The sequence below is a fragment of the Nomascus leucogenys genome, chromosome 2, assembly GCF_006542625.1.
Source record: "Nomascus leucogenys isolate Asia chromosome 2, Asia_NLE_v1, whole genome shotgun sequence".
Taxonomy (NCBI): Eukaryota; Metazoa; Chordata; class Mammalia; order Primates; family Hylobatidae; genus Nomascus; species Nomascus leucogenys.
The window spans coordinates 23,792,275-24,079,214 of record NC_044382.1 but is presented as its reverse complement, the minus strand read 5'-3'; the positions used below and the strand labels follow the sequence as shown (position 1 = coordinate 24,079,214).

Genomic DNA, 286,940 nt, shown 5'->3' with positions numbered 1-286,940 from the left:
TTCTATTTTTCTGATATTTTCAAAATAAAACTTTTCTTTCCTTTTTTTTTTTTTTTTTTTTTTTGTTGTTGTTGTTGAGACAGAGTTTCAACTCCTGGACTCAAGCAATCCTCCTGCCTCAGCCTCCCAAAGTGTTGGGATTACAGGCGTGAGCCACCGCACCTGGCCCAAAATAAAAAGTTTTTTAAAAAACACTTCTAGGCCGGGCGTGGTGGTTCACGCCTGTAATCCCAGCACTTTGGGAGGCCAAGACGGGCGGATCACGAGGTCAGTGGATCAAGACCATCCTGGCTAACATGGTGAAAACCCGTCTCTACTGAAAATACAAAAAATTAGCCGGGCATGTTGGTGGGTGCCTGTAGTCCCAGCTACTCGGGAGGCTGAGGCAGAATGGCGTGAACCGGGGAGGCGGAGCTTGCAGTGAGCAGAAATCACCTCACTGCACTCCAGCCTGGGGGACAAAGTGAGACTCCTCTCAAAAAAAGAAAAAAAAAAAAAAGAAAAAAGAAAAGCACTTCTTCTCCAGTGCTCTAATAGCAAATTTGGGGCCCTCATTAATATCGCAATATGGCTCATGCATGTAATCCCAGTACTTTGGGAGGCCGAGGTGGGCAGATCATGAGGTCAGGAGTTTGAGAGCAGCCTGACCAACATGGTGAAATCCCGTCTCTACTAAAAATACAAAAATTAGCTGGGCGTGGTGGCACGTGCCTGTAAACCCAGCTACTCAGGAGGCTGAGGCAGGAGAATCACTTGAACCTGGGAGGCGGAGGTTGTAGTGAGCCAAGATCGTGCCACTGCATTCTGGCCTGGAAGACAGAGCAAGGCTCCGTCTCAAAAAAGAGAGTTATAGACTACCCTGGCCAACATGGTGAAACCCTGTCTCTATTAAACATACAAAAATTAGCCAGGCGTGGTGACGCATACCTGTAATCCCAGCTACTCGGGAGGCTGAGGCAGGAGAATCCTTTGAACCTGGGAGGCAAAGGTCACAGTGAGCCAAGATCATGCCACTGCACTCCAGCCTGGGTGACAGAGCAAGACTCTATCTCAAAAAAAAAAAAAAAAAAAAAAAATTACAATATATTGCTGGCATACATCACCTCCATACACGGAATCACAATATATGGAGGTGATGTATGCTAGTAGGCCTTGCCATTCAGATGACAGATTATGGGCTCCTGGGGATAGCAGCTAGGTTTAGATCAACTATATTTATCACAGAGTGTCCAGTACATAATAAATATTCAATAAATATTGAGGCTGGGCGCGGTGGCTCACTCCTATAATCCTAGCACTTTGGGAGGCCGAGGCAGGCAGATTGCTTGAGACTAGGAGTTTGAGACCAGCTAGGGTAACATGGAGAAACACTTTTTCTACAAAAAAATAAAAAATTAGCCAGGCATGGTGGCATGTGCCTGTAGTCCCAGCTACTTGGGAGGCTGAGGTGGGAGAATTGCTTGAGCCTGGGAGGTTGAGGCTGCAGTGAGCCGATATTGTGCCACTACACTCCAGCCTCAGTGACAGACAGAGACCCTGTCTCAAAAACAACAACAACAGCAACAACAACAAAACCAAAACAAACGCTCATTGAAAGAATGAAGACTGTATTGCTAGAGTGCATGGTTCATTAGTAAACTTACTCTTAGGAATCTCTGAATGCAAAATGATAATGGGAAATGTTTTTCGAGCCCTTCCTGTGTCCCAAGCTTGGTGCAAAGCCCTTCATATGCATTGTCTCATGTAATCCTTACAGTGGTCCTATAAGGTAAAGAAAATACTAGTATCATTTTACCCCTGAGAAAACGGATACACAGAGAGGTGAAGGAGCTTGCCCCTACATTATTCCATTAGCAGAAGAAGCAGTTGGTTCTCACCCCTACACTCCATTGGCTTGTACCTTTCTTGTATCATCTGTAAATCAAAGAAAATGACCAAGGCAGGTATCAGTCATTTTAGGAGGAGGTTTACTTGCCAAAGTTAAGATCGCAAGCCTGAGAGAAGGATCTATACCTTTCTCCAAAGATGATTTTGAGGGCTTCAGTATTTAAAAAGAGAAAGGGTGGATATTGGGGGAATGCACAATTTTCATGTGAGAGGAGTGTAGAGGAAATCGTCCTTCATTCCTTGACTGGATCAGTGAATCTGCATTTTTACATAAGATAACATAAACAATAGGGCAAAGGAAGCAATCTGATATGCATGTGTGTCAGGGGAGCAGAGAGTTGACTTTGAGTTCTGTCCTATGTCATGCACCTGTGATGATAAGCCGTCAATTTACATTGCCAGGGTGAAATTCAACAGAATTGTTTTAGGGTAAAGATCTTGGGGACCGCCAGGAATTTCCTTGTGGGCAGACTGTGAGGGAGGTATGCAGCTTTTTATCTTTTTTTTTTTCTTCTCTTTGTAGCCATCTTATTTATGAACCAAATGGGGAGGCAGGTTTGCATGACCCAGTTCCCAGCTTGACTTTTCCCTTTGGCTTAGAGAGTTTGGGATTCCAAGATTTATTTTCCTTTCACACATCCTGTCGGCATAAGGAATTATGCGCGTGTACCTGTCTTAGTACCTGTGTCTACTAGACTAGGAGCCCTTCAAAAGTGAAAGGAAGAAAACACGTCCACACAAAACCTTGTGCACAAATGTTTGTAGCAGCATTATTCATAATAGCAAAAATGTGTCAGCAACCCAAACAACCATACTTGGTGATTGGATAGACAAAATGTGGTAGATTCACACATTGGAGTGTTATTCAGCCATAACAGGGAATGAAGTACTGATATATGCTATAACGTCGATGAACCTTGAAAACATTATGCTATGTGAAAGAAGCCAGTCTCAAATGACCACATATTACGATTGCATTTATACGAATGTCCAGAATAGGCAAATTCATAGAGACAGAAATTAGATTCGTGTTTGCTTAGGACTTAGGGCGGGTGCAGGGGGGATAGAAAGACTAAGGGATAATAGCTAAAAGGCACAAGGATTTGTTTTTTGTTTGTTTGTTGTTGTTGTTGTTGTTGTTGTTGTTTTTAAAGACAGAGTCTCTCACTCTGTCCTCCAGGATGGAGTGCAGTGGCGCCATCATGGCTCACTGCAGCCTCAGACTCCTGGGCTCAAGTGATCTTCTCGCCTCAGTTTCCAAGTAGCTGAGACTGCGGCATGCACCACTATACCAGGCCAATTTTTTAATTTTCAGTTGAAATGAGGTTGGGTGGTTTGTTTTTTTTTTAATTACAAAATACTTTATTGCCAAAAATGCTAACAATCATCTGAGCCTTTAGCAAGTCGTACACTTTGTATTTTTGCTTTTATTATAATTTTTCATTGACACATAATAATTGTACATTTTTATGGTGTACAGCGTGATATTTCAATACATATATACAATGTGTAATCATCAAATCAGGGTAATTAGCATATCTGTCACTTCAAATATATATCATTTCTTTGTTTTGGGACAGGGATTCTTTTTGAGGTGATGAAAATATTCTAAAATCTATTGTATGGCTGGGCACTGTGGCTCACACCTGTAATCCCAGCACTTTGGGAGGCCGAGGAGGGTGGATCACCTGAGGTCAGGAGTTCAAGACCAGCCTGGCCAACATGGTGAAACACTGTCTCTACTGAAAATATAAAAATTAGCTGGACGTGGTGGCAGGCGCCTGTAATCCCAGCTACTAGGGAGGCTGAGGCAGGAGAATTGCTTAAATCCAGGAGGCAGAGGTTGCATTGAGCTGAGATCATACCACTGCACTCCAGCCTGGGCGACAAGAGCGAGGCGCTGTCTCAAAATAAATAAATAAGTAAATAGGCCAGGCGCGGTGGCTCACGCCTGTAATCCCAGCACTTTGGGAGGCTGAGACAGGCGGATCACGAGGTCAGGAGATCGAGACCATCCTGGCTAACACGGTGAAACCCCATCTCTATTAAAAATACAAAAAATTAGCCGGGCGTGGTGTCAGGCGCCTGTAGTCCCAGCTACTCAGGAGGCTGAGGCAGGAGAATGGCGTGAACCCGGGAGGCGGAGCTTGCAGTGAGCCGAGATTTCGCCACTGCACCCCAGCCTGGGTGACAGAGCCAGACTCCATCTCAAAAAAAAATAAATAAAATAAATAAATAAATAAATAAATAAATAAAAATTGATTGTAGTGACAGTTGCACAACTCTGTTAATATACTAAAAACAATTGAATTTACATTTTAGATGGGCAAATTATATTGTGTGTGATTATATCTCAGTAAAGCTGAAAAAAAGGAAATATCTAATTCACCAATGAATCTGCCAAGCTAGTTTAATGAATAAAACTAGTGAATGAATGGCTGTTTCCCTTGCAGTTGACAAAAATATGCCCTAGTTCCAAAGTCTAAAATGAATTCCGTTGACTGTCTCAGGGGCATGCTCGCCCCTAGCTCTCGGGAACCCATTAGTGTACTAATAAGAAATCTGATAATTTAGTCAATCATTCCTGAGGTTGTCATTGCCACTCTGGAAGAAGAGAGAAATGCACAGACAATTTCTTCCGATACAAGCTGTGGGACTGCAGAGCCAGGGGCCTCCAGGATGTTCTGCCTGGAAAAGGGCCCCCGGAGATCTCACTGTGGTCTGTTCCCACTTGGCTAATCTTGAGTCATTTATGTGGGCTTATCTGACTATTCCTGTTTTTCCCCTCACCCTGGACATTCAGAAGGACTGTTGTAGTTAAAGCTCCAGAATAAAGTAACTCCTGATGTTCTGTGGGAATAACTTCACTGTGAAGGACACAGACACTTCAATGGATGTCAATCACATGTCAGGGAAGGAGTGCTTGTTTAAAATAAAGATTCTTGGGCCCCATTCCTGGAGATTCAAATTTTCTAAGACTAGGATAAGGCCATGGACTCTGCATTTTAAATAAAGCATTAGGCCAGGTGTGGTGGCTCATGCCCGTAATTCCAGCACTTTGAGAGGATGGCTTGAAGCCAGCAGTTCAAGACCAGCATGGGCAACATAGCAAGACCCCTCTTTCTAAAAAAAAAAAAAAAATTAAAATAATTAAAAAACAAATAAATAAAGCATCTGCAGTGTTCCTGAAACAGGGGACTACTGGCCATGTGAGAAACACCAACCTAACTGAAGAATAGACAGGAGAAATTGAACATGTACATTATCTCAGGCATAAAAATGGGTTTGCTTAGGGACCTTAGAGACCATTGAATTGAGTAGTTTTCCTACTGTGTCCGCAGGAACTCCTTAGGGCTCCATGGAACACCTGGAGGGGACCGTTGAGTGGTGGAGGGACAGAGGTGCAAATGGGTCTAACCCAGCACATGCCCCTTCAACAGCTCCATTTTAATCCATTTTCTATACTGGAGATTGAGTTCTATTGTTTAAAAACCACTAAGCCTGCCCTGTCCCTCCTATGCAAGTGAAGAAACTGAGGCCTGGAGAGGCAAACAGGTTTTCCTAAGGTGATGGCAGAACCAGAACTGATTCCAGGACTCTTGTTCCCATCCAGAGCCTTTCCCATTAGGGAATTCCAGTTTTTGATACATCCATTCATTTTTGGGTGGCTTTTCCTCTCTGCCTCCGGCAAATCCCACATAAGACAGCAGGGCCTGGACTAGGGTGAGGGGAATGAGGTAACTGCCTCAGGCACAAAATTTTGACAGGTGCAAAAAAATTCAGTAATCAAATAATATTTTAATACAATATTTTAAAAATCAAAATTAATGCAAAAAGGCATGATGAACAAAATGCCCAAATTTTAAATAAAAGCAGGATCAGTAGTTCTGATTTTTCCTTTTGCCCTGAGCTCCAAGATGGCTATATTCTGCATTATTATTCACCCTGCCTTTATTTAAAATTTGGGTATTTGATTCATTGTGTGTTTTTTCATATTAATTTTCATCTTATAAAATATTGTGGCTGGTCGCAGTGGCTCACACCTGTAATCCTGGCACTTTGAGAGGCTGAGGTGGGAGGATCACTTGAGTCCAGGAGGTTGAGGCTGCAGTGAGCCATGATCGTGCTACTGCACTCCAGCCTGGGCAACAGAGTGAGACCCTGTCTCAAATGAAATAAAATATTGCATTAAAGTATTATTTATCTAGATTACTGAGATGTTGTTGTTGTTGTGGTTTGAGACAGGGTCTTGCTCTATCACCTTTGTTGTTATTGTTTGAGGCAGGATCTCACTCTATCACCCAGGCTGGAGTGCAGTGTTGCAATCTTGGCTCACTGCAGCCTTGACCTCCCAGGCTCAAGCGATCCTCCCACATCAGACTCCCAAATAGCTGGGATTACAGGTACACGCCACAATGCCCGGCTAATTTTTAAGATTTTTTGTTTAGCCGGGCATGGTGGCACGTGCCTGTAATCCCAGCTACTCGGGAGGCTGAGGCAGGAGAATCGCTTGAACCCAGGAGGCAGAGACTGCAGTGGGAGCCGAAAACACGCCACTGCACTCCACACTCCAGCCTGGGTGACAGAGAGAGACTCCATCTCAAAAAAAAAAAAAAAAAGAAAGAAAAAAAATTTGTAGAGATAGTGTCTCGCTATGTTGTCTAGATTGGTCTTGAACTCCTGGGCTCAAGTGATTCTTCCTCCTCAATTTCCCAAAGTGTTGGGATTATGGTTGTGAGCCACTGTGCTCACCCTGAGTTGGTGTTTTCTTTTGTTTTTTGTTTGTTTGTTTGTTTTTTATCTTAATTTAATGCCAATGGCAAGTGCCTGACTTGCCTTACCCTTATCTGGGCCCTATAAAACAGGTCTTTTGGCAGACAGCTAAGTAACGCCCCATTGCCCTCTGGGAATCCCTCCAGATCCTATCACTTCGTTTGTCTGACAGAATTGATGTTTGCTTGGTCTCAATGTGACATTGCTTTTGTCACCTGACCTGCAGAGAGGTTTGCATTTTACAGTGGATATTTGTTTTGCTGACCCAGCAAAAGTCTCCCTTCTGGCAACTGCAACCATATGTTGCTTGGGAAACCTCCCCTCCCCATGTTCAGAGCTGACTCCAGCCCATAGGGAAAGGTGAGCCCATGACTCAGCTCTACCAATCAGACCCCCTGGTCACAGTGATGGGCCAGGAATAGATATGTGACTCAGTTACAGCCAATGAGACTCAATTCTGGGGATATGGTCTGAACTTTGGGGAGGGAAATGTTCTCTTTTTTTTTTTTTTTTGAGACAGAGTCTCACACTGTTGCCTGGGCTGGAGTGCAGTAGCGCGATCTCAGCTCACTGCAACCTCCGCCTCCCAGGTTCAAGCAATTCTACTGCCTCAGCCTCCTGAGTAGCTGGGATTATAGGCGCCTACCACCATGCCTAGCTGATTTTTTGTATTTTTAATAGAGATGGGGTTTCACTATGTTGGCCAGGCTGGTCTCGAATGCCTGACCTCGTGATCCACCCCCGTCGGCCTCCCAATGTGCTGAGATTACAGGTGTGAGTCACCGCACCCGGCCAAACTTTCTCTTTTATCTGTAGTAGCTGAGAAGTTAGGATGTAAGCCACCATTGTGGACCTGAGCCTTTTTGTGACAGGAGCTCCCACAGACACAGCAGGATTGAGTGGTGGAGACAGGGAGGAGACATCCTGATGATACTGCTTGAGCCACTGGGTCTACTATGTACAAAGAAGTCTACCCTCTGGACTTAATGGGTGCGTGGGCCAACTCTTGCCTAAATGGTTTGATTTGTGTCTCTGTCACTTAGATGGTTCATTCCCTCTCACCTGCATTCTGGCCAGGTTGGCCCCAGGAGATGTTTAGTGGAGCCCAGCACCTATCACTAGAGTTCTGCCCTAAATATCTTCAAGTGGCCAGGCCCGGTGGCTCAAGCCTGTAATTCCAGCACTTTGGGAGGCCAAGGTGGGCGAATCACCTGAGGTCAGGCATTCAAAACCAGCCTGGCCAACATGGTGAAACCCCATCTCTACTAAAAATACAAAAATTACCCGGGCGTGGTGGTGGGCACCTGTAATCACAGCTACTAGGGAGGCTGAGGCAGGAGAATTGCTTGAACCCAGGAGGCGGAGGTTGCGGTGAGCCAAGACCATGCCATTGCACTCCAGCCTGGGCAACACAAACGAAACTCCATCTCAAAAAAAAAAAAAAAAAAAAAACTTCAAGTTGTGGCATTTAAATTACCCTTCATTCAAGGGCAGCCTTACAAGGCAAAAGGCATTGATAGCAACAACTCTAGAAAGCATGGCTGGGCATTGGTGCCATTGTCAGGTCCTGTAATACATATTTACACATCTACTTATTTGTCCTCTAACAATTCTGTGAAGTAGGTTACACTATTAATTGTAGGCTGAAATACAGTTTATCTACCCCCAAGCTAACTGTCCCAAATCACCAACCAGAGGCAAAGAGAGGACATTGGTTGTGCCGGGCGTGGTGGCTCACGCCTGTAATCCCTATTACTTTGGGAGACTGAGGTGGGCAGATCACAAGGTCAGGAGTTCGAGACCAGCCTGGCCAATATGGAGAAACCCCATCTCTACTATAAATACAAAAAAAATTAGCCGGGTGTGGTGGCGCGTGCCTGTAGTCCCAGCTACTCGGGAGGCTGAGGCAGGAGAATCGCTTGAACCCGGGAGGCGGAGGTTGCAGTGAGCCGAGATCGCACCACTGTACTCTAGCTGGGGCAACAGAGTGAGACGCTGTCTCAAAAAAAAAAAAAAAAGAGAGGACACTGATTAACCAGCAGATGAGCCTGCTTTCCCGCATTTTGTCTCTTTTGTAAACGGATAGTTTTTCTAGGAGGCAGACTCTTTCTAAGAACAGCTGCGCTGGGCGTTAGCAAGCTCCTATCTATACACTTTCAGCATCTTGAAATAAAGAACCTTATGGCAGTTGCCTTTGGCCTGGGAATGGGTCAGCACCTAGGGTAGCTCAGGCCTTCATGATTGGCAAGTGGACTGACCAACTGACTGATGCCTCCTTTGCCATCTGCGCTCATTTTGACTGTGGCCATTTTTGCAATCTATGCTTATTTATTCATTCAACAGGCTGGGCATGGGGGCCTCTCTAATCCCAGCACTTTGGGAGAATGAGGCAGGAGACTCACTTGAGCCCAGGAGTTAGTTCAAGGCTGCAGTGAGCTATGGTTGTACCACTGCACTCCAACCTGGGAGACAAAGTGAGACCTTGTCTCTAAAAAAATTTTTTTGTTGTTTATTTTCAGATGGAATCTTGCTCTGTCTCCCAGGCTGGAGTACAATGGCACCACCTCTGCTCACTGCAACCTCTGCGACCTGGGCTCAAGCGATTCTCCTGCCTCAGCCTCCAGAGTAGCTGGGATTACAGGCACCCACCACCATGCCCAGATGATTTTTGTATTTTTAGTAGAAATGGGGTTTCACTATGTTGGCCAGGCTGGTCTCGAAGTCCTGACCTCAGGTGATCCGCCCGCCTCAGCCTGCCAAAGTGCTGGGACTACAGGCATGAGCCACCGCGCACAGCCAAAATTTTTTTTTAAATAAATAAATATTCATTCAGTAAGCATTGATTGAGTGCCAGCTATATGCTAGGTACCATTTCAAGCACTGGGGATACAACAATGAACAACACTAGGGGCAGTGTATACCCCCAGGGAGCTGGTAGTCTTGTCAGAGAGGCACACATTAAGCAAATGATTCCCTGTGCAATTATTTAACCCATTTCCCATTTACCCCCAGAAATGAACACTGGCAACAAGCTGCACTTTTTTTCTAAATGAGAAATGGGTTAATTACAGGTACGATAAGCACTGAGAAGGAAAAGTTTGTGGTGTTAATGGGAGTGTGCAAATGGGTATCCTAACTCCGTTGACTGTGAGACTAAGCAATTTTATTCATTTGGCAGATATGTTTGATTGACAGGGCTAGGGACAGTGTTAGGTGGTGAGTGCTGGTCAAAGAATAGGGAACACGCTGGGCGTGGTGGCTCATGCCTGTAATCCCAGCACTTTGGGAGGCCAAGGTGGGTGGACCACTGGAGGTCAGGAGTTCGAGATCAGCCTGGCCAACATTGTGAAACCCGGCCCCTACTAAAAATACAAAAATTAGCTAGGTGTGGTGGCTCATGCCTGTAATCCCAGCTACTTGGGAGGCTGAAGCATGAGGATTTCTTGAACCTGGGAGGCAGAGGCTGCAGTAAGCTGAGATCATGCCATTGCACTCCAGCTTGGCTGACAGGATGAAACCCTGTCTCAAAAAAAAAAAAAAAAAAAAAAAAGCTTCTGCACAGCACTGGAGAAACTATTTGTAAACTATGCATTCGAAAAAAGGGCTACTATCCACAATCTATAAGGGAACTTAATAAATTAAGAAGCAAAAAACAACTCCATTAAAAAATGGACAAAGGACAGGGCTGGGCATGGTGGCTCACGCTTGTAATTCTAGCACTTTGAGAGGCTAAGGCTGGTGAATCACCTGAGGTCAGGAGTTTGAGACCAGCCTGGCCAACATGGAGAAACCCTGTCTCTACTAAAAATACAAAAATTAGCTGGGCCTGGTGGCATGTACCTGTAATCCCAGCTACTCGGGAGGCTGAGGCAGGAGAATCATGTGAACCTAGGAGGCGGAGGTTGCAGTGAGCTGAGATTACGCCACTGCACTCCAGCCTGGGTGACAGATCAAGACTCCATATAAAAAAAAAAAAAGAAGGCAAAGGACATGAAAAGACACTTCTCAAAAGAAAACATACACACAGCCAACCAGCATATGAAAAAATGCTCAACATCACTAATTAGAGAAATGCAAATCAAAACCACAATGAGATACCAACTTACACCAGTCAGAATGGCTGTTATTAAAAAGTTAAAAAATAGGCTAGTCTGAAGATAGTGAGTTATCTCAATTGATTGTTCACAGCCAGTTACAGATCAAACTCCTTGTTCTTTTTATTTATTTATTTATTTTTTTTGAGATGGAGTCTCGCTCTGTCACCCAGGCTAGAGTGCAAGTGGTGCAGTATCAGCTCACTGCAACTTCTGCCTCCCAGGTTCAAGCGATTCTCCTGCCTCAGCCTCCCGAGTAGCTGGGATTACAGGTGCCTGCCACCACACCGGGTGAAGTTTGTATTTTTTTAATAAAGACCGGGTTTCACCATGTTGGTCAGGCTGGTCTCGAACTCCTGACCTCAGGTGATCCGGCCGCCTTGGCCTCCCAAAGTGCTGGGATTACAGCCATGAGCCACAGCGCCCGGCCAAACTCCTTGTTCTACTCTTTCCCCCTTGTCACTACTGCACTTGACTAGTCTTTAAAAAAAAAAAAAGGCAAAAAAATAACAGATGCTAGTGAGGTTGCAGAGAAAAGGGAAAGCTTATACACTGTTGGTAGGAATGTAAATTAATTCAGTCACTGTGGAAAGCAGTTTGGGGATTTCTTAAAGAACTTAAAATAGAACTATATATCAAAAACAAAATAAATCATTTTATCTAAAAGACGTATACACTCATATGTTCATCACAGCACTATTCACAATAGCAAAGACGTGGAATCAACCTAGATGCCCACCAACGGTGGACTGGATAAAGAAAATGTGGTACATATGGCTGGGCGCAGTGGCTCACGCCTGTAATCCCAGCACTTTGGGAGGCCGAGGTGAGCAGATCACCTGAGGTCAGGAGTTCCAGACCAGCCTGGCCAACATGGTGAAACCCCATCTCTACTAAAAATCAAAAATTAGCTGGGCATGGTGGCAGGGACCTATAATCCCAGCTACTCAGGAGGCTGAGGCAGGAGAATCACTTGAACCTGAGAGGTGGAGGTTGCAGTGAGCCAAGATGGCGCCACTGCACTGCAGCCTGAGAGACAGAGTGGGACTTTGTCTCAAAATAATAATAATAATAATAATAATAATAATAAAATGTGGTACATACACACCATGGAATACTACACAGCCATACAAAAAGAGTGAAATCATGTCCTTTGCAGCAACATGGATGGAGCTGGAGGTCATTATCCTAAGCAAATTAATGCAGAAACAGAAAACCAAATAACCACATGTTCTCACTTGTAAGTGGGAGCTAAACTTTAAGTACATAGGGCCTCAAAGAAGGAAACAGTAGACACTGAGGCCTTACTTGAGAGTGGAGGGTGGGAGGAGGGTGAGGATTGAAAAACTACCTATCCCGTACTATACTTGTTATATGGGTGATTAAATAATCTGTACACCAAACCCCTGTGACTCACAATTTATGTATATAACAAACCCACACACGCATCCCCTGAACCTAAAATAAAAGTTGGAAAGTTGAAAAGGAAAAAAAAAAACCTTAACCTAAAGTAATCAGAAACAGAAGTAGCCAATAAATTTATATAAGTAGGGACTTGTCTATAAGGTAAACAAACAAAAAAAGAGGCGATTTTATAACTGCAACAAACCAGATAATTTTTAAATTTTGCTCCTGCATTTTCCCAGTAAATACTTGCCTCGGACACTTTGTCACTGAAAAAAAGAAATAAATCTATTTCATACCATCCCCCCACATTATGGTCCCAAAATCAAAAGTACTATAATTTATTCATTTTGGTTGTTTTCAGTTTTTCCAACTTAAAAAAATGCTTTTGTATGTCTCTTAATGGCTAGAGTTTCTCTTGTGTATATATCCAGACATAGAGTTTTTGGATCATGGAGTATTTCCGAATTGCTCTCAGAAGTTGTAGGGCCTGGGAGCAGTGGCTTGAGCCTGCAATCCCAGCACTTTGGGAGGTTGAGGTGGGAGGCCAGGAGTTTGAGAACAGCCTTGGCAATACAGCCAGACCCTATCTCTAAAAAAAAATTTTTTTAATGTAAAATAAATAAAATATCATTAAGAACTCATGGATTTAAATACGTTTGATATTTTTCATTTTTATTTTTATTTATTTATTTTTTTTGAGACGGAGTCTTGCCCTGTCACCCAGGCTGGAGTGCAGTGGCGCAATCTTGGCTCACTGCAAGCTCCGCCTCCCGGGTTCATGCCATTCTCCTGCCTCAGCCTCTCCGAGTAGCTGGGACTACAGGCGCCCGCCACCACGCCCGGCTGATTTTTTGTATTTTTAGTAGAGACGGGGTTTCACCGTGGTCTCGATCTCCTGACCTCGTGATTCTCCCGCCTCGGCCTCCCAAAGTGCTGGGATTACAAGCGTGAGCCACTGAGCCCGGCCGTTTGATATTTTTCAACTCCTTGCAGTTATTTTCTTTACTGATGCTCAAGGAGTCCTGACTGTGACCAATGGGAGTCTCTTTCACACAACTCTATCTTCATTGATTTGTGACACTAGAAAATAGTCCAAGTACATATTGTACATTTTCTACCCCAAAGCTGGAATTGGCTACTTATTTTTTCAAAGACACCTTGGTTCCTTTTAGTGGAAAGTAGTATTTAGAGACCACAGTCTGGGCACTATAAGTGCTCACTATTTGCTAAAGCAGCAGTCCCTAACCTTTTTGGCACCAGGGACCAGTTTTGTGGAAGACAATTTTTCCACAGACGGGATGGGGGGGATGGTTTCAGGATGATTCAAGCACATTACATTTATTGTGCGCTTTATTTCTATTATTATTATATTGTAATATGTTCAATTTTCTGCAACTAGACAGTCCCATTTGGGGGTGATGGGAGATAGTGACACCCAAAGTGGGTTGCTTATGTCCAGTCTACTCCGTAATCTTGTTTTGGTTGCTGACACTGCAGAAAACCCTGCTTCACAAGGATACGCTGTTGGAAATGGAAGGAAGCAGGCTTTTCAGTGCTTTTGTGGCAGTCTCAGGATATTCCGCCTTGACTTTAATCCAGAACGTATGGAGATTTGAAGTCCCAAACATACTTTTAAGGCCACCGTCATTTGCCCTCTCAAGCAGTTGATCCGCTTCTAGCATGGACAATGTCAAGTCACTTGGCTTATTCACAAATGGGTCGCGGATCCATTTCTTCCAAGTTCGGGGGTCTTTTGTGGTTGGGAAGTAATGCTCAAACTCTTTTGAAAGCTGAGACAGGTGATCATGCACCAGCTGAGAGAAAGAAGGCACTGGCTCAGTCTCTTTCAAAAATCTCTGCTAATGCTTGAAACCTCTCAGAAATCCCAATGCTCATTCATCGCCCCTGTAATTCCAGTTTGGCTTTGAATGCAGCCACTTTATCTGCCAACTTGAACACAGTGGTCGTTGTCCCCTGAAGTGACAGATTGAGTTCGTTGAGCAGGTTGAATATGTCACACAAGTTTTGCAACCCATTCTGTGTCACTGACATATGCTGCCAGTGGTGACTGTTTTTCTAAAAGAAATCTCTTGTAACTCAGAAACTCTGGCCAGTGATCTACCTTTAGAAAGCCATCTCACATCTGTGTATAAGAGAAGACATGTGTGCCCTGTGTCCATTTCCTCACAGAGCTGCACAAACAGATGTGAGTTAAGGGCATGTACTATAATGTGGCTGATCATTTTAATTACGTTCTGCAAAATGTTTGTTGTTGTTGTTGTTGTTTTGAGACAGAGTTTCATTCTTGTTGCCCAGGCTGGAGTGCAATGGTGATCTCGGCTCACCACAACCTCCACCTCCTGGGTTCAAGCAATTCTCCTGCCTCAGCCTCCAGAGTAGCTGGGATTATAGGCATGTACCACCACACCCAGCTAATTTTGTATCTTGTATTTATAGAGACAGGGTTTCTCCATGTTGGCCAGGCTGGTCTCAAACTCCCGACCTCCGGAGATCCACCTCAGCCTCCCAAAGTGCTGGGATTACAGGTGTGAACCACTGTGCCCGGCCTAAAATGTTGTTAAGTTCAGGTGACATTTCAGCATTTATCTATGGATAAAACAAGCATTGTTGCCTTGTTGTCAACATTGGTAGACTTGTCAACCTGGATTGCATACCACGGTGACTCATTAATCCTCTCTAGCAATTGTGTCTCAATATCCTCTGCCAGTTCATCAATTTGTCCAGTTGTGGTGCTAGCCAAAAGAGGAACATGTGCCACCTTTTGAACTGCAGCCTCTCCCAAAAGTTCACGACAAATGTCCTTGGCAGCAGGCAGGATCAACTCTTCACCAATAGTAAAGGCTTCTTAGCTTTAGCAATGCAGTTAGCCACTAAGAATGATGCTCTCAGTGCAGACACATTTGATGAAGTGGTGGCCTTCAATAATTGCTTCTGTTCTTCGTGTTCACATTCTTTTCTTTTGAAAACTCCAAAAGCTTGTGTTTTGATGCAGGGTGCTTGGCCTCCATGTGGTGAAGCAGTTTTGAAGGTTTCATGGCTTCATTGGATAGCCAGTCACCACATATTATACAAAGCAGGCTTGGAGAATGTGAATCACGTGTTGCAATGAACCCATAATTTAAGTAGGACTCTTGGTATTTTCTTTTAAGTGCAGCTTTCTTTTTGTGGCAGTCTCAGTCTTCTGCTCTCTCATTATTGGGTCTTTCCGGCATTTCAAAGAAGCTCTCCAGTGAGTTTTTTTTTTTTTTTTTTTTTTCTACTCATTTTGGCTAGGCTTAGCTTGTGGGCTCACCAAAACTGTGACCAAGGCGAGTGTGCAGTGTGGGAAAGAGGCGCAGATGGAAGCAGTGAATAAAATAATGAGCGGGCCACATATGGACTAAAATAAGTGTCAGATGCTGACCTAAAGCCTGCCACCAGATGCAGCTTAATTGTCACTTGCTATTCACTGATAGGGTTTTGATATGAGTCTGCAAGCAACTGATTTATTATGGTCTCTGTGCAATCAAACCTCTCTGCTAATGTTAATCTGTATTTGCAGCCGCTCCCCAGTGCTAGCATCATCACCTCAATTCCACCCCAGATCATCAGGCATTAGGTTCTCATAAGGAGTGCACAACCTAGATCCCTGCCATATGCAGTTCGCAATAGGGTTGAGACTCCTATGAGAATCTAATGCTGCCGTTGATCTGACAGGAGGCGGAACTCAGGGGATAATGCAAGTGATGGGGAGCCACTGTAAATACAGACAAGGCTTTGCTGGCTGCCCGCCGCTCACCTCCTGCTGTGTGGTACCAGTCCGTGGCCTGGGAGTTGGGGACCTCTGCACTAAAAGATCGGTCATTGTTTCTAGACCTGAAAACAGTAAACAGAGCTAGGGAATTCACTTAGTTTGTTTTCAGATCAGCTAAATAAAAAATTCATACCGAGAGGCCAGGCACAGTGGCTCATGCCTGTAATCCCAGTACTTTGGAAGGCCAAGGTGGGAGGATTAAGCCCAGGAGTTGAAAACCAGCTTGGTCAATATAGTGAGACCCTATCTCTTAAAAAAAAAAATTTAGGCCAGACACGGTGGCTCACACCTGTAATCCCAGCACTTTGGGAGGCCGATGTGGGCAGATCATGAGGTCAGGAGTTCGAGACCAGCCTGACCGACATGGTGAAACCCGGTCTTTACTAAAAATTCAAAAAATTAGCCGGGCATGGTGTCGTATACCTATAATCCCAGCTACTCAGGAGGCTGAGGCGGCAAATTGCTTGAACCCAGGAGGTGGAAATTGCAGTGAGCCGAGATCACGGCACTGCACTCCAGCCTGGGCAACAGAGTGAGACTCCATCTCAAAAAAAAAAAAACAAAAAAAAATGCTGAAACCTCTAAAACAAACACAGGATTATGCGTTTTTTACTTAACCCCTTTTATCTTTCATTTGTATTTTTCTCCCACACCAAAAGTCCTGGTTCTCAGCAACACCAACAAACTCCCTTGCTTTATCCCATACTATATATCCAACAGTCTCAGAATAATACCAAAGCTACTACTAACAATATGAGACTGAAAACAGGCAGCCCTTTTTAAAAATCAGAGTAAAAAATTCTGAAAATGAAAGTGGAAAGGAACTCCACAGGAAGGGTCTGTGCTGACCCCATGTGACAGTGTGGCCGTTTGCATTACTGCTGGAATTTTGAAGAGTACTACATATTCTGTCAGTGTCAGTCAGGATTTTGTTCTTCAGTGTGGTACACTTTTTTTTTTTTTTTTTTGAGACGGAGTCTCGCTCTGTCGCCCAGGCTGGAGTGCAGTGGCGCAATCTCGGCTCACTGCAAGCTCCGCCTCCTGGGTTCACGCCATTCTCCTGCCTCAGCCTCTCCGAGTAGCTGGGACTACAGGCGCCCGCCACCACGCCCGGCTAATTTTTTTTGTATTTTTAGTAGAGACGGGGTTTCACCGTGGTCTCGATCTCCTGACCTCGTGATCCGCCCGCCTCGGCCTCCCAAAGTGCTGGGATTACAAGCGTGAGCCACCGCGCCCGGCCTTTTTTTTTTTTTTTAAGACAGAGTCTCACTCTGTCGCCCGGGTTGGAGTGCAGTGGTGTGACCTTGGCTCACTGCAACCTCCACCTCCCGGGTTCAAGCAATTCTCCTGCCTCAGCCTCCTGAGTAGCTGGGATTACAGGCATGTGCCACACACCTGGCTTATTTTTTATTTTTAGTAGAGACGGTGTTTCACTATGTTGGTCAGGCTGTTCTCGAACTCCTGACCTTGTGATCCGCCCACCTCAGCCTCCCAAAGTGTTGGGATTACAGGCGTGAACCACCGCACCCGGCAGTGTGGTACACTCTTAAAATCATAGTTCTTGCTGTCTGGGAGTTTACATATGTCTACAGAGTGGAAGAAGCATGAGATTATAGCAGTGTAGGCTACCGGAATGATTGTTGGATTGGTAACCCAAGTATGCTGGTCAGCCCAAGCTTCAGTTTCCTTGTCTTCTACATGAGGATAAAGAAAGGAAGGAGGAATTTACGAGAGGGAATCTTGGGTAAGTTGAATCATCTTTCTGAATTCCTGAATTACCTTCCAGGAATAGATAAGGAATAGATAAAATTCCTTATCTATTAAGAGGGGGTACAAGGATTGGACTATATTGTAGTGACAGCAGCTTTCTTTCTGTTCTCCAAACGTACCTGCTTCAGGGACCTTACACTTGCGGTTGGTTCTCTGTGCACTGAACACTCTTGCTCCAGCTCTTCCAATGCCTGGTTCCTTGTCATCATTCATGTCTCAGCTTTAATATCACCTCCCTAGGGAGGGCCTCCCTGACCACATCATTGAAAATATCCATCCCCGTTACTTTATCATATCAACCTATGTCATTTTTGTGGAACTATTACCTATCTAATTGGCTTGTTTATATCTAGATCCCCTCTCTCCAGAATGTAAATTCAATAAAAGTAGGGTTCTTGACTTTCTTGCTCATTGATGTGTCCCTAGGAACTAAAACAGAGCCTGACACGTAATAGCTGCTGAATAATAATGCCTTTTGAATAATGAATGCCTGATAAATGACTGGATGAGCTAGATAATCTCCAAAGTCTCTTTCAGCTTTAAGCCCAAGGTTATACACTCATTAAAGTGAGTAGAGGATCACTAGCATGACTATACCATGCTACAGATGTGGAAACTGAGGCAGTGAGTGACTTGCCAAAGGCTTCGCAAACAGGAAAGTGGTGTGGTCCAGCAGCACTGTATGGGAAGTCAAAAGCAGGAGACTCGGGTTTGGATCCTCACACCATCCCTCTCTGTCGACCTTCCTTGCAAGGTCTGTGTGAACTGGACAAGCCACTTCACCCCTCCAAGGACTCAGTTGTTCCACCAAAAAGAGAAGATGTACTAATAACTCTGCCCCAGGGTCACTGTGAGATCATGTAGTCTGAACCGCACTAAGCACTTTGCAGAGTGTTTTGCTCTTCCTTTAGCCCCAGCTTGTTTTCCAGGGTGGAGAGGGAGGTGAGGAAGAAAGCCCAGGACCAGGGCTGTGGAGGAGGGGAGACTCAGTGGGTTGCCACCGTTTGTTTACTCACCTGAGTCTTTCTGCCTCTAGCCTAGCTGTGCTCCCGGCTAAGGTAAAGAGGTGGGGGAGCCTTGCTCGGCCAATGAGCTGCCGTCGCTTTCTTAAAGGCACCCAGCATCTGGCAGGAAAACTAGCCTGGCAACCTGGAGAGCTCCCGGGCCAGAGCCAGGAGGCATCTGTGCGATCTGGATGTACCTAAACCCTCCAGGACCTGGTCACTCCAGGACCCCAGGCCCTGGCCACTCCATGCTTTGGAGGGTGCTTTTGTCAAAGAGGCCTCCTTTCCCTCACCCAGAGCTGGATTTCCAAGAGGCTCCCACACCTAGCTGCCCTGGCAGACTCCCAGGGAGGAAAAACAGCGTGGCCTTGGCAGCTGCCCCGAGGAAGGAGCCCACAGGTGACAGGGAGAAGCCATTGCCATTCCCTGTCCTGGCCCCCTTCAGCAACTGTGGTGAGTCCTAGCACTCTGCGTTTCTTGAACCTCAGGACAGCAGGGTGTGGTGGGAAGATCCTTCTCCCTAGGGGCAGAAACCTTGGGTGCTGCTTCCAGCCCTGCTGTGTGACCCTGAGCGAGTCACTCCAGCTCTCTGAACATCACATTCCCCATCTGGGAAAATGAAGAGCTCAAATTCCACTCTCAATTTTCCTCTTTTATTGTTTTCCCTTGTCACACCCCTTGTTCTGAAAGATTTAAGTCTGTCAAGCTGCACCTGTTACATAATAATTTGTTAATTGGTTTTCCCCTTCTATGTTAATTGTGGCCCCGTAATAGCCAATCAGTGTTTTTTGGTTAGCAGAAACAAACCACTAAATTGATGCAGGTTTAGCCAAAAGCAATGTAGTGTTTTATTCTGTCTGTGAGATCTTATCTAGAGTCGATATTTGATTTGCATTTGGCCTTTTGAAATAGAGAAATAGAGCATTTGTGAGTAATTTCCAGGGAATGGGGTCCCCAGGTGGGGAACTCCTAGATCTAGTTTGCATGGGGTTTATAGGGACACCAGCAAAATCCTGCCTTCACGCCCAAGCTGAGCTTTGGTCTCTGCAGTGCTGCCTCACACACTTTGGACTTAAAAACTTCCTATGTGGAGAGACTGCTCCCAGGAGTCCCCACGGTGAGTTTATCCCACCTCTAGCTGGCTGAGGCTGGGGAAGCCTGGTTGGGGGAGCTGAGGTCTCCCTCAGCCCTCTGTTAGGGTGTGGCTAGGAGGGTGATGGGAACAGGTAGGTATGAACACAGGGCCTGGAGGCCAGGAATATATGGTAGATACCACTTGTGCTGAAAATCAGGAGCTAGGCCTGCAGTTCTGGTTCTGCACTGACTAGCTCTGTGACCTCAGGCAAATTGTTTACCTCTTTGAACACAGTTTTCCCAGCTGCAAAATGGGGATTGTAATCTAGGCAATGCTTGCCTACCAGGATTGTTCTTATGACCAAATAAAGTCTGTTCCATGGAAACTTAGATTCCACAGATTTTAAGATAAATTCAGATTTAAAAATATATTTTGGGATTGATGAGGGAAGGTAATGAATGTTTTGTAAAATGTGGCCTCTGTAGTAATTATTTTCTCCAATCATTGTGTGATAATAATTACTGTGATAAAAGAATTACTGATTATGATGGAATCGTGGCTGCTTGTTTAAATCCTTTTACTTTAAAAAAAATACCATTTACTGGGACTTTTTGAAATGCAGAATCATATAAACAAAAAGAAAGGGGAAATAGCTCACTGAGTCATGGTATTTTCTAAGGACTCCTGGGATGGGAACCCAGTCCTGGAATGTGGCCCCATTGGAAGCACCAGGATAATACAGTGGTTAGAACAGGCATTTTGGAGTGGAGGATTTGGGGCTCAAATATATACTGTAAGACCTACTAATGACCCTGGGTGTAAGTCACTTTTCTTTTCAAAGCCCCTTCTGTGCAGTCATTTGAGCTTCAGCCACCCTGTTCTCTCCTTTCCTGCAGCTCCCTGCTGAGTAAATAAATCTCAGAGAATGTTGCTTTCAAGGGTTGTGGCAGCACCCTCCCTCCGGGTAGAGCCTATGGTAGAAGGAGTGGAGTGAAAGTGAAAGCCAAAACAGTTTCTAGGAATAGGGAACTTAGGCAGGTATTTGAGCAACAATATGTGTGAGCATTGTGCGGGTATATGCATGTGTGCAAGTGCACAGGAGCTAATGAAATTAAAGATGAAGCGGGGCGTGGTGGCTCACACCTGTAATCCCAGCACTTTGGGAGCCTGAGGCAGGCGAATCATGAGGTCAGGAGTTTGAGACCAGCTTGGCCAACAAGGTGAAACCCCGTGTCTACTAAAAATACAAAAAATTTAGCTGGGCATAGTGGTGGGCACCTGTAATCCCAGATACTCGGGAGGCTGAGGCAGGAGAATCGCTTGAACCCGGGAGGCAGAGGTTGCAGTGAGCCGAGATCATGCCACTGCACTCCAGCCTGGGCGACAGAGCGAGACTCTGTCTCAAAAAAAAAAAGAAGAAATTAAAGTTGAAGATTTTAAGGCCCCTGAAGGGTCATGTTAGCCAGTCCCCTGCTCTGGGGCAAGCCTCTCTTTTTTTTTTTTTTGAGACAGTTTTACTCGTTGCCCAGGCTGGAGTGCAATGGCTTGATCTCGGCTCACCGCAACCTCCGCCTCCCAGGTTCAAGCGATTCTCCTGCCTCGGCCTCCTGAGTAGCTGGGATTACAGGCATGTGCCACCACGCTCAGCTCATTTTGTATTTTTAGTAGGTCAGGCTGGTCTTGAACTCCTGACCTCAGGTGATCTGCCCGCCTTGGCTTCTCATAGTGCTAGGATTACAGGCATGAGCCACTGTGCCCAACCAAGCCTGTCTTTTAACCAACACTGAAACGTTGCTGCTGAACACCAGGGAAAGCTCCTAAACATTTTCCTTGGTAACCAGCCTTGGCATCTCAAAATCCTCCCAAGAGTGAATGCGGGGTGTGTGCAAGTATTTTTTGAGTGCCTTGGGTATCTGAGTTAGAGTTCCAGGGACACTGAGTGACCAAACCTTGGGGGAAAAATAGATTTGAAGTGGATGGACTAGGGAGCAGAAGGGATTGGGAGTTCCTCCAATTAGGAACTTTAGTGGAGTAGCTATAGTTATTGCGTACCTACGATGAGCTAACGGTTTTACTAGATGTTTTCAAGTCATTACCTCATTTATCCACACAGTAGCCCATTTTACTATTCCCATTTTACAGGTGAGAGTATTGAAGCTCAGGGAGGCTACAAATCTTAAATAAAGTTATTCAGACAAGCAGTGGCAAAACTCCGAATCAGGTCTTCATATGTCTAAATCTGGAGCCTGGGGCCCTTACCCCTTCCACCAGAAGTTACGAATCAGGCTAGACTGCAGTTCTCTGTTGTGTTTTGTTTGGCCTACACAGTGGTGTTTTACTATTTTTGGTTTTTTTTTTTTTTGAGATGGAGTCTTGCTCTGTTGCCCAGGTTGGAGTGGAATGGTGCAATCTCAGCTCACTGCACCCTCTGCCTCCCGAGTTCAAGCGATTCTTGTGCCTCAACCTCTTTAGCAGCTGGGATTACAGGCGCCCACCACCATGCCCAGCTATTTTTTTGTATTTTTAGTAGAGATGGGGTTTTGCCATGTTGGCCAGGCTGGTCTCGAATTCCTGACCTCAGGTGATCTGCCCGCCTCAGCCTCCCAAAGTGCTAGGATTACAGGCATGAGCCAGCATGCCCAGCCTTTTACTGTTTAAAAAGTTAGATGCCAACATTTTATTTTGTTTTGAGACAGAGAGTATCACTCTGTCACCCAGGCTGGAGTGCAGTGGTGCCATCCTGGCTCACTGCAACCTCCGCCTCCAGGGTTCAAGCGATCTTCCTGCCTCAGCCTCCCAAGTAACTGGGATTACAAGCATGCACCACCACACCTGGCTAATTTTTGTATTTTTAGTAGAGATGAGGTTTCACCACATTGCCCAGTCTGGTCTTGAACTTTTGACCTCAAGTGATCCCCCTGCCTTGGCCTCCCAAAGTGTTGGGAGTACAGGTGTGAGCCACTGCACCCAGCTGATGGCAACATTTTAAAATGAGATTATTTGGCCAGGCACAGCAGCTCACACCTGTAATCCCAGGACTTTGCGGGGCTAAGGCAGTCAGCTTGCTTGTATCCAAGAGTTTGAGACTGACCTGGGCAACATGGCGAACTCCGATCTCTACAAAAAATTTAAAAATTAGCTGGGCACCGTGGTGTGCACCTGTAGTCCCAGCTACTCAAGAGCTAAGGCAGGAGGATTTCCTTGAGCCAGGAAGGTGGAGGTTGCAGAGAGCCAAGATCCAGCTGCCATACTCCAGCCTGGGTAAGAGAATGAGACCCTGTCTCCAAAAAAAAGAAAAAGAAAAAAAAGGAGAGAGAGAGAGAGAGAGAGACTATTTAATATAAAAATCTAGAGTCTAACATGTCTTTAAAAACCAGAAGAAAGATCTGGCACTGTATGTCCACGTTCTCATATGCCAACAACCAACTTGAGCTGCTGCTTTTAAACAGGGCATGTGACATCTAGTTTGCCACAGTCCCTACCATTCCCACTATTCTACCCAGCCTACTTTCTCATTTTTGATGCCAACCTGGCCCCACAAGCCTGTGGTTATTCAACCTTTGCATTGCACTCTACTCCTTACTTACATAGCTGGGCCCTGGTCCTAGTGCTGGCTTGAACTGGCTGTGACATTAGGTAAGTTATGGCACCTGTCTGGGCTTCTGCTGTAACCTGGGCTAGCCATACTCTGAAATAACTTCCTAAGTGGCTTTCTGCATTGCTTTGCAAGAAACCACAAGTCTCCAACACATCTTGGCTACCTAGCTAATCTGAGTCCATGTAAATTATACCAGAAGTGACTGGTGTTATTCACTCTCTGTCACCATCACTTCACTGCTATTCTTTGTGACACAGGACATTTAGGGACAGGTAAGGCCTGGTGATATCAGTACTGGTAGGATGCCAATTCCCAATACTTTGATCAAAAAGTCTGACTTCCACGTGCCTCCACTCATCTGTTCCAGGAGGCCTAATTGAACCCTGAGGAGCTCTACTGAGATTTCAGCATCTGGGTGTCCTATTCTGACCCCATTTTTGCTACATGAGAGAAAATATGTAGCCCAGCTGAGAATGTTCTCTCTTTCTCTGACACATACACACACACACCCCTATGGGTTAGAAATAGCCTTTCATTTTCTTTTTTCTTTTTAAGAGTGTTTCACTCTGTCACCCAGGCTGCAGTGCAGTGGAACCTTCTTAGCTCACTGCAGTCTCAAAATCCTGGGCTCAAGGAATCCTCCCACCTCAGCCTCCCTAGTAGCTGGGACTACAGGTGTAGGCCACCATGCCCAGCTAACTTAAAAAAAATTTTTTTTTGTAGAAACGGGGTCTCACTTTGTTAGCCAGGCTGGTCTCAAATTCCTCTTGTCAAATGAACCTCTTGCCTCAGCCTCCTGAGTTGCTGGGATTACAGGCATGAGCCACCTCACCAGCAGAAATAGCCACCTTTACGGGTCTCTGCATCTAACTAGTATCTTACTTGGGTTTCTGAGATCAGATCTTTAAAGCCATAGAATATCAGAGATGGAAATGTGGGTGGCGCCTTATCATCTATTCTTTTGTCTTTCTCTCTTTTCTTTTTTGTTCATTGATTTGTTCGAGATAGGGTCTTGTTATTTTGCCCAGGCTGGAGTGCAGTGGCGATTCACAGGCATGATCCCACTACTGATCAGCATGGGAGCACTGGAGTTTTGACCTGCTCCATTTCCAACCTGGGCCAGTTCACCCCTCCTTAGGCAATCTGGTGACCCCCCACTCCAGGGAGGTCACCACATTGATGCCAGACTTAGTACAGACACCTGATTAGCATATTGTGCTATACCCCAGAACTCTTGGACTCAAGTGATCCTCCTGCCTAAGCCTCCTAGGTAGCTGGGACCAGAGGCATAGGCCACTGTGCCCAGCTAGATCATCTAGTACAGTAATAGCAAATAGGCTCCTCTTCATTTGCCAATTCCAGTCAACAAGTAGAGTGTTGAAAAGGCTTGGAAGCTACCTATGGGCATGGAACGATCAGACTCTGAGATCTCTCAACAAGGTCTGTTGTGGTCATGGCAAGGGGGAATGGCAGTATCTATATTAGAAATTTGCTATCCTTGAGCCAGCCAATCTCCTTGTTACACAGGTATGAAAGCTGGTGTGGGAAGGGGTGATGACTTGCCCAAAGTCATGTGGCAGGACAAGGCAGAAGCAGATCCAGAAGCAGGGTCTCTCTTGACCTTGAAGCCATGATTGCTCCCACTGTATTAGCTCAGAGAAGAAAACTGAGGCTGGAAAGGGAAATGACTGAAGCAAGATTAGGACCTAGGAGTCCTGGGATGCCTGGCTGGGGTAGGGGCTAAGAAATTCAGTTCGGTGCCCCTAGCCTGAGCCCTGCCAGCCTGGCCTATTGGCCTCTGCTCCACTTCTCAGAGTCCCTTTCCTCCTGTCCCAGTTTCCTGTCTCATTTTCCTCAGACTCAGAGAGTGCACATCGAAGCAGAGGGGCCTCTGGGGATCCTAGGCCCTACATACCCTCTTTTGGCAGCCTTCAGCAAGCTCCCAGCTCCCTCTCTTCTGGAAGAGAAGTCCTAGGACAAGGGTTTTTAACCTTATTGATGTCATGGATCCCTTGACAATCTGTGAAACCTATGGGCTCCTTCTCAGGGTATTTTTAAATACATAAAATACATAGGATGACAAAGGAAACCAATCATCCTGAAATACAACTATCAAAATAAAAGAAATTGCTATAGTAATATGTGATTCTTTATTAGTACATTAAAAATGAAATCTAGTGGCAGATGTAACTATTGTAGCCAGGCGTGGTGGCTCACGCCTGTAATTCCAGCACTTTGGGAGGCTGAGGCAGGCGGATCACATGAGGCCAGGAGTTTGAGACCAGCCTGGCCAACATGGTGAAACCCCATCTCTACTAAAAATATAAAAATTAGCCGGACATGGTGGCACATGCCTGTAATCCCAGCTACACAGGAGCCTAAGGCATGAGAATCACTTGAGCCCAGGAGGCAGAGGTTGCAGTGAGCCGAAATTGTGCCACTGCACTCCAGCCTGGGTGACAAAGTGAGACTCTCTCTCAAAAAAAAAAAAAAAAAAATATATATATAACTAATATATATATAACTAATATATAAAACATATATAACTTATATATAACTTATATATATTATATATAAAACATATATATTATATATAAACATATATATTATATATAAAACATATATATATTTTATATATAAAACATATATATTATATATAAACATATATATTATATATATAAAACATATATATTATATATAAAACATATATATTATATATATAACATATATTATATATATAAAACATATATATTATATATATAAAACATATATATTATATATATAAAACATATATATTATATATTTTATATATAAAACATATATATTATATATATAAAACATATATATAATATATATAAAACATATATATATAATATATATATAAAACATATATATATATTTTATATATATATAACTATGGTAATTTTAAAGTAATACTGGCCGGGCGCAGTGGCTCATTCCTATAATCCCAGCACTTTGGGAGGCTGAGGCGGGTGGATTGCCTGAGCTCAGGAGTTTGTGACCTTCCTGGGCAACACAGTGAAACCCCGTCTCTACTTAAATACAAAAAATTAGCCGGGCATGGTGGCGTGTGCCTGTAGTCCCAGCTACTTGGGAGGCTGAGGCAGGAGAATTGCTTAAACCCGGAAGGTGGAGGTTGCAGTGAGCTGAGATCGCACCACTGCACTCCAGCCTGGGCAACAGAGCGAGACTCTGTCTCAAAAAAAAAAAAAAAATCAATACTAACCGTAAATGGTATTTTTGAAAGATCTGCAACAACTATAATGTGATATTAAAATATCTATGATTTCTTTTGGTGACACAGTCACAGGAACTGCCAATACTACTGTGGGTCATTGCCTACATTTATAACTAAACAAAATGCTGACTTGAGTTACAGGTTAGGGAAAATAAAGACAGTGGTTTGTAATGGTTCATAACTGAAAAACAGGCTAGGTGTAGTGGCTCACACCTGTAATTCCAACACCTTGGGAGGCTGAGGTAGGAGGATCACTTGAGCCTGAGAGTTTGAGACAAGCCTGAGCAACATAGGGAAACTCTATCTCTAAAAATTTAAAAATTAGCCAGGTGTGGTGGCACATGTCTGCAGTCCCAGCTGCTCAGGAAGCTGAGGTGGGAGAATCACTTGAGCCCAGGAGGTTGAGGCTGCAGTGAGCTGAGATTGTGCCACTGCACTCCAGCCTGGGCAACAGCGAGAGACCATGTCTTGGGAAAAAAGAAAAGAGAAGAAAAAAAATTCTTTCCTTCCAAGTCCAGAGATACCCTGAATTCTATTTGTGGACCCAGGCTGAGAACCTCTGTTTTGGGAGGTTCATGCAGGAGTCTGCTAGGCCAGTGGTTTGCAAACTGTGGGCTGTGGAACCCTGGAGATTCTGGAAGTGTCAAGGAAGCTGTCAAACAGTGGATGAGTTGAGGTAGCAAGAAGGAAAACCATCCCATCAGATAGCCTCTGAGTCTGCATCCATAATCTCTGCTTCAGCTTGAGAAGGTTCTTTTCTGTTTGAGTTCATTTCAGTGATTCATATGATTCCATTGTCTTAGAAAGAAAAAAAAAGAGGGGTGCTGGGCACGGTGGTTCACACATGTAATCCCAGCTCTTTGGGAAGCTGAGGTGGGAGGATCACTAGAGCCCAGGGATTGGAGACTTGCCTGGGCAACATAGTGCGACCTCGTCTCTAAAAATATATATTTCATAGATTAGCCCGGCATGGTGGTGCACGTCTATAGTCCCAGCTACTCTGGAGGCTGAGGTGGGAAGATCCCTTGAGCCTAGGAGGTTGAGGTTGCAGTGAGCTATGATGGCACCATTATACTCCAGCCTGGGCGACAGAGCGAGACTCCGTCTCAAAAAAAAAAAAAAAAATTGTCGGGGATTCCTCTGTTTGTTTGAATGTTGAGAACGTTCATGTGGCCCCACCCACAGCTTCATATGACATAAAGGAAAGCCGAGGCTGAAAGAAGTGAAGGGGTCCTACGTTACCATCACCATTTGGTGGCAGGTTTGGGGGTGTAGGGGAGGCCAAGGAGAGGGGCTGGGAAGCAGCTGGGCACAGGTGAACTTCCCTGTACCTCTTCCTGCGAGCCTCTGCAGGGAAGCACCTTGTGTGGCTGAGTGCTGGGCCAAGAGTCAGGAAACTGGAATTCAACATCCTAGTTCTGCTGCTAAAGTTTCTCATTTGCGAAGTTTCTCATCTCAAGTTTCTCATTTGCAAGACAGAGATGATAATCCACAAGTGTTGAAAGAAACAATCCAGAGAAGGCTGTAAGGAACATAAGGCTGTGGTTAAAGGGATTGTAATGTATTTGTATCCAAGGCCTGGCACCCTTTTCTCCATGCTCCCAGAGTCCTTTCTCTCCATGCTGACAAACCAGATATTCCCTGTATCCTATGACAGTATCATCCCAGTCACCCAGCACAAATGACACAGTCAGATTTATGGTTGAACGTCCAGTCACTCAGTCTACCACCTTACCTCCTAAATATCTCCTCTTTACTGTCTCCACTGCTATGGCATTATCTTTGGCCTTCATTTCTCTAACAGCCCCCAATTTCTGTCTGTGCCTCAGGCTGCCTTCCATGGAGCCAAAACACATTCTGACCACGTCTTTCTTCTACTCTAAAGCCCTTAGTGACCCCTCACTGCGTGCAAGGCCAAGTTTAGCCCCTGCAGAATATGGCAACCCAGACTCCGCATGATCTGCCTTCAGCCTCCCTGCCCTCTCCCTTTTTCCAGCATCCCTACCTCCTCCTGCAGGGAGGCTGCTGAACTCCTTTTGCCGTCGTCCCTCCCTGCCTTCTTCATGACCCAGACAATAGTGCAACACCAGGGAGCTATAAGAAGTGGAGATTCAGGAGCCTGGGAATATTGCTCTCCCCAGGCTGGTGGGTGGGCAGGAGGAAGCCGAACACACATAGGACTCAGGAGTTCTGTTGATAGGTTAGAGAACAGTTGTGACCCTGCCCTCATTCTGGGCCAGACAGGGGTTATTTTCAGAGACCAGCCAGTAGCACATGGAGAGATCACCTGCACAGTCAGGAAGAGTCTACCATTTCTACACTTAAAGGAACCAGATCACCAGAAAGAGGATATAGCCAGGCAGTGGAGAATTCATAGAATCCCTGATTCTTAGAATGTTAGAGGTGAAAGGGACCTCATGCATCTTTCCTAGGTTTTTTTTTTTTTTTTTTCGAGATGGAGTCTTACTCTATCGCCCAGGCTGGAGTGCAGTGGCACAATCTCAGCTCACTGCAACCTCTGCCTCCCACGTTCAAGCGATTCTCCTGCCTCAGTCTCCTGGGTAGCTGGAACTACAGGCGCGTACCACCATGCCCGGCTAATTTTTGTATTTTTAGTAGGGACGGGGTTTTATCATGTTGGCCAGCCTGTCTCAAACTCCTGACCTCAGGTGATCCACCCACCTCGGCCTCCCAGAGTGCTGGGATTACAGGCATAAGCCAGCACACCCTGCCTCTTTCCTAGGTTTTAACTCTTCTCTGCTTCAGACAAAAAAGTAAAGTCCAGAGAAGGGAAGTGACTTGGCCAAGGTCATACAGTGAGTTGAGGTAGAGCCTGAACGAAAGCCAACATCTGATTTTCTTCCCAATTTTCATTTTCTGGGCTCTGGCCTCTGGACTCTCACCAGGAGTCTGAGTAACTGGTCCAGGACTGATTTACCAACAGTGGGTTAATATGTCACTGCTGGGCATTGCAAGTGCCAGCTCTAACAGGGGTTGTCAATGCCTTAACCCTAAGGTTTTCAGCTGGGGAACAGTGATGGGTTACAAGTGTGCTGAGATATAAAACCCTTGGGCCATAAGTGGCCAGGTGGAGACGGGGGCAGCCAGAGCCCATGGTCCTGCTGGGATAGTCACCTTCAGGCCTCAAACAGCCTCCTCATAAGTTTAGCCCCACAGGTATCCAAGTATTACCATGGACTGGGATGGGGAAAGTTGGGAAGCACTGTGTAAACCCTAAAACATGAGTTATTTTAGGGGTGGTATAGGCAAAGGTGGAGAAAGGAAGAGTTTGAAAATACAGGTTCTAGTTCTGGCTGTACCACTTCCTTCTGACATATATTCTAGAGGGGAAAATAATGAGAAAAAATAAAAGGTACCATTTATTGTGTCTCATTTAATCTTTGAAACAGTTCTATAAAAGTAGGTGCTGTTATCAACTCCATTATACAGATGAGGAAACTGAGTCAGGGAAATTGAAAGACTTAGCCAAGAGCCCACAACCAGGAAGTAGTGTGCTAGAATTGAAACCCAACTCTTTATTTGGATTCTGTGCTCTTAATTACTCTGCCATAGGGACTTGTTTCGGGACAAGTGGGGAGAAAGATGGGGCCCTTCAGCCCCACTCCCCTGGCACGAGGGCTACTGATTCTCCCTGTACTCTGTATTGCCAGGCTTTAGGGAGGCCTTCAGCAGGGGGCAGTAGGGTCCAGAGGACCCCTAAGCAGTGAGGGCTATCCCCCAACCCTGCCTTCATGGGTATAAGATCATTCTCAGAACTGTAGTGAGTATTTTGAATCCTGACAGAGGCAACCATGATCTTCCAGGAGTGGAGTCTCCAGCCCTCAGAATGGGAAAGGTGGTGAGATTTCACTGGTTGTTGTGATACCCTAAAACTGGTAGAAAGAAAGCTGGAATAAGGCACCTTGTTTACTATACTAATCCTTCCTTAAACCATAACTCCTATTTACAGATCCAGTTACTCTGCCAAGCACTTTATTCACATTGCCTCATTGAATTTTTACAGCAGCCCTATCTTGAGTAGCTCCTGTTATTATCATCTTTATTGGAGGAGGAATCTAAAACTCTGACTCAGCTAGACTGCTGACTTTTCAGTGGACCTTAGTCAAGGGACTTTCAGGCAAGTCTTCTCTGGGTCCGATATCTAGGACTACAGAATTAATTCCTTCCCTGCCTAGAGCACTGGATTATAAAAGTGAAAACAATTTACAAGCTGTTATCTATTTGTTTAAATGGTGTCTATTGAGAACTGAAAGCAAGGAGGAGGCCCTGGCACTACAGAGAAAAATAAAGCATAATCCTGCCCATGGAAAAATGCAAGATAAATGTTAGGTAAACAAAAGCTTTCCATTTCCAGTAATTATGGACTAGAAGGCTCCTCCCCAACTTCACTGGAATTTTTTTTTTTTTTTTTAGGACAAGGTCTCACTTTCTCACCCAGGCTGGAGTGCAGTGGCACAATCATAGCTCACTGCAGCCTTGAGCTCCCCAGGCTCAGGTGATGCTCCCACCTCAGCCTCCCAAGTAGCTGAGACTACAGGTGCACACCACCATACCCAGCTAATTTTTGCATTTTGTGTATGGATGGGGTTTCGTCATGTTGCCCAAGCTGATCTCAAACTCCTGAGCTCAAGTGATCTGCCCACCTTGGCCTCCCAAAGGCTGGGATTACAGGCATGAGCCATCTTGCCTGGCCACCACTGGGAATTATTAAAAGAGCTAAACAGCCAGGCCTGGTGGCTCACACCTGTAATCCCAATACTTTGGGAGGCTGAGGCCAGCCTGGGCAATATAGTGAGACCTTGTCTCTACACAAAAATTTTAAAATTAGCCAGGTGTGGGCTGGATGTGGTGGCTCACACCTGTAATCCCAGCACTTTGGGAGGCTGAGGGGGGTGGATCATGAGGTCAGGAGTTCAAGACCAGCCTAGCCAAGATGGTAAAACCCCGTCTCTACTAAAAATACAAAAATTAGCCGGGCATGGTGGTGGGCGTCTGTAATCCCAGCTACCCGGGATGCTGAGGCAGAGAATTGCTTGAACCTAGAAGGTGGAAGTTGCAGTAAGCCGAGATCATGCCCCTGCACTCCAGCCTGGGTGACACAGCAGGACTCCGTCTCAAAAAAAAAGAGGTGTGATGGCATGCATCTGTAGTCCCAGCTACTTGGGAGGCTGAGGTAGAAGGATTGCTTGAGTTCAGAAGGTTGAGGCTGCAGTGAGCCATGATTATGCCACTGCACTCTAGCCTGGGTGACAGAGTGAGACTCTGTCTCAAAAGAAGAAAAAAAAAGCTAAACAAAATAAATGTGTGTGTGCATTTGTGAATTTGAAGGCATTAGAGAACTACCAAAGCAACAAGGACCTAAGGGGTCACGATTCCAGAGGGACAAGAAGCCTCATATTTACTTGCTACTTTCCTGCACAAGGCATAAGCTCTTTCTCAAGAAAAGGCTAAGAAAGTGAGCAGAGAGTCTGGTAGTGTTATGAGGCTGGGGAATAGAATAAAAATTGGATTTCAGAATCTACGAAGAAGGAGTGTCCCTAATAAATATTTCAGGCCTTTCTTCTTCTTCTTCTTCTTCTCCTTCTCCTTCTCCTTCTTCTTCTTCTCTCACTCTGTCACCAGGCTGGAGTACAGCGGTACAATCTCGGCTCACTGCAACCTCTGCCTCCCAGGTTCAAGTGATTCTCCTGCCTCAGCCTCTTGAGTAGCTGGGATTACAGGCGCCTGCCATGACACCAGCTAATTTTTGTACTTTTAGTAGAGACAGGGGTTATCTCCATGTTACCCAGGCTGGTCTCAAACTCCTGACCTCATGTGATCCGCCCACCTTGGCCTTCCACAGCGCTGGGATTACAGGTGTGAGCCACCACACCTGGCCAGCATTTCAAGTCTTCAGCTGGAGCTACCAAAGGGCAACACCCTAGGAGTAGAGATGAATTAGAATTAGACCAGCACCCAATCAGTTCAATCCCTTGTAGTACTTAGGTGTAAATGCCTAGTAGAAGCAAAAGTTAAAATATTTCTGAAGGAAGATAATACCACCCAGGGCCTCAGATTTTCCTATAATTTTTTCATACACAATACCTGGTATTCGATCAAAATTTACCTGACATTTCAGTAGACAAAACCACATAGCTGAAAACCAGGAGAAAAAAGTAGATAATAGCAATAGGCCCATAGGACATCCAGATTTTGGTATTTTGAGGCATGGACTTTAAAAGATATGTGATTAATATAGTCAAGAAATTACATGACAAGATGGAGAATTTCTGCATATAAGTACAATCTATCATGGAGAATCAAATGAAAATTTAAGCCTCAAATACAGCATCTGAAATTAAGAATGCAATAGATGGATATAACAGCATATTAACACAGCTGAATATAAAAATTGGTGAACCAGAAAGCCAGTAGAAAGTTGTATTAGTCTGTTCTCATGCTGCTATGAAGAAAGACCTGAGACTGGGTAATTTATAAAGAAAAGAGATTTTTTTTTTTTTTTTTTTTTTTTGAGACAGAGTCTCGCTCTGTCGCCCAGGCTGGAGTGCAGTGGTGCAATCTCGGCTCACTGCAAGCTCCGCCTCCCGGGTTCCCACCATTCTCCTGCCTCAGCCTCTCTGAGTAGCTGGGACTACAGGCGCCCGCCACCACGCCCGGCTAATTTTTTTGTATTTTTAGTAGAGATGGGGTTTCACCATGGTCTCGATCTCCTGACCTCGTGATCCGCCCACCTCGGCCTCCCAAAGTGCTGGGATTACAAGCGTGAGCCACCGCGCCCGACCAAGAAAAGAGATTTAATTGACTCATAGATCCACATGGCTGAGGAGGCCTCAGGAAACTTGCAGTCATGGCAGAAGTCACCTCTGCATAGGGTGGCAGGAGAGAGAATGAGAACCAGCAGGGGAAATGCCAGATGCTTTTAAAATCATCAGATCTTGTGAGACTCACTCGTTTTCACGAGAACAGCATGGGGGAAACCTCTTCCATGATTCACCTTCCTCTAGCTGGTCCTGCCCTTGACATGTGGGGATTATTATAATTCAAGGTGAGATTTGGGTGGGGAAACAGAGCCAAACCATATCAAAAGTATTCAGCACATATAATACATATTTTGTGTGGAATGTGGTTAAAATTTCCACATGTGTATAATTGAAGTCCCATAGGAAGAGAGGGAGGGGAGGGGAGAAGAGATGACAGAAGAGATGCAATGCAAAGAGAAATGAAGCCAGAAGCAATAGTTGATGTTGGTCAATAATTAAGAATCACTTAAAACCCTAAGCAGAATAAATAAATAAAACAGAACTACATAACTAGGGCCTATTATGATATAACTGCTGATAGTAAAAGATAAGGGGAAATTTTTGAAGGGGGCAATAATAAAACTGATAGCGTCTCCACAGAAATAATGAAAGCCAGAAGACAATGGAATGATATGTTTGAAGTCATAAATGAAAATAAATCATATCCCATTAGAACTAGAGAGCAGAATGGTGGTTACCAAGGTCTAGGGTGTTTGTGGGAGAATTGGGGTGATATTGGTCAAAGGATACAAAATTTCAGTTAGATGGGAGGATTCAGTTTAAGGAATCTATTATACAACGTGGTGACTAAAGTTAACAACAATATATTGTATCCTTGAAAAATGCTAAGAGAGTGAATGCTGTGCTCTCACAAAAATAATGACTATGTGAGCTAATGTTAATTAGCTAGATTGTTATTCCACAATGTATATATATTTTAAAACATCATGCTGTACATGATAAATACATATAACTTTATCTGTAAAATTTTAAAAATGATAATAAATAAAAGATATGTTGCCTGTAATCCCAGCACTTTAGGAGGCCGAGGTGGGCAGATCACTTGAGGTCAGGAGTTTGAGACCAGCCTGACCAACATGGCAAAACCCTGTCTCTACTAATAATAGAAAAATTAGCTGGGCATGGTGGTGTGTGCCTATAATCCCAGCTACTCAGCAGGCTGAGGCAGGAGAATCGCTCAAACCCTGGTGGTGGAGGTTGCAGTGAGCCGAGATCATGCTACTGCACTCCAGCCTAGACAACAGAGTGAAACTGTGTCTTGAAAGAAAGAAGAGAAAAGAAATCTTGTGTGAGCATAGGCTAATGGCTCTCAAGTTGTAATGTAAGTATGAATCACTTGGCAGGGGCTGTTAAAATTTTGGATTCCCAGATCTCACTCTGTAGATTTAGCCCCTCTGGTGTAGGGCCAAAGAACCTTCTTTCAACAAGCAGCTTGCGGATTCCGATGCAATAAGTCTACAGTAGATTGTCTGCCATGATGGTTGCAACAATTCTTTCCATTCCTGTACCCACACCCCTTTGCAATGTGACTTTGTCATTCTTTCAATCAAGAGATAGAGTCCATTTTTCCTCCTTTTGAATCTCGGCTTATCCTTTGGCTTACTTTGACCAATAGAGATCAGTTGACATGATATTATGGGGTATCTGAGCCTTCGCCTTCAAGAGGCCTTGTGTTTTTGGTATTCACCCTTTTGGAACTCAGCTGCCATGTAATTAAGTTGAGCCTATCCTTCTGGAGAAATGGAGAGAGAGGCAGAGCCAACAGCCAACACCAACCACCAGACACAGTATATGAGTGAGGCATGGATCTCTTTGGGTCCAACCAGGAGAGAGAAAGCACACAGTACTTTGAATATGGAAAGTTGAGTATGAAGAATTATTAATTATAATAGGGGATTAGAGTAACAGGGGATTGACTAATAAGAAGGAAAGAGAACACTGAAGACTATAGGAATAGCAGATATGAGGAACAGCCACTATCTTTAGGGTTGACATAGAGCACCCAAGGAAGAGCTCATTCAGGGCTGAGATCTAGATCTTTTTGGAAAAGGCCCACTAAATGGCAGAGAAGTCACTGTGGTGCCCTGCCAGGTCAGTGGAACTGGTAGAAATCGTCCTCTGAAACTTGCTGGAAATGGGCCCTCTCAGGTGCCAGGGAAAGTTGTTCATAGGGAAATGTCTCTTTATCGACATTTGCTGCACAAGCACTTGAGAGGGATTCTTGGGGAAGCTGCTAGCTACCAGATGCTGCTGGCCATGGTGCCCTGCAGGAGCCTGAAGCTGAAGAAGCCATTCATGCTGCAAGAGTTGGGCATGGGGGAAGCACAACACTGCAGGAGCCTGGCGAGCCAGGACACAGTAACCAGGAAACAAAACTCTGTTCTTCCTTTCAGCCGAAACTGCCACCTTCCAATAATTCACCAAAATGACTAACACAAAGGGAAAGAGAAGCACCTAATACATGTTCTCTAGGTCTTTTAGGAAACCTGGAGTTGTTCCTTTGGCCACATACACGCAAAGCTGTAAGATGATATTGTAGATATTGAGAGAATGGATACTGTTCAAAAAGGAATACCCCACAAATGTTACCATGGCAAAACTGAAGAGTCTACAGTGTTACCTAGCATGCTATTGGCCTTGCTGTAAACAAACAAGTTAAGAGCAAGATTCTTGCCAAGAGAATTAATCTGCCTATTGAGCACATTAAGCATTCTAAGAGCTGACATAGCTTCCTGAAAAGTGTGAAGGAAAATGATCAGAAAAAGAAGAAAGCCAAAGAGAAAGGTACCTGGGTTCAGATGAAGCACCAGCCACTCTACCCAGAGAAACATACTTTGTGAGAACCAATGAATAGGAGCCTGAGCTGCTGGAATCTATCCCTATGAATTCGTGGCATAATAGGTATTAAAAAAATACCTCTAGACTGTAAAAAGCAAATAGACAAACAAAGAAAAAACTTCAATGTATTCCCAGCACACTATACTGACAAAGCTGGGCATTCTGCCAGCTGTCAAAGGAAAAAGGCATTTCAGGGGCCCAGATCCATTTTAATAGAGCAGGCAAAAAAGTAAATTTGCAACTAAGGCAGTAAATCAGTAACCAGCACAGGCCATCTTGGACCTCTAGTCCAAGTCAATCTGCATGACTACAACTGCATGAGTGACTTTAGTAAGAGACTGGCAAAAAGAACTGTATAGCTGAACCCAGCCGAAATTGCCACAGATCAGAATTATGAGCAAATAAAATTGCTCATAAATTTTAAGCCTTAAATTTTGGGGTAGTTTGCTTACACAAAATACTATAACACCAATATTGCAAGCAACCTGGACTGTTGTCCGTTTCCTACTTTTATGACTTTGTGCTGTTCCTTCTGTCCAAAGAAACATTATTATTATTATTATTTTTGAGGTGGAGTCTTGCTCTGTCGCCCAGGCTGGAGTGCAGTGGTGCGATCTCGGCTTACTGCAACCTCTGCCTTCTGGGTTCAAACGATTCTCCCGCCTCAGCCTCCTGAGTAGCTGGGATTATAGAGAAAAAGTCTTGATTATCTCTACCAGATGGATGTATTTTCCTGCAACTGATTAATTAGCTTTTTTTGACCTATAGCACACATGTAGAAAAGTGCACACATCTTAAATGTATAGCTTGATACATTTTCACCAAGTGCTTATATTCTTTTTTTTTTTTTTTTGAGACAGAGTCTTGCCCTGGTCACCCAGGCTGGGGTGCAATGGCGCGATCTCGGCTCACTGCAACCACTGCCTCCCAGGTTCAAGCCATTCTTCTGCCTCAGCCTCCCGAGTAGCTGGGATTACAGGTGCATGCTACCATGCCTGGCTAATTTTTTGTATCTTTAGTAGAGACAAGTTTTCACCATGTTGGCCAGGCTGGCCTCGAACTCCTGACCTTGTGATCCGCCCGCCTCGGCCTCCCAAAGTGCTGGGATTACAAGTGTGAGCCACCATGCCCAGCCAAGTGATTATATTCTTGTAGTCTATAGCTAAGTGTCTCTCATACTCCCATCTAGTCACTAACCATGCCCCTAAGGGTAAGCACCATTCAGACATTTTTTTTTGGAGACAGACTCGCGCTCTGTCGCCCAAGCTGGAGTGCAGTGGCTTGATCTCAGCTTACTGCAACCTCCACCTCCGTGGTTTCAAGCATACCACCAACGCCTGGCTAATTTTTGTATTTTTAGTGGAGACGGGGTTTCACCATGTTGGCCAGCCTGGTCTTCAACTCCTGACCTCAGGTGATCTGCTCGCCTTGGCCTCTCACAGTGTTGGGGTTACAGGCATGAGCCACTGCGCCTGGCCTATTAAAGGTTTTTAAACATCGAAATATAAAATGATATGCCTATCAATCATAACCACGTGAAAGGAGAAAAACACACCTGTGCATAGAGTAAAAAGCTACTAGAAGAAAAAAAAAGTTGATATGGTTGATGGGTAAAGGAAATAACAATGATTTTTCTTCTTGAAAATCTGTCTCTCCTAATAATTATGTAATGACCATGTGTAACTTTTATAATCAAAAGAAACATTTAATCCTATTGATCTTTAAAGTCCTGTTCAAATGTCATTTCCTCCAAGAAGCCTTAGCATAACCGTATTGCTGTAGCCAGCCAATGCCTTCCTCTATTTGTACAACCCCTAGAGTAAAAACCCATTCCGGAAGGAGCACAGTACCTTTCTTCGAGAAGGTGCTCTCAAAATGTCTGATCCTTTCCCTGCAACCATAGACGTTTCATTAGCAGCTCACATTTCTCAAAAGAGCACCCCAACCTGCCACTAAGACAGGCAGGAATCTGAAGCTGGATTGCTGTCTCCATTTTCTACTTGAAAACACCTGATGCTGAAAGAAGTTAAGTAATAGTCCCACTGTCATTCAGCAAATCATTGGTAGAGGCATTTAAAATAGCTCATTCAAGAAAGATGAGCCAGCGCAGTGTCTCACGTCTGTAATCCCAGCACTTTGGGAGGCCGAGGCAGGCAGATCATGAGGTCAAGAGATTGAGACCATCCTGGCCAACATGGTGAAACTCTACTGAAAATACAAAAATTAGCTGGGCATGGTGGCGTGTGCCTGTAGTCCCAGCTACTCGGGAGGCTGAGGCAGGAGAGTTGCTTGAACCCAGGATGCAGAGGTTGCAGTGAGCGGAGATCATGCCACTGCACTGCAGCCTGGCAACAGAGTGAGACTCTGTCTGAAAAAAAAAAAAAAAAAAAAAAAATTAGCCAGACGTGGTGGTACTTGGGAGGCTGAGGCAGGAGGATCGCCTGAACCTGGGAGGCAGAGGTTGCAGTGAGCTGAGATGGTGCCACTGCACTCAAGCCTAGGCGACAGAGCAAGACTCTATCTCAAAAAAAAAAAAAGGTGAACCATATAATTTACCAATTATAGTCTGAACAGAGCAAACAGGCAGGGATGGAGATTAAGAAAAAAGCAAAAATTTGGTAACGTGGCCTTTGTATTACCAGCTGTGTAATTTTGAGTGAGCTTATTTACCTTTCTGAAGTTCAGTCTTCTATCTGACTCATTGAAGGGATAAGAGTGAAATAATAACCAGAATAGCAAATAGGATCCAACTCTGATGAACTAGTGGTGGCTACCTTGAGTACTACAGGGGGAAAGATTCTGAAGACACATGCAGCCTTCGTGGGAAAAATTGCTGTGATTAATAATTTCTTCCATGAGCAGGGAATCTGAAATTGATGTTATATTTGTTAGATATTGGTCTTTCCTGGACAGATTGCTCTTCAAGATCTTTTCCAGCCCTGTGTTTGGAATTCCCAGATTTAGATCTATTCATGTGTCTGGTGGGCAAAATATTCATCCTATAGGAAATCTTCTTAATTCCAAGGGGGAAGGAATTTTAATTATCTTTTAAAACAATAGACCTTGTCTCCAGCAATGGATATGATATATATTTAAATAATCATCCTTAAGGCTCTCAGAGCTCCTTAGAGATGGAAATGTCTGCATATGAAGTGTTAATTATACCACCATAATCATTCTTTTGAGATAAATTATATTATTAAAATTACCATGTTTGACATCCTTCCCTGTCTGCACATTGCCCTACCATCAGATTGAAGTTGTTCCTGGGAGGAGGGTATGTGTCCTGGTTGGCTGTAATGGGCGGTGGAGTTAGTAAGTAAGGCGAAAAAGGTAAGTCTCTCATAAAATCCCAGTCTCAGGGTCGCCAGGATTGTCTCATTCATTGGCTCTGTCTGGACCCACCTGGAATGTTATGTGGCTTGGGATTTCTGGACTAAGGTTGACCCTTGTCTTATCTTTGAAACAAATATACTATAGCCACCAGGAGAGTGGTAGGGGTATTGTTTGACCAATTTAAGTAACACATACATTATAAATTCATGGCTATTGAAGGAAGCCATGAACAGGTTGACAAATTACGACATCGTGTTGGTCTAGCAGCATAGCCAGGCTGTCAATAACATAGGCTTTGGCATCAGAATGCTCTGAAATCGGACATAGCTCTGACATTTCTATTTTTTATTTTTGTGTAGAAACGGGGGTCTGGCTATGTTGCCCAAGGTGGTCTCAAACTCCTGGCTTTAAGTGATCTTCCTGCCTCAGCCTACCAAAGTGCTGGGATTACAGCTGTGAGCCACTATGCCTGGCCAGCTTTGACATTTCTAAATGAGTTTGCACAAGCTATATAACCTCTGTTTTTTCCTTTTTCTTTTCTTTCTTTCTTTTTTTTTTTTTTTTTGGAGACGGAGTCTCACTCTGTTGCCCAGGCTGGAGTGCAGTGGCGCCATCTTGGCTTACTGCAACCTCCGCCTTCCAGGTTCAAGCAATTCTCCTGCCTTAGCCTCCTGTGTAGCTGGGATTACAGGTGCCTGCCACAATGCCTGGCTAATTTTTGTATTTTTAGTAGAGACGAGATTTTGCCATGTTGGCCAGGCTGGTGAGGAACTCTTGACTTCAGATGATTTGCCCACCTTGGCTTCTTAAAGTGGTGGGATTACAGATGTGAGCCACCGTGCCCGGCCATAACCTCTATTTTTTTGTCTGTAGAAAGAGTTTTAATAATAGTACCTAACTCAGCACTTTGGGAGGCGCAGGTGGGTGGACCACCTGAGGTCGGGAGATCGAGACCATCCTGACTAACATGGTGAAACCCTGTCTCTACTAAAAATACAAAAAATTAGCCAGGCATGGTGGCACATGCCTGTAATCCCAGCTTCTCGGGAGGCTGAGGCAGGAGAATCACTTGAACCCGGGAGGCGGAGGTTGCAGTGAGCTGAGATCACGCTATTGCACTCCAGCCTGGGCAACAAAAGTGAAACTCCCTCTCAAAAAAAAAAATAAATAAATAAAAATAAAACTACCTCAAAAGGTTAATATGTGAGATAATTCATGACGAGCACAAGTATCTTGCACTACATAGGAAGTATTACTATTATTATATTGAGATTAATTATTAGCATTGATTTCAAATTACATACAACATAAAGCTTCAAAAGTACGAAGTCAACTTATGTCAGTTTTATGGACATCAAGACAGAGGCTGAAATAGGATGAAGTTTAATTGTTTTAATAAGTAACAAAATGTTCCCTAAAAAAAGTTACACAGTACAAGGCCGGGTGCGGTGGCTCACGCTTGTAATCCCAGCACTTTGGGAGGCCGAGGCGGGTGGATCACAAGGTCAGGAGATCGAGACCACGGTGAAACCCCGTCTCTACTAAAAATGCAAAAAACTAGCCGGGCCTGGTGGCGGGCGCCTGTAGTCCCAGCTACTCGGAGAGGCTGAGGCAGGAGACTGGTGTGACCCCGGGAGGCGGAGCTTGCAGTGAGCCGAGATCGCGCCACTGCACTCCAGCCTGGGTGCCTGGGCGACAGAGCGAGACTCCGTCTCAAGAAAAAAAAAAAGTTACAGAGTACAGATGAGCAAAAGGGACAAAATCAGCACTCAGAAATAACCACTGGTAATCTTTTGGTTTATGTCCTAATGATAATAATTTACATGTATTAGAATAGAAAAGGACATTTGACAATAATAGTATCACACTGAACAGGCTGTTTTGAAACCAGCTGTTTTTCAGTGAGTGAAGGGAGGGTATACAGGCAAATGTATTGTTTTGGTTTTGGGTTTTTTTAATTAAAAAAATTCCTTTTATGGTAAGAGATACATAAAATTTACCATGTTAACCATCTTCAAGTATACATTCAATAGCGTTAAGTATATTCACGTTGTTGGAAACAGATTTCCAGAACTTTTTTATCTTGCTAAACTGAAACTCTGCACCCATTAGAAAACAACTTCCCTTTTCCCGCTCCCTCCAGGCCCTGCTAACCAGCATTCTACTTTCTGTTTCTATGAATTTGCTGACTTTAGATATCTCATATAAGTGGCATCATACAGTATTTGTTGTTTTGTGACTGGCTTATTTCATTTAGCATAATGTCTTCAGGTTTCATTCATGTTGCAACATATAACATGATTTCCTTCCTCTTTAAGGCTGAATAATATTCCATGGTATATATAATATATACCACATTTTGCTTGTCCATGTATCCATCAATAGACATTTGGGTTGTTTCCAACTCTTAGCTATTGTGAATAGTACTGCTATGAACATAGGTGTACAAGTGGCTCTTTAAAACTCTGCTTTCAGGTCGAACGCGGTGGCTCATGCCTGTTATCCCAGCACTTTGGGAGGCCGAGGCGGGCAGGTCACCTGAGGTCAGGAGTTCAAAACCAGCCTGGCCAACATGGTGAAACCCCGTCTATACTAAAAATACAAACATTAACCAGGTGTGATGGGTGCCTGTAATCCCAGCTACTCAGCAGACTAAGGCAGTAGAACTGCTTGAACCTGGGAGGCAGAAGTTGCAGTGAGCCGAGATCATGCCACTATCCTCCAGCCTGGGTGACAGAGTGAGACTGTCTCAAAAAAAAAAAAAGACCCTGCTTTCAAATCTTTTGGATATACACACCAAAGTGGGATTGCTGGATCATATGGTAGTTCCATTTTTATTTTTATTTATTTATTTATTTATTTATTTATTTTTCTGAGATGGAGTTTCGCTCTTGTTGCCCAGGCTGGATTGTAGTGGCACGATCTCGGCTCATTGAAACCTCCACCTCCAGGGTTCAAGCAGTTCTCCTGCCTCAACCTCCAGAGTAGCTGGGATTACAGGCACGTGCCACCATGCCCAGCTAATTTTTTTTGTATTTTTAGTAGAGACAGGGTTTCGCCACGTTGGTCAGGCTGGTCTCAAACTCCTGACCTCAGTTGATCCACCCACCTTGGCCTCCTAAAGTGCTGGGATTACAGGTGTGAGGCACCGCGCCTGGCCAAGGTAGTTCTATTTTTAATTATTTTAAAAATTTTTACATTTTTTCACTTTATTATTATTTTTAGAAATGGGAGTCATCACTCTGTCTACCCAGGCAAGAGTGCAGTGGCACCATCTTAGCTCACTGTGGCCTTTAATTCTTGGGCTTAAGTGATCCTTCTGCCTCAGCCTCTCAAGTAGCTGGGACTACAGGTGTTCGCCACCATACCCAGCTAAGTATTTTAATTTTTTTTTTTTTTTTTTTTGAGCTGGAGTCTTTTTTTTGAGGCTGGAGTGCAATGGCACGATCTCGGCTCACTGTAACCTCCACCTCCCAGTTCAAGCAATTCTCCTGCTTCAGCCTCCTGAGTAGCTGGCATTACAGATGTGTGCCACCACACCTGGCTAATTTTTGTAGTTTTAGTGGACATGGGGTTTTACCATGTTGGCCAGGCTGGTCTCGAGCTCCTGATATCAGGTAATCCACCTCCCTCAGCCTCTCAAAGTGCTGGGATTACAGGCATGAGCCACCGTGCTCAGCAAGTTTTTAAATTTTTTGTAGAAATGGGGTCTCACTATGTGCTGAGGCTGGTCTCCAACTCCTGGCCTCAAGGGATCCTCCTACTTTGGCCTCCCAAAGTGCTTAGATTACAAGCTTGAGCCACCCTGCCTGGCCTATTTTTATTTATTTATGTATTTGAGACAGAGGCTCACTCTGTTGCCCAAGCTGGAGTGCAGTAGCACGATCTTGCCTCACTGCAACCTCTGCCTCCTGGGTTCAAGTGATTTTCCTCCGTTAGACTCCTGAGTAGCTGGGATTACAAGTATGTGCCATCACGTCTGGCTAATTTTAATATTTTTAGTAGAGACAGGGTTTTACCATGTTGGCCAGGCTGGTTTCAAACTCCTGTCCTCATGTGATCAGCCCTCCTCAGCCTCCCAAAGTGCTGGGATTACAGGTGTGAGCCACCATGCCTGGCCAATGTGTTGTTTTAATGCAATTCTAGGGGGAATGTTTAAAGTACTCAAATGAATTAACCTTCCTTTTTGATAATCTAGAAGCATGGAATTTTTCTTTTTTTTTTTTTTGAGATGGAGTCTTGCTTTGTCACCCAGGCTGGAGTACAGTGGCCAGATCTCAGCTCACTGCAACCTCCGCCTCCCGGGTTCAAGCAATTCTCCTGTCTCAGCCTCCCAAGTAGCTGGGACTACAGGCACATGCCACCACGCCCGGCTAAATTTTTTGTATTTTTAGTAGAGACGGGGTTTCACCTTGTTGGTCAGACTAGTCTCGAACTCCTGACCTCAGATGATCCGCCCACACCGGCCTCCCAAAGTGCTGGGATTACAGGCGAGAGCCACCGTGCCCAGCCAGAATTTTTCTTTTTATATATAAATGACTAACAAATTGTTCTGCAACTTATCTAATTTCATCTCATTAAACATCTTATGATATGTGGATTAGCCTTTCCCACCTCCGCCACTCCTAATTTAAAGGACAGTGATTAGTTCTGTAATGCTGCAGCAGGTCAACCCTTGGTACTTGCTTTCTCCTCAAAACTCTCTTCCCCAAGCTTCTGCCAAGTCTCTCTCTCTCTTTGATCTCCTCTGATATTCCCCGTTCCCCGCCCCTACCCCTCCTTGTGAATGAGCTGTCCTCATTGTTCCAGCTTTCCAGCTCTGCTCTAACGCCCCTCCTCAGCCCTCCCCTTCATGGTCCTTGAACATTCATTCCCCTTGCTTCACTCACACTGCTGGGTTTGGAGAACTCTCAGATCTTGTCTTCATCTCTGGGCCCTCAGTTAACCTCCTCCAGGAACCTAAGGGACGATGGCCCCTTAGGTTCTGTGGGCCTCCCTAAGGCAAACAGAATGGGTCAGAAGCACAGCACAGACACATCTAAGTCACACGCCCTCGGCTCCACGATCTGATGGACACAGACACAGTAGGTAAACCATGCGTGTGTGGGATACTGGAGGCTGCCATTCCCTTAGCAGTCTTGGATCCCAGAGGTGCATCTCACCACACTGAATATCACCTTATTGTAGAGCTAGCTGTACATTCCTTTTCTCACAACCTGAGCCCTACACGCCAGCCAACATCTTAATCTGGACCCTCAGAAGAAACAGCAAAGCCAGGTGCGGTGGCTCATGCCTGTAACTTTGGGAGGCTGAGAGGTGGATGAATCGCCTGAGGTCAGGAGTTCGAGACCAGCCTGGCCAACATGGTGAAACCTTGTCTCTACTAAAAACACAAAAATTAGCCGGGTTTGGCGGCACATGCCTGTAATCCCAGCTACTCTGGAGGCTGAGGCATGAGAATCGCTTGAACCTGAGAGGCGGATGTTGCAGTGAGCCGAGATCGGGCCACCGCACTCCAGACTGGGGGACAGAGCGAGACTCTGTCTCAAAAAAAAAAAAAGAAGAAACAGCAGGCTGTTACAGCAATGCCCATAGACTGCTGGCTCCAATATGATGACTTTCTGAGGGCTTTTCTTGAGGCTTTAGACCATACATTATTTTTCATCCAAAATGCTGACCCCCTTATGAGATAGGACACAGATGTACCATTTTACCATTTAAAAAAATGGAGTTAGCCGGGCATAGTGGCTCATGCCTGTAATCCCAGCACTTTGGGAGGCTGAGGCAGGAGGCTTTCTTGAGCCCGAGAGGTCAAGGCTACAGTAAGCTATGATCGTGCCACTGCATTCCAGCCTGGACAAGAAAGAAAGACTCCATCTTAGAAAACAGAAACATAAAACAAAACAAAAATAAATAAAAAATTTAAAATAAAAAATAGAGCTAAATTTACAATATACTGGACAGTTTTTGTTTTGTTTGTTTGTTTGTTTGTTTGTTTGTTTTGAGATGGAGTCTTGCTCTGTCACCCAGGCTGGAGTGCAGTGGTGCAATCTGTGTTCACTGCAACATCTGCCTCCCGGGTTCAAGCAATTCTTCTGCCTCAGCCTCCTGAGTAGCTGGGACTACAGGCGCGTACCACCATGCCCAGCTAATTTTTTGTATTTTTGGTAGAGACGGGGTTTCACCATGTTGGGCTCAAACTCCTGACCTCAGGTGATCCACCCACCTCAGACTCCCAAAGTGCTGGGATTACAGGCGTGAGCTGCCGCGCCCAGCACTGAACAGATTTTAAGTGTACATTTCAATTAATTTTGACAAATGTAAACCCCTATGAATTACAGGATTTGGACACACAATTAGCTTATTTAGAGTAATTGCAAGATGCCATAGAACTGTTGGAACAAGCATGAAATTTGGAGTCAAACGATCTGGTTACCCATTCAAGCCTCTGCACTAAACAGCTGTGTGACTTTAGGCAAGTACCTCCCCTTCTCTGGGCCTTGGCTTCTGATTTGTACAATGAGAGGGCTGACTCCCCTCCCCCAACCTTCCGCCCCAGCCCTAGGTCCTCATGTCAGAGCAGGTATTCAGCAAACGTCACGCAAGATCTCCTGAAATTATGAAGAGTTACTGTGTCCTGCTGACCTTTGCAAAGTGAATGCAGCTCACCTGGATCCTTCCAATCAAACTCTTGGAGAAACTGGAGAAATAATAACTTTAACAATAAAAGAGGATGGCAGGAAACCAAACCAAGCCTTGTATTCTTTAGGAATGTACCTAAATGTTTGTAATCAAACCCTTCTCAATGTTTTTTTTTTCCTCCAGTACATAAATAAAAGAAGATTCTTTTTTTTTTTTTTTTTGAGATGGAGTCCCACTCTGTTGCCCAGGCTGGAGTGCAGTGGTGTGATCTCAGCTCACTGCAAGTTCTGCCTTCCAGGTTCACACCATTCTCCTGCCTCAGCGTCCCAAGTAGCTGGGACTACAGGCACCTGCCAACACGCCCGGCTAATTTTTTGTATTTTTTTTTTTAGTAGAGACGGGGTTTCACCGTGTTAGCCAGGATGGTCTCGATCTCCTGACCTCGTGATCCTCCCACCTCGGCCTCCCAAAGTGCTGGGATTACAGGCGTGAGCCACCGCACCCGGCCCTAAAAGAAGATTCTAAAGGGATTTGCTTCAAATTCACAGCAAGTACCAAAAGCACATGATCTGCCAAGTAGGTTGAGTTTAGCTATTTTTGTTGTGTGGAAGCTGACTTGCCTAGCTAAAAGCGGTAAGGGCTTCTCCAACAAAATGAGATTAATTCCTCACATTTATGTAGTATTTTTCACTTTTCAAAGCCTTCTTTTCTTGTCCATCACTCATTTGATCTACACATTGGTTCTATGAAGACATTAAATTTTTTTTGTAGACACAGGGTCTTGCTATGTTGACCAGGCTGATCTCACACTCCTGGCCTCAAGTAATCCTCCTACCTCAGCCTCTCAAAGTGCTGGAATTACAGGTGTAAGCCACCATACCCAGCTACATTGGCTGAATGACAGGAAGCAGGACAGGAAATATTCTTTCTCTTTATTCAGATGAGGATTCTAAGACTTGGAAAGACAAAGTGAATGTTCTCACAGTCAACAGTGAGCCACCGCTCTGAATTTCCAGCCCTGAGTTTGGGCTGGGATCCACTGTCTCCTTCGCAAACAAACCAATCCAGAGAAACTGAGTCTAAGAGGTTTTAAAACCAACAGCAAGCAAGGTGTGGTGGCTCATGCCTGTAATCCCAGCACTTCAGGAGGCTGAGGCAGGAGGATAGCTTGAGGCTAGGAGTTGGAGACCAGACCAGGCAACATAGTGAGACCTTGTCTCTAAAAATGCCAAGCTCACCCTGGCCCCAAGAAAAAACACACCACACACACAAACATGAAAAAAAAAAAAAATAGCCAGACGCGGTGGTTCATGACTGTAATCCCAGCACTTTGGGAGGCCGAAGCGGGTGGATCACCTGAGATCGGGGGTTTGAGACCAGCCTGACCAACACAGAGGAACCCCATCTCTACCAAAAAAATACAAAATTAGCCAGGCGTGGTGGCACATGCCTGTAATCCCAGCTACTAGGGAGGCTGAGGCAGGAGAATCGCTTGACCCTGGGAGGTGGAGGTTGCGATGAGCCGAGATTGTGCCATTGCATTCCAGCCTGGGCAACAAGAGCGAAACTCTGTCTCAAAAAAAAAAAAAAAAAAAAAAATCAAATTAAATTACCACCACCAACACTCAGTAGGTGGCAGTTAACAATAATCTACATTTATTGCTCTCCCACTATCAATTAACACTTTGTAATTCTCCCAACAGCCTAATGAGGATTCTCCCTGTTTTACACTAGTGGAAGCAGAGACACAGAGAGGTTTTATGGCTTGCTCAAGCTCACACAGCAAATCCGCTGCAGAGCTGGAATTCCACCCAGGCAGCCTGGCTGGAAGCCCAGGCCTTTCACCCCTATGCTACACTGCCTTGAGTTACACCATGCTGCTGATTAAAGAACTTTCTAAACAAAGCCATTCATTGGTGAGATGAGCAGCTCTGAAAGGCACTGAGGGCCCCTATTCTGAGCACTTCAAGTGGAATCATGATGGAGGCATCTTTAGACAGTTAGGTTTAAGGCAAACGACTGGGCCAAGCATCTCTTTTAATCCAGAAATGAGAGGATTTGATGAAATCTCTTGCAGATTCTAGCCTTTCAGGTCAGGACAATGACAAGTCCTCCTTGCTCCTGGGCTTCCAGATCGAAAATGTTTTCCCAGCCTGCCCACCATCCTCTCCTCAGGGGCACTGGGATCAAGTGAGCTGGGACAACAGGTGGCTGTGCATGGATCATCCTGGAAATCTGACAGCACAGTCCCCAGTTCAGGGACTGGGGAAGAGGAACAGCAGAACACTAAATTACAGGGTGTTTGCTGCTTGATTAAATCAGTGCACTCTGCAGCGCTGTGGAGATGCAACACGCTGGGCTCACTCCTGGGCTTGAGGCCCAGATGTTAGTCACAGAGCTGCAGTCAGAGCGCCAAGGGCTCTCAGTAACACCTCTTTTAATCGCTTCATTTCACTCATAGGCCTACAGAGGCCCAGAGAGGGGAAGCAGCTTGTCAGAGGCCACGCAGCATTCTTTCAACACATACTGAGTGCCTACTGAGGGATACTAAAGGTGAATAAAATAGCCACGCGCTCCAGGGTTATGGAGCTTGCATGCTGGTGGAGGCAATGGGCAAAAAGCAGATAAACACACGAAATCAGAAGTTGTGATCTGTGCTATGGAGAACATGGAGTATTTCAACCAGGCTGATCAAGGGTGGTCCCTCTGAGAAGGGGCCATTTAAGCTGAGGCTTGAAGGATGCAAAGTATCGGGTGTTTGTGTGTGGGTGGGGGGAGACGGAATGCAGTGGGAACACTATGCCCTAGGGGCCCGCAGGCTGGGATGTGCTTCAGTGTGTTTGTGGGGCTGGCACAGAGCAAGGTCAGGTGCAAGAAACAGAGGGAAAATCTAGAGGTAAATGGGTTCTGGAGCATAGAGGGTATGTGGGGCAAAGTGAGAGGTCTAGAGTTTATTCTTGTAATAGGAAGTTATGGAGGGTTGTTTGTTTGTTTTTAAGAAAGTGGCAGACATACTGTAACATTTCCTACTTTTACTAAGTGAGGGACTCCTGGGAGGTTTACAAAAAACACACCAGGCAATGATACCCATGCAAAATGAGCCCAGCCCAGCTTTTCCTTTCCTTTATGTGGAGTCTCTGTGCATTTTATCCACATTAGGTAATTAGGCCATTCATGTTCCTTCTAATGAACCTAGAGATATGTTTCAAATAGACCTAAAGATCCAAGTACTGTGGAAATTGGCCAACCTCTCTGATTCATGCCTGTTGTTGGGACAGGCAGTTAGGGAGCCCCATCAACTTGCCACAGCCTTTCTGCACCTTACTCCTGTGATCATCCTTTTTTCCACAGAGGTAGGAAACATTAGAAACTATCATAGAATTGGGGCCTGGGCACAAGACAAGGCTGGGCAACATGATGAAACCCTTTCTCTACAAAAAATACAAAAAAGTGGCTGGGCATGGTGGCTCACGCCTGCAATCCCAGCACATTGGGAGGCCAAGGCAGGTGGATCACTTGAGGCCAGGGGTTTGAGACCAGCCTGGCCAACATGGCAAAACCCCATCTCTATTAAAAATAAAATTAGTCAGGTATGGTGGCACATGCCTGTAATCCCAGGTATTCAGGAGGCTGAGGCATGAAAATCTCTTGAACCTGGGAGGTGGAGGTTGCAGTGAGCCATGATCATGCTGCTGCACTCCAGCCTGGGCGACAGAGCAAGACCCTGTCTCAAAAATATATATATATTCAAAAAATTAGCTGGGTGAGGTGGCTTGCACCTGTAGTTCCGGCTATTTGGGAGTCTGAGGTGAGATAATTGCTTGAGTCAAGAAAGTTGAGGCTGCAGTGAGCCATGATCATGCCACTGTACTCCAGCCTGGGCAACAGAGTCAGACCCTGTTTCAAAAAAAGAAAAAAGAAAATAATAATTTCTAGGATGGGAAGAAACTTCCAGGCTGGGCGCGGTGGCTCACGCTTGTAATCCCAGCACTTTGGGAGGCCGAGGCGGGCGGATCACGAGGTCAGCAGATCGAGACCACGGTGAAACCCCGTCTCTACTAAAAATACAAAAAAATTAGCCGGGCGTGGTGGCGGGTGCCTGTAGTCCCAGCTACTCGGAGAGGCTGAGGCAGGAGAATGGTGGGAACCCGGGAGGCGGAGCTTGCAGTGAGCCGAGATTGCGCCACTGCACTCCAGCCTGGGCGACAGAGCGAGACTCCGTCTCAAAAAAAAAAAAAAGAAAATTCCAGAACATTAGGCTTTTTAGAAATAGGAAAATTGAGGTCCAAAGAAGAAAAGGAACTTTTCTTGGTCCCATAGGAAGTAGCAATAGAGCCAGAACTGGAATGCAGCCCTTTTCCTACATCTCACTGCCTGCTACTGCCCCAGCAGAAAGGGAAGCAGTGTGACAAACCTGAGCCAATGTTTCTTGTTCCATGTCACATGAGTTTGGGGAATGCTGCAAATCATTACCCCTTTCTTAGAGATTGACTATGAATGTTAAAGTCTTGGAGATGACCTACAGCCAAACACTCATTTAACATTGTTTAACCCAACGTTTCCCAGAATGATTTGATGATGGACTACATCTTGGCGTATATTAATTCATATTCTGGGAAACATTCCTTGAGAAGTCCCACCCTTAGCAAAAAAATCCGCTATCCACAGCCCCTGGTTCATAATGGTGTAATAAATGCTAGCTATTGTCATTATCATTATTACTTTTATTATTAACTGCAAGGGCTATAGTTTATTATTCTTATTTATTTATTTTTTTGAAATGGAATTTCGCTCTTGTTGCCCAGGCTGGAGTGCAATGGCGCAATCTCAGCTCACTGCAACCTCCGCCTCCCGGGTTCAAGTGATTCTCCTACCTCAGCCTCCCGAGTAGCTGGGATTACAGGTGTCCCCCACCATGCCCAGCTAATTTTTGTATTTTTAGTAGAGATGGGGTTTCACCAGATTGTCCAGGCTGGTCTCGGACTTCTGACCTCAGGTGATCCACCCGCCTTGGCCTCCCAAAGTGCTGGGATTACAGGAGTGAGCCACTGCTTCTGGCCTATAGTTTGTTTGTTTATTTAGAGACAGAGTCTCGCTCTGTTGCCCAGGCTGGAGTATAGTGGCACGATCTGGACTTACTGCAACCTCTGCCTCCCAGGTTCAAGTGATTCTCCTGCCTCAGCCTTCCAAGTAGCTGGGATTACAGGCACCCGCCATGACACTCAGTTAATATTTGTATTTTTAATAGAGATGGGGTTTCACCATGTTGGCCAGGCTGGTCTCCAACTCCCCACCTCAAGTGAATTGCCTGCTTTGGCCCCTCAAAGTGCTGGGATTACAAGCGTGGGCCACCACACCCGGCCAGGGCTATAGTGTATACTTTGGCTCAACTGATTTCAGCTTTCTCCAAGTGCCTTGCACAGTGCTGAGTCCTCAGAGATGATGGTACAGACCAATTAATCAACAAACAATGACAATTTGTATTGACTCTGGATCTCCTGGGTCACATGGCCTCAACCGAGATAAAGAGCAGCTCATTCGTTTTCTGACCTCTACCAAAGGAAAGGCCTGGGGGAAGCCTTGGCAGGGGAAGATCATAAACATATGCGAAGGTCACCAAATGCTAAAACAATCTGCCCTATCTCCTGCCCTCCTTTTTAATCTCAGTAAATCCTACTTCCCAGTTTTAAGTCCTAATTGAAGTCCAGGTACCTCCAGGAAGGCTTCCCTGACTACCTCATTCCTCCCACTCTCACATATGACACTCTCTGCTTCTCCTTTAGTCTCCTGAACTTGTCTGTACCATATATTAATGACTCGTATGGCATTAGTTTGTGCAGGTATCTAAATGAGGGTAGTGTCCTGGGAGTAACACCAGAGGAGGGGTGGGGCCTGAGGCTCACTAGTGTTTGCTGCGCTCATCTAATCACATTTAAATTCAGTTTAAAAAATACTGTGTGGACCAAACAAATGTGTCTGTGGGCTGAAATTGGCCAGAGGACTGACAGGTTGCAATAGCTGGAATATTATCTGCAGGGGAAAGGGCATTGGATATGCAATTTTTTTTTTTTTTTTTTTTTTTTTTTTGAGACGGAGTCTCGCTCTGTCGCCAGACTGGAGTGCAGTGGCACCATCTTGGCTCACTGCAACTTCCGCCTGCTGGGTTCCAGTGATCTTCCTGCCTCAGCCTCCTGCATAGCTGGGACTACAGGTGGCATGCTACCACACCCAGCTAATTTCTGTATTTTTAATAGAGACATGGTTTCACCATGTTAGCTAGGATGGTCTTGATCTCTTGACCTCGTGATCCGCCCGCCTTGGCCTCCCAAAGTGCTGGGATTACAGGCGTGAGCCACCGCGCCTGGCCTTTTGGATACGCAATCTTTAGAAGCCCCGGAGTTTCCACCAACTAGCAGTATGACTTCAGATAAAACACCTCATCTTTCTGAGCCTCAGTGTCTTCATCTTTAAAATGGGGTGACACTTGCTCCACCTTCTTTGTGGGATTTGAGGAATGCTTCTCCTGACTCTATGCCAGCAACCACTACCCCCTTTATGATAATAGCAAACATTTATTCAGTACTCACTGTATATCAAGCACTGTTCTAAGTACTTTGGGTGTATTAATTCAATCCCTACAATAATCCTCAGGGGTAGGTGCTATTATCATCCCCGTTTTACACACAAGAAAACTGAGGCAGAGAGACACAAAAGAATTTGCCCAAGGTTACAGAGCTGGTAGGTGGCAGAGCTGAGACTATTGAACACTTTCACAAATATTGGCTCATTTAATCCTCTCAAAGACATAATGAATTTTACCCAGCAATTCCCTTTCCGACATTTTACAGATGGAGACACTGAAACTCAGAGAAAGAAAGTGACTTGCCTGAGGTCACGCAGCTAGGAAGTGGGCAAAGCTGGGCCTAAACCCAACTGTTTTTTTTTTTTTTCTTGAGACGAAGTCTCACTCTGTTGCCAGGCTGGAGTGCAATGGTGCGATTTCAGCTCACTGCAACCTCTGAATCCCTGGTTCAAGCAATTCTCCTGCCTTAGCCTTCCGAGTACCTGGGATTACAGGCACGCGCCACCATGTCCAGTTGATTTTTGTATTTTTAGTAGAGACAGGGTTTCACCATGTTGGCCGGCCAGGATAGTCTCAATCTCCTGACCTCATGATCTACCCGCCTTGGCCTCCCAAAATGCTGGGATTACAGGCGTGAGCCACTGCACCCGGCCTAAACCCAACTCTTTTGACATCAAACCCTTTCCCCTTTTTCTGTGCCACGTGTGAAGGACAGGCAAATGGTCTGTGAAGAGAACAATGTGCTAGTGTAGGGTGTTTTGTTCCCAGCAGGAGGGACCACATCTTGTCCCTTATTGTTTCCACACTATTCTCTAGGGCTGGGCCCTTCTGTCTTGGAGCTTGGCTCCTGTGTTTGACTGAGCGACGGTTCTTTTGGCCAGTCTCACCGTGTGACTAGTTATGGTCATGTTGCCAAGAAATTTCCTTTTGCCCCCATTTTGGCTTCTGATTTCCACTTGTCTCCATGAATTTGGATGTTTCTTGACCATGGAATGCTTAAACATGGTTACCTGAGTTTGTCCAACTGTGTGGTTTTTGCATTTTCTATGAATACTATCTGTGTCTCTTGTGATGTGGTGTCACAATCTAGAATGGGAGGGGTGAGACCTGGGTTCTGATCTTGATTTTGCTGCCCCGGCACCCTGGAGCAAGTCACTTGACTTCTATAGGCCTCAGTTCTTCAGCTGCCAACCAAAGACAAGCATGTCTATCCTGTCTCCATGAAAGCCCTTTGGAAAATACAGGGTGATCCAAATAGAAAGTGGGTCACTGGCTGGGCACTGTGGCTCATGCCTGTAAGCCCAGCACTTTGGGAAGCCAAGGCATGATGATCACTCAAGGCCAGGAGTTCAAGTCCAGCCTGGACAAAATAGAGTGTCTCTACTAAAAAACTGAAATTAAAAAATGGGCCGGATGTGGTGGTTCATACCTGTAATCCCAGCACTTCAGTCAAACACAGGGCAGATCACTTGAGGTCAGGAGGTCGAGACCAGCCTGACCAACATGGTGAAACCCCATCTCTACTAAAAATACAAAAATTAGCCAGGCATTTGGGCACCTGTAATCTCAGCTGCTCGGGAGGCTGAGGCAGAGAATTGCTTGAACCCAGGAGGCAGAGGTTGCAGTGAGCCGAGATCGTGCCACTGCATTCCAGCCTGGGCGACAGGGCGAGACTCCGTCTCAAAACAAACAAACAGAAAAACCAAACATTAGTCGGGCGAGGTGGCGGGCACCTCTAATCCCAGCTACTTGGGAGGCTAAAGCAGGAGAATCGTTTGAACATGGGAGACGGAGGTTGCAGTGAGTTGACATGGTGCCATTGCACTCTAGCCTGGGTGACAGAGCGAGACTCTGTCTCAAAAAAAAAAAAAAGAAAAAAAAGAAAAAAGGCTGCAGTGGATCACCTGAGGTCAGGAGTTCAAGACCAGCCTGGCCAACATGGTGAAACCCCGTCTCTACTAAAAATACGAAAATTAGGCCAGATGTGATGGCTCATGCCTGTAATCCCAGCACTTTGGGAGGCTGAGGCGGATGGATTACCTGAGGTTGGGAGTTGGAGACCAGCCTGACCAACATGGTGAAACCCCATCTCTACTAAAAATACAAAATTAGCCGGATGTGGTGGCAGGCACCTGTAATCCCAGCAATTCAGGAGGCTGAGGCAGGAGAATCGCTTGAAGCTGGGAGGTGGAGGTTGTGGCGTTGAGCCGAGATTGTGCCATTGCACTCCAGCCTGGGCAACAAAAGCGAAACTCTGTCTCAAAAAAAGCAAAAATTAGCCGGGCATGGTTACACATGCCTGTAATCCCAGCTACTTGGGAGGCTGAGGCAGGAGAATCGCTTGTACCGGGGAGGCAGAGACTGCAGTGAGCCGAGATTGTGCCACTGCACTCCAGCCTGGGTGACAGAGCGAGACTCCATCTCAAAAAAAAAAAAGACACAGTGTCTCCCTTTGTCACCCAGGTTGGAGTGCAATGGCATGATCAATAGCTCACTGCAACCTCAAACTCCTGGGCTCAAGCCATCCTTCTGTCTCAGTCTTGGACTACAGGTATGCAGCACCACACCCAGCTAATTTCTTTTTTATTTTTCTTAAAGATGGGGTCTTAGTATATTGGCCAGTCTTGTTCTGAAATCCTGGCCTCAAAGGATTCGCCTTCCTTGGCCTCCCAAAGTGCTGTGATTATAGCTGTGAGCCACTGTGTCAGCCTAAAAAAATTTTACAGTTTGCTAAAGTTCGCCTATTTTATTTTTATATTATATTTTATCATTTACAAAAAACGTATATATAAATATAATTTAGCAGTTGGCCCTTGACAGTGTTGCTCTGGTTGCCACAACACTGATGCAATCAGAAGTGATCTTGTATTCATTCATTTATTCCTTTATTCAGAAAAGACTGAGGGCTTGTTCTGTTTAAGTCACCATTGATGAGTACTCCAAGGAACACTAAAATGAATAAGGTATAATCCCTGCCTTATGGTTACTTATGAATAAGGCATTCTCATAAGTAACCATAACTGAGTAGAGAAAATGAAAAATATGTGTTTTAGGAAAACTGCCTCTAGGAGATAAGAGTTCAGAGAAATCTACTTTAACTATGGAGATTAAGTAAGATTTTGTGAAGAAGTTGACATTTGGTGCTGAGCCTTGAAGGACAAGTAGCATTCAGGACAAGTGGAAGTAGAAAGGCATTATCGGTAATAATAAAAGTAATGAAAGGGAATATTACTTAGCATATACTCTGCTATAAATGTCATTGTGCTATTATATACATCTCACTAAAGGCTCACTGAAGCTCTATGAGACAAGTAGAATTATCATTTCCAATTTACAGATGGGGAAACTGAGGCTTAGAGAGAAGTTAAATATTTTCCTAAAGTCACAAGGTAGTTGAGCCAGGATTCACAGTCATGACCTCACTATTAATAGCTATGTTATATGAATGGAGACAGGAAAACATGGGGCCCACAGGGGTTTACATGGGAAACTTCTGGGAAGTAGGGAACATGTCTGTTTTGCTCACTTTTCTATGTCTAGGGCCTAGCAGTATCTGGTGCATTGTAGATGCTCAATGCATATTTGCTGAGTTAAAGAAGAGGTGAGTGGTCCACTGTTGCTGGAGTGTAGGGTGCGTGCTGGAAGGCAGTAGGACAGGAAGGTTAGTTAGGGTCAGGCTGTGCTGGGTGTGAATGTGGAGATTCAAAGCAGAGGCAGGGCCTGAGTCCATCATAGAGCCAGAGAGCTGACACAGGCAAGTGTGGTAGACTGGATCACAGTGGGAGTACAGTTAGTGAGGAAGCCCATCACGGGACAACTTGAGAAGTACAAAACTCCAGGGAGGGTAGTGGGGATGGGAGAAGAGGCTGCATAGGCAGAACTGATGAGAAGAGGCTTGGATAGTACTTGTTTCTGACTCAGAGGGGTGAGTGTGTTAAAAGTTATTTATCAGACCTTCTTCATTGCAAACCATCCTCCTCCTTGACTACCCCTCTTCCTCTGAGCCTCCTTTCTCATCAGTAAAGTGGGGATAGTCATGGAAAAGGATCGGCCTGGGGGTTAAACGAGGAATTATGAAAACAGTCAGTCCTGGCCGGGCGCGGTGGCTCACGCTTGTAATCCCAGCACTTTGGGAGGCCGAGGCGGGCGGATCGCGAGGTCAGGAGATCGAGACCACAGTGAAACCCCGTCTCTACTAAAAATACAAAAAAAAAAAATTAGCCGGGCGTGGTGGCGGGCGCCTGTAGTCCCAGCTACTCGGAGAGGCTGAGGCAGGAGAATGGCATGAACCTGGGAGGTGGAGATTGCAGTGAGCCGAGATTGCGCCACTGCACTCCAGCCTGGGCGACAGATCGAGACTCTGTCTCAAAAAAAAAAAAAAAAAAAAAAAAAAAAAAGAAAACAGTCAGTCCCCACCCCACCTCCTCCTTGTATGTTAGCTATTGCCATTTACATCTCCTTCACAAGAGGAGATCCTGGCTGAGCCTCTTCCCAAGAGCTGAAATAATTATGTGACATGTGCCAGAAGGCCCAAGAGTCTTCAGGGTCTTGAAAAACACTCATCAGCTGGCACTGTTTTTTTTGGCCAAGGCCCCTCCCTTTGCTAACTCCACTCACTCTGTGTCAGTATAAGAGTCTTCATACCCAAGGGGCCCCATAGCAGAAGTAAGTGATTAGCGCAAGCTCTTCCAGGAACACAAGGCTCTTTGGAAAATCAAACTCAAAGAGGAATAAAACTAGTACATATCCAGGCATATTAAATTTTCCTTCATAATAAGCACAGATAACTCAAGGAACCATTCCTCCTTCCTTTACCTATTCACTGCTCCCCCTCCAATAGAATAAAATTTCATGTAAACTTTGCATTTTCTTCCTGCCCATAAGCCAGATGGGCAGGTATGCTTCCTGTTTCATGGATGGAAGGCTCAGGAGGCTGCCCAAAGTCATTCAGCAAACTCAGAGATGGGACCCAGGTTATAAACCAATTCTCCCAGCTCTCTAGTCTCTCATGCAGCCTGCTGTGTCTCTCTTTAGGAAGTTGTCAGCACAAGGAGCAAACAAGCATATAATTAATTACAAATAGGTTTTTGTTTTGTTTTGTTTGTTTTGTTTTGTTTTTGAGACAGGGTCTCACTCTGTTCCCCAGGCTGGGGTATAGTGGCGCAGTCATGGCTCACTGCAGTCTCAACTTCCCACTCTCAGGTGATCTTCCCACCTCAACCTCCCCAGCAGCTGGGACTACAGGTGTGTGCCACCATGCCTGGATAATGTTTTGTATTATTTTGTAGAGATGGTGTTTTGTCATGTTGCCCAGACTGATCTTGAACTCCTGGGCTCAAGAGATTCACCTGCCTCGGCCTCCCAAAGTGTTGGGATTACAGGCGTGAGCCACCACGCCCAGCCCAAATAGGTATTTGGACCCATTTTATTAATTTGGTGGGTTTTATTTTTTGAGACAAGGTCTGGTCTCACTTTGTTGCCCAGGCTAGGGTGCAGTGATGCAATCACAGCTCACTGCAGCCTCCACCTCCCAGGCTCAAGCAATCCTTCCACCTCAGTCTCCTGACTAGCTGGGACTACAGGCATGTGCCACCACACCTGGCTAATTTATTTATTTATTTATTTGTAGAGACAGGGTCTCACTATGTTGCCCAGGTGGGTCTCAAATTCCCGGGCTCAAGCAATTCTCCCACCTTGGCCTCCCAAAGTGCTGGGATTACAGGTGTGAGCCACAGCACCTGGCCTAGTGTTTAAGCACATGATGTGTTTAAACTCTAGGCACAAGTTAACCTGATCCTTGTCACTTTCTGCCTAAAGCATATTTTGTCTCTTTTTTTGGCCTCTCTGTTTTTTTTTTTGGCCACAGGTTAAATATTGCTCAATTATTTGGTTCCTCTAATTAGAGTTTACCCTTTAGAAAGATAGGATTCAACTTGTTTGGTATCTTCCTGAGGCCTAAGTATTTGAGGGATTCTCCATAAATACTTACGGATATGGCAATGGAGGGAAGAGAGGTAGGCTGTACAGAGTGGTGCAGTGAGTAAGAATAAGGCCTGGCGATATAGAACACCCTGAAAAACCCCACTCTGGTAGTTAGCTGCTGCCTATGATGCTGAGTACCCATCTTACTTTCTTTTCTGAATTTCAATTGCCTTCCTTTGTAATTTGAAGACGATAACCATTCCATACAGACAACAACCAACCATACAGGCACTAATAGCCTGTAGTGCCTGGCACATAGTAGGGGCTCAGTAGACATTTAGGGAAATAATAACTATCCCACTGGGTTATTATGAGGATTAAACGAGATAATGAATGTCAACTATTTCCCATAGAACCTAGCGTATACTAGTTACTCAATAAAAGTAGCTACTCCTGACTATTTGGTCATTACTAGTAGAGTAGTCCCCTCTTATCTGTTTTTGCTTCTTGATGTTTCAGTTACCTGTGGTCAACTGTGGTCAGAAAATATTACATACAATAAGATGTTTTGAGAGAGAAAGAGCACAGTCACATAAATTTTATTACAGGCTATTGTTGTTCTATTTTATTATTTATTGTTGTTTATCTCTTACTGTGCCTAATTTATATATTAAACTTTATTATAGGTAAGTATATATAGGAAAAACATAGTATATATAGAGTTTGGTACTATTTGGAGTTTCAGGCATGCACTGGGATAAGGGAGGATGACTGTATTTAGAAATATATGCATATACCACAGTTGGTTAGGAATCAAAAAAACCTGAATTCAAATCCCAACTCCATCATTTTTTTATTAAAACTTAAAAAAAAAAAATAGAGATAGGGTCTCACTGTGTTGTCCAGGCTGGTCTCTAACTCCTAGGTTCAAGTGATCCTCTTGCTTTGGCCTTTCAAAGTGTTGGGATTACAGGTGTGAGTCACTGTGCCCAGCCCCAGTTTCATTATTTTAATGTAGAAAAAGCTACTGGATTTAGGATAAAGAGATTCAGGTATGAGACCTGGCTCTGTCTGGCTCTGCTGTGTGACTTTGGATAAGGAACTTTACTTTTCTTTTTCTTTCTTTTCTTTCTTTCTTTTTTTTTTTTTTGAGATGGAGTTTTGCTCTGTCACCTAGGCTGGAGTGCAGTGGGGTGATCTCAGCTTACTGCAACCTCCGCCTCCTGGGTTCAAGCAATTTTTGTGCCTCAGCCTCCTGAGTAGCTTGGATTACAGGTGTGTGCCACCATGCCCAGCTAATTTTTGTATTTTTAGTAGAGACAGTGTTTCACCATGTTTGCCAGGCTGGTCTTGAACTCATGACCTCAGGTGATCCACCTGCCTCAGCCTCCCAAAGTGCCGGGATTACAAGTTTGAGCCATCGTGCCTGGCCTTGAACTTCACTTTTCTGAACTTTGGTTTCTTCATCTGCAAAACAAGGAGAATGAGTAATCATTATGATTCCTTTTTCCAGTCCTAACAGCTTCTAAGTATAAGATGTTGTCTCAGCCGGGCATGGTGGCTAACGTTTGTAATCCCAGCACTTTGGGAGGCTGAGGTGGGCAGATCACCTGAGGTCAGGAGTTTGAGACCAGCCTGGCCATTATGGTGAAACCCATCGCTACTAAAAATACAAAAATTAGCCGGGCGTAGTGGCAGGCGCCTGTAATTCCAGCTACTCAGGAGGCTGAGGCAGGAGAATTGCTTGAACCCGGGAGGCAGAGGTTGCAGTGAGCTGAGATCCCACCACTGCACTCCAGCCTGGGTGACAGAGTAAGAGTCAAAAAAAAAAAAAAAAAAAAAGATGTTGTTTCACACAGGTTTCTTACTTTCTCTGGCCCTAGTTTGCCTCTCTCTGGGGCAGAGCAGGCCCAGGGTAGGCAGATCTCAGTACCCCTCCACCCTCTACACAGCAGGGCCTGGCCATGCTTGTTCAACCCTGTTTCTGACTGCTGAGTAGCATGAACGAGTTTCTTGTCCACCCAATGCCCTCCTTCCCTCACAAGTTCTCAGGGGTCGGGGGAGGGTACTTCTCTACCTCCAATTACAAAAAGAACAACCAACAATAATAATTATGTCCCCTATTAACAAAGTTTAGAGAGGGTCTAGAATGAATAATCTCTTCAAGGATTACTTATCAATAAATTTGTAAAAATAAAGCTGTGCATGGTGGCACGTGCCTGTGGTCCTAGCTACTTTGAAGGCTGAGGTAGGAGGATGGCTTGAGCCCAGGAGTTTGAGGCTGCAGTGAGCCATGATCACATCACTGCACTCCAACCTGGGTGACAGACCTCATCTCTTCAAATAAATATATAGTGCATTTCAGTGGCAATGTGCAATAATTTACCTTCTGATTAAGAGTACATGTAATGAACTTAGTACATTCCTGGTTTAATTCATTGAGTAACATTACCTTCCTTGTTAGCTCTTTTGAAGTACTGGCTTGTCTATAAAATTTACACAGCATCTTGACTAACATTGTCTCACTTGACCCTTCACACGACCTCAGAGGGTGGAAGCAAGTCAGGCATTATTTACCCCCATTTTTCCACCAGGAGAGGGGTCCAGGGAAGTGCGGCTAGCTGGCCAAGGCTTGGAGGCTGAATAACTCAAGAGTTGGAATTAGACATGGCATTACTTGGCTATCCCTCCCAGTACTTCTCCCCCATACTGGTTACAACAATCCTACAGCTCAGCTTTGCTGGCTGGGGCAGTTCCAAGGGCTTTTCATTCAGTCTTCTCCTAGATCCAGCAGGTCGTGTGCTCTAATTCTTGTTTTGGAGATGGCCAACATTCCAGGCTGTTATGTTATGTGAGCACGTGGGATCACAGCCAGTCAGAAGCCAGGACTTCTCCAACTGAAGTCATAAGCACCAAAGGGATCTTGCTAGACACACAGATTTCTGGGTCCACTCCCAGACCGAGCCTGATTCCTAATACTTTGGCATCTGCGTTCAAAGAAGTCTTCCCTTATCACCCAAACAAAAGTAGCCCATCTAGTCTGATTACCACAGTTTAACTATTGTCTTCATAGATACTAGACAATAATTTGTTTATCACTTGTTTATTGTCTCTTTCCCCACCTTAGAATAAATTCCATGAGGATAGGGACTTTGTTAGTCTGGTTTATACCAAACCCGTTTCCTAGAACCCTGCAAGGCCCCCACAGTACGAGGTCAGTAAGTATTGAATCGACTGTACATTGAAGTTTGAAACTGCTGTCATACACTGCCCCTTCATTTTACGATAGAGAAACTGAGGCCCACGAAGCTTTAAGTCACTGCTGCAGAGATGGTAAGGGGGCAGGGCCAGGATAAAATCTCAGATCTCAGAAGTCCCAGTCCAGGGACGGTTCAACTCCGCCCAAAGCAATTCTTTAGAAAAAAACGACATCCACTTGAAATAAAAGACATTTCCTGCCCATAAATACAAGGTTTCGCGGCAGGGAGAAGGGCCTGGCCTGGGTGAGGGCTTTGGTAATTCCGTTCCCACTTCCTAGGCGCCCGCTGCCCGCAAGGGCTAAGGACTCGCCTTCCAGGCCCGGAGTCGAACCCATCTCCGGGTAGTGTCGAGGCCAGGCCCGGCGGCGGCGAGGCGCGGAGCACAACCCACTGAGGTGCGGACGGCTCAGCCAACCAAGGTCACCCGGGCGGGGACCGAAGGGGCCAGGCCCGCCGGGCACAGGGGAGGGAGCGGGGTTGGCGCGTCCTCGGGGCGGATGAGGTACCTCCCTTCGGCCTCCTGGAAGTCAGGAATGACACTAATGGCTCCTTCCCCTGAATCTGACACCCAGCCTAAAGAGCACGAGCAGGCCCGGCAGGCCGCGTGGCCCGCTCCCATGTGCTCCACCTGAGGCCGCTCTCACGCGCTGGCCCTTTAAGATACCTCCCCTCCTCGCCCAGCCTTCTCTCCTATCCCCCTCAGCCCCCCACCGACAACTCCCGAATTGCATCAGGCACGTGCTCGCCCCCGTCCGGTCTGAGCGTCCCTACCCCCAGCCCGGGAGGTGCTCTGAGGAATCGGAGACGAGGGGCGGGGCGAGGGGCAGGACCGCGGAGCCGTGCGCGCGCGCTCCCGCCGCCTCCTGCCCGCCCGTCGCCCAGGGCCCGGCCGGCGGGCGCGCTCCCGCTGCGCCGTCCCCTCCCCTCGCCCGCCGCGTCGTGAGGCGCGCGCCCGCCCGCCGCCTGCCGCGGATCGCGTGGTCTGCTCGGCTCGCCGCGCCTCTCCCCTGTCCGTCCATATTGCTGCAGCCCCCGAGCCGGGAAGCCCGGGCCGCCCCGGGGGCGGGGGGGAGGGAGGGACGGGACTAGAAGCCTGCCGGGCTCGGGGTGGGGGCGTCTTGCGAGGAACGGGCGGGGGGGGACGCACGCCTAGGAGGCCTGGACCGCAGAGTGGGGGGCCTTCCTCCCCCCCCGCCCCGCTAGTGGGCCTCGGATTTACGGCGGCTGCATCTAACTGGGAGGGGGCCGCACCTCGCGTGAACCCCGACCCTTCTCCGCAGGGACTGGGGCCCAGCGCCCCGGAGGAAGGCGTCGCGGACGCCCTGCTAGCCAAGTTCGAGGCGGGGGAGGCAGCCTCGGGCGCGCCCGGCTTCTCCGGGGGGGCGGGCGCGCAGATGGCCACTCAGGTGGAGCCGCTGCTGCCTGGGGGCGCCCCGCTCTTGCAGGCCGAAGAGCACGGGGGGCTGGTGAGGAAGAAGCCGCCGCCGGCGCCCGAGGGCAAGGGCGAGCCCGGAGCGAACGACGTCCGCGGGGGGGAGCCGGACGGCGGCGCTCGGAGACCCCGGCCGCCCTGCGCCAAGCCGCACAAGGAGGGCACCGGGCAGCAGGAGCGCGAGAGCCCGCGGCCGCTGCAGCTGCCCGGCGCCGAAGGCCCGGCCGTCAGCGACGGGGAGGAGGGCGGCGGCGAGCCAGGCGCTGGCGGAGGAGCTGCCGGAGCAGCGGGCGCGGGGCGCCGGGACTTCGTGGAAGCCCCCCCACCCAAGGTGAACCCGTGGACTAAGAACGCATTGCCGCCGGTCCTGACCACCGTGAACGGACAGTCTCCCCCAGGTGGGTCTCCCTCCTTGCCCTCCTGGGTCCGGGGGCTTCTTCCGGGGACATGGGAGTCCCCTCCCCCAGCACCTCCAGGGCCCCGGGGTCCGCTACCGGTCATGGTGACTCGGGACTTTTTAAAATTGCCTCCTGGTTGATCCTGGTCGCCGCGCCCTCCCCCCACCGCGAACTCAGGGACCTGCCCCTGCCCGAGGGCCCGGCCTCCAGGAGGCTAAGGCCACCGCCTGGGCCGCAGCGGTTAGTGGGCAACGGTGTGGTCCGGGCCTACCTCGTCGGCAGAGGGTGGGCGCTGGTTTCGGTGAAACGATCCCCACCGCATGCTGGTGTAGGAGACGGTTTCTGTTTTGAACCTTCCTCGGGAAGCCTCTCTTCCCACCCCGCCCGGCGCTCCCCGTTTTGGTAGCGTTGTGAGCGTCCCCATGTTGTAAATGTTTAATGAGCATATGTCACGGGCAACCCAGTGCCCGGCGCGGAGTACATGCCGGCCGCACGGATTCGGGGATTAAAAGTTAACAAGTTTTGTTCTCGGGGAGATGAAATTGGGCGGTAGAATCGCCATTTGGAGACGGGTTGAGGGGTCAGTTGTGGGGAGAAGAAACCAATCGTGTCACCGAAGTCGGTGGTTTCCCTCCCCGATCCCGGGCACATTTTGCCTTAAGAAGGAGTGTGCTGGGGGAGCCAGTTAGGAGGTTGGCGGAAAATGTGAGGCGGGTGAGGGGCCTGCGGCGACTTGAGGGGCGTGTGGCGTCGGGGGAGGGAGTGGCCGGCCTGGGCGGGCGGGTGACAGTTGGGCGCCATGCGCCGCGCCAGCGGCCCGCGGGCCGCTCGGCCTCGGCGTTCGGCGCGGGCCGCGGCGCTGGGGGTGGCAGGCGGGTGCGGGCCCGCGGCGCGGCCCGAGTGTGCGTGTGCGCGGCGCGGGTGTGTGCGCGTCCCCCCTTCCCGGCATTCCTCTGCAGCCGGGACAACGTGGTGCCTCCCCGCGCGGGGAGCGGCATGTGACTGCCGACCGGCGCTTAGCGAATCCTCCCTCTCCCTCCTCCGCGTATTGGTCCTTTTGGACCGTGCCCCTTTCCGGGGGGAGGTAAGGGTGCAGGAAATCCCAGCAGAGCCGTGTCAGCGTGGGGAGAGAGGCGGTGCAGAATATGGAGTCTGCTCTTGGACTGCCTTTGCTGAGAATAGATCGTCGGCTTGGGTGGGGGAGCGCGCCCACTCTCCTCTCTCGGCCGGCGTATAGGGCGGGTCTCCATTCTTTGGTTTTGGGTCCGTTTGTGGTGGGTCGGTTTTTGTCTTGTAGTTAGAATGATGGCCTCTGGTCGTAGCCCTGGTGCTTTTAAAAAACTCCTCTCTTGTCGTAGCTGGTTGAGGCTAACTGGTTTAAACCATCAAAAATAAAGGGGGAGCTTAATGTCTTGACCGTCAAAGGAGTAGAAGCACTGCTAGTCCTAGGGAAGCCAGAATAGCCAGTCCTGAAAACAGCATGTTGCAATTTTTATTTCTTTTCAGGTTGCTTCATTTGGAGGAGGGGACATTTGGGGTTTACTAACAGTCCTTCAAACTGTGTTCTCTTCCGTCTCCCCTCCTCCTCTTACCCCCCTTTCCCTTCCAGAGCCCTCTTATGCAAAAGACAGTGCTGAATCCTCCGTTTTCTTTCAATCCCTCCTATCCACCCACAGAGTGAGGGAAAACAACTTTAAAACACTCTTTGGTCCTTCTCCCCTCTTTAAACTCAAAAGGGTATAATCATCCCTGGGAGAGAGCACTCCTTTTAAATGGGGCTACTCATCCTGGCTGCTGCTTGGCTATTGGTGAACCTGCCTTGTGGGTTTTAAATCAGCCATGACATCAGGTGGTATTGGGTGCCTGAGCTGGCATTTTGTGTAAGTCCAGGAGCCCTTGATAGTGTGCGTCACTGGGGTTATTGATCGTGGGAAGAAGACAGCTTGGCTGGCCTCTCACCTTTTCCTCTGAGTGGAGAAGCTGACTTGCTTTAAGTGCCCAAAGCAAAATTCTGAGTGAGGGTAGATTTGCTGTTATTGTTTTTTGGAATCTTAAGGCAAGAGAGTGTCTACTCGTTGGTTTAGAACCTTTGGAATAGGTTTTGACAGCCTAACTCAAGTTAATCCAGTAACTTCTCTCTCTAAGCCTGTTGTTAGGGCTTGTGTGCATTTTGAGAGAGAATTCTATGATTGGGTTGTCACTCTGGTAAGGCTAGATGGTGACCCTTTCTCTGGAGCCTACATTGGATCTCTGAAGTGCTTTTCCAGCCCTGGTTTTATTTACAGCTTCGACAAATTTAAACGTGACACTAGTGGAGTGGCTGTGTGGTCTTGGGAATTTTTGTGTTCTGTGATGCACATGTTTTTGGGAGTCTACAGAAATGAGTACCTCATAAGCAAACTAAAAGCTTTCCAAAGCTTGCTGTAAATGGCTATTTTTAGCCTTACTTTTGGCTCAAATATTGGTGTTTTAGTTCTTTAAGGGACACATGCAGTAACTAGTAATAAAATATGTTTTGTGATATCTCTTCTTTCTTGTGGGGTTCTGTATTCTGGTTTAAGCATCCAAGTCTTACATTTGTAGTTTTAAGTCTTGGGATTTGCATTTCGGTTTTTTAGATATCCCTCCCTCCCCAGAGTATTTTTAAATGTTTGAAATTTTTGCTTTATCCTAGCCATACCCCTTTTAAGTATAAGATCCAAGACATCTAAGTTAAGAGATGATATATAGCAAATGTTCTGGGGTCAAACTGAGTGGGTTCAAATGCCACCTCTACCACTTGTTAGCTGTGCCTCCTTGGGCATGTTATTTAACCATTCTATGCCTCACCTTCTTAATTTGTGTAATAGGTATTTATGATTTACCTGCCTCATGGGGGTATTACGAGCATTCATTGTTATGATAAGTGTATTTAGCCCAGTGCCTGGCAGGTAGACGTTGTTACTTACTCTGGGTCTTGGTGGTACTTTTCCCTGGGTCTCTGGTTTTCTCTATGTGTAATATGATGGGGTTGGTGAATGCAGATCTTTCCCTTTCTTGTGTTGTATCAGTACTCCATGAAATGTATGAGATCTGTCTCCTTAAAACTTGACTTTTGCTTATCCACAGACATGAAGGGCATGGGATGGATAGTTTAAAGTTTGCTGACTCTTAAGAATTAGCTATTTTTTGCTTTGGAATGTGGTGAGATGAATTTTTAAAAAATAAGTTTTAACTTTTTAGTTTGCCTTTTGTAAAGATTTTCTTTGGGGGGAGTTGCACGTGTTCTCTCAGGGATGTGAGGAAAAGCCAGCCTAACTGGATTGAAAGTTTGCTGTGGCTGGTGCACGTGTAGTGCCGTGAGACTTGAGAGTACAGATAGTCCCCAACTTATGATGGTTCAATTTATGATTTTTTGACTTTATGTTGATGGGAAAGTGATACTCATTTATTGGAAACTGTACTTCAGGTACCCATACAACCATGGTTTTTCACTTTCAGTACAGTATTCAATAAATTAATTACCTGAGACATTCAACGCTTAAAATAGGCTTTATGTTAGATGCTTTGGCCATCTGTAGGCTAATGTAAGTGTTCTGAGTGCATTTAAGATAGGCCAGGCTAAGTTTTGTTGTTGTTGTTGTTGTTGTCGTTGTTTTTTGAGACAGTCTTGCTCTGTCGCCCAGATTGGAGTGCAGTGGTGTGATCTTGGCCCACTGCAACCTCCACCTTCCGGGTTCAAGCGATTCTCCTGCCTCAGCCTTGTGAGTAGCTGGGATTACAGGCATGTGCCACCATGCCTGGCTAATTTTGTATTTTTAGTAGAATGGGGTTTCTCCGTGTTGGTCAGGCTGGTCTCAAACTCCCGGCCTCAGGTGATCCACCGGCCTTGGCCTCCCAAAGTTTTGGGTTGGGATTACAGGCATGAGCCACTGCGCCCGGCCCTAGGAGCTACTTCTGATCATGCTCATGACCAGCAGTGTGGACACCGGCAAACGCTTTGCTTTCTCTGTGCCTCTGTTTCTTCGTCTGTAAAATCAGGGTATTAGACTAGGTCTAAATGTCTTAAAAGTTTTCTAGTATCAAAATTTTTTTTCTAAAACTCCCTCCCCACAAAAGAAAGAAACCAAAGTAGAGCTTTATATATGCGTAGCTTTATATTTTGCATTATGATTAGGAATCCAAGCTCTCTGGAGGCTGGAGAAACTCTTCCGGCTTCAGGAGCCTAAGTCGATGGCTTGGGGGTGTATAATGGAGCAACGAGACATTATGTGCCTTACAGTGTCTGAAAGCACACAGCACTGCCTGAAAATTTCCTCCACCAAATAAAAACTGAACCTAAATCTAACAGAACCATAGAGCTAACTGCCAGTTTATAGGGAAATGGGGCTACAGGAACAGACTAATTAGCCATGAGGTAGGCAGTTATTCAGTTTCTAAATGTGAGAAATTCTACAAGACACACTATTTCCAATAAATAAATGGCATTTTTTAAAGGGAAGAACTGTTACAGATGAAGAAAGTTGAGACATCAGTCGTGCATTGTTGTGGATCTTGTTTGGATCTTGATTCTTGACCAAATGTCCAAAGACATTTTGATGACAACTGAGGAAATTTGACTAAGTTAAGAAATTATCTTATTTTGTTAGGGATGATAATGGTATTATGATAGTTTTTAACTGCGTAACTGGATATATTGTGCACCCTCACCTAAGAACTGTTAGGTTAGTCTATTAAATAAGACTTAAGGCTTTTTCCTGTTGTGCACTTGATCTTAGCCAAAGGGCCAAGAAGCAGTATAGTGTGAATCACTTTCTCTTCTTCTAAGGAAAGGTCACAATTAGGACACCCTTTGAAGGGGAGAGTGGGAGGCAGCTTTCATCGGGAGCCATCAGCAGGCCTGGCCTCCTTCCTTGTGGACAGGTAGTTTGAGTTTCATACTAATCCGGAAGTGAGTGCCTGCCAGGTAGGGGAAGGTTTTTAGGAGGTGGTTTTTGGCCCTTTGGGAGGTAGAGGGTGGTCACAAGCCTTCTTGAACTCTGAACCCCCTGAGGGGCGGGATCTTTCTGCTGACCCACCCACTGTCTATAGTGGGCCCTGAACTGGCGTAAGCAATCTAATAGCTGTTACTAAGCACCCATTCCCTTTTCTGGGAGGTGGGCAGGGTGGGAGGAGGAGGAGGAGGAGGAGCCGGCCTGAAACCGCAAAAACCTCTTTAAAATGGAGAGCTTGGCAGATGGGAGTGCCCCTGTTTGCAAAACCCAGGACAGCTCAATGGGAGTAATTAGGGTGTTGGAGCCACTGGAGGTTCAGCAGGTGCCTCAGTCCAGACTCACAAACCTCCCTGGCTGATCCAGAGTGATCTAAGGAAGTGGCCAGGAGAGAGGACGGCCTTACCTTGCCTGGGATTCAAGAAAGGAAGTAAGTTTTGATACCTTGCTAGTGAAAACATGGGAAACAGCACATCAGTGTGAAGGGAGAAGGTGATGGGATTTAAATTAGAACATAGGCAGGGTACTTCTCTCTGCTCTCACTTTTTGACCTTAGATTGTTTGTCTAACCTGTTTTCCTTATTCACAGAATGGGGCTAATCCTGGTGCTGAGGTTGTTTAGAGGGTCAAATTGCTGTTGAGTATGGGGCAGCACAGTTCATGAATTTAAAAAGTCTTTCTGGGCGCAGTGGTTCGCACCTGTAATCCTAGCACTTTGGGAGGCTGAGGCAGGCAGATCATGAGGTCAGGAGTTTAAGACCAGTCTGGCCAGCATAGTGAAACCTTGTCTCTACTAAAAATACAAAAAAAATTAGCCAGGCATGGTGGCGTGTGCCTGTAGTCCCAGCTACTCAGGAGGCTGAGGCAGGAGAATTGTTTGAACCGGGGAGGCGGAGGTTGCAGTGAGCTGAGATCGTGCCACTGCACTCCAGCCTGGGTGACAGAGCAAGACTCCATCTCAAAAAAAAAACAAAAAAAACCTCCTACACAGATGTAAGGTATAAGTTTTTTTTATTTCAGAAGATTGCATTCCAAAGCCAGATATTGGTAATTACGCACTCTGAGGGTTTATCTGTGCCTTTCCTCAACTGAGTGGATAATCAGGAGTTAGCTGAATTTTCAAGAAGGGCTATTTGTGATAGTTACCAGGGGCAAGTGGCCAACTTCTCATGGCTAATAGCCTGGGATGTCTTCCTGAAGGATTTTCCCAGAATCAAGGACAGTCCTAGTGTGGCACCTTTTTTTTCTTGGCTGAACCGTTAGACTGGCAAAGCCCTAGGTGTGGGGAGGGGCGGATTGTGGGTCTTCATAGATGAATTTTGTAAAGCCAGCCTGGTAGATGTGTCATATATGGCATGGGACTTCTCCATCTCAGTTTGATATGCTGTTAATAAACCTATATGATTCCTCCATGACAGGTCTTGTTTACAGGCCACTTTGTAATTACTCTCCAAACTAGTGGTAACCACCTTACTCTCAAGACATAGATTCCAGCCACTCAAAGTTGCCTTTTCTCTTTGCCTTAGAATGGAGTTGCAAGCTTCTCAGAGGAAATTAAGTCCCACAGTAGCCAGGAGCCATCTAGATAAATGATCTGATAGAGATAGGGCTCTGTATGGTTTTTGCCCTGCTTTTCACTTAAACTAATTTATTTAGGCTCCTGATAATTCAGAGATAAGTAATAGTAGTATAATAGTCACCATTTACTGAGTGTCTCACCTTTTCTAGCCCAAGTGATCTGCTGAGCAGATGCTTTTTTTTTTTTTTTTTTTTTTTTTTTTTTTTTGAGAAAGAGTTTCTCTCTTGTTGCCCAGGCTGGGGTGCAATGCGCTATCTCAGCTCATCACAACCTATGCCTCCTGGGTTCAAGCGATTCTCCTGCCTCAGCCTCCCAAGTAGCTGGGATTACAGCCATGCACCACCATGCCTGGCTAATTTTTTATATTTTTACTAGAGACGGGGTTTCTGCATGTTGGTCAGGCTGGTCTCAAACTCCTGACCTCAGGTGATCTGCCCACCTCAGCCTCCCAAAGTGCTGGGATTACAGGTGTGAGCCACCGCGCCTGGCCCAGCAGATGGTCTTTTTATTCCCACTTCACAGATGAGGAAAGTGAGACTGAGGAGATGTTAAGCAACTCTGTCCTTCTAATTGCTCAGACTAAACACCTTAAGATCATCCTTGCCACCTCTGTTTTTTTTCTGGCTGGTTGCAGTGGCTCACACCTGTAATCCCAGCACTTTGGGAGGCCGAGATGGTAGGATCATGTGAGCCCAGGAGTTCAAGGCTGCAAGTGAGCTGTGATTGTGCCACAGTACTCCAGCCTGGGCGACAGAGTGAGACCCTGTCTCTAAAAAGTAAATGTCTTTTGGTGACCCCACATGTAATGTACTAGTACATCCTTTGACAAAACTGTGTCCTGGCTGGGCACAGTGCCTCATGCCTGTAACCCCAGCACTTTGGGTGGGAGGCCAAGGCGGGCAGATTGCTTGAGCCTAGAAGTTTGAGACCAGCCTGGGTAACATAGGGATACCCATCTCTTAAAAAAAAAAAAAAAAAAAAATACAAACATTAGTCGAGCATGGTGGTGCGTGCCTGTAGTCCCAGCTCCTGGGGAGGTTGAGGTAGGAGGATCACTTGAGCCTTGGGAGGTAAAGGCTGCAGTGAGAGATGAGTGTGTCACTGTACTCCAGCCTGGGCAATAGAGCAAGACTGTCTCAAAAAGAAAAAGCTGCCTGGGTGTGGTGGCTCACGCCTGTAATCCCAGCACTTTGGGAGGCTGAGGCAGGTGGATCACCTGAGGTCAGGAGTTCAAGACCAGCCTGGCCAACACGGTGAAACCCTGCCTCTACTAAAAATACAAAAATTAGCCAGGCTTGGTGGCATGCACCTGTAATCCCCAGCTACTCGGGAGGCTAAGGCAGGAGAATCGCTTGAACCTGGGAGGCAGAGGTTGCAGTGAGCTAAGATTGCACCATTGCACTCCAGCCTGGGCAACAGAGCAAGATTCCATCTCAAAAAAAAAGCTGCATTCAGGTTGGGTGTGGTGGCTTATACCTATCATCCCAGCACTTTGGGAGGCTGAGGCAAGAGGATCACTTAGCCCAGGAGTTCAAGACCAGCCTGGGCAACACAGTGAGACCCCATCTCTTAAAAACAAATTAACTGGGTGTGGTGGTGCATTCCTGTGGTCTGAGCTACTCTGGAGGCTGAGGCGGGAGGATTGCTTGAGCCCAGGAGGTTGAGGCTATATTGAGCTATGATTGTGCCACTGCACTCCAGCCTAGGCAATGCAGTGAGACCATGTCTTAAAAAAAAAAAAAAAAAAAAAAAAACCTGGCTGGGCGTGGTGGCTCACACCTGTAATCCCAGCACTTTGGGAGGCTGAGGTGGGAGGGTCACTTGAAGTCAGGAGTTTGAGACCAGCCTAGCCAACATGGTGAAACCCAGTCTCTACTAAAAATACAAAAAGTAGCTGGGCGTCTTGCATGCCTGTAATCCCAGCTACTTGGGAAGCTGAGGCACAAGAATCACTTGAACCTGGGAGGCAGAGGTTGCAGTGAGCCGAGATCATGCCAGTGCACTCCAGCCTGGACAACAGAGCAAGACTCCATCTCAAAAAAAAAAAAAAAGAAAACAACAAAAAAAAGTATGTCCAAATCTAAATGCTTTTACCACCTCATCTCTTGTTGGCCTGGACCATACATCATCATTTCTCATGTAGATTTTTGCAGCAGCCTCTTAACTGGTCTCCTATCACTCCTACTTGAAACCCTCTGGTAACTTCTCAGCAGAGTAAAATCCAGAGTCCTTAGAGTGTTCTCTAAGACTGTACTTGATCTGGTCTCTGTCCATCTAACCTCTGACCTCATCTTTCATCACTTGCCCCTTCTTCACTCATTTCCTTCCAGCATCAGTTCTCACTTCCTAAAACATGTCACGTACTCTTTGCTTCGGGTCTTTTGTTCTGTAGTGCTCTTCCCGCAGATCACTGTGGTGGAAATGCCTTCCCAGACCACCCTATATAGACTAGCAAGTCCTGACCTTGGATTCCCTATCTCCATCCCTCTTACCCTGCTTCATTTTTCTTCTTAGTTCTTTTTCCCCCCCAAGGCAAGGTCTGAGTCTGTCATCCAGCCTGGAGTGCAGCAGCGCAATCACGGCTCACTGCAGACTCAGCCTCCCAGGCTCAAGCAATCCTCCCACCTCAGCCTCCAGAGTAGTAGCTGAGACTACAGGCACACATCACCACGCCTGGCCAGTTTTCTAATTTTTTGTAGGAATGGGGTCTCACTGTGTTGCCCAGGCTGGTCTTAAACTCCTAGGCTCAAGCAGTCCTCCCACCTTGGTTTCCCAAAGTGCCAGGATTACAAGCATGCGCCACGGCACCTGGCTATTTTTCTTCTTAGCTCTTATCACCACTGGGTCAAGGACTTTGATACTTGACTACTTTTGTATTCCCAGTACCTGCAGCAGTGCCTGGCACAATGTAGTAGGCAGCTTGGTGAACATTTAGTGAAAGAATGATTTAATTGCATATTTTCAATGGCATTCATTCATTACATTTTGAGTGCTTACCATGTGTCAGACATAGGGGATACTGCAGTGCATAATAAAAAGTCCCTGCAAGAAACACATGCACTCAAAATTCAGTATGGAATATGCTGTGTAGGGAATCCCAAAGCATGGAGTTCTTTGGCAGTGTAGCAGGGGCACCCAACTCAGTATAGGTCAGAGAAGTCTTCTAGAAATGGGAAGGATGAGTAGCAGTCACCTGAGAAGAAGCCTGGAAAGAGAACTCAGTTTTGGTTGAGGGAAGGCCCTGGTGTTCAGGGAACTGAGTTCCTTGTGGTTGTAGTATGGATAATTAGAAAGTAAGGTAAGCAGTCCTGCCTTGTAATCTGTGCTGAATTCTGGTTTTAGCTGGAAGGAGTGGAGAGACATCGAAGATTGTATGTGAGGGGAGTAGCATGGTCAGATTTTTCCTTTTGAAAGATGACTCTGGCCACATGGCAGAACCTCTTGGGTTAAGAATAGGTGATTTGGGGTTTCCTATTTGATCCTTTAGGGCAGGGTTCCCAGATTACAAAATGGAGCAAATTTCCAAGTCATTCCTGAAATGTGGATCTTGGGCAATTATTAACTGTCATCACTCAGGGGTAGAGAGTGGCTGGGGTTTATGGGATATCTCAGACCCTTCAGAAGGCTGCATTATCCAGAATGCATCTCATTTGCTGGAAGAAGGACAGTTGCTGATGAACTGGTTGAGCTCATGCTTGCCTGCTTGCCCCTGCTGCAGCTGGCTGGGTAGGGAGAACAAGAGGCCCTGAAAGTTGTAGAAGGGGCAGTGGGGCAGGCTTCCAGGTGGCAATCGGCCCCCTTGTCCTGGGGAGGTCCACATGGCTAGGCTTCTAACCATCAGCTGGTTTTACAGCTATGCTGAGAACAGTGGGTTTGCATTTGCCCACAGATAGGCTGCTACCCTGAGTTCTTGAGAACACTGGGCTATAGTTAGGCTTACCCAGCCCAGTTTCCTAGTTGTCAGCACTGTCTCCATTGCTGTGCCCTCAGGGCCTTGGTTTTCCCTTCCTCCTTTTAGAGAAGAGGGAATATTTGGAACTGGAAGGGCCTGAGAGGTCATTCAATCTAAACCTCTCATTTACAGGTTAGGTACTTCAAGCCTAGAAAGGAAATAGGAGTTGTTCAGGATTCCAGTCAATTCAAAGCAAGGCTGAGACTTGAACCTGCTCCCACTACAGTTCTGTTTGTTTTTTTTTTTGTTTTTTTTTTTTTTTTCTTTTTTTTTTGAGACAGAGTCTCGCTCTGTCGCCCAGGCTGGAGTGCAGTGGCGCGATCTCGGCTCACTGCAAGCTTCGCCTCCCGGGTTCACGCCATTCTCCTGCCTCAGCCTCTCCGAGTAGCTGGGACTACAGGCGCCTGCCACCACGCCCGGCTAATTTTTTGCATTTTTGGTAGAGACGGGGTTTCACCGTGGTCTCGATCTCCTGACCTCGTGATCCGCCCGCCTCGGCCTCCCAAAGTGTTGGGATTACAAGCGTGAGCCACCGCGCCCGGCTACAGTTCTGTTTTAACTCTACCTCTGGAGGAAGAAGTAAAATGGGGTAGTTGAGCATGAACTTGGGACAGTCAGTCACAGTTAGCCCAGCCATTTACCAACTGAGTGCCCTTGGATAGGTTGGTAACTTCTGGGCTTCAGTAAATGGGGCTATAGCTGGAGTGCCCACGTACTAGGATCATTGATGAATGTGAGCTAGGTGAATATATAAAAATACTCAACTGGAGCCTGGCACATAGTAATACGTGGTAATGGTAAGAATGTTGAATGTTCTTCTTTTGAAGCCCTGACTTTGGCCCAGGTCTTCAATTTGCTTAACAGAAGTCAGGTGCTATAGCTGGCCTTCCTCTGTTGTCCTGGGTCCTCTGCCCCTTGATTGCTACAGTTTGGTCCTGAGCATACACAGGAAGGTAGCCTACATGAACTCTCAGAGCCAGTTTTTCTGACCTTGCCCTAGGCTGGCTCATGCAACTCCATATTGAAGTGGAATTTAAGGACTCACTGGGAACCATAATCTTGACAGTGAGAAGCTCAAATTGTGGTGCTTAAGAATGCCCTAGTATTAGAATGTCAGAGATGAGCTCAGGCGTTTTGCAGTAAAACTCTCCCACTCTCTTTCATGGCTTTCTGCAGCTTTGAGGTTGTTTGAAGAAGCAGAGCTCTCTCTGATTTTTCTGTTCTGTATATGTATTTCCTGTTCTGCGTGTATATTAACAGTGATAGGAGGAAGAGACACCAATTACGTGGATGGAATAGCCTGGTTTTGGAGCCCAGTGTAGGGGTGGGGTTTGGAAATGGTGAGTGCAAGGTTGGGTATGGGAGGCTGGATGCTGCTTCTAGGAAATGTGGGAGACAGGAAATCAGGAACACCTAGAAGAATTGGCTCTCTGGGCTGCATGCATCCTTCTATGAAGAAGGAATGGTTGAAGAACTAGGGTTATTTTGCCCAGGGAATCAAAGCTTGGGGGTGCGGTGGGAAATGCTGCTTGTCTTGAAATACAGAATTTCGATAAATCTTTTCCACTTGGCGTAAAGCTCTGATGGCAGGTGAGAGATGAAGGGTTAGTAGGTTTTGCCTGTAGTCAAGTAGTAACTTTTAACAGTGCCCCTAAATGGATTCAGTTGTCACAGGAGATACTGAGTTCCTTGACATGGTAATATTTGGGACGGTAGTTTAGAGCATGATTTGTTGTAGGGTTCTGCAGCTACAAGTTGGCAAAATACTTTTCAGATTCATTCATTCAGAAAGTTGTGAATACTGTATCTGTTAGGTGTCAGACCCTGAGATTCAGAGTTGTAAACAAGACACGTTGCGGCCATGGTGGGGCTTATATTCTGAAAGGCAGAAGTCACCTGTCAGTCCAGCCCAGTGACAAGTTTTGATTGACTTGCATTTAAAAACACTTTAAAGTAATCATCTGTATTTAAAAATCAAGAAAATTATCTGGAAACCTAGGGAATTCTAGCTTAAAAAAAAAAAATCAGAATCAATAAGCAACCACTGAATTATGTACCTTATTTTTTATTTATTTATTTTTATTTGTTTATTTATTTTGAGACTAAGTCTCACTCTGTTGCCCAAGCTGGAGTGTAGTGGCATGATCTCGGCTCACTGCAACCTCCACCTCCTGGGTTCAAGTGATTCTCCTGCCTCAGCCTCCTGTGTAGCTGGGGCTACAGGCACACGCCACCATGCCCGGCTAATTTTTGTATTTTTAGTAGAGATGGGGTTTCACTCTGTTGGCCAGCTGGTCTTGAACTTCTGACTTCATGATCCACCCGCCTCGGCCTCCCAAAGTGCTGTGATTACAGGCATGAGCCACCTTGCCCGGCCATATTTTATTTTATTTTTTTGCGTGATCTCAGCTCCCTGCAACCTCCGTCTGATGAGTTCAAGCGATTCTCCTGTGTCAGCCTCCCAAGTAGTGGAATTACAGGTGCCTATCACGCCTGGCTAATTTTTTGTATTTTTAGCGGAGACTGGGTTTTGCCATGTTGGCCAGGCTGGTCTTGAACTCCTGACCTCAGGTGATTCACCCACCTCGGCCTCTCAAAGTGCAGGAGTTAAAGGTAAGAGCCCCTGGCCAAATTGTGTACTTTAAATGCATGGGTTGCATGGTATGTAAATTATGTCAGTAAAGCTGTTATAAGGGAAAAAATGAGAAGACCTAGCCACTCTGGGCCTCTCATGACTGCTGTCTGAAGGCAGGGCCCAGCCTCCCTTTAGGTGAAGAGTGCCACAGCTTGGCTCTTGTAGGCCCTTGAGTTTGCTGTCTTTTACCCAGGCTTCCTTCCAGCATGTCTATGGGACCAGACTTTTGTGTATTTCATCATAAAAACGAGAAAGGACAGCAGACTGCCTAGCTCACAAACAGAGGAACATCCTCATGGGAGAAGAATGAGAGGAGGCAGTGGGGATGTGGGGACGACTTTAAGGCCTTAGGGTAGGAGTTGCACTCAGTAGAGGTGAGGTAGGGGGAGTGAGTGTGATGGAGAGATAGGACTCACCTAGCTTTGTGGCCAGAGGCCCTGAAGCAGCAATAGGAAAGCTCTCTGAGAGTTAAGGGATGGGCTTGCCAGGTGAAACTGAGTTATGTTAGGTCCCAATGAGACTTTGCTTCCTTCCCCTCATCTGCGAAATGGGTATAGCATCTTGGATCTCAATCTGTAAGGCTCTGTTAAGCACAAACACCCTGTAAGTGTGATCAGTCTCAGAGTATAAAGGAGAAAGATGTGGCTACAGGTCTTGTGGCAGTAGCCGGGGGCAGCTTCAGTCAAAGTATTGGGGAGTGCCTCTCACGGTGAGCCAAGATGGGATTGATAAGGAGACTGGTGGTGAACCTTCTAACCTGGAGGAATAACAAGTACCAGGTTGTATTGAGTTTAGAGTTCTCCAAGGAACAGAGACAAGGCCTGTATGAATGAGGGGAGAGAGACACAGAGAATCAGAAACAGGAGGCCTTTGGAGGCCAGCTTAGGGAGTCTGGATCCTGTTCTGAAAGCATTGGAAGAGGTGTTATCACCTGATTTCTGCTTTAGGATTACTCAGTTCTGTGGAAAATGGACGGAGGAGGTAGGGGGAGGAGGCAAGGTGGAAGCAAGGAGACTCCTTAGGAGACTACTTCTGTAGTAGTCCAGGAAAAAGATGGAGAGGAGGGGGATGATGGCATAGTGACTTGGGCCTGATTTTTTTTTTTTTTACTAGCTGTTTTCTCCTGAGACTAGACCTCTTAAAGAGGAAGCTTTCTGATTGCTATTTCGTATTTCCTCCTCACTTCTCACACTATCTAGAAGCTGAATTAGTTGCACTATCCCATCATCAGAAGGGTAGTTTAGGCAGGCATTTTCCCCCTGGTTTTGGATCTCTTGGCCCCAAAGCCAGGCTAAGGACAGGTGCTTCCCTGCCTAGGCTACCTCTCCCGGCCTGTCCCTGGCTCCCTCCCTGCCCCAGGGTAGAGGTGGAATGAGGGTATGAGAGAATAGCCTGAGACACAGGCAAGGGCATGGTTGGGAGGGCAGTCCAGGAGGTTGGGACTGATCTTGACCCTGAGTCTGTGTGTCACGGTTTTCTCTTCCTGACTTCTTGTCAGAAACTGCTATGGGTTTTTGATTTCAGGTAAGATCCTTAGGGCAGAGTCAGAGCAAGCTGCTGGAGCACAGTCTGGGAATCCAGACTGGAGTTCTGATTTTAGTCCCACTCTCTAGTTTCTCCTGGCTAGAACTTCATTTCTCACAACTTTTATAAAGGGATTGGATCCTGGCCGGGCCTGGTGGCTCATGCCTGTAATCCCAGTGCTTTGGGAGGCCGAGGCAGGTGGATCACCTGAGGTCGGGAGTTCAAGACCAGCCTGCCCAATGTGGTGAAACCCCATCTCTACAAAAATACAAAAATTAGCCAGGCGTGGCAGCAGGCACCCGTAATCCCAGTTACTCAGGAGGCTGAGGTGAGAGAGTCGCTTGAACGCAGGAGGTGGAGGTTGCTGTGAGCCAAGATCGCGCCACTGCCCTCCAGCCGGGGCGACAGAGCGAGACTCTGTCTCAAAAAAAAAAAAAAAAAAAGGATTGGCTCCTGTGCTGTCAAGTGCAGTGCTTATCAGTGAGTAATAGCCTTTGTCATGTCCCTGGGCTTAGCCAGGTGTCCTAAAATCTGCCTCGTGGGTAGCTCACCTTGGTGAGGACAGATTCCCCAGGAACGCAGGCCAGAGTTCCTGGAGACCCTCTGCTAATGTCATGATTATTGAACTTTCAAGCTACCACACACTCCTATTCACTGTCACCATTCATTTTCACAGTAACCCTGTGGGATCTAGCTACAGTGACAGTCCTCATTTTACGGATGAGAAAACAGGTGCTCATAGAGGTTCACTAATTTGCTCAAGGCTCCACAGTAGTTAGTAAGTAGCTGGGGTTTGAGCCTATGGCAGACTGACTCGAGTTCATGCCGTACACATCATCTGGCTTTGCATTCTCCCAGACCACAGAATTGTACATATCCTCCCAGGAAAACTGTTCAGGGGGAGAGAGGACTCGCACAGATCTTGAGATTCTGGTATCTGTATAGGGCTCTTATAGCCCAGCCTAGACGCCTCAACTCTGCCTCCACTGGCAGGGTGGGCTCTGGGGACATAAGCCAAGTGGGTTTAAGCCAGGCACTGATCCTGCTGGGGAGCTCTGGCTCTTCCCCTAGAGATGTTCCTCCAGCTCTGCTGGGCCACCTGCAGGCCTGCTGGAAAGACCTTGTGGTTTTTCACGCATGGCCTTGGGGTCAGTAGGAAAGGTTGGGGGTGGGGTTCTCTACAGGCTTTGGAAGGCTCTCTGGCTTTGTGTTACCAAAGAGGATGGAAAATACCCTATGTGTTGGGCCTTTTAACTTCTTTTGAAGGGGAAATCTTCAGGTTGCTCAAGCAACACCAATTCATTGTAGAAAAATGTCAAAATATATTTTAGCAAAAAGAAAACCCCTTGGTAATCTGTCCCACTAACCAGCAAATATACAACCCACATGAACATAAATACACATATAAATATAATAAACATTGATGGGATTGTATATCTTTCTAGACCAGTGCTAGCCACATAAATTAAAATTTTCTAGTAGCCATATTTTTTTAAAAAGTAAAAACGGGAAATCAGTTTTAATAATCTAATATATTCAAAATGCTGTTTTAACATAATGTAAAAATTATGAAATGTACATTCTTCTTACTAAGTTTTTGAAATTTGATGTCTTTCATACTTAAACTTCTCGATTTGGGCTAGGAACATTTCAAGTGCTCAGTATCCACATATTGTGGCTCGTGACTATGGTATTGGATAGCATATTTCAAGTGTGTGTGAGAGGATACATATATATATACACCTTTTAATAAAAAGACAAAATGCGATCCTAATATAGTAGCCTTCCCCTTGTCCATGGGGGATACATTTCAAGACCTTCCAGTAGATGCTTGAAACATCAGCTAGTACCAAACCCTCTATATGTTTTTTCCTATACATACATAACTATGATAAAGGTTAATTTGTAAATTAGGCGCAGTAAGAGATTAACAACAACAAAATACAATAATTACAACAATATATTGTAATAAAAGTTACGTGAATGTGGTCTTCTTCTCAAAATATCTTTTGTTTTGTTTTGTTTTTTGAGATGGAGTTTTGCTCTTGTTGCCCAGGCTGGAGTGCAATGGCATGATCTCAGCTGACCACAACCTCCGCCTCCCAGGTTCAAGCAATTCTCCTGCCTCAGCCTCTGGAGTAGCTGGGATTATAGGCATGTGCTGCCACACCCTGCTAATTTTGTATTTTTAGTAGAGACGGGGTTTTTCCATGTTGGTCAGTCTGGTCTTGAACTCCCGACCTCAGGTGATCCACCTGCCTCCCAAAGTGCTGGGATTACAGGCATGAGCCACCGCACCCGGCCTTTTTTTTTTTTTTTTTTTTTTTTAAAGATGTTGCTGTTCTATTCTTTGAGTTACTGTTGGGACAACTGGGAAGAGAGAAGAGTTGAGATAAAGAATGAGGAAGGCTCCATGACTGGAAGTTTAGTCCGCCCAGTTTTTGTACTGGAAGGGCTAATTGCTGATTTCCTTAAGAAAACGTACGAATGGGGGCTTCTGTCACCTCGAAATATCTTGTACTGTACTCACCTATTTTGGGGCCTCAGTTATCCGTGGGTTACAAACTATGGCTGGGGGGGCGGGGATCCACTGTTTTGTAAGCTATATATTTTTTCCATTTAGAAACATAGGCTTTCAAGGGGACTTAATCTTTTTGTAACCCTCAAAGCCACCTTGGGAAGGAAGGTAGCAGTTTCCTGTTGAGAGAAAGGTTAAGGAACTGTGGCTGCGAAGGCACATACCCAACTGCTACCTGTGAGCCCTCCACTCCTTCCCTGTCCTCTGCAGGCACGCTGGGGTTGAGGCCTCTGAGCCTGGGCCACAGTTGACATGCACGCATGTGTAAGTGCATGTTCCCACACAGCACTGTGCTGGGGGAAGCAGGCCCAGATAGGGGAAGATACTTACCGAGCTGCCACACAGGGATAGGATATTTAAAACACAAGCACCCTGAACTCCCAGTCCAGTGTTCTTTCCACTCATCTGCCAGATTCTGAGAGCTTCCTGCCTGGTTTTGGAACTACTTGAAGTACAAAGAGGAAACTAATGGAGGGTGGGCAAAGGCCTTCCACTTGGTTTGTCTGGGAGTGCCCCCAAGTCTACAGCCTACCCCGCTGATGGAAGCAGGCCAGCACTGGCCTGTCTCATGGGGAGAACAAATGTGGATAGGCAGTGGGAAAAAGACCAGTTGGGCCTGAGTGATTGCAGAAAGGGACATGGGTTGGCCTGAGTCAGGTTGGGACTTAGAAATCTCTAAATAATTGGTTTGTCCAACAATCCTGCACCCCCAGTGTGAGCACAAGTGCCTCACACTAGGCCACTTTGTGACAAGAACGTCATGCATGTTGGAGATTTGTAGGAGCCTGGCTTCATTTTTTGTTTGTTTGTTTGTTTGTTTCTCCACACCCAAACCTGTGCCTCAGTTTTTCAGCCTGTAAAATTGGGCTGCCTCTTAGGTATGCCATTGGCCTGCTGCTGGCCTCCTCTGCCCCTTTGGAGGAGGGCTGTGGATGAGCAGCTGACTTGGGTTAGCCCTTGGATGAAAGGGATCAGAGTACTGATGATTGGGGGTTTAAAGACTGGATGGAGTTTAAATACTGGATGGATCGAGGGAAGCCAGCCCTCCTCTGCATCACTGCATCCCTGCCCCATGCTTGTTTGCACTGCAGGGAATAGCAGCTATGGCACTCAGCAGCCCTGTGCCAAGTCTCCAGGCTGGGGAGGGCCTGCTCCAGGGAGTGAGGGGGTGCCTTGGTTTGCACTCTGGGAGCCAAATTGCCTCGAGGTGGGATATTGCTCAAGATGGCATTTGCCAGAGCTGAGGAGTCTAAGGCACCATCTTTTGATTTCTCCTGGGGTCTAGTCTTATTACTCAAACCCTTGGATTGAAAGGGTTGGTACTACCTTTGGGAAGACTTAATCTCTTGCATTTCCTCTGAGGTGGGATTGGAGAGGCAGTAAAGGTCCCTGTTGGCTGTTGCTGGGCTTGTAGTTGCTCTGGGATGTTCTCTGCTATCCCTGCCCCAGGCCTTTTCTGCCCACATATCATCACTGCCATTGCCCCTCTGAGGTGGCAGCTCTTTGGAGATCCTAGACTTGAAGCAGGTCGGAATCTAAAAGGGCTTTGGTCACTAAGAAGCCATCTGGTCACTTCTCCTTTTACAGAAAAACCAAGTCTGTATCTTGGCCAAAGTCTCTCAGGTGGCACCAGGGGGATCACAGTGCCTGCATTAGGATTTGTAGGCTTTGTTTCCGTGAGGAAAGAAACAGTTGAAACTCAGTAATTTCAGGGAAAAAAAGAAAAACAGGAGGCCCTTTGAATGGTCGGTGCTGCCAGAGTGGAGATTAGAAGAGGACTAGGGCTGGATATAGTGGCTCACACCTGTAATCCCAGCACTTTGAGAAGCCAGGGCAAGAGGATCACTTGAGCCTAGGAGTTTCAGTCTAGCTTGGACAAGATGGCAAGACTGTCTCTACAAAAATTAAAATTAGCTGGGTGTCAACAGCTAATTTAGTCACAGCTACTTGGGTGGCTGATCCAGGAAGATCGTGTGAGTTCAGGAGCTTGAGGCTGCAGTGAGCTAGGATTGTGCTACTACACTCCAGCCTGGGCAACAGAGCGAGACCTCGTATCTAAAAAACGTAAGTGAATAAAAACAAGAATTTCAAATACAAAAATTAGTTGGGTGTGGTGGCAAGCACCTATAGTCCCAGCTACTCAGGGGACTAAGGTGGGAGGATCACCTGAGCCCAGGGAGGTCGAAGCTGCAGTGAACTGTGATCACGCCACTGCATTCCAGTCTGGGTAACAAAGTGAGACCCTCCCTCAAAAAAAAAAAAAAAAAGTTGACTCCCCTGGGGCTTTGGTGGTTGCTGGAGCCCAGGCCTTCAGGTTGCAGGTGGTTCTAGAGCATTGCCTTTGCAATAAACAGTGCTTTTGATTCTTGACTGTTTTTACTCATATCATTCCCTTTTCTGAGTTGCATTATCCCCACCTGGCAGGTGAACTAACGGGCTCAAGAGGAGTGGATTCTGGTGGCCTCAGTTCCCTGTAGGGCCTACAGGCTTGATCTGGAGCCTTTTGGGGACAAGAACCTAATGTTTGTTTCCTGCAGTGCTGACAGAGGTTTGGGGTAGCCTGGGATTTCATATCCTTGGGGTCAGATACCTTCTCACTGGGTGACCTTTGGCTAACCACTTAGCTGCTTTGAGTCTTCTGAAACTGGGATAATAGTCCCTCCATTGTGAGCACTAAAAATCTTAATGCACAAAAGGGCCACGGCAGGAGGCCTGGCTTCCTGAGGTAAATGCCTAATAAGTGGTGGCCATTATTACTATTATTAGTATTTAAAAATAAATGTGGCCGGGCTTGGTGGCTTACTCCTGTAACCCTAGCACTTTGGGAGGCCAAGGTGAGAGTATCCCTTGAGCCCAGGAATTCAAGACCAGCCTAGGCGGCATAGCAAGACCCAGTATCTATTTTATTTTATTTTGTATAGAGACAGAGCATTGGGTGAGCAAACTAAGATTTTTAGGGTAGAGCAAACTAAGATTTTTAGGGTAAGAGAAGCTGTTTGGCTGTGAGGCAGAAGTAGGTGGACAATTCCCTTCAGAACCTTCATTCTTCTGGCCCAGCCAAGTTTTGGAGCTTGTTATAAAACTTAAACCCCAGCCCAGACTGATCCCTTGTGACCTCGTATCTGTCAGGACACTCAACATGTGGCTTCTTGGATCACTGTTGGTTCCTGGTGCTGGAGATTAGACTGGTGGGTAAAGGGAGAGTACCTCCTCCACCTCTCTTCTGGCTGCTGTTTGTATGTGTAATTGAAACTACCTGCTCTTGTGAACCAATTAAGTCCTGTCTATACAAGTGAGACATTGCACTGGGGTTTGGAGACCAGGGTTCCTTCTTGGCAGTCTCACTCATTGGCAGCTCAGTTCTCAAACATTAATCTGCCATGAGCATTGCACAGGAAGCATACAACTGCAGGTGTTCAATTTCTGCCCACCTTCCTAAATTGATTTCTGGAGTTTATAGAGGGAGTCAAGAATCTGCATTTCTCCCAGGCCAGCCCCTCTTCCCAGGTGCTCTGTAGACCACAGAAGTGGTATTGCAAGCCTGCTAGCTCACTGATCTACAGTTTCTACAACTGTGAAGTGAGTGTTTTTCAAACTGCCTTCTGCTCAGGAACTCCTGCTGAATGGGAGTCACTCAGTTTAGTAACATTTCTTTTGGAACAGCTCTGCTATTTTTCTTTTCAAGAAATTTAAGTGTTTAATACATACTAAAGAATATAAATGTAAAATAAATATCAAAACAACCCAAATACAGTCTTGTGTCACTTAACAGGGATACATTCCGAGAAATGTGTCATTAGTTGATTTTGTCATCGTGTGAACCTAGAGTGTACTTACACAGACAAATGGCACAGCGTACTATGGACTTAGGTTGTATGGTATAGCCTGTTGCTCCTGGGCTACAAACCTGGGCAGCATGTTCCTATACCGAATACTGTAGGAGTTGTAATACAATGGTATTTGTGTATCTAAACATAGAAAAAGTATTGTAGGCTGGCCGCGGTGGCTCATGGCTATAATCCCAGCACTTTGGGAGGCCGAGGCAGGCAGATCGCCTGAGGTCAGGAGTTCAAGAGCAGCCTGGCCAACGTGGTGAAACCCCATCTCTACTAAAAAAAATGCAAAAATTAGCCGAGTGTGGTGGCGGATAGCTGTAATCCCAGCTACTGGGGAGGCTGAGGTGGGAGAATCGCCTGAATCCAGGAGACGGAGGTTGCAGTGAGCAGAGATCACGCCACTGCACTCCAGCCTGGGTGACAGAGCGAGACTGTATTAAAAAGAAAAAGTACTGTAAAAATATGGTATAAAATATGGAATAAAAAGTGTTCCTTCTTCATACCCTCTGCTTCACTTTACTAGCCTTAAAATATTTTTAAAGATTTTTAAAAATGGCACACTGACTGCAGTCAGCAATAATTTATTGTACGTTTAAAAATAACAAAGTGTAACTGGATTGTTTGTAACACGAAAGGATAAATGCTGGAGATGATGGATACCCCATTTACCCTGATGTGATTATTATACCTGTATCAAAGTATCTCATCTACCCCATAAATATGTAAATCTACTATGTACCTACACAAATTAAAAATTAAAAAAAATATATAATAAAGTGGCACACTGGTATAGGGCAGCTCTATTATAATCTTACAGGACCAACTGTCATATTTGTATGGAGATGGCATTATTTGGCTCATGACTATACTTACTGCTGGTTTAAGAAGTGCAGGCCGGGTGTGGTGACTCACGCCTGCAATCCCAGCACTTTGGGAGGCCGAGGCAGGCGGATCACGAGTTCAGGAGATCGAGACCATCCTGGCTAACACGGTGAAACCGCATCTCTATTAAAAATACAAAAAATTAGCCAGGCGTGGTGGCGGGCGCCTGTAGTCCCAGCTACTCGGGAGGCCGAGGCAGGAGAATGGCGTGAACCCGGGAGGTGGAGCTTGCAGTGAGTCGAGATCGCGCTACTGCACTCTAGCCTGGGCGACAGAGCGAGACTCCATCTAAGAAAAAAAATAAAATGCAGCTCTGATTTTAAAATATTAAATATGGTATTGTGGTTTTGGGTAACCCCTGTCAGTTTAACAGTTGAAACTCACTAGGTTACATCAAAATAACCGTTAAGTATGTAGAGAGAAAACCTACCTTAGAATTACCTAGCAGATTCCTGACTCCACCATTGCTGAGCAAAAAAATCTCTGAAGGATGGGACCCAGGAATCTACATTTTGACAAGCTCCTCACATGGTAATTTGAATGCATGCCAAAAATCTTAATAGCTTGTCCTGGAAAGCTGGCTGCATTTATGGAGATCAATGGGTGTAAGGACAAAATCACAAGATGTTAGGACTGGAAGGACTGTAGATGATAGGATTCTGCCCACCCCTACCACAGGCCTCTGAATAGAGAGACTGAAGACACGGAAGGGCAATTCTTGCCAAGCATCCATAGCAAGAGCTCTGGTGTCTGAGCCAGGACTGTCAACCAGTCTCTTGACTTCTAGCCCAGGGCTCTGGTCACTCTTCCACTTTCAGTTTGGAACATGGGGCAATGGTCTTTCCTAACTATGGTGTCCAGATCTAATAAACTAAAAATACAGGGGACACCCAGTTAAATTTGAATTTTAGATAAATCAAATATTTAGTATAAGTATGTCCCAGTATTGCATGGTACATATTTAGTCTATAAAATTACTGTTTATCTGAAATTCAGATTTAACAGAGTGTCCTGAATTGCTATTTGCTAAATCTGGCAACCATATTCTTTCCCCACTTACCCCACCTTTTTTTGGGCACCAGGCAGGTTCAAGAATTGCCCCAAAGTTGGTGGGACTGTAAACCAGTTCAACCATTGTGGAAGTCAGTGTGGCGATTCCTCAGGGATCTAGAACTAGAAATTCCATTTGACCCAGCCATCCCATTACTGGGTATATACCCAAAGGACTATAAATCATGCTGCCATAAAGACACATGCACACGTATGTTTATTGCGGCACTATTCACAATAGCAAAGACTTGGAACCAACCCAAATGTCCAACAACGATAGACTGGATTAAGAAAATGTGGCACATACACACCATGGAATACTATGCAGCCATAAAAATGATGAGTTCATGTCCTTTGTAGGGACATGAATGAAACTGGAAAACATCATTCTCAGTAAACTATTGCAAGGACAAAAAACCAAACACCGCATGTTCTCACTCATAGGTGGGAATTGAACAATGAGAACTCATGGACACAGGAAGGGGAACATCACACTCCGGGGACTGTTGTGGGGTCGGGGGAGGGGGGAGGGACAGCATTAGGAGATATACCTAATGCTAAATGACGAGTTAATGGGTGCAGCAAAACAACATGCACCCTAAAACCTAAAGTATAATAAAAAAAAAAAAAAGCCTAGGAGGAAAAAGAAAAAGAATTGCCACAAAGAAATGAAAAATAATTACCATGCATTTATGGTACTATTACTTCATTTAATCTGTTAATCCTGTGAGCTAGCTCATGGACCCCATTAATAGTTCAGGAAAGTGAGAGGTTAAATCTGACTCCTGGGATCATCTCTGTAAGCTGTCATTTTGCCTTCTCATGAACCTAGTTGCTTGGCTGTCATTGATGTGTGGCCCAGTTAATGCCTATCAAGTTACAAGCTACATGAGAGATTGCTCAATTTTGACTCATCTGCCCCTGGCCTTGTGAGTTACTTAATTGATGGTGGCTGTTGGTTAGTACATCCAAGAATGGACTCTGAAGTCCACGCTGTTAACTGCTGCTCTAACCTGTCTCTTAACCCAGTGGCATAGTAAATTGTTGGTAGGGTGGCTTTGGGGTAGGGGTCGGACCCCCTCTACATTCTCTCTCTCTCTTTTTTTTTTTTTTTTTGAGATGGAGTTTTGCTGTTGTTGCCCAGGCTGGAGTGCAGTGGCGCAATCTCGGCTCACTGCAACCTCCACCTCCCAGGTTCAAGCGATTCTCCTGCCTCAGCCTCCCGAGTAACTGGGATTACAGGCGTGCACCACCACACCTGGCTAATTTTGTATTTTTAGTAGAGATGGGGTTTCTCCATGTTGGTCAGTCTGGTCTCAAACTCCCGACCTCAGGTGATCCGCCTGCTTTGGCCTCCCAAAGTGCTGGGATTACAGGCGTGAGCCACTGTGCCCAGCCCCCCTCTACATTCTCTAAAGGGGTGTGCTGGTGCCTTGAGAGCATCCGTGTGCAGGGGTGGGGAGTCTGCAGGTGGGGCAGCACCCTGGCTGCTGAGCCTGTCCTGTCTCCATGTTCATAGCATCCCAGGGCTCAACTCTTTCCCAGTTGGAGTGTAGCATATGACACTGAAGGAGCCTGTAGGCCAGCCTGAACTTACCAAGAGAGGCAAATTAGCAGCTCCTGGGAAGCAAGGCTGTCTGGCCAGGCTGGCCTGGATTGGAGGAACTAGTTGCTACTCGAGAACTCCAGCTTCCTATCTGCTTTTGGGATGACCCTTCCTGGAAAGTCCCTCTCACTGCTGTGGAATTTTCAGGCTACCAAATGTATCCAGCCTGCCTCTCAGGACAGACAGTGAGAAAAAGATCTCCAGGGCCCACCAAGTCTTCCAGAGGTAGCTGAGAAATTCAGCCTTCCCTGGCAGGGCTCAAAGAGGAAAAAAGGGATTCGAAATGGGGCCCCTCCCAGAGCCACTTCAAAGCACACTCCCTTGTGGTCATGTATTTCAGTTCTATGTGAGTAGTTTTTCTTGACAGTATTGGTAATTTCGGGGAACAGTTCCTGTGACACTTTGGGTCCCTAAGGCCCTGCCCCGACCCTGTGAGTGGATATAGTTGGGCACAGAGTGTATTTTGTTGAGGAGGAGATAATTGGCTTCCTGGTTTGCCAAAGAGCTCTAGATTGGGAGACAAGAATTTGATGTTCCAGTGCCAGCTCTACAGTAAATCACTGGTGACTTCGGCCTCTCCTGGTCCTCAGTTTCTCTGTATGTACAATGAGATTCTCAAGTCTTTCCAGCCCTGACTGGGTCTGGGATCAGCCTCTCCACTCCAATAATGAGAATAATCCAAAGTAATTTTTTGGGGATTCAGAAGCCTCTTCCAACAAAGGATGCCCTAAGATTGGAAGGACAATAAAAATGAGTTTGTGGGCCGGGTGCGGTGGCCCATACCTGTAATCCCAGTACCTTGGGAGGCTGAGGCGGATGGATCACTTGAGGTCAGGAGTTCAAGACGAGCCTGGCCAGCATGGTGAAACCCCGTCTCTACTGAAAATACAAAAAATTAGACAGGCTTGGTGGCTTGCGCCTGTAGTCCCAGCTACTCGGGAGGCTGAGTCAGGAGAATCGCTTGAACCTGGGAAGTGGAGGTGGCAGTGAGCCTAGATCGTGCCACCCACTGCACTCCAGCCTGGGCGACAGAGTGAGACTCCATCTCAAAAAATAAAAAAATGAGTTTGTGTTACCTGAGGTGGTGACTGACCACCAAGGACAGGAAGAAAACCTCTGAGGTTGGCAGCCTCCCACATCAGGGTAGTGGAGTCAGGTGTGCATGGAGTTGTGTGTGTCTAGCAATCTGCCTGAGAGGATTGGCTTCTGAAGTCCAGGGCCTAGGAGAGCCCAAGGGAGCCCCACAAGCTGATTGTGCATAGCTCATTTGTTTAACTGGGAATCATCATCATACCTACCTTCTAGGCTCATGCCTGTAATCCCAGCACTTTAGGAGGCCGAGGCGGGCGGATCACGAGTCAGGAGATCGAGACCATCCTGGCTACCATGGTGAAACCCTGTCTCTACTAAAAATACAGAAAAAGTAGCCAGGCATGGTGGCACACACCTGTAATCCCAGCTACTCAGGAGGCTGAGGCAGGAGAATGGCATGAACCCGGGAGGCGGAGCTTGCAGTGAGCCGAGATGGCGCCACTGCACTCCAGCCTGGGTGACAGAGTGAGACTCTGTCTCAAAAAAAAAAAAAAAGGAAAAATAAATGAGCTATTACATGTAAAAAACTTTGGTACCATGCAAAGACATAGTAAGGCAGGCTTGTCCAAAGGACAGCTTTGAATGCGTCCTGACAAATTTGTACTTTCTTAAAACATTGAGATTTTCTTGCAATTTTTGTTTTTTTTAGGTTCATCAGCTATCGTTAGTGTTAGTGTGTTTTACCACTGTGGCTGAGGGAAGGCAAAAGATTGGACACCTCTATAGTAAGCACTCAGTAATTGATTGCAGTCTAGTGAAGTTGAGATGCACACAGATGCAACCATTTCAGGCGGTAGTGAGTGCCCTGAAGACCTTAAATTGTAGACTGAATTAAAACTTGATCCAGAGTTGCTGGTTTTGTAGCACTTTTACATTGGGCAGTCAGGAAGCCTCCTGAGGAGAACTTATATTGAGATCTGTGACTAGATCTGAGGAATCAGTCATCTTGCTCTTCAACATTGTGACCTTGGGTGAGTCCCTTCCTTCAGTTTCATTTTCTGGACAACTGGAATAATTGTCTTTTTGAGATAATTAAGTGAAATCATACATAAACAGCAACTTAGATCAGTTTTTGGTACCTAGTCAGTGTGCAGTAAAAGGTGATTATTATTACTGTTCTAACTAGAACCAAATGTGCTCTTTAGAAAAGGCTGGGTTAGGGAGCTGGCACTTGGAGGCCAGGAGCTTTAGTGGCTGCTGATATATTTCAGCTGTGTTGATTATTGATCAGCTTTGAAGCAAGATTTCAGGGACTAGTACCAGCAGTGGGAGTGGCCACAGCCACCCGAGGGTGGCTAGGTCCACGTCTGGGCAGGGAGAGTGGGAGCACTGGGCCACCTGGGTCACCACAGGCCAAAGATAGTCAGCTGGGGCTCGGCCTGGGCTGGGCCAGGCTGGCCAGCATCATGTGACTGGAGCCTGGCCCACCCTTGCCCCTCCTCCCAGGCCAAGGGGACGCAGACTCTGCACTCCTGAGCTGACTGGTGGCCTGCAGCTTCCTTTCAGGGAACTCAAGATGGTCTGACCTTCTGAACATTTCTCTCCTTCCATTTCTCTGCCCATTCCTCTCCCTAAGAATGCCTTTCCAGCCCCTGCTGCATTTCATCTGCAGGTCTAGGGGAAATTTGGGTGGGAGGACTGGGCAGAGAGGCCTCTGAGAGATGGTACCGACAGCAGCAGCTGGTGACCAAGGTGAGGAGGGCTGACATGGCATTCTCTTTACTCCATAGAAGAATGTTCCTGCTTAGAGGGTGCTGGGGTCAGTCAGTACAGGAGGAAAGGCCTGTGGGTCTCCAGGCTCCCCTCTATGACTCCACCCCATCCCCAGGATGAATGACAGCTGAAAGTAGCCAGGCTTTTCAGATAATCTGTCCCCAGGCTGGCCTGGGAGGGACAGGCACAGGTGGGTAGTATAACCCAGGCACTCTTTCCTGCTTGCCTCACCCTCCCTTCAGATGGTATTGCTGCCCTCCACAGTCAGGGTCCCTGGACACAGGCTTAGGGAGATAGTAGTGGCCTTCCTTATATCTGGGGGCTGAGGGTGGGGCACAATCGATATCAGCTGGATCCCCCTGAGCAGCCTCTGGGAGAACTGAAGAGGAACTGGGAGGTGGGTCTGGAAGGAATGTCTCTTTCCTCATAGGGCTGCCAGTGCCAGAGTGCTGGAGTTAGACTCAAGCTGGGTGTGCTTGGTGGTAGTTTCCCTTGCCTTTCTGGGTAGGGAAACTAGGCACTTCCAACCACCGAGGTGCTGCTTGTCCAGCTGTTAGTTTAGGCTTCCCTGCAACAGGCTTTGGTTTTCCCCAGTATGTAGAATGATGCCCAGCCATCCCTGCTATTGAGAAACTGTCCTGTTGGCTACAATAAGGTGGTAACTTAATACCCCTTAGCTTCTCTTCCACCTCCTTTTAGTGGTTAAGAGCACAGGTTTTAGAGTCAGACTGCTTGGCTCCAAATCCTGTTCCGCTCTTTGCTGGCTGTTATCTTGGCAAATAACCTTTCCACCATGTGTCTTGGGTTCCTCGTTTTAAAATGGGACCAATGAAAGAAACTAATTCAACATGATCAAGATTAAGAGAATCCATGCCGAGAGTTTAGAACAGTGTGGTGTCTAGTAAATGCTCACTACATATTATTTACACATGTCATTTGTGCATCTACGACTTGCGGCTAGCATTTCTTGTGCTTTGGTGGGAAATCTCAGTGGTTGAGATCTATCATTCTGTTCTCACACCTGTAGACCCAATATTAGTAAGGAGAGTGATGCTGGGGTAGAATGGTAGGTAATGCTCCCAAGGGTTATACAACTGGTGAGTGTTGCATTCTGGACTGAGGCGCAGCACTGATATCAGGCAGTTGGGTTGCCTGTGAGTCAAAGCTGGGCCAGGGCCTGCCTTCCTCTGGGAGCCAGCAGTTTCTAGGACACTAGCAGTTTCTCTGTATTTGGGAGGGCTCCAGCTGAAGGCTAAGGGTTGAGGCTATAACCTCAGGAATTAGCACTTGACAAGCAAAGCGTCTTCTGGTGTGAAGTCGCCATTCATTAAACAAGTGTCTGCTGTGTTGCCAGGCCCTGAGCTAGACACTGGGATACTGCTGTGAAAGCAGCCCTGTGGTCCCTGCCCCCAGGGGAGGGGCAGATAACTAACCAGCCGGTTAACATTTACAATACCGTGGGAGCACATAGCAGGGTACTTCACCACACTTGAGGTCTGGGAGGTCTCCCCCAAGGAGGTCGAACCTAATGGCCAGGTGTATGGTAGCAGATGGGTGAGTGTGAATGTAATACAGCCCCTAAACCCAACAGATTACCTTGTTCCTCAAGGTAGTAGTTCTTAGCTCTCTGGTAAACAGGATTTTCAGATGCCAATCTCCAGGAGATGATACCAGTCCCCAAATAAGCATTTGGTCTTCCTAATTTTCCTGGCAGTGTTCAGGCCTGAAATCTGGTAGTGCTTCTAGTCACCCACTCTGGGTCCTGAAGGCTTGCTTTGAATAGCTCCGTCTTTTCTCACCTTTCACGCACTGGTCCCTCAGTTTTAATTCCAGCTTCTCTCTGCCTCTTACCAGATCTTTTTACTGTGACCTGATGAGTTTGAATCACCCATGTGCTTTCTACCTGTTGGTTGAACCAAGTTCTTGCTCCTCAGACCTTCACGTCTGGAACCTCTGGGTAGCTTTTGTTTCAAAAGGTCAGCAGCCTCAGGATCTTTTGAGAACAAGACAATAGTGAAAACACTTTTAAATCTTCTTACCTGGCTGTGTACTGGCCAGGGTTATGGGTTTAGTAGGCTAAGAGAGACTACTTGAGCCTGGTCTGTTTTTCTTTTCTGTTCTGAGTAAAAAGTGGAATGACTAAATTTCAACTGAAAGGGAACTCTGTCAGCCTTCCCCATGTTCTTCCTTCCTCCCTAACAAAGTAGGGCTTTATATCAAAAAGCACCCCTGGGGGACCTGTGGTAAATTCCCCCATCTTTCTTTCCTCATTTTAAACTACAAAGGTTGGAAGCCTTCCTCTTTCCTGGGGAAACTTGCCCTGGGGTCCATGTGCCTCCTGTCTCTGGAGGGCAATGTGGTGGTGTGGTGTCCCCACCCAGTGGGCATGGATTACCGCTCAGAAGAGCCAGGTGAGGTGGGTAGCCTCACTTGCAGTCTGGACTGGATGAATTGAACCAGTTAATCCCCCGAAGAGTTTTTCCCGTACATTCTGATTCTTTCATTTTGAGAGGTGATTTGGTGTATCTCCCCCCATCCCCATCTCTATCTCAGAGTGAGGGTGGTGATTGCTTGGAAATAGTAAGCTTCCTTTGTGAATTGTAATATTAGCATTTGTTGGGCATTTATTGTGTGCTTAGGTACTCTTAGTATGCTCTGTTCATTTAACTGTTCAGCAGCCATGTAACTATGACTTCAATTTTACAGAGGAAGGTGAAGTTCAGAGGGACCCTGGGAGGAGCAGAGTAGATAGGGACTCCACTTTAAGTCCATCACATAGCAAAGTCCATGTGCTTAATGGGGCCCTCTGACTTTCCTAGGTGGTCTTTGAATGAGGGGGTGTTAGACACACTTGAAAATAGAGGCTCAAAGAATCTCGGGGTTAGACAGTTGAGGTCGTGTGGTCATTAACCACTCCACTCTACAGAGGAGCCGTCATCCCTACTCCAACCATCCCAGTTAGTAATTCCTCTCTGCCCTGCCATTCCTCAGCACCCACCTTCTACCCCTCGTTTCTCTTCATCCTTCATTAGCAGTAGTAGCATTAGCTCCCTGCTCCTCGACACTCAAAATAACCTTAGGTAATCCAAGTGAAAATAGTGGGTTTGCCACGCAGATAGTTGTCAGAAAAGTCCTCTGGTGTTCTCACCACCACCATATTCAGATTGCTTCTTGCACATAGCAATTTTGGTATGCTTCACTTTTTTTTTTGAGATGGAGTTTCGCTCTTGTCACCCAAGCTGGAGTGCAGTGGTGCGATCTCGGCTCACTGCAACCTCCGCCTCCCGGGTTCAAGTGATTCTCCTGCCTCAGCCTCCTGAGTAGCTGGGAATACAGGCACATGCCACCACACCTGGCTAATTTTTAGTATTTTTAGTATAGACAGATTTTCACCATGTTGGCCAGGCTGGTCTCAAACTCCTGACCTCAGGTAATCTGCCTGCCTTGGCCTCCCAAAGTGCTGGGATTACAGGCGTGAGCCACTGCACCCAGCTGGTATGCTTCATTTTTAACAAAGGCATGTGTGTATTTAAGAAGCCCCTGGACCTCCTGGAACTAGAATTACCAGAATTAGTACGGGCTCCTGGCTATGGTCCTCTGGGACAGAAGGTGGTTTTCCTTCTCTTAGATACCCTTTAGGCCTGGTTTGCCTTAGTTGAGGAAGAAGACCCTCCTAGGGACTCTGTCTGCCATCCTCCCTCCTACAATCTGGGCCTCAGAGACCTGTGGACAGATAAGCTGCTGGGCCCAGTCATCAGTAACTGTTTACTCAGAACCAGGGAAGTGCTCTAAGATTACACTAAGAAGGCTTTTGACCCATTCCTCACCAGTAGACACATGGAAATCACTGGGCTCCATGGAATTTCTGGTGAGCTGTTGAGGAGCTTTGGCAAGGGAGTCAAGACTTACAGCTCTCATCCTGGCTCTGCAGCTAGTCTTGAGGAAGCCCCTTCCCTTTTTCTGGCCTCAGTTCCCTATCTACAAGTTGAGTAGATTAGAACTATGGTCCTTTCATTCTATGATTGTTTTCTTTCTTTTTTTTTTTTTTTTTTGAGATGGAATTTCGCTCTTGTTGCCCAGGCTGGAGTGCAATGGTGCAATCTCTGCTCACCACAACTTCTGCCTCCTGGGTTCAAGTGATTCTCCCACCTCAGCCTCCCAAGTAGCTGGAATTACAGGCATGTGCCACCACACCTGGCTAATTTTGTAATTTTAGTAGAGATGGGGTTTCTCCATGTTGCTCAGGCTGGTCTCGAACTCCCGACCTCAGGTGATCCACCCACCTCGGCCTCCCAAAGTGTTGGGATTACAGGCGTGAGCCACCGTGCCTGGCTTAACTGTTTTCTTGACCAAGTGAATGGTGTTTCCTGACTGGGCGTTGGGTCAGTGTCAGCAGGCATGCAGGTTTCAGAATGCAGGGGTAGAAGGAGGAGAATTATCCCCTGATTTGGTTGGGGTGGTGCTGGACATGGGGATTGGTGCCTATGCAAAGGATTGGTTTGCACTGGCAGCCATTACAGATGCCAGGCCCAGCTGAACCTGTATATTCTGTGTGTGCGTGTGTGTACCTGTGTGTGCGTGTGTGTACCTGTGTGCACACGTGTTCCAGTGGTTACCTGGTGAGGGTTTGTGGCTGAGATGGATAATTGAAGTCATCAGAAAGCCTAGTCTTCTTTCTGGTCTCTTGCAGGGCCTGACAGCAGCTCATCTGAGCCCTTCTGGGTTTCCTTGAAGCCCAGTAGGATTTTAACAAATCTGTGAATTTTAGATTTTAAAGGCAGAAGTGGCTGTTGCTCCCCAGTGGATTTTTCTGCCTTTCTGGGGGCTTTTTTCTCCTTGTCAGGGGCAACCTGAAGCCCCGCCTGGGAGCAGAGAAAGAACAGGGCATTATGGGTTTTCAGGACAGAGGAACCTGGGGATGGACCTTTTTCAACAAACTCACACAGGACTAATTTAAGAATATTCATGTGTATGCTCAGACTGTTTGTATTCTCATCAGCTTGGGATTGGTGGCAGAGTAGGGAATCGGTGAGGTCTTTTCATGGCAGGAAGGCTCTCACGTTGATTGGAGACTGAGCTTTCAATACTTTACCGTCTCCTTTTGTGATCAATGATCTGACTTTGCCTCACCTTTTTAAGGAAAAGTCTTCAGGAATACCTTGCCCTCTGCACCTGATTTCTCTTTATAACATCCTGTTAGTGAAGTTGGTGTTGGTGGTACCCAGGCCCTTTGGCCTGCTCTCCTGGTAGCTTGCACACAGTGTTGCTGGTTATTGGGAGAAGTAATTACCAGCCATAGTGTAGGTATATATGAACCTGGTCCTGGTTTGAAGCAGAAGAAGATTTTATCAGGGGACTAGATGGTATTAGGCTCATCCAGGCTAACCCAGGAGTCCCAGGAGTATGGGTGCAGAATGGCTCCTTGGGCCTAAGAACTCTATCCTCTTGGGATTGAGATTTTCTGGTTCACCATTGCCCTGCGCTGGGGGTGTGGGATGCTGTTGGCTGGGTTCCACAGCTCCAGCTCTCAAAGGCATGTGGGGTATCTTGAGGGGGTAGTGGCTCTGGTAGGGGGTGGAAGCCAGGAGTGCAGTGGCCTCACAGTGAGGAGTCAGGCAAGGACACTCCACTCATTAAGGGAACATGGGTCTGATCAAGGAGTAGAACATTCCTTTCCAAGCCAGCGGGGCAAATTTCTCTGCTGCTCAGGGTTTGGGGGCAGCGCTTGCCCTGGCGTGGCTGGCCAACAGTACAGGCTAAGTGATAGGAGAGAAGTCAGTGAGCAGAGCCACAGGGTGTATCTTTTCCTGTGGGTTTCTGGGGGAAGACGGGATACAGAAATTCTTGTTTTTCAGAATGGTGTTGGGAAAGCAAGTGTGGGTGTAGAAGGGACTGGACCTACTAGAATAACTTCCTTTAAAAAAAAAAAATTAAGACATTTGTTTTTGATAAAAGCCCCTGTCTGTCTTTGTTGAAAAACTGAAGTCGCTGTAAATGTTATATTTAATTCCTGATAGTTCTTTTTTTTTATTTTTTATTTTTTGAGATGGAGTCTCACTCTGTCGCCCAGGATGGAGTGCAGTGGCACGATCTCGGCTCACTGCACGCTCCGCCTCCTGGGTTCACACCATTCTCCTGCCTTAGCCTCCCCGGTAGCTGGGACTACAGGTGCCCGCCAACACGCCTGGCTAATTTTTTGTATTTTTAATAGAGATGGGGGGGTCTCACCGTGTTAGCCAGGATGGTCCCGATCTCCTGACCTCGTGATCCACCAGCCTTGGCCTCCCAAAGTGCTGGGATTACAGGCGTGAGCCACCACGCCTGGCCCCTGATAGTTCTTACATGTTTTGTCTAGAGTTTGTACTGTATGTGTGTGCATGTGCACATTTTTGTTTTACAAGAAGGATTTTAAAAAAACTTTAGGCAGGTGTGGTGGCTGATGCCTGTAATCCCAGCACTTTGGGAGGCTGAGGCAGGCAGGTTACTTGAGGTCAGGCATTTGACACCAGCCTGGCCAACATGGTGAAACCCATCTCTGCTAAAAATACAAAAATGAGCTGGGCATGGTGGGGGACACCTGTAATCCCAGCTACTTGCGAGGCTGAGGCAGGAGAATCACTTGAACCTGGGAGGCAGGGGTTGCAGTGAGCCGAGATGGCGCCACTGCACTTCAGCCTGGGCGACAGAGCAAGACTCTGTCTCAAAACAAACTTTTTTTTTTTTTTTTGAGACAGAGTCTTGCTCCGTCGCCCAGGCTGGAGTGCAATGACGCTATCTCGGCTCACTGCAACCCCCGCCTCCCAGGTTCAAGTGATTCTCCTGCCTCAGCCTCCCAAGTAGCTGGGATTACGGGTGCCCACCACCATGTCCAGCTAATTTTTTGTATTTTTAATAGAGTAGAGACAGGGCTTCGCCATGTTGGCCAGGCTGGTCTCGAACTCCTGACCTCAGGTGATCCACCTGCCTTGGCCCCCAACGTGCTGGGATTACAGGCGTGAGCCACTGCGCCTGGCCACAAAGTTTTCATTTACTGTGTCCGTCGTTTTTTATTAGTAGAGATCATTATCTTTTTCATAACTTTTCTAAAAATGGATGAACTTTAGTCAGTCCCCTATTTTGGGGTATATAGGTTGTTTTCCATTTTTTCAAGTTATAAGTAATATTTTAGTAGGACATCTCTGTACATAACTCTTGTCTAATTTGTATCATTAGGATAAATTCTTAGAGGTAGGACTGTTGAGTCAAGTGGGAGCCCACTTTTTCTTTGGAAACTGAGAAGGCAGACAAAAATCTTTCCTGAGCAGCCGGCCCTGGTGTGGTCCCTAGATTTTTTGATGGCTCACTTAGAGTTTTTACTTTGCCTTCCCAATGATCACTAGTCCTGGTCTGCTCACATCAAACTTCTAGAATGTTAGGGCCAGAAATGATCCTTCAGTCATCTGCCATGATTCAGGAGCCCTGAGTTATAGTGCTGACTCTGGTGGCATGGACTTCTTTCTCCAGGCCTCAGTCTCTGTTATGGAACTATACTCTCTGAGGGCCTGCCACCTGAGTCAGGACTCCTTGGGTTTTGGCTGCTGGCTGCTGGCTCCTGGCTCTTTGCATGATCTCGCTTTCTATGACTTCTTCAGGAGTGGGCTGGTAAAATTGTTACTGGTGTTTGAGCACATGTCTTTCCCCTCTCTACTGTGTCTTTCTCCTTTGGGAACTTGCAGGTTGCTTGGTGGAGTGGGGACGGTGATGAGGGTGAGGAGCTGGCAGTAGCCCCCTCACATGGGCTTTGCATTACTAATCTCTCCCTTCTTGTTCCCACAGAACACTCTGCTCCAGCCAAGGTGGTGAGGGCAGCTGTTCCTAAACAGCGTAAAGGCAGCAAGGTAAGGAATAAGAGTGGGCAACTCAAGGGGACTTTTTGGAGTTGGTGGCCTCTTTCCTGTTCTAGTGAATGCTCCTGGACTGCCAACTAGTTCTGGATTGTCTGTGAATTGCAGAGGAGCCCCTTCTGGGTATCCGGTGTGAATGGTCCTGGTGAACAGACTGATTTGGCCTCTGATCTCTTGGTGAAGCTTGGGTGGGGCTCTGAATAGCAAAGGCAGGGTCACTTCTGGGGCCCTCATAGTGTTTGTTCCCTGCAGGTTGGTGACTTTGGAGATGCAATCAACTGGCCCACACCTGGAGAGATAGCCCACAAGAGTGTTCAGGTGAGTCTGTGTGGAAGGATAGGCAGGTTTGAACTCTGTTGACATACACACATTTAGCTCCTCAAGCTTCCAGAGAGCCTCAGCTCTTACCTTTCTCAGTTTTCTTTCTTTTTTTTTTTTTCTCCCCCCAACAGAGTTTCACTCTTTTTGCCCAGGTTGGAGTGCCATGGTACAATCTCAGCTCACTGCAACCTCCACCTCCTGGGTTCAAGTGATTCTCCTCCCCCAGTCTCCCGAGTAGCTGTGATTACAGGCGCTCACCACCGTGACCGGCTGATTTTGTATTTTTAGTAGAGACAAGGTTTCACCATGTTGGCCAGGCTGGTCTCGAATTCCTGACCTCAAGTGATCTGCCCGCCTCAGCCTCCCAAAGTGCTGGGATTACAGGCATGAGCCACCATGCCTGGCCTCTCAATTTTTTCTTTTCTTTTCTTTTTTTTTTTGAGATGGAGTCTCGCTCAGTCACCCAGGCTGGAGTGCAATGGTGTGATCTCGGCTCACTGCAACCTCCGCCTCCCAGGTTCAAGCGATTCTCACTCTGTCACCCAGGCTGGAGTGCAATGGTGTGATCTCGGCTTACTGCAACCTCCACCTCCCAGGTTCAAGTGATTCTTCCACCTCAGCCTCCCGAGTGGCTGGGATTACAGGCACCCACCATCATGCCTGGCTGATTTTTGTATTTTTTAGAGACGAGGTTTCACCATGTTGGCCAGGCTGGTCTTGCACTGACCTCAGGTGCTCTGCTCGCCTGGGCCTCCCAAAGTGCTGGGATTATAGGCATGAGCCACCGTCCCCAGCCCCCTGGCCTCTGTTTTTTAAACTGAATGGTTAATAGAATCTGAGCAACATTGAAATAGCTAAGAACTGTCATCATTTGAACCTTTGCTTTGTGTCAGAGACTGCCAAGTACAGTTTTCCTTTGTTATACATGGCGGGGCTGGTGGCAGGTGTTGGTTCTGGGACCTCTGTGCATACCAAAATCTTTGCATACTCAAGTCCTGTAGTTGGCCCTGCAGGACCTACATATATGAAAAGTTGATCTTCCGTGTATGCAGGTTTCACATCCTGCTAATACTGTATTTTTGATCTGCATTCGGTTTTTTAAAGTCCTGCGTATAAGTGGACCCACATAGTTCAAAGCCATTTTATTCAAGGGTCAGCTGAATTGCCCGTTCGTCATCTCATCTAACCCTCACAGTGACTCTGAGATAGGTCCTTTTATAATTCCCATTTTACAGATGAAGCTGCTGAGACTTGCAGGGTTAATTACTAGCCCTTGATGGCCAAGTGGGGATTGGAAGTCAGGTGTGTTGTATTATTCCCCAGCCTGTGTTCTCCATCACTACGCTTGGGTTTTCTGAGTGAAGTAGGAGAGTGGTCATTAGGCCAAGCACCGACCTCCAGACCACATGTCTTGGGGAAGCTTATAAAATTCTCTTCGGGCCTAGCAAAGAGAGGACTCCTAGTCAGTTCTCTTCTTCCCAGCACTTTTGTTCTGGGCCAGTGGCTTAGAGTCTTTACTCACTGGCTGTGGCCGCTTTTACTTCACAGACAGAGTTGTTGTTGATAGGCCAGAGGGCATCTCTTCCTTCCCACAGACTACCTAGACAACATGGTCCTGTTGCAGGGAATAATTTTGCCCCCGTGAGCCTCAGCACTGCTGTCCTGAGGTTGTCTCTGTCACTTAGACTTGGAAGCTGGAGAGAGAAGTTGCCTTCCCACCTTCTGGCCTATTTGACCATGCTTCCCAGTGAAACCATCTCAGGTGTGAAAATGACCTTAGAATACACCCCGCCCAGCCTGCCATTGCATGCTGTGGCTCCTGCCTGCCTTTCTAGTGACAGGGAGTGCCTTCCCTCCTATACCATGAGGCACTCACACTCACTTCCCTGTTACTTTACTTCCTGCTATAGCCACAGTCCCACAAGCCTCAGCCTGCCCGTAAACTGCCACTCAAGAAGGACATGAAGGAACAGGAGAAAGGAGAAGGAAGTGATAGTAAGGAGAGTCCAAAAACCAAATCGGATGAATCAGGGGAGGAAAAGAATGGAGATGAGGATTGCCAGCGAGGCGGGCAGAAGAAGAAAGGTGAGTGACTGGGAGCAGGACTTGGGAGAAGGTGGCAGGGTAGACTGTGAAATGTCAGGACTCCAGGGGACTGCTGGAGGAGCTTTAGGTGCCCCCTCTGAAAAGTCAGTGCGGAACTGATGGATGTAGGCTGGTGAGACAGCAGTCTTCAACCATCTGTCATTAATCAGTCCCTCCTCTCAAACACAAGAGTTTTTAAAAAACCTGCTGAAATTTTGGCTTCTCTAATGCTGATTTAGAGTAACCATGGTTTAAACAAGATAAAACTTTTCTTTCTTTGATGTAACAGCTTGGTGTAAATACGCCAGGCCTGGTATGGCAACTCCTGAATCCCTTCAGCTTGCTGTGGTACACTGGTTCTTCATATCATCACTGATGGCTTCCTATTTCCTTCTCCTTCTAGCTAGGAGGAAAGGAAGAGGGAAGGGTGGCCCTTTTCCTTTTAGGGACTCAACCTGGAGTTGGTTACTTCAGCTTAGCTCTCGTAGGCAGTGTTTTGGCACCTGTCTATAGGGAGTCTGGAAAGCATGGTCTTCATTCTGGGCCGCCATGTGTCTGACTCCAGAAGGGGATTCTGTGGCCATGGAGACACTGATCTTGGGAGTTAACGAGGAGTCTCTAATACACTGAGGGCCACTGACCAGCTTATTTTAGAGATGAAAAAGAGGGCTAATGTGTGGGAAAGGGATCGCCCAAGGTAACCAGATTGTGATTTGGGCCCAAGTCCAGGGCAGAAGAGGAGGAGTTGGGTAGAGCTGGCTAGGAGTGGCCTCTCCCTCAAGCCTTTCTCATGTACCCATGCTGTCTCCCAGGAAACAAACACAAGTGGGTTCCGTTACAAATAGACATGAAGCCTGAAGTGCCCAGAGAGAAACTGGTTTCACGCCCCACTCGCCCGCCAGAGCCTAGACACATACCTGCCAATCGTGGAGAGATCAAAGGTATGCACTACCCCTATGGAGGGCCTGGACTTGGGAGACACCCTCAGGCCTGACCTGGTACCCCTCTCCCCATAGGGTCTGAGTCTGCCACCTACGTACCCGTGGCCCCCCCCACCCCAGCCTGGCAACCAGAGATCAAACCGGAGCCTGCCTGGCACGACCAGGATGAGACATCGAGTGTGAAGAGTGATGGGGCTGGTGGGGCGCGGGCTTCCTTCCGTGGCCGTGGACGGGGGCGTGGTCGCGGCCGGGGACGCGGCCGGGGTGGCACTCGAAGTACGTGAGGCCCCTTTGGGCTCCGGGATGTCCAAGGGTGTGCAGCGGGGGTGGTGGGCAGGAATCTCCTCTCCCTCATGGCACCCATTTCCCCCATAGCCCACTTTGACTACCAGTTTGGCTACCGAAAGTTTGATGGTGTGGAGGGGCCTCGTACGCCCAAGTACATGAACAACATCACCTACTACTTTGACAATGTCAGCAGCACCGAGCTTTACAGCGTGGATCAGGAACTGCTCAAAGACTACATCAAGCGCCAGATGTGAGTGCGCGGAAGCCTTCTTACCCTGGAGAAATGAGTGAGAGGTTAAGGGTTGCTAGCGTGTCATAGCTGGGCAGGCCCTTCTGGTGCTTAGCAGCAGTTTCAGCCTCAGGCTGAAAAGATAGCTTTTCTCATTGTGTATTAAAGAAGTGATACCACGTTCTCATTGTTTATTACAGAAGTGGTACAACATTTACCTTTAGAAAGTTAGAAACTATACCATTACAAAAAGGAATGAAAATATTTAGAATTTACCCCTTTCTGTGCTTCCATTTGTAATGACAACATTGACAGAATACTAACATTTATTGAATCTTTACCATCGGCCAGTCTCAATGTTTATTGTTGTAGAGGCATTATCTTAGTCCTGCAGTTCTTATCTGTTGAATTCCTGCGAGCTGAGTCTTTTAGCCCCAGTTTATAGACAAGCAAACCAGCCCAGTAATTTGCACAGAATCTCACAGCTAGTAAGTAACAAAGCACAGATTTAAATCCTTTTCTGTCCTATTATAGAATCTTTGTTCTTAACCACTCTGATATATTGTCTCTCAGTCCAGTAAGGAAGTCATACAAGAAAATAAATGATTGCAATGGAGTGTTTATAAGTGTTTTAGGAGCAGAAGAGAAAGTGACCAACAATATTTGGACTGGAATTTAAAGGAGGATGAGGAGTTTGACAGGCATGCCAAGGGGCTTAGGGCAGAGGGAGTGATTTGACCCAAGCAAGGTAGGGTGCCATGAAGGGATCACATCATTTCTTTTCAGCCCTCAACGCTGTTGGTATATAAGATAGGGATGGGGTAGGTCAGAGGCTGTGTGAGATTGCTGGGGTGTGTAGCAGAACAAGGAAGGCATACTCATAAAACTGATGCACCAATCCCTCAGTGATAACTACTTCTTCCCTCCACTTAGTGAATACTACTTCAGCGTGGACAATTTAGAGCGAGACTTCTTCCTGCGAAGGAAAATGGATGCTGATGGTTTCCTACCCATCACCCTTATTGCTTCCTTCCACCGAGTGCAGGCCCTTACCACTGACATTTCACTCATCTTTGCGGTATGTCTTCCTCCCTGGAGCTGGGATGCAGGGGAAAGAAAGGTCCTTAGGGAGCTGGAGTTCGGGCCAAGGCAGAAAGCCCTGGAAGAGTCATCATCTGATGACTTCTGCTGAAGTCTCAAGGCTTGACTAGTCTCCTCCTCTCCCTCCTTCCTTCCTCTCTCTTTCTTGCTCATTATGGAAAATGTCAGACGTTTAACAAAAGTAGAGCAGTATAATGAGCCCATCGTCAGCTTCAGCAAGTATCAGTTTATGGCTAATCTTATTCCATCTGTACCCTCATCTGTTTATTTTCACATACTACATTGAAGAAAATCCTAGAAAACCTGACATTTTGTTCACAAATATTTCAGTATAGATTTCTAAAAGATAGACTTGTTAAAAGAAAATAGCCACAATATCATTATCATACCTAAATTAACAGTTTAACATATTAACAGTTCCTTAATATCATCAAATATTTAGTTCAGATTCACCTCAATTGGTGCCATATATATACATAGTTTGTGAGAATCAGAATCCAAATAAGACCTATAGGCTGGGTGCAGTGGCTCACACCTATAATCCCTGCACTTTGGGAGGCCAAGGGGAGGGTCACATGAGCCCAGGAGTTCAAGATTAGCCTGGGTAACATAGCAGGACCCTGTCTCTACAAAAAACAAACAGGACCTGTGTATTGTCTTATAAGTCTCCTCTTGCCTCTGTTTTTCTTTTTCTTTGCCGTTTATTATTTGAATAGACTAAGTTGTACATCCTGTAGAATTTTCCACAAGGTACAGGGATGTCATTTTAACATGTTCATCTGTACTCCAAGTTTTTTGTAAATTGGTGATCTAGAGGCCTGATCAGATTCAGGTTTTGAAGTTTTTTCCCCTCCTTGTCAAGAATACTTTATCATAATGATGTATTTTCTCTCAGGTGGCACATAACATTTCATTTGATTGTCTCGTGATATAAGCTGCCAGCAGTGTTGATTAAGATTGCAAAATGACAATTTACTAATTCTATCAGTCGGTCTTCATTTATTAGGTGGAATACCTCTTCAAGAAGTAACTTTGCCTCATCAACTGTTCAGTTACCAAGAGGTATAATTTGTACAGGAAGGGCAGATTAATGTTTGATCTTCCTCCCTTTGTTAGCCAGTTTGCAGAATTATGAGTTGATGTCTAATAGCTTTCATAGGTGACCAGTGAGATTTGGTGGTTTGTTTTAGTATCATTTGTTATTATAAGCTTATGGGTTCAAACATATTTATTTTGGTCCATTGCGGTTAATGGACTGGATCAAATTGTCCCATCTTTGGTCAGTGGGACCCTACACATTTCCTGCCCCAGATCTGGAATTGGCCACTTTTAAAAGGAATTCTAGTTCCTTTCTTTTGAGAAATGGTATTTAGATACCAGTCTGAGTTATAGGGGTGCTTTATTGCTACTTGGTTGGTCATTCTTTCTAGATGATTTTTTTGTTTTTTGGTGAGATAAAATACATCATGGAGTTATTCTGTTTTTTGTTTTTTTTTTTTTGAGATGGAGTTTCACTCTTGTTGCCCAGGCTGGAGTGCAGCAGCATGGTCTCAGCTCACTGCAACCTCCACCTCCCAGGTTTAAGCAATTCTCCTGCCTCAGCCTTCCAAGTAGCTGGTATTACAGACATGCATCACCACACCCAGCTAATTTTGTATTTCTAGTAGAGACAGGGATTTACCATGTTGGCCAGGCTGGTCTCCAACTCCTGACCTCAGGTGATCCACCCGCCTCGGCCTCCCAAAGTGCTGGGATTACAGGCGTGAGCTACTGCGCCTGGCCTGTTCTGGTATTTTCTATTAAATGGTCTTTACTTAACCTTGTGGGTCTTTTATTTTACCTCCTCCTTTCTCCCATGCCCATAATCTTAATTCCTAATGATACCAACATAATTACTCATTTTGTTTTATTTCACAGTATGTCTACAGTCTTTTTTTTCCCCTTTTTTAAAGAGAGAGGGTCTTGCTCTCACAGGCTGGATTGCAGTGGTGTGATCATGGCTTACTGCAGCCTCAACTGCCTGACATCAGGCAATCCTCTTGCCTCAGCCTCCTGAGTAGCTGGGATTACAGGTGCGCACCACCATGTGTGGCTAATTTTTAAATTTTTTATAGAGATGAGGTCTCGCAGTGTTGCCCAGGCTGGTCTGAAATTCTGGGCTTGAGCCATCCTCTCACTTCGGCTTCCAAAGTGTTGGGATTACAGGCGTGAGCCATTGTGCCAAGCTCTACATTATTCTTACAATACCTCCACTACCACTGAAAACAGTTTTTCCACTTATACAGTCAAATAACTGTATCTTCAAGTCATTTGAAAGAATCTTTGTGTGGTTTCACATTTAAATTGATAAATATATATTAGTTTTATTTTGCTTCCAAGTTTTAGAGATTGCTTTCTCCCTACTCCTATAATTTTCTAAGTTGTTTTACATTTGTGTAAAACATTTACATGGTTCTAGAGTCTCAGCATGGTATAGTCATAGATGTCTGACTTAAATTCTGTCACTTACACCCTTTCTTCTCTTATAGGCAAACTTTTTAGAAACTTTCCATTTAAGAAAAAAGCAAATGCCTCTATATGTATTTGTATCCTTGGTAAATGGAAATATACAACACATGCATTTCTTCAATTCTTTTTTGTTTTCACTTAATATATCTGGGAGCTAACTGCAAAGTAGCAGTATATAACAGAAAGATATTCCTCATTCCTGTGTACAGTTGCATAGTTAACCATTGTGTGGAATGCTCCATGGTTTTTTCAACTGCTGCTCCTATAGATGGATGTTTTGTTTTGTTTTGTTTTGTTTTTGAGACGGAGTCTCGCTCTTTCACCCAGCCCGGAGTGCAGTGGCACAGTCTCGGCTCACTGCAAGCTCCGCCTCCTGGGTTCACGCCATTCTCCTGCCTCAGCCCCCTGAGTAGCTGGGACTACAGGCGCCCGCCACCGCGCCCGGCTAATTTTTTCTATTTTTTTTGGTTGTTTTTTTGAGACTGGGTCTTGCTCTTTTGCCCAGGCTGGAGTTAGTACAGTGGTGTTATCAAAGCTCACTGCAGCCTCAACCACGTAGGCTCTCAAGTAGCTGGGACCACAGATGTGTGCCAGCCACCATGCCCAGCTAATTTTTTTTACGATTTGTAGTGATGGAGTCTCGCTATTTTGCTTAGGCTGGTCTTGAACTCCTTTGCTCAAGCAATCTACCCACCTTGACCTCCCCAAATGTTGGGATTACAGGTGTGAGCCACTGTACCCAGCCCGCTTTTTTGATTAATATTTTGTGGGTTTAGCCACCTCAGCACATGTAAAGTTGGTTGTTTTTTTGTTTTTTTGAGATGGAGTCTTGCCCTGTCACCCAGGCTGGAGTGCAGTGGCGCCATCTCGGCTCACTGCAACCTCCACCTCCTGGGTTCAAGCGATTCTTCTGCCTCAGCCTCTCAAATAGCTGCGACTATAGGCGCCTGCCACCACGCCCAGCTAATTTTTGTATTTTTAGTAGAGATGGGGTTTCACCATGTTGGCCAGGATGGTCTCGATCTCTTGACCTTGTTATCTGCCCGCCTTGGCCTCCCAAAGTGCTAGGATTATAGATGTGAGCCACTGTGCCCGACGTGTAAAGTTTTTTAATGTCTGAGTAGTGTTCCCTCATGCATATGCTGTAAATATTTAAATTGCCTATGCGATGGCAAGTTAGGTATTTTACAGTTCTTGTTCTACTCCAGTGTTACTGTGAATGGCTTTTTGTCCAGATATTATACATACTGCTCCCTGTTTGTGCAAGTGTTCTCTAGAGCAGATTACTGGAAGTAGGATTGCAGCCTCAAAGAGTAAAAGGGTAGGTGTTTTTATTATGCTGGTACCTCCTATAAGTTTGAACATCTCACATTATCTACCAGTTGTGGAAGATGGTGCCAATTTTCTTATGTTACTGGTAGCATTGGACTCATACCAAGCTCAGGGGAACCCAGTTGTCCACCATTTCCAAGATCTTTCTGTCCAAGATTTTCTTCTTAATCCCCTCTTCCTCCTCCTCCCCTGCAGGCCCTAAAAGACAGCAAGGTGGTGGAGATCGTTGATGAGAAAGTTCGTAGGAGGGAGGAACCAGAAAAGTGGCCTCTTCCCCCAATAGTGGATTATTCACAGACTGATTTCTCCCAGCTTCTCAACTGCCCTGAATTTGTCCCCCGTCAGCACTACCAAAAGGAGACAGGTAGGTACTTGCTGGCATGAGGATTGCCCTTGTCCTCCGGGCAACAGTCCTCCTCAGGGCTGGCATCAGGAGAAGGGCTGGAGGGATGAGGACTTCACCTTTCCACCCTTTAGAGTCGGCACCTGGCTCTCCTCGTGCAGTCACCCCAGTGCCAACCAAAACAGAGGAGGTCAGCAACCTAAAGACACTACCCAAGGGCCTGTCTGCCAGCCTGCCTGATCTGGATTCTGAGAACTGGATTGAAGTGAAGAAGAGGCCTCGGCCTTCCCCAGCACGGCCCAAGGTGAGTGAGGCTTTGTCCCTTGCCTTGGTTCTAGCACTCTGAGCTAGGGTACTTGAAGGGGATAACACATGGGCACAGCACTCTAGCTCTGAGGGGCCGGCAGGAAATCTGGGTAGTTCAGATTCATAGTGTGAGTTGAAGTTACCAGTAGTGGCTACAGAAAGGTTGATTTGGCCTGTGTCCATTTCCTGTGGGGAACCACCCTTTAGGGCGCCCTACTGTGTGAGTTCCTCGGTGACATTTTTCATAAGGGATCATGCAGCATCTGGCAGCGATGTTTCGGGCTTCTTGATTCTTGGCTCTTCTTTTTGCTCCATCTGAATTTCTGGGGCTGCATTTTCAGTGTCTTTTCCCTGAGTATGTCCCCACTATCACGTATGTAAGCCCCTTAGGTCCTCAAAAGAGGGAGCAGATGCATGGCCCAAATATGGAGTTAGTCTACACAGGTCTGCTGCACTAATGGCAAGGTGACCTTGGGAAGCCTGTTTCATACCTCAAGGCTTCAGTTTCCCCATCTGCAGATGAAGGAGAGGTTAGAATATTCTAGATAATAGCTTATATATATAAACAGATGAAGTTCACTGTTAAAGAAGTATTACAATCTCTAACTAAAATTACCACTTCCTTTTTAAGTGCTGAATTTTTCTCCACATACCTGCTCACCGTCACCCATTTTGGAGACCTCTGGCCTGGGGCTTGTGAGGAGACTTCAGACTTGACCTTGAACTTTGGGTCTATGGAATTCTATACTCCCTTATCTATTTTCCCATAGTGATTACCTCTCATCTCCTTTCTCTTGCCTGCCTGTTTATACACAGAATTCCTCACAGTTGTGGCTTCAGCCCTCAAAAAGTGTTGGAGATCCAGCCAGAGACATGAGGAGAAAGGTAGTAAGTGGATAAGGGTTTTACAAAGTCCAGGCCTATGAAGTTTTGTTTGAAACAGGGGTCAGACTTAGCTCCCATTCCAGAATTAGAGCCCTTACTCCGACCTGGTCTATCTTAAACCTTAAAAAAAGATAGGTTTAGAGTTTATGTGGGAAGCTCTTGGCACAGCAGGGAATCTACTTTTGAATAAATACTGTGAGTTAGACAAATGCTTCTCTCTCAGCGTCTCATATTCAGTCTATCAAAACAAATAGTTTTTCTTTGCTGAAGGCACCCTGTCTTCTCTTGCCTTTGGAACAATGGTGTTCTTTCTGCCTAGCATACTCTGTCCCTGTCTTCATCTGGCTTACTTATGTTCATCCTGTGGTAGTCACTTCTTGAAGGAGGCCTTCTGTAACCATTCTTAGTCACAGTTGACTAAGCTTCTTTCACTGTGTGCTTCCACAAACCTGCTTATAGCCTTTACCATACCACAATGCAGTTGGCTGTTTGGTTGACTTTCTCCCACTGAGCTCCCTAAGTAACAAGGACCTTGTCTTATTATTCTGCTTTTAGGTTTTTCATACAGAGCTTAGGACTAATGGATACTCCCTCATTTATTACATAATTGAACATCTGCTATTACCAGATCCCTATCTAGGTACTGAGTATATAATGGAAAGCAAGGCAGCTGTGGATCATGGAGCTTCCAGTTTATTGGGAGATGTTGAGTAGATGGATAAATGGATGAATCAACCTGCTGAACTTCTGTATGTCCACTTGTAAGCTAGGTGCTATGTAGGATATAAAGGTAAATGAGAGCACAGTTCCTGCCTATAGAGAAGTCATCATCTAGTTGTTTGTGCATGACTGTGATATGAGCTGTGAGTGGAGGAACCTGGACTTCTATGAGACATCCTTTCTCGTCATAAAGCTGACTCCCAGGATGACACTTGTGACCCGCTGTTGTTACCAGGGTCATAGTTGAACAGTCTCATGCTGAGGGGCTGGAGCTTCCCTCTCATGGTATAGCTACAGAATCTGGGCCAAGGATCTCTGTTGATTCCTTTTCCCCTTCGTCTGTCCTATTTTAGAAGTCAGAGGAGTCCAGATTTGCCCACCTGACCTCTCTGCCTCAGCAGCTGCCCTCCCAGCAGCTGATGTCCAAGGATCAGGATGAGCAAGAGGAACTGGATTTTCTGTTTGACGAGGAGATGGAACAGATGGATGGGCGGAAGAACACCTTTACTGCCTGGTCTGATGAGGAATCTGACTATGAGATTGATGACAGGGATGTCAACAAGATCCTCATTGTCACCCAGACACCACATTACATGCGCCGGCACCCAGGGGGGGACCGCACAGGCAACCACACCTCGCGTGCCAAGATGAGCGCCGAGCTGGCTAAGGTCATTAACGATGGCCTCTTCTACTATGAGCAGGACCTGTGGGCTGAAAAGTTTGAACCTGAGTATTCCCAGATCAAGGTGAGGCTTGGACATAGCAGTGAGTGTGGAGCCTGGGGTGCCTGTATTGTACGGAGAAGAGGAAGACTGATTAGCTGTGCAACTTTAGGCAGGTCCTTATAATTCAGAGTCTCAGAATTTTTATATATGGGAAGGGGATGATGACTGACATCTAGCTTGGGCATTAGGAGTGAGGGGTGATGTGTAAACACTGCAAACTCTTCAGGTGAGGCAGGGGTGATTATATCCTACCTGCGGATCCATAGTTAATATTATGACAGTTTGCTAGACACTTTTGTGGGGAATAGAAAAAGGGTTAAATTGTTATTTCTAGTCTTAAATATTTAGGCTTCTGAAAATTTAGAAGCCTTTTAAGAAGCTTGTGTTGAGTATGGAAAATGGAGAAAAGATAGGTCTTTTGAAAAATTGCTGCTGCCTGGAAACAGTCAAAACATCTCTGTTGTGGGATTTTACAGAGTGGGTATGTTTGGTGGTAGGTTGTCCTAGGGTGAGCCTTTGTAACAAGTAGCAGTGCGTTTCCTGGAAGTAAGGAGGAAAGAGAGTTGCCCAGCCACTGTGTGATAAGGCAGTAGCAGAAAGAGAGATGGGGAACCACTGGAGCTTTCAGGGGAGAGTCTGTAGTGAGTTCCTGAGGAGCTACTGTCAGCCTGATCTCAGTATTACTACAGGGAGGGCAGGGTAAGCACTGTCTTTTTCTGGGCTAGCACACTTGTGCCAAGGTAACTGGGGTGAGGAATGGTGACTGGGCAGCTGAGAGCCTGGGGACCAGAATTCCACGTATGTTGACGTGGGAGCTGCCCTCTCCAACTTCCTGCCAGTCTTGATTCCTTAAACAGGCTAGAGCAGCCTGCTTACTTACATCTTTCCACACCCATCTCATGACCTCTGCAGCAAGAAGTCGAGAACTTCAAAAAGGTCAATATGATCAGTCGGGAGCAGTTTGACACACTGACCCCTGAGCCCCCTGTGGATCCCAACCAGGAAGTTCCTCCTGGGCCACCTCGGTTCCAGCAAGGTGAGAAGCAGACACCTGAGATCCTGACATGGGTGAGAGGGTCTAGGGCCCTTGGACTGGGGGCTATCCCAGGGTGGATGCCACAGGCCTTTCCCTGCTTCCTGACTCCTCTCTCTGCCTCTGCAGTTCCTACGGATGCCCTGGCCAACAAGTTGTTTGGTGCTCCTGAGCCCTCCACCATCGCCCGCTCTCTACCAACCACTGTCCCAGAGTCACCAAACTACCGCAACACTAGGACCCCTCGCACTCCCCGGACACCACAGCTCAAAGACTCAAGCCAGACATCACGGTTTTACCCAGTGGTGAAAGAAGGACGGACACTGGATGCCAAGGTGAGGCATTCCTATCGGGCTGCTCAGAGTCTTGCGTCTACTTCATTGCATTCCAGTGCTTTGCTTCTCTCTCTTGCCTTGTCTGAGCCAAGGAAGTGCTAAATCCTTCACCTGCTCTGTGTTCTGAGGCTGGTGGGCTCACCTAGGATTAGGTGGCCACATCTGCAAAATATACTGGGTGTGGGAGTGGTGGCCCCATGTAGAAAGGCCTAAGGAGGATTGACCAGGTATGAGTCCTTGGGCAAATCACTTCATTCCCAAACCTTGATTTCTTCACCTGTTTGAAATAGGCCTACCAGTTCCTAGCTCACCACTGTGAACTTTATAAGAGAATGAATATGAAAATGCTGTTGTAAAATGTGAGAGATCATGCCCGTCTTAGTCCTACAAGTGCTTGATGCTCCTCAGAGTTGTAGCAGTACAAACGGTAACAAACCCTGGGCTAACCTTTGCAGATGCCTCGAAAAAGAAAGACAAGACACAGTTCAAACCCACCCTTGGAGAGCCATGTGGGCTGGGTGATGGATTCCCGTGAGCACAGGCCCCGTACTGCTTCCATCAGGTACCTGGGGCAGTGGGGGAAGAGTCATCAGGCTGCCTGTGGGATGGGTGGGTGAGCCATGAAATTGACTGGACCAAGAAGATTGGTCTGAAAATTAAAGGGACCCTCATCTAAGAGGTTTTAAAAAAAACCAGTGGTGTGAAAAGCTCAGTCCAGGACCTGGGAATGAGGGGAAGGCTTTTTTCCTAAAGAAGTGGTGTGGCAGTCACATGAGACCAGATTTTCATACATGCAGAGAGAAAATCTCTCTGAATTCATTTTCAAGCCTCGGTATCTACTTTCTACCTGAGGAAGAATAGCCAGGTAGTTGAATAAACAGATTTCTGGCAGTCTCTCTGAGCCTACTGTGTCTTGGGAGGCTACCTGAAAAGTTTTAAAAATTAAAAAAATACATATTTATTGGCCCCAACCTGTATCTACTGACCCTGCTTCTTGGGGTAGGGCCCACACTCTTTTTTATTTATTTCAGTAAGATGGCCCCATCGTGTTTCCTGTTTCCCAAAACAAGCTTTGAGAGCCACCTACCTATGACCAGTGCTCTCTACTCCCTGCAGAGATGGCACAGACTGCAAATAGGCATGCTTTTGAAGAAAATATACAATTGATCTTTGAACAACGAAGGGCCTGGGGTGCCCACCCTTCACACAGTTGAAAATCCATGTATAACTTTTGACTCTCCAAAAGCCTACTGTTAACCAGAAGCCTTACCAATAACATATAGTCAGCACGTTTTGCATATTATATATATTACATACTGTATTCTTACAATAAGCTAAAGAAAAAATATTACTAAGAAAATCACAAAGAAGGGAACAACAGACACTGGGGCCTACTTGGGGGTGGGGAGAGGGAGGAGAGTGAGGTACAATTTACCTACTTAACAAACCTGTACACATACCTCTGAACCTAAAATAAAAGTTAAAATCATAAGAGAAAATATTTACTGTTCAGTAAGTGGAAGTAGAATCATCATAAAGGTCTTCATCTTCGTGGTCTTCATGTTGAGCAGACTGAGAAGGAGGGGTTGGTCTTGCTGTCTCGAGTGGCAAAGGGGAATCATAAAGGTCCTCATCCTCGTGGTCTTCACATTGAGCAGGCTGAGAAGGAGGGGTTGGTCTTGCTGTCTCAAGAGTGGCAGAGGGGGAAGAAATCTGCATATAAGTGGACCCACGCATGGATCCATGCATTTCAAACCCATGTTGTTCAAGGGTTCACTGTAGATGGATTTTGACCCATGATGGCTCATTAAAAGGTTAAATGCTTAAAGTTAATAAATGGTTAAAAGTTCAAGTTTTATCATTGGACACGTTTCTGCCATTAAATAGTCTTATGACCCTGGATGAGTCTCCTCATCTCTGTAAGCCTCAGTATCCTCTGTAAAACCCTCTTGAGAGTTGATGCAGAGTTAATGAGACCCATGGATATAAGTTAAAGGCCTGTAACTGGGCCTCCTTGTTTGATACCCTGTGAGAGGATGGATCTTGGCTGACAGAATGGATCAGAGGAACCCCTCCTAACCTTATGGTGGGGTTGCTGTGGGGAACCTGGTGACAGTTATTTTTTGTGGTTTTTGTAGCTCCAGCCCCTCAGAAGGGACGCCTACAGTTGGCAGCTATGGCTGTACCCCTCAGTCATTGCCCAAGTTCCAGCATCCTTCCCATGAACTGCTCAAGGAAAATGGCTTCACACAACACGTCTACCATAAGTATCGTAGGCGCTGCCTTAATGGTAAGAAGTGCGGGGGGCAGGGGACGAGCCTCTGGGCCCCTTATTTAGACCCAGAGTGTGAGGGTTGGGGGATACGGGGATAGGTGACTCTTTTCTCTGACTTCAGAGCAAAAAAAGACATGACGTTATAGCAAGAAGGACTGAAGTTAGACTCGGGCCAGGTAGTTTTAAACTGTAGGAAGCTAGGGGAATATGGCACTCACAACATTCGTGTTCCTTGATCTTCCTCTATTGATTATTAAAGCTGTCAATTAAGTATTTCCGTATCTCTGGCAAGATTACTGACTCAGCCATTGTCAGGTCTAGTCCACTGTCCATCACAAAAGGTGGCATATGCTCTCTAGAACAAAGGTTGCCAAACTGTGGCCTGTGAGTCAAATCCAGGCAGTATTCTGTTTTCATATGGCTTTGGAGCTAAGGATAGTTTTTACATTTTTAAGGGGTTGTAAGAAAAAAAGATCTGTGCCAGAGACTTTATGTCTTCTGTAAAGCCTGAAATATTTATTCTCTGTCCCTTTACAAAAGTAGTTCGCTGATCCCCCCTCTAGCTGATAGTGCAAGGAAAGAGCCTGTCTAGATGCTCTTGCCTGTCCCCACTCTTTTAGTATTCTGATAGGTTGGCTGTAAAGATGCACAAAACCAATCTAACTAGTCACCTGTAGTTATTAACTCATTCATCCCCTTTCATTCAACAAAACATGGCTGCTAAATTCTTGATTCATCCACTTCACTTCTCTCTTTCTTACTCTATGTGTAATAACAGCTTTATTGGGATATAATTTACATATTTTGCAGCATACCTAAAGTATACAATGTAATAGCTCTAAGTATATTCATATAGTTGTGTGCCCATCACCAGAATCAATTTTAGAACATTTCCATTACCCCCCAAAATGCTATGCCCCTTACCAGTCATACTCATTATACATGCAAACCCCCAAAATCCTCCCAGCCCTATGAAACTACTAATCTACTTTCTGTCTCTAAGGATTTGCCTATTCTGGACATTTCACATAAATCATACTGTATGTGGTCCTTTGTTACTGGCCTCTTCCCCTTAGTATATTTGGTATACTAACAAATACACAGCAAGGTTCATGTCATGGCATGCATCAGTACTTTATTCTTTTTATTGCCAAATCATATTCCATCATATGGATGTATCACATTTTGTGTATCCATTCATCAGTTGATTGGCATTTGGGTTGTTTCTACTTTTTGTCTATTGTGAATAATGCTACTGGGCATATTCACATATGGGTTTCCTGTAGACATAGCTTCTCCTTTATTTTGGATGGAAGAGTAGTATTGCTGGGTCATGGGGTAACCATGTTTAACCCTTTGACAAAATTAAACACAGTTTTCCAAAGTGGAAATTTTGGAATTTTATATTGAAATATAAAATTTTCATTTTATATTTCTAAAAGCAATATCTGAGGCTTCTGGTTTTTCACATCCTTCCAACACTTGTTATTGTCTATTTTTATTTATTTTTATTATTTAACATTATTTTTGAGACAGCATTTTGCTCTGTCACCCAGGCTGGAATGTAGTGACTCAATTATAGCCCACTGCAGTCTCGAACTGTTGGGCTCAAGCAATCCTCCTGCCTCAGCCTCCTGAGTAGCTGGGACTACAGGCATGTGCCACCATACCTATCTAATTACTAAAAGTTTTCTGTAGAGACAGGGGTCTCACTATGTTGACCATGGTGGTCTTGAACTCCTGGCCTTAAGCAGTCCTCCCTCCTCAGCCTCACAGAGTGCTGGAATTACAGACATGAGTAACCTTGCCCAGCCAAGATCCTTTTTTAACTGGATTGTTTTCCTAATTATTAAGTTGTAGGAATTCCTTTATCAAATACATGATTTGCAAATATTTTCTCTGATTCTATGGGTTATCTTTTCACTTTTTTGATGCACAAAATTTTTTCTTTTTAATGATACTCATTTTCTCTTGTTTTGTTGCTTGTGCTTTTGGTGTTGTGTATTTTTTGATATTACTGTTTTGTACTTGTGAATATTGTAGGACTCTTGAGGTAAATATTGGTAATGAGCTAAATACAGTTTGTTAGAATTTACAAACAATTTGTTCATGCCTTGTCTCTACGGCACTTGAAAGTAGTACCAGTTGAGGTGAAGAGCTAGACTGCCAGCCTGGTTCAGAAGCTGCTGCCACCTGCTCCTGGAAAAGTACAGGCCCAGCTCCCAGCATCAGGGCCTGGGGCAGAGTGGTTAGTGCTCAATAAATTATGTGCTGAATGACTGAGTGGCAGATGATGAGTGAGGGGATTTGGAAGTACAGGAGAAAGGACCAAGTCTTAAGTTCCAGGATCCTTTGTCCCTGAAGCAAGGGCAGCCTGAACCTGAGACATGTCTTTCCTCCTTTCTTTCCCATCAGAGCGGAAACGCTTGGGCATTGGCCAGTCTCAGGAGATGAACACACTCTTCCGCTTCTGGTCCTTCTTCCTCCGAGATCACTTCAACAAAAAGATGTATGAGGAGTTCAAGCAGCTGGCTCTGGAGGACGCCAAAGAAGGCTACAGGTGAGCAGGTTTGGGGTGGGGGACTTTGGCTGGTGCTTAGGGATGATATGGGATCCCTAGTTGGTCTGCTTCCAGAACTGTAGTTGGAAATTCCTTGCATATTTTCATTCATATACTTGATGAAAAATTTGTTTTTAAATGATCGGTATATTCACATGGTTCAAATTTCAAACATTTTAAAAGGTTGTATAATGAAGAGTCGTCTCATCCCTGTCCCCCACCCATCTGGTGTCTTTCCCCACAGGCAACCAGTATTAGAATCTTGTGGGTCCTTTATAAAGGACCCTATGTAAGTAAGTAGATACTTGTGTAGTCTCCCATGCCACCACCACTCCTTTTGTTTATACAAAAGCTGGCCTACGTAATAATATTTTTTTGCACCTTGCATTTGTTTTTGTTTAATACTATATTTTGGAGATCATTCTATAGCTTTACATAATTAACTTTGTTCTTTTTTTACGGGCTGTAACATGGTCTTATATGGATGTACCATGATTTATTTAGTCAATCTCCTATTAGTGGATACTTAGGTTGTTTCCAATATTTTGCTATTAAAAAAACCTTGAGTCCTTTTTTCCTGGCTGGGTGGCTCACGCCTATAATTCCAGTGCTTCGGGAAGCCAAGGCAGGAGTTCGAGACCAGCCTGGGCTCAAGCAATCGTTCTGCCATAGCATGACCCTGTTTCTATTTAAAAAAAAAAAAAAAAAAAAAAAAAAAAGACCTCTCCATGCCCCCACCCCCTCCTCAATTTTCAGTGTAAAATGTGCTCTCTGTAAACTACGTGAAAAAAGACAAGTTTGGAAAAGCTGATGAAAACATCCATCATTCTGGAGACAGCAAGTGTTGTTCTGCCATCAGGCTTCCTAGTGTCTTCTTGGCATATTTAATGTATTTAGCTCATCCTATAAAGTGTGTGCTCTTCCAGACCTTGTATGCATGTGTAGTTTTAAATTTACATATTTGTTTACAAAAATGGACTCATGGGATCATTCTACGTCTAATATGTTCAAACATGTCTTTTCCATTTGATAATACATTGTAAGCATTCTTCAGTATCCTTAAGTATACATTTATACCATTTCTTTTTTTTTCTTTTCTTTTCTTTCTTTTTTTTTTTTTTTTTTTTTGAGATGGAGTCTTGCTCTGTCACCCAGGCTAGAGTGCAGTGGCGCGATCTCGCCTCACTGCAACCTCCACCTTCCGGGTTCACGCCATTCTCCCGCCTCAGCCTCCCAAATAGCTGGGACTACAGGCGCCTGCCACCACGCCCGGCTAATTTTTATTTTTAGTAGAGACGAGGTTTCACTGTGTTAGCCAGGATGGTCTCGATCTCCTGACCTTGTGATCCGCCTGCCTCGGCCTCCCAAAGTGCTGGGATTACAGACGTGAGCCACCATGCCCGGCCTTACTATTAGTTTCTAATAGCTTATATTACTCCATTGTATAGATTTGCCATGATTTTTCTTAATTGCATCTCTGTTCGTTGACATTTGTATTTTGCTTAATTAATGCTGCTGTAAACAGTTTTGTACATCTGTTAAGATCTAAATCTGGACTGGGTGCTGTGGCTCACACCTGTAATCCCAGCACTTTGGGAGCACAAGGCAGGCGGATCACTTGAGGTCAGGAGTTTGGGACCAGCCTGGCCAACATGGTGAAGCCCCGTCTCTACTAAAAATACACAAATTAGCTGGGTGTGGTGGCATATGCCTGTAGTCCCAGCTACACAGGAGGCTGAGCCAGGAGAATGGCTTGAACCCAGGAGGCGGAGGTTGCAGTGAGCCAAGATCGTGCTACCGCACTCCAGCCTGGGTGACTGAGTGAGACTCTGTCTCCAAAAAAAAAAAAAAAAGATCTAAATCTATTGGCATGTGTTGTTGTTGTTTTTTGTTTGTTTTTTGGAGACGAGTCTCACTCTGTCACCTAGGCTGGAGTGCAGTGGCACAATCTCGGCTCACTGTAACCTCCACCTTCCAGGTTCAAGCGATTCTTCTGCCTCAGCCTCCTGAGTAGCTGAGATTACAGGAACCCACCACCACACCTGGCTAATTTTTTTTATTTTGGTAGAGATGGGGTTTCACCATGTTGGCCATGCTGGTCTTGAACTCCAGACCTCAAGTGATCTGCGTGCCTTGGCCTTGGCCTCCCAGAGTGCTGGGATTATAGACATGAGCCACAGCGCCTGGCTGCATGTGTTCCTTGAAGTGAAATTTCTGAGTCAGATAAATGAACCTACTAATTGGCATGGTCAAATGGCTTTGCAGAGTTATACCAGGGATTGGCCAACTTTTTCTGGAAAGAGTCAGTAAATACTTTAGGTTTTGTTGGCCATAAGGTCTTTGTCATAACTACTCAACTCCGTTTACTCTGTTATTGTAGCAGAAAGCAACGGTAGATACTTCTTAAAAGAATAAGAGTAAACAAATGTCTGTGGCAGGGGGACAGAGTTCGTTGACCCCAGGAAAGCTCTGAACATTTTATGCTGGACCCACTTAGACTAGCATTCTTAAAGCGTGTATGCTGTTTTTTCAATACAGAAATAACACGTAGTTTAAACTGTTTCATAGTTCCTCTGTTATGCAGGCACATTTCCCGTTTTACAGATGAAGAAACTGCCCTGATTTCACTGACTTGTGTTCTACAGATATGGTTTGGAGTGCCTTTTTCGATACTACAGTTATGGCCTGGAAAAGAAGTTCCGGCTGGACATATTCAAGGATTTTCAGGAGGAAACGGTGAAGGACTATGAAGCTGGTAAGAGCCAGAGTTGGATCTGAGTGAGGCCTGGTCATGTAGGCCTCCTCTTCCCCAGTTCGACCTGGGTCTTTCTGTGTATTACACAATACCTTTATCCTCTGAGCTTCTTTATCTTCACCAGCTCAGCTTTTCTGTACCTCTCCCTACAGGCCAACTGTATGGGCTGGAGAAGTTCTGGGCCTTCTTGAAATATTCCAAAGCCAAAAATTTGGACATTGACCCCAAACTGCAAGAATACCTCGGCAAATTCCGACGTCTTGAAGACTTCCGAGTAGATGTAAGTGAAACTCTTTCTCTAACTCTGCTTGTCCTGGAAAGAAAACTGGACCAGGAATCAGGATACTTGGATTCTGGTCCAGCTGTGCCCCTAGCCCAGGAACCCCTCTCCCTGCTCCCCATAATTTGGGCTTTAGTTTTTTCACCTTTAAAATGGTGACTGAGTGGCCAATGAAGGCTATTTGGAGATAGTTGTATGGTTATTCCTGCTTCCCCCTTCTGTGGTACCATCTTAATGCTCTTTCTCTCCTATCTCACCATCCTCCTTGCTACTGTGCCCAAGTTAGCCACTACTAGTTGATCAGGATGGGTATCCAAGATACACACATTTGTTCTTTCTGGAAAAAGCCAATTCCAACCCCAGTTTATAAATTAATGCCCAGGTCTCTTATGTTCTTGGAGCAGTGCCTCAATGGTGACATCCAGTGGCAGGGCTGGGTTATTACTGCTGGGTATATCAAGGGAAGTTGGAGTGATTTAATTGATTCAGCAGATACTGATTGGATGTCTCTGTGCTTGGTGCTTTAGAGATAAGGGAAAGAGGCTCAGTTTTTCCTTCTGAGAGTGTATAATGTAGTAGAGATGTCTGTTTGTCTTATTCCCTTCAAACCTTTTAGCAAAAAGGCAAATGCAAGTAAATGACAATACTAGCCCTTACATTTTGTATTAGTCTGTTCTCACTCTGCTAATAAAGACATACCTGAGACTGGGTAATTTATAAAGGAAAGAGGTTTAATTGACTCACAGTTCTGCATGGCCAGGGAGGCCCCAGGAAACTTAAAATCTTGGCAGAAGGGGAAGCAAATACATCCTTCTTCACATGGTGGCAGCAAGGAGAAGTGCAGAGCAAAGGGGAGTAAAAGCCCCCCCCCGCCCTCCCACCTTTTTTCTTTTTTCTTTTTTCTTTTTTTTTTTTTTTTGAGACAGAGTCTTGCTCTGTCACCCAGGCTAGAGTGCAGTGGCACGATCTTGGCTCACTGCAACCTCTGCCTCCCGAGTTCAAATGATTCTCCTGCCTTAGCCTCCTGAGTAGCTGGGATTATAGGCATGTGCCACCACGCCTGGCTAATTTTTGTATTTTTAGTAGAGATGGGGTTTCACCATGTTGGCCAGGCTGGTCTCAAACTCCTGACCTTGTGATCCACCCGCCTTGGCCTCCCAAAGTACTGGGATGACAGGCATGAGCCACCGCGCCTGGCCCAAAAGCCCCTTATAAGACCATCAGATCTTGTGAGAACTCACTCACTATCAGGAGAACAAGATGGGGGAAACTGCCCCCATGATGCAATTATCTCCACCTGGTCCCTCCCACGACATGTGGGGATTATGGGAACTACAATTCAAGATTGAGATTTGGGTGGAGATACAGCCAAATCATATCACATTTATTATTTTAAAACTGCCATCGAGTGTTTATTATGTGCCAGGTACTTTACATTGACCTTATTTAACCCTTATGTGGTGACACAGACAGGACTTACTAGACAGGTTAACTGAGGTTCGTGGCCATCCAGTGACATAATGGCAGAGCCACTCAGGTCTCTCAATATAAAGACAAATCTGTTTTCTTTCATTCTTAAGCATTTCCACCCTTGGGGAGGCGACGGGAGGGGAGCAGGGTACAAGTTACAGAGAATCTTTGTGATAAGTAGACCTATTAGGGTGGAACAAGGACTCAGTTTTGGTTCCCAAAATGGGAAGGAAACGTCTGTCTTCGGGGTTATAAGACCTTTGTTAGTGGTAAGGCCAGTCTGGAGCATGGTCTCAGTCTTAGTTCAGGATCCTCTGGACCTTGAAGAGAATGAGGTGATCCCCAGAAGGATCTGGGCCTTCTGAGCTGAGACATTGCAGCATACCGCATGCCACATTCTACATTTCTGAGCAAGAGATCCCTTCTTGGAAGGGAAGCAGAAATGAGATTGGATAAAAGCCTGGCCTTTTGGGGCAGATAGACCTAAATTTTGTCTATCGGTTACCAACTATGAGACCCTGGGGAAGTTACTTTTTTGTGCTTCAGTTTCCTCATCTATAAAATCGGATATCCGTGGGTCCACATCAAAGGGTGATGCTGACCCCATGAGAAAGTGTGCATAAAACAGCACAAGGCTTGGCATGGAGAAATAACTGATAATTTATTTTTAAGGTTAAACCCATTCATTTTCTATATTTGGAGGTAGAAAGTAGGAAGTGTCTAGACCGGCCTGGCAAGGAAGAGGGCGTAGATAGTGCCCCCGATCACCTGTGACTCCTTCCTCTGTTGCAGCCCCCCATGGGTGAGGAGGGCAACCACAAGCGACACTCAGTGGTAGCAGGAGGTGGCGGCGGTGAGGGCAGGAAGCGGTGCCCCTCCCAGTCTTCCAGCAGGCCTGCTGCCGTGATCAGCCAACCCCCTACACCACCCACCGGCCAGCCCGTCCGGGAAGATGCCAAATGGACAAGCCAGCACTCGAACACACAGACTTTGGGAAAGTGAAAAGCTCCTTAGCCCTGGGGCTTGAGGGGGAAAAGGGGTAGGGTGGGTAAGAGTCCATGGGGGTGCCCAGTCCCAGGAAAGGGGACAATGAAGGGACAGGCCTGGAGTTACTAGGATAGGCCTTTGTGCTGAGTAGCAATGTGTACACCATTTGGGCTATCAGAGGTACCCCTGGGCAGGAGCCTCTACATCCCCTTCCCCCTCCTCCATGACTCTTGACATCTTAGCTTCTTCTAAGGGGGGAGGGAAAGGGGGGAGATTTTTATATATATATATACATATATATATATCAAGTTTTAAATTATTGATAGTTCATCTGGATTACCAAAATCACTCTGCAGCCCTGCCCGTGGCTAGTAGGCTGCAACCCTGGTCCCCACCCCTAACCTCCTGCTCCCCCTCAAGCCAACTATGCAGCCCACAAGAAGGCCCTGCGGTCCCCCCATTGCCCAGCACTGTCCCATAGAAGGCTCTGGTGGTACCTCTGGGCCCCAGGAGCATCAGCCCCTTGATCATCTGGGGTTTGTCATCACCATGTTTTCTCCCTGCTGTTCCCACCATGCCCTTCTGCCATCTTCTGGGAGAAGGAAACCAAAGGATCTAAAACTGGGGTTTGGGGGAAGGTTTCAGCCTCTCCCCACTCCCCTTGCCCCACACCCTTTACTCCCCAGCCCAGAGAGACGCTGCTTTTACCAGGAAAGACTATTGAAAGATGATTTATTTTATTTTTCTCTGACCTTTCCATCCTTGAGAAATGGGGAAAAAAAAAAAGACAAAATCGACCATAAAAGACCAAAAAAAAAAAAAAAAAAAAAAAAAATCAGCAAACCCCCACCTAATCCACAGGAAGTGATGTCTTTCCCCTCCCCTTGGAATTTTTGTTTTGTTTTTGGAAATAATATTTTTTTAAAAGTTGCCTTATTGTGGAGCGGGAATCTGAAATACCCAAATGCCTGTTTTCCTCGGTGGAGTCAACCCGAAGAGCTCCCACCTTCTCTGGATGTGCCTGGGCTTGGACTGGCTAGAATCTTTCTCTGGACTGTTGCATGTACAGTGCCTCCATCCTGGAGGCAAGAGAGTTGGGAGTGGCTCGAATCAGAGCCGTGCCCAAGATATCCCTGCTGTTGCATCGTTTGAAGCTGACGTCCTGTGTCTGTACACTGCTGCCACTGTTGTGTCCTCGCTCTGCTTGCTGTTGCCTCACGCCAGGCCCCGTCCTGCCGTGACACCCTTCATCCTGCCCTTGGAACCCCAAGGCCAAGTTGTTTCAAACTGTTGGAGAACAGAGTTGGCCTGCATCTGGAACACACTTGTCCTCAGCTTGACCGTCTCCCCACACCCCAGAGTGGAAAGGTGAACACCTGCAGCTGAGGCTTGGAAACGTTTCTTGTGTTGCCCTGAAAAATCTCTGAGACCTCAGGGAGGCTCTGTCTCTCTTAAAAGGTGGAGAAAGATGCCATTCTCTTCCTAAGGTCTGGTGGAGTCTTCCCATCTTGCATACCCTTCTGCAAGCCCTCTATCTCTGCTCACTCTCCAATTGACCCGCCTGGGAACAAGGGATGAGGAGGAGTTGGGGGCTGGGGGGAATCCTGCCAGTTGGTGAAGCCCTGTGGCAGGAAGGTATATGTGGACATAGAGTATACCTGATTCTCTTCTTCAGCCACTGACTGCTTGGGTTGGGCTGTGAATGACAATGGAATGGCTGGAGTCTGCTGTTGTCAGAAGGCAGGGAGGGTGATGAAGGACTGACCCACATGGACTGGGATGTGTGTCGGGTATGGGCATGACTGCACGTTCACTCTCAGTGGGATCTGGGCAACATGGAGTTCATGGTCCTGTTGCTTACTTACTGCAATGTCTTTGGCCCTCCTTTTCAACTAGTTCCTCTGTTGGGCCCAAAGGTTGGGAGTAGGAGACAGTATCCCAGGCTGACAAGGGCTTGCCCTTTACCTTGGGCACCTTGTTAATTTTTAGCCTGTGCCCTTCCCCACCTTTGCTCTCCCAGTGGTTGGTATGTGGGAAGCCCATCTCAGTTCCTGTGACTTCATGTCTCAAACCAAGGATGAGCGTCTGGTCTCTGCTATGATGGTGGTATCTGAGGCCTTTCCCTGCCCAGTCTGGTGCCTGCCCCACATTGTACCAGACACTGGATTCCTGGACGCCCTTCTCCTTTCCTTTTTTTCCTTCAGGTCATGCAGCCCTGTACTGTATCCAGCACCACAGAAACCTCAGTGTTTTTCCTCTGCTGGTTTGGGGCACAAGGAAGCCTTAGGGTGTGGGGAAAGGCTGTTATTACCTAGAGTTTACTCCCAGGCCAGGGGGCTGCCATCTTCTTCACAGACATCCCTGAAAGGAAGCCCCTTGGGGCAGGGAGGTGAGGACTTCATCTCAACATAGGCTGGTGGTTGGTAGGGGAGCTTTTCTTTTTTTCCTTTTTTTCCTTTTTTTTTTTTTTTTTTTTTTTTTTTGGTAACATGTTAGGAGTTAATGTTGCAAAGAGTAGTTTACATCTTCACTTTCTGAAGACACTTGAATTTAGGACCGATGTATCTGTGACAAGCATGCCAGAAGTGGCAGGGGCCATCAGGGCTAACCACTTCACACCCACCATCGTCCCATGGGGATCCAAGAGCTGAGATAAAGCAACAGCCTGCCCAGATCCCTCTGTTCATCCTATCCCTTCCAAGGTTGGTCCATGCCAACATAACCTCTGGGCATCAGACATCAGCAGGTCTGTGTGCCTCAGCCCTGTTAAGGGGCAGGTTTCTCTTTAGCCCTCTTCCTGCACCTGGGAGCAAAGGCACTACCAGTAGAGAAGGGCCATCCAGCCCTGCCCCAGCCTGGACCCCTGGGGCTCAGATAGAGGTGCTGAGCCCCTATGTCAAAGTTGTTAAGTGTTTTTGTTTTGTTCCATTGTAGCTCTTTTTTTTTTTTTTTTTTTTTCCCTTTCCTGGTGATTGATTTTACAAAAGAAAGTAAGCTGCTTAGAAGGCCCTGGAAGGGAAGTGAGGAGGAGGGACAAGGAAGATGACTAGTTACGGAGGGTGAGGGTTGTTTTTTGCCAAAAAAGCCTGGGTAGAGTGATCTGAATTATCTGGCACCCTCCTGAATGGAACCCCAGAATACCTCCTGTGTGGAAGGGTCCCTGGATTTTCCCTAACACCCACCCTCTCCCCCTTCAGCCATGCTGATGGCAGAGAAGATAAGAACTTGGAGCCCATTTCTCACTGGAGAGGAAAACTTGTCATCTGGCTTTGCGGAGAAGGTTCCACCTTACGCTCGTAGTACATTATCTTTACTATGTGCTAGGATATCATATTTAAAAGGACAAAAAAATGTAAAATACTTGAATGAGCTTGTATTATAACATTAATATTATTGAGAGTATCTGCTTTCCAGGCTGAAGTGATTCATTCATTATTCTAGTCCTGCTTTAGTCCTTTGTAATTTGTGGTAATTATGCTTTTCTTTTTAATACAAAAAAATGTATAAAAATAAACACTTGAAAAGGCAAAATACTGGCTGGTCTTCCATCTAGGGTACTGCTATTGGGTGTGAAGGATGGGTTTCTGGTAGGGTTCCCCCAGATCCGGAGGAACCCTGCACTCAATGTGTACATGAAACCTCGGCAGGAGTTCTGCCATTGGGCTTCGAGGAGTCTCCCTAAGGCAGGGGCTTCTACAAGCCTTGAGTTCATGTCCACCCTGTGTCTTAAGTGAGACGTGACAGTCATAGCCAGTGCCACAAAACAGCAGTCCAGCATAATGCCAGGATTTCAGCGCACTTGTCAGCTTCCAAGTTTTCCATCCCCTGGCTGTGTCCTGCATTGTGTTGTGAGACAGCCAAGAAGAAAAAGGTTGCTGAGGCTCCTTATGGAGGGTGGCCACAACCCCTCTATGAACAGACTTTTCCACAGGGGTGAAGGAGGAATGATCCAGCACCATGTGGCCTTACGGAATCCTGGTCAGCCCCTGAACCCTGAGATGTGATGCTGGGGACGGATGGAACCATGAGTCCCCCATTCCCTGTATAAATTACAAAACTAAAAATGGGGCATGGCCTTATTTACGTGTTCATCTGACGACTGTCTCCCATACCTGGCTTGGGTAAATGGTTTTTCTAGAGAGTTCTTTTTCACTGTTCTTGAGGTGGGCAGGTACTTCAGTACCACCAGTGACCTCCACAGGCCAAAGGAAAGTTCAGGAGATAGTGTCCAGGGCTGATGCAGACAGATTGGTACTTTGAGAACAGAAAGATGAATTAATTGAACCGTACTTTCACACGTTATCATTAGGAATGCTCACGGAAGCTTAATTTCACAGCCTGAGCTTCCAAATGCTACGTCTGAAGTGTTAGAGGTCTTGTAGTAGACACCCCCCTTCAAAAAAAAATCTATCCACTGGAATTCATGAAGACCAGTTTATTTTACATGCTTGCTTTCACGTTCTTTACTGGGAATTTAAGGCCTTTTTTCAGCCTTAACTTGTATACCAACCTCAAGGATTTTGTTTGATACAGAAAAGGATAGGGCTGGGCCCTTCTGCCAAGGACTGATCACCTGCCTGCCAAATGGAAGAGGGAATGACAGCCTTTTGTCCCTCTAGGCCCCTTACAGTACCTCAAAATCTAAAGGCCTTAAAGGGGAAAAAAATCGTATCTGTTCTTTCTCCTTATCTCCTGCCCTTCTCTTTAAGCATACTGAAGATGGACTTTTTTCCAAATGTTTATTTGTAGGAAGAGGTGATGGGTGCAGGCCAGCAGCTGAGAACTTACAGCTTTGATGCACCAGGAGCTGTATTCAAGCTGAGGGCACAAGCCTCCTAGGGAGGGAGCCAGGTCCACCAAGGCCAGAGACAGGCAGGCGAGACTGGAAGGCCAGGGAGATGCTGCCTGGTAAGTGCTCAGCTGGCCTATTGGGCAAGTCCTCTGGGGTTCTAGAGCTGATAGGAAGAAGGATTCCATTTTGATAGTCCTGCCTGGAGACTTGGACCTATCTGATACTAAGGTATTTTATAAAGCTACAGTAGATGTTTTTCTTAAGAGAACAAAGTTGGAAAAGGTGCAAGTATATATAAGAATTTAGTAAAATGATAATGGTGGTCTTTCAAATCAAAGAGGGATCTTTAAATTGTTCTTGGGAACCACAGGGTTCCTGGCCATGTCTAGCGGCTGAGAGGAGGCCAGGATGGGGACTTCAACCCAAGCAGCTGTGGTTTTGCTTTTGATAAGGTTCCTGGTAAAAATCATTTTGAATAAATGTTGCTGAGAAACTGGTAAAGCATTCAGGGGAGAAAGGATTTTGCCCTTTGCTCGGCCATGTTTTTCCAGGCTCTTTCTTCGGGGAGAAAGAGGGTTCTAACCTTTGGTCCTCATTCAGATAGGCTAATTAGGGGTCTCGGGTGTCCCCAAAGGGCAGCAACTTTGACCCCTCCCCTTGTGGGTAAAAGGGCTTTTCACAGTTTCTCAGCAGTTGGTTTTAGGTTTCCACATAAGGCTAAAGGTGTTAAAGTTTGGTCTGCACCTCATTGGTTTTAATCCAGGGAGGAGCTCCTGGATTTTTTTTTTCTCCCCCATAGAGGGAAACCTTTTGTTTGTGGTGGGCCAGAGTTAAAATGGGGCCTTTACCACTCACTCAGAGTGTTTGGTGTGTGTATGTTTGTGTGTGTGTTGGGTGAAGTGGCGACTGGCATCTGGTATGTCATGAATTGAGACCTATAACGATTTGCCAGGGTGTCTTGGCTCTGGCCTGAGTAGGGTATGTGAAAGCCTTTTGGGGCAGGAAGGGGCAAAGTGATACCTGGCCCTCCCACCCTCTGGTCCCAGAAGGAGCTCTCACTAGAGCCAGGCAGCCTCCACTCCCCCTCCTTTCAGCCTTATCATTCTCTGCATCCTGCCCAGGCCACAAAGGAGTTATCTGGGGCTGAACCCCTCTCCTTCCACAGCAGAGGACCAGGGGTCTCCTCCCTCTGACCAGCCTCCAGTCTGGGGAGCTGTTTTCCTTTTTCTTAAGCTAACTCCTGATCCCATTGAGGGACATCAAGGGCAGTAGTTTGGAGAAAGCCTCATCCTTGGCCCTGCTTTTCCGGGAAGCCGACCTTCCCTCTACCCTGGTGCCGCCATCATTAGGGAGTGTGGCCGAAGGAGGCAAATTGTTAGGTGCAATCAGGAAGCCATGTCTGCATCCCATGGCTGAGAGAAAGCCAGGATGACACTTAGGCCGTCTCTCACTCCATCCTCTTTGGGGAGTCTGGGATGCTCTCAGAGAGCGGGGTGAAGCCCAGCAGGAGGACATGTCTCTCGTAGGCCTTGGTCTGCTTGAACATGGTGTCAGTCCCATGGAGGTGGTCCAGCACACCCAGCACCCCATAGCACTGGTTGAACCTAGAAGAGAGAGGATGGCGCTGCAGTGCCAATGCTGGAGGCCTCTGTGCAGATCCCATTTCATTTGTGCCAGCCTCACACATTTCTCAGCCCTCCTACCCCACACCTGTCACCACCATCCTGACCATCTGCATCAGGATAAGCTGGGGAGTTGCTACCAATGCACCTTCCGGGGGCCACTCCAAACCTGCAATTTGCAGTATCTGGAGTCTTCCTTTGAAAAGCTTGCTGTGTGATTCTGATGCCCACAGTCTGAGGATCTCTAGCAGAACTAGGCTTCTTCAGGTATGAGATCACCAGCATCAGAATCCCCTGGAACACTTAACTAAAATGCAGGTTTCCAGGCCCTGCTCCCCCAGATACCTTAGTTCAGCATATTTGGAGTGGAATCCAAAAGCCAATATTTTAAACAAGCATCTCAGGTGATTCTGGTATAGGAGGTTTGTAGACTACACTTGAAAAGTCTGGGGCTTTCAGAGAGTATATGACTTCCTTGTGATTGCCTGCAGGAGTTTTATGCATATATGTACGTTTCTAAAGAGAATGTCCAGAGCTTATTCAAAGGGCCCAGAGTCCAAATAAAGGTTTAAAACCCCCAGTTGGAGGAGGACCCAATTTCAGAAGGAAAAGAGTAAGGTCCTCCCAGTGTGGTTATTTTCCCAACCATCAGACCTCTTCCCCAACTACCACTCACATGTAAACTGAGATACCAGTGTCTGCTATCAGAAGCTTAAGGAGGGAGGGTGATGGTTGTTGCCTAGGGACCCATTGTGGGGAGAGGGTCCTTACTTGAGATGGTGGTAGTCGTGGAATTCAGGCGAAGGCAGGAAGGGAAGGTGGTAGCCACAGTGGGAGATGGTGGTGATGATGAGGGCCAAGGAAAACCACATGGTGATGGAGGACAAGTGGGAGCCCATTACTAATGGGCCCACTATGGCCGGTAGCATGTTGGAGACCTGCAAGGGGAGGGATGATTGAAGGCAGGGCCCAGGGAGATGAAGGGACTTAGGTGGGTGTACACTTAGCCCCAAGGTGGTACCAGAGGCAAACTTCCTTGACCCAGATCTGGAGAAGGTGAGAGTTTCGGGACTTTGATTTGTTGAAGGCATTCACCTTTGTAACTTGGGAGAAATTATGCAGTTTGAGCCTCAACTTTCTTGTTAGCAAAATTAAGATTAAAAAGGTTGTTGGAGGAGCCAGGTGTGGTGGTTCATGCCTGTAATCCCAGCAATTTGGGAGGCAGAGGTGGGAGGATCACTTGAGGCCAGGGGTTCCAGCCAGCCTGGGCAAAATAGCAGGATCCCGACTCTACAAAAAATTTAAAAATCAGCCAGATGTGGCCAGGCGCAATGGCTCACTCCTATAATCCCAGCACTTTGGGAGGCCAGGGTGGGTGGATCACGAGGTCAGGAGTTTGAGACCAGCCTGACCAACATGGTGAAACCCTGTCTCTACTAAAAATACAAAAATCAGCCAGGCATGGTGGCACATGCCTGTAATCCCAGCTACTCAGGAGGCTGAGACAGGAGAATCGCTTGAACCCGGGAGGCGGGAGATTGCAGTGAGCCGAGATCACGCCATTGCACTCCAGCCTAGATGACACAGTGAGACTCTATCTAAAAAAAAAAAAAAAAAAAAAAAAAAAAAAGCCAGATTTGGTGGTGCACACGTGTGGTCTCAGCTATTTGGAAGACTGAAGCTAGAGGATCACATGAGCCCAGGGGTTAGAGGCTGCAGTGAGCTATGATCACACCACTGTACTCCAACCTGGGTGACAGAGCAAGACCCTGTCTCAAAAAGAAAAAAAAAGTTGTTGGGATGATTAAATGAGACAACTGTGTTAGCACTTAACATAGCCTGGCATATGGAAGGCTGACAATAAATGGTAGCTATTTTTAAATGGGAAGAAAAAGGGCCAGTGTGGTCTAAGTTCTCTGCAGGAGACCTTCAGGAAGGTGGTTGGGGCCGTCTGCCCTTTGCTCTGGGGAGGGTAGAGCTCTGCTCACCGCATGCTCTATAGGGTGGGCATAGAGAGAGATCACGCCAATGGGAGCTGTCCACTCGTGGTGTTTCTTGTGGATTTTCTTGTAGAATGTTGGGTGGTGAAGGAGCCTGGGGAAATAGTTAATAGTTAATAACCTGCTGATTCCTCTTTCTCCCTCCCCGACCAGACCATGAGAAACCAAAAATAGGAACTAGGGGTTACATCCATGGAACAGTTAAAAACACCGAGACCTGCCTTCAAATTTCAACTCCAGCCCTTATACTGCATAGTTTGGGAGTGGGTTGCTTTGCCTCTCTATGCCAGTTGTATTCGCTGTAAAATGGGATGCTGCCCAGAAAGGATTGAATAAGCAAATGGATGGGAAACTGTCCTGGCTCCCACACAATCAGAGAGGCCTTTTCTCTTCTGGACATTCATTCCTCAGTTGTCCCAAGTTGTCAGTTATGAGACAGCTAGTGGTCTTCCTGTTAACCATTTAATGGGAGACTTGAGGCCAGGGAGTATTTTACTGGCCTACACTCAATGCAGAAGACTGTTTCCTTTTATTTTTTTTCTTTGAGACAAGGTCTTGCTCTTTCGCCCAGGCTGGAGTGCAATGGTGTGATCACAGCTCACTACAGCCTTGACCTCCCGGGCTCGTGTGATCCTCCCACCTCAATCTCCCAAGTAGCCGGGACTACAAGTACACACCACCATGCCTGGCTAATTTTTTAAATTTTTTTGTAGAGACGGTGTCTCCTGACATTCCCCAGGCTAGTCTCAAACTCCTGGGCTCAAGTGATCCGCCCACCTCAGCCTCCCAAATTGCTGGGATTACAAGCGTGAGTCACTGCACCTGGCCTCAGTTTCCTTGTTGATCAGTGAGCCCTAGACAGGATGAGGAGCTAGCTGTGCCTCAGGCAGGGCCTGCTCACCGGTGTGAATAGTAGAACAAGACTTCCTCGATCAGCGTGAAGATGGCCAGCTCCAGGAGGAACCAGTGGAAGGTGGGTAGCTCACGGCGGCAGGGGTCTCTCCACCATTTGAGGAAGGGATAGAGGAAGACCACCATGGGGAAAGATATCATGCACTGGTTGAAAAGAACTGTGCGGATAGATTGGCGCAGTTTCACAGGATCCACCTGCCCAAGGGAAGGGAGGAGGGAGATGGACAAGAGTGTGAGAAGTAGGCTCCACCGTGACCTGCTTACAGGAAGTCCTCACTTTGGTTGGATTCTGGGAGAGATGTTGGGACACAGCCAGTAGCTCCTGACTGCCACCCAGCTCTGGGCTTGGAAACGTTGCAGAATAAGGCCCTGGCTGCTAGGCAGGTGAGTAATACCCCTGTCCTTGGAAACTTCAGCAGCCTTCAGTCTGTGTCGGAACCTGCCTTCTTCCTGGTTCTGCACATTATCACCACTACCCTCCCCATTTCTCTGGCCAGGCCCCATGTATTTACAGGTAACTTGGGTAGCCTCCATGGTGCTTGGAGAAGGCTGTGACTTTCTGAGTGATACCCCATTTCAGCTGTTTAGCCCCTCTTCATCAGAGAACCTTGTTCATGATTGAATGCAGAGATCAAGATCATCTGCCTCCTCACGTGGTCCAGCCTCACTGCAGTAGGCCCAGAGCAAAGAAGCAGGTAAGCCGAGGAGCTGCTTATCCAGCTTCTTGACCAACTTCCTGGTTTTCACAGTGATGCTGTGAAGATGGGGGCCTGCCCAAGCATTTCCACCAGGGTCCACTGTACAGAGCTGGTCCCAAGTGTCCAAACTCCATTTGGCCTCAATACTGCAGCCAGTATTTCCCCCAGAATCAGGAACCCTTTGACCCTTCCCTTTGTCAGAGCACTGGGGCTCCAGGGAACAGTCCTGTGACCATAGATTACTTCCTGGATCCTGATGAACTTGTTTGGTTAGAAGGGATTTCTCCAAGTTCCCTCTGTGAGCTGGAGGGATTTCTGCCCCAAAGCAAGACAGGGGTTCAAAATGGTCCCCAGCTTGAGGCCTGCCTCTTCCTCCAGCCTTTCCAGGTGCTGCATGCATTAACTGATTTCAGAATTCACTCTTTGTTTACTTCCATCCCATTGCGAGGCCAGGTCTCGCCAGCCTGTTGTGAGAGGACATGTTAGGTGAGGCCATTACACCTTCTGGAAACCTTGACCAAGAGGTTGGGTATCACATCTATTCATTTATTTATTTAACTGATATTTATTGAGCACCCACTATGTAGCACTCAGTGTTCTGGGTGTTGAAAATAAAGCATGAGCAAAACAAAGATTCCTGCCCCCATGGAATTTATGTTCCAGTGAGAAAGGTAGACTAGACACAACAAATATAAAAACATATATATCAGGCTGGGCACGGTGGCTCACACCTGTAATCCCAGCACTTTGGGAGGTGGAGGTGGGAGGATCACTTGAGGCCGGGAATTTGAGAGCAGCCTTGGCAACATCACGAAACCCCATCAAAATTTTTTTAAAAAGCTGGATGTGGTGGTGTGCACCTGTAGTCCCAGCTATTCAGAAGGCTGGGGTGGAAGGATCATGTAAGCCCAGGAGTTTAAGGCACACCAGCCTGCGTGAGAGGGTGAGACCCAATCTCGTTAAAAAAAAAAAAAAAAAAGGCCAGGCGCTGTGGCTCACGCCTGTAATCCCAACACTTTGGGAAGCCAAGGTGGGCAGATCATGAGGTCAGGAGATTGAGACCATCCTGGCTAACACGGTGAAACCTCATCTCTATGAAAAATACAAAAACTTAGCTGGGTGTGGTGGCATGCACTTGTAGTCCCAGCTACTCGGGAGGCTGAAGCAGGAGAATCACTTGAACCTGGGAGGCGGAGGTTGTAGTGAGCCACTGAGATCGTGCCACTGCACTCCAGCCTCAGTGACAGAGCAAGACTCCATCTCAAAAGAAAAAGGCAGGCTGGGCGCTGTGGCTTACGCCTGTAATCCCAGCACTTTGGGAGGCCAAGGCAGGCAGATCACGAGGTCAGGAGTTTGAGACCAGCCTGACCAATATGGTGAAACCCTGTCTTTACTAAAAATACAAAAATTAGCTGGGCATGGTAGTGTGCACCTGTAATCCCAGCTATTCAGGAGGCTGAGGCAGGAGAATCACTTGAACCCGGGAGGTTGCAGTGAGCCGAGACTGCTCCATTGCACTCCAGCCTGGGTGACAGAGTGAGACTCCGTCTCAAAAAATAAAAAAAAAAAGCAATAATATAGACAAGAGATGATGGTGAATTGGACCAGTGTAATAGTGATGGAAGTGGTGAGAAGTGGTAAGAAGTGACTGGATTCTGAATTTGTTTCAGAAATAGAGTTAATAGGGTTCCCAGATAGATTGGATGTGGAGTATGAAGGAAAGAGAGTAGTCAAGAATGACTCCAAGGTTTTTGGCCTGAGAAACTGGAAGATTGGAATTGCCATCCACTCAGATTGGGGAGGCTGTGGATAGTAAGTAAAGACTTTGGCAGGACGATCAGAAATGCTCTTTTGGACATCATGAATTGGCAATTTCTTTTAGTATCCATGTGGAGATGTCAAGGAGGGAGTTGGATATTTCAGCTTGGAATTCAGTAGAGAGTTCTGGGCTAGAGAGAGAATGGTGTGAGCCGTTGGCCTATGGATGGTATTTAAAGTCATGGCACTGAAGAGATAACTGGGGGAATGAATACAGAGGAGAGGACCAAGGCCAGAGCCCATGGGACATTCAGCACGAAGAGGTTGGGGAGAAGAGAAGGAATCAGGAAAGGGACAGTGAAGAAGCGAACAATCAGATGTGATGGGGAGCCGGGCATGGTGGCTCATGTCTGATCCCAGCAGTTTGTGAGGCTGAAGTGGATGGATCACCTGAGGTTAGGAGTTCAAGACCAGCCTGGGCAACTTGGTGAAACCCCATCTCTACTAAAAATACAAAAAATTAGCTGGGCATGGTGGCAGGCGCCTGTAATCCCAACTACTGGGGAGGCTGAGGCAGGAGAATCGCTTGAACCCGGGAGACAGAGGTTGCAGTGAGCCAAGATCGCGCCATTGTACTCCAGCCCGAGCAACAGAGCGAGACTGTCTCTAAAAAAAAAAAAAAAAAAAAAAAAGAGGGGGTACCTAGAGAGCAGGGTGTCTTGGAAACCAAATGAAAAAAGTATTTCAAGGCTGAGGGAGTCAGCAGCTGTGGAAATGTCTCTGGTGCTCTAATGAAACCATATCATTGGCGAACTTACCAAAAGAAATGTTGGTAGAGCCTTTTTCTAGGTGTGACACCTGATTTGGAGGAGGTTTATAGAGAAAATGAGACAATGCTTTTGTGATTACTTTAGGAGAGATGCAGGCTGAAGGATTCAGGGGTCAAGTTTTATGATGTCTCAAACTTACTTTCAAATAGGAAAAATGTATAGATGCATATATATTTATATTTTTATATATAAAACAAAAATAAAATCTTTAAAATTGGTGAATCTAAGTGATATGTAAATGCATAATTCTTACATTATTTTTCAACTTTCTGTATGTATTTTTAACATTTTTCATAATTACAAAATGTTGGGGAAAAGAGTAGACAGATGGCCAAGTGTGGTGGCTCACGCCTCTTATCCCAGCACTTGGGGAGTCTGGGGCTAGTGGATCACCTGAGGCCAGGAGTTCGAGACCAGCCTGGCCAACATGATCAAACCCCATCTCTACTGAAAATACAAAAATTACCCAGGCGTGGTGGCACACGCCTGTAATCCCAGCTACTTGGAAGGCTGGGGCAGGAGAATTGCTTGAACCCAGGAAGTGGAGGTTACAGTGAGCCAAGATCGCAGTGCCACTGCACTCCAGCCTGGGTGACAGAGGGAGACTGTCTCAAAAAAAAAAACAACAAAACCCAAATAAGAGTGGACAGAGAGGTATTGGAAACTATATAGATAACTCTCAAAGAACTTTGCTAGTTAAGGGTTGTTTTTTCTGTTACTTTCGTGTGTGTGTGTGTGTGTGTGTGTGTGTGTGTCTGTTTTTTGTGAGACAGGGTCTCACTCTGTCACCCAGGCTGGAGTGCACTCTTTGTTTACTTCCATCCCATTGCGAGGCCAGGTCTCGCCAGCCTGTTGTGAGAGGACATGTTAGGTGAGGCCATTACACCTAACCGTAGCTCACTGCAGCCTCAACCTCCTGGGCTCAAGCAATCCTCCCACCTCAGCCACCCAAGTAGCTAGGACTACAGGCGTGCACCATCACACCCAGCTAATTTTTGTATTTTTTGTAGAGACAGTGTTGGGTGGGGTGTTTTGTCATGTTGCCCAGACTCGTCTCAAACTCCTGAGCTTAGGCATTCCTCCTGCCTTGGCCTTACAAAGTGGTAGGATTACAGGTGTGAACCACTCCACTTGGCCTGTTTTTTTTCCTTCTTTTTGAGTCAGTGTCTCGCCCTGTCACCCAGGCTAGAGTGTAGTGGTATGATCATAGCTCACTGTAACCTCGACCTCCTGGGCTCAAGCAATCCTCCCACCTCAGCTTCCCAAGTAGCCGGGACTACAGGCAAATGCTACCTCGCTTGCCTAGTTAAAAATTTTTTTGTAGGCCGGGTGCGGTGGCTCACGCTTGTAATCCCAGCACTTTGGGAGGCCGAGGCGGGCGGATCACGATGTCAGGAGATCGAGACTACGGTGAAACCCCGTCTCTACTAACAATACAAAAAAATTAGCCAGGCGTGGTGGCGGGCGCCTGTAGTCCCAGCTACTCAGAGAGGCTGAGGCAGGAGAATGGCGTGAACCCGGGAGGCGGAGCTTGCAGTGATCCGAGATTGCGCCACTGCACTCCAGCCTGGGCGACAGAGCAAGACTCCGTCTAAAAAAAAAAAAAAAAAAAAAAATTTTTTTTATAGAGATGGGATCTCATTCTGTCGCTTGGGCTGGTCTCGAACTCCTGGGCTCAAGTGATCCTCCTGCCTCAGACTCCCAAAGTCTGAGATTACAGGCGTGAGCCACCACACCTAGCCTGTTTTATTTATTTATTTTTCTTTTTGAGTCAGGATCTTACTCTGTCACCCAGGCTGATCTCAAACTCCTGGGCTCAAGCGATTCTTCTGGCTCAGCCTCCCAAAGTTTGGGATTACAGTAGTGAACAACCACACTTGGTGGGTTTTTTTTGTTTTGTTTTGTTTTGTTTTTTAGATGGAAAAAAATACCACATGTTTGTAATAATCTAGAGAGGAATAATGAGAGAAAGAGAAGGAAAAGAAGATACAAGAAAGCAAAGAGAGAATTGCTGCAGCCATTTCCTGGATGTAGTACACGGATAGGGGAGGAATCACCCACAGACAGGAGCAAGGAGAGTTCACCTGTGGTGTCAGGTGGTCAGGCAGAGCATGTGGGTGCAGGTGCTGGTCACTGGCCAATGTGGTGTGCGTCTATAAAACTCTTCTGCTTGCTTTAGTTTTTTTTTTTTTTTTTCTTCCTAGAGACAGTGTCTCACTCTGTCTCCCAGGCTGGAGTGGAGTAGCACAATCATGGCTTGCTTCAGCCTTGATCTCCTAGGTTCAAGTGATCCTCCTGCCTTGGCCTCCTGAGTAGCTGAGACTACAGACACACACCACTGTGCCCGGCTAATTAAAATAATTTTTTTTGTAGAGACAGGGATCTCAGTATGTTGCCCAGGCTGCTCTTGAACTCCTGGCATCAAGCGATCCTCCTGTCTCTTCCTCCCAAAGTGCTGAGATTACAAGCCTGAGCCACTGTGCCCCAGTCTGCATAAATTTTCTTTTTCCTTTTTTCTTTTTTTTTTGAGACAGAGTCTTGCTCTGTTGCCCAGGCTGGAGTGCAGTGGTGCAATCTCGGCTCACTGCAACCTCTGCCTCCCAGGTTCAAGCGATTCTCCTCCAGGCATGCGCCACCATGCCCAGCTAATTTTTGTATTTTTAATAGAGGCAGGGTTTTGCCATGTTGCCCAGGCTGGTCTTGAACTCCAGAGCTCAAGTGATTTGCCCATCTCGGCCTCCCAAAGTGCTGGGATTACAGGCATGAACCACCACCCCCAGGCTTAAATTTTCTTAGTGAAATGGGAAGCAAGGCCCTCCCTCTGCCAGCAGTTAGGGGAGGAGGTGTTAAAGAGGTGTGAACTAGCCATTCAGGCAGTGGGAGAGTAAACAAAGCAGGGATGGATCATAGGAACACCAGGTAGCATTCAGCTCCCCACTTAAGGATCTGTTCTGATGTCTTAGTTCAGGGGCCAGTCCTTCCTGGAAACAGCCAAAGATTAAATGGCCTCGTGAGGTTCTTTCCTACTTGTGTGCCCACTTGAGGGTGCACGTGGTACAGGAGCACTGGACTTGGTGTCAGATGGGATGAGCCCTGACTCTGTTTCCTAGTAGCAATCTGATCTTGAGCTAGTCACTGGACATTTCTGAACCTCAGCTTCTGTAGAATGCAGTGAGATCTTCCAATGTAGCTCTGTAGCCATCGTGTAGACCACAAGGCTGTACAGACAGCAGGTAATATTCTGGAGAGCCGATTAAGAATGTGAGCCCTGAAGTCAAAAAGCCTGCATTTTAATCATAGTTTACCCGTGTAACACCTCTGTTTCCTCATCTGAACAGTGAAGGATCTTGGCCTCAGTTGAAGATGTGAGCATTTAGTCAGTGGTGCTACAACAGCCATGGTTGACAGATGAAGTGTTCTCAAGGACCAAGCACAGGGTTTGACACTTTAGGCTCTGATTCATGTCCTGCCAAGCTGGGCCTGGAGGAAGCCCCCAAGCCTGGCTGGCAGCTGTTGTCCCAAGTGAGGAGGATAGTAAGCCAGGCCAACAGCTCCAGTTCGGGAAGGGGCCCATTTCAAAGGAGGGGGTCAAGAGCACTGTTTGCCTTTCTGGAGTGCTGGGCTGGGGCAGAAGGACCTGAGAGCTGAGGTGGTTCACCCAGACACCTGGGCAGATGACTAAAAGATGATTGCCTTGTCTGGGAAAGAAGCCAGGATGTGGTTTGGGTGGAGCTGGGGAAAGAACCTGGGTTTCAGAATCAACTTCTTCCTTGTGTAAGAAAAGGCGAGCCAGACTCAGGGAACAGTGGGACCCACTTCCTGGCGCTGTGCAAGTCGGAGTTCCTTGTAAGCAGGGTCTGGGCCTCACTTATCACGGATTTGCCCTGGTGCCTTGCACTATTGGTCGAATTGAGTCTTTAGGAAGGAGGACTTGTTTAAAAGACAGCCACCGCCCACACATTCAGAATCGTTACTGTCCGTCTATTATAGTGGAGTTATCCATTGTTTTCGCAGCTGTTTCCCTCTCTCATAACAATAGCTGTTACCCATATTCTAGCATGCAGCCATTGCTGTCTCCATTCCTATGGGTAAAGTGGAGTTGCCTGCCTTCTCAGTGCCAGGCTGACCACAGTGCCATGGGGCACCACAGGTAGGTCCAGAGCCTGGGCCAGGAATCAGGAGACCAGAATATTGGTCTTGACTGGCCACTAGCTGAGTGACTCTGCGGTTGTGGGCAAATTATTTCCTCTCTTTAACCTTCTAAATTGGGGGAGCCTTGTTGCTAATAACTTGGCTCACACTGGCCAGGTCTCTCCTGGGCCAGTGGTGAGAATTCTGAGAGTGTGGCCTTAGCTCTTGCTTTCTGTGCTTTGACCAGGAGAAGTTGCGACAACACTTACAGGTTCATTCTTGCCGACCTGAATTCGGTAGCGAGAGATGAAGTTAGGTTTTCCTGTTGTGTCAACCACCAACAGAAGCCCATTGAAGCTCCAGAAGAAGAGACAGGGCACTTGGATGGCACCTGAGATTGGGAAACAGAAACAGTCAGGGCGACTTTGGGTTCTCGCAGCACATAGACTAACAGAACATACTTTTTTATGGTGACCGAGGCTTCATCCTAGACATTTCTTTGCCAGGGAGGTCTTAGAGCTTGGGACCAAGGGGTTACCTGTAGTCTTCGGTAGGAACTTGGACAGGCCACTTAAGGAGTGTCTCCATTTTCTTAGCCATAAAATAGGGACAACCTTCAAGGTGGTTGGTGGTTTTCATATAAATACATATGAAAGTATGTTAAGATATATAATACACTCTAAAACAGAAATGAATTCAGGTTGACATTTGGGAGTCTGCGCCCACTGAACCCTTTATGAATTGCCAAGGAAGGAGAAGCAAAGGAAGTACTCTGTATGGTATGGGTCACAGTGAGCCCTGGGCTAGGAGTCAGTCAGGAAACTTAATCCCTGTCATCCTACTAACTGAGCAGCAGAACTTCAGGTGTCATCTAGTCAGTATCTCCCAAAGTGGAAAACTCATTGTTCTTTTTTTTTTTTTTTTTTTTTTGAGACAAAGCCTCGCTCTGTCACCCAGGCTGGAAGTGCAGTTGTGCGATCATGGCTCACTGTAGCCTCGACCTGCCAAGCTGAAGTGATCCTGTTGCTACAGCCTCCTGAATAGCTGGGGCTACCGGCACCTGCCACCATGCTCAGCTAGGACTCGGCTTTGCTTAATTCCATGTCTGTGCCCCTCCACCAGCACCCTTCATGCTCTATCAACCAAAGTAACTGTGGCGGCTGGGACTTGGAAAATACTTGCCAGCACTGTAGGGGAGTAGGATTGGTACAAACGTTCTAGACGGCAATTTGGCAGGATCTGAAGTAATAAAGTGAGAGAGTCAGAGAGCCAAGACAGAAAGGGAGAAAGAAGAAAAGGACACACGTCTGTTCGTATGCATAAATGTCCATCACAGCATTAAAAAAAAAATTTAAGCAGCCTAAATACCCATTAGTAGGGAATGGACTAAACAGATTAGAGTATTTCCATATAATGGAATAGAATGGGAAGCTTAGAGTATTAAGTAAGGCTACATTAATAGGCATGGAAAGATACCTACAATCTATTCAATGAAAAAAAGATTTAAAAATAGTTGGTATCTCATAAGTACAACTATATACCCAATATATAAAAGATGTACACTAATATATAAACAGTGGTTATTTCTTGAAGGTAAGACAGTGGGTGATTTTCACACTTTCTTTGCTTATTTGAATTGCCTGATTTTTATTTTTAACAATGAGCACATATTTACTTTTTTTTTTTTTGAGACGGAGTCTCGCTCTGTCACCCAGGCTGGAGTGCAGTGGCACGATCTCAGCTCGCTGCAAGCTCTGCCTTCCGGGTTCACACCATTCTCCTGCCTCAGCCTCCTGAGTAGCTGGGACTACAGGCGCCCGCCACCGCGCATGGCTAATTTTTTGTATTTTTACTAGAGACGGGGTTTCACCATGGTCTCGATCTCCTGACCTCGTGATCCGCCCGCCTCGGCCTCCCAAAGTGCTGGGATTACAGGCGTGAGCCACCGTGCCTGGCCCATATTTACTTTTATACCCAGAAAAAATAAACTATTTTGGCCGGGCACGGTGGCTCACCCTTGTAATCCCAGCACTTTGGGAGGCCGAGGCAGGCGGATCACGAGGTCAGGAGATCGAGACCACGGTGAAACCCCGTCTCTACTAAAAATACAAAAAAATTAGCTGGGCGTGGTGGCGGGCGCCTGTAGTCCCAGCTACTCAGAGAGGCTGAGGCAGGAGAATGGCGTGAACCCGGGAGGCGGAGCTTGCAGTGAGCCGAGATCGCGCCACTGCACTCCAGCCTGGGCGACAGAGCGAGACTCCGTCTCAAAAAAAAAAAAAAAAAAAAAAACTGTTTTTTACTTTGGAAAAAAAAAGGTTGGTGGTTACCCAGTGGGCCATCCAAGGTGTCTACCTACTTGGAACTCCAAAGGCTGCCTGAGGAATACAGATGAAAAGCACACCATAAGACAATCTTGAACTTCTTCTAGCTCTAACAGTTAAAATTAGAAATATTTTCTCTCTCTCATATTGGCTTATCGCCAAGGTAATTTTCACAGAATTGTACCTAAAGTATATAAAATATTTGGGGTTTTTTTAGATCGCAGGTTCAAGCTAATAAAGTTTTTCTACCACTTTCCCCATATACATAGGTAATCTGAATTGTTCAATGACTGCTTAAGATCCCATTAAATCTGTCATATTTAATGTTCAGCCCATTGTCAGAGTTCTCCTTCTAGTTGAAAACAATCCTCAGGGGCATTTTGCTTTATGGCAACTGACACTTTTTATCTTCCTTCTAGACTATGACATCATTTTTTAATGGGGGAGGGAAACATTTCATGTAAATACTTTTTTTTTTTTTTTGAGACAGAGTCTTGCTCTGTCACCCAGGCTGGAGTGCAGTGGCGCTATCTCAGCTCACTGCAACCTCCGCCTCCTGAGTTCAAGCGATTCTTGTGCCTCAGCCTCCTGAGTAGCTGGGATTACAGGCATGCACCACCACGCCTGGCTCATTTTTTGTATTTTTAGTAGAGTCAGGTTTCACCAGGTTGGCCAGGCTGGTCTTGAACTCCTGGCCTCAAGTGATCTGCCTGCCTGGGCCTCCCAAAGTGCTGAGATTACAGGTGTGAGCCACCAATCTTGGCCCATCTTAATTTTTTTTTTTTTTTTTTTTTTTTTTGAGACAGAGTCTCGCTGTGTCACCCAGGCTGGAGTGCAGTGGCGCGATCTCGGCTCACGGCTAGCTCTGCCTCCCGGGTTCACGCCGTTCTCCTGCCTCAGCCTTTCCAAGTAGCTGGGACTACAGGCGCCCGCCACCACGCCCGGCTAATTTTTTTGTATTTTTAGTAGAGACGGGGTTTCACCGTGGTCTCGATCTCCTGACCTCGTGATCCGCCCGCCTTGGCCTCCCAAAGTGCTGGGATTATAAGCGTGAGCCACTGCTTCTGGCCAATTTTTTTTTTTTTTTTTTTTTTTTGAGACAGAGTCATGCTCTATTGCCCAGGCTGGAGTGCAGTGGCACCATCTCAGCTCACTGCAACCTCTGCCTCCCAGGTTCACGCAATTCTCATGCCTCAGCCTCCCGAGTAGTTGAGATTACAGGCACACACTGCCACACCCAGCTAATTTGTGTGCGTGTGTTTTTAGTGTAAAAGGGATTTTGCCATATTGGCCAGGCTGGTCTCAAACCCCTGACTTCAAGTGATCCACCTGCCTCAGCCTCCCAAAGTGTTGGGATTACAGGCATGAGCCACTGTGCCCAGCCCCATCTTAAATATTTCTTTCTTTCTTTCTTTCTTTTTGAGATGAAGTTTCACACTGTCGCCCAGCTGGAGTGCGGTGGCACGATCTTGGCTCACTGCAACCCGCCTCCCAGGTTCAAGTGATTCTCCCTGCCTCAGCCTCCCAAGTAGCTGGGATTACAGGAGCCTGCCACCATGCCCAGCTAATTTTTTTGTATTTTTAGTAGAAACGGGGTTTCACTATGTTGGCCAGGCTGGTCTAGAACTCCTGACCTCGTGATCCACCTGCCTCAGCCTCCCAAGGTGCTAGGATTACAGGTGTCAGCCACCACGCCTGGCCTCCCATCTTAAATATTTCTATATCCTCGATACAAGTTTAGCACATAGTAACATATATGTCATATTAATAATATAAATAAATGTATATTATATATAATATATATTAAATAAATTGTATATAATTATTATTTGAGTGAATGTATGATTGAGGACATTCACTATTATAGATAATGCTGTTATAAATATCTATGTTTACATGGCTTTTCCTTCCATCTATTTACTTAGGCTTGCTTGGAGCCATTGAAGCTGTCAGTAAATATTTATTGACTGGCCACTTGCTGTCAAGCACTGACTGTACCAGGTACAGGGTACATAGTCTCAGACAAGACAGGGCAGCTCTCTGTGCTTGTGGAATTACGTGTAGAAACAGGATTATTGCTCTAAACGTGCATTCATTTTTCATAAAATATTTCTTATTTTTCTATATTTTGGGAGGAGTCTTAACTTCTCAGCTTCTTTTTTTGGACATCCTGTTTTCAGACTGCCCGCAAGTTTAGTATTCTTCAGGACTACCACTGTTTTGAAGTTCAAGTCCTCATCCCTTGGAATAATAAACTGAAAAGTCCCAAAGTAGAGAACAAAACAATAGAAAAAGAATTAAGTTATAATCGTGCACCCACACGCTAGGTGCTGGCGGTCTGGGAACCTCACCTATAAAGAAGAGGATCCACTCTTTCCCTTCAAATGTAGTCAGCAGCCTCTCCCACTGGGCTTGCCAAAAGTAGCCAGAAGCACCCCAAAATCTCTGAAGATGCCTTGGAAGAAAAACCATTCAGGTTTCTGGGTGAAGACTAGTGGGTGGACAGCTCCTTCCCCTATGCTCTGCCCCCGACCACCACCACACTGCACCCTAGCTGGGTGGAGCCAACTTACCATGTCACTGAGTTCCAGAAGGCCACAAATGAGAGAAGTCCAGAGCCCAGGATGAAAGCTGTCCTCCTCATAGAGCCCCAGATGTGTCCCTCCTGGAGGAGGGCAGGGAAGTGTCAGACCCCAGCACCTCCTGCCTTTACACCCAGCTCACTGCTGAGGCACAGCGGGAGTGCTGTAGGATCAGCGTCTCAACCAACCAGGAAGGCACATCTGCTGACCTTTTCCAGCTTCTGTGGGAGCCTCTTCCTTATCAGGAGCTCTCAGGCTGTACATGGGTGTGTTTATGAAAATTAGAGCTCAAGTTGGGGGAGGGAAGGGAATTAGCCTGACTCCAAAGAAACTAGCAGGCAATTCTGTCAGTCAGAGGACAGGCGAGCCTCTATCAGCCATAGGATTTCATCACCAGTCCTCTTGGCAAATGGAGATACCCATTATCTGCACATTGAAATCACCTGGGAGCTTAAAAGTCCCAAGACCCAGGGTCCCCTCCAATCCAATTACATAAGAGTCCCTGGGGGTGGAACCTGGGCTCCCCAGGTAATTCCAATGGGCAGGCAAGGTTGAGATAGTCATCATAGCAGCATCTGCCAAAACCATGATGAGGAAATCCTTTCCCAGTCATATAGGCTTCACTGTGTGCATAGGCCAGGCCTATTTCTTCCATCCCTACCCTCCTCTTGCTTTGGAAGAAAAGAGTGAATTGTACACCTTTTCTGACTTTTTTTTCTTTTGAGACAGAATCTTGCTCTGTCGCCCCGGCTGGAGTGCAGTGGCGTGATCTCGGCTCACTGCAAGCTCCGCCTCCCGGGTTCACGCCATTATCCTGCCTCAGACTCTCGAGTAGCTGGGACTACAGGCGCCCGCCACCACACCCGGCTAATCCTTTTGTATTTTTAGTAGAGACGGGGTTTCACCGTGTTAGCCAGGATGGTCTCCATCTCCTGACCTTGTGATCCGCCCGCCTCAGCCTACCTAAGTGCTGGGATTACAGGCATGAGCCACCGCGCCCGGCCGACTTTTTTTTTTTTTTTTTTTTTTTTTTTTTTTGAGTCAGAGTGTTGCTCTGTCACCCAGGCTGGAGTGCAGTGGCACCATCTCGGCTCACTGCAACCTCCGCCTCCGGGGTTCAAGTGATTCTCCTGCCCCAGCTTCCTGAGTAGCTGGGATTACAGGCACCTGCCACCATGCCCACTTAATGTTTGTATTTTTAGTAGAGAAGTTAGCTGGGGTTTTGCCATGTTGGCCAGGCTGGCCTAGAACTCTAAACCTCAAGCAGTTCACCCACCCCAGCCTCCCAAAGTGCTGGGATTACAGGTATGAGCCACTGTACCCCACCAGAACTTGTTCTTTTACGTGGGCCATTCAAAGGTCGCCCTGTGTTTGCTAGACTGGTGACTTTGGGCTTTTCCAGTTATTCGTTTGTTTGGAATTTAAGGGCTCTTTTCAGCAACTTTTCTAGACTCATTGGAAGTTTTAATCTGAGTTTGATCAAACCAAATTAAGTCAAATTAAAACCTCAATTTCACATACAGGATTAGATATTTGTTTGGGGATGTTGGGTTTTTTCAGCTCTCTAGCAGCCCAGGTGAAGGAAATATAAACAGGACAAAGGTCCTCTGTGAAGTGCAGGAAAACGCAGTGTAGGAGTTAGCTGGGGTCAAGAGCCAGTTCTCAGCTACCTCCAGAAAGCCTCTGTTGTCCCCAGGAAAGTTATAGAAAGGGGTTTTCTAAAGGCCTAAGGCATAGGGCATGCCAAGGGCTACAGGCAGGAGAGCCAAGAGGAGAAAGGAGGACAGTTACAACGCTTTTCAATTCCATAACGCACATTCGCCCTCTGCATTCAGGCAAAGGGGTTGTGGGTAAAAGGCAGTTTGTAGTCACGTGGACTCTGCTCAGTTACTAAAATGAAGACATTACCATGTGTCAGCCACCCCTAAACCTTGGGGCAGATGTTGGATGCATAGCAAGTACAGCTATGGCAAAGAGCCACTGACTACATTCTCACCAGTTTGGGGGCGAGGTGCTGGCATTTACCTGTTTTGACTTTTCATTGTGTAGCATATGTCCAGCTTCTCCCTTCATCTGGAATGAGAAAGCACAGGCAAGCCGGGGAGTTACTTTCCTAAACATCTAAGGAAGTAGGGAGTGGAGAAAGTCAAAGTATATGGCTAGCAGTGATTTTTGAAAAAAAAAAAAATAGGCTTGTTGTTCTTCCTGAAACCAGACAAATTGATTTGAAAACTTACATGGAGAGATAAATGTACAAGAATAGCTAGAAAAATGCCAGAAAAGAAAAAGAATGGTGGAAGGGAGGGGGCTACTAGGTCTGCCAACTACAAAAAATGTATGATAATGCTTTTTTAAGAGACAGGGTCCCACTATGTTGCCCAGGCTGGTCTCAAACTCCTGGACTCAAGCTATCCTCCTGCCTTGGCCTCCCAAAGTGCTGGAATTACAGGCATGAGCCACTACACCTCACCAAAAATGTATTATAATGCTTTTCAAAAAACTTATTTATGCTCTCTTCATTTCTCCCTTTTATTAGAGAGCTGTTGCTGTAAGAGAAAAAAATGAACTTACCCAGAACTCAAAGAGTAGTTCTAGCAAGTCGATTTGGTTTGGTCTTTTTTTTTTTTTTGAGACAGAGTCTTGCTCTGTTGCCCAGGCTGGAGTGCAGTGGCGCAATCTCGGCTTACGGCAAGCTCCGCCTCCTGGGTTCACGCCATTCTCCTGCTCAGCCTCCTGAGTAGCTGGGACTACAGGCGCCCGCCACCACACCCAGCTAATTTTTTGTATTTTTAGTAGAGACAGGGTTTCACCGTGTTAGCCAGGATGGTCTCGATCTCCTGGCCTTGTGATCTGCCCGCCACGGCCTCCCAAAGTGCTGGTTTGCTCTTTAGTATTATTTGTTGGTTGGTTTAAAAACGTGGACCAAGATTTTTCTGAAACCAATCAACAGTTCTACGGAAAAGAAAAAGGATATGAATATCAGGCATTAACCTCCTTTAAAAATGCAACCTAACAAGAATTGGCTAGAAGGACAATCATTAGAAATATGTCTGAGGGCCAGATGCGGGCAGCTCACATCTGTAATCCCTGCACTTTGGGAGGCCAAGGTGGGTGGATCATTCATCTAAGGTCAGCAGTTCAAGACCAGCCTGGCCAACACGGCAAAACCCCATCTCTACTGAAAACACAAAAATTAGCCAGGTGTGGTGGTGCATGCCTGTTGTCCCAGCTACTCAGGAGGCTGCAGCAGGAGAATCACTTGAACCCGGGAGGCGGAGGTTGCACTGAGCCAAGATCGCACCACTGCACTCCAGCCTGGGCAACAGAGCAAGACTCCATCTCAAAAAAAAAAAAAAAAAAGGAAATACATCTGAGGCTGGGTGCAGTGGCCCACGCCTGTAGTCCCAACACTTGGGGAGGCCAAGGCAAGAGGATCATTTGAGTCCAGGAGTTTGAGACCAGCCTGGGCAAACATAGAGACAACCTGTCTCTACAAAAAATAAAAAAAAATTAGCCAGGTGTGGTAGCACATGCCTGTGGTCCCAGCTACCTGAGAGGCTGAACTGGGAAGATCACTTGAGTTTGGGAGATGGAGGCTGCAATGAGCCATGATCATGCCACTGATCCAGCCTGGACGACAGAGTGTGACCTTGTCTCAAAAAAAAAAAAAAAAGAATACTGGCAATAAATATTTTATGTTTTTATATGGTTGAAATTTTGGACCATATATGAATGTACTAGTTGCTCAAAAATTTTAAATTTAATAGTAATTGAAACTTAGATGACAAATTCTCCTCCATCACTCTGTCATCCCTGGTAGACAGCACCTGTCATTCCCAGCATCTTTCACCCGAGCCTAACTAAACTCACAGACCCAACCACAGACAGCACTCAAGGCAGGCACACCAGTCCAGAGAAGCTAGCACATGTTATCCCATTGGCCATCCCTATTAGGTAGTGTCATAACCTGGCTGGAGAGGAGCACTACAGATCATCTGGTCCCACCATGTTACAAGGATGAAAGAACCTAGACAAGAAGAGGCAGGTGACCTCCCAGAGTCTATAGATGATAAGTAGCAGAGCCAGGCTTAGGACCCAGGTTCCAAACTGGACTTTTTGCCACTTATTTCCATCTCTACAGATGTTTTATTCTTTTGTATATGATTGTACTTGGTTTTATTATTCTAAATGCATGTTTACCAGCTATGACTTTAGGAAATAACTGCTCCCCTTTGACCCATTTTTTTTTTTATTATTTTTAACAACTAGGAGATGGGGGTCTTGAACTCCTGGCTTCAAGCAATCCTCTTGCCTGGCTTCAAGCAATCCTTTTGCCTAAGCCTTCCAAAGTGTTGAAATTACACCCATGAACCCTTTTTTTAAATTGATTTTTTTTAGGAGATGGGGTCTCACTATGGTGTCCAAGCTGGACTCAAACTCCTGGGCTCAAGGGATCCTCCTGCCTCAGCCTTCTGAGTAGCTGGGACTACAGGTGTACACCACCATGCCTAGCCTCATTCACATGTCTTTTTTTTTGAGACAGGGTCTTGCTCTGTTGCCCAGGCTGGAGTGTAGTAGCATGATCATGGCTCACTGCAACCTCTGCCTCCCAGGCTCAAGCCTCCTAGACTCAAGCAATTCTCCCACTTCAGTTTTCTGAGTAGCTGGGAATACAGACTACAGGCACATACCACCATACCCAACTAATTTTTGTATTTTTTGTAGAGACAGTGTCTTACTACATTGCCCAGGCTGATCTCAAACTTGTGAGCTCAAGCAATCCTCCCACCTCGGCCTCCCAAAGTGCCAGGATTATAGGCATGAGCCACTGTGCCCAGCCCACATTTTTTACAGATTACTTAGACTGAAGAAAGGAAGAGAGAATGGTGACCTATAAAGTGTCTTTCAGTATTTGAGGAGTTAGGACACCAGAAGGAGGTGATAAGCAAGCTCTTACCATTACCACTATGAGTCCCATTACAGCAGGAGGGGTACAGTTGGCTCAGAGGAAGAGCCTCTCAGGGAGAAATACCGAGGCATCTGATATCCTGCCAGGGAGACAGTGTCTGACTTGAGAGAAGGCACCAGGATGTTTGGTGTGGCGTAGGCCTAACCCCCACCTGGAGGCAGGGGAATGGGTTTCAGACACTCTAGATAATACAGGGCCCTGTCCACACTCCTAGGCCTGCTTTACCCATGCTCCCTTCCCCTGCTCCCTTCCCAAACATTCCTTGACTGACAGCAAGGGAAGCTACTGAGGCTTGTAAGTGTGCAGTTTCTGCCTCAATGCAAGTTCTAGGAAAACCAGAAAAAGAAGTTAGTAGAGTGCAGCTGCAGGCGTTCCTTCACTCCAGGTTCTGATACTGAATGGCGGCTGGGATTCCTTTGTGGACTTGGGGGTTAGAGGGTGCTCTGTAGTCATATTCTGCACCGCCTGAGCTTCCAGAAGACAGCTGAGCAAGCATTTCAGGATGGTAAGTCTCAGCCTAAACCTATTGTAAACACCCCTGCCCCACAACTAGGACAACAGACATTATTTAATAAATTGGGCTTATGAAGATTCCAAACAATTATTCTTTAAATAATGATTTTCTCCACCCTCATTGTCTTAAGCAGTTCCTGTGACTTGATTCTGAGTTTGGCCCGCATCTCCAAGGTGGATAAGGGTCCCTTCAGAGAAGCTGCCCTTCACGCAGTGCTACGATTCTGGGATGAGGCAAAGTCATATTCTTTTTTTTTTTTTTTTTTGAGGCAGTCTCACTCTGTCGCCCAGGCTGGAGTGCAGTGGCACGATCTCGGCTCACTGCAACCTCCGACTCCCCGGTTCAAGCGATTATCCTGCCTCGGCCTCCCAAGTAGCTGGGATTACAGGGGTCTGCCACCACGCACAGGTAATTTTTTTGTATTTTTAGTAGAGTCGGAGTTTTGCCATGTTGGCCAGGCCAGTCTCAAACTCCTGATGTCAGATGATCCACCTGCCTCAGTCTTCCAAAGTGCTGGGATTACAGGCATGAGCCACCGTGCCTGGCTTGTGTCATTTTCAGCCTGGCACTTTGTTTGCTGTCTGGAGTCCCAAAAAGCATGGATCATTAAGCACAAGGGAGGTAGTGGTGTTAGGTACTTTTAGGGCTAAACCTATCAAATGTTTCATTTCCCCTACTGTTTTTGTTTGTTTGTTTTGTTTTTGAGATGGAGTCTCACTCTCACCTAGGCTGGAGCATAGTGGCACAATCTCAGCTCACGGCAACCTCCACCTCCTGGGTTGAAGCAATTCTCCTGCCTCAGCCTCCCTAGTAGCTGAGATTACAGGCATGCACCACCATGCCCGGCTAATTTTTTTGTATTTTTTTTTTTTAGTAGGGATGGGGTTTCACCATATTGGCCAGGCTGGTCTCTAACTCCTGACCTTGTGATCCACCTGCCTCGACCTCCCAAAGTGCTGGGATTACAGGCGTGAGCCACTGCACCCAACCGTTTGTGTTTTTTTTGTTTTTTTTTTTTTTTTGAGACAGAGTCTCGCTCAGTCACCCAGGCTGCAGTGCAATGGTGCAATCTCGGCTCACTGCAACCTCTGCCTCCTAGGTTCAGGCAATTCTCCTGCCTCAGCCTCCCGAGTAGCTAGGATTACAGGCATGCACCACTGCCCAGCTAATTTTTGTATTTTTTTTTTTTTTAGTAGAGACAGGGTTTCACCATTTTGGCCAGGATGGTCTCAATCTCCTGACCTCGTGATCTGCCTGCCTCGGCCTCCCAAAGTGCTGCAATTACAGGTGTGAGCCACTGCGCCCAGCCCTTTTTTTAAAAAAAAAAATAGAGATGAGGTCTTGCTATGTTGCTGAGGCTGGTCTCTAACTCCTGGGTTTAAGAGATCCTCCTGCCTCAGCCTCCCAAGCACTGGGATTACAGGCATGAACCACCAGGCCCAGCTCAAATATTTTAATGACAAGGAACCAAGTGTCAAAAGAAACACCTCAACTTGGGAAATACTTGGGAGATCTAAATGTCTGCAAACCATTTGAAAACAGGCAGCGCCTTCATGTCAATGTGGATTTCCCTCTTCAGTGTTTGTTAGGAAGTATAAAAGGTTCTGTTGACCCTGTTGAGATAACCATCCTGTTTGGGAAGGGAGTAGAGAGGATTTGGGGTTTGTTTGTTTGCTTTTCAAGCTTACAGAACTCTTTTTGCTGTGCCATGCCACAGGGAACTTCACTCACAAGTCCCAGTCTCCTAGCCTTTTCCCTGTCTTATCAACTCCATTATCTTTGCTAAGAGCTTGCAAAGCAAATGAGACATGGCCTTTGATCTTTAAGAGCTCATCCATTCCTTCCAAAAACATTTATGAACTTACTATGTGCAAGGAGCTGTAGAAAGTGCTGAAGATGCAAAAAGGAGAAACTCTCAATCTGGATACATATTCATCATTCCGAAATTTATATCCAAAGTACTGGGCTAGAGGTCTATGCCAGAGCTAAGAAACTACTAGACAGGTAGGAGATCTGGTACACCAAGAAATCTCTAGGAAGACAGTGTCCAGGCTTTCTTCATGCTCTTGGATACATGGTCTCCAACTTCAAAACTGAAACTTTCTTCCCAGACTACATTTTAGCTTATCCAAAGAATGCTGTTTTTAGTCAGACCATAGTTAAACAAGATAGAAGAGAAAAAAATATTTAACAGTCTGCCACATGAATACCAAAATAGCCACTGAAGACATTCCTTACTCCATTATTTAGTTGTTAAGAAGAAGCAGTATACTTTTTATGAGGATATAGATGATGATTCCAATAAAGAAATAAGTTTGGCTGGGCACGGTGGCTCATGCCTATAATCCCAGCACTTTGGGAGGCCGAGGCAGGAGGATTGCTTAAGCCCAGGAGTTCAAGACCAGTCTGGGGTCGAGTGCAGTGGCTCATGCCTGTAATCCTAGCACTTTGGGAGGCTGAGGTGGGTGGATTGTTTGAGGTCAGGAGTTCAAGACCAGCCTGGCCAACATGGTGAAACCCTACCTCTACTAAAAATATAAAAATTAGCTGGGCATGGTGGCGGGTGCCCGTAATCCCAGCTACCAGGAGGCTGACACAGGAAAATCGCTTGAACCCAGGAGGTGGAGTCTGTAGTGAGTTGAGATTGCGCCACTGCACTCCAGCCTAGGCAACAGAGTGAGACTCTGTCTCAGTCTCAAAAAAAAAAAAAAAAAAAAAAAAGACCAGCCTGGACAACATAGTGAGACCCTGTCCCTATAGAAAATTAAAAAGATTAGGTGGGATGATCACTTGAGCTGGGGAAGTGGAGGTTGCAATGAGCTGTGTTTGCACCTCTGCACTCCTGCCTGGATGACAGAGCAAGACCCTGCCTCCAAAAAAAAAAAAAAAAAAAAAAAAAAGAAACAAGTACACATAGAGACTGAGTCAGATAAAGACCAAAACTGAAATAAGTGCACAGAAGTTTTGCCTCTCTGGAAGAAGTGGTATGCTTTCTTATGGTGTACAAAGAAAATTGGACAATCCATTTTTCCCCCTCTTTTTAAAGCACCTGTTTATTTTCTCTACAAATCACACCTTTCCCACCAAAATGATATAGGTTATTGTCTGATGGTTTCTTATCAGTTTTTATTTATTTGAAGCTGTTCTATATATCCTTTTATTGGAAACTACCTCAAACCCTTTTGACATATACGCTGGGTATAAAGTATAAATAAACAGAATCAGATATTGAAATTAAAAACAAAAACCCAGAGGAACTAGGATGACTGTCAGTACAATAAGATCTTGGCTCTGGAAGAAGGCAGCTCTGGTTCACTCTACAGGGCAGAGTGCTGATCATGCCCACTGTGTCCATGTTATGGAAACTGGGTATTGCTCAGACTGAGTGATTAAGGGCTGATAAGTATGTTTGACACTGGATTCCTATGCTCCCCGTACGCCTTCTGGCCAAAGGGAAAATGACTGCTTACTTTCTGGTGGTGAGAAGGCTTCTTGGCTGTAAGAGCAGCAGCATTTATCTGTTGACATCTCATTTCATTAGAACCAACGAAGCATTTCCTGACATGTCGTTTATTCTTTAGTTACGCCAGTATGGCCATATGCCATCTCCAGAGATACTTATCTAGGTGCTGAGTCCTCCAACTGTATTGTTCTGCTGAATATTTTATGCCAAAGCAGCTTGCTTTCTGTGCCTCTCTGCCTGCCTGCAGACATGTTTTCAGTTTTACATGAACATGGTCAGTCAGAAAGGTTCTAGGGGAGACCTCAAACATGGTAGGCAGTGGGTCTTCACCCAAAGAAGCTCCTTAACACTGTTTGCTAATGATAGTGTTCAAGTTAGAAATTTTGGCAAATAAAACTAGCAACAACATTTACTAATACACTGAAGTACCATAGTCATTACTTTCTGTGACTTGACTAATTCTTTTTTTCTACCTTTTGGAGTGTGCCGTCTTAAGAACTGGAAGTTGGACTGGGCATGGTGTCTCATGCCTATCATCCCAGCACTTTAAGAGGCTGAAGCGGCAGGATCGCTTGAGTCAGCCTGGGAAACATAGTGAGGCCCTGTATCCACAAAGTATTAATATAAAAAAAATCAGCCAGGTGTGGTGGCTCATGCTGCAGCCTGGGCCACAGAGCAAGACTCTCAAAAAACAAACAAAAAAACGAACTGGAAGTTGTATTAGAGCTCATCTATTCAGATGCCCCCATTTTCCATCTGAAGAAATGGAGGTGCAGAGATATTCAGTATTTGGCTTCAAATTGGACACCTATTTTTTTTTTTTTTTTTAGGTGGAGTCTTACTCTGTTGCCAGGGTGGAGTGCAGTGGTGTGATCTCGGCTCACTGCAACCTCCACCTCCCGGGTTCAAGCAATTGTTCTGCTTCAGCCTCCTGAGTAGCTGGGATTACAGGCATGCGTCACCACGCCCAGCTAATTTTTGTATTTTTTTTTTTTTTTTTTTTTTTTTAGTAGAGACAGGGTTTCACCATGTTGGCCAGGATGGTCTCGGTCTCCTGACCTCGTGATCTGCCTGCCTCAGCCTCCCAAAGTGCTGGGATTACAGGCGTGAGCCACTGCACCCAGCCTGGACACATATTTAGTGGCAGAACTTGAATTCAGTGCTCATTATACCAACTGAGACTACAAAAGTATAGAATACATTGATGCTGAAGAACACAGGGTGAGTGTCAGGGATTGAAAGGGACATAAAAGCATAAGATTGGCCTGTATTAGCCATGAATAGTGAACTAGATAGTGTGTGTGTGTGTGTGTGTGTGTGTGTGTGTGTGTGTGTGTGTGTTTTAATGCCAAAGTACACGTTTTCTCTAAAGTACTAATTATTCTTTCAAGAAACATTTATCAGATGCCACAGACAATGCTAGACACAGGGGATAGAAAGATGAATAAGACATGCTTTTTGCCCTGTTTTATAAAATCGTATAACTTTGATTTTCCAGAGAAAGTAGGAGGATAAAGGCATACTTATTTTAGAATGGAATGCATTCGGAGGACAGAAAGAAATGAAGTGTACTAAGAGTAAAGATTTTTTAAGCATTTATTTTATTTTTTTAATTTTTAGAGATGGGGTCTCACTATTTTTCCCAGGCTGGTCTCACACTTCTGGGCTTAAGTGATGTTCCCACCTCAGCCTCCCAAAGTGTTGGGATTACAGGCATGAGCCACCATGCCTGGCCAAAGATTCTAATATTTTACAACAATGAATGGATACTCCCTTAAAGCAAATTTGATATTCTATTGTGAGTTTATCCAAATTTTATTTATTTATTTATTTAGAGACAGGGTTTCACTCTGTCCAGGCTGGAGTGCAGTGACCCAATCATGATTCACTGCAGCCTCGACTTCCTGGGATCAGGTGATCCTCCTGCCTCAGCCTCCCTAGTAGCAAATTAGATACTTTTTAGTGTAGTTCTGGCTTTTTGTTTGTTTTTTAGTGTGAACCAAGGATTTCATTTATTTTTTAGAGATAGCATCTTGCTTTGTTGCCCAGACTGAAGTGCAATGGCTCAGTCATAGCTCACTGCAGCCTCAATCTTCTATGGTCAGGTGATCTTCCCACCTCAGTCCTCTGAGTAACTGGGACTACAGGTCTGTGCCACCATGCCGGAGAATTTTTTAAAAATTTTTGTAAACATGGGGTCTCCCTATGTTGCCCAAGCTGGTCTTGGACTCCTGGGCTTAAGCGATCTTGGTCTCCCAAAGTGCTGGGATTCCAGGCATGAGAATCCCATTCCATGCCCTGCCTATGTGGTTTTGTTGAAAGCGGATGATTCTCAGTATGCAGGCTTTTTATTAAAGAATCCCCAATCTAGACAAATGACACAGTGAAGCTATAGCTAATGTTTACAACTTCAAGAATCTGAGTAAAGGACATGGGAATAAGGTGAGGCTGGAAGGAATATAGACGGTTTAATCTTGAATTTTATTTGTCTACAGCCCAACTCTTTCAGATTTTCTTTTTTCTTTCTTTCTTTCTTTTTTTTTTTTTTTTTTGAGATAGAGTCTCGCTCATGTTGCCCAGGCTGGAGTGCAATGGCATGACCTTGGCTCACTGCAAGCTCCACCTCCCAGGTTCACGCCATTCTCCTGCCTCAGCCTCCCGAGTAGCTGGGACCACAGGTGCCCGCCACCACGCCTGGCCAATTTTTTGTATTTTTAGTAGAGACAGGGTTTCACCATGTTAGCCAGGATGGTCTCGATCTCCTGACCTCGTGATCCGCCCGCCTCGGCCTCCCAAAGTGCTGGGATTACAGGCGTTGAGCCACCATGCCCGGCCTACTGAATGTTCCTATTTTGTAGATATAAATACATCACCTTTATGTGAATGTGTATTTTTTGTAAATAACTTATAAAATTATTGAGACGATTTACTCTTAGAGGGGGGAAAAAAAGACCTCATGTTCATCTGGTCTACCCCTTCCATTTTATAAGCTAAGAAGGAAACCCTAGATAGTAGAAGTGACTTGCTCCAAACTCCACATGGTTTCTGGCAAAATCTAGGTTTCTTAACACTTTGCCTAGTGCTGTATGTATTTTGGGAATAGCACAAATTCTATTTCACAAGAAATGACACAGGGAGAGGACAACTGACCCAAAGATTAGAACTCCCCTTACTTCAGCCTCTGCTCTCAGACTGTATGCTAGGAAAAAGCTGAGCAGTCGACCTCCAGGGCTGAGGAGACTGACCTGTAATGTAATTACACAGCTTAAAGCCTCTGGTGAAGAGGGTTTTGAGGAGCTGCTATGACTCAACATCTGTACTAATCTGAGGCTTATATAGAAGATAGAGTGGCCGATACTCATTTAAGAAGATGAAATGCGGCCAGGAGCGGTGGCTCACGTCTGTAATCCCAGCATTTCGGGAGGCCGAGGTGGGCGGATCACCTGAGGTCAGGAGTTTGAGACCAGCCTGGCCAACGTGGTGAAACTCCATCTCTACTAAAAATATAAAAATTAGCCAGGTGTGGTGGTGCACTCCTGTAATCCCAGCTACTCTGGAGGCTGAGACAGGAGAATCGCTTGAACCTGGGAGGCGGAGGTTGCAGTGAGCCAAGATCATGCCACTGCACTCCAGCCTGAGCGCCAGAGCGAGAGTCTGTCTCCAAAAAAGAAAAACAAAAACAAAAAAAAAAAACACAAAGATGAAATGCGGCTGGGCATGTTGGTTCATGCCTGTAATCCCATAACTTTGGGAGGCTGAGGTGGGTGCATCACCTGAGGTCAGGAGTTGGAGACCAGCCTGGCCAACATGGTGAAACCCCATCTCTACTAAAAATACAAAAATTAACCAGGTGTGGTGGCGGGCACCTGTAATCCCAGCTACTTGGGGGGCTCAGGCACGAGAATCGCTTGAACCCAGGAGGTGGAGGTTGCAGTGAGCCGAAATCGCGCCGCTGCACTCCAGCCTGGGTGACAGAGCGAGACTCCGTCTCAAAAAACAAAAAACAAGGCCGGGCGCAGTGGCTCACGCTTGTAATCCCAGCACTTTGGGAGGCCGAGGCGGGCGGATCACGAGGTCAGGAGATCGAGACCACAATGAAACCCCGTCTCTACTAAAAATACAAAAAAAATTAGCTGGGCGTGGTGGCGGGCGCCTGTAGTCCCAGCTACCTGGAGAGGCTGAGGCAGGAGAATGGCGTGAACTCGGCAGGCGGAGCTTGCAGTGAGCCGAGATGTGCCACTGCACTCCAGCCTGGGCGACAGAGCGAGACTCCGTCTCAAAAAAAAAAAAACAAAAACAAAAACAGAAGATGAAATGCATGAAAGGAAAGGTTAAAAATGGTTCCCATGGGCCAGTTTTAGTAATACTCTCTTCACTCCTTTTGCTGCATGGTACTTGCACCCTTTGAGCTTACTGTTCTGCTTGATTGCATGTCCATGAGGCCGAGAACCTGCCTGTCTTGTTTACCACGAGATCCACAGAATCAAACCCAAGCCTGGCATGTAGCAGATACTCAAGAAGGATTTGCCGAATAAATAAGAGATACACGCATCAAAAGCATTGTTTTTTGCCCTCAAAAAGTGTTCAACATTTGCTATGGAACATTTTAGCGCAATTGCCTTGTGCTAATTACTTTCCTAACTAAAGTTAGAAGCTGATGCTCGGTGCATCTCTGTTTTAGCAAATTGAATTGAATCTGTATATCCCACTCAAAGAAATTTAATTGGAATTGCACATGAAACTGAAGCAACCCACAAATCAGCATCTTGTCTTGCTTGCCTTAAGCCCCAGAAGGTCCTGAAAGCCACTGTTCTTTTTTTTTTTTTTTTTTTTGAGACAGAGTCTCGCTGTCGCCCAGACTGGAGTGCAGTGGCGCGATCTTGGCTCACTGCAGGCTCCACCCCCTGGGGTTCACGCCATTCTCCTGCCTCAGCCTCCCCAGTAGCTGGGACTACAGGCACCCGCCACCTCGCCCGGCTAATTTTTTGTATTTTTAGTAGAGATGGGGTTTCACTGTGTTAGCCAGAATAGTCTCGATTTCCTGACCTCATGATCCGCCCGCCTCGGCCTCCCAAAGTGCTGGGATTACAGGCGTGAGCCACCGCGCCCGGCAAAAGCCACTGTTCTATTGTTCATCTCCATCTACACACTTTACTCTATGCCCTTCACCCAATAACCTTCGTGGAGTGTTTCCATAGGTACTATCAAGCCACTAACGATTTCACAACTGGAGCCACTGTCGGTAAATTCAAGTATGTTGCATCAAAACAGTTTCGACCTACTTGTCTAGCTCATAGCCCACACATCTATCCAGAAATTTTAAAACTATTGTATTTTGCCCCATACCTTCCAGGCGATGGCAGATTAGAGATGAGAAGCAACTAGGCAGCAGTTGCTTCCCCACAGTCTCTTCCAGTTTGTTCTGTCTCTCATTTGAGTTCTGACTTAGGAGTTGCTCCTTTACATGGTTTTAAAGTCAAACAATTACTTGTCCATTACAATCACCTGTCAATTGCTAGAAAAATTAGACTACTGAGGAGGTAGATGGTACAAACACAGGCAGAAAATACAGACATTAGTAAGAGACAAGGAGGCGACTGCACTACAGAAATGTCCTAGGACACTGTTTGGAGGCAAATCTAACCCTGCCATAAGTAGAGAGGACAGGGTGGTGGCAGAGGTGGGAAGAGTGTGTTTTGCCCTTACTTTAAGTGAACTTGGACATGTCCTGACCTTTGCAAACACCACCCCTCCCCCGTAGTTCCCACTTACCTCTGCAGTGGGCTGTGTCCAAACTCCTCTGAGGTTCTTTCACAGGTCAAATCTAAGTTCCCTTCCCTTTCAGCCCCCGCTTTGGTGGCTGCTGCTGCTGCGGCTGTGCTGCAGGCTAACCTTGTTTTTGCTCGGGTGGGAGGTTGGCCATGGTGATCTCATTACAGAGCTGCGTACTGGCTTGGGCCAGGCACGTGATGAAAAAGTTTGGGTCTGTGTGGGCTGGAAACAAAACACCCTTCTTTCCAGAGGGCATGTCCTTAAAGCGGAAAGGAAATCTAAGCTCAAGCAGGAACTTGAAAAAAGTGCATGTGGCCAAACTCTGGGCTTCCCTCCCCCTGCCCCCTGTTTTTCTTTTAAAAAATTTTCTCCATCATCTGCAACTTAAGAAAATGTCGCTGTCCCATAGGAGGAGGCAGATTCAAGAAAAGATGTGGGTGTCAGATAATGGCAGGTAGTACAAGTTGATAAAAAGGTGACAGAGACCAGAGGATCTCATTTTCTTTTTTTTCATTGCTTCTTTTACTGTGGAGGGCAGGCAAGGGAGGAGAGATGCATCAGCTATTTCTAGTGAGTCTAGATGCAGGAAAGGTACGCCTGTGGAGGATGAATTTGCACTGTGATTGAAATAGGGGAACTTAGGATACAGTACCCATGACATGAAGTGAGGAGCACTTTGGAAAAAGAGCTGCTTTTAAATTTCTGAAAACTTTTTAAATAAGCAAATGTGCAAATGATATAAAATACAATAGGGTCAAAAGAATGTACAACGAAAAGTCTTTTTTTAATTTCTCCTCAGTCCCCTTTTTTTCCTCCCAAGAGACAACCTCTGTGACCAGATTTTTGTATATCCTTCCAGAGCTTACATATGTAAATAGAAACATGGGTAGGCCTTGTGCTTCTCCTTTAGCAACAGCACCATAGTACGTTTGTTGTGCACCTTGCTTTTTCCACTTAACAATCAAACATGGAGATTGGCTGGGCATGGTGGTGCTCACCTGTAGTCCCAACTATTTGGGAGGCTGAGGTCGGAGGATCACTTGAGCCCAGGTATTTGAGATCAGCCTGGGCAGCATAGGAAGACTCCTTTCTAAAATAAACAAAACTCAGAAACTTGGCTGGGCATGGTGGCTCACACGTATAATCTCAGCACTTTGGAAGACCATGGCGGGAGGATCACTTGAGGCCAGGAGTTCGAGACCAGCCTGGGCAACATAGCAAAACCCCATTTCTACTACATATACAAAAAATTAGCAGAGCTTACTGGCACATGTCTGTTATCCCAGCTACTCAGGAGGCTGAGGTAGGAGGATGGCTTGAGCCCAGGAGTTGGAGGCTGCAGTGAGCTATGATTGTGCCCTGCACTCCAACCTCAGTGACAGAGTGGGACCCTGTCTCTAAAAAACGAAACAAAACAAAAAATGCCAGTGCAGTGGCTCATGCCTGTAATCTCAGCAATCTTTGGAAGGCTGAGGCAGGAGATTTCTTTTTTTTATTTTTTGAGATGGAGTCTTGATCTGTCACCCAGGCTGGAGTGCAATGGCATGATCACGGCTAACTGCAACCTCCGCCTCCCAGGTTCAAGAGATTCTTCTGCCTCAGCCTCCCAAATAGCTGGGACTACAGGTGCGCGCTGGCAGGCCCGGCTAATTTTTGTATTTTTTTGTTTTAGTAGAGATGGGGTTTCACCATATTGGCCAGGCTGGTCTTAAACTCCTGACCTCGTAATCTGCCCGCCTCGGCCTCCCAAAGTGCTGGGATTACAAGCATGAGCCACCGTGCCTGGCCTGGCAGGAGAATTTCTTAAGCCCGGGAGTTAGAGACCAGCCTGGGCAACATAATGTGGCCCTGTCTCTAAAATAAATAAAACTGTCAACAACAAAACATGGAGACTGCTCCATATAGTACCCTTAAGAGCTGCCATGTTCTGTTAAATGGCTGCCTCCTGTCCCATTGTATAGATGTGTCATACTTTATTCGGCCAATAAAGGACCATGTCTTCCTCATTTTCCTTGCCTAATTCGTTGCACAAAGCAAGGGCTCAGTAAACATTCAGTGCTTGCTCACAAATTAATTACATTTTGTACAACTTGTTCATGTTTTTCCTCATCTCTCCTTTCAGAGATACTAATTTTTTTCAATATTCCAGATATTGTAGAATGTCTATATTTACCAGCTGACCAAGTCTATCTTGTGCACTGAATAAACCTGTGCTACCAGACTTCCAGGACTCACTTTAGTTTGGCTCCTCTCAGATGATATTATTTCCTATTCCCTCTTACTTTCTATTTTTTAATTTTTTTAATTTTTTTTTGAGATGGAGTCTCATTCTGTCGCCCAGGCTAGAGTGTAGTAGCACGATCTCGGCTCACTGCCACCTCCGCCTCCTGGGTTTAAGCGATTCTCCTGCCTCAGCCTCCAGAGTGGCTTGGACTACAGGCGCCTGCTACCACGCCTGGCTAATTTTTTTTTTTTTTTGTATTCTTAGAAGACACAGGGTTTCACCATGTTGGCCAGGATGGTCTCGAACTCTGACCTCAGGTGAGAGTTCTGGGGTTACAGGCATGAACCATTGCACCTGGCCTATTTTTAAAAATTTCTTGGCTGGGCGTGGCCCAGCACTTTGAGAGGCCGAGGCGGGCAGATCACGAGGTCAGGAGATCGAGACCATCCTGGCTAACACGGTGAAACCCTGTCTCTACTAAAAATACAAAAAATTAGCAGGGCGTGGTGGCGGGCGCCTGTAGTCCCAGCTACTCAGGAACTGAGGCAGGAGAATTGTTTGACCCCAGGAGGCAGAGGTTGCAGTGAGCCAAGACTGCACCACTGCACTCCAGCCTGGGTGACGGACAAAGCAAGACTCCATCTCAAAAAAAAAAAAAAAAAAATTTCTTTAGATACAGGGTTTCACTCTGTCACCCAGGCTGGAGTGCAGTGGCTTAACTATGGCTCACTGCAGTCTCAACCTTCTGGCCTCAAGTGATCCTCCCACCTCAGCCTCCCAAGTAGTTGGACTACAGGCACACACCACCCTCTTCTGACTCTAACTACAAGTGGAAGAAAGCACGTTAGAAACCCACAGAACTGGCCGGGCGCGGTGGCTCACGCCTGTAATCCCAGCACTTTGAGAGGCCGAGGCGGGCGGATCACGAGGTCAGGAGATCAAGACCATCCTGGCTAACATGGTGAAACCCCGTCTGGACTAAAAATACAAAAAAATTTGCCGGGCGTGGTGGCGGGTGCCTGTAGTCCTAGCTACTCGGGAGGCTGAGGCAGGAGAATGGCGTGAACCCGGGAGGCGGAGCTTGCAGTGAGCCGAGATCGCGCCACTGCACTCCAGGCTGGGTGACAGAGCGAGACTCCGTCTCAAAAAAAAAAAAAAAAAAACCCACAAAACTGACTGGTGGATGGGGGACTTGCTTGCCTTCTTTGTCAATGTATTCCTCAACCGAATCACTGTTTATTTATTTTTTATTTTTTGAGACGGAGTCTTGATCTGTCGCCCAGGCTGGAGTGCAGTGGCACGATCTAGGCTCACTGCAACCTCCGCCTCCTGGGTTCAACCAATTCTCCCTGCCTCAGCCTCCCGAGTAGCTGGGATTACAGGTGCCCTCCACCACGCCCTGCTAATTTTTGTATTATTTAGTAGAGACAGGGTTTTGCCATGTTGGCCAGGCTAGTGTTGAACTCCTGACCTCAGGTGATCCGCCTGCCTCGGCCTCCCCAAGTGCTGGGATTACAGGCTCAATGAGCCACCGCTCCCGGCCCCAAATCGACTGTGTTAGAGCAAACTGGGACATGCCATTTATTGAACGCTCTTTTCTATCTTCCTCGGTGCGGGGTGTTTTTCCAATTATTAACTATTTAATCTTCACAAGCTCACGACAGCCATTCGTGAGATAAGGAGCTAGACACTCATTTGGAGGGGAGAAGAGGAGGACTGGAGTTCAGAAAGTGCATTTGATGCTCTTATCCTGGAGGCTGGAGCTAGTTCACCTCCCTGGAGAATAGCTTTTGGGAATCCCGTTTGAAAATTGCCGCTCAAGGCCAGCTCGGCATCCAGCCTAGGAATTGGAAGGAGGATTTTGGAGAATCCCCTTAGGGGGAAATGTTTAAAAGTGCAAAGTGAATAGTAGAAGCCCCTCTCCCCGTCACTAGGGGTACACTTGCCGTTCTCTTATCAACAGCCCCTCAAGTACAAGCATCTGGGACAAGAACTAGAACCGTGCTTGGGGCAGCCCCCACGTCCTCTCGGGAACAGGGGTGGAGCGCTGGCGAGAGTGGCTGGGGGCGACCCGCCGCCCACGCTGTGTGCAGGAAGCCGGCGCTTTGTCTGCTCTCCCACTGCGGAGAACACTAGGCGGAGGCGCGCCCCAGCTGGTCACACGCTGCCCAGGGCCGGCGTCGGTCAAGAGCCCTCTCTTCAAGCACGATTAAAAGGGAACTAAGAGGCTGGCAGAGGGGCCTCAGAAGCTCCTGGGCGAGGCCTGAGCCCGTGGGTCTCGACATTAAAATCTGGCGAGCTCCATGGGCGTCCGCAAAGGTTTTGGAGCTCCGAAGAGCCCGGCGACGCCTGCGCTGGCCAGGTGCCGTGCCCACGGGAGGCGCCGTCCTCTTTGTAACTCCAGCAGACCCTGGCGGGCCAGTTGCTATGGCAATGCTCCTCGCTCTGCTCGGTGAGGCCGGGAGGTAGGCGGGCCTTGGCGGACGTCACCCACACTCGGCTTTGGGGAGCCGCCCCACCCCCAACTAATTGTTTGCCAGAAAGGAACCGTAAGATAGATGCTTTGTAAGTGAGGCATCTACGGGGCCATATTAGAACAGAAATCCGAGACAGCCTCTTTCTCCGTCAGCCTCGCCACAAATCCCTTCGTGCCAACGATTTTAACGGTCCTTCAAAGCCAGGAGGAGGGGGCGTGGTAATTCGAGGGGTTTGTTCGAAGGGCCACGCCCTTTCCTCGGCCTTTGGATTTTTCCAGGCCGCGCCCACGGCGGGGGGGGGGGGGGGGCTAGTTCTTGACCACGGCCTTCCTTGTTCGCGCGGAAAGAGGACCAAAATGGAGGAGTAAGAATCATGATTAAATTGAGCGAGCGCAACTAATCACGCGAAGAGGGCCGCGGGCTGGCCGTCTTCCGCAAGCGTGCTTCGAGACCTCCACGCCCCACCTATTCGGCGGCGCCCTGTTACTTCTGCGCCTGCGCGCTGCTTCCCGCGAGCTCACGGGCAGAGCGAACACGCACGGAGTCGCAGGGGCGCGCAAAGGGGGAGGAGCGGGCGTGACCAGGCGCGCGCGCGTCTGGAGTGACTAGAGAGCAGGCGAGTCGGGCGGATCGGGTGGGTAGAGTGGTGCCGTCTGGGTGTTTGGTGGGAGGCACGTAAGACCGCTCTGGGCACGGGGGCGCTCATCTCACTGGCTCGTTCGGTTCTAGGAGCAGATCCGGGGTAGAGGGAAGAGAGCTCCGGGTCAGGGCTTCCGTCGCCGCCGCCGTCGGGGAGTCAGCCAGCCAGCCCGCCAGCTCGCTAGCCCACCAGCCAGCTAGCCAGCGCTTCGCGGGCCCTGCCGGTCACGGTAAGCGGGCCTGCGCTTACCGGAAGGAGGAGCGTAAGATGAAAGTGTGTGAGAGACCATTGGGGGTCTGTAGGGGGAAGGGGAGTGGGGGCGTGTGTAAGGGGCAGGGTGTGTGAGGAGGAGAGGAACCCCAGCAAAGAGTAGTAATAATAATGGCCACCACCACACGATAATATTGGAGTGATATGTGCGGGGACTTTACGAAGCACCTCATATGCTTCATTTTAACTTCTACTCCAATCCTCCGAGGTGCGTCTTATTATCAAACCCATTTTACAAGATAGGAAAACTGAGGCACGAAATAGGTTAAGTAGCTTATGCAAGGACACACAACTACTACGTGGCCTGGCCTGGCTTCGAACTTAGTTATCTTAGTTCTGAGGCCCGTAATTTTAACTTTGCTTTACCAAACAAACAAAAACAGAAGAAGAATGGCGTGTCAGAAGGAGGAGGACTGAGTGTGATTTGAAGTGGAAGGATGATGATAAACGAGAAGAGAATGATGATGGGAGACAGAGTAGTGGGGAGGAGGACCTGAATTTGGAATCTTGCGGGCCTCCCCCTTCTAAATCGCCACCTCCTCATTAGTTCTTGCGGCCCCACAACTTTTTCTTGGTGTTCTATGGCTTTATGAATGGAGGAGCCAACTCACAGACCTGGGCCATTCGGGTGGTTTTAAGAAGTTTGAACTGCGGTTCAGTCCAGGGCAGTGCCTTGAGACACTGTGTTTGGAGGTAAGGGAGGGTCAGAGGATCCTCTTAAACGCTGCTGCTATTTATTTCTTCAAACGTGCCACTTCCTTTTCTATCTTATCTATGCACGGCAAAGCCTTTGTTCAGTCCTCTAGAATAGGGAAGTGATGTTTATTGTTTCCTTGTACACTTGGGCTTAAACAAACAAAATCAGACTCAACATTTCTTTTCCCGAGCAAGGCCTTGATTGCTTGCAGAGAAAACTTTCCTGTGGCTTTATCATTAGTTGCCCTTCAGAGCTTTCCAGTGTAGATAAGGAGCTATGTTTTGGAGAAGTTTACACTGTAGATCAACGGGAGCGATCTGAACATACTGCACTGCAGGTCAACACAGAGCAGGGACTTCAGTAATTCATAGGTGTGAGTGTGTTTGTGAAAGCCTCTCCCTCTTGCACAATTTTCTGTGTAGCTCATGCGGGAGTCAAGTTTTTAAGTCAGCCTGTGAGGCAAACATTGTATGTAATAAAAATTAATCCTTAAAAATTCCTAGGAAGGTGCAACGCTTGAGATTAGCATCCTGTTTCTGACTACATCCTGGACGGTTTTTCCTTCAGTTTTGAAACTTGTTACTGTTGCTTTGGTTGTAACCCAGATAAGTAATTAGATTACCTTTAGGGGCTGTGTTGTGCAAATAAGCATATTTGAAAGCCGTAGAGTTGTGATGCGCTGTGAGATGCTTGCCCTGAGGAGGCTTAAAAGGAGGAAGACAAACCCCTATCTTAGGCTCATTTTGGAGCGTGTGCTTACAAAGTGGAAAGTAGCAGGCAGAATTGCTGGTATGATGATGATGATGATGATTTTTTTGAGACGTGCTCTTGCTCAGTTGCTGAGGCTGGAATGCAGTGGCGTAATCACAGCTCACTGCTGCAGCCTTGACTTCCTGGGGCTCAAGTGATCCTCCCAGCTCAATCTCCTGAGTAGCTGGGTCTACAGGCACACACTACCGTGCCTGGCTAAGTTTTTGTACTTTTTGTAGAGACGGGGGTCTCACTTTGTTGCCCAGGCTGGTCTCGAACTCCTGGGCTGAAGTGATTCTGCAGGCTCAGCCTCTCAAAAGTGCTGGGATTACAGATGTGAGCCACTGCCCTTATCCTGCTGGTATTTAAGTTGCGATTTTATTTTATTTTTTGGCCAGCATATGCAGTAATTTGACTTGCTAAATTAAATGTGCATAGTGCGATTCCTCTTTAATTTTTGAGTGGCACTACATTCAGGGGCTTGCAAGCTATTGTTTACTTCCCCACAGATCCTAGCTAACTTTGGAGCAAAAATGGCTTACATATTTTTGCCAACTGTGTGGCTTTGGCAGTCCCCATATATATGCCAGATATGTATAACAGTGGTTAGCTTTTTAAAAACCAATGCTCTTTTAAATGGAAGTTAAAGGCATCTTTTTGTTGTGTGGGGTTTTTTTTTTGTTGTTGTTGCTTTTGCTTTTATGGAAACATCTCTCAAAAATTCAGGAGTGATACACCCACTTCCTCCGAAGTAGTTATGGTTATGTTTGAAATGACACCAAAAATGAAGGATATTATTTCAGTTAGGGAAATAAGGAAGTACCACCGATTTAACATTATATGGGTATAGAAAATGGTTTTAAGGCCTTTTGCAGGGGAGAAATCTTAAGCAAGTTTAGGAATCTAAAATTCTGAGTCGGAAGATTTTCTGAATTATGGTCAGATAGTGGAATTTACTCCACATTCATTCTGAACTTCTCTCTTTTCCTGATCTTTATTGTTCTTTTGCAAGCCTGTAATAGAACAAAACAAGAGAAGAAATTTATTCTGGCTTTAAGAAGTTTCTACTATGTTTTTGGGGGGAGATACCACATAGTCTACTTAAGTTTAATTACTATAATTACAGAGAAAAATCTGTGGAAGTATAGGATACCTTGAATAAATGGAATCTTCAAGGTTTGCTGGCAAACCAACAGTTTGATTTCTCAGAAGTTTCTTAGAGAAATGGTGCCAGTTTTGTTTTGCTCCAGATTCTCATTGTTGCATCTGCCAATCTTGAAAATAGGAAGCAAAGATTTTCCTTGCTCTGTCCTTTGGGAATCACTTACATTCGTTTTACTGTTTCTAGGAAATTTTCTTTAAGTACATACAGTAGAGCCCACTATTGTGTTGTGGATCCATGCAGTGGGCTTGCCTTAGAAGTAAATGCCTTTATGATAAGCTCTTTTTTGTTTGTGTGTTTGTTTGTTTTTGAGGTGGAGTCTCACTCTGTCGCCCAGGCTGGAGTGCGGTGGCGCGATCTTGGCTCGCTGCAACCTCCGCCTCCTGGGTTCAAGCAATTCTCCTGCCTCAGCCTCCTGAGTAGCTGGGACTGCAGGCGCGTGCACAGCCAGCCAATGTTTTGTATTTTTAGTAGAGACAGAGTTTCACCTTGTTAGCCAGGATGGTCTCTATCTCCTGACCTTGTGATCCGCCTGCGTTGGCCTTCCAAAGTGCTGAGATTACAGGTGTGAGCCACCACGCCCGGCTTTTTTATATTTTTATAACCAGGCCTTGTACGTTGTTTGCCATAATAATAACAGCATTAGTCAGAGACCCAATCATGTCGAATTTTTTCTCACAGAATACTTTCCCCTCCCTGATTTTTCTCCTGGAAAATACACCATGAATCATTCTGTTTCTGGTTGAATGATTTATACTAGCCATCTTTAGTCCTACTGTTGAATTGCTGCATAGTTTCTTTTTAATTTATGTGCTTAAAAGTAAATACTGGCTGGTAGATCACAAGGTCAGGAGTTCAAGACCAGCCTGGCCAATATGGTGAAACCCCATCTCTACTAAAATACAAAAATTAGCTGGGCATGGTGGTGTGCACCTGTAGTCCCAGCTACTTGGGTGGCTGAGGCAGGAGAGTCGCTTGCACCCAGGAGGCAGAGGTTGCAGTGAGCCAAGAGTGCACCACTGCACTCTAGCCTGGGCGACAGAGCGAGACTCCATCTCAAAAAAAAAAAAAAAAAAAAAAAAAAGTAAATACCAAAATTCTGATTTTCATTGTGGTTTTTAGGGTTCAGATTAGCAAGTGGGATTGTTTTTTACCACTTAAATCTCTCACTTCATGCTCTGTTTGCACAAATCTGAAGAGGCACTGGTATATCTAAAGAGGCACTGGTATTGCTTATTGCCTCTAGTTGTATTTGACTTTGGGATTGTAGAGAAAAATAATTTCCTTTTGTGGGATGGGGGAAGAATCCCATGCCAGTATTCATCATATGGGTACAAAGGCTTGAGTGTGAGAGTTTAGGTCCACATTCTTCCAGGCTTTCAGAGATCTCAGGTACATTGAAAATGGCTAAGGTGATTCCTGTAGGACTGTTTCCATGATTTGGTCTCTGTGCAAAGTGATGTGAAAATCACGGATAAGGGCATATTTGTGATTATTTTGGTCTAGTCTACAGAGAGCTGAAAAACTAGGGTAGTGGTTTCACTTCTGTGGCAGAGGACTGACTGCTGGGCAGAAGTTTCAATAACTTCAGTTTCTTCAAGAAAGAACCGTGTGTGTGTGTGTGTGTGTGCGTGTGTGTGTGTTGACAAAGTTTCCCCATCATATAAAATGGAGAATAAATATAATCTTAATGTTTTAAACTAATGAAGTGATTGTAAAATATTATTTTGATGTCTTTGTTTTGTTGACATCTTATGTGTGTGTAAACTTACATGATTTTAAAATGTTTTAAAATCTAGATCAGACCAAACATTGTCTGGCTTGCACTGTAAAACTAGTTAGCTGAAGACGACTTCTCAGGTTTCTTCAGGATGCCTGCAGCACTTGTGGAGAATAGCCAGGTTATCTGTGAAGTGTGGGCCAGTAATCTAGAAGAAGAGATGAGGAAGATCCGAGAAATCGTGCTCAGTTACAGTTATATTGCCATGGTAAGGAGCTCTACTCTGACTCACCTTCTTTTTTACTTTTAGAGATGGGGTCTTGCTGTGTTGCCCAGACTGGAGTGCAGTGGCTATTCACAGATGCAATCATAGCTCACTGCGGCCTTGAACTCCTGGGCTCAAGCAGTCCTCCCACCTCACTTTCCCAAGTTGCTGGGACTGCAGGCTCATACCACTATGCCCAGCTTGACTCAACTTCTTATATGGATGGGTTTAGGGAATGTTTAATTTGAGATTTTGAAAAGAATGGGTGTGTTCCACTAAAGCCATTGTAAATTAAACCGGATGGAAGGTTGTGTTGCTTTATGAAATATCAAGGTAGCCAGTGTCTCTGAGAAGGATGTAACCTCTAGTATCTTAGATTTTTTATAACATTATTCTGTTTGAAAGTCTTTAAAGCAGAAGTTAACATCAACCCCTAGGGCCCATCTGTTCCACAGATGTGGTGAATTTGACTATACAATGCTTATTCAAAATTTTAAAAATTTATTGCCAGCATTTAAAAGTCAATAGAACTCACTTGAATTCCAGATTTCTGGCATCTCTGAAAAAAAATAGGAAGATCTGGCAATATATGTTATCCACCCCTGCGTGACACTGGCTGGAGAGAGAGAGATGAGTATTGTGGTAATATTAAGGGCCTCCTGTAGAGGGGCATGTGCTCTGTGTTTTACTGCAGTCCCTATTACTTATACTATTTTCATACCTAGCTGACTTTTACTCCTTTACATTAGCTGCTTGGAGTTTGTGACTCCTGCTTTAGAAATTATAGAGTTGGCCAGGCACGGTGGCTCACGCCTGTAATCCCAGCACTTTGGGAGGCCGAGACGGGTGGATCACGAGGTCAGGAGATCGAGACCATCCTGGCTAACACGGTGAAACCCTGCCTCTACTAAAAATAGAAAAAATTAGCCAGGCATGGTGGTGGGCGCCGGTAGTCCCAGCTACTTGGGAGGTTGAGGCAGGAGAATGGCGTGAACCCGGGAGGCAGAGCTTGCAGTGAGCCGAGATTGCACCACTGCACTCTAGCTTGGGGGACAGAGCGAGACTCCGTCCCCCGAAGAAAACAAAAATATAGAGTTAAGTCTTTAGCTTGGTATTCAGAGCTCCTTCCAGTCTTTTCACTCAAGCTAAGCCTGTCTCTTTATATTTTTTTCTGAATGGCTGTTTCACTTCCCTGTATTTGTATTTTTATTCATATATTGTTCTCTACCTAGAATGTTCTTAATTGACTGCATATCTACCTGTAGTTACCCAACTCTTCCTATTGACATTCTGCTTATTTAGGATCAAGTTGTTGTGCAAAGCTTCCTGATTTTAGTGCTTCCTCAGTAGATATCAACAAGATCAGTATTTTAAGAAAGGATTTTGGCCGGGCGGGTTGGCTGATGCCTGTAATTTGTGCACTTTGGGAGGCCGAGGCAGGTGGATCACTTGAGACCAGCCTGGGCAACATGGTGAAACCCCATCTCTACAAAAAATACAATAATTAGCTGGGTGTGGTGGCGTGCACCTGTAGTTCCAGCTACTTAGGGAGGCTGAGGTGGGAGGATTGATTGCACCTGTGAGGTTGAGGCTGTAGTGAGCTGTGGTTGTGCCACTGCCCTCCAGCCTGGGTGACAGAGACAGACCAACCCTATCTCAAAAAAACACAAAAAGAATTTTGTGCCCAAGTTTGGGGCTTGTCACTTAACTTTTATAAATGGAGGTAAAATTTTATTTATGAATTACCAATTCAGCATCCACTGTTTTCTGAAACCTTGTGATGAGAGACTTTTTCCTTTTCCAGGACACAGAATTTCCAGGTGTTGTGGTGCGACCAATTGGTGAATTTCGTAGTTCCATAGATTACCAGTATCAGCTTCTGCGGTGCAATGTTGACCTTTTAAAAATTATCCAGCTGGGCCTTACATTCACAAATGAGAAGGGAGAGTATCCTTCTGGAATCAATACTTGGCAGTTCAATTTCAAATTTAATCTTACGTAAGTGATTTCTAAATAAATGCGTTAATTTTAAGTTTTGTTTTCACTGAATCCAGGTAGGTGTTGGATAGAGCGGTCAAGCAGAGGATGGAACAGGGAATCTCAGCAAGTGAAGTCCTGCTTAAAGAACAGCAGCAGCTTAACAATGAAAAGATAACCCAACTAAAAATGTGCAAAAGATAAACTTTTCTTGAAAGATAATATACAGATGGCCAGTAAGCACATGAAAAGATGCTCAACATCATTAGTCATGAGGGAAATGCAAATTAAACCCACATTGGGATACCACTTCACACCCACTAGAATGACTATAGTCAAAAAGACATAATAAGTGTTGTTGAGGGTGTGGAGAAAATTGGAACCCTCATACGTTGTTGCTGGGAATATAGAATTTTGGGGGAAATTCTGGAAAATAGTTTTGCAGTTCCTGAAAACGTTAAACACAGAGTTGCCATATGACCTAGTCATTCCACTCCTAGGCAGTGGAAAATTCCATGGTATGTATATACCACATTTTGTTTATTCATCTGTTGATAGACACATGGGTTTTTTCTATCTCTTGGCTGTTGTGAATATTGCTGCTATGAACATGGGTATGCAAATATTTCTTCAAGGTCTTGCCTTCAGTTCTTTTGGATATATGCCCAGGAATTTTCAAAGAAAATTTCGGGGAGACTGTCATTTTGCTGATTGCATAAAGTGATGTTAGTGTACTTCCTATCATATCCTGCTTTGTTTAACTGGGCATCAGGAGTGTTTCATGATATAAGAGTAATCTTTTTTTCCTGTTAAGACAGGGTCTCGCTTTGTCACCCAGGCTAGAGTGCAGTGGTCCGAACATGGCTCACTGCAGCCTCAATCTCCCAGGCTCAGCTGATCCTCCCACGTCAGCCCCCTAAGTAGCTGGGACTACAGGTGCACGCCACCATGCCCAGCTAATTTTTTGTAGAAAGTGATCAGCCCGCTTTGGCCTCCCAAAGTGTTGGGATCACAGGTGGAGCCATTGTGCCTGGAAGGAGTAATTTTTTTTATTGTTGTTAGTATGTTTTGGAAATTTCCTTGAGGTTCAAATAATTTTGGGAGATCATCTGGATCTTTCCTTTAACTGCATTTTTTAGTTTATTGTCAAAGCCTGTAGTTTGTACCATAAAAATAATATAATACAAGGAAGAAAAATGAGTTATTTCACTGAGTGGTTTGAGTATGTTTGGGTTTAAAATAATGTTTACTTGTGGTCGGGCGTGGTGGCTCACGCCTGTAATTCCAGCACTCTGGGAGGCCGAGGTGGGTGAATCACTGGATCAATTGAGGCCAGGAGTTCAAGACCAGCCTGGCCAATGTGGTGAAACCCTATCTCTACTAAAAAATAAAAAAATTAGCTGAGTATGCTGGCGGGTGCCTGTAATCCCAACTATTCAGGAGGCTAAGGTGGGAGGATCACTTGAACCCGTGAGGTGGAGGCTGCAGTGAGTCGAGATTGTGCCACTGCACTCCAGCCTAGGTGACAGAGTGAGACTCTGCCTCAAGAAAAAGAAAAAAAATAATGTTTACTTGGGATTGAAGCCTAGTTATAATAAGCAAAACAAAAAAATAATGTTTATTTAAGTGGAAAAGAAACTTGTGATTCAACACTGGTTTTAATTTAGTGGAAAAAAATCAAGATTGCAGTGGTTTTCTTATTGTCTAACCCAAGTTTATATGAAAAGCAAGTGAAAGTCTAGTGGAACAGGAGTTGTTTAGCTTATTTCCTTACTTTTGTGTTACATGGTATTATAAATAATTCCTGTGGTTGAATTAGTGGATATATTTTTAGAGTGGAATATTATGCCAGTGTTACAATGGATGAGTATTGATTTGTAAAGATGGTTTGTGATGTAGAGATGTAAGGGATGTAGGTGTGTATGTGTAGATAGAGAAAATAGTCTAGAAAGATCTGTAAACGAAGGTGTTGTGTCTGTGGGGTAGCATTATAAGACCATAATTTTTTTCTGTTTTTTTCATGACAGAGTCTTTTAGATAATCATCTGTATACCAAGTAATAACATGTTACAAGTTATTTAATTCTGTCATCTAGTAATTTTGATTAAGAGAAACTACAAGGAGCTCAAACAATTACACTAGTATTCATTGTTTAACCATTAGCAGGAATAGACTACTTTAAGGCTGGCTGTGGCTTCACATGGGTTACAAATAACTATTTGCTACTTTTTCATAGATAAAGCACCTGACCTTCATGGAAGCATTAGGGAAAAAGAAAACTTAATTTCTTTCTTTCTTCAAAGAACTTTTTTCCTTTCACTAGATATAAGAAAGAAAAAGTCAACAATGATACATGTGTTGCTTGAGCTAAAAGACATAGGAAAACAGACAACACATACCCATTACATTTCTAGGAAATACGAGGTAAAGAGAAAAAAAATTTTTAATGTCCTTTTTAAAATATACAAGCTTTAGTTAAGTTGTAAGTCTGTACAAAGAAGCTAGATTTGCTACTCTCCAAGAAGTGAAGGGACCTGCTATGTAATATACAGAAATCATTTACTTCCTTTCCTTTTCTTTTCTTTTCTTTTTTTTTTTTTTTTTTTTTTTGAGACGGAGTCTTGCTCTGTCACCCAGGCTGGAGTGCAGTGGCACGATCTCAGCTCACTGCAACCTCCGCCTCCCAGGTTCAAGCAGTTCTCCTGCCTCAGCCTCCCGAGTAGGTGGGATTACAGGCGCCCACCACCATGCCTGGATAATTTTTATATTTTTCTAGTAGAGACAGGGTTTCACCATGTTGGCCAGGCTGGTCTTGAACTCCTGACCTTGTGGTCTGCCTGCCTTGGCCTCCCAAAGTGCTGGGATTACAGGCATAAGCCACCATGCCCCACCTATTTACTGCCTTTTCTTTTCTTTTTTTTTGAGATAATGTCTTGCTTTGTCACCCAGGCTGGAGTGCAGTGGTGTGATCTCGGCTCACTGCAACCTCTGCCTCCCAGGTTCAAGCAGTTCTCTGCCTCAGCCTCCCAAGTAGCTGGGATTACAGGTGCCCACGACCACGCCTGGCTAACTTTTGTATTTTTAGTAAAGACGGGGTTTCATCATCTTGGCCAGGCTCGTCTTTAACTCCTGACCCTCGTGATCCACCCACCCCGGCCTCCCAAAGTGCTGGGAATACAGGTGTGAGCCACCGCACCCGACCTATTTACTTCATTTTCATAAGAATATAACTTGAGCTTTGCCAAAGCTTTATGTTCCCTGAGGGCGTCTAAAACGCCAATTCATGGAACAGGCACTTCTTTCTCCCACTCCTTTCCATTTATGCTGTAGTTTTCATGGATTTCTGGCCAGTGTCACAGACAGTGGCCAAGAGGCTATCCAAGCCTTGTTCTGCCAGAAGTAGGTCTGGAGGCTGGTCCTCTTCTGGGCTTCCTACGCCACTTGAGTGCTGCAGCTACTGGGATTCCAGGGCTGTGGCTTCCTTTGGACCGCTTCCTCCCTCTGCAGGTGGTACTGTTAAGTTTCATCCTCAGCTGCTCCTTTGATCTGCTTCAGCCTCTGGGTCTTTTTCTCACGGGCCTTGGATACCTTCTCAGTGGCACATTTCTCAGCCTGCAGCAGCTGCTGGATCCCCTGAGACTGACTGGCCCTGGTGGCGGTGACTCTGAGACTGAGGCAAGTAGCCTGAATCAGCTGAAAGGCGCATCAGGTCATCTTAGCTGGCTGCCCACCATCTGTGCCTCAATATTTTTTTGTTGGTTGATTTTTTTTTTTTTTTTGAGATGGAGTTTCGCTCCTATTGCCCAGGCTGGAGTGTGATGGCGCTTTCTCAGCTCACTGCAACCTCTGCCTCCCAGGTTCAAGCAATTATCTCACCTCAGCATCCTGAGTAGCTGGGATTACAGGCATGCGCCACCACGCCCGGCTAATTTTGTATTTTTAGTAGAGACGGGGTTTCTCCATGTTGGTCAGGCTGGTCTCGAACTCCCGACCTCAGGTGATCCACCCACCTCAGCCTCCCAAAGTGCTGGGATTACAGGCGTGAGCCACTGCACCCGGCCTTGTTGGTTTTTTTTTTTTTTAAGTTTATTTATTTATTTTTTTGAGACAGTCTTGTTCTATCTCCTAGGCTGGAGTACAGTGGTGCCATCTTGGCTCACTGCAGCCTTTGCCTCCTGGGTTCAAGTGATTCTCATGCCTCAACTTCCTGAGTAGCTGGGATTCAGGGGCACACCACCACGTCCGGCTAATTTTTGTTTTTTGTGGGTTTTTTTTTTTTTTTTTTTTTTGAGAGGGAGTCTCGCTCTGTCATCAGGCTGGAACGCAGTGGTGCGAGCTTGGCTCACTACAACCTCTGCCTCCCAGATTCAAGCGAGTCTGCTGCCTCAGGCTCCCAAGTAGCTGGGACTACAGGCGCGCACCACCACGCCCAGCTAATTTTTGTGTTTTTAGTAGAGACAGGGTTTCACCACGTCAGCCAGGATGGTCTTGATCTCTTGACCTCGTGATCCGCCCACCTTGGCCTCCCAAAGTTCTGGGATTACAGTCATGAGCCACCGCGCCTGGCCTAATTTTTGTATTTTTGCTAGAGACAGGGTTTCACCATGTTGGCCAGGCTGGTTTGAACTCTTGGCCTCATGATCTGCCTCTCTCAGCCTCCCAAAGTGCTGGTATTACAGGTGTGAGCCACCATACCCGGCCTACTTATTTTATTTTTGAGACAGGATCTTGCTGTCACCCAGACTAGAGTGCAGTGGTGTGAGCCCCTTCCAGTTCTTGGCCTCAAGCAATCCTCTCACCTCAGCCTCCGGAGTAGTTAGGACTACAGGTGCATACCACCATGCCTGGCTAATCTTTGTTTGTGTGTGTGTGTGTGTTTTTTTTTAAGACAGAGTCTTGCTCTGTCGCCCAGGCTAGTCTGGAACTCCTGGTGGCCTGAAGTGATCTTCCTGCCATGGCCTTCCAGAGTGCTGGGATTACAGGCGTTCACCACTGTGCCTGGTCTTTTTTTTTTTTTTTTTTTTTTTAATAATGAGCAAATGTATACCTATTTTAATTAGGAAATTTAGTTTATGGAGGAAAATCTCATTTTTCTATCTGTCACAGAAATATGATGATCTACTTTGCATGCTTGTTTGAATGTTGGAAAGAGTGAATTGATCTATTAAGTTAGGAAAAGCATTTCAAAAATACTTGTACTATAATTATAAGGTGGTGGTAATATTGTGGCCACTACTTCTGTTTCGTTATTCACCAGTTAATAAATAAACACCTTGTTTTTTAGAGAGGACATGTACTCCCAGGATTCCATAGATCTCCTTGCTAACTCAGGACTACAGTTTCAGAAGCATGAAGAGGAAGGGATTGACACACTGCACTTTGCAGAGCTGCTTATGACATCAGGAGTGGTTCTCTGTGACAATGTCAAATGGCTTTCATTTCATAGGTCAGTCCTAGGGAATGTGTATTTCTCTCACTTTGGGCTACACTGGAGCAGGGAATTGAATTCTTAGTCATTTTTGCAGTCCTAGTGACTGTTCTGTTCTTCAGCAGCAGTCAGAAGTTGAATTGGTACTTGTTGCCCATGTTTCAGTTTTTCAGAAAACACTGGGGCTCATATACTGGTTTGTTTCACACAGTATTTGGCTGTATCATGTGGCTATCAGTGGGTTTAATTCCAAGAGGAACATGAATTCTTTCATATTCTGAAAGAAAGAAAATGGGTGGAGAGGGTCACAGTACTTGGTTATCTTTTAAATGGCTGTCCCGGAGTTTCTTAGGTACTTGAAAGCCAGATTCTCCTTATTTTAACTTCTCAGTGCTTTTGGGTTTTTGGTGAACCGAATCTACAATTAAACCCCTTGGGTACTTTTTTATATCTCCCATATTAGTCTGTTAGGTTGTTATTAGAAAGTTCAGATTATAGGCCGGGTGCAGTGGCTCACATCTATAATCCTAGCACTTTGGGAGGCTGAGGAAGGCAGATCACCTGAGGTCAGGAGTTCGAGACCAGCCTGGCCACCATGGCAAAACCCCATCTCTACTAAAAATACAAAAATTAGCCAGGCCTGGTGGCGGGCGCCTGTAATCCCAGCTGCTTGGGAGGCTGAGGCAGGGATCATTGCTTGAACCCGGGAGGTGAAGGTTGCAGTGAGCCAAGATCGTGCCATTGCACTCCAGCCTGGGCAACAGAGTGAGACTATGTCTCAAAAAAAGAAAAAGATTCAGATTATAGTACGATAAACTGCTCAGAAAAAGTGAAAGTTCCTAACATGGAGTAGCATTTACAAGCTTTGAGAAATAAAATGGTTGAACACTGGGGCCTGATAACCGCTGCTTTTTTAACCTCTGTGGTTTATTCTCTCCTTGTAGTGGCTATGATTTTGGCTATATGGTAAAGTTGCTTACAGATTCTCGTTTGCCAGAAGAGGAACATGAATTCTTTCATATTCTGAACCTTTTCTTCCCATCCATTTATGATGTGAAATACCTGATGAAGAGTTGCAAAAATCTTAAGGTATATGATGTTTTTCTTAATACCAGTAACAAAAATAAGGACAGAAAAAAAGCTGACTTTGCTTTATTGTTATGTGTTCAGCATACATTATTGAGTACTAGATGCCAGTGTGGTGTTAGACAGGGTATAACATAAAGCTGATTTGCACAGATATTTGTGTGGTAACGATCTTTAACCTGGCCATGAAGGGAACCCTCTGCTTCTGTCATCTTAAGGCAGGCATTCTTCACTCGAGGTCCATGAACCTAATGAAAAAGTATAAATGCTGTTTGTTAGGGATGGGATCTGTGATATCACAAGATTCTTAGAGGGGTTCTTAACTCTAGAAAGTTTTAGAACTTGGTACTGTAATAAATTGTTGACATAGAGCTTTGCTGTCTAGAATTAGAGTGGGATTTACTGTTTCCTCAGCCTTGCAATTCTGATTTTAAAGGCAGAGGTCTGGAAAAATTAACAACATGGAAAGGAGCAAAATGTAGGATGTAGCACAATATAGCGTCTGGAAAAAGGGAAGAAGAGCTAAAAAGAGGTTACTAAGGCCTGTTAAATAAATGGCCTTTCCCCACTTCTTGCTAGAATTTAGTGAACTCATAACTGCACTTAGCTGACTCCAGTAGGGGCATGTTGGGTTTGTAATACTGCCTTTGTTCTCCATCCATCTCCAGGGAGGTCTTCAGGAAGTTGCTGATCAGTTGGATTTGCAGAGAATTGGAAGGCAGCACCAGGCAGGCTCAGACTCACTGCTGACCGGAATGGCTTTCTTTAGGATGAAAGAGGTAAGCTTCCTCGAATGTGATCACAGGCCTCTCGGCAGTGACTTGCTGAAGGCTAAGGAGGTAGCGGATGGTCTGTTGTGTGGGCTGAGGTTTGTTGAACATTTATTTTTTATTTATTTATTATTATTATTTTTTGAGATGAAGCCTTGCTCTGTCACCCAGGCTGGAGTGCAGTGGTGCGATCTTGGCTCACTGCAACCTCCGCCTCCCAGTTTCAAGCTTTTCTTCTGCCTCAGCCTCCCGAGTAGCTGGGATTATAGGTGCCCGCCACCATGCCCTGCTAATTTTTGTATTTTTAGTAGGGACAGGGTTTCGCCATGTTGGCCGGCTGGTTTCAAACTCCTGACCTCAGGTGATCTGCCTGCCTTGGCTTCCCAAAGTGCTGGGATTACAGGCGTGAGCTGCTGTGCTTGGCCGATTTTTTTGTATTTTTAGTAGACACGGGGTTTCACTATGCTGGCCAGGTTGGTCTCGAACTCCTGACCTCAGGTGATCCGCCTGGCTTGGTCTCCCAAAGTGCTGGGATTACAGGTGTGAGCCACCACGCCCAGCCACATCGATTGTTTTTTTAGCAAGTTGATGGCCACTTTGAAAGTGGTTGTTTTTTGTTATGGTATGCAGCATGTCACATGTTTGAGAGGCAAAAGCAGCATTCTGATGTGAAAGCCACTTTCCGGTAACCAAGTATTCTTGAGCACACCCAAGTCCAGAACTTGGTGTTCTTGGCAGCTCTAATCCGTTCAGTTATTTGCTTTTCTTCTGATTCCTGTAATAGAAATATATTTGTTAGGCCACCTACTGACATTGTGGTAAGTTCTGTTAATTATTATTAAATAAATACTATATTGAGTTTATTATAACCCCTTAGTAAAAATTAGACTCTTAATTTCCTCTTTTAGTTTCTTTACTCACTGACTCAGGTTTTAAAATATATTTGAAGATGTAGAAGGAGTAAGACGTTGCTTTGAAAAATTAAAATATTGATTTTGTTGACACTTTTGAGGAACGGATCAGATTAATTGATCTGTAGACATGGATCTCCTTTTTAGAGCTAAGATTGTAGAGAGGGAGAGCACATTTCCTCTTTGTTACTCTTAATTATAAACAACTGTTACCATGTGTTGGTAAATGTTCTAGGTCAGTGATTCTCAACTGGGGATGATTTTGCCCTGGAGGGTACATTTGTTAATATCTGTAGATGATTTTGGTTGTCACAATCTGGTGGGGGAGGGTGGTGTGCTACGTGTCAGGAATGCTGCTAGACATCCTATTATACACTGGGCAAGTTCCCCCAAATAATTATCCTGCTCCAGTAGTGCCACAGTGGAGAGATCTTGCTTTAAGTGCTTACTGTTCGTTATCTCATTCCTCATAATAACCCTATTATCCTGTTTTATAGATAGGGAACTATGGCTTAAAAGGAGTTTAAATGACTTTGCCAAGGTCAGGTGAGTCCCGCTGAATCCACAGCCCAAGCCCAGCCCAGCCCATTGCTCTGCCTGTTAAAGAGAAGGGAGCAGTTGCGTTAAACAGCAGCAGCACAGAGATACTGGCAGTAAAAGAATACATGGAAAGTATGTCTATTCAGATAGGAGAGCCTTTCTCCTATAGAGAAAGGAGCATGAAAAAACTGCATTAAAAGGAAAGGTTTAGGCTGGGTGTGGTGGCTCACACCTGTAGTCCCAGCACTTTGGGAGGCCGAGGCAAGTGGATCACTTGAGGTCAGGAGTTCGAGACCAGCCTGGCCAACATGGCGAAACCTGCCTCTATTAAGAGTATACAAATTAGCCAGGTGTGATGACATGCACCTGTAATCCCAGCTACTCGGGAGGCTGAGGCAAGGGAATCACTTGAGCCTGGGAGGCGGAGGTTGCAGTGAGTGAAACCCTGTCTCCTTTTTTTTTTTTTTTTTTTTTTTTTTTTTTTTTTGAGACGGAGTATTGCATTGTCACCCAGGCTGGAGTGCAATGGTGTGATCTCAGTTCACTGCAACCTCTGCCTCCCGGGTTCAAGCAATTCTCTGCCTCAGCCTCCCAAGTAGCTGGGATTACAGGTGCCAACCACCATGCCTGGCTAGTTTTTTGTATTTTTAGTAGAGACGGGGGTTTCACCATCTTGGCCAGGCTGGTCTTGAACTCCTGACCTCGTAATCCACCTGCCTTGGCGCTCCAAAGTGCTGGGATTACAGGCGTGAGCCACTGTGCCTGGCTGAGCCTTTCTATACTATTAGTTTTTTTTTCTAGTTTGGTATATTTTCAGGGCTTTAGGAAGGCTGGGAGGTGGTGATGTGGTAGTGGTTTTTTTCTTTTTTGAGATGGAGTCTCGCTATGTTGCCCAGGCTGGAGTGCAGTGGTACGGCCTTGGCCCACTGCACCCTCTGCCTCCTGGGTGCAAGTGATTCTTCTGCCTCAGCCTCCCAAGTAGCTGGGATTACAGGTGTGTGCCAACATGCCTGGCTCATTTTTGTACTTTTAGTAGAGATGGGGTTTTGCCACGTTGGCCAGGCTGGTCTCGACCTCCTGACCCCAAGTGATCTGCCCGCCTCAGCCTCACAAAGTGCTGGGATTCCAGGCGTGAGCCATTGCGCCCAGCCAGATGTGATAGTATTTATACTTGTCATGACTTCTAGCATAATTCTCACCATGGTTCTCTGTCCCGTTCTGCAGTTGTTTTTTGAGGACAGCATTGATGATGCCAAGTACTGTGGGCGGCTCTATGGCTTAGGCACAGGAGTGGCCCAGAAGCAGAATGAGGATGTAGACTCTGCCCAGGAGAAGATGAGCATCCTGGCAATTATCAACAACATGCAGCAGTGATGGCGCCAGGCTCTGCAGGGTGGGCCTGATCCCAGAGTGGTGCTTACTGTGCTGACTGTGTACTTATCTTCCCCAAGAGAAAATGCTTCTTTTGAGCACACTGTACCTACCATCTGCATTGAGCAGAAAGACTTTTGTTTTACTGAAGACAAAAGATGTCTTTATTTTAGACCCAGAAGAGAGGAGTTTGCTCTGAATTTGTAAATAAGTCTTCCCCATTCCTCATACTCGAGCGTCTCCTCTCTGGTTGCCTCCTGCCACCAGCATCCATGGCTCATTTGACACCTTTTTTAAATATCCAGGACAAGTCTGAAACAAACTAGTAAAATGTATATAACTCTTACCTGTTGTCATTCTTTTTCTTTTAAATTTGTTGCTAATCTCTGATAATGAAGATTCTTACTCTGATTCTCAGCTGAGCTGTGAGGGCTTCCAGGGAAAATGGAACAAAATGGTGTTCTTAGGTAATGGGTTGTAGATACTGAGTCTTCCTTTCCTTTTCTGACCCTTCTCGAGGACATTTGCTTTCCTCACACTTTTGTAGTCTTTCTTTACATATTACTATATGGAAATGAATTGCTCTGTGCTGAAATTTGAAGACCAGATAATGAAACTTAAAAGCAAACAATTTTACTGAATCTGTCTACCCTTCATTCATGAGAACTCCAGAATGAGTGCTGACCACTGAAGCATCTTTTAAGTCTGTGTTCCATTGTGCCACTCAGGTTTGCTGTCACATACGCATCATCTGAAATCATTTGAAATTTTTGTACAATAAAATATCCTGGAGTTGACCCTGAAGGAAACTAGTAAGATCAGATTTTTGGGTCATGTCTGTTGTATTTTCAATAATGTGATTTCAGATGGTCATCTGGATTCTCCCACATCTCTTTTCCATTTCTCTACTTTTCCTTCCAGCAAACCTGAAATGTTAGGGAGATGGATTAATGTGAGTACCAGGAATGTCTTTAAAAAGCTAGAGTGGTTACATTTAATCAGGCAGTAAGATAATTTGGGTTCTTGAGTTGTTTCGGAGTAATATCCCACAACTGGGGTAGGAAGCTCAGGACTTTTTTTTTAAAGCTAGTCATTTCAAAAGCATATTGTGTTTTTTTGAATGACTACAGTATGGACAATTTCAAAAACCAAAACCCACTTTGGATTGGTGGAAATAAAAACTGGTAACTCACTCAAGTGAATGAATGGTCTTGCATTTTAAAAGCTTATGGAAAACTCAATTTGAAATGATTAAAAAATGTCAAGTATTATAAGCTGGTATTTAAGATGCTTGTAAATACTATTTATGTTTTTAATTTTGTAAAATAAAGATTTCTTTTTAACCACTGGCATTGAGGTTTGGTCTTTCATAGCTATGGATTGCTGGCTCTGGAAGATGGTCATTTGCCATCAGTGAAGTAAGAGCATCTTGCCTCCATTGTCCCCAAGTTGGCTTACATACAAAATATCACTTGGGGGGGTGGGTTCGGGAATAAAAAAAATACATATCACTTGGTAGGAAGATCTTCATGAGCACCTGTGTAAATGGAATTGTCTCTTCATACTCAAGATTGTTGGGTCTTAATATTATAGAATTAAACCAGTCTAATATTTCCTGGGGTCACTCCATTACACATGGTGGATTAGCTTGTTAATTAGTGGGATTCTTTTAAACAACCTGAACTTCGGATATCCTAGAGTTGGCTCAAGACTTTGTTTCCAGCCATTTCTATTGACACAAAATGTGGGGTTTTAAGAAGTCTGGTACAGGGGCAGATACAGAATTGTGACTGGGAAGTTGACATAACGAGATTTATCACTAATTTGTGGTGAAACAGCAGTCAGTGGTTCTCAACCAGGCTGCCCTGGCATGCTGGTGACTGAGCACTATGCAGATACCCTTCCAAATTTGAATTAAAGCAGGACATTTAATATTTTCTACAATTAAGGACTTACATGTCAGGAGAAATGCTGAGATAAAGGGTTGAGGAACTCAGTGTTGAGTGCGGGGTTTGGTCATTGCATGTGAGAGTTAAGAGCTTACAGTAGAGCTTTAGCAAGAAAGAGCACAAGTCTATTAGAACTGGCAAGAACTTAGTATGTATGAGTGCATATAGGTCTATGTGAGTGCTCAGCCTTAAAAAGTGATGCCACTGTAGGGTAACCAAGAGAATCACTTAAGGTGTAATTCTTTTGAGGTTTAGACAGGGTCTCCCTCGGTCATCCAGGCTGGAGTGCAGTGGCATGATCTTGGCTCACTGCACCCTCGCCCTCCTGAGTAGCTGGGACTACAGGTGCATGCCCCCATGCCCAGCTAATGTTTATATTTTTTTAGTAGAGACGGGGTTTCAGCATGTTGGGCAAGCTGGTCTCAAACTCCTGACCTCAAGTGATTTGCCTGCCTTGGCCTCCCAAAGTGCTTACAGGTGGCCAGGCGTGGTGGCTCACACCTATAATCCCAGCACTTTGGGAGGCCGAGGTGGGCGGATCACGAGGTCAGGAGATCAAGACCATCCTGGCTAACACAGTGAAACCCCGTCTCTACTAAAAATACAAAAAAAAAATTAGCCGGGCGCGGTAGCGGGCGCCTGTAGTCCCAGCTACTCGGGAGGCTGAGGCAGGAGAATGGTGTGAACCCGGGAGGCGAAGCTTGCAGTGAGCCAAGATAGTGCCACTGCAGTCCAGCCTGGGCAACAGAGCAAGACTCTGTCTCAAAAAAAAAAAAAACACACACACACACAAAAACAAAACAACAAAGTGCTTACAGGTGTGCGCCACCATGCCTGGCTTGTAATTCATTTTTTTTTTTTTTTTTTTGAGACAGAGTCTTGTTCTGTTGCCCAGGCTGGAGTGCAGTGGCATGATCTCGGCTCACTGCAACCTCCGCCTTCCAGGTTCAAGCAATTCTCCTGCCTCAGCCTCCCAAATAGCTGGTGCCAGAAACAATCAGTTCCTCTTCAAACTTCTTTGTTTCTTTTAGGGACTAATGTCCTTTCACATTGCTAGAAAAGATACATTCTTGTTCTCTAAACAAGCCTTTCCATCTTTGCCATGCCTAAACATGCCCAAACATGCCTTAATGGACAATCCCTCCCTCCCCTCCATTCTTTACAAGTTATGCATTTAGGCCAGGCACAGTGGCTCACGCTTGTAATCCTAGCACTTTGGGAGGCCGAGGCGGGTGGATCACGAGGTCAGGAGATCAAGACCATCCTGGCTAACACAGTGAAACCCCGTCTCTACTAAAAACACAAAATTTAGCCTAAAAACACAAGATCACGCCACTGCACTCTAGCCTGGGTGACAGAGCAAGACTCCGTCTCAAAAAAAAAAAAACAAAAAAAAACAAGTTACGCATTTAAATGTTTCAGTTTACCCTGTTTGAAAAAGTTTTACCACTCCTACCCCTTCTTCCCCGTCTACCCTATTTGGAAAAATTTCAAGTTTTAGCCAATTGGGTTAGCTTAAATTGTGTGGTCTGACTCCAGCCAATGGGGAAAGGACACAGAAACAGAAGCTGCATTAGGGATAAAAACCTTTCTCCTTTGTTCAGTGTGCTCTCGCGATCATGACTGTTGCAGGCAGCACCCTTCTGCAGAAGTAAATTTGCGTTGCTGAGAAGTCTTTTGAGTGCTTGTTTTCTTTGCAACTCCGAGCTCTTATTTCCAACTATTTGGGGGCTCGTCTGACATCCCATTCTCCTCTAGGGAAGGGTCTCTGATCACCTCTCATGAGGAGATGCATCTCGCTGCCTCAGTGCGATGGCCTCAAGAGTAAGGAATCAAGACCCACCCGGTGTGACGAATAAACCTGGACTCTCGGCAATGAAGGAAGAAAAGGCCTACAAATACCATGGCGACCAGGTAATTCTGCACACACCAAGGTAAGAAAAGCTGCGGGGGTGGTGAAGTACTTCCTTGGTGGTCAGGACATCCTGGAGGTTGAAAGTGTGTGAATAAGATGCACAGTTGAGTGCGAAGCAAGTGTGGAGTCTGGATCCGTGGTTCCATGATCACCTCATATGGCTTAGGGCAGCTTTCCTGTCATGAGGCTTATACCGACCAGCCAATGCTAAGAGGGACCCAAATTCCTGTGAGGGAAGTGGCCGGAGAAGGACGAAACAAAAGTAGGGAGTGCAGGAAACCTCCAGAGGCAGGGGAGGGGTTGAACCTTCAGGGAAAAGGGGGCAAGAAATCTCTCATAAGAGAGGTTGAGCCACACAGACTCAGGAAACTCAGGGAAACACCTCAAACTTCCAGAATGGGAAATACCTCAAGCACGACAGGAAATAAAAAGGACAAGACAGACAATAAAATTCCCTCTGATAGCCCTCTAGGTCTCATGTTAACATATTGGAAAGATAACGAAAGGACCAAACACAAGAAAAAGCAACAAATGATAAAATATTGCTGTTTTATTTGGACCAAAGAACCTATCCTCAAACCTTCAGTCTTTTGGCCAAAAGTTTCGATCTAGTAAGGATTGGATTTGTCAGATTTTAATAGGGTATGTCAATAACAAAAGTCCTGTCTCCCAGGAGGAAATAGACTATGCCCTGTGTTGGTGGTGGGGGCCTGTCCTCTATTCCCTAAAGGATAGAGGAGACAAGCCAGAAGCTACTTCTTCTCAAGAAATTAATATCCCTCACCCCAAAAGTCAACCAACATGTGGGACCCCTTAGACCACCTTCCCCCGCCAAACACCACTAACTTCCCTCCTCCTTCAGTAGCTGCAACTGCCCCAGACCCTTCCCCAGCTCACTTTGTTTCTTCCCCTTATAATCCTGACTTGGGGTCTCCCCAGCCTGAATGCCCTCCCCCAGGAAGACTTCAACGTGAGATAGAACAGTGTAAAAATGATATCCAAAACTTTCCTTTCCCCACTACCTCCAGAGAATCTGCTCCAGCGATCTTTCCCTTAAGGGAAGTGCCTCTAGGAGGAGGGGTCATTGGTTTTGTGAACGCCCTGTTAACCAGTTCAGAAGTCCAAAGCCTAAAAAGGGAACTCAAACCACTCTTAGATGATCCCTATGGAGTAGCAGATCAAATCGATCAATTTCTAGGACCCCACTTGTATACTTGGACTGAGTTAATGTCCATCCTAGGCATCCTCTTTTCGGGAGAGGAAAGAAGCATGATCCGCAGGGCCACTATGATGGTTTGGGAACGTGAACACCCCCTCAATCATAACATCCTTGCAGCTGAACAAAAGTTCCCAGCCCAAGATCCTCAATGGAATAACAGTGTAGCCCATTGAGGGAATATGAGAGATCTTAGAGATAGGATAATTAAAGGGATTCGGGAATCAGTTCCTGGAACTCAAAATATACCAAAGCTTTTAATATACAACAGGGAAAGAATAAAGGACCTACGGAATTCTTAGAGAGGCTTAAAGAGCAAATGAGGAAATATGCTGGCTTAGAATTAGAAGACCCCCTTGGATGAGGAATGTTAAAGCTCCATTTTGTCACCAGATATTACGAAGAAATTACAAAAGATAGAAAATTGGAAAGACCATCCCAAAGAAGAGCTTTTAAGAGAGGCCCAAAATGATATGTACGGAGGGATGAGGAAAGGCAAAAGCAAAAGGCAGACAATTGGGTTTGAATGGATTGAAGCTATCATATCCCTACCTCTGCCAGAAACAAAACAAGAGCTCAGAAAGTTTTGGGGGTTGGTTGGATACTGTTGCCTATGAAATGACTCTTATGCCTTAGAAGCAAAACCTTTGTACCAAAGACTCACCCAAGAAGAGCCAGACCCCCTTCTCTGGACTCTAGCAGAAATCAAACAAGTAGAAAAGTTAAAACATTTACTAGTGATGGACCCTGTTCTAGCTTTACCCTCCCTAGAACAGCCAATCCATCGTTTTGTCAGTATTAAGGAGTGGCTTTAGGGGTACTCACCCAAGAGCACAGGGGCCACTGGCAGCAACAGCCTTGCTCAGGGAGGAAAGCAGAAAACCTTTGGGGGAAAACTCATTGTTAGCACACCTAACGAAGTCAGAACTATTCTCAACCAAAAGGCAGAAAGGTGGCTCGCTGACTCAAGAATTTTAAAATATGAAGCTATCCTGCTAGAGAGAGATGACCTTACACTAACCACTGACAATTCTCTAAATCCAGCTGCTTTTCTAACCAGGAATCCAAACCAAAAGGTAACAGGGAACCCAAAACCAATGGAACCTGAGCATAAATGTTTAGACCTAATTAGTTACCAAACCAAAGTTAAGACTAGACTTATGCGAAACTCCTTTTCAAACAGGGAAACATCTTTTTGTAGAAGGTTCCTCCCGGGTAATCAAAGGAAAAAGGGATTACAAATATTCTGTAGTTGACAGAGATACCCTCACAGAAATAGAATCAGGAAGATTACTGAATGACTGGTCCACACAGATGTGCGAGCTATTTGCTCTAAATCAAGCCTTAAAATTTTTACAAAATCAGGAGGGAACAATTTATACTGACTCCAAATATGCCTTTGGAGTAGTATATACCTTTGGAAAAATCTGGACTGAATGAGGCCTTACTAACAGTAAAGGTCAAAACCTAGTCCACAAGGCTGGGTGTGGTGGCTTGCGCCTGTAATCCCAGCACTTTGGGAGGCCGAGGCAGATGGATCACGAGGTCAGGAGATCAAGACCATCCTGGCTAACACGGTGAAATCCCATCTCCACTAAAAATACAAAAATTAGCCAGGCGTGGTGGCGGATGCCTGTAGTCCCAGCTACTCGGGAGGTTGAGGCAGGAGAATGGTGTGAACCCAGGAGGTGGAGCTTGCAGTGAGCCAAGATCACACCACTGCACTCCAGCGTGGGCGACAGAGTGAGACTCTGTCTCTAAGAAAAAAAAAACCTAGTTCACAAAGAGTTAATAATACAAGTATTAGACAATCTCCAGCTTCCTGAGGAAATAGCTATTGTTCATGTCCCAGGACACCAAAAAAACCCTCCCCTTTGAAAGTTGGGGAAATAATCTAGCCGACCAAATAGCCAAACAGGCTGCCTCTTCCCAAGCTACACCCATTTTTCATTTAACCCCTCCTGTTCCCCCTTCCACTGCACTTCCCATCTTCCCCCACGCAGACTAGGAAAAACTAAAGAAATTAGGAGCTGAGGAAAACTCAGAAGGAAAATGGGTATTACCAGATGGAAGAGAAATGTTATCCAAGCCTCTTATGAGGGAAATACTGTCACAACTTCATCAAGGATCTCATTGGGGTCCTCAAGCTATGTGTGATGCAGTCCTTACAGTCTATGAATGTGTAGGAATATACAGCCTCACTAAGCAAGCAGAAAGACTAATAAGCAAACCCTAAAGAGGCAACCTCCCGGAGGAAGGAACCCACGGTCAAGGCCATTCCGAAGTGTCCAGGTTGACTATACTGAAATGCCCCCAATAGGCTGCCTCAAGTATTTGCTAGTAATAGTAAACCACCTCACCCACTGGGTAGATGCCATCTCCTTCCCAAGCACAACAGTCAGTAATGTGGTCAAAGCCCTGTTAGAACATATCATACCCAGGTTTGGACTAATGGAAAACATTAATTCAGACAATGGGACCCACTTCACTGCATACATCATTAAAGGAATAACCTAGGCATTAGAAATAAAACGGGAATATCATTCTTTGGCATCTGTCCTCATCAGGGAAAGTAGAAAGAATGAATCAAACTTTAAAAAATCACCTAACCAAGTTAATCCTGGAAACTCAGGCCGGGCGCGGTGGCTCACGCTTGTAATCCTAGCACTTTGGGAGGCCGAGGCGGGCGGATCACGAGGTCAGGAGATCGAGACCACGGTGAAACCCCGTCTCTACTAAAAATACAAAAAATTAGCCGGGCGTGGTGGCGGGCGCCTGTAGTCCCAGCTACTCAGAGAGGCTGAGGCAGGAGAATGGCGTGAACCCGGGAGGCGGAGCTTGCAGTGAGCCGAGATTGTGCCACTGCACTCCAGCCTGGGCAACAGAGCGAGACTCTGTCTCAAAAAAAATCCTGGAAACTCGGTTACCATGAACAAAATGTCTTCCCATTGCCTTACTCAAAATCCCGACTGCCCCTTGAAAGGACCTTGGCCTGTCCCCTTATGAAATGCTCTATGGGTTGCCTTACCTAAATTCCACTGCTGACCTTTCTATATTTGAAATGAAAAATCAGTTTCTCAAAAACTACATATTTGGTCTGTCTTCCACTCTTTCCTCCCTCAGGATTCAAGGCCTCCTAGCGCAAACACCACCTCTCAAATTCCCAGTCCATGAACATCAACCCGGAGATCACGTCCTTGTCAAAATCTGGAAAGAGGGAAAGCTTGAGCCCACCTGAGAAGAACCTTACCTGGTGCTGCCAACAACTGAGACAGCAGTCTGAACTGCTGGAAAGGGGTGGATCCATTATACCCAAGTCAGAAAGGCGCTGCCCTCTCCAAAGCCATGGACCGTCGTCCCAGGGCCAACTCCCACCAGAGTAACATTAAAGAGAAAAGCCTAATCTGTCTTTTTTTCCTCTTCTCTTTCCTTTAGCTGCTTCTCATCTTATTATTAACGTAACTAGGTCAAGCTCACCCCAAACCCAAAGCATTACTTTCAATGCTTGTCTTGCCATGCCCTGAGGGAATCTCCAAAGTCAGAGACAGCTAGCCTCCTAGAAAAGCTCTGCCCATCCACCCCTTCCAAACCCAGCACCACCTATAACCTTTGCAATCAACAACCATGAGCCTTCCAGGGGTTATGATATAGTTGGGGAGCTGTTATCTGGACTACCAAATATCAGGGCTGGACTTCCTCAGAAGGCTGCACCACCCTAAAATCCTACCTCCACTTCACCAAAGGAACCACCCCATTAAATTGCCAAATCCACCAGTACAACCCAGTACTTCTCTCTATTCTTATCCCCACCTCCACCGACCCTAACCCCACTTCTTTATGGCCTAGGAATGGATGTCACTGGAAAAGACCCCATAGGCTCCTTTAAAATATGTTTCATTGGCTAGGCGTGGCGGCTCACACCTGTAATCCCAGCACTTTGGGAGGCCGAGGCAGGTGGATCACAAGGTCAAGAGACTGAGACCATCCTGGCCACCGTGGTGAAACCCCGTCTCTACTAAAAATACAAAAATTAGCTGGGCATGGTGACACATGCCTGTAGTCCCAGCTACTCGGTAGGCTGAGGCAGGAGAATCACTTGAACTTGGGAGGCGGAGGTTACAGTGAGCCGAGATCGTGCCACTGCACTCCAGCCTGGCGACACAGACTGCCTCAAACAAACAACAGCAAAACAAAAACAAAAACAAAAAAAGTTTTGTTAACCCTTCTCTGTCTCCTACCAACTCGCCTCCCCCACGCCCACCAAATCAAACCATTTTTCGTTTCTTACCTAATAATAAAAAAAATAGCCATAGTAGAAGTCAAGGACCTAAAGCAAACCTTAGCCATAGAAACCAGATATCAAGATGTTAATGCCTGGCCGGAATGGATTAAATATTCCATTCACACCCTAAATAAAAGCGATTGTTACCCTTGTGCAACAGGCAAGCCAGAAACCCAAATTGTTCCCTTTCCACTTGGATTGACCTCCAACCAACAAGGCATGAGCTGTATGGTAGCTCTCTTCCAAAACCCCACAGCCTGGGGCAATAAGGCATGCTAAACTCTCGCTGCTATTCCCTGAAGTTAAAGGCCCTGTAGGTCAGCCCCGAGGGCCTCCGATTAACAATGTAAATTTTACATGTCTCTCACGACAGGGGGAAAATTTGGCATTCCTTGGAAGCCTAATGGGTTCAGGAGCTAACCAGTCATTCTGCCCTTGTTCATCCCTGAGCATCCAGATGTATGGTGGTATTGTGGTGGGCCACTATTGGGTACTCTGCTAAGTAACTGGAGGGACACTTGTGCTCTAATCCAATTGGCCATCCCTTTCACCCTGGCATTTCACCAACCAAACAAAAAGAACAATTGTTAAGAGCAGAAGTGCCCCTTACATGTCCTTTGACCCTCACATTTATATAGATACCATTGGAGTTCCATGAGGGGTGCCAAATGAGTTTGAAGCCCAAAATCAAATAGCTGCAGGATTTGAATCTATATTGTTCTCATGGGTAACTGCAAACAAAACTGTGGACTGGATAAATTACATTAACTATAATCAACAATGGTTTGCTAATTATACTAGGAATGCCATTAAAGGAATAGCTGAACAATTAGGCCCTACCAGCCAAATGGCCTGGAAAATTGAATAGCCCTAGACATGATATTAGCTGAGAAGGGTGGGGTCTGTATCATGATTGGAGTCTAATGCTGTACTTTTATCCCCAACAACACAGCCCCCGATGGAACAATTACAAAAGCCCTAGCAAACCAATTGGCCAAAAATTTTGGAGTAAATGACCCTTTCTCTAATCTCATGGAAAAATGGTTTGGCAAATGCAAGGGACTCATAACCTCAATCTTTACCCCCCTTGCAATTGTTATAGGTGTACTTATTCTTGTAGGTTGCTGCATTATACCTTGTATTCGTGGATTAGTGCAAAGACTCATAGAAAAAGCTCTTCCCAAAACCCCTCTTGCTTCTCCCCCACCCTGCTCAGATAAGCTCTTATTCCTAAGTGACCAAGAGGAACAATAAAGTCAAGATATGTTAAGGAGACTTGAGGAGGAACTACCAAGAGGGGGAAATTTGCCAATCAGTTCCTCTTCAAACTTCCTTGTTCCTTTTAGCAACTAATGTCCTTTCACATTGCTAGAAAGGATAAATTCTTGTTCTCTAAACAAGACTTTCCACCTTTGCCGTGCCTAAACATGCCCAAACATGCCTTAATGGACAATCCCTCCCTCCCCACCTTTCTTTACAAGTTTAAAGGTTTCAGTTTACCCTATTTGGAAAAGTTTTACCACTCCTACCCCTTCTTCCCCATCTACCCTATTTGGAAAAATTTCAAGTTTTAGCCAATTAGGTTAGCTTAAATTGTGTGGTCCGACTCCAGTCAATGGGAAAAGGACACAGAAACAGAAGCTGCATTAGGGATAAAAACCCTTCTCTCCTTTGTTCAGTGCGCTCTTGCGATTGTGACTGGTGCGGGCAGTGAAAGGGTGACTCTGTAGGCTCAGACTCAGACCACGCCACATCGGTTGCAGTCAAGAGATCTTTATTGGAGGAGCCAGAGGGAGAGCCGAAGCGGAAGAAGAAAGAGAGCGAGGGCTCTGCAGCCTCTGCAGTCTTTTATGCCTAGGGACGTTACGTAGGGGTCGCTGGTTGGCTGAGGGGCTGGGTCTAGGCTGAGGCGGGAAGGCGTGACCTCTGATTGGCTCCTTTTGGCGGGCCTGTGTTGGGGAGGAAGAAGAACCCGGAACCAGCGCCATTAGGGTGCTCTTGTTACCTAACATTCCTCCCTTTTTTGTTTTTTTAAGAAGTGGGGAGGTGGGCGTCGCTGTTCGTCTGGCTACTTCCTGCTGAACGGGGGCATCGTGGGGAAGGGATATTGGAGGACTGTAGGGGCAGAGCAACAGCAGGAGGCCAAAGAAGACGGCGCTGAAGGTGAACACTTCCCGGGGTGTGAAGTCTAAAATGTCCCTTGTAAGTAGAGGTCATCTATGGACGCGAGCCATCCGTATGGCAGGGAAAGATCTGCTATGAGCCACATATCTTCTTGGAGGGCCTGGAGGAAATCTAAGAAATTACAGGTCCTGGAGGTGGAGGCCATGGGTAGGTGAGTCCTGGTCGTCTTCTTCGGTTGCTAGGAGTTGGTAGTGCCTGATGAGAAGCTGGTTAAAAGTCTGGTTAGATAAGGAGGAGATTCGTTGTTGCATGAACTTTATTAGGCAGAGGAGGAAAGTACAAAAGGCCGCTATTCCTAGGAGGGGTCCGAGAAATGGTAGGACCCAAGCTAAAAGAGGCATTTTTAGAGTGTCCCAAAGTGAGAAGCCTGTATTCGTTTCGAGGAGTTTTTGTCTTATGTCATTAAGATTTTTTATGTTAGTCTCGACAACCTGGGACTCATTAATAAAGTAACAACAGCTTTCTTGGAGGAAAATGCATGTGCCTCTTTTCAGCTGTCAGGAGGTCTAGGGCTCTGCGGTTTTGGAGGACTACTCCGGCTAAAGAGGTGATTTGTCGTTGCAGGGCGGCTAGTGACTGCGCAGTTTGTTCAATAGTGGATTCTAGGTGTATCTTTAATTCATTAACCTGCGAGACTCCGTATCCGAGGGAGGTGGCCCCTAGAGCGGAGCCTAGAAGGGAGGTTGCAAGGGAGAGGCCAAGGATGGCAGGTATAAAGACAGCCTGTCTTCTTCTTGGGGCCTGATTTATGGGAGGGTGGTTAAGGTTGAAGGCGGTGGTCCCTTCGGAAAGGGAGAGGAGGGTAAGTTCTGGCAGGAGTGTGACGGGGAAGCAGGTGGTATTGATGGAGGAATTGATTGTTTTGTAAAGAGTGTGGTTACGCCAGAAGTATCCATTGGGGGCGGAAGAGTTAGGGTAGGAGGTGGAGGTATTGCAGAAGGAAAAGGATTCAGGGGAGTCTGTGTAGCAGGTAACGGCCTGGGACGTATTGAAAAGGGGAACACCGGATATTAAGGGGGTGTTGGGGGGTGGTGAATGATCAGAAGTGTTGGTAGTGTTAGGGAGGGTGACAGGAACAGCAGTAAGTGGCGGTTTATTAAGGCTGGCACATAGGAAGCAGTTGGAGGGAGAGATATTAGAGGCGTTTAACAGTTGGATTCCTTCCTGTAGAAGTAAGAGCCAGGACTGCTGTACTGAGATGGAAACGGAGGAGGAGTCTAGCTGCTGGAGGAGGTCTTCGGCGGCTTGAGAGATGTCTCCGGAGATGCCGGGAAGTGAGATTTTGGGGGGGCGTTTTGTAAGTGCGGGTGATGGTAAGGGTCTGCACTGGGTAGGAGTATGCATTGCTAGGGTAAATGCCTCCAGTCACCCCTTCTCCCCAGACTGAATTGGCTGGGTCAGAAATGTGGATGCCGCGGCTAATATTCATAAACCCTTTACTTCGCGTATAGTACAGAAAGGGTTGAGCTGAGGGCCGGTTGGATTTGCCGAGGGTCCAGTCCGTTGCCCAGTTCATGTGGCAATAGCACTAGGAACAGCCATAGCATTGAGGCCACTGTGTTTTGCACTGTTGGTCGGTCTGTTGGTGTTTGAAGCACAGTGCAAATTTAATTTGTGTAGCCGTGGTCCAATGGTTATCTATCATGGTTAGATAAGGGACGGTGAGATTTATGCTGGAGGCATTGAGAGAACAGTTGGTATAACTAAGAACATTTGTGTGAACCCTACGGCCTTGAGTGTATGTCTCCTTGAGAGTGAAGAAGTAGTATGGGGCCTGTGAAAGGGAGGGGGAGTAGAAGAGTAAGGCTGTAGAGACGAGGAGGAGGAGCAGCATGTTAATCTTCGGGGATAGGTGGGAGGGAAGGAACCTTGGAAATGCGGATTTTTAAGGGTTGGTTAGGTATAGGGGTAGAGACGTAGCGTGAGGCGGAGGTCCTGGTTCTTGGGCTGTCTGGACCTGCGGCTGGTTTCAACCTGGAAATGTGAAGCCAAGGAGTTAAGCGGTGAGGAGATTCTTGGAGCCTGGCTGCGGAAGGGGTACAAAGTGTTAACTGGAGAGGCCCCGTCCATTTTGGAGTTAGTTGAGGGGTGTGGGAAGGCTGGGGCAGACAATAGTAAACCCACTGGCCTGGGGATAGAGGGAAGGGGGGGTGAGGGTTGGACGTATCCGGGAGTATGAGATCTTGCTGCTTTCATAATTGTGACCGGATAAAGGTAAGGAGGGGAGGGTGGATGTCGGAGGGGAGAGGACTGGAAGACGGGGTGATACCTGGAGGAAGAGGGGGGCGGCCGTACATGATCTCGAAAGGGGATATTAGAGAGGGTTTTTTTGGGAGTGCTCGCAGCTTAAAGAGGCCTAAGGGTAAAAGTTTAGTCCAGTCTAGATATAGTTCGAGAGAGAGTTTAGTGAGAGTTTCTTTAAGGGAGTGGTTAGTACGCTCTACCTTGCTTGAAGATTGAGGATGATAGGGAATATGGAAGTGCCAGGGGATGTTTAGGGCTGTCTCAATGTGTTGTGAGATCTGGGAGACAAATTCTGGGCCATTGTCTGACTGGAAGGAGGAGGGTATTCCAAACCGTGGGATAATTTCGGTGAGGAGGAGTGAGGCGACTGTAGTGGCTCGCTTGTTGGTGGTGGGGAAAGCTTCAACCCACCCAGAGAACGTGTCCACTAAGACTAGGAGGAATTTGAATTTCTTGACTGGGGGCATGTGGAGGAAGGGGAAAGGAGAGAGAGGTTGGGGGAAGTGGTAAAGGGCGGGGCTGCCGCTGGCCGGGCAGCGGCCGGAGGATGGGGCTGAGGGTGGTGATATGGAGTTAATTAAGATTGCGGGAAGGTGAGGGCAGCGATATGATGTTGAGGGTTATACGGGGCTGTGGGCATAGGGGATCTCTTCCCATTCTCCTGTTCGTTCACAATATTTAGAGGCCCATAAATGGGTCATTTATTTTGGTTGTTTAAGGGGTTGTGAATTTGATTAAGCGTTTAGGTTTGAGGTCGGCGGCAAGGCCTAGGGTAGCCAGATTGTCTAGAAGGCATTTTAGGGGGGAGTCGGCTGGCAGGGATGCGGAGCCTCCCACAGCGGGAGAAGGGGCAGTGATGGCTAAGAGGGCGTCCCCTAATTAGCCGAACACTGTAACCAGGTTCAGAGCCTTCGGTTGGTCATCACCAAGGCGAAGGGACTGAAGGGCCAACAGGATGGCCGAGGGACCGTGAGCCACCTGGTACCAGGATTTTGTATGTAGCCAACAGTATGGTGCGGGGCGGAGGCTCAGGCCGGAGGGGCGAGGAGGAGAGGGAGAAAACTCCGTTCCCTGCGGGGCGGGTCGAGGAGGGGAAGTGAATGATAGGGGCCTACCACTGCCGTCGGGCGAAATGTGTTTGTCACGGGAGTGGCTACGGTCTGGCGATTTGCCCGAGAGGTAGGCCCAGGAGGGGAAAACTTACTGAGATGAGGCTGGTGGTGGGCGAAGAGCGTGGCGAACAGGAAAATGGGCGAAGACTGACCGGGGCCTGGTCTGAGCCTGAGAGAGATTGGGGTCCCACCAAAGGCGGGGAGTCCCAATCTGAGTCACGGTACCAATGAAAGGGTGACTCTGTAGGCTCAGACTCAGACCACGCCACACCGGTTGCAGTCAAGAGATCTTTATTGGAGGGGTCCGAGGGAGAGCCGAAGTGGAAGAAGAGAGCGAGGGCTCTGCAGCCTCCGTCTTTTATGCCTAGGGACGTTACGTAGGGGTCGCTGGTTGGCTGAGGGGCTGGGTCTAGGCTGAGGAGGGAAGGCGTGACCTCTGATTGGCTCCTTTTGGCGGGCCTGTGTTGGGGAGGAAGAAGAACCCGGAACCAGCGCCATTAGGGTGCTCTTGTTACCTAACAGGCAGCAGCACCCTTCTGCAGATGTAAATTTACCTTGCTGAGAAGTCTTTTGTTTGAGTGCTCATTTTCTTTGTCTCTGAGCTCTTATTTCCAACACTGGGATTACAGACATGTGCCACCATGCCCAGCCGATTTTTGTATTTTTAGTAGAGACAGGGTTTCTCCATGTTGGCCAGGCTGGTTTCGAACTCCTGACTTCAGGTGATCTGCCTGCCTCAGCCTCCCAAAGTGCTAGGATTACAGGTGTGAGCCACTGTGCCCAGCCATAATTCATTTTAAAAATTTTATTACTTATAGAGATGGGAGCTCGCTATGTTGCCCAGGCTGGCCCTGAACTCCTGGCCTCAAGCAATCCTCCCGCCTCAACCTCCACAGTATCCAGAGTACAGGCATGCACCATAGCACCAGGCAACTGAGTGCAATTCAGCCCCTCCATATATACTGCCAAATGTTGGTCTCAAATATATACTGCCTCCATATATACTGCCTAGCTGGTCTCAAACTCCTTTCCTCAAGTGATTCACTTGCCTTGGTCTCCCAAAGTGTTGGGATTACAGGCATCCCAACAGGGCTACCACGCCCGGACTCAAATAGTAAATCTTGTTCTTACCAAAGCAGTAACTGAGGAGTGAGCAGGACTCCTCCACCCACAGGTGATGCTTCCCACAGATCACAAAGGAATTTAGAATTCTAGTTTAACAATAATATCACTCTTTACTCAAGTGGAAGGGAGTATATATTTTTTCCACCTCTGTAAGTAAAGTTCATTTTAGCAGTTGGTAGAACTGGTGTCCAGTTTTCTACCTAGCCATGCCTATTTATGTCTTTGCAATCAAGAAAGATTCTCCATCCCTGGTAACAAAGCATCGTCTTCCTAAAGTTCACTTAACTGTATGAAGAACTGTGAGGATCTAAATTCTACAGTATCTCCCTTTGTAGAGTTTATTAAACTCTAATGCCAGGCACATACACGTCTTTGAAAACTGCCTCAAACTTTTTCCTTCCTGGGACTTCCTGTAAATGAGTTTCATTCTTACTGTCCCAACAACCCCAATCCTAGGAATTAATTGAAAAATAAACTACAAACGTGAGCAGAAAAGCCTTCACAATGAATCCTAAACAGTTCAATTATCTGAAAGGAGTGTTCCTTCTCACACCCATGCCAGACACTGATTTTCCCATGCTAGCAACTATGACATTACAGAAACATCTGTTCCTGACACTCTTCAACTGTTTAAATAACCAAGGAGGAGAAAAAAAGATTTATAATTGAACAGTATTTAGGGTCCCAATAGTCGGAATCCAGTAATCCAAAGGTCATCTATGCAACATTAGGAATATGCATTTTTCTCCAAAGAGTATCTTTGGCTTTAATCTGATTCTCAAAAGGATCGTATGATCCAAGAAAGTTTAAGAACCATTGAAACAGTAATTTATTCCTGAGCTATTTAACTGCCATCAATCCATTTGTTATAAAACTGAAGGGAAAACACACATTTGAATCACTTCTTCTAAAGCTTTAGTAAGTGATATGTTCAAATAAGCAATTACATAAAAGAATAAATCCAAATTTCCAACCTAAAATTCTGACAGGAGAGTCAACATGATGGTTAAGGCCTATTTCATATTCAAACTTCAATCTATGAAAGAGTAGAGAGAGAAGGGTCTCCTCTTTCAAATTAAATATTATAAAAACAATTTTAAAAAGGTATCAATAGTCCTAAAATGCAGCAACTCCATCTCAAACAAGCATGACATATTTCTGATCAGATGAAGTATTTATAAAGGTAGCTTGTGTTTTAAGCATGTAACACTTTGGGTGACGACAGAAGTTTCTCCTCTTTGGGTGAAACCTGCCTAAGGCTGTAGAGATGACCAACACTCTGCAGGTGTTAGTTCTGAATAACTACTGTGGGCTTTTCATGATCTTCCCTCTAGCAGGAGACCACAACTGAGTCTAAAGTCAGATCCACCGTGTCTATCGGTAGGCAGGGTTGATTCAAACTTAATCCTCGTTTGTATTCTTTTGGATAACTGCAAAAACATCTAGGGACCAGAATGAATGTCTGGTGAGGCGTAACTGCAGAGGTGAAAGGTGTCAAACATTTTCAATTTGGCAGTTTCTTCAAGGTGTGTGAAAATTCATGTGCAGAAGGTCTGGCAGTGTCTTCTGTAAGTTTTCGTGTTGCCATATTTCTGAAGGAGCTCTTGGGCCTGCTGCTGCATTTCCTGGGCCAGGCAGCCAGGAAAGTGGGACCTGATGAGAAGCAGGACAAGGCAGCACTCCAGCACATCTGGGAAGGGCCAGGCCTGAAAGATGATGACATGAGGATGAATAAGGAAGCATTTGCAAAAGAGCCACAAACACCTGCACGAAGGCACCAGTCACTCAGGTTCATCTATAGACACTTCTTGGACACAGCTGAGCCAGCTCTCTCCTAAGGCAATGTCCTGTCTTTCTCTTCAACAGTTACTCCAAGGAGAAATGACACTCAAAACTGGGATGGCCACTGGGATGTCCTTCTCAATGGCACAATCTCTTTCTACAGCCCTATGCAAATCGACCCTTAAAAATGGTCCTATTAATATTTGGGCCCACAGCCAAAAAGACCTGTCCATCTGTAAGCTATCTAATACATGGCATCAATTTAAATTTTACTTCTTACCTATTAAATTTATTTGGTTTCTCTGAAGACTGAGGTATAAAATTATTTCTGTGATCAATAATTCTACTCTCACAAAACATTTTAGCTAACCAAAGTAATTGGATTCTAAATTCTTAGGCACATATGAATGGGTAGAGATTTTAGAAACTGAACAGAGAGATAGCTGACCTTTATAAGAATGTGGTATAGTTGAGTGATAACACAAAAAGTGATGCTTTACCAAATGAACTGCTTTAACTCTTACCTTAATGCTCTCAGGAAATTTCGCCATTCTCTGATTTGCCTCTGTAAGCCTTTTGGTTAATTCAGGCAGAGAAAGTGGCTCATTTTTTTCTTCTTTACTAGGGAAAAAAATAAAAAGTGTAAGTTGTATGTCTTGCCCTGGGTAACATTTTTCTCCCATTGTTTTTACTGTGGCAAAATGTATATAACATAAAGCTTACCATCTTAGCCATTTAAAAATATAGCTCAGTGATTTTAAATAAATTCATAATGTTGTGAAAAACATCCCCACCACCCGTTTCCAAAACTCTTGTCGTTTTGTAAAACTGGAATTTTATACCCATTAAACATTAACTTCTCATTCTGCTTCCCTTAGCCCCTGTCAACATTATTCTACCTTCTGTCTCTATGATTTTAACTATTTTGAGTGGCTCATATAAGTGGAGTCATATAGTGTATGTCTTTTTGTGACTGGCTTATTTCACTCAGCATAATGTCCTTCCTTCGTAAGGCTGAATAACATTCCACTGTATGGATATAGCACATTTTGCTTATCCATTCATCTGTCAGTGGATACTCAGGTTGCTCCTGTGTTTTGGGTATTATGAATAATGCTGCTATGAACACAGGTGTGCACATATTTCAGACCCTGCTTTCAATTCTTTTGGGTGTATACCCAGATGTGGAAGTGCTGGATCCTATGGTCATTCTATTTTACATTTCTGGAGGAACTGCTGCTATACTGTTTTCCACAGTGGCTGCATCATTTTACATTCCCACCAACAGGCACAAGGGTTCCAATGCCTCTGCATCCTCCCCAACACTTGTTCTGTTTCTCTGATAGTAGCCTAATGGCTATGAAGTGCTGCTTCACTGTACCCCAATGATGAGATGTTGGGCATCATTTCCTGTGCTTACTGGCTTTTTAGAGAAATGTCTATTCAAGTCCTTTGCCCATCCTTGAATTGGATTATCTTTTGTTATGCCTGGGTAGCTTTTACCTTTTTTTATTTTAAATTTTTTTTTTAAATTTAAACTTTTGCCTATGACACAGCCCTCAGGAAGCCCTGAGAGCATATTCCCCTGCCTGGGTAACTTTTATCTCATTTTATAAATAAAATTCCATTGTCACCTGGCTTCTTAAAATTTAATTTTTTTTTGTAGAGACAGGGTCTGTCAACCAGGCTGGTATGAGTGGCACGATCGTATCTCACTACAGCCTCGAACTCCTGGGCTTAAGTGATCCTCCCACCTCAGCCTCATGAGTAGCTGGGACTACAAGTGCATGCCACCACAACTGGCTAATTTAAAAAAATTAATTTTTCTAGAGACAGGGTCTCAAAATATGTTGCGCCCAGGCTGAACTTGAGCTCCTGGCCTCAAGTGATCCTCCTGCCTCAGCCTCTTAAGTAGCTACAGGGTACATGCCACCACACCTGGTTATTTTATTTGTATTTTTTGAGATGAAGTCTCCCTCTGATGCCCAGGCTGGAGTACATTGGTGCGATTTTGACTCACTGCAACCTCTGCTGCCCAGGTTCAAGCGATTCTCTGGCCTCAGCCCCCCAGGTAGCTGGGATTACAGGCATGTGCCACCATACCCAGCTAATTTTTGTATTTTTAGTAGAGATGGGGTTTTACCATGTTGGCCAGGCTAGTCTCAAACTCCTGACCTCAAGTGATCCGCCCACCTCAGCCTCCCAAAGTGCTGGGATTACAAGCGTGATCCACTGTGCCCGGCCTTTTTTTTTTTTTTTTTTTTTTTTTTGGAGAGACACGGTCTCGCTTTGTTGCCCAGGCTGGTGGTGAACTCCTGGGCCAAGTGATCCGCCTGCTTCAGCCTCCCAAAGTGCTGGGATTATAGGCATGAGCCACTGTTCCTAGCCAGCAGGGTTATTTTTCATTCCATCTTGTACTTGCCTCAGTACTTACCATTGGCTCTGAGAACTGCAGAGGGGCTGCTCTGCTTCTACTTCCGGTTCCTTCTTATCAGGACCATTTGCTGTGGGTTTACAGAGTTGACTCTTCTGGTGTTGGCGGATCATTTCTGCCAAGGTCTCTTGGACTTCAGCAACAGTTCTCTGTGAGTTTTGGAGACTGGCATGCTTTTCTGAAAAGAGCTCCTTAAAAGTACTCCGCATTCGCTCACCTTCTTCTGTGAGTCTCAAGTCTATTTCTGAAGGCCTGTTTGGCTCTGGCTGAGAAGTTTCAGGGTCCGTTTCTTCAGTGCTGGCAGTGTCTAACTGCTGGCTTGGCTCTACAGAGAGTGTTCTGTCACCAGCTCTTACCCAGATACTGGAATTTGGGCAAGGCCTGGAGAGAGACCACCAGAATTCATACAGACGCCCATAAAGAAAAAAGGCCTCCAAACTTTTGAAAGCTGGTGTGGCAGGGGATTGATGGTCCCCCAACTTGTCTCTTAGGTGGTCACAGCCTAGGAAAAGAGGAAAAAGATACTGGGTCATGCATTTCTCTAGTTGCCAGAAATCTGGCTTCCTGTCCTTATGTTCTATTTCTTATCACCCAAGAAGCAGACCCCAGGAAAAAGGACAACAGTGCGATCCACGGGGCCACACGCCTTTCCACCAAGAGCCAACTGGAGGCTGAACATTTCCTGACTTGGGACAATGTTCTCATTACTACATCCTAGGAGTCAAAGCATGATAGAGTATTCTATTTGTACTACTGAAGGCTCTGGGGCCACAACAACAGATCACACTGTCTCTCTGAAAAATCACAATGATTTAGTTCAGTGACTGACTATGCAGCCCAAGGAATGTATCTTTTTGCTGTTCTTTTCTGTTCTTACTAATACGTAACTACATTCCTATTTCTCTCTCCCTTAAACTGCGTGGAAAGTGGACAGGAGGCTGTAAGAGAGTAGGGCCAGGTAAAGGAAACAGTATAGTTGTTCTTAAAAGCTTGGGTAAGAGAATCCAAACTTTCTACTAAAATGACACAGCTGGCCAATCTCCATCTTTTAAGAGTCTAGGTACTCCCAGTGCCACACCACTAGTGGTGGTGATGTTGTCCATCAAAGGGTGTGTCTCAGGCAGGGGGGAGTCATTTACCGTCAGGGAGAAAGGCTGAGTACACTTCCTGCATGATGGTGAAGCTCCCTGAGTCATAGCTCCGGACCACTGCCCGAAGGAGCGCCTGCACAGCCTCGTCCCAGGAGGCCATCTGTTGGCTCAGCACTGCCAGGGTCAAGTCATGGCAAATGTGAAGCAGGAGCTGGAGAGAGAAGCCAGAGTCTGAGTTAAACATCCTCCCACGGTAGGCGCAGAGGATGCCACCAAATTGTTCCTGTGAACCGCATTTGGAAACAAGTGCACACAATTCACACTTTGAAAGTTCCTCTTCTCTCCGCCACCCGTTTTTGCTTCCCACATCAGAAACTCTCATGTCTAGCTGCACAGCAGCACACGCACATCCCGGTGTTAAAGTCTGTTCACACTGAGAAAACACCTTTACATTTGCATTTAATTAAAACAAAAAGTGGGCCAGGCGCTGTGGCTCACACCTGTAATCCCAGCACTTTGGGAGGCCAAGGCAGGCAGATCACAAGGTCAGGAGTTCAAGACCAGCCTGGCCAACATGGTGAAACCCCGCCTCTACTAAAAACACAAAAATTAGCTGGGCATGATGGCGCTTGCCTGTAGTCCCAGCTACACAGGAGGCTGAGGCAGGAGAATTGCTTGAACCCGGAAGGTGGAGGTTGTGGTGAGCCGAGATTGCACCACTGCACTCCAGCCTGAGCATGAGAGTGAGACTCCCTCTCAAAACAAAAACAAACAAACAAACAAAAAAACAAAAAGTGAGTTTCTGGAACTAAAAGCTGTAATTAAAAACAAAATAAAGGCTGGGTGCAGTTGCTCACACCTATAATCCCAGCACTTTGGGAGGCTGAGGCGGCGGATCACCTGAGGTGAAAGCCTGTCTCTAAAAAAAAAAAAAAAAACAAAAATTAGCCGGGCGTGGTGGCGCATGCCTGTAATCCCAGCTACTCGGGAGGCTGAGGCGGAAGAATCGCTTGAACCCGAGAGGTGGAGGTTGCAGTGAGCCACTACACCCGAGCCTGGGTGACAGAGTGAGACTCTGTCTCAAAACAAAACAAATAAACAAAAAAAAAAAAACCAAAAAAAAAACCTACCAAAAACAAAATAAAACAAAGCTTGGAGTACAACTAAGAAAAATGTGCTCAATTTTAAGTATGTAGTTTGATAAGTTCTGAGAAACATATATAGTTCCATAACTACCAGCAAAATCAAGACAGAACATTTTCATCAACTGAATATATGCCCTCCGGCTCCTCTGCAGGAGATCTCCTGGCCCCACCCCACTGGCAACCACTGAACTGGTTGTTTTGTCATTTTAATTTTTTCTTTTCTAGAATTCATATAAATGGAACCACAGAGTATATGGTCTTTTGTGTCTTTAATGCTTTTGAGATTCACTGATATTATTATTATTATTATTATTTTGAGATGGAGTCTCGCTCTGTCGCCCAGGCTGGAGTGCAGTGGCACGATCTCGGCTCACTGTAAGCTCGGCCTCCTGGGTTCACACCATTCTCTTGCCTCAGCCTCCCGAGTGGCTGGGACTACAGGCACCCACCACCACGCCCGGCTAACACCGATATTATTTGTGTGGCAGTAATTTGTTCCTTTTTACTTTATCTTTTTTTGAGATAGGGTCTCATTCTCTTACCCAGGCTGGAGTGCAGTGGTGCCATCTTGGCTCACTGCAGCCTCTGTCTCCCAGATTTGAACGATTCTCCTGCCTTAGCCACCCTAGTATCTGGGATTACAGGCTTGTGCTACCACACCCGGCTAATTTTTGTATTTTTACTAGAGACGGGTTTTCACCATGTTGCCCAGGCTGGTCTTGAACTCCTGAGCTCAAGTGATCCACTCGCGTTGGCCTCCCAAAATGCTGAGATTACAGGTGTGAGCCACCAAGCCTGGCCCTTTTTATTGTTAAACAGTATAGTATGTCACTGCATAGACACAACACAGTTTGCATATACATTCATCAGTTAATGGACATTTGGGTTGTTTCTAGTTTTTGGCTATTGTGTGCTAAGCTGCTGTAAACATTTGTGTAAAAGTCTTTGTGTGGCCATCTGATTTCATTGTTTTAGTGGAGTATCTAGGTAGCAGAACTGCTGAGACATGGGGCATGTGCATGTTCAACTTCATAAGAAACTGCCTGGCTGGGCGTGGTGGCTCACGCTTGTAATCCCAGCACTTTGGGAGGCAGAGGCAGGTGGATCACCTCAGGTAAGAAGTTCAAGACCAGCCTGACCAACATGGTGAAACCCTGTCTCTACTAAAAATCTAAAAAATAGGCCGGCTGCAGTGGCTCATGCCTATAATCCTAGCACTTTGGGAGGGCGAGGTGGGTGAATCATGAAGTCAGGAGTTTGAGACCAGCCTGGCCAACATGGTGAAACCCCCGTCTCTACTAAAAATACAAAAAATTAGCCGGGCATGGTGGCAAGTGCCTGTAATCCCAGCTACTTGGGAGGCTGAGGCAGGAGAATTGCTTGAACCTGGGAGGTGGAGGTTGCAGTGAGCAGGTATCGTGCCATTGTACTCCAGCCTGAGCAACAAGAGCAAAATTCCACCTCAAACAAACAAATAAAAAAAACAAAAGGAAAAAAGAAAAGAAAAAAAGAGGCTGGGCGTGGTGGCTCAAGCCTGTAATCCCAGCACTTTGGGAGGCCGAGGCGGGCGGATCATGAGGTCAGGAGATCGAGACCATCCTGGCTAACACAGTGAAAACCCGTCTCTACTAAAAATACAAAAAATTAGCCGGGTGTGTTGGCGGGCGCCTGTAGTCCCAGCTACTCGGGAGGCTGAGGCAGGAGAATGGCGTGAACCCGGGAGGCGGAGCTTGCAGTGAGCCGAGATCGCGCCACTGCACTCCAGCCTGGGGCACATAACAAGACTCCGTCTCAAAAAAAAAAAAAGAAAAAAAGAGACTGTCCAACTGTTTTTCAAAGTATATACCATTTGAGAAGTCTTGATCCTCATAAATATCATAATGTTCCCTCATTTTGAAATGAGGGAAAGAACTATGCCAGGCACAGTGGCTCATGCCTGTAATCCCAGTACTTTGGGAGGCTGAGGCAGGAGGATCACTTGAGGAGTTCGAGACCAGCCTGGGTAACAGTGAGACCCAGTCTCTACAAAGAAAAAAGAAAAAAAAGAAGTAGGTATATTCACAAGACAGACATAGCAATTAAAATAAATCAACTGATCTCTTTTTATCAACATGGATGGATTTTACAAACAATGGCCTCTGAAATAAGCAAACTGCAAAACAATATATGTGGCACTGACACAGGAGGTGCCTGTGGCGAGCTAGGGGAGGAGTGAAGGGCAGAGGAAAGGAAGAAGAAGGACTTCAACTTCACCGTACTGTTTTCATTTCATAAAGTTCTCAAATCAAAATACAAAATGAAACCAGAAAACCCTACAAAGTAAAAATTACAAAATGTGAACATCTGTGAATTCTGGTTGATGGGTTACTACATTATTCTGCTTTCCTATATTCTTCAGATTTTTTATTTTACTTTTGTAGAAAAGGAAATAGTGGCTGGGCATGGTGGCACATGCCTGTAATCACAGCTCTTGGGAGTCTGAGGCAGGAGAATCGCTTGAACCTGGGAGGTGGCGGTTGCAGTGAGCCAAGATCATGCCACTGCACTCCAGCTTCAAACAAATAAAACAAAACAAAACAAAAAGAGGGAATACTGATCTAATACTAACTTTAAAGTTAAAGGGCTTTGATTAGTCTGAAGGGATCTTTCCAGGTGGCGTGGGCATGCCTTAGCCTTTTCTGAAACAGAGTCTGGTATTCTGCTTGTTTCCCTGTTACAATATACATGGATTAAGGAAGTCTTACCACTGAGTGATTAATGTCAAAAGCTGGTACAGATAGCTTACCTGTTTGGCAGGCGTATTATTTGTAGCAGATGGGTACTTGATGTTCTGCAGCTTCTGAAAGGCTTCCTGATACTGCTCAGGGGTGTCAAGGCTGAAGATGCTCTTCCACACTGCAGTCACCCTCTCCACGAAAGGCCCTTCGGTGCCCGTGGTCCAAGTGTGGTAAGAGGAGGAGCTTTTGCCCTCTGAAAGCTGCTTTTCCTCCAGATGCCTGGACAGTAGCTCCAGAAGGGAAAACACCAATCTCTGACCCTGGAACACGACAACAAGGAAGAGGAACTGTTATAAAGGGAAAGCACTCGGATGATCTCGAGAGCTCTCCTGAGTCCTTCAAAGTATTTCCCTTTGTATCTGCAGCAACCAAAGCACATTAGTGAGCTACCTGCCCCATGTGAGTCATGCATGAAAAGGGACAAAAGGGGCGATCTGACATACACTTCCCAGGTCCCTTTTGGGGGAAATCTATCCTTAGAGCTCAAGAAACCATTTTTATAACACAGAATCCCAACTGTAGCCCTACCCACAATGATTTAAGCCACACACACAGACCAGCCACTTAAACCTTGTAGCCTAGTTTGAGGAAAGATGGGCTGGGCTCATCAGGTTCTTTCTCCCTGACCAAACTTTGGACTCAGGAATAAAAGCATAATAGGCCAAAGGTGCTGGAACAGACAAGCTTTGTAGATCTAAGAGCTGGGACAGGCATTAGGAGCCATGTCTAAATAGGTTTAACTGAGGAAATTGGCTGGGAGAAAAGAAAACAGAAGCACAGACAGAAGACCTAGCAAATCTATTTTCACTAGATTTTTAGTTGCCATGAGATTCCTTGTGTACTCCTACAACAATATCTTCTCAGTTAAGCTTGCAAGAGTCTCTGTTCCACAAAGCCAAAATAGCCCTTATCAGAATATTTAGCATATGCTTATTAGGTTTTCTTGCTTTGTTAAGGATGCTGTTTAAGAGTAAAAATAAAATGCGAAACAGTCATTCTGGAAACTTTTTTTGATTGTGGATAAATTAAAATCTCTCTAGACTTGGTCATTTTATAAATAATGCCCAGTAGCATTATCTTTTAGGGTGTCCTATTTTCGCCTCCATTTTTATTCTGCTGTTCCCAGAAAGCTACCTCCCCATGTACCATGCTCCTTGGGCTCTAAATATTCAGCTAAAAACCATCTTTAGGCCCCATACTCTGTTAGAGAACAAAGAACTTAAAAAACTCTTGTTAGTATCTGACAAAGTTATCTAAAGTGAATCAAATGTTTACATGTTTTAGAAACTAGGTAAGAGTGCCAATGCTTTAATTTGTTTTGATGTGTCAAAAAGGCAGTGGTATGTTACTGATTTTTAACCAGATGGGAACAAAAAAATTTAAGAGATAAGAGATTTCCATTTTCCCACACTTTTCTCTTTTTTTTCTGAAGAGTCTCACTCTGCCACCTAGGCTGCAGTGCAGTAACACAATCTTGGTTCATTGCAACCTCTGCCTCCTGGGTTCAAGCAATTCTCCTGCCTCAGCCTCCCAAGTAGCCAGATTACAGACGTGTGCCACCATGCCTGGCTAATTTTTTTATTTTTAGCAGAGACAAGATTTCGCTATGTTGGCCAGGCTGGTCTTGAACTCCTAACCTCAAGTGATCTGCTGCATCTGGCCCAGTTTTTTCCATAGCTTACAGTTAAGAGGGACATTTACAAGTAGAGTTCCATGATTTCTGTTAGAGGCCAACCATTCTCTCTTCAAGGAAGACAGCGCTGATAACATCAATGAAGAAATCCTAGACTGCCAACTCAAGGCCTGGGCTGACTAAGGTGTTTTTTTTTTTTTTTTTTTTTTTGAGACGGAGTCCCACTATGTTGCCCAGGCTGGATCTTGGCTCACTGCAACCTCCGCCTTCCAGGTTCAAGTGATTCTCCTGCCTCAGCCTCCCAAGTAGCTAGGATTACAGAAGTGTGCCACCACGCTTGGCTAATTTTTATATTTTTAGTTGAAACGGGGATTCATCATGTTGTCCAGGCTGGTCTCGAACTCCTGACCTCAAGTGATCTGCCTGCCTCGGCCTCCCAAAGTGCTGGGATTACAGGCATGAGCCACTGTGCCCGGCTCATAGGTGTTCTGTACAAACATAAGCAATGGGAATTACTGTGAATGACCATATTAACTCTTACTCTGAATATGCCAACAAGTCATAGTACTTCAGTGGGGCAGCCCTGGCCAGGGCTTGCTGCGCCTGCCAAATTGGCACAGCTTGTGCAACTGGGTTATTAACTTGGATTTGACTAGAAAAGGATTTGGGACACTTCCTTCTTATATACTAGGAGATGAAATAACGGACTGACCTGTAGACTTTCATGCAGCTGCAGGGCTTCCTGGGCTCCCACCCAGTTGTTGGCCAGAAGCAGCTCTTGGGCACATCTGAGAGCCAGGGAAGCAGACAACTCATCCTCTCCTACGATGGCAGCCAACTCTGCAGCCGTTCTAAGTGATGCTGCATCCCCCTTTTTGGCCAAAACTTTGGCTGCATCATAAGCACAAGTGGCCCCTAAATAGCTATAATATGAATAAAAATGTGAAGAAAATATCATTAAACAGATCTTTTATTCCCACTCCTAGAGGATGGAATCATTTCTTTCTATCCACTTTGCTGCATGTGCCTTCCTGTGGTCCCAGATATGTCACTGCCCCGGTTGTTCCTGTGAAGGCTGAGGCCAGCACAACTCAGCAGAGTGTATGAGAAACAATAGCATGTAGGTTAAGGACATAAGGAAAATGAGAGGGAATGACTCCTCTGTTGGGTTCAATCCAGCATGGGTTGAGGTTCCTTTATTTGATGTTATAAGAGACCGTTAGAAAAATGCATAATTTCTGAATCTGCTACTGAGGTTTTTCTTGAATAGTTATAGTGACTTATATAAATAAATCAGGAGGTAGTTCCTGATGAGTGTTATGAAACTAAGTTGAATATACATATCTTTTAAATAATTTCTCGCTGCTTTACCTCCACCTCTAAACTTATTACTTGTATTCTTGTCCTCCCCCTTCCTGGCAAAAGCTATTCTATGTTGGATGCATCCCTCCACTCCTCAGGCTTACCATTTGGCTGCTATGGCATAGTGGCCATCTCTTTCTAGGACGGTTCCCCAGCTGAGGTACAAGTCCTTCAGGACTGGGTCTTCTGGGCGCAGCCGGGCCTTGGCAATCGCAATAGCTTCCCTAAAGGCAAGAACAGACCCTTTAGCCAATCTGAAAAGGCTCCTCTGTGTATGGTCCTAGGAGGGGCTGTAAGACAGGACAAATTGTCCCTTTTGCATTGTCTTATTGTTCCAACTTCCTTTAAAAAACTGCACTTGCATTATACAGACAAATTAGAAACATATGCTGCATTCGTTTCTTCACTTAGATCGGCAGTTCTTAAATTGTGGTCTATGGATTCCTGGGGGGTCCTCAAGAACCTTTCAGAGGGTTCATGAGGTTAAAACTATTTTTGTAACAATGCTAAGAGTCAGTTACGTGCTTTTTTATAAAAAAAAAAAAAAAAGTGTTGACATTTGCACTGATTGTGCAAAAGCAATGGTTGGTAAACCTGGCATCTAAGAAAGAAGGCAGTGGCTCTTACAGTGGAAAAAAAGGAAGAATGCCCTTAATGAAGCAGTAAAAATTAAGAATTTTACTAAATCCATCAAGTCCAAAACACTTTAATATTCTGTGTGACAAATGGGAAGAACATTGTGTGTTCTCTGCTGCATTCCAAAGTAGGATGGTTGTCCCTAGGAAACACCTATATGAACAGATTACAAGCTAAACTGGCTGCTTTTTTCATAGAACCTCCTTTCTTCTAAAAAAAAAAAATGAATAACATAAATAACAGTTATTCAGTGTTGGGTATTTGGCAGATGTTTTTCTCAAAAATGAACAAAGTAGGCCTACCACTTCATTAAAAACAACCAACAGTATTTGCTACTAATGATAAAATGCAAGTTTTCTAGCAAAAATTAGAATTTTAGGAAACTTGTACCTACCACTTGTGTGCTTGACAGTTTCCCATAAGTTAGAATTTTCTGATGAGACTGATGGTGATAGTAAGGAATGTAGTATTTTATAATAAGATATGTTAACATTTGGAAGATCTGAACAACTCAGTAAACAGATCTATTTTTCAAATGACATACAACTGCTGAGTTGTAGCCAACATAAAGTTGTAGCTGGGAAAAAAGTGTTTTATCAGATTAAAGTGATCTAGAGAGAGCAATATTTTGAAAGTATTTTGGGACTTCTACTTCCAGCCATGATGGAATAACTGGGACCAGACCTACCTTCCTGCCATAAAACTAAAAAACTGGACAAAATGTCTGAAACAACTGTTTTCAGATACCGGGTAAGAGGCAGCACAGGACGGTCAGCCCTAAGAGAACAGAAACAAATGATGGGAGCCCTATCTTGGCACTGGCTTTCTGCCCAAAGCCATTTTCCTAAGGAAAACCCGAGCAAAACCTCAGCAGTCTCTGAGTTGAGAAGAGGAAACAATGGAAATCTGAGGGGCAGAATACTAGGAAGGAGGAAGCTGTCCAGAGAAAGACATCCACAACTCTGCCTGGAGATCCCATTGAGTCTTTGGCTAAATTAAAAGCCACGTATGTAAAGGAAACTCCTTAAGTCTAAACAAAGAATGACTAGGTAACTGTAAGCTGAACAATTCCCAGAGCTTACTCAGGACTTGGAGACATCTGAGTTTTGATTTGTTGAATGCCTAAGGCGTTCAAGAAAGATATCAGAATGCAGGAGGTCCAAACTAATTCTAGAATATGATAAACTTGCCCTAACAAAGTTTAAAAACAAGCCATGAAAAGATCAAGCTGATACGCAACTTCACTACTTACCAAAACAAAGTTCAACACTCTCTAAAGGAAGACAACAAAACCAAAGCGGGGTAGAACAAAAAGAAAATCTTGGCCAAGCATGGTGGCTCATGCCTGTAATCCCAGCACTTTGTGAGGCTGAGGCAGGAGGATCGCTTGAGCCCAAGAGTTGGAAATCAGCTTGGACAACATAGCAAAACTCTGTCTCTACAAAAAACTAAAAAATTAGTTGGATATGGTGGCATGCACCTCCTGAGTGGTCCCAGTTACTCAGGGGGCTGAAGCAGGAGGACTGTTTCTTCCATTTATGTTACTTTAACAATAGAGAAGTTTAGGTTATTTTCACATTATGTCCAAGTATTATCCCAACTCTAGGACCACACAGACCTGTAAAAATGGTTTGACTTGAGCAGCTCCACAGCTTCATACACTTTGTGGATGGAAAGTAGGTGAGAAGCAGCCTTGACATACTGATCCTGAAAGCACAGCTGTTTGGCAAAAGCTTCCACAGCCCATAGCCACACATGGTAGCCAGCTGAAAAAATAAAAGATGGTGGTTAAAAAAACAGTTGAAGAAAAAGTAAAAACAATACCCAGTACATTTGGGTTGAAAAAGGCTTGTTTTCAGTCAATGCATTCAGCAGAACATTTAGATACCAATTCAGCTACCATTACGGATCATCTGCTTCATCTACACATTCTGAAACATCAATTGTTTGATTATGTAACACAAACAAAACAGTACAAAGCTGAAAAGATACAGAAAGGAATGTGTGAGCACAGTTAAATTCCTATAATCAGAATTGATGAGCCAAAGGTAACATGCCTACGTGTTGTTGTTTTTTTTTTCCCTTTCCTTTTATTGTTTTTTAAGACAGGGTCTTGCTCTGTGGCTCAGGCTGGAGCGCAGTAGCACAATAATGGCTCACTGCAGCCTTAACCTCCCTGGGTTCAGGTGATCCTCCCACCACAGCCTCCCAAGTAGCGGGGACTACAGGTACATGCCACCATGCCCAGATAATTTTTTAATTTTTTTGTAGAGATGGGGTTTTGCCATGTTGCCTAGGCTGGTGGCAAACTCCTGGGCTCAACTGACCTGCCCACCTCGGCCTCCCGAAATGCTGGTATTACAGGCATGAATCAGGAATCACCACACCCAGCATTTTTTTTTTTTTTTTAAAGAGACAAGGTCTCATGATGTTGCCCAGACTAGAGTACAGTGGCTATTCACAGGCATAATTAACAGTGCCCTATAGGTCTGAACGCCTAGCCTTAAGCAATCCTCCTGCCTCAGCCTCCTGAGCAGCTGGAGACTACAGACTTGTGCCATTATATCTTTAAAATTTACTAGACATGGCCAAATTGTCCTTCAAGAAGTTCTCACCAATTATGCTTTTGCCATTAAAGTGTCAGTGACCTGCTTTTTTTCAAAGGGGTTGGGTTGGATTTATTAGTTTGTCTATTGCTGCAAACAGGATTAGCTTTGTTCTATTTGCAAGTGATTTCAAGCTTAAGACTGTGCTAAGAGCCATCTTTGGTGGGCGTATCCTAGAGATTATAGAGCTTTTGTTGAAAAGAACAAACAAACAAAAACCATACCTGCTGGTGCCATAGCCAGAAGGTTGTCTGTCAGCTCCCCTCTTTCTGCTGCAGTCTGGAGAACACCTTTGAGATCTCCTTTCCAAAGCATAAGCTGGTGAAATAACTCAGGGTGGCCACTTTCTAAGTGACCTTTTCCTGTTTGAAAGAGAGATAAAGTTTGGAAGGTGTTTCAGAAACATTTGTTACTGACTTGCAGAAAAAGAAAGGCAAGATAGAAGAGAAAGTGAGCTCCTAAAATATGCAGTCATTCTCTGATAGGTGTCACCTACCAGAGTGATTACAATAAGATCTGAAGCCCACTCGGTCACTGTACACTCTCCCACCTTCACATGTATTCAGAGTGAATGCTGTATGTTTAGGATCCTATGATGATGCAAGGGTTGTATCAATATGTAAATCAGGGAGCTCAAAACCTAGTTAGCTGACACGTAAAACTAACCATTATAACATCACAGGATGACAGCCATCAAAGAGGTGCACACAAAATGTTGAGAAAGCATAAAGATGGATGAGATTATGTTGACTGGATTTGCCTCACCTTCAATATCAATCATTCTGTACAGGGTAGCCCTGTCTGTGAAAAGCCCCAGATGAAATCTTTCCTCAAGATCAGCAGACACATCTTCATTCAGCTCTGTTAATTTAAAAAGGCAAAAAAATCAGATGAAGTCATTACATTGATTACAGTTTTCTGTCCAATAACTTCTGAGTATGTTTGGAACACCCACTTCAGACACTGAATCAGAGCTCTAACAGAGACTCCTGCAGTTACAAAGGGAGCAAAACACAAAAACACTTAAAATGTTAAAAGTGAACCCCAAATCAGAACATATTAAAGTACAGTAAAAAACAAGCAAAACAATTATTAATAAGTAAAAGAAAGTCCTTAATATTCACTGGGACTTACCACAACGGGATTTAATATTCATCCTTTGCTTAAAAAAAAAGTCAACTGAGTAATTTTCCAGTAAGGAAAATAAAGTGAAACTAGGTTAACTATGTAAGTTACAGGAAGTCATCACAAAGCTCCAAAAAGGCTATGTATATAATAAAAGCATAAAACATTTCCATCAAGACACAAGAAACTGATAATAGACAAAACAGTACAAAAATTCAAAAGAAAGAAAGAAATGGAAGCCCAGGATAGTGACCACCCTTGTTAGGGCAGTGGGAGAGAGTAACTGGGAGGGAGGATGGTCTTCCATTCCTGGGGAGGAGAAACAGAGGATTGGGAGGAAGATTTACTTTGAAAAAAAAAAAAAAATTAAAAAAAAATTTTTTTTTTTTTTAAATAGAGAGAGGGTCTCACTATGTTGCCCAGGCTGGCCTTGAAGCGAGCTCAAGTGATCCTTCTGCTTCAGCCCTTAAGCATCTGGGACAACAGGCACGCACCACTGTGCCTGGTGAGATTTACTTTCTTTTTATACTGTTTCAATTTCATTTTATTATGTGCATCCCTTTTCCACATGTAAACTTCAAATTTAAAAAATAAAGTTATTAAAATATCAAAATAGTGGACATTAAATGAAGACTTTGAAAAACAAAAATAAAACAACCCTTCAAAACAAAACTTCCAAAGCAAAAGCTTCCATCAAATTTTTTTTTAAGAAACTGCCATACTACGGGCATATTTCCAATAAGAAAAAAAGATTTTTTTCTCCATAAGGATACTGTTCAATGGGGAAAAGAGTTGAAGGAGTTTATTCATGCTGATATATTTAGATCAACATACCAATTCTGGCACACAGATGGCTGGGAGGAATTAGATTTAGAATAAAAGCAGAGCGCTACATCTCAAAGCCATGGCAGTGCTGACAGTGGGTCACAATGGGGAGTTTGGCAGCAGGGTGTAGGGGTGTAGGGATGTGGAGGGAAGGGAAGGCTGGAGAACATAAAAATACAGAAAACAATTTTAGACATTTCTTTGGGCATTCATTTAATAAATAAGTAAACATCCCTTATATGCCAGTCCCGGAAGACTATGGATGGGCCAAGGAAGTACATTTTTGTACCTTTGGAGTGCTTTGCAGTTGCTAGTACCAAACAGTCCTGATGAAGCTCCTCTTTGGATCTGTGGTCCAGGCTTGTACTCAGGGGAAGCAAGGAACGAGCTTTTCTCTTCTTGATTAAGGTTTCTGAAATTTAATAAAGTACATACTATCTGAAGGAGAGCTGATCAGAAACATAAAATGGAATGCCTATTGTGTGAATGTAACCTACTGGCAGGACACCACAAGCAGAGAAAGTTCCTCCTCCTCCTAATAAAGAGGCTTTCAAAATAAATTTGCTGGGGGCATTGTTCACAATACACACTAAAACGGTCTTGCTAACATTTATGATGTAATATCAACAATTGCAAAACATTTCATCAAGTGCTAAAAAAAATTCAAAAGCATGACCCAAAATGGAAGTGGAAGGCCAGGCACAGTGGCTCATGCCTGTAATCCCATCACTTTGGGAGGCTGAGGCGGGCGGATCAGTTGAGGCCAGGAGCTCGAGACCAGCCCGGCCAACATAGTGAATCCCCATCTCTACTAAAAATAACAAAAATTAGCTGGGCATGGTGGCGGGCGCCTGTAATCTCAGCTACTCGGGAGGCTGAGGCAGGAGGATCGCTTGAGCCCGGGAAGTGGAGTTTGTAGTGAGCCGAGAGTGTGCCACTGCACACTGGGTGTGTGCAGTGAAAATCTGTCTCAGAACAAAAAAACAAAAAACAAACAAACAAAAAACCCATAATCAGAAAACCTACAAATATTTTGAACCTAAAAAAACAAACAAGAAACCACACTGCTTTTTGACAGTTGCATGTAATATATGTAATATTTTAGGCTGCTTTAACAAAATACTGTATTCTAATTACTAGATACCAACCTGGCTTCTCTTTTGGTGGCTCCTTTTTCAGTAAAATGACTTTGTTATTAATGGTGACTTTTGACTTTTCAAAGCCTGAGGAAACTGGAGTGCAGATAACTGGTTCTTTAGAAACTACATCATGGGGGAAAAAGGAAAAAAAAAGTTGAGGATAAAAATAATATAGAATTTCAGTTCTTTTTAAAAATCAAGAGCCGTTCCAAGCTCAGCAATATAATCAATTCATCCATTACCAAAGCTTTTGAGATAAAATGCATTGGAAAAGAAGTAGGGGTAGTTTCCCCTTTCCCACCTCCCAAACTGGCTGTTTTCAGGAATCTGTAAGTCTATTACTTTGGTTTTTTTTTTTTTTTTTTTTGAGATGAAGTCTCACTCTGTCACCCCGGCTGGAAATTTAGTGGCACGATCTTGGCTCACTGCAACCTCTGCCTCCTAGGTCCAAGCAGTTCTCCTGCCTGAGCCTCGCCAGTAGCTGGCACAAGCCACCATGCCCGGCTAATTTTTGTATTTTTAGTAGAGACAGGGTTTCGCCATGTTGGCCAGGGTGGTCTCAAACTCCTGACCTCAGGTGATCCACCTGCCTCAGCCTCCCAAAGTGCTGGGATTACAGGTGTGAGCCACTGCTCCTGGCTTACTTTGAACTTTTTTTTTTTTCTTTTGGTTAGAGATAAGATAAAACTCTGTTGCCCAGGCTGGAGTGCAGTGGGTGCGATCACAGTCACTGAGGCCTTAACCTCCTGGGCTCAGGTGATCCTCCCCTCCTCAGCCTCCCAGAGTGACTAGGACTATAGGCACAAGCCATTATCTTGGTAACTTTTATATTTTTTGCAGAGATGGGGGCTCCCTCTGTTGCTTAGGCTAGTCTCAAGCTCCTGGGCTGAAGCAAGTCTCCTTCCTTGGCCTCCCATAGTGCTGGGATTACAGGCATGAACCACCATGCCCACCTTACTTTGAACTTTGACTAAGGAAAAGGCTTCCAGCCCTCCACCACTTTATACCATAAGCCAAGGAGTTCCTATACTTTGCTCAAGTGACAAACCACTTTTTACATTTCTAGGTCATAAAGTACTAATTGCATATTTAATTATACTAACAGGAGTAACTTTAATAATAGAGAATATTAGGTGTATGCAATATGGTGTCACAATCCTGAGCACAGGAACTTTTTAGAAACAACTTGTTGATCCATGTTTTGTATAGCCATTTTGTGAAAGAAAGGCTTTTTTAAAAAAAGAAAAATAAAGAGATGGGGGGTCTTGCTGTGTTGCCCAGGCTGGCCTCAAGCGGTTCTCCTGCCTCAGCCTCCTGAGGAGCCGGGACTAGAGGTATGCGCCACTGTACCCGACTAGAAAAGCATTCTGATGAGCCAAAATAATAAATCCATTAGGCTTTTTGCTCTTTATTTACCCCAACTATGTGTCTAATAGCTATCCCTTGGGATGGAGAGCATCAGGAATGCCTTGTATCCTATATTCTAGCCATTTCAATACTGACACATCAATGTATTCTGTTTTAGAATTAAGTATGAGTTATTGCTTCTACTTACACTGTTTGCTATTTAATCGTTTATCAGGGACCAGATATTTAAGGTAAATGTACAAAATAAAAAGAGTGCTAAAATTTTTACCTAACAGTTTTTTTGTTAGTGATAGAGCACTGTTTTGTGAGACATCTGAGAGCCACCACTATAGCTTAACTCACTAGAAGAACCTAATAACCATTCACACATTTTTTTTTCTGTGAGAAGACAGAAAGCAATGTACAAACTCCACGTAAGAGGGGTGAGAGCTTGCAAGTTCCCACAGTGGTGGTAGCTTCTAAGTCAGACATTTGTAGGGGACAGTGGTTTCTTTCACCAAATGTGGCTACTGATGTCATACTGTTAAAACCTTTCCCATGTAAGTTCCTATGTACACTGTACACGACTACCCCAGCTTCGCTTTGTCCCACAGTTTTACCTTGCCCAAGTTGAATAAGAAGTTTTCTCTATAGAACTTTACTATTTCCACCGCAAACATCCACTAGAACCCCTTTAAAACTTCAAACAAAGATGCTTATTTTAGGACTTGAATAAAGCTTGAAAAAAAACAAAAAAAAAACTAATGCTGTTTCCAAGAGTTGGAAAAATGGCAACAGCGCAGTTTCAAACTGAGTAAGGACCCAGCTTAGTTTCCTAGACACGACCACGAAATCCTTGTGATACACAGGATTCTGCCACATACCCGCTGGAGCAAGGCCACAGGGTAATTCCGGCTCCCGTGCTTCCTCCTCCCCTTCTTGGTCTGACACACCATTCTCAAAAGGTCCCGAGTTCTCCTTCACGCTCTCTTCTTCATTTCCATCAATCGATTCCAGCTTTACAGGAGTTCTCACGGTGGGCTTTTTCTTCTTTTTAGGCTTTGGCTTAGGTTGAGAGAGCCGTTTTTTCTCTAATTCAATACTTTTTTTGCCTACGAGAATCACAATAAAGAAGGACAGACTAAAGTATACATTCTTGGTTAAAAGCACTCTAGGTGGTAAACTCCAATATCTCATTACTCTTTAATATCATTTTTACCCATTCCCTTCCTTCTCAGTGAACTTTTAAAATTATATTATCACAATATTAACCAAACCCTTTTGAGATTTCATTAAATCATAAACATGATAAACAATAACACCCAAATATTTTAGTGTGTGTCTTATGAACAGGACATGCTCCAACATCACCATAGTACAACCACGGAAATCAGGAAATTAACATGATTCATTACTGCCATCTACTCCATACACTCTATTTAAGTTCTGCCAATTTTACCCAGATGTCTTTTTTTTTTTTTTTTTTTTGGAGACGGTTTCGCTCTCCTTGCCCTGGCTGGAGTGCAATGGCGAGATCTCGGCTCACCACAACTTCTGCCTCCCAGGTTCAAGCGATTCTCCTGCCTCAGCCTCCTGAGTAGCTGGGATTACACGCACGCACCACCACGCCCAGCAAATTTTTGTATTTTTAGTAGAGACGGGGTTTCACTGTGTTGGTCAGTCAGGCTGGTCTCAAACTCCTGACCTCAGGTGATCTACCCGCCTCAGCCTCCCAAAGTGCTGGGATTACAGGCATGAGCCACCATGCCCGGCCTACCCAGATGTCTTTTATAGCAAAAGGAATCAATCCAGGATCACATGGTACATTTGGTTGTCATGGCTTTCTGGTTCCCTTCAGCCTGGAACAGTTAGTTGCGTGGTTTTCCTTTGACTTTCATAATTTGAAACTTCTGAAGATTACAGGACAGTTATTTTGTCCAATTTCCCTCAATTTAGGTCTGCCAGATGTTTTTCATGACTAGATTTAGGGTATGCATCTTTAGCTGGAATGCACATTAGCGCTGCTATGTTCATCCAGGGCAATCTATGAGGTAGCAGCTAATTTTTATTCATCCCATTTGGTTTACTTTGATCATCTGATTAAGGGGGTGTCTTCCAAGTTACTCCCTAAAAGGGTATTTCCCCTGTTTAACTACTAAGTATTTGCATCTAAGAGTTTTAGTATTCACTGATGTTTCTTGATTAAAAATTGTTACTATGATGACTGCCAAATGGTGAGTTTGTTTTTTTTTCTGAGACAGGCTCTTGCTCTGTTGTCTGGGCTAGAGTGCAGTGGCAGAATTTCAGTTCACGGCAGCCTTACTTGACCTTCCAGGCTCAAGCAATCCTCCTGCCTCAGCCTCTTGAATAGCTGGGACTACAGGTGTGCGACACCATGCCTGAGTAATTTTTGTAATTTTTTTTTTCTTTTTTGTAGAGACGGAGTTTTGTCATGTTGGCCAGGCTGGTATGAAACTCCTGGGCTCAAGTGATCAGCTTGCCTCCCAAAGTGCTGGGATTACAGGCATGAGCTACTGTGCCTGGCCCACAGGGTGAACTTCTAGTTCCAGGATTTCACTCTACATTCTACCACAAGGAAGAGCCTGGCATCTAGTTGGCATCCTACCACAAGGAAGAGCTTGTGCTTCTCCCCATTTATTTATTATATCAGTCTGGACTCATGAATTCTTCCATTACTGTTACATTTACATTTTTAAGGTTTCTACATTTACATTTTAAGGTTTTTATCCTTTGCTTACTTTAAAATCATCTTTACTGAGGAGTAATATAATAAAATACACCCATTTTTTAATACTTTGATGAGTTATCAAAGTACCTACCACCACCACAATTACTTTTGTACTAATCTAATATTTCCATCAAGCCTCTTTGTGGTAAGATATACCCCCTGCTTGAGCCCTAGGCAATCACTAATTTGCTCTCACTATGGTTTAGTTTTGCCTGTTGAAGAATTTCACATACACTGGGTGCAGTGGCTCATGCCTATAATCCCAGCACTTTGGGAGGCTGAGGCGGGCAGATCACCTGAGGTCGAGAGTTCAGTACCAGCCTGGTCAACATGATGAATCCCTGTCTCTACTAAAAACACAAAAAATTTGCTGCGTGTGAGGCACGCACCTGTAGTCACAGCTAGTCAGGAGGCTGACGCAGGAGAATTGCTGGAACCTGGGGGGTAGAGGTCATAGTGAGCCAAGAGTGCACCACTGCACTCTGGCCTGGGTGACAGAGTGAGACTCCGTTTCAAAAAAAAAAAAGAATTTCACATAAACAGAATTAGACAGTATGTAGTCTTTTGTGCCTGGCTGCTTCTGCTTGGCATGTTTTTCTAGATTCATCCATTTTTTGTTCTTTATCAGTTGTTACCTTCTTTTTATTGCGGAGTAGAAGTCTACCATAGGGATATACCACAATTAATTCATTTATCTGATGATGGACATTTGGATTGTTACCAGTTTTTGGTGATCACAGATAAAGCTACTATGAGCATTCTTTTACAAGTCTTTATGTGGACACATCATTTCATTTCTCTGGGTGTAAATTTCTAGTTGCTTAATATATTCTTTCATTTAAAATTAAAAAAAAATTTATTTCACAGAGACAATGTCGCCCTATGTTGCCCAGGCTAGTCCTGAACTCCTGGGCTCAAGCCATCCTCCTGCCTCGGCATCCCAAAGTGTTGGGATTATAGGAGTGAGCCAGCATGCTTGGCCAATTTTCCCTATTTGCTTTTATTTTGTAATTTTTGATAGAGACGGGATCATGCTCTGTTGCCAGGCTGGTCTCAAACTCCTGGCCTCAAGTGATCCTCTAGCCTTGGCTTCCCAAAGTGCTGGGAATATAGACATGAGCCACTGTGCCCAGCAGTTGCTTAATATATTTTGTCTGACTTTGTAGTTGCTTATGGCAAGTCTGATACCAATTAATCTTTCTTAGCCAGAAATGGAATTTTCCTCTTCTTTTTTTTTTTTTTTTTTTTTGAGACAGAGTTTTGCTGTGTCACCGAGGCTGGAGTGCAGTGGTGCAATCTCAGCTCACTGCAAGCTCTGCCTCCCGGGTTCATGCCATTCTCCTGCCTCAGCCTCCCGAGTAGCTGGGACTACAGGCACCCGCCAACACACCCAGTTAATTTTTTGTATTTTTAGTAGAGACAGGGTTTCACCTGTTAGACAGGATGATCTCGATCTCCTGACCTTGTGATCCGCCCGTCTCAGCCTCCCAAAGTGCTGGGATTACAGGCATGAGCCACTGCGCCCGGCCTCCTCTTACTTATGTTCAACAATTGTCCCAGATTTGGTCAGTGGGAGCCTCTTCAAGCTGTTTCTTCTCTCCTTTTGATATGTCTCCTAAATTCTTTTGAGTACTGCCTTCCTTTCTGGCATAACAATGTTCCAGGTTCAGTTTGTGTTCTTCCTGTCCCAGACTGGAACCAGCCATTTCTCCAAGAAGCCATGGACATTTTTAGTGGAGAATGTCATTTAGAAACCAAGATCTGGGCTGGGCATGGTGGCTCATGCCTGTAATCCTAGCACTTTGGGAGGCTGGTGGGCAGATCACTTGAGGCCAGGAGTTTGAGACCAGCCTGGCCAACATGGCTAGACCCCGTCTCTACTAAAAATACAAAAAAATTAGCCAGGTGTGGTAGTGCGCACCTGTAGTCCCAGTTCGTAGGGAGGCCGAGGTGGGAGAATCACTTTAACCCAGGAGGTGGAGGCTGCAGTGAGCCAAGATCACGCCACTACATTCCAGTCTGGGTAACAGAGCGAGACTCTGTCTCAAAAAAGAAACTAAGATCTGAGTGCTAGGTATGCTCTTTCCTATTGTGGGTGTTGTTGTTCTCCAGCCCTTGTGGCTGCCTTCTTGCTTAGGCTCAGACCCTTGCCCTACTGACACTAATGTCCTACAAGAATGTCTTTCTTGCTCAATCCTGATCAACTCAATTATTAAGAAAGGGAGAAAAAGAACTAGATAAGCTCTAGGTTCTGACTGACCTTGAGGAGGCCGGGAATGATCTTGCATGGAAGTGAGCCACTTGTGCACACAAAAGTCATCTGCCCCTGAATAGATGCAGTCTGGATCCAAAGGAGACCACGCCACACAAAGCAGTCGACCTCGATGTCCTCGGAAATTGCACAGGGGCTCTTCCCGGAGAGCATCCCACACCTAAACCCAAAAGCACATGGCCGAATAGACATTTTCTGGTTATTCTATTGTTTGGGCGGTATGTTTTCTAATTTAAAAAAACAAACAAACAAAAAACAAAAGCAATCTGCAGCCTCTTATTTCCTCAGGTGATTTAGAGTTTTCTCTTAGAAGTTTAATTTCAGAAGAGTACTATTTCCTGTAAGAGACTTCTGTGCTCGGAGATGCATAGACATTCCTACGGGGATGATTTTGAATGAGTTTCTACTGGTGTCCTATGGATTTCACTGTCTCGAACCAATACTGTATGTTAACTTTTGGGCTTGAGATTCTGGTATCATGAAGAAAATAGCCCACATCTAGTACAGAAATTAGAGTTCTAATTTCTCATAGGTGATTCTTTTGTCTCCAATTCCTTGAGTAATTGGCCAATTTCCTTTCTATTTCTTGAATTATTCTGAACTCAGTTTCACAGAAGGCAGCCCTTCGCGGCTCCCAGCTTTGTGCAGACAGCTCAATTACAACTCAACACTGAGCAAGATACATCACAGATGTTAGGTCCCCAGCTCTAGTTCTGATATCCACAAGTCCTCCCTCATAGATCTGGCTTGGCATTTCATCTTTATTTATTTAAAACTTGGAGATTTCTGACTTACCAATTTATTATTAAAAATTGTTTTGTGATTTTTAGCCAACATTTCAGTGTCTGAACAGAAGAGAGTACTTTGCATATCATATTAGTCCACCATACTGATAGTGAGTCAGAATGAAATCTGTAAAAATGTTAAGAGTTAGCTAGCTCCTATCAATACTTTCCCCTTCATCTAAGTAAAAAAAAAAAAAAAAAAAAACCCAGTCTTAGCCTGGGCCCAGCTATATGGAATGAAACTAAAATGCCTCTTAGAGCCCAGAAAATCTCCTTCTGTAGATTATGATAATGGGGGACACGAAACCTGCTCACAACCGGGGGTAAAGAAGAAAGAATTTGTTAGAGTACACAGTGAAGGACCCACAGGGACAAGGACACAATAGTACCTGGGCTGTACCATCATAGGAAGCAGATACCAGCCTTCCATCATGATGTGGGCTCCACGCCACACTGGTAATCTTGGCCGTATGCCCTGAGAGGGTCCGGTAGGGCTCTGTAATGGTCACTGGAGACTCAGGGGTGCTCTCTAAAAGGCAAGGGAAAGACATCACTGTTGCTACTAGTAATAACAAAAAACAAAACAAAGTACATCCAGGAAGGCATTCACATGACAAGAATCAAGATTTTGCCATACACTTTCTAGGTGATTTTTTTTTTTTTTTTTTTGAGATGGAGTTTCGCTCTTGTTGCTCAGGCTGGAGTGCAATGGCGCAATCTCGGCTCACTGCAACCTCCGCCTCCCGGGTTCAAGCGATTCTCCTGCCTCAGCCTCCCAAGTCTAGGTGATTTTTAGTAGGCAACATTGTTAGTTATTAAGAGGCGGGCGGATCACGAGGTCAGGAGATTGAGACCACGGTGAAACCCCGTCTCTACGAAAAATACAAAAAAATTAGCCAGGCATGGTGGCGGGCGCCTATAGTCCCAGCTACTTGGAGAGGCTGAGGCAGGAGAATGGCATGAACCCGGGAGGCGGAGCTTGCAGTGAGCCAAGATCGCGCCACTGCACTCCAGCCTGGGCGACAGAGTGAGACTCCGTCTCAAAAAAAAAAAAAAAAAAAAAAAAAAGAGTGCGGGCACATCCACAGTGCTTAGCATATAGATCACCACAAGAAGTGTTAGGTCTCATTATCACTTACAGGATATTCTAGCTAAAATGTATAATTTGAATACAGTCATGAGAAAATACCAGACAAATGCAAAATGAGAAAAAATCTACAAAACGAGTGCCCTATCTTCCTCAAAAATGTCACATAAGATTTTAAAAAGTCTGGCTTGGCCAGGCGTGTCGGCTCACGCCTATAATCCCAGCACTTTGGGAGGCCAAGGTGGGCAAATTGCTTGAGTTCAGGAGTTCAAGACCAGCCTGTGGAAACCCTCACTCTACAAAAAAAAATACAAAAATTAACCGGGTGTGTTGGTGCACACCTATAGTCCCAGCTACAGAGGAGGCTGAGATGGGTGGATTGCTTGAGCCTGGGAGGCAGAGGTTGTAGTGAGCTGAGATCGTGCCACTGTACTCCAGCCTGGGTGACAGAGTGAGACCCTGTCTCGAAAAAAAAAAAAAAAAGGAAAACATAAAAAACAAAAACCAACCTAGCTGGGCATGGTGGTATGAGCCTGTAGTCCCAGCTACTCAGGAGGCTGAGGTGGGAGGATGGCTTGAGCCCAGGAATTAGAGGCTGTCATGAGCTATAACTGCACCACTACACTCCACCCTGAACAATACAGTGAGACCCAGTTTCTAAAAAATAAATACACACATAATTTTTTTTTTTTTTTTTGAGATGGAGTTTCACTCGTCTCCCAGGCTGGAGTACAATGGCACAATCTCGGCTCAATGCAACCTCCGCCTCCCAGGTTCAAACTATTCTCCTGCCTCAGCCTCCTGAGTAGCTGGGATTATAGGCATGCACCATCACGCCCAGCTAATTTTTGTATTTTTAGTAGAGACAGGGTTTCACCATGTTGGCCAGGCTGGTTTCGAACTCCTGACCTCAGGTGATCTGCCCACCTCGGCCTCCCAAAGTGCTGGGATTATAGGTGTGAGCCACCACGCCCGGCCTAAATAAATAATTTTTAAAAGACTGAGAAATTATTATAGATGAAAGGAGACTAAAGAGACATGACAACAAAATGCAAATAGGTGATCCTGTGTTGGAATCTACGCTGGAGGAAAAAAAAAATCACTATTAAGGACATTATTGGATCAACTGACACAACTAGAATACGGGTGGCCGATTAAATTATTTTACTTTTTTTTTTTTTTTAAAGAGACTAGGTCTTACCCTGTGGCCAAGGGTGGAGTACAGTGACACAGTCATACAGCTAACCGTAGCCTCCAACTCCTGGGCTCAAGGGATCCTCCCACCTCAGCCTGTGAGTAACTGGGCCTATAGGTACCCATCATGTCTGGCTAATCAAGTGATCTTCCTGCCATGGTCTCCTCAAGTGTTGGGATCATAGGCATGAGCCACCACGCCTAGCCTAAACTATTTGTTTAAATTGACAAATAATAGTTGTGTATATTTTAAGGGAAAGATTAAACTATTATATATTAAGTTAAACTAACAAATTGATAATTGGTAGGAAAAACTACATACATACACGCACACAGAATAAAGCCAATATGACACTAAAAATTGTTGAATTAATAGGAAAAAGTATATGCGATTTCTTTGTACAATTCTTATAACTTTCCTCTATGTCTCAAATATTTCAAAATAAGAAGGTAAAAATTAATTCTGGCAGTTTTCTTCCTTTCTCTATTATTTAGTAGATATAAGTGGATGATTAATTTAGAATCCCAATAATAATCGTAAGGACCAGAATCAGCTTTCTAACTTACGTTCATTAGTTATATACTGTCTACTATTTATTACTAGGAAAATACATCTACATTTTAATACTTTTTCCATATTGCTTTTAACTCAGGAGTCACTACTAGAACCAAAAATATTTTTTCTTGTTACACATAGGATTCTTAGAAAACTACTGAAGTAAATTCTAGAGAAATGAAAAATGTAACTATTTTCACTATGGCTGAGAGCACATGTTTTACAGCACTCTGAAAACAGTTTAGTGTCAGATTGTAATTTCTTCATACTAGGAAAAAAAGTAATCCCACTTCACTCATGTTTAAAAATGGCTCTTCTGACCACCTACTATGGTTTTCCAGGTGCCGAAGGGGCCTCAATGAAATTTAAGATTCCTTATGGAATAAATCATGCCCATATGAAAGTTAACTCATTAAGCATGGAATAGTACTTGCTAGAACACATACAGACACTGCAATTAGACACTCTAAGGTTGAATCTAGGCCCTATCATGTATTAGCGATGCTACTTGCTTGAATAAGTTAGCTAACCTTTCTGGGCCTCAGTTTAATCATTGGGAAAATGAGGATAACGTTACCTATCACCCTCACAGGATTGTGAGAATCAAATGCAATCAAACACGGGAATGAGGTATGTGTCTTCTGTTTGTGTGTAACACTCAAAAACTGCTGGCGGAAGTATTAAATGGCATAATGTTTTTGAAGAGCCACTTAGCAATAACTATAAAAAACTACATCTTTTTACCTAGCAATTCTACTTCTAGAATTTTCTGTACAAAAATTATTCATTCATGTTCATGAAGATCTATGTATAAGGCAGTTTATTGTATTAGTACTTAAATTGTTAAAAAAAAAATAATTTGAATGTCATTTAATTGTGGAATGGATAAATTATGGTAAGCCCATATAATGGAATGAACAGATAACTGTTTTTTTTTTTTAAATTTTTTGTATAGGTGGGGTCTCCTTACATTGCCCAGGCTGGTTTCAAACTCCTGGTCTCAAGCTATCCTTCCACTATGGCCTCCCAAAGTGCTAGGATACAGGCATGAGCCACTGTGCCTGGTTGACAGATATTTGTTAATAACAGCAAGATAGATCCTTATGTACTGACATAAAAAGATGTCCATGATAAATATTGTAAATTTAGAGAAAAAAACTGCAAGCAGTATATATTATATATAGCAATTTATTTTTGGCTAGGAACAGAAGATTATTCTTTCACACAAGTACACAGAAGTACAAATCTATTAATATATACTAACATATATACATATGTAGGCTATGACTTGATAAAATCTAGAGAAAATATGCAGCAAACTAATAACACTGGTTATTGAATGATGAAATTTTAGGGGAAAACTTCATTTTTTTTTTCTTTCTTTTTTGAGATAGGGTGTGCTCTGTCACCCAGACTAGGGTGAAGTGGTACAAATATAGCTCACTGCAGCCTCAAACTCCTAGTATCAGATGATCCTCCCAGCTCAGCCTCCCAAGTAGCTGGGACTACAGGCGTGCACCTCTAACCCGGCAAATTTGTTTTTTATTTTCAATTTTTTGTAGAGACGGAGCCTCACTGTTTAACAGGCTGGTCTCAAAATCCTGGCCACAAGTAATCTTCTCGTTGTGGCCTCCTAAAGTGCCAGGATTACAAGTGTGAGCAACTGTGCCTGGCCAACTTCATTTTCTGTTACCATTTCTGTCATGTTTGAAAGAATTTTAAAATAAGATGAATCTATTACTTTTGAAACAGAAAAAGTAGTAAGAATAATACTTATTTTATTATAATGTCAAAAATAAAGTAAAAAGTAACAAAGATTAGAATGGAAAGTAGCTGAACAAACGATATCATCCCCAGTATGAAAGAAACCAAAGTTACCTATGACAGTCTTCAGGTTGTGCACATAAATGACTGCATTGTTGGAGCCAGAGGCCATCAGATAGCTCAGTTCTGGCTGGCTGCCATGCTCATGATGCCAGCTAATGGTATTCACAAGCTTGTGATGCTGTTGGATAGTACAGATCAGTTTCAGGTTGGGAACCTGAAATATTTCTATTGATCTGGAATAAGAAACACATCAAAACAAGAAAGATGGATGATCAAATTACAAGTTACAATGCAAATAGTAGCTCCCTCATTCCATCAGTCAAGGAAAGATGAGGTGGAAAAGGATAACCTTTTCTATCACTGCAAAGGTCATTCTCTCATAAAAAATCAAGTATCAAAAGTTATTCTCCAAAAAGTATATTTAGCTTTTAAAAATTCTAGCAATATCCTAACAATACTTTTCTTAAAAAAATTAATTTTTAAAAATTTTAACTTTCCACACTACCTCAGTGTAACAATCTCCTAGCATTCTAACAATGCTTGATAAAATTGTGTTCATCAGGCATTAATGACAAATGATGATAGGGAGAAGCTAAAATAATTAACAGATCAATGGCTGAATTAGGACTGTGTTACTATGATTAACACTGGTCAGGACATAGACCTAAAAAGCATTTCTGACTAGGCTTACTTTAAAAAAATGGAGATTTAGGCAGTTCAACATAGGAGGTGACCATTTTGTGAGGCACAAGACAGCCAAAATACAGTGTAGCCAAATACTCTCAATGGGCTGAAAGTATCTAAATAATTCTGTAGTTCTCAAAGACACAAGGTGCTTCTGGATCAGCGGAGGATATCAAGAATAAATCAAAATACCAAATACAACTGGGCCTCCCCAGCTAACATTACAGATGGCATTAGTCAGCTTGTGATCAAATATATGTGCAATTGCAAATTTTTTATCTTAAAGAAGCAAATACATACCCATCTTCATTGCCAAGAGCCATGATTTTGCCATCTGCTTTCCAACTTATCTCTGTGTGTACAGGCAATTTGTACTAGAAAGCAAAACAAACCAATCTGACTATATACATATCTCACAAATCAGCAATGACAGCATGAGAAAAAAAAATCCCTAGAGTTTAAAAACGTTTTAATTACACAACAGCTATTCTTGTAAATAATCTACATAATTAGTCAAAGGATTACTAAGAACACGCATTCTAATTCTCATTTCCTAACTGGGCCAAAAAACAAAACAAAAAAACCCCCAAGGCTAATAAGTACTAAATGTTTACAATGCTTAACCTTGTGAAATATATACTTAATTAAACTGATCTGTGCCCATCAGCTTGGACAACGTGGGGACCATGGGTCCTTAAAGAAAGCTATATACACTCTCCTTGTTTTCTATCCCTTCAAAGCTTCTTTCCCTGAACCATTTCCCTCCCATATCTATATGCTGGTATTTCCCAAGGCTGCCTGGGCCCTCTTCTCTTGTTAATTGTCTCTTTAGCCCACCTCATACATGCCCACAGCTTCTTCATCTATCATTATTGTGAAGGGATTCAAAATTTCTATTCCCAGCTCAGACTCCTAGTATGAACCTCTGATCCATACATTCAAGTGCCAATAAATTAGAAGTCTTAGGAACAGGAATTTTGTCTCTTTTATTCATTGCTGAATGTTAATGTTTAGATAAAATTAAGAAAATGAGGGAAAATAATCAACAATATAATCCAATTTATAACTAAATGTTACTTTTATACTGGCCATAAAAGTAATGAGCAATAATATAAAAATGCTCATTTGGGTTGGGCATGGTGGCTCATGCCTATAATCAGTATTTTGGGAGGCCAAGCTGGGTGGATCACTTGAGGCCAAGAGTCCGACACCACAGCCTGGCCAACATGGTGAAACCCTGCCTCTACTAAAGACATAAAAATTAGCCAGTCTTGGCACGTGCCTGTAATCCCAGCTACTCAGGTGGCTGAGACATGAGAATCACTTGAATCCGGGAGGTGGAGGCTGCAGTGAGCTGAGATTGCACCACCGCACTCCAGCCTGGGCGACAGAACAAGGCTCTGTGTCAAAAAATACATAAGTAAATAAATAAAAATACTCATTTGAAAGGGTAAGGAGGCCAAGGCAGGTGGATCACTTGAGCTCAGAAGTTCAAAACCAGCCTGGCCAATGTGGTGAAACCCCATCTCTACTTAAAAATACAAAAATTAGCTGGGCATGGTGGCCCATGCCTGCAGTCCCAGATACTTGGGAGGCTGAGGCAGGAGAATCTCATGAACCTAGGAGGCCGGAGGTTGCAGTAAGCCGAGATCACGCCACTGCACTTCAGCCTGAGCGACAGAGTGAGACTCTGTCACAAAAAAAAAGGTAAGGAAATAAGGAAATCTCAACATTTAAGGTATGACTTTAAAAAGACAGTTCTGGCACATATTGATAGAATGATAACACAAATGTAATTAAACGTGGGAATCTGGGTAAAGGATATAAGCAAATTATGTGTATTATTTTTGTAGCTTTGTGTAAATCTAGAATCATTTTACTAGAAAAACAAAATGACAATTTTGTCTTGAGTAAAACATCATGCAGTTGCATTTGGACACTATATTATTGTTATTTTTACCACAGCATCACTTTGGTGAAAGTGGTTGGCCTGAAAAGGATGCTTTATACATAACACCTGAAAGTTTGTAATAAATCATTGTTGCAATTGAGACAAACCTTTTTTTTTCAGTAGTTCTTTTTTGGCTTTTTTATTTTTTTGCCTCATACTCACTGTCTGAGAGGTACCTCTTTGTTATATTCAAGGATAAAGACTCCTAAGATATATGTTATAACTCACAAATTCATGCACAGCCTTATAAGAACATTTAAGAAATCTGACTTAGTATGATGATGGTAATCTCCAGTAACAGCATTTATTTTGCAAGATGGGAAACACAGAGGGATCTGTGATACAGAAAGAAAAGACTTTAGGACCACAAGAACTCACTTTGATTGAATTGGTGTCCCTGATGAGTTTGTTGATGTCAAAGGCTTCTCCACTAAGCTTCCAGGGGTTATGCTGTAAGACAATCCCTTCTCCTCCACAGCTGTATAAAGCAAGGGAAGGTCTGTCTCCTTCTCCTACTGTATGAAATAAGAAAAGAAACTTACCAGTTTTGTACTTCACCAGCTTAACTATTTGTTGCTATAGTATGACCATATCATACTACATAGTTGTTTTAAAAGAACTATGTATTTGAAACATTCTAATACATTGGAATAAAATCACTGTTCTTTCCATCTGAACACAGTTGTTGGGAGCAGAAGTAAAAAAACTATACTACTGTAATTCTAGGTTAATTTATGTGATGCAACATATTTGCTTTAAATATTCTTCTGGTATTCATAATAACAGGGGTTCAAAAGCTGGGATCAAAAAACATACATGTTCTCAAAGGCTTCTGAGAATTTGCTTTTTCTTCCAGAAATTAGTACTCTTTGGGAATTACATAGCACAGTAGGACTTTCTATGTCTTGTAACAAAGAGATGTCGTCAAAGCAGTGATGTCCTTAGTATCACAGCAATCTTCTTGTTAATTTTTAAGAAGCAAACAGTAATTCTCGTGGGTTTCTATAAGAGCAGGTTTTACTTTTACCACTGGTAGATTACAAATCAAATACCCAGTAAACATCTGTTGAATAAATGAACTACAAATTCCAATGCTACTTGAGTTCTGATAAATCTACTTATCCTCTCTATGCAATGCAATTCCTATAGAAATTTACAGATGTTTCATCATAGATGATAAAGAAAAGTTTATCAGAGACTTTTGATGAATACACTCATTTAAAAAGCTAATAGAAAAGACTCATTACTCTAGGAATAAGAAAAAGACAAGGCTGAGGGGCTAGAAGAGGGAAAGGAGCAGAATACTGAATCAAAGGCAAGAGATCATTTCAGAAACTCTAAGTTTGCTTTTCCTGTGGGTGAAAACAGATATTATTCCATTAATATACTGAAGTATCATTCTAATTCTGATAAAATTAAAAAGAGACAGCAAGTTTTAGTGAGGAATATTAGACTGGGTATCAGGACCCAGCATGATAACTGTACATACAATGAAAAATTTCAGATCAAATAGAAGAAACAATGCTTTAGTGAGTTTGGGGAAGCTTATTATGGGTAAATGGTTTCTCCCAGGAATTGTGATTTATCGTCTGCCACTACTATCTTCATGAACCCCTGGAGACATAAGTAGCCCACATAAGCAGTCAGTGCACTAGACCATTTATGACTCTTTCCATCTTTAATATTTTAGGATTAAACTGAAGGAAGAATACTCTCATATTTGTTACGGAATTGTTCAGATACTTACCAAGTGACATGGGGGTTACTGGTGGCCCCCAGGCTAAAGTATATACAGTCTTCTTATGATATGTGCTAGAAATCTGTGGAGGCCTTTGGAAGAGTGGGGAGAGAGAACAAACAGATTTAAACAAAAAGGCATAGTGTAGAACAGACCATCTTTTTCTAAAAGGTCCCCATTATAAACATAACTACTAATAATTGGAGAAAAATAATTCAATAATATCTTGCTCCAAATAGTTGACCGTAAAGCAGTTAATTATCATATATTTACTACATTTAAATTATATTTAAATATCAAATAATGACATTTACTACCAAAATGATTAAGTCCCAAACATATTTTACCCCCCCGCAAAAATGTTACTCTTACCTATCTAGCCAGAGCATATATTATCACCACCCAAATGTATTCACTTTACAGTCATGTAAAAGATGAGAAGTCATTTTAGACTTACTCTGTGCCATTAACATCACATTTCCTAAACTGAGACAAGATTTCAGGGTAGAGAGATTTTCAGTTTGTGATTGTCTTTTAAAGAAGGCATACTCCTAAGAGTATTTTTGAAGGTTGTTGTGGTAATGATATGTGATGTGTCAGTAAAGAATGCTTAACTTTGTAGGAAAAAACCAGGCAGCATTATTTCTTTTGCCATAAATTATCATACATTCTTTGTATGATTTTAGAATTCCAGAGCCTATGAATAATTAGCAGCTGACTTACTTCCATTTATCTGACAAATTTATAGTGATCATTCTAGAGAATAAATCAAAATTTCTAAAAGAAATTTATATTTTATAAACAGGCTAATTTATACTTCAGCCTATTTATTTTCTTTTTTTCTTTTTTAGAGACGGAGTCTCGCTCTGTCACCCAGGCTGGAGTGCAGTGGCGCGATCTCCTATCACTGCAAGCTCCGCCTCCTGGGTTCACGCCATTCTCCTGCCTCAGCCTCTGGAGTAGCTGGGACTACAGGCACCTGCCACCAAGCCCGGCTAATTTTTTGTACTTTTAGTAGAGACGGAGTTTCACAATGTTAGCCAGGATGGTCTCGATCTCCTGACCTCATGATATGCCCGCGTATGTAGGGGTGGCCTGCCCCTCCATACCTGTGGGTGCTTCTCGTTAGGTGGGATGAAAGACTTGAGAAAAGGAATAAGACACAGAGACAAAGTATAGAGAAGGAAAAGCGGGGCCCAGGGGACCGGTGCTGTGCTTACAGAGGACCCACACCGGCGCCGGCCTCTGAGTTCCCTTAGTATTTATTCATGATTATCTTTACCATCACCGGTGCTGTGCTTTGAAATGTATATGCGAACATCTCCATAAACCTTTTAGCAGTATTGCTTCAGCAAGCCCCACCTTATTCCTAAAGGCGGTTTTCTCCTTTATCTTTAAACAAAGCACATTCTGCACTGCCCAAAATCCTTTTAACCTTAAGTCACCACAGCACATGTCTCTTGCAAGGACAAGGTTGGGGGTAGGGTCACAGATTAACAGCATCTCAAATACAGAACTGAATGGAGTCTCTTGTGTCTACTTCCTTCTATATAGACACAGTAACAGGCTGATCTCTCTTTCTTTTCCCCACACGCGTAGGCCTCCCAAAGTGCTGGGAGCCACTGTGCCCGGCCTACTTTAGCCTATATCTAAAAGAAATAGAATAAGCAGTTCTGGCAAAATGCCTCATAATAGCTCTAGGGCAATACCCACCACTCCCTGGCTATTACATGGCTTTTGTACTGTTAATCTGAATATTCAGCTTATAATAACCAGGATATAATAATGTAATAGAATTAGCAATTTCATGATGATATAGAACTATTTAAGTTTTATTTGATTAAAAACAGTGTACTTCAAATAAATCTTTAAAATAGTTTTTCTTTTTTTTGAGACGGAGTCTTGCTCAGTCGCCCAGGCTGGAGCGCAGTGGCGCAATCTCAGCTCACCGCAACCTCTGCCTCCTGGGTTCAGGCAATTCTCCTACCTCAGCCTCCCGAGTAGCTGAGGATACAGGCGCCCACTACCACGTCCAGCTAATTTTTTGTATTTTTAGTAGAGAGGGGCTTTTACCGTGTTAGCCAGGATGGTCTCAACCTCCTGACCTCAGGATCCGCCCGCCTCAGTCTCCCAAAGTGCTGGGATTAGAGGCGTGAGCCACCGTGCCAGGCCTTAAAATAGTGTTTTTTTTTTTTTTGAGAGTTAAAAAAGGAGAATAGTCAACTGCATATAGGTTCTACATGAGTACTTCAAGAACTGCATATAAAAAGGACAGCTCTGGCCGGGCACGGTGGCTCACATCTGTAATCCCAGCACTTTGGGAGGCTGAGGAGGGTGGATCACCTGAGGTTGGGAGTTCAAGACCAGCCTGACCAACACGGAGAAACCCTGTCTGTCTCTACTAAAGATACAAAATTAGCCAGGTGTGGTGGCACATGCCTGTAATCCCAGCTACTTGGGAGGCTGAGGCAGGAGAATCGCTTGAACCCAGAAGGTGAAGGTTTTGCTGAGCTGAGACTGCACCACTGCACTCCAGCCTGGGCAACAAGACCGAAACTCTGTCTCAAACAAAACAAAACAAAACAAAACAAAACAAAACAAAACAAAACAAAAGGACAGCTCTGCAGTATCATAAATGATTTCCACTCAGAAATGAATGATCTAAGACAGAGGCCAGCCAACCTTTTCTGTAAATATTTCAGGCTTTGTCAGCCATGTGGTCCCTGCCACAATTACTCCACTCTGCTGTGGAAGTATGAAAGCAGCCAGACAGAATGTAAACAAAGGAATGTAGCCAGGTCCCAATAAAATTTTACTTACAGACACTGAAATCTGAATTTTATTTAATCTTCATATGTCATAAAACATTCTTTTGATTTTTCTCCAGCCACTTAAAAAGGTAAAACCATTAATTCATGGACCATGGTTCACCAAAGCCTGGTCTAGAACAGTGTTGTCCAATAAAGTAGCCATTAGTCACGGATGCCTCTTGTGCATTTAAAATGGGGCTAGTGCAACTGAGGAACTGAATTTCTATTTCATTTTAATTACTTTAAGTATAAATAGCCACATGTGGCTACTAAACTGAACCACACAGGTCTGGATTCTAATCAAGCCTCTAGAGCAGCAGTGTACAAAAATAAACAATGTAAGCCACAAAGATGAACTGTATATGTAACCTAAAGTTTTCTAGTAGCTGTATTTAAAAAAAGCAAAAGAAAAAAGTGAAATTTTAATAATGTATTTTTTGTTGTTGTTTTTTTTTTTTTGGTTGAGATGGAGTCTTGCTCTGTCGCCCAGGCTGGAGTGCAGTGGCATAATCTCGGCTCACTGCAAGCTCCGCCTCCTGGGTTCACGCCATTCTCCTGCCTCAGCCTGCCGAGTCGCTGGGACTACAGCCGCCCGCCACCACGCCCAGCTAATTTTTTTGTATTTTTAGTAAAGACGGGGTTTCACTGTGTTAGCCAGGATGGTCTCGATCTCCTGACCTCGTGATCCACCCGCCTTGGCCTCCCAAAGTGCTGGGATTACAGGCGTGAGCCACCACGCCCGGCCTATAATGTATTTTATTTAACTCAGCACACTGAAAGTATCATTTAAAATATAATCAAAATAATTATTGAGATTTTAAATTTTCTTTAAATATTAAGACTCGGAACTCTGGTGTGTATTTTACATTTACAGCACATCTCAGTTTGGACTTGGCACCTTTCAAGTGCTCAGTAATCACCTGTGGCTAATGACTACTGTAGTGGAGAATATAGTTCTAGACATAACTTCTAGTTCATACGAAACATAGGGAACAGGGAAATGAGTTAGAAGCTACCACAAGGAGATAAGTGACAAGTCCAAAATGTGGAAGAGTCTACCAAACAACTGATTTGTAGTCTTCAAATTGAAAAGGCAACATTATGAAAAGGAAAGTGAAGGATTATTCTAGAGCAGGGGTGTCCAAACTTTTGGCTCCCCTGGGCCACAATGGAAGAAGAATCACCCACTTCTTACTTGTTGGAGTAGGTGTCATACAATCCCACTTTTCCATCATCCGTTCCAAAAGCTAAGCAACCTTCCTTGGTTGGGTGCCAACACAGCTACAAAAAAAGAGTTTCCAAGTGAGAATATAAGAAGTGGGGCATATAGTTAAAGGAATCCTTACATTACCCTTTAAGCATCCAAAGGGAAAACTTTCTTGCTCTGATTTCTTCATTATTTAAAGGCGAAAAAGGGTATTAAAAACAAAGTCAATGTCATCTGTAATCTTTCATCCAAAAAACCAACTACAGATGTTGTATCTCTCTTTCCAGACATTTTTCTGAATAAACTTATACACAACTGAAAAAACCAAATGAGTTCAAATACATAAATGATGTGCATTATACACTGTCAAGTTGGAATAAGAGATTCTGGAAGAATTTAGAAAATACAGTTCTATTAATATTACATAGTTTACAAAATTTGAAAAGATAGATCATAAACTGTCCACAGTGGTTCTCTGGATTATTCAAGTAGGGGACTGGAGTGGAGGGTAGGGTAGGAAAAAAATGTTTCCTTTCTCTATTTTTGTGCTGTTTTATTTTCTTTTTAAACCATAAAAATTTATTACCTTTAGATTCAATAGCCAAAAGAAAGGTACCATTTTAGAGAAAACCAAAAAAATTACACATACTGTTTTGTAATCTGCTTTCCATGTTTTGTAACTGACATTTTTCATAAATCATTTATATACCTTTCCACATCAAGGAAGAAAGAATCTACATTATCATTTTCAATAATTTGATGCCATTCCAACATGTGGTTATCTTATAACTTAATGTATTTTCTATGAATATACAGTCAGGCTGTTTCTAACTTCTTACTATTTGAAAAAAATGCTGAGATGAACAGAGCCTTAATAAATTTAAACTCTGGAGGATAATGGGTTTGGTTACAGGATCCTTCTGCTTTCCTAGTTTCAAACTTCATTGAAAATACTTTAAAACTTTTGATTCTCAACAGAGCTCATTTAAATGAACAGGCATAAAAGATAATTATTTGGAAAAAAAAGTTCAAAACAAGCTCAAAAAAAGAATCCTTACCGCTGTAACCTTGGACTTGACACCTTGCCAAAAATTTTTCACATCGTAGTTGTTCTTTATGGAGAGTGTATTCCACACACGGATCATGCTATCCCCAACACCTATGGCCAAAGAGCCTATATCCACAGAAGAGAAAGCCAGGCTGTATGCAAACCCACCAAGGGAAGGCAGGGTCCAGCAGCACTCCAGGGTGGCCATGTCCCAACATTTTACCTGCAAAGATTAATGGTAAGGGCCTAAACATAAAAAAGAACAGAGAAATAGGAATAAAAAACCTGATAGGTCAAATGGGATAGGCTCAAAGACTGGGTAAGGATAATGTACGTCTTCCAGTAGGAATTGAAGAAAGCACTGCTAAGAAAAAAAAACAGTAATAAATTATGTTGCTTAAAGGGATCTTAAAATATATTTATTCCCAAAGATGTCAAGTGAATTCAGGGTTACACAATGAATAAACCAGAACCCACACCGCCTGTCTCCAAGTTTGGTGGTCTTTCTGTCCTATTATAGCACTGGTAACCCCCTCATTTGGCAAACTCTAAGGAAGAAAATGGCCTCAGCACAGTAGAAAACTCAAAGAACTGCTCTCTCAAAAGGCAAAACACCTTATCATACCCAGGGAAGGAGAAATGGTAAGTTTTTAATCATCACTTGTTTAAGAGACAGGCTAGGGAGAAAATGAAGTCTACCAAATAAGCCTAGCTTAACTGCAAAACAGTAAGGTAACAGGCTTTCAAATAAAGTCGATTCTCTCTGAAAGATTTCTATTCTGCTACATAAACTACAAACCAGGATAAACCATAGCATGAGGACCTAACACAGGGGTGTCCAATCTTTTGGCTTTCTGGGGCCACATTGGAAGCAGAATTGTCTTGGGCCACACAAAAAATACACTAACACTAGGCCAGGCACCGTGGCTCACGCCTGTAATCCCAGCACTTTGGGAGGCTGAGGCGGGCGGATTACAAGGTCAGGAGATCGAGGCCATCCTGGCCAACACAGTGAAACTCCGTCTCTAGTAAAAATACAAAAAAAAAAAAAAAAATTAGCCAGGCGTAGGTGGTACACGCCTGTAGTCCTAGCTACTCAGAAGGCTGAGGCAGGAGAATGGCGTAAAACCGGGGAGGTGGAGCTTGCAGTGAGCCGAGATCACGCCACTGCACTCCAGCCTGGGAGACAGAGCAAGACACTGTCTCAGAAAAAAAAAAACACTAACACTAACAACAGCTGATGAGCTTAAAACCATCCTGAGCCGTGGGTTGGACAAGCTTGACCTAATACATCCTTCCCTGGGCAAAACTACCCTTCCTTATTATGTCTGCTTTAACAAAAAACTATTTTGGTGGGTCTTCACATTCTCCTTACATGTGAGCTATTGATATATTCAGTGCTGATCTGTAGCAATAAGTGTGAAATTGGAGTCAGGGGTGGAGTATTACGACTTGACAGGTGCTTTGAAAAAGCCCTCTCATCCCACCCAAGTTGTAAACTGCTGCTCTACAATGCTGAGTGAAAATAAGCATTCTTACATCTCTATCCATTGATGTAGAAAGTAATAGCTGTTTGTCATCCTCTGTTTGTAAAGGACATAAATTAAACACAATTCTTGAATGATTTTGCCCTTCTGATGAGGCACTGAAGAGGGTGTATTTCCGTCTCCAAGATTGAGTGAGATCCCATTGCAACAGTTCACCTCTGTGAAGGAAAAACATACGCATTAGTTGTTTTACAAACAATCTGAAAACAAGTGACTGTTGAGACAGAGTCTGGGCTCACAGCTGCAAAATGATTTGTTGTCTTTTAAGGAGAGAAAAATTGCATATTCTGAAAATATGCACAAAATATCTCTGGGAAGGCTGGGTGCAGCAGTTCACATCTGTAATCTCAGCACTCTAGGAGGCCAAGGCAGGAGGATCGCTTGAAGCCCAGATCTCAAGACCAGCCTGGGCAACAAAGTGAGACCATCTCTACAAACAATTAAAAAATTAGTTGGGCATGGTGGTGGTCACCTATGGTCCCAGTTACTTGGGAGGCTGAGGTGGGAGAATTGCTTGAGCCCAGGAGGTTGAGGCTGCAGTGAGCTGTGTTTGCACCACTGCACTCCAGCCTGGGTGACAGAGCAAGACCCTGTTTCAAAAAAGTCTAATCACAGAAAGGGGAACCAAGTAGCTAGGGAAGACAGAAGGACAGTTTCTTATATACTTGCATTCTTCTTGAACCATGTGAGTATATTGGACTACCCTTTAAACAGATTTATCTCTAGCCACTAGAAGTAGGTAGTCAATGAACTTTGTTTACTGAATGGGCATAGCAATCCAACCTAAGAGAAAATATTATAACCATCTCCCCTTTCTACACTTGAAGTGATTGAAGCTGAGAAAAGTAAAGGGTCTTGCTCATGAACACAAGGCAGTAAGTGACAAAGTGATTCTGAAATTTAGTTCTGACTTCAGAGTCCATATTCCTAACTGCCGGACTATACTTATTTGATCTTTTCACAGCTCTGTTAGTAGACAATACAGGCATTAGTCTCATAATTTTTCCATTTCAAATGGCCCATCATAATGCAAGCCTTGGCCATTACTTTCTCCATCCTAGGAGGACTTGAGGCCAAATAGAAAAACAAAATATATCTGAGAAAGCATGACCAAAAAAGACTTACCCAAAACAGCTAGATACCAGCTGTGTTGGCTGATTGCTGGGCCAATGGAGTGTCAACCAAAGGCGCTCTTTAACAGTTGGGTCTGTACCCGCTCCTCTTCTCTTCAGAAAGGGCAATTTCAAAATCATCACCCCTGCAGATTAAAAAGAAGCCCAATGGGCACTCAAGACAGTGAAACTACATGCATGAAGTCGCCGGCGGTTCATAATAGTCTGTGCTGTACAAGCTTGTTAGTTTAGTTACTTGGAATTCAGATCTCATTTTCCAATGATTACAATTTTAACCATTATTATGGTTATAATTTTAATCACTATAAATAGTGGTTAATACTAGTCTAGCTACATTTAGGTCAAACAAGCTTCCATAGGCTATCTTGACAATCTCAACGTATTACGAGTATTTTTTTTTTTTTTCGGCCGGGCGCGGTGGCTCATGCCTGTAATCCCAGCACTTTGGGAGGCCGAGGCAGGCGGATCACGAGGTCAGGAGATCAAGACCATCCTGGCTAACATGGTGAAACCCTGTCTCTACTAAAAATACAAAAAAATCAGCCGGGTGTGGTGGCGGGCACCTGTAGTCCCAGCTACTCAGGAGGCTGAGGCAGGAGAATGGCATGAACCCGGGAGGTGGAGCTTGTAGTGAGCTGAGATCATGCCACTGCACTCCAGCCTGGGCCACAGAGCGAGACTCCGCCTCAAAAGAAAAAGTATTTTTTTGTCTGGGAAAATGAGTTCCCAAGTAAAACTGAGAACCTAGCTAGTAACACAGCTGAGTTGTGTACCCAAAAGTATTGCGGTGACATAACTCCAAAGCGAAAAGGACAGAGGTTGGGATTACTATTTCTAGTCGGCAAGAAATCCAACAAAGAAAAATTTGGCAGTCAACATGCTGTGGCTGGGGAGTACCTCCACCTGACATGCTTCTAATCACCGTTTTTTAAGCTGTATTGTGCATCAGAACCACAGGTGGAACTTTAAAAAATACATACGCCAGGGCCTAACTCCTAGAGATTCTGACTCAGTAGATCTGAGGTGGGGTACAAGAACCTACATTTTCCATAGACTCTCCAGCTGATTCTGCTGCACAACCACAACTGAAGGCCATTTTACCAGACACCTCTAAGTCTAGACGTTACCCTCCTGGAGGGATCCTCAGCGTTATGTTCCCACTTGGACTTTTAGCTGCAGTATGCCCAAAAGTAGACTGTAAACCTTAAAAAAGTTCTGTCTTCCCAAATTATGCTATTAGTTACCTACCATTGATGAAGACTGGACGACATTCCAAGCGCTGTGCTACTTGCTTTACATGCATTTGGGCAAATATGATAAAATTATCATGGTTTCAAATAAAATAAAAGTACATCCATGCTCATAGCATATTATTTAGAATAGTAAAACATGGAAGCAACCCAAATGTCCATCAGTGTGTGAGATATGAGTTCTAAATTTCTCTTCAAAGAATCAATATGTCAGTATGTTCAATTATTTGCCTTCTGTTTTTAAACTTTACTTCCTCGTAAAAGCAACCTTTTTCGATTACCTGCTCCATCCTGACTCATCCCGATTACCTGCTCCACCCTGACTCATTCTGATTTCCTGCTCTGCCATAACCATTTTTCCTGCCATAACCATTTTTTCCTGTCAAACCACTTACCCCGGCACTCTCTTTAAATTAGTCAATCAGAATTAGTTTAGCCTGTGTGGTCTAACCCTAGCTGACAGGGGAACGACACAGCAGCAGGGGCCACATGTGTCAGGGATAAGAACCCCTCCCCTCCCTTGTCCAAGTGTGCGCTCACCATTGCTCCCTCTGTAAGGGCGCACCCTTCTATAGAAGTACACTGCCTTGCTGAGAATTAAAAAGAAAGTTTTATATTTGAGTGCTATTTCTTTTGCGGCACCGAAATTTTATTTATAACAAGTGAATGAATGGGTAAGTAAAATGTGGGACATACATACAATGGAATATTATTCAGCCTTAGAAAGGAAGGATATGCTGACATACATTACAACATCAATGAACCTTGGGGATATATGCCAAGTGAAATAAGCCAATCACAAAAAGACATACCATATGTATAATTTCACTCAAAGGAAATACTCAGAGTAGTCAAAATCATAGAGCAGAAAGCAGAATGATGGTTGCCAGGGCCTGAGGGAGGGGGGAATGGAGAGTAGAATTCTGGAGATGGGTGGCTGTGACAGTTGCACAACTTTAGAGTGTACTTCATACCACTTAAATGCACACTTAAAAGTGATAAAGATGGCAAATGTTATATTTTCCACCACAGCTTAAAAAACTGCAAAAAAAAAAAATAAAATAAAATGAAGAAGCCCGCTAGAAAGAGAAAAGCAAGATTTTTACTATAAAGGTTATATTCTATGATATACTATAAATATTCATTATGCCTAGAGTTTCTCTCATATTTTAAACTTAAAGATAAAAGTTCTGTTCAAAGAGACATTTGGGAAAGCTAAATGATTGAGGGGCTCTATAATTTGGATAAAATGAGCTTTTACACATAATTCTACGCTGGGTGTATGTAATTTATTCTGCATTTGTGCATTAAAAGCTCTAACTCTTAAGATCTTTTCCATTCTCCTGGCTTAGGCCATATCATGTTCTAATATTCCTGTTTTTATTACAAATATTTTGTTCTCCATGCCAAACAGTGACCCTTCTATAAAGCAAGAGATCCTTGTCTTCTCCTGGAATGCATCGGAAATACTAATCTCTAAGACCAGATGTTGAGAGAATAGAGACTTCTAGCCCAGGCTCTAATGAGGAAGCAGAATTCTAGACCAAAAAGTGAAGAACCGCTCTCAGATAGATGATACACCCGCAGGGCAATAAGACAGAACAAAAAACCCTCTACTTACACCAGATCAACATAGGTTACATCACAAAAGAACGATCAATCTTACCTCGGCCTCTAGAACAGCTCCAGATTCGAATGGTTTGATCTTTGCTTCCAGTGGCTAAGTAGCAGCCTTTTGTTACTGGAGCTTGTGCTACAGCATTCCCGTTGGTAATTTCAGCTTCTTCTATAAGATAGGTGGCAATTTTGTTTTTAATTTGCATTAAACACACACTAATATAAAAAAATTAGTTTGCAAGAGTTTCCAAAACTTAGCTATCTCTTTCATAGGTCTGAACTATAAAATTTGAAGTTTTAGGTATAATTAAAATGATATAATTCGGCCTGGCACAGTGGCTCATGCCTGTAATCCCAGCACTTTGGGAGGCTGAGGCAGGTGGATCACCTGAGGTCGGGAGTTCAAGACCAGCCTGACCAACATGGAGAAACCTGTCTCTACTGAAAATACAAAATTAGCTGGGTGTGGTGGCGCATGCCTGTAATCCCAGCTACTTAGGAGGCTGAGGCAGGAGAATCGCTTGAACCTGGGAGGCGGAGGTTGCGGTGAGCAGAGATCGCGCTCCACCCTAGGCAACAAAAGCGAAACTCCATCTCCAAAAATAAATAATAAATAAAAGATAAAATGATATAATTGTACCCACTCTGTTCTTCAGGTCTCAAGGGTACTTAACTTTCCCTTAAACCATTTCTACCTGAAGTTTCCTCTTGGTTTATAGATAAACAATCTTCACCAGGCAGGGGACACCAGGCTATGGAGTGGATTTCATCATCATGGCCTCGAAGCCTATGAATAACTTCTCCTTTCTTACTGATGTCAATTATCACCACTATGCCATCCTTGTAGCTAAAAAACAAGAGTTAGAAATATTACTAAAAAAATGAAGAGAGAACAGAGTCTCTAGTAAACATTTTGGCTTAGAGTTACCATTGGTGCATTCCTTAAAGTTAGGTGCATTTGGGGTGGCGGAGGAGGGAAGAGGAAAAAAACAATTTTGTTTTTTCCTTTTTTTAAAGTGCTCACCTTATGCCTCCTGGTTTTGTTAAAACCCTTCTCTCTATGATCAAACTCTTGGCACTAGGTAATACTATGTATGTTGCCTGGTACAAAACTCACAGTGGACCATGATTTTGTTCTAAGGGAACTTTCATAGTTTTTGCAAGGGTCCAGCAACTGTTCTTCTTTTTTCCCTCTCTGTTGCCCAGGCTGGGGTGCAGTGGCACAATCACCACTTACTGCAGCCTTGACTTCCCAGGCTCAAGCAATCCTCCCACCTCAACCTCCCAGAGTAGCTGGGACTAAAGGTATGTGCCATGCCCAGCTAATTTTTGTATTTTTTTGTAGAGATGAGGGTTCACCATGTTGCTCATGGCTGGTCTCGAACTCCTGGGCTCAAGCAATCTACCTGTGTTGGCCTCCCAAAGTGAAGGGATTATAGACGTGAGCCACCACACCCGGCCAACTCTTCTAATTAGAGATAATTTTGTCCTAGTGCACTGGAAAATAATCTTTTTTATAAGTGATACTACTTTTTAAACTGTGAACTTAACAAAAGTTGCAGAATTCTACACTCTAGACCTGCATATTCCAAGGCTGTCATTTTATGAATTCAAAATAAACTGAGAAATTCTAATAGCTTTTTAAAAATGAACTACTTCAGATACATAAAAAAAGTAATCTACCACCCTGCCTAAGAAAAATAATTACCAATAGAGCTGAAGTCCTCTGTACATTCCACCTCAATCAAACCTCTCTCCTTGCCAGATCTCTTCTCCTTTTCTTCCTTTACCCAGAGGTCAAACTCTATTTGTGAATTGTGTTATATCATTCCTAGCCTTTCTTTGTATATATTCCTAAATAAGATATAGATTTTGCATATTTTAAAACTGCACATAAATGCTATAATCTATTTTCCTGCAGCTTGTTTTTTTCACTCATTCTGTTTGTAATTCGTCCATGTTGATACACGTAACTCTAGTTCCTGGCCAGTCATTACACTATTGTATTAGTACTGCACTGTGTGAATATATCAAAGTTTATTCATTTTCCTTTTGAAGGGCTTCCATTTTTTACAACAAAAAAATGCTATTAATGTTCATGTACACGTCTAAGACAATTTCAGGTTTGATGCCTAGTAATGGAACTGCCAGGATGTTAAGATATATGCATCTTTATTAGAAAGTACAAAACTGCATTCTACAAAGTGGCTGTACCTATTCACACTTCCTACACATTACAGAATTCGACAGGGAAGAACCCCAGCACAGCTTTATTTATTTATTTATTTTTTAAAAGAAACACTAGAGTATGTCAACCTTTGAAGACCTAGACTTTGAAAACTGCCAAGTAATGCAACCTAATCGCCAACAGATCAAGCTATTTAGAAATTTGAATCAAGCTTTCTGGGAATAATACTATTCTGAAGATCCTCCCCTGACCCCTGCCTACCACCTTTCTGTTCATCCTATCAACCCTACTACAACACTGCTCCCACTTCAAGAGACTGCCGATCCGGTTCCCTTCCATTTTCACTATCACTCACCCACACTTGTCTTTCCATACTTCCCCCCACCCAATGCAGCACAGATTTCATGATCCATCACTATCATTGACTTTTTTTTTTGAGATAGAGTCTCGCTCTGTCGCTCAGGCTGGAGTGCAGTGGTGCAATCTCGTCTCACCACAACCTCCACTGCCCAGGTTCAAGTGATTCTCCTGCCTCACCCTCCTGAGTAGCTGGGATTACAGGTGTGTGCCACCACGTCTAGCTAACTTTTGTTTGTTTGTTTGTTTGAGACAGAGTTTCGCTCTTGTTGCCCAGGCTGGAGTGCAATGGCTCAATCCTGGCTCACCACAACCTCTGCCTCCTGGGTTCAAGTGATTCTCCTGCCTCAGCCTCCCTAGTAGCTGGGATTACAGGCATGCACCACCATGCCTGGCTAATTTTGTATTTTTAGTAGAGACGGGGTTTCTCCATGTTGGTCAGGCTGGTCTCGAACTCCCGACCACAGGTGATTTGCCCACCTCGGCCTCCCAAAGTGCTGGGATTACAGGCGTACACCACCGTGCCTGGCCTAATTTTTTATTTTTAGTAGAGATGGGGCTTCACCATGTTGGCCGGGCTGGTCTTGAACTCCTGACCTCAGGTGATCCACCTGCCTCGGCCTCCCACAGTGCTGGGATTACAGGTGTGAGCCACTGCACCCAGCCTTATCATCAACTTTTAAAAATACCTGTACGCCCCATCTCCTCCCTCAAGTGTACTTACTCCACAAAGCCCCAAACCTGGCTGAATCCAACCATCTCCTTTCTCAAACAGTTTGAGTTTACTTTAAATTTATGGCCACGATTCTTTGTTTGCCACTCAACAGTGAACACTGGGCCTATAATTTTCCTTAGTACATTCATTTTCCTATTCTCTTTGACCATTTTCATACCTTCTTCGCATATCCGGTTTCAACCCCATGATGAACTTGACTCTACCACTCTGACTTATGCTTCACTGAGAAAATCAGAAATCCCAGAATGGTACACCTTTTTCTTCCAAACACATCTACAAATCTACTTGCACCTATTTCTATATTCCCAGCTGTTCTTTCTTCTTGTCATCTGAATCCAATCCCCTCTTGACTTTTCAGCAATACCCCTACATTTATCATAGTTTACTCCTGCAACAAGCTCTTCCTCTTTTCAAGCCTTACTTCCACCAGCATAAAAACAGGTCCCTGGTATTTCCCATTTAATACTCCCTTGACCCCATCTATCCCCTCTGGCTTCATGTCTATGCACATTTTTACAACAAACTTTGTGAAAGAGTTGTTGTCTCTTTGTATATCTCTATTGTCTTAGTCCCCAGTCTTTCAAATTCACTCCAATCAGAATTTCTCCTTCAACATTCTAGGGAAATTGCTTAAGTCTTCAAATTAGAGAAAATAGACATCTTTCAGTGAGAAGTACATGAAATGGTGAAGGAAAGGGGGATGTGTATTCAGGCAGCTCATGTGAAACAACCTTGGTGATCAACGAGGAAACAGATCCCAATGCCATATCACTTTCCCAATCTAAAGGGAGGGCTCAGAACTAGAGAGACCCAGCAAAGTCATCTGACACCTAGGAGTTCATGTTATATCAACGGGCAGTAGAGAAAGCGAAAAAGGTGAAAGAGGACATTTCCTACGTGTAAAGGTTGACTGGAGGAGTTAGACCCGAAGAACGAAGAAAGTACAGTACCATGGAAACCAAGGAAACAAAAACGGAGTGGCAGAGACAGTAAGGACCTAGAGGAATAAATGATGCCAAGGGCTCAGGGGGAGTGGTTAACAGCTGTAGATGGTTTCCTTTGAGGAATAAAAGGACAGAAGAAGGTAAAGAAAATGCAAAACACGATCATAAACAAACAAAAATCATTAATACAGATGGCACAGTACTTACCCAATGGCTACTAAATCTTCATGATGAGGTGAACAAGTAAGACAGAAAATTGTCCTGGGTTCTATAAAGAGGTGCTGGCTATCATTTCTGTTAAACCAGTAACAGAAAACTACTCCTTTTTCATCCCCAGATACTAGTAAGTCCTTTACTCGAGGAGACCAATGTAATGTTGATATCGTATGCTTTAAAACAAAACAAAAATTTGTTATTGTCAATGCTGAAGTTTTAGCTAATTTTTTTTTTTTTTTTTTTTTTTTGAGACGGAGTCTCGTTCTGTCCCCCAGGCTGGAGTGCAGTGGCGCAATCTCGGCTCACTGCAAGCTCCGCCTCCCGGGTTGACGCCATTCTCCTGCCTCAGCCTCTCCGAGTAGCTGGGACTACAGGCGCCCGGCCGTTCTACTTAATTTTTAACTTGTATCACAAACCAGCATAATGCTACATATATACATTAAAAGTAGTTAATATGGCAGGGCACGGTGGCTCACGCCTGTAATCCCAGCACTTTGGGAGGCCGAGGCGGGTGGATCACGAGGTCAGGACATCGATTCCATCCTGGCTAACACGGTGAAACCCCGTCTCTACTAAAAATACAAAAAATTAGCCGGGCGTGGTGGCAGGCGCCTGTGGTCCCAGCTACTCCGGAGGCTGAGGCAGGAGAATGGCGTGAACCCGGGAGGTGGAGCTTGCAGTGAGCCGAGATCGCGCCACTGCACTCCAGCCTGGGCGACAGAGCGAGACTCCGTCTCAAAAAAATAAATAAATAAAAATTAAAATAGAAGTAGTTAATACTTATTAGTAGTACTTGTATAGCAACACGATATTAACAAAATGGTGGGAAGATTTAGACTACTGGAGATCAAATAATCATTAAAAATTTTTTAAATAGCTTAATGCAAAGTTCTTATTAAGCAGGTCTTTTCCTTTGCTCTCTCAAAAGGCAGGTACATCAAGTAACTATCTAGCTTAGAAATGAGTTTCATTCACTCATTTACAGTCTATATCAGGAGTCCATTTGTATCAATAACCGGAGGGTAATTGTTTTAGACCTTGTGGGCCATACCATGCCTGTTGCAAACTACTCAACTCTTGTAGCATGAAAGCAGTCATAGACAATACTTAAATGAATTAGTGTGGTTGTATTCTAATAAAACCTATTTGCAAAAATAGGCACAGAGCAGTTTGCCAACCTCTGGTTTGTATGTATCTCCTTTCAAAAAAAGTTGAGACATCTTACAACATAGTTTCTTATCTAGTTAATGAACACAATTACAAGTTACTTTGCACAGATGAGCTAGCAAAACTAGCCTGCAACAGAAGAACCCTCAGCACAGATAGATAAAAACGGTTTGAGAAACCAGTAAGCCATGGTACCTGATGGAGTGCATGTTCTGTCACAACTGTTTTTGTCTCTACATCCCATATTTTCACAGTCCCATCGTCGGAGCTGGTGGCACAGAGATTGTACTGACCAGGGTGATGAGAAAATGTGAAGCCAGAGACCCTTTCGGTGTGTCCCACCAACTCTCCTATGACTTTAAGCAAAACCAGATGCTAGGTTAATCGAGGTGCTATCCAAGGTTCCTGGCGAATCATACTGTTGTTGGATGATGAGTAAGCAGATGCTTTAGTTACTCAACCCATGGTATAACTGAAACACCGACAGACTTAACAATCAGAATTCCCAAATGCTGATATTGGCTGTGCCACGTGACTTCGAACAAGTCTCTGAGCCTCAGCTTCTCAACTGTGAAATGAATGTTGATATATCTTGCTCTGCTTAGTTCACAGACTGGAAAGCAGCTCAAATAATGTGAAAGTGACTCTTATTTAGATGTGGCCAGAATAAATTATCTGGCATGTCATATCCTAAGGCACAATCAAAGCCTAGTTTGGAGCCTGAAAGCATCTGCTTCAACCCATTCATCTTACAGTAAGGAATGCCACACGTTGCAGGATCTTGCTTAGGACCCCCTTAGGAAGGCTCCCGGGGGTCTGGCGCGCACCGGGCTGGGCGGGAGAGCCATATAAATGGCCGGGACTATACAAGGCTAACTTTTCAGTAAGCAAGCTGCCGCACGTGGAAGCTCCGGGAGGCGGGACCGCTAGGCCACAGCATGGTGTATCATTGGGAGACCAGAAGCAACTCAGCTTAGTGACTGTGGGCTGCCTCTCCTCCCAGCCTGGGCCTCAGTTTCCCTAGCTGTAGAAAACGGGGTGGCTGGAGACGTCCACTCGGCGCCCCTGGGGAGCGTAGAAAGGGCAGTAAGTCTCGGGCCCAAGGGTGGTGAGTTACCTCGAAACGGGGGTGTCCCTGGACTCTCGCCTGCGCCCGGGCCCACGCGGACAAGGAAGACGGAGGTCCGCGCGGCGAAGCCAAAGAGGCCCCCGGGAACGGCATCGCTGCAGCGGGCGCAGTACCAGTTGGGGGAGGGCGGCAGCGTCCGCGGCTCCTGCCCCATAACTACAAGCCGTCAGAGCCAAGAGAAGCTGCCACAGCCAAGAGAAGCTGCCACAGCCGACCGCTCGCAGCCTCACGCTTTAGGTAGGGAGCGGGGCGGGGTGAACTCCGAGCTCCGCCTTCTCGGGCAGTCGCTACGGTGCGCGTCGAGGCCCAGCCAGCACCGCGCGTTCCGTTCCCGCTGCCGCCGGGCTGGGAAGGGCGGGACCACGCGTGCTGAGCTAGCCTTCAGTACCTAGCCCGCGGGAGGCGGTCCGCCCCAACCCTGGCTAGGGTCGGGTGTTGCCTGAACACGGCCCCGAGGTTAAGCATTCTCACTTCCCACAGAAAGGCACAAAATTAGAGGATTAGACTAGTGGAACCACCGCCCCACGCTACCAGTTTATTCTTTGGACCTGTTCAACCACTATCCCGTCTAGCGTTTTTTGAACGCTATGTGCCAGAGAACTTTGCTAGTTGTGGAGGTGTTTTAAAGATATGCACAAGAGGCCGGGTGCGGTGGCTCACGTCTGTAATCCCAGCACTTTGGGAGGCCAAGGCGGGCGGATCACGAGGTCAGGAGTTAAAGACCGGCCTGGTCAACATAGTGAAACCTCGTCTCTACTAAAAATACAAAAATAAAATAAAATAAGAAAATAAGCCGGGCGTGGTGGCAGGCGCCTCTAATCCCAGCTGCTCGGGAGGCTGAGGCAGGAGAATCGCTTGAACCCGGGAGGCGGAAGTTGCTGTGAGCGGAGACCGCGCCACTGCACTCCAGCCTGGAGACAGAGTGAGACTCCATATCAAAAAAAAAAAAAAAAAAAAAGTAAAATGCAACAATCCCTAGACAACCAATACTAGGGAGGCTGAGGCAGGAGAATCGCTTGAACCTGGGAGGCGGAAGTTGCAGTGAGCAGAGATCGCGCCACTGCACTCCAGCCTGGGCGACATTGCGAGACTCCATCTCAAATAAAAACAAAACAAAACAAAAAAAGGTATGCACAAGAGGCCACTTAACAAAAATATTGTTGTACCTGAGTGAGTTAGAGAAAACGCCACACTTTGAGACGAATTAAGAGTCCATTTAGCCGGCAGCCAAGAGATGGCTAACGCTCAAAGTTCTCTCGGCCGGAAGAAGGGGCTAGATTTTCTTTTATACTTTGGTTTAGAAAGGGGAGGGGGGTCTAGTTAAAACAATTTTACAGAAATAAAGTAGGCAAAAAGTTAAAAGGATAAATGGTTACAGGAAAGTAAACAGTTCCAGGTGCAGGGGCTTTAAGACTATTACAAGGTGATAGACTTGGGGCTTTGGGCGTTATCCATCAGATGAATTCCTGGGAATTGCGGATATTGCTTGCCACAGTATCTTATCAGTTAATTGCATTCTTGAATGTGCTGGGAGTCAGCTTGCACAAGTTAAGTCCTTGAGGAAGGGGCTGCCAGTGGAAGAGCCAAGATGGAGTGTGTCTGGCTCTCTTAGCTAAGGGAGAGTCAATTCAGGTGGAAACAAGGCTAGGTGATCAGAGGAAAAAGGGAGAGTCTAAAAACAGGGTTAGTAAAAACAAGGTTGGCCATTACAATATGGAGCCCGGGAGACAGGCTGGTGTGAGCTGTGATCGAGCTACTGCACTCAAGCCTGGGCAAGAGTGAGACCCTGTCTCAAAAAAATAAAACAAACACAAATATGAAAGTACAAATCTGGAATTAAAAAGAGAAAGAACAGTTTCTGCAACTGGGTGGAAATTCTGGCTCTGGGTTCTGGGCACTCAAAGATGACAGAGAAGCAAATTGGAGTGACTCTTGATTTGCTTGATTGAGGGCCAGCTGTGTGAAGGAAGCTGTATGTGGTAAATGGTGTGGAACAAAGTTTCCTTTCAACTCAAAAATGCTGAAATGCTCAGATTCTGCACTACTCGTGTGTTGCTTGTTTGCGTTGGATATCTGACACTCCTGCATATGTAGCAAACCAAAATCTGAATTACCTGTTATTCTAATACAGAGAGGTCAAATACATATATTTGCAGGCGTCTAGGGGAACAAATTTGGAGGCACCTAGCCGTAGATTGATCACTGGTTTGCCAGTTGTTAAGAGGCTTTAACCTATCCTAAATATGTTTCCTCATTTGAAGAAGGAAAATGATAATCCATGCTTTGTTGGATTGTTGTGAGGAATAAATGAGATTTAGTGAAATACCTGCCGGACATAAGGCAGTAAATGCCAGATGAATATAAACTCATTCTTGAAGGTCAACCAGATTAGTAGGGATTAGGACAGCGTACATCATATGTGAACTATTTGCTCTTTAAAAGAGATTTTAGGCTAGGTTTGGTGGCTCATACCTCTAACCCCAGCACTTTGGGAGGCCAAGGAGAGCAGATTGCTTGAGCCCAAGAATTTGAAATCAGCCTGGGCAATTTGGGGAAACTCCTTCTCTATAAAAAATACAAAAATTAGCCGGGCGTGGTGATGTGCGCCTGTAGTCCCAGCTACTTGGGAGGCTGAGGTAACAGGGTGGCTTGAGCCCGGGGTCGAGGCTGCAGTGAGACTAGGTCGTTGCTACCGCACTCCAGCCTGAGCGAGAGAGAGACCCTGTTTCAATAAAATGAAATAAAATAGCTTTCATACTATTTCAACTGATCTTTACAACAAGCTTGTGCCCTAAGTTTAGTCATTTCTGATAAGAAAACTGAGGACCACTGGATTAGGTGGCTTGTTCACGGATTCGGTTCCCCTACTCCTTTCTAGTTTGTGAGTTGGGGCTTCAGTTTTTCTGAATCCAGGTGAATTTTCGGAAGTCCACGTGCTTTCGGCCTTTATTAATTCATTCATTCCCAAGCCAGGTTCGCCTGACCACACCGCGAGCGCCGGCCCAGTGCTGGCGATCTTCGTGACAGCACCGCGGGTGTAAGCACTGCTTGTGGGAGAGCCCCACAGGAAATCCAGAGTATTGCGCATGCGTGCTGTCCAGAAGGCCTTTGAACTCGGAGGCTTCCGTAGCGGGAGGGCGAAAGATGGCGGCGGCAGTACTGGGACAGTTGGGTAAGGATTTCTTAGTGGTTAAGCGACTGAAGGGAGTCGAGATGGAATCTGAGTTGACGGCTTGTGTTGATGTTACAGGTGCGTTATGGATACATAACCTGAGGAGCCGGGGGAAACTGGCCTTGGGGTAAGTCTCTCGCTTCGGAGTTTCGGAAGGGCCCAAGGCATCTTTACTATTCTGCCAGTTGGTAACTGAACGCCTCCGTGCCTAACTGTGTTTTAGGCTCTGGGGCCACTGAGGCGAATGAGACAGCCCGAGTCTCTGCTTTGTCACTGTGTTTTTTCGCCACCTTATTGCATAAGCTCTGCAGGGATTAGGATTACCCATAACCCAAGGGCGATTGTAAATGCGATTTCTGAACGTCTACTGTGATCATTCTGGACAAGGTTAGACTATTCCATCTCCATACGGAAGAGTCCAACCTTTCAAGTTACCTCTCAGGTTACTTGCTTACATGGGCAGGGACCGTGTTGTGGACAACCCTGGTTTACGTCGTACCTGACATTGGGTTTAGCGTTTATATGCCTTAACACATTCCCGTAACATTCTACGAGTAGGTACTGCTATACCCGTTTTTCAGACAAGGAAATTGAGGTCCCCAAACGTAACATAACTTGCCTAAGGCCACTCAGTTGTAGGAAATTTTGAAACTTTATACCAGAGCATTCTGTAGCCTTAGGACAAAAGCATTCATTAAAGGTTAGGGTAAGTAGTCGCTGTATTTCTCCCCAAAAATTAATTTTTAAAAAATCGGTATTTGAAAATTGATAATCTAATTGTAAATTTTCTGGTCTGTCCATTTGTTAGCATTGATTTTGGTTTAGTTCATAGGCTTTGCAGACAGATGAGTTGTATATGAATCCATTTTTTAACTGTGATTTTGGAAAAATTACTTATTCTTAATAAGCTTCAGTTATCACTTTTATGATATGAGTGTTATATTAGTACCTATCTCGTAGGTTTTTAAAAATTTTTAAATTTTTATTAATTTTTTTTAGATGAGGTCTTGCTATGTTGCCCGTGCTGGTCTCAAACTTAAGGACTGAAACAATTCTCTTGCCTCAGCCTCCTGAGGTACCGAGATTACAAGCACATGCCATGCGTGTAGCTCTAGTAGATTTTAAAAATGAAGTTCAAACAAGGTAATGCATATGAAGTATTTAGTATGTTTATGGCATGTGATAATCCCACTCTGAATTCTAGTTGCCATTAATGTTTTTATTATTATAAATTATTACTGAGTTCCCAATTATATTTAACCCTTTTCTAAGTTCTTGGGTCCGAGGGGGATAAAGAGGTGGGCTAAAGAAGAAAATAAGAAGCAGTAGCTCTTAGGATTTTTCTGTACTCTTCTTAGATAATCTTCTGTCACTCTTCCCCCAACCATGCTGATTAACGTACTTTTTCTGAATATACTTTGCGCTTACTTGCTTCTTGGCTTTTCCTACTATGCCCTCACATCTTGTCTATAACAGCAGTCCTACCCATTATTCAAACCTCTGTTCAGATGTTTTCCCTTCAGGAAGTTTTCACTGGTCTCTCTAAAACGGAAAGAAATTAGTTTTCCCTTCCTTTTAGCATGTGTGCCTTCTGTGATGACTTCGTGTATTATGTGTCTATGCCCTTTACTAGCTTGTGTATCTTGTGTATCTTGGAGAAGTGAGGACATTTATTTGTTGTTGTAGCTCCAGCATAAGGTCTTACACAAGGTGAATATTTTGATGTTGATTTGAATTGTCTTGTACCAACTTGTATTAAGAAGCTCTGAGCAAGAAACTTAAGCAGTTTGCCTTTAGTCTTTTCCTCTATGTCATGATACAAGAGTGTTGGATTTTGCTAGATAATCTCTAAGGCTATTTGCAATTCTGAAGTTATTACATAATTTTGTGAATCCTTATTTTGGATTTTCTAGTGGGGAAAATGACCATAAGAAAACTAAGTAGAAAGGTATAAATAATGTTCATGATAACCATGTAAAATTTTAGCATATAATCTGATTCAGTGATTAGAAACTTTTTTTTTCCTTTTTTTTTGGAGACAGGGTCTCGCTCTGTGCCCAGGCTGAAGTGCAGTGCTGTGATCATAGCTCACTGCAGCCTCAAACTCCTGGGCTCCCACCTCAGCTTCCTAAGTAGCTAGAACTACAGGTGCATGCCACCACACCTGGCTAATTTTTTAGGGTCTTGCTATGTTGCTCAGGCTGGTCTCTAACTCCTGGGCTCAAGTGATCCTCCTGCCTTGGCCTCCCAAAGGGAGGGATTACAGGCATGAGCTGCCAGGCCAGTGATTGGAAACTTAATTGCATATAGGCCCCAGACTAGAAATAAATAAACTAAGGAAGTTGTCTATGGAAAACGAAAGAGTGGGAGGACCTGTGGTGGTCAGTACAGTGTATTCCTCATCTAAAAACATTGAATTAGGTTAAGAAAACTGCTGCTGACCAAATAAAACATTTCTGCAGCAGCTATATATATACATATATACACATATGTACATATATACACATATGTACATATATACACATATATACACATATGTACATATATACACATATATACACATATATACATATATACACATATATACATATATATATACACACACATATATACATATATATATCTATTTTAAATTTTTTTTTTTTTAAAGACAGTGTTGTGCTGTGTCACCCAGGCTGGAGTGTGGTGTCATGATCATAGCTCACTGAAGCCTCGATTCAAGCCATCTTCCCACCTCAGCCTCCCAAGTAGCTGGGATCACAGGCGTGCACCACTACACCTGACTATTTTTTTTTGAGTTTTAGTAGAGATGAAGTCCTGTTATATTGCCCGGCTGGTCTGAAACTCCTGGGCTTAAGTAATCTCCCACCTCAGTCTCCCAAAGTGCTGGGATTACTCTGTAGGCTGTATTTGTTAGCTGACTGACAGTTTTCAGTTTTTGAATTCCAAGTCTCCTATTTTACTGATGCATACATTTGAGAAGTTTTGTGACTTACTGAAGGTTACACAGTTAAATGTCAAAGTGAGGATCTAAACAAAATATTTTCTGGGACTACAGGTGCACGCCGCCACACCTGGCTAAGTTTTGTATTTTTAGTAGAGATGGGGTTTCACCATGTTGGCCAAGCTGGTCTCAAATTCCTAGGCTCAAATGATCTGCCCGCTTCGGCCTACCAAAGTGCTGGGATTACAGGCGTGAGCCACTATGCCCAGCCAAAAAAAATTTTTTTTTTAAGAGACAGAGTCTCACTATGTTGTACAGGCTGGTCTCGAACTCTTGGGCTCAAGTGATCTTCCCACCTCAGGCTCCCGAGTCTCTGGGATTACAGATGTGAGCCACCAAGCCTGTCTGTACCACCCTTTAGATGGGGGCATATCCTCTTAAGCTTTCCTCAGTTTCCAACCATGTGTAAAATTTTGGCATAGTTATTTACACTCAGTCCTCTTACCTTACCTGTGTCTGTATTCTTTCATTGATTCTACAAATATGTATTTAGTGCCTGCTCTGAGCTGGGAACTATTCTAGCACTGAGGATTTTGCAGGGAACAGAAACAGACAATAATCCCTTGCCATTATGGAGTGTACAATATAGTAAGGGGGGCAAATAAGCAAAATAAGTAAAATATAGATTATATTAGATAGTGACATCTGCTTATGAGAAAATAAAAGCAGAGATTGGGAACAAGAAGTATGTATGTTTGAGAGAGGAACTTGTAGTTTTAGGTAGGGAAGACCTCACTAAAAGATAACATTTGAGTAAAGATTTGAAGGAAATGAGGAAGCATGCTGTGCTAACGTCTGAGCAAACAGCATTCCGCACAGATAGAATAGTAAGTGCAACAGCTCCAAGGAACCATATCTGGTGTCAGGAACAATGACAAAAAGGAGAGGGATAGTGATAGGAGATGTGGTCAGAGAGGAAGGGGGAGTCATAAATCTTATAGAGCCTTATTATTTTTTGTAAATACTTTGGCTTTTATTCTGAGCAAGATGGGAAACTATTGTAAGGTTTTGAGCATAGGGGTAATATGATCCGACTTACGTTTATGAGTGGTTCTTTCTGGCTGCTGTGTTGAGAATAGACTGGGGTGGGGATGGGGAGCAAGGATGGAAGCAGAGACCATTGGATATTTCAGGTATGAGATCATGGTGGCTTGGATTAGGGTGGCCGTGAAGGTAAGTGAATGGTTGGATTCTGGCAGTTTGTTAACCACAGCTGACAGATCTTGTTGATGCATTGGATGTGAGGTGTGAGAAAGAAGGGTGACACCAAAGTTTATGACCTGAGCAACTGGAAGGGTAGAGTTAACCATTTACTGAGCTAGGAAGACTTCCAGAGGAGCAGGTTTGGGGAGAATATTAGTAGCTCAGTTTTGGGTTTGTTAAATCTGAGCTGTTCAGTAAGCATCCAAGTAGAGATATGAGTAGGCAATTGGGTATATGAGTTTATAGAGTTCAGGGAATGGATGTAAATTTGGGAGTCATCAATGCATGGTTAATGTTTAAAGCTGCAAAGCTGATTGACTTCACCAAGGGAGTGAGTGTAGATAGAAAGAGTCCAAGGATTGATTCCTGCCTAAGGCAGCCAACATTACAGACCAGCGAGGGAGACAAGGAAACAACAAAGGAGACTGGGGGGGAGTGGCCAGAGAGGGGAGAAGAAAACCCCAAGTGTCCTGGAACCCAATTAAAGAAAGTGTCTCAAGGAAGAGCAAGTGACCAGAGATACTTAGGTCACTCTCAGATGACGACTGATAATTAGAATTAGAATTAGAATTTGTCTGTATTTTCTGTTTTAAGGTTGCTTCATTTTGTTTTAATTTCAAGTGTTATTCCAGCAATTGGCCAGGAGAGGGCACATAGGAACTTTTGATTTAATATTCTGTACTTCTAAATTAAGTACCCCATTTGGAATAATACTTTAATTTAATTTGATTATAATAGTTTGGACTTTGCTTGATAATTCAGTTTATGAATTATTTGAGTCCTGAAAGTATTATAAGAATTCAGAAAGCTTTGACATTATTAATTCATAGTATGTTTAATTTATGAAGCAACATATTTAATTCACCAAATACGTATTGAAGATTTGAAGAGTGCAAGGTACTGTGCTAGGCGGGTGCAGCAGGTGTGGGCCTGACTCAAGAAATCTTTCAGATTGGTTTGTAGCAAAGGGGTTCATGTTTCTGTCATGCTGTTGGTGATGAGATTAGAGATAGAATTAAGGTTAGCAGAGGCCTTATAGATGATGTAGTCTAATTCCTCTTTTCACAGACAAAGAAACCAAGGTCCAAAGAGGTGACAAACATAGTGTACCCTACTCACTAACTACAACTTCATAGAACCATAAACATTTATGATTATAAACTTGAGAAGAAACTTTGAAATTGTATATTTAAAGCTTACAGTTCACAGGACTTATTTGGGGGGTGGGGACAGGAGAGATTAACTGTTCAAAGGGCCTAACTTTGTTTTATTTTTTATACCCTTAAAAAAAAAAACACGGGCGTGGTGGCTCACACCTGTAATCCTAGCACTTTTGGAGGCTGAGATGGGTGGATCACCTGAGGTCAGGAGTTCAAGACCAGCCTGGCCAACATGGTGAAACCCCATCTCTACTAAAAATACAAAAATTAGCCAGGTGTGGGGTGTGATGGTGCGTCCCTGTAATCCCAGCTACTTGGGAGGCTGAGGCGGGAGAATTGTTTGAACCTAGGAGGCAGAGGTTACAGTGAGCTGAGATCGCACCATTGCACTCCAGCCTGGGTAACAAGAGTGAAACTCTGTCTCAAAATAAAATAAACAAAACAGAGGCAAGGTCTTGCTGTGTTGCCCAGGCTGGTCTTGAACTCCTGGCCTCAAACAGTCCTCCTATCGTGGCCTCCCAAAGTGCTGGTATTGCAGGCGTGAGCCACCATACTTGGCCAAAGGGCCTAATTTAAAAATAACACTAGCCATCAGTGTTTATCATGGGCTAGACATTGTAGGATGCACTATATTAATTATTAATCCATCAACAGTGTTAAAAAAGTATTATTTTCCTCATTCTACAAGTAATAATATCTAAAATTTATTGAGCCCTTTTAAGTGTCAGGTTAAGTATTTTACTTGCATTTGAGCTTCTTAAGAAGGCTATGAGGTAATTATTATTAGTCTATTTACTAATGGGAAAACTGAGACCCAGAAAGTTATATGACTTCCCCAAGGCCATTCACCTAGTAAATTAGAGTTAGGATTTAGACCCAGGTCTGCTGGACTCTGTAGCCTCAGCTGTCACCACCCGGCTTATATTTCATTAGCAAAATAGGCCTTCATACATCATGTATCCTAATTTTGTGCTTCTCAGTTAAGACATTGGAACCTAAATGTGGATGGCAAAGGTATAGACTTTGTTAGGTATTTTGATGGCACTAATCTTGATATTAGGAAAGGAGATAGTGAACTTGGGGTAAAAATGATACACTAGAAGAATAGATTTGTTTGAGTCTTTGGTCTAAATGGCTTGAAGACTAAAAACAAAGGTTTTGTTTGCCAAGTAAATCATCCAAGTTGCATATTTGTATGAGAATATGCCAATGTACAACCACTTTGAGTATATAAGTCTGAGTTAAATGTTTACTCAGTATCCACATACCAGACATTGTTCTTGGTGCTAGAATACAAAGAAAGTCGGACTTGCCCTTTAAATGCTCAACATCTGTACACTTAGGACAATAACTCATTCTATCATAGCCACTTATGATAGTACGGTGGTCTAAGTCATTGCTGTATGGCTGGCAAGAACAAAGTATTAAGACAACGCGAGAATCATGATCAGAGAAGGGATTAGGTGATGTTTCACATTGAGGTGACATTTGAGCTAGAACTTAAAACAGGATAAGCATTTCATTCAGGAGATAATAAGACGAGAAAACAATTTGAGTAAAGGCTTGGTCAGGGAACAATGAACATCTATGTGGCTAGGCTATAAGGGCAGATTGGGTCTAGATTATGAAAGGCCTTCTATGTCTCGCTAAAGAGTTTGGACTTCGTATTGTGGGCAGTAGGGAAATACCAAAGTTTGCTGTGTTAACTTTTTATTTGGATATGCCCAGGCATATACAAAAGTAGACAGTTTGATGAACCTCCATGTATCTGTCACCCAACTTCAACACTTAATACTTATGGCCAATCTTATTTATAACCTGTACTCTCCCTCATCATATTTTGAAACACTCCCCCCAATGTATCATTTTCACAAATATTTTACTATTATCTCATTAAAAAGCATTAAATATCCATTTGATATTTAAACGTCCAACGGCTTCATAACTGTCATACTTTTTAAATTGTAATAGTTCACACATTGAAACTAACTGGTATTTCTGTTAAATCTCTTACTCTGTAGGTTTTTTATTCAACCCTCTCTTTTTTTTTTCTTGTAATTTATTTGTTGGAGACAACTGGTTGTTTTGTAGCATTTTCTATACCTTGGATTTTACCGAGTGCATCCCCATGATATTACATAACATGTTGTCTTTTCTCTGTGTTTCCTATTTTGAATCTAGGAGCTTGAGCCCCCAGTTTCATTTTGGGCAGGAAAGACTACTTTGTGGATGGTGGGTGGTGTGTTCTTCCATAAGGAGGCACATAACGCCTCCTTTATCCATTAGTTTATTAAGGATTACAAGATGATGCTATTATAATTTGCTATTCCTTCATTACTAACTTTATACAAGTCAAACTTTTCCTCATCTACTACTTGGAAACTTAACAGTACAGTTCGTATAGGAAAGACAGGGTAAGTCTTGTCTTTTTCTTCATTCTTTCTCTTCATTCACCAGTTTTCAAAATAACAAGTTGGCTCACTAGCATCTTCTAATGGTAACTAATTTGTATTTTTCCTGGTTTTATTATAAACTTATGGCTTTAAACATATTTGATGTGTTTCAACCCGCTACAATTATTGTCCTCATTAATGTTTGGCTTGTCCCATCTTTGGCTTGTTGGGCATCCACAAGTTGGCTCCTGAGTGCCTTTGACATGACCTTGGTAATCTTTGATGGCTTCTTTGCTTTCTGATATGACAAGATGTTCTAGGCTCATTTTGTATGTTATCTGCTTGAGATCTGCAATCAGCCATTTTTCTCAGAAATTTTGGTTCTCTTCAATAGGAAATAGTATTTCAAGCCTGTAATCTGGGAAGTAGGGGTGCTAATTGCTACTAGATTGTTCATTGCTTCTACACCTCTTCAGTGGAGAGATCTAGTATTTACTGGATTTTGGCTGAACCTCTTCTGCTTGTTTCCATACCAAGAATCCCAGTAGTCAGTGATGCTGAAAAAAAAAGGATAGCATTAAATATTAATATTACATAACTATTCATCTGCTTATTTCAACAGATGTTTTTAAGCTGGAGGATGACATGTGTAGCTCTGAATTATAGAAGGGTAGCTCATTTGGTACTCAAGCAGAGAAAGATGGATTGGAACTGGGCAAGTTGATGGAAGAGAAATCAATCTAGAGGCTATTGCTAGATAGGATGGTGGCAATTAGAATGGAGAAGAGGTAAAGCATTTGAGAACTATTTCAGGGGAATCTTTATTTTATCTGTAAGATTTGGTGACTAGCTCTGGCAGGATGAAAATCATTGGGAAGTTGAAGATAAACTCTAGACCACCATTCAAGAGTGATTTTATTTAGTGATATAGGGGAGTAGCGGATGCCGGGGAAGATGGGAGAGGGAGAATGACTAGTTGTATATTATTAAAGCAGTTGAAGTCTGGGGGAAGAGGTCAAGGAATAGTGAATTTGGGATCTTTATCATCAAGTCTCAGCCCATTAGTTTAGCATTCAAAGACAACCACTCTAGCCTCAATGACCTTTCCAATACTTAACAAATTCTCTGACTCAGTCAGACCTCCCCTTATTTCTCAACTCTGTACCTCTGCATAGATGATATATGTCGTTGCCCCATTCCTCTGATAATTAGTGTATTAGTCCATTTCACACTGCTATAAAGATACTACCTGAGACTGGATAACTCATAAACAAACGAGGTTTGATTGACTCACAGTTCTGCATGGCTGGGGATGCCTCAGGAGACTTCGAATCATAGGGGAAGGTGAAGGGGAAGCAGGCAACTTTTTCACAAGGCAGCAGGAGAGAGAGACAGCGCAGGGAAACTGCCACTTTTAAACCATCAGATCTCATGAGAACTCCCTCATTATCACGAGAACAGCATGGGGGAAACTGCCCCAGTGATCTAATTACCTCCCACCAGGTCCCTCCTTCAACATGTATGGATTACAATTGAAGATGAGATTTGGGTGGGACACAAAGCCAAGCCATATCAATTAGGATGTTCAAGATTCACCTGAAGTCACCTCTGAAATCCTCTGCTGTTTCCCATATTTTAGTTATGTGGTTTTATATTGTCTTCTAATTGTTTTGTGTATTTGTCTTAGTTACTCCACAAAGTTGGGCAGCCTTACAGGTCAGATCAGAGAGCTCATTATGTCTTCTGTAAATCTTTCTCAGGAGTGGGTGACTTATAAAAGACAATGTTGTTGGCCAGTCAGGGCAAGAAATCTTGGGTTAATATCTATTAACGGTTTGACTTATGTGCGTTTACTTTCTCTCCCAATAGCCTCTAATAAACTGTCTCTTTGTTGTGTTTAAAAGTAGTCTCTATTAATGAATACCTCTAGAATATTTCCACTTGTGATCCTTAAATTGTTTTCATCAAAATGGAGCTGAAGTGGTTCAAAAGATATGTAAACTCTACAAAAAGTCACCTAAGTGTCTGTTGTTTTATAGGCTTCTTTCATTTCACAGTGTTTTACCTCAATCATATATCCACACAAGTGCTTCTCTTGACATTTCTCGAAAATGGGAGAAGAAGAATAAAATTGTTTATCCTCCACAACTGCCTGGAGAACCTCGGAGACCAGCAGTAAGTTTGTGGGTAGAACTAATCTCTTAATTCTGGTAGTGCTCTTACTCTTAAGTGATTAGTAATGATTTATTATTTTGTGTTAAAAAAATTATACAACCATTTGCTCTAATTGACACAGAAGATGTACTAGATTTATCTCTTTGATAGTTGAAAATGATTGTTATACTTTACTTAATTGTTTGTCTTTACTTAACCTCCTGGATAGGGACCTTAACTCTAAAACTAAGCTAATAGTTTAAGACATACTGATTTTTGACTCTGAGAGGCTTGCTGATGAGCTCTTAATGATGGAGCATGTGGAGTTGGCAAGAATGACTTAAACTATTGGCCAATGTTTAAATTATGTATATGATTTTCCAGTGTTATATATTTGAATATAGACACACTGTTTTTTTGTTTGTTTGTTTTGCAATTTGAACCTAAAGTTTGAACTTAATCATTGGGTTCCTACTGGAGATTTATCTTATCGTTAGCTGCACAGAATAAACAAATAACTTTTCAACTTTCATATTTTGTCATGACATCACAACTTGAAAGATTTGTCAGTCTAGGCTATTAAGTATTGACTCCATTTTGTTTATTTTATTTTATTATTATTTTTGAGACAGAGTCTTGCTCTGTCACCCAGCTGGAGTGCAATGGCACGATCTTGACTCACTGCAACCTTTGCCTCCCGGGTTCAAGGGATTCTCCTGCCTCAGCCTCTGGAGTAGCTGGGATTACAGGTGCCCACCACGATGCCTGGCTAATTTTTGTATTTTTAGTAGAGATGGGGTTTCACCATGTTGGCCAGGCTGGTCTCCATTTTGTAATTAACCAAAATTTACTAAATGAAATGTTACACAGTTGCACAAATATCATAAATAAAAATTTTTCTGTAATTAATGAACTTTTTTTGCTTCTTACCTAAGCTCTTTGAAATCAGGTTTTTTTTTTTTTTTCAATTTGTTTATTTTTTTTGAGACAGAGTCTCGCTTTGTTGCCCAGGCTGGAGTGCAGTGGCGCGATCTCGGCTTACTGCAAGCTCCGCCTCCCAGGTTCGCGCCATTCTCCTGTCTCAGCCTCCCGAGTAGCTGGGGCTACAGGCGCCTGCCACTGCGCCCGGCTAATTTTTTGTATTTTTAGTAGAGATGGGGTTTCACCATGTTAGCCAGGATGGTCTCGATCTCCTGACCTCGTGATCCGCCTGCCTCGGCCTCCCAAAGTGCTGGGATTACAGGCGTGAGCCACCGCGCCTGGCCTGAAATCAGGTATTAATTGGAAATAAATTATAACAGTATTTGTCAAGTCCAGAATCTATAACAGCACAATTTTGCTGTGTGTTTGTTTTTTTAGTATCTTTAAATATTAAAAAAATGTACTTTAGGATATATCCCAAGTGGCAAAATTCAAATAGTTGGTAGTATGTCATCTGCTTAACTCTAGCAAATGACGAACACTATTCAATACAGTAATTTGTTGTGTGTTATATTTAATGAAACTATTTTGATTAACTTTTTTGTATCATTTATCCTTCTTATACAAGTGCCTGTGGGAAGACATTTGATTTGATATAGGAACTTTGGAAAACCTTAATTTCTCTATTTTGCACAGATTTTGTTTCAGTAATCCTTTGGGGGACAAATTATGACATTTGGGAAATATGAACATTTTCTGACTTTAAATAGTATTTAGTAATTTAATATTGGTACATCAGTTGTACCTGTTATGACTGGGAATACCGATACCCTTCATAAATATCTGACTTACCAGAAGTAATTTATTCACTGGCCATATAGTTCATAATACTGTGCTATAATGTACAATGTCCCTTAGAATTTCCAATCTGCCAGCTGCAGCCATTATTAAAATTAGTTTTATCTCTAGCTGAAAAGAGGGCCAGATAATATCTGCTATTCTATCTAATTCTGATCTTCTGCATTAGAATATATAGTCAATAAATAATAGTGGATGGGATAGTGAGCAAACCCCGTAGCAGTAAATTAAAATGAATGTTACCAATGTAGAGTTGTTCTAGGCTACTCCTCATATTTTTAAGACTAACTTCGTAGTTTAGCTAGCACCAATTTCCAAAGAATATAGATTCTTATGTAGATTTTATCTTATGTGGGGCTTCATATAAAGAAAATGAAGGCTGGGTGTGGTGGTTCATGCCCGTAATCCCAGCACTTTGGGAGGCTGAGGTGGGCGGATCACAGGGTCAGGAGTTCAAGCCCAGCTGGCCAATATGGTGAAATCACATTTCTACTAAAAATACAAAAATTAGCTGGGTGTGGTGGTGCACACCTGTAGTCCCAGCTACTGGGAGGCTGAGGCAGGAGAATCACTTGAACCTGGGAGGCGGAGGTTGCAGTGAGCTGAGATCGTGCCACTGCACTACTTCAGCCTGGGTGACAGAGTGAGACTCCGTCTCAGAAAAAAAAAAAAAAAGAAAAAAAAGCCAGAGAGAAATTAAATGGCTTTATGATAGTCACACCTTGTTAATTTGGGCTTCAGTTTACTTTTGCAGTATCTTTGAAAAAAGCTATGTTAAATAAATGAAAAATGTGATGAGACTGTGTCAAAACTCTTTGAGCTACCATTTCTTACTTTTCCTCTTTTTCTTCACTCCCCCAACAACCATTTCTATATGAGACATATTTTTAATTTATGGATTAGTCAGCATACTGATAATAATACATTAATGTGAATCTGAATCTTCTCATAAAGCTGTAATAAGAACTTTTTTTTTTTTGAGACACGGTCTAGCTCTGTTGCCCACGCTGGAGTGCAGTAGCATGACCTCAGCTCACTGAAGCCTCTACCTCCTGCACTCAAGCTATTCCTGTGCCTCAGCCACCCAAGTAGCTGGGATTACAGGCATGTGCCACCACGCCCGGCTAATTTGTATTTTTAGTAGAGATGGGGTTTCTCTATGTGGTCCAGGCTGGTCTCCAACTCCTGGCATCAAGTGATCCACCCACCTTGGCCTCCCAAAGTGTTGGGATTACAGGTGTGAGCCACCGTACCTGGCCTAAAACTTTTTTTTTTTTTGAGACAAGGTCTCACTCTGTTGCCCAGGCTAGAGCGCAGTTGTGCAGTCATGGCTCACTATAGCCTTGACCTCCTGGGCTCAAGAGATCTTCCCACCTCAGCCTCCTGAGTAGCTGGGACCACAGGTATGTGCCACCACTCCCGGCTAATTTTTGTATTTTTAGTAAAGATGAGTTTTTGTCATGTTGCCCAGGCTGGTCTTAAACTCCGGGGCTCAAGCGATCTGTCTGCCTCGGCCTCCCAAAGTGCTGGGATTACAGGCATGAGCCACAGCACCTGGCCAGAAATTTTATTAGGTAACACTTTTTCCTCATTTAAATTATTATATGCATTTAAAAATAAATTGATTTATTTAAAAGTTATTGATTTAGACATTTTATAATTTAGACATACATTTATTTCATTTGAATAACTATTTTACGTATCCTATCCTCACTTCATCTAATTTGCTGTATAGGTCAGTTCATGGCAGAGATACGTAACTAGGTCTTCTGACCTCCACCTTTGTTACTTTATTTGCTTGATACTTACGTACTGAGACTTTGTCTCCTTTATCTTTAGGAAGTGCCCTTAGACATTTCACCTGCCCAAAGTAAATGCTGAGGTTTTTTTTTTCAGTTTTGGAAGAGGATGATTAACTTTTGCCTTTCTTGTAAACACTTCATTCCTTTTTGCCATCCTCTGGTCAGGATTACAATTTTTTATATGTGTAAAATTTGAGGGTAATCATACAAAATTAAGGTTTAAAGTTATCCCACCACAAGAATGCACAAATTAAAGGGTCTCTTCTATATGAAAGATTTCGTTGAGTGGATTAATTTTTGCAGATTATTATTATCAATCATGATAGTTCTTTCCTCTCCCTGTCTCCCCAGGACAGTTTATTGCTGAAAATGTAATTAGGCTGTTGCTATAGTTTCAGGCTGTCTGCTTCTATTGCAACTGAAATCTGCCACATATTAAAAGATGGCCACTTGAGAAAACTGCTCTTTCTAAGGCATTTGAAAATTTCCAGCAGGAGTCAGAATGTTAGAAAGTTTTGAGACCTCCTTGCTATAGTTTCCCATAATACATGTTTTCTAATTTTTTTTTTAACTGGCAGTTTGGTATAGTAGTGGAAAGAAAGTAGAGGAACTTTTGAAAGTAGATGTGCTAGACATTGTATCAGGTGTATCATACTTCTCTGTTCGTTGAATTCCAACTTTGTCTCTTGCAAACCTCTGGTCTTAGACAAGTCACTTGATTTCTCTGATTTTCAGTTTATATATAAAATGTTTCTCAACTCATAGAGTTAGACTAAATGAAATAATGAGTGAAAAGTGCTTTTTGAACTATACATTGTAATTAAACAGGGCATACCTACAACTTTATTTTTTTTTTGAGACAGAGTCTTGCTCTGTCACCCAGGCTGGAGTGCAGTGGCACGATCTCGGCTCACTGCAAGCTCCGCCTCCTGGGTTCATGCCATTCTCCTGCCTCAGCCTCCCGCGTAGCTGGGACTACAGGTGCCCGCCATCACGCCCGGCTAATTTTTTGTATTTTTAGTAGAGACGGGGTTTCACCGTGTTAGCCAGGATGGTCTCGATCTGCTGACCTTGTGATCCGCCCGCCTTGGCCTCCCAAAGTGCTGGGATTACAGGCTTGAGCTACCGCACCCGGCCAACTTTAAATAGAACATAATAAAAGCTAACATTTACTGAGAAGTTACCATGTGCCAAGCACTATAAAATGGTTTCTTGAAATAGGTTATTTTATTTCCCTCTAATTATCATTTTATTTATTTTACAGAAGAGGAAAATTAGAGAGAGGTTAAGTAGCTTGCTCAAGATTATGTAGCTAGTAAATGGCAGAGTTAGGATTCAAATCCAGGCAGTCTGATTCTAGAACCCATGCTGTTGACCAAACACCTAGAATATTGGCTTTTCACATGAAAACAGTTATTTTGTCCATTTTGCTATTTTTCTCCTCATTAATAATGAACGTTTTCTTCTTGTATTTTTTCTTTTGTTCTTTTAATCAGCTAAATGTTTTCAAGATACTTTCATTTAAATCTTTTGGGATTTCTTTGGATAGAAATGTTGCAAGTGTTGACACAAACCAGCCGTTGTATAGTTTCTATATCTCCCTTAGTAATCTTTTAACATAGTGAGACTTTGGAAAAATACAACTTTGTGTAGGGGAAAATAATCTTTAAATTCTTAGTAATGTTTCTATTTCTTATGGCAGCGTTTTCTTTAGGCCTAGAAAGTAAAAACTTAAATAACAGTATATGTTATTGTCATTTTGTGGTAAACCTGCTAAAATTTTCTTTCTGTCCTTTGTTTTCCTATTTGTAAGGAAATCTACCACTGTCGAAGACAAATAAAATATAGCAAAGACAAGATGTGGTATTTGGCAAAATTGGTAAGCTGCAATGACTATTACCATATAATTAATAATTTAGGAAAGAAGCTATGAGTTCCCCTCCCCACCCCTCACCCCAGGATTTGAAAAATAAAAAAGATTTGTGAGGAATATGATATAATTGGTAGGTAGTCAAAAGAATGATTGTTCAGAGATGTATGATTTTCCTTAATTTTCACCTTTTTCTGAGAAACTAAATTACATTGGATAGATAGATACTAAAAGGCATCAGGAGTTTGGCTATAACCAGAGAATCCAGGAAACCTACTTGTTTATCTGTAAACTTGATTCAACCTGTTTTAAAACTGTTGCTTTTAAGTTTTTTTCCCTAGGAAATGAAATTTATAGATGAGGGGAGACAGAAGCAGCAAATATACATATAATACATTTATCCTATAGGAGAAGGAGATGCCTTGAATGCCTAGTGTAGTTGTTACCAACCTGTGGTCTCTCTGTCATGTTTGCTGCCTTTTAATGTTATTGAAACTATTACAATCTCAGTTTTATGGTTAAAATGTTTGTTTCATTTTGACTGAAAGAGAATAGTATCTCCTCTCAAACTTGTTTTCTTCTCTTTTGTTTGGGTTCAATTCACTGTTTTTAGAAGTTACTCAGATTATGTAAGGCTTTCATTGAAAAGGAAACATTGACTTTGTAAACTAATTTATTTTCTTTTGTCTCTCACCCTTTAATTCTAGATACGAGGAATGTCTATTGACCAGGCTTTGGCTCAGTTGGAATTCAATGACAAAAAAGGGGCCAAAATAATTAAAGAGGTAAACTTACAAGTTTGGGTGCGGTAGGGAATGGGGAACTGGGGAATGCAGCTGTCTTGCAATTATTAGGAAGCTTAGCCTAAATCATGAATTCCCTAAATTTTCTGTTGTAAATGCATACTTTATATAATACAGATTTAGGGTGCTAAGTTTATTAAATATGTGTATACTTTAGGAATGTTGTGTGTTTTAGGGTTTATTTCCTGAGGTGCTTTTATTTCCACCAAATATTTATCTGTTTTTTACTGCTTATGATGTGATGAATCTTATTTTTAATGATTTGGGGCTTGGTATGTATATGTGTGTATTTGTGTGTATGTATGTGTGTTTGTGTATATATATTATTTATTTCTTGGAGCAAGGTTGAACTTCAAGGTATATTTTTTTGAAGATTTTTTTTTTCCTATAAAGGAGAGTTTTTATAACTAAGTAATTTTGTAACTAAATGGAAAGAGCCCTGGACTGGAACTCAAGAGACTTGGACTCTAATCCTTTCTCTGATCTTTTTCTTGTGACCGTGGGCATGACACTTAACCAGTCGGTTTCTATTTTTCTCACCTAAACTATGTGGGATTGGATTAGATGACCCCTAAAGATCCTTCCAACTCTAAATGTAGCTAATTCACTAGATACAAATGTGCTGATGGTAATTGTGGTGACTCTTTCTAGGAACATGAATATTCTTTTTTTATTACATATATATTTTTCTTTTTTTTTGAGACAGAATCTAGCTCTGTCACACAGGCTGGAGTGTAGTGGTGCCATCTTGACTCACTGCAATCTCCGCCTCCTGGATTCAAGTGATTCTTCTGCCTCAGCCTCCCGAGTAGCTGGGACTACAGATGTGCGCCACCATACCCGGCTAATATTTTTGTATTTTTAGTAGAGATGGGATTTCACCATATTGGCCAGGCTGGTCTTGAACTCCTGACCTCAGGCGATCCGCCCACCTCAGCCTCCCAAAGTGCTGGGATTACAGGCGTGAGCCACCGTGCCCAGCCTATTTTTCTTTTTTAATATTCTTTTTTCAAAAAGTTGTATTGATTTTTGTCCCTTACCATCTGGGGATATCAGCATTATTTTCTATATATTCAGTTAATTCTCACCAAAAGTCAGTTCATACCTTTCAGTTTAGTAGTAATAGTTAAATAGTTGAGATTGATAGATTCAGACTTCTAAAGGGTTCCTTTGTAATGCTATGATTTTGCTATATTTAATTCAATTCAGAATGCATTTACAAGTATTTGTTGTGTACCCAGCCTTGTACTACATTCTTTATCTTTTAAGGCGTAAAAGATCTGGTTTCTGTTATTTCTGACAATTGCCTTTTTTTTTTTGAGACGGAGCCTCGCCCTGTCACCCAGGCTAGAGTACAGTGGCGCCATCTCCGCTTCACCTCCTGGGTTCAAGTGATTCTACAACCTCAGCCTCCCGAGTAGCTGGGACTACAGATGTGTGCCACCACGCCCAGCTAATATTTTTGTATTTTTAGTAGAGACGAGATTTCACCATGTTGGCCAGGATGGTGTCAATCTCTTGACCTCATGATCTGCCCACCTCGGCCTCCCAAAGTGCTGGGATCACAGGCGAGAGCCCCTGCGCCTGGCCCAATTGTCATATTTTTACAAAAATGTGTTCTGGAGGAAGTTAATTCAAAATATCTACGGAGAGTAAATTTGATAATTAACCTCTTTAAGGAAATTATTATATCAAGTGTGATTTTCTCTACTTGTCTAGTGTTAATGGTTACTTTGCATCCAAAGTTTAAGAATTTTTATTTTATTCTAGTTTTTAATTAGATTTTTGTGTTTTTTAGAGGCAGGGTCTCACTCCATTGCCTAGGGCTGGAGTATAGTGGCATGATCACAGCTCACTGCAGCTTTGACTTCCTGAGCTCAAGGGATTTTTGTCCTTCAGCTTCCCAAATAGCTGGAACTGCAGGTGTGTGCCACCACGTCCAGCAAATTTTTTACTTTTGTAGAGATGGGCTGGTCTCGAACTCCTGGCCTCAAGGGATCCTCCTGCCTCAGCCTCCCAAAGTGCTGGTATTATAGGCATGAGCCACCATCCCAGCTAAGACTTTTCAGTAAGATTAAGCTATTGAGTTTCATGAACTTTGTGTTTGTTTTTTAAGATAGGGTCTCTGTTGCCCAGGCTGGAGTGCAGTGGTGGAATCTTGGCTCACTGCAGCCTCCACCTTGTGGGTTCAAGTTATCCTCCAGCCTCAGCCTTCCACATAGCTAGGATTAGAGGTATGTGTTACCACACCTGGCTGATTTTTGTATTTTTAGTAGAGGCGAGGTTTTGACATGTTGACCAGGCTGGTCTCAAACTCCTGGCCTCATGTGATCTGCCCATCCCATCTTGGCCTCCCGAAGTGCTGGGACCATGGACATGTGAGCCATTGCATCTGGCCTTGGGAACTTTTTTTTTCTTTTTTTTTTTTCCTTCCTTTTTTTTTTTAATTATTATTATACTTTAGGTTTTAGGGTACATGTGCACAATGTGCAGGTTTGTTACATATGTATCCATGTGCCATGTTGTTTTGCTGCACCCATTAACTCGTCATTTAGCATTAGGTATATCTCCTAATGCTGTCCCTCCCCTCTCCCCCTACCCCACAACACTCCCCGGAGTGTGATGTTCCCCTTCCTGTGTCCATGAGTTCTCGTTGTTCAATTCCCACCTATGAGTGAGAACATGCGGTGTTTGGTTTTTTGTCCTTGCGATAGTTTACTGAGAATTATGTTTTCCGGTTTCATCCATGTCCCTACAAAGGACATGAACTCATCATTTTTTATGGCTGCATAGTATTCCATGGTGTATATGTGCCACATTTTCTTTTTTTTTTTTTTTTTTGAGACGGGATCTCGCTCTTTCTCCCAGCCCAGAGTGCAGTGGCGCAATCTCGGCTCACTGCAAGCTCTGCCTCCTGGGTTCACGCCATTCTCCTGCCTCAGCCCCCCAAGCAGCTGGGACTACAGGCGCCCGCCACTGTGCCCGGCTAATTTTTTGTATTTTTAGTAGAGACGGGGTTTCACCGTGTTAACCAGGATGGTTTCGATCTCCTGACCTCGTGATCCGCCTGCCTCGGCCTCCCAAAGTGCTGGGATTACAGGCGTGAGCCACATGTGCCACATTTTCTTAATCCAGTCTGTCGTTGTTGGACATTTGGATTGGTTCCAACTCTTTGCTATTGTGAATAGTGCCGCAATAAACATACGTGTGCATGTGTCTTTATAGCAGCATGATTTATAGTCCTTTGGGTATATATCCAGTAATGGGATGGCTGGGTCAAATGGTATTTCTAGATCCCTGAGGAATCGCCACACTGACTTCCACAATGGTTGAACTAGTTTACAGTCCCACCAACAGTGTAAAAGTGTTCCTATTTCTCCACATCCTCTCCAGCACCTGTTGTTTCCTGATTTTTTAATGATGGCCATTCTAACTGGTGTGAGATGGTATCTCACTGTGGTTTTGATTTGCATTTCTCTGATGGCCAGTGATGATGAGCATTTCTTCATGTGTTTTTTGGCTGCATAAATGTCTTCTTTTGAGAAGTGTCTGTTCATGTCCTTTGTCCACTTTTTGATGGGGTTGTTTTTTTCTTGTAAATTTGTTTGAGTTCATTGTAGATTCTGGATATTAGCCCTTTGTCAGATGAGTAGGTTGCAAAAATTTTCTCCCATTCTGTAGGTTGCCTGTTCACTCTGATGGTAGTTTCTTTTGCTGTGCAGAAGCTCTTTAGTTTAGTTAGATCCCATTTGTCAATTTTGGCTTTTATTGCCATTGCTTTTGGTGTTTTAGACATGAAGTCCTTGCCCACGCCTATGTCCTGAATGGTATTGCCTAGGTTTTCTTGTAGGATTTTAATGGTTTTAGGTCTAACATGTAAGTCTTTAATCCATCTTGAATTAATTTTTGTATAAGGTGTAAGGAAGGGATCCAATTTCAGCTTTCTACATATGGCTAGCCAGTTTTCGGCCTTGGGAACTTTTTGACAAGTTTCTGACTCAGAGACATAATGTTCCTTCCCAAGGGTACTGCTTACAAGCACCGCTATCTCCTTTATAGTTTACACATGTCATTAAAAACTTAGTAGGATGGGCTGTGTTCTATGCATTTACAATTCTTGGTCTAAGGAAGGAAAGCTCCCTTCTCCTTTTGTACTCTTATCATTTGATATTCTCTTTTTAAAATTGACTATGGAAGCATGTGATTAGCAGTCATAGTACAGAGATAATGAGAGATGAGAAACTTAATTCCATTTTACTTCAGGGTTAACCATATAAATGCTTTTCTTTTTCTTATTTAAGGTTCTCTTAGAAGCACAAGATATGGCAGTGAGAGACCACAACGTGGAGTTCAGGTCCAATTTATATATAGGTAAGATTTTTAATATTCTTAGCATTAGAAAATGTCTTCAGTAGTAATGCCATGTTTTTTATCTAATGACAGTGTTTAATATCTAACTCCTCAGGACTTGGTTTGTCAGTGAGAATTGCTAATAATGGCTTATTCTTCAGCCGTATGCATGTCAATTTTAATTTAGTGTAAATGAAAATAACTGTACTGTTTTACCTGTTCTGTAATGAGACTGAGATCATAAAGCCAATTGCTAATAATTATTAAATAATAGATACCAAGACTGGGGTACATAGAGTGGTACTTTAATTGTAATATTATAACAAATAGTATTAACACATTTTTAAAGTTGTTTGTCAACCAGAAGGAGGTAAATAATCACAGGTGCATTTAAAAAATTTTTATTTGTAATGTGCCAAGCCAGGTGCCTAATCCATAAAGGTGTCCTGTAATTTAACCTTCCAATTATCAAAATGGAAGGTCTGTTGAATTGTAAAAGCCAAGGGGCCTTGGACGGCTCAGATGACCCAGATGTGTTTGTTCCACTTTGTTACTACATCCTGAAGCATTATCTCTGCTTTTACATGCTTGTTCCACGTCAAATTAAATTAATATAAGTTAAAATGCTTTGGGAAGCATGATGTGCTGTACAAATATAAGGAATCTTTTTGCTGCAGACTGTCACACAGTTCTTTTCCGAGGAGATTAATGTTTATTACAAAGCTCTCTTGCCTCCTCCCAACACCATGGGAAAGTGGAGCAGTGGTTGGAGTTATTGTTTTTTTCTCACTATAGCAATTACTCCTAACCTTAGCAGTTTTATAATCAAACAAAGATGTTGATGTTGAAGCAAAATTTTCTCAATCTGCCATACCAACATATAAAGATTATTTTACTTAAAGCTATTTTAAATTCAGGATATGGGGAACAGCTACTCTCCAGATGGAAGAGAAAGGGCTGAATCAGTACAGGGGGAATTAGTTGTATTTTATAATTTTTCAACAATTAGAGTAAAAAAAAAAATTATCTAAATTCTACTTTTTCACATAGCCTCCGTGCTGGTTAGGTTAAAATCTCAGTTCAAGTCACCTGGAATTGATGCTGGCCACCACACCTCCTGAAATTCAAATTAGTTGATTTTCAGTTGAAATGCTTTATTTTAAAGCTGAATCTTGTATAATTTTATTCTGATACATGCAAAGATGCAAAGGGAAATCAAAATGGCAACTCAGAAGATGCAGGGCCATAGTAGTTAATCATAAGCATTTTCTTCTGGGAGCATTATGAATAAATAATGTTGGAGAGGGCTTGGAATCATTGGAAGGGATGAGGAGCAAGACCATTTGCTTAAAACCTCTTGGTGATTCTTCCTGCTCTGTGACTCCGAATATCAAATCAAATTTAATTAATTTTATGCAGTTTCACAGGAATGTGAGATTCGTAGCTGATAGACTTTCTAATGGACTTCAGATACAAATGAAATACGATTTGTCTTTAAGCCTTTTTCAATAACTGTCTTTAAATCCTTTTCAATAATTGTAGTAAAGAGAGATAGGATAAAAAGCTTAATCCTGTTCTTCCAAATGAAGGGGCAGGGTCCACTGTTGTCATTAAGCAAAAACATGCTTAACCAATCCTACATAAATGACCCTTTATTTTATCTTTTTTTATTTTTGGAGATGAGGACTTGCTCTGTCACTCAGGCTGGAGTGCAGTGGTGTGATCACAGCTCACTGCAGCTTTGAACTCCTGGTCTCAAGTCATCTTCCTGCCCCAGCCTCCTGAGTAGCTGGGACTAGAGGCACATGCCAGCATACCTAGCTAATTTTAAAATTTTTTGTAGAGACAGAGGTCTCACTTAGATGCCTATGCTGGTCTTGAACTCCTGGCTTCAAGCAGTCCTACTACCTCAGCCTCCCAAAGTGTTAGGATTACAGGCATAAGCCACATTGTCTGACCCTTTAATCCAGAGTTCTTTTGCACATTTCTGCTGAAAAATCTCTGCCGTACCTGTACTCTCTTCATCTACTTCTGTGTTGATGACTTAAGTAAGGATAATAAATTTGGATTTATATTATGATTTTTAAAATTTTTCATTCACTAAGTATTTTGATGCCTAATTCCATAATCAAAAGAGATGAGTTCCCTCAGGAAGAGTATGATGTGTCAGACATTTTATCCCTGTATTTGCCAAGCTTTTTCTTAAGAATCATCTTGAGGTTGTTACTTAAAATATAGACTCCCAGGCCTCGGCACAGACCCACTGGACTTGAAACCCCAGTGGAGAGGCCTGGGAAGCTGTTTATTTAATAAACAGCTTAATAATAATCAGTAGTTTAATAAACTATTGATTCTTAACCATAAAATATGGGAAACTGATTTATCTTACTGTGTTCTTGGAAAAGGCCTAGAGATTTCATTCCATAGACTTCTGTTAGAGTTTTGAAAGACTAGTTACTTATTGGCTACTATTTTGGTTCAGCAGTGGTTCTTTCAGTACCCTGAAATAAGTATAGGCATTTTAAAGGAAGTGCTTTTTTGATAGCATATGTTCTCATTATATGGTAATTCTTTCAAATGCCTGTCATTGGTCTAAAGCTAATACCTGGTGTTGCATGACCACAGATTTAGAAAGTTCATTTCCCTTTCAAACTTTAATGATGACTAATGATACTGTGAATAGGCCTTAACAAGTGGACATGGACTAATAAAATGTCTCTGCTTAGTGATTCATGGCATCTAAAGCGAATCACTTTAGGGAAAGTGATCAACTGACCTTGTATATCAATCTTATTGGCAAGAGTGATGAAGGTGGGAGGGGAGGGCTTCTAATGTTACAATTTCAAGATTTGTATTTACTAAATAATACTAATAGGAAATATTCGCTGTGTGTATATATACTTACTTACTTATTTATTTATTTTGAGATGGAATCTCACTCTGCACCCAGGCTAGAGTGCAGTGGTGCGATCTCAGCTCACTGCAACCTCTGCCTCCAGGGTTGAAGCAATTCTTGTGACTCAGCCTCCTGAGTAGCTGGAACTACAGGCGTGCATCACCACACCCAGCTAATTTTTGTATTTTTAGTAGAGATGAGGTTTCACTATGTTGGCCAGGCTGGTCTCGAACTCCTGACCTCAGGTGATCCACCTGCCTCAGCCTCCCAAGATTTTGGGATTACAGGTGAGAGCCACCGTGCCTGCCCTGAAAATATTGGCAATATTTTAAATTCATTACACCTATTGGGTATTATCTATAGAAAAACACAGGTTGTCTTCATTTTTGAGATATCTTAATGTGTTCTTTCATTCAAAAAGTATTTGAGTACTTTCTGTGTGCATACTATGCACATTAAATAGGTGATGTTATATCTTTTGTGTCATTTGAAAACATTTAACACTTGTAGTTCTTTGACAGTAGTATTTCTTTGGAAGAACGCACACATTGTTCTTCTGAAGTATAATAATACCGTGTATACCATTAGTATTATATGTACTTGAAAAACTTTGAAACTTATTTCAGAATTTGAGCAGATTTACCAGAGACCTCTGTATTGAAAAAATGATATTAAGTAGCAGATTATGTATTTCAAAATTATTTTTGTTTCTATGGATCATGAACTTTTGGGGCAATACAAAAAGGGTATAAGTTTGGTTGAGGAGGTGACTTTTACAGATGAAACACAGATGCTTATAAAGACAGCATATGATTTGGGACCAAAAAGAGTAATACAGACAAATGGTATTGTTGGAGTAGAGAAGAAAAGGTCAATATGGGTTAGAATAGTCGTGGAGACTTTGTAGAAAAAATTGGCATGTGAAGATAGGCTTTTGGGAGTCTGGAGGAATGCTCTTCCAGGAGAAGAGCAGATTTTTAAAGTGGGGTAGCCATACATGCAGAGGCACATAGGTTGGAATAAGCAGTAATAGTGTAGTACAATGAGGAGAACAGTGTGAAGGAAGTAGAAATTTGACCTCGAATAGATAAAATGGGAAGGGTAGATTGGGCCTATATTCCAGAGAACTGAACATGGCAGGCTGTGCATTTGGTTCAAACTATATCAAAGAGGTTTTGGTAAGAGATTTATGTTATTAAGATAGTGTTTTAAAAGTATTAATGATAAGCGGTAGTTTTGAAATTGTGCTCTGTGGGGTGTCTAGCAGTGGGACCCTTGATATCTTCGTCACCACTATATCCCTGGAGCCCAGGACAGAGCCTGGAGCCCAGGACAGAGCCTGGTACCCAGGAGGAACTCAAAAATGTTTGTTGAGTGAATGAATGGCACAGTTTTGGGTCTTCCTTGACCCACGTTTCAATAGGAGCAGATCAGCATTACAGTGTTTTGTATATCAAGCTTCTACATATTGTTTGATTTTGCGTGAAATGATTCCATATACAAAAGCAGTTTGAAACCCCTAAATATGGACTTAGTGGAGGAGAGATTGGAGGAGAGGAACCAGAAAACAGTTTGGCAACTATGTTCTAAGTCCTGATTTCATTTACACCTCAGGGTGGCTGTGTTGGGTATTCCCATTACGGTGTATTAAAGAATCTTAGGATGTTTCAGAAAAATTAATGTTTTTGTTTTGACATAAAGAAATGATGGCATCATGGCTTTAAGATATGCAGATGATCTTTTATGCCTTTAAGATGAAATCATGACTGACAGCAGGCATTGAGCTTCTGCTTTTGTGCAGATTTCTGTAAGTTTGTGTTTTGGGGGAGATAGAAGGGAAATGGGAGCCGACGTAGACCCTGATGGGGTTGATCATTGTGATCTAGTGATCCATTGAGTATTTGGAAATTGGTGCTCAAGTTGGATAGAGAAATGATTTTGGATAGAAGCAGCTATCACATTTGTAAAATGCTTTTTAGAAATTTTCTGGTCTCACTGTTCTTATTTGTAGGTTTCTTCTAGGCAAGTTGATCCAGGGGACGCGCTGTGATGGGGTTTCCTTATAAAGTGATTTGTGTAATGCTGCTTTCTCTGGAAATTTGTAAACTCATTTTTTCAGTGCCCACTAAATGAAGTTAATAAAAGGGCAGTAGGTCTTTCCCTATCTCACTTAGACCCTAGGCAGTTTTCCTTTCATTCTTGGCTTTCCCTTTGGCAAAGCTAGGAGGCTTCTGCTGAAACCCACTTCACTAGAGGATATCGTAGTTAGAGAGTTGTCAAGTGCATACTTTGATATAGTCCCTATATTTATAAAGTATGTCACAGTAAGTGTATAAGAATGATGAGTGTTGAAATGGATAATTTGATATGTATTCTGTAGATTTTACCTTTTTAAAAGGCTTATTAACTAAACAAGTAGCTGACTAAATACATTCAGAAAATAGTAGAAGGTAGCTGGCTACTACTCTGACTTATTGGGGGTGAACAGGTGAACAATTCTCCTTATGTACTATTTGTTTTTTTTTTTTTTTTGAGATGGAGTCTTGCACTGTCACCCGGGCTGGTGTGCAGTGGTGGATCTTGGCTCACTGCAACCTCTGCCTCTCGGGTTCAGGCGATTCTCCTGCCTCAGCCTCCCGAGTAGCTAGGATTACAGGTGCCTGCCACCACAACTGGCTAATTTTTTGTATTTTTAATGGAGATGGGGGTTTCACTATGTTGGCCAAGGTCCAACTCCTGACCTTGTGGTGATCTGCCCGCCTTGGCCTCCCAAAGTGCTGAGATTACAGGCGTGAGCCACCGCGCCCGGCCCTTATGTACTATTTAAAAGATTTCTTTAAACTTTCAAGGTCAAATTTTGATATACAGAATGGGGGAGGGGAGCTGAGGGGGCCATTGTGCCAGAGTTCCTAAAACTGGCTGTGAATCAGAATTTCTGGGGAGAGTTGAGGTACAGGTGTTTGCCCAGGATGTAATTTCCAAGGCCCACCCCAGATATACTGAATTAGAATCCACAGAGGTGAGTTCTCAGCATCTGCATTTTAATTACATTCTCTAGGTTAGTCTGATGTAGCTTGTCAGAGAACCAGCATTTGGGAGCCATTGACTCCAGTGGCTTCTCATCACAATTAGAATAAAATAAAAAACTCCTTGCCTGAGCCTACAGGGCCCTGTGTAATCTTGCCCTGGCTTTATCTCTAATCTCTTTCCCTTGTTTGTGCCCCTCTTCCCCTTGCTTACTATGCTTCAGCATGGTAGTCTTCTTTCTTTTCCTAAAACAAGCCGCGTGCATTCCCACCATTGGGCCTTTGCACTTGCTGTTTCCTCTGCCTGGAATACCCTGTCCCTAGATACTCACACAGATGATTCATTCTGCTCTTAGATCAAATGTCTCTTTCTCAGGGGTGCCTCTTGACACTCCCAGTCTGAAGTCCCCTACACCCCATCATTGTCTGTCATCTCATTCTGATTTATTCACAGCACTTGTCACTAGCTGAAATTATTTTATTTTATGTCTTTCTTCTCCAGAATGTAAACTGCTTGGAGGCAGGGGCCTTGCCAGTCTTGTGCACTCTTACTTCCAACACTAGAATAGTGCCTGGTCCTTAGTTAGTATTCAGGAGATAGTTGTTTTGAGACGAGCCTGCGCTAGCCAACCAGTGAGCCTATGTAGTCTCAGAATCCAGTCAAGTAAAGGACAGAAATTGCTCGCTGATCAGGCTTGTGGATAACACTTATTTCCTGTAATTCTCTTTTTCTTCCCATTTAGCTGAGTCCACCTCAGGACGAGGCCAGTGCCTGAAACGCATCCGCTACCATGGCAGAGGTCGCTTTGGGATCATGGAGAAGGTTTATTGCCATTATTTTGTGAAGTTGGTGGAAGGGCCCCCACCTCCACCTGAGCCGCCAAAGACGGCAGTCGCCCATGCCAAAGAGTATATTCAGCAGCTTCGCAGCCGGACCATCGTTCACACTCTATGATGAGGAGATTCAGACTCCACGGTGTATATATTTTGCCATTTATTTTCTAAAAATAAACAAAAACTGAAGACAAATGCTTTTTATGATTTCTCATTGAATTATTGAAACAGTGTATAACTGCTAGTTGTAAATGAATATTTATAAGGCTTTGCCCATTTCTTTTGAGCCTCTGGGCATATTTGTATGCATTTGCGACTTGGAAGGGGAAATCAGCTTTAAACATAGTAACAGACTATATTTCAAAAGGCTTTTGGAGTAACTTTGAAAGGGAATGTTAACTTTCCAACTAGTGTCCTGCAAGTGGCTGTTTTGATACTGGACTTGAATAGAGTGTTATGAGGTAAGAAAATTGCTTTTATTTCATTTAATTTTCTCTTGGGACCATGGGAAGTTAGAGTGGCTGCATGTTTCATTACAGTATTTTAGGGTGTTCAGTGGTACTGTTTTTCCTTTCAGTGTTGGCACAGGCCAGTGAGTCAAGAATTATATTTTCCTTTACTGTTTTAGCAGTAACTTGAAACTACAGGAGTTTATTAGATATACGAATCCAAAACTCCAAAAACCTTTAACTTTGAAAATTTTCTTTTGGTTAAGCAAAGCCTGTTTTTATTTCTTCTTCCAACAGTGCTTTATATTGTTTGGATATCTTGTTTAGGATTGATTTATTTTTCAGGGTAAATTCAGTTACTGAGAGAGGAATTGAACCAACCTCAGCATTGCATTCTAAAATGAGGCAGTAGTTGGCACTCAACCTTTTATTAGCAGAAAATTGTTAGTTTCAAATTAGAGTGTTCAACACTGCTTCCCTCTCATTCATACACGTCTTCATTAAGAAGAAATACTCTTTGTCTACAGCCCTAGTCCAACTTTTGCATGTAAAAGAAGAATGGAGGATGCTTGCTTGTTAATGCAGACTTCTGGGCCCCACCCCAGTGATTCAATTCAGTAGGTATTATGGGGGGCTGGTTTCAGAAATCTATGTTTTAAACAAACACTTCCAGGTAATTCTGTTGTAGGGGACTACGCTTTGAGAATACGGCTCTAGGAGAATGAAGAATGTAGTTTTATTGCCATGCTTTAAGATGGCATTAATAATAGTTACTGTTTACTGGGAACTTGTTATTTGCAAGCTCTGTGCTAGTATTTTACATAATTCCTCACAACATCCTGCAAATGTAGGTATTGTTTTGCCACTTTACAAAGGAAGAGACCGAAGCACACAGAATTCAAATAACTATCACAAGTCACACAGCATGTAAATATCGGGGCTATGATTTAAACTAGGTTTCTAAAGTACCTGCTTCTGCATACCTAATGAGTATACAGCTGGGTTTTTGTGTCTCTCCAGTTAACCTAATGCATGGGTAAAAAGACATCAGGGGTCAGTGGAATAAACCAAGGTGTAGGACAGATTGATTCTGGGTCCTAAGCTGTTGTAGCATGGAGTCATGGAAATAACATTGGAATATTAAAAGGTGACCTTCATTCTAGTCTGTGCATTCTCATTAGCCAGAAAGAAGACTGGATAGGTCTCTTCCCTTCCTGGCCTCCATTTCATTCATTTGTGAAACAAGAGACTCAATGTTCTCTGTAGAAAACCTTTTTTAGAATCACTTGAAGAATTTGTTTAAAAATGCAAATTCCTGGGTTCTACTCTCAGATTAAGTGAATCAGAAGCTTTGGTGTGGGAGACCATGGAACCTGCAGTTTTAATAAATGCCCCAGTGATTTGCATGTTGGAGAATCACCACACCAGGTCACTGTGCTCTCATGTGGTGGGGATGCTCCACGATTGGTCTTGGAGTTGTGACTTCCTTGGGTGTGACTAAAATAAGCCAGGTGGTGCCATGGACATCATAAATACAAATTATGTAAGTGAAGGCACTGCTTCAGTCAGGCTATAAAAGCTATTTTGAAAGAGGTAAGGAAAAAGTAGGATTGTAACGAAGAAAATTTCCTTTGCAGGTTAAGCCTTCATTTGGAACTGCTTCCCGTATGTTACAAAAAGTAATAATAGCTAACCTGTGTCACTGACTGTACCTGGTACTATTTTAAGCACTTTATATACATTATCTCAATGAATCTTTCCCATTGTGACATCCGGCTAGTTTTCGTGGCTAAGAGTGTACTTTCTAACATCCATGAACATTGTGGTCCCCACTTGAAGTTTCACTTTGCATGTTCAGTGATATGGTTTGGCTCTGTGTTCCCACCCAAATCTTATCTCAAATTGTAATCCCCATGTGTCCAGGGAGGGACCTGTAATCCCCACCTAGTGACGGAGGGAGGTGATTGATGATGGGTGTGTTGTACCCCATGCTGTTCTCATGATAGTGAGTGGGTTCTCATGAGATCTGATGGCTTTACAAGTGTTTGAAAGTTCCCTCTTCACTCGCTGTCTTGCCTGCTGCCATGTAAAATGTGCCTACTTCACCCTCTGCCATGATTGTAAGTTTCCTGAGGCCCCCCCAGCCATGTGGAACTTTGATATAATTAAATGTCTTTTCTTTATAAATTACCCAATCTTGGGTATTTCTTTATAGTGGTGTGAAAATGGACTAATACATTCAGAAACCATTATCTGTTATTCTTTAATGGCAATCTCTGAACACTTGTAATTTCCTTCTTTTCCAAAGAATTACTGTAGACCCAAATTTTCATCATTTGAGTGTAGCACATTCAGAAGTACACCAATTGCAAGTATACAGCACAAATTATGATCAGCTGATGAGCATGTACAAATAACCCCCATTAAGACAAGAAATAGAACATAAATAGCAACCCTGAAGCCTCTACCTGCACCACCGGTCACTACCCCATCTCTCCTCTCAAAAAGTAATCATGATAGATTAAAAAAAAAAAAAAGGTCAGCTTTTGTTTTTTCAACTCTATGTAATTTATTGGGCAACTATTATATACATGGTACTGAAGATACAGGCAGTGAACATAGTAAATACGGCCCCTGCCTGAGGAGCTCACTGATGGGAAAGACAACTGTATATCAGTCATTGAAAGTGTCTGTTGTGGATTCAGAGGGACAGGGGGCTCTGAAAAATAGTTACTGCTTCTTTGGGAGTTTACTTAATGAGATACAATCAGGAGAAAGGATAAAAACAAATATATGGTTCAGTAAAGAGCTATGATATCAAATGTCAACTTAAGGGATTTTATTTTATTCTTACTATTTTAGAGACAGGGTCTTGATCTGTTGCCCAGGCTGGAGTGCAGTGACACGATCACAGCTCATTTTAGCCTCAGCCTCCTAGGCTCAGGTGATCCTCCCACCTCAGTCTCCCAAGTAGCTGGGAGAAGAGGCACGCACCACCACACATGACTAGTTTTTGTATTTTTTGTAGAGATGGGGTTTTGCCATGTTGCCCTGGCTGGTCTCAAACTCCTGGGCTCAAGTGATCCTCCCACCTCGGCCTCCCAAAGTGCTGGGATTATAGGTGTGAGCCACTGCACCCGGCTTATTACAAATACTTTGAATGAAAACAAGGAAATATTGGTAGGTGAATTATACTTGTGCACTAAAATAAAATTTTTAAAACTATCCAATGGGGACTTGAATGATTATTTTCACATATGGCCCAAGGAGGCTCATACAAATTCTACTTTGGAAAGGAAGGGATGGCAATATTAATTTCAAAGTGCAATTTAAGGAAAAAGTTAAATGACCCTAAAAATGTTGTTCACACATGCAGTCAATTTGAGAAAATGTACAAGTCTTCTGAAGAGCATTTGTAAATTCCAAGTGTCCATGGTGGACCCCAGTATAAGAAATACTGATTTAAGTAGTTTATCTATTTGTCTGTTTATCTAAATGGTCACAGTTCTTTACTCTTTTCATATATCGATGCTCTTTGCAATGTGACTTTGTATCTCCTCTTATTAAGAGGTGGAGTCTTTGAATCTGGGCTGGCTTTGTGACTTCTTTGGCCAACAGAAAGTAGCAGAAGTGACAGTTTTCCAGTTTTCAGTCTAGGCCTCAGAGGTCTTGTTTGCTTCCTCTTTTTTTCCTGGACCTTTGCTTCTGCCAGGTCAACAAGCCCAAGCTAACCTGCTGGAGGACTAGAGACCACATGGAAGAGAGCAGTGAATCACCCACTGACAGCCAGCCAACTCCTAAACATGTGAGTGAGCCCAGCCTACATCAACAGAGCTGCCTACCCCATGAAAAACTGACTATATGAATGAGCCCAGTTGAGATGAGAAAACCCACTATAAACTGACTTACAGAGTCATGAACAATAATAACTGCTTATTGTTTAAGCCATTGAGATTTGAGGTAGTTTGTTACACAGTAATAGGTGTGATAAATATTTCAAACTTTGTACCCTACAGAAAATACCTATCCTTTTTAAATGGCTGTAAAAATTTATGAAATTGATTCTAGGGTTATCATAAAGGAACCTTAATAGATTCTTTCATTCTTTCAAATAGAAACTATATAGATAACTTTCTGAAATCATACTGCCTTAAAACTAGAAATTGTTCCTTTTTAAAAAAAGTTTAAATATAATTCAAGCTACTTGATAATTGAACACTCCTAACTCTTGGTTCTTTGGGGGAAAAAGGATCATTAAAGTGGACGTGACCTATGAATTCAATCAAATACAAATGAAAAAATTCGATGTGGGAAAAGAGCATACAGAGAAGATTAAGAATCCTATGTAGTTAAAAAAAAAAAAAAAGAATCCTTTGTAGGAATGTGCTGTATCATAGCCAACCTGGAAGTACATTTCTCAGAATCCCCTTCTCTGTAGGGTTGTGGGTTAGAATTGGCTGAAAGATGAGTAAGATCTGGGAGCTGGAAGTGATGCTCTCACAATCATTTTGGCATCCTGATAGCTATTGTAGTGGTAACTCAGTCGAAGACACCATGCTAAAGCAGCAAGCATCCCATTCCAGCATCTTGTAAGACTAATGTAAGCAAAAATGAATTATTAAAAGAATATTGGATTGCTCAAAGAATTTCTAAGTGGCCCAAGAACTAGATTTTAAAGCTACGTAGCCAGGAACAATGCAATCAGATGACATAGGAGGAAAACCATACCTCCTCACAATAGGACTGTTCTAGTGGAAAGACTAGGATTCCATCATAGCTGCTCCTACAGGGCCAGATGCCTGTGTACTGTCTGGGTATAATAGAATCTGTAGTCTCCTACTCTGTGACCACCTCCTCACATTGTTCTCTTCCATCTCTGAATCAGTGTGGGCATAAATGACTGGCATATATTATATGAATGAACCTTAGTTGTAAGTACAGAAATGTACTTTTTAGTTTTCTGGTTTCTAAAGCATGCCAATGTCCTCCAGTCAGAGACCACCACAAATATAACTCTAGTTGAACAAGTTGGGTTTATTGTTGCAGTGAGGGAAAACACACCATGGGGAGCTATGGGGTGTCTCAATAAGAGGTGTTAGAACCTATTATAGGATTTGGGCATTGGTTGGGTGATTTGTGGAGGGGCTAAGGAAGCAGGTATTTTTTTCTAGATTGGATGCTGTTAGAAAGCAGGTGCAATTCTATGATTATCTCAAGTTTTGTCAATAAGGAGGGCAAACGAGAGTGAAAAAAAAAGGGGGTAAGTGGTAAAGAGTTATCAGTTACTCATTTTGGCCATGAGAGAGGAATGTTTGCTATTTTGTGAGGGGCACAGTGAACTTATTTTTATCTGAGCTTCAGCAAAATGATGGTGTGGACTCGCCTTATTTCATTGAATCATGATCCCAGAGTAACTTTGCCTGGCTTTGATATTCTGTGACATGGTTTATGTCCAACAGAGGGCAGCATGGCCTAGCTGTGAGTGCCTGGCCAGCTTCTGAATGTCAAGGGCTGCCCTTTTCTTTCTCAAATGCAAGAGAAGAGAATTGTTGAATAAGTTGATTTATTGTTTCTGCCACAGGTATCACCATACTTAAAGTGAAGCTCTGGTGTTTCCCACTAAGTTCAGGTACAAGACAAGTATGCTGACTATCCATGATCATTTAATATTTTCTGAAGGTTTAGCCAACACAGTGAAACAAATAAGAGAAAAATATTTGGAAAGGAGGAAGCAAATTATTATTTACATATAATTGCCTATCTAGCAACCCAATAAAGTAAAAAATATTTGAAGTAAGTAGAGTTCAATAAGGCAGTTGGTTACAAAATCAATATGCAAAACACACACACACACACACACACACATATACATTTAAGAGACAAGGTTCTCACTGTTTCTGTTGGCCAGGCTCAAGCTCTGGGGCTCAAACCCTCCCACCTCAGCTTCCCAAGTAGCTAGGACTACAGGCACATGCCACTGTGCCCAGCTAAAGCTTATCTTTCAAAATCAACAAATCAAAAGAAAAGATAATTTTTAAAAAGTATTAAAAGTAGAAACTAAAATAGAAAATAACTAGGAACAAACTTACATAAGTAGGCAGGACCCATAGAAATAGAACTGTAAAACTTTACTGAGGGATTTGAAAGAAGACTTGAATAAATGATAGGGCATACCCATTCTTGAATGGCATAACTCAAGAATTCAACCACTTCAATTCTAATAAAAATGTCAAAAGTATTTTTTTAACTAGAAAATACAATTCTGAAGTCACCTGGGAAGCTTAATAAAGGGATGAAGAAATTTTGGAAGATTGAGGGGTGACTGACACTGCTAGAAAGAAAGGTTTATTATTAAAGCAGCATGATTCTTATGTAGCCTCCCAGACAGGCTCAAGTATATAGATTTGATATAGGATAAAGGTGGAATTGAAATATACTTACACTTCTGCTTAGGATATAGCTGCAAAGCTCATCACTCTCACCCTAACAATGAAAATGACAGGTAAATGACAAAATCATTACTTTCGTTGAGCCCGTGAGAAAGAATAGCTTCTGAGGC

The 286,940-nt window shown here is 44.4% G+C and overlaps 5 protein-coding genes across 11 annotated transcripts; 3 read left to right on the top strand and 2 right to left on the bottom strand.

Moving 5' to 3' along the window:
* The first annotated feature begins 63,030 nt into the window (after nt 1–63,030).
* LARP1 (La ribonucleoprotein 1, translational regulator) lies at nt 63,031–126,244 on the top strand. Of its 3 annotated transcripts, none has more exons than XM_030826033.1 (19): nt 63,031–63,934; nt 99,167–99,228; nt 99,487–99,552; nt 101,466–101,640; nt 102,453–102,581; nt 102,657–102,758; nt 102,957–103,119; nt 104,032–104,176; nt 108,235–108,403; nt 108,517–108,686; nt 110,647–111,039; nt 111,931–112,054; nt 112,181–112,386; nt 112,842–112,948; nt 114,525–114,676; nt 117,077–117,221; nt 119,867–119,976; nt 120,129–120,256; nt 122,519–126,244. In XM_030826033.1, the coding sequence occupies exons 1-19, from the start codon at nt 63,499–63,501 to the stop codon at nt 122,726–122,728; spliced, it is 3,192 nt and encodes a 1,063-aa protein (XP_030681893.1). In that variant the 5' UTR covers nt 63,031–63,498; the 3' UTR covers nt 122,729–126,244. The 3 variants fall into 3 exon arrangements, with proteins under 3 accessions (XP_030681893.1, XP_030681889.1, XP_030681882.1); XM_030826029.1 differs by having other exon boundaries at nt 102,657–102,779; XM_030826022.1 differs by having other exon boundaries at nt 102,657–102,857.
* Nucleotides 126,245–127,133: 889 nt separating this feature from the next.
* Nucleotides 127,134–159,286, bottom strand: FAXDC2 (fatty acid hydroxylase domain containing 2). The gene is made up of 9 exons (XM_003276568.4): nt 159,078–159,286; nt 146,385–146,432; nt 144,351–144,442; nt 144,129–144,232; nt 139,726–139,847; nt 132,029–132,234; nt 131,116–131,221; nt 129,899–130,065; nt 127,134–129,109 (listed from the first exon to the last, which is right to left on the bottom strand). Exons 2-9 carry the CDS (start codon nt 146,430–146,432, stop codon nt 128,953–128,955), a joined length of 1,002 nt encoding a protein of 333 aa, XP_003276616.1. The 5' UTR covers nt 159,078–159,286; the 3' UTR covers nt 127,134–128,952.
* Nucleotides 159,287–164,112: 4,826 nt separating this feature from the next.
* On the top strand, nt 164,113–182,717 carry CNOT8 (CCR4-NOT transcription complex subunit 8). 4 transcript variants are annotated; one of them, XM_030825996.1, is made up of 8 exons: nt 164,113–164,142; nt 164,508–164,647; nt 169,097–169,285; nt 171,087–171,280; nt 176,544–176,705; nt 177,632–177,776; nt 178,442–178,552; nt 181,219–182,717. In XM_030825996.1, exons 3-8 carry the CDS (start codon nt 169,169–169,171, stop codon nt 181,366–181,368), a joined length of 879 nt encoding a protein of 292 aa, XP_030681856.1. In that variant the 5' UTR covers nt 164,113–164,142; nt 164,508–164,647; nt 169,097–169,168; the 3' UTR covers nt 181,369–182,717. The 4 variants fall into 4 exon arrangements, with proteins under 4 accessions (XP_030681856.1, XP_030681858.1, XP_030681868.1 ...); XM_030825998.1 differs by lacking the exon at nt 169,097–169,285 and having other exon boundaries at nt 164,119–164,142; XM_030826008.1 differs by lacking the exons at nt 164,508–164,647; nt 169,097–169,285; nt 171,087–171,280 and having other exon boundaries at nt 164,122–164,394.
* Nucleotides 182,718–198,197: 15,480 nt separating this feature from the next.
* GEMIN5 (gem nuclear organelle associated protein 5) lies at nt 198,198–249,742 on the bottom strand. The gene is made up of 28 exons (XM_030825980.1): nt 249,475–249,742; nt 248,553–248,713; nt 247,182–247,363; nt 243,445–243,596; nt 242,799–242,918; nt 239,875–240,007; nt 238,742–238,907; nt 237,213–237,425; nt 236,143–236,228; nt 232,147–232,229; nt 230,778–230,914; nt 228,749–228,822; nt 227,816–227,997; nt 223,490–223,629; nt 222,304–222,475; nt 218,179–218,406; nt 215,957–216,070; nt 215,098–215,220; nt 213,624–213,719; nt 213,083–213,220; nt 211,871–212,018; nt 209,721–209,840; nt 208,967–209,177; nt 206,630–206,881; nt 202,748–202,910; nt 201,609–202,110; nt 199,699–199,795; nt 198,198–199,098 (listed from the first exon to the last, which is right to left on the bottom strand). The coding sequence occupies exons 1-28, from the start codon at nt 249,638–249,640 to the stop codon at nt 198,931–198,933; spliced, it is 4,527 nt and encodes a 1,508-aa protein (XP_030681840.1). The 5' UTR covers nt 249,641–249,742; the 3' UTR covers nt 198,198–198,930.
* Nucleotides 249,743–252,600: 2,858 nt separating this feature from the next.
* Nucleotides 252,601–280,122, top strand: MRPL22 (mitochondrial ribosomal protein L22). Of its 2 annotated transcripts, none has more exons than XM_003276572.3 (7): nt 252,601–252,658; nt 252,737–252,785; nt 262,476–262,593; nt 267,967–268,032; nt 268,731–268,808; nt 273,128–273,197; nt 279,842–280,122. In XM_003276572.3, the coding sequence occupies exons 1-7, from the start codon at nt 252,631–252,633 to the stop codon at nt 280,051–280,053; spliced, it is 621 nt and encodes a 206-aa protein (XP_003276620.1). In that variant the 5' UTR covers nt 252,601–252,630; the 3' UTR covers nt 280,054–280,122. The 2 variants fall into 2 exon arrangements, with proteins under 2 accessions (XP_003276620.1, XP_004087284.1); XM_004087236.3 differs by having other exon boundaries at nt 252,602–252,658; nt 262,458–262,593.
* The last annotated feature ends 6,818 nt before the right edge of the window (nt 280,123–286,940 follow it).

Excerpts from the sequence above, each read along its gene's own strand:
- LARP1 (XM_030826022.1), top strand. The coding sequence starts at position 63,499 with ATGGCCACTCAGGTGGAGCCGCTGCTGCCTGGGGGCGCCCCGCTCTTG. Across the intron at positions 112,055-112,180 it reads GCCACCTCGGTTCCAGCAAG|TTCCTACGGATGCCCTGGCC; the intron begins GTGAGAAGCAGA and ends CTGCCTCTGCAG. Across the intron at positions 114,677-117,076 it reads TCGTAGGCGCTGCCTTAATG|AGCGGAAACGCTTGGGCATT; the intron begins GTAAGAAGTGCG and ends CTTTCCCATCAG.
- FAXDC2 (XM_003276568.4), bottom strand. The coding sequence starts at position 146,432 with ATGAAGGGAGAAGCTGGACATATGCTACACAATGAAAAGTCAAAACAG. Across the intron at positions 131,222-132,028 it reads TTGTTCTACTATTCACACCG|GCTCCTTCACCACCCAACAT; the intron begins GTGAGCAGGCCC and ends CTATTTCCCCAG. Across the intron at positions 130,066-131,115 it reads CCCACCCTATAGAGCATGCG|GTCTCCAACATGCTACCGGC; the intron begins GTGAGCAGAGCT and ends CTCCCCTTGCAG.
- CNOT8 (XM_030825996.1), top strand. The coding sequence starts at position 169,169 with ATGCCTGCAGCACTTGTGGAGAATAGCCAGGTTATCTGTGAAGTGTGG. Across the intron at positions 169,286-171,086 it reads GTTACAGTTATATTGCCATG|GACACAGAATTTCCAGGTGT; the intron begins GTAAGGAGCTCT and ends TTCCTTTTCCAG. Across the intron at positions 176,706-177,631 it reads AAATGGCTTTCATTTCATAG|TGGCTATGATTTTGGCTATA; the intron begins GTCAGTCCTAGG and ends CTCTCCTTGTAG.
- GEMIN5 (XM_030825980.1), bottom strand. The coding sequence starts at position 249,640 with ATGGGGCAGGAGCCGCGGACGCTGCCGCCCTCCCCCAACTGGTACTGC. Across the intron at positions 228,823-230,777 it reads GGGACACCAATTCAATCAAA|TACAAATTGCCTGTACACAC; the intron begins GTGAGTTCTTGT and ends TTTGCTTTCTAG. Across the intron at positions 216,071-218,178 it reads CTGTGGCCTTGCTCCAGCGG|TTTCTAAAGAACCAGTTATC; the intron begins GTATGTGGCAGA and ends CCCATGATGTAG.
- MRPL22 (XM_004087236.3), top strand. The coding sequence starts at position 252,631 with ATGGCGGCGGCAGTACTGGGACAGTTGG. Across the intron at positions 252,786-262,457 it reads CGGGGGAAACTGGCCTTGGG|GCTTCTTTCATTTCACAGTG; the intron begins GTAAGTCTCTCG and ends GTTGTTTTATAG. Across the intron at positions 262,594-267,966 it reads GAGAACCTCGGAGACCAGCA|GAAATCTACCACTGTCGAAG; the intron begins GTAAGTTTGTGG and ends CCTATTTGTAAG.